Below are 222,478 nucleotides of genomic sequence, written 5' to 3'. Positions count from 1 at the left end.
GGGATGGTGTGTTCAGAGTGATGTGCAGTGTTAGTTTTCTGCCACACATAGCGTTTTGCATTTTGGCCAAAAAGTTCCATTTTGGTCTCATCTGACCAGAGCATCTTCTTCCACATGTTTGCTGTGTCCCCCACATGGCTTGTGGCAAACTGCAAATGGGACTTCTTATGGTTTTCTGTTAACAATGGCTTTCTTCTTGCCACTCTTTGTGCAGTGCAAAACTTTGTGCAGTGCAAGACTAATAGTTGTCCTATGGACAGATTCCCCCACCTGAGCTGTAGATCTCTGCAGCTCCCCCAGAGTCACCATGGGCCTCTTGGCTGCATTTCTGATCAGCGCTCTCCTTGTTCGACCTGTGAGTTTAGGTGGACGGCCTTGTCTTGGTAGGTTTACAGTTGTGCCATATTTCTTCCATTTCTGAATGATCGCTTGAACAGTGCTCCGTGGGATGTTCAAGGCTTTGGAAATCTTTTTGTAGCCTAAGCCTGCTTTAAATTTCTCAATAACTTTATCCCTGACCTGTCTGGCGTGTTCTTTGGACTTCATGGTGTTGTTGCTCCCAATATTCTCTTAGACAACCTCTGAGGCCGTCACAGAGCAGCTGTATTTGTACTGACATTAGATTACACACAGGTGCACTCTATTTAGTCATTAGCACTCATCAGGCAATGTCTATGGGCAACTGACTGCACTCAGACCAAAGGGGGCTGAATAATTACGCACACCCCACTTTGCAGTTATTTATTTGTAAAAAATGTTTGGAATCATGTATGATTTTCGTTCCACTTCTCACGTGTACACCACTTTGTATTGGTCTTTCACGTGGAATTCCAATAAAATTGATTCATGTTTGTGGCTGTAATGTGACAAAATGTGGAAAAGTTCAAGGGGGCCGAATACTTTTGCAAGCCACTGTAAATAAGGATATGTTTGGCTACTTATTATATTGAGAAAAATATGCAATAAACCTGCAGGATGAACAGAATGAATAACAGAGTATCTCCAATACATTTTCTGCCATTCAGAGCCAATAAGTACCCTTAATGAAAGGGGTTTTATGTGCAACTGACTGCAGGAAGTACAAATCGCTCACTCCACTGGCAGGTGTAAATGACCCCTATGATATTATCAACAACTGTTTCACTCAGGACATAAGCACATTGGGTTTGATTCACTAAAGTGTGTTAAAACGAGTGCTATTTATAGCATGCGGTAAAAATTTTATTGCTTATTTTTTGCGACAATGCACGATTCACTAAAAGGACAGACATAAAAATTTAGACGCGATGTTATTTGCGTTATTTAACTCGCGATGAGTCTTTTTCTTGCATTAATTCCCACTGCGTGTGTTATTTCCCCGGCTGCGCGCCATATATTTTGCCGCTTGCTATATTAGCACTTGATTTTACGCACGTAACCATTACTTTCGGAGAACTACTTTTCTGAAAAATACCATTTCCCTGAAAACTGGAGGCTGCATCACTCTAGGGCCAACACATACTTAAAAAAAAATCCCACTGCAAAGTCCTTATTGTGTTGCCAAAAGCTCACAAACCACAATTTTTTTTTAAGTACCGCCTGCCCCAAGTAGGTGTTCATTTTCGCACAGACTAATGTGATATTTAGCGCATTTAACGCTTCATATGTGTTTATGAATCATGCGTTAGTATTATATCTATGCGAGAATTAACGCAATGCAAGGTAAATAACGCATGCGATAGTGGGGTTTTTTTGCACATGCGATATGCGTTTTAACGCATGCGAAATGACTTTGATGAATCTGTATTTATTTATCGTGTGCTTTTTAACGCAAAAAAGCATGCAATAAGCGTTATCACACTTTAGTAAATCGGCCCCATTTTCTCTGTGACACAAGCTGACAGGCAAACACAAGACCAGTGCAGTATCATGGTTAGATCAGGCATAGTTTACTTACAGCTGTATAATAAAAGTCCCTCTCAAAGGTATTTTAAAATCTCAGCTTTCAATCATATTTTACTTGATTCACCTCTATATCTCAGGCATAGAGGTGGAGCAAGGAGTTTTTTCACTTTCCATTCTGCACTTCGTGGATGTCATTGCACTTCCCTCATTCCCCCTCCCTCCTCACCACCTATAATTGTGTAGTCTGTGATTGGGCATCAGGTCCCCCATTCTGGTGCATACACAAGATTTTGGGATGGTGCAAGCTTGCCTTAATTATAGTTTTCAAAATGGTGCCTGCTTGCTAAATGTATTTGCAAAGAAAACAAAATTGGAGTTATTTCTTAGGCTGACAGGACCCCTTTAAGTCTTTGCATGGTGTCATGACTGATATTCTGTGTGCTAACCTGCCCCCATACATACCTTCCAGGATGTCTCAGTTTGCTCACTGCGCACCTTTGCTCACCATGTGAGATGCTGAGGTGCTGTACCTGGAGAATCCTCATACAGCATTCCAGAGCAGGGCTTCCAGTTCTTGGGCAAAACTTTTTTGAGACATTAATTTCTTTGTAAATGTCACTTCATGTTATTCTGTTTATAAATAGTGTGGTTTCTAGCACCCCACATTTATTAGGAAACAACATGATGCCTCCACAGACACTGGATCTGCTGCAGAGTCTTTGACTGTTTTTTTCTACATGCAATTAACTAATGTTTGATTTAGCAAATAATACATACAGTGGAGGAAATAATTATTTGACCCCTCACTGATTTTGTAAGTTTGTCCAATGTCAAAGAAATGAAAAGTCTCAGAACAGTATCATTTCAATGGTAGGTTTATTTTAACAGTGGCAGATAGCACATCAAAAGGAAAATCGAAAAAATAACTTTAAATAAAAGATAGCAACTGATTTGCATTTCATTGAGTGAAATAAGTTTTTGAACCCCTACCAACCATTAAGAGTTCTGGCTCCCACAGAGTGGTTAGACACTTCTACTCAATTAGTCAACCTCATTAAGGACACCTGTCTTAACTAGTCACCTGTATAAAAGACACCTGTCCACAGAATCAATCAATCAAGCAGACTCCAAACTCTCCAACATGGGAAAGACCAAAGAGCTGTCCAAGGATGTCAGAGACAAAATTGTAGACCTGCACAAGGCTGGAATGGGCTACAAAACCATTAGCAAGAAGCTGGGAGAGAAGGTAACAACTGTTGGTGCGATTGTTCGAAAATGGAAGGAGCACAAAATGACCATCAATCGACCTCGCTCTGGGGCTCCACGCAAGATCTCACCTCGTGGGGTGTCAATGATTCTGAGAAAGGTGAAAAAGCATCCTAGAACTACACGGGAGGAGTTAGTTAATGACCTCAAATTAGCAGGGACCACAGTCACCAAGAAAACCATTGGAAACACATTACACCGCAATGGAATAAAATCCTGCAGGGCTCGCAAGGTCCCCCTGCTCAAGAAGGCACATGTGCAGGCCCGTCTGAAGTTTGCCAATGAACACCTGAATGATTCTGTGAGTGACTGGGAGAAGGTGCTGTGGTCTGATGAGACCAAAATAGAGCTCTTTGGCATTAACTCAACTCGCTGTGTTTGGAGGAAGAAAAATGCTGCCTATGACCCCCAAAACACCGTCCCCACCGTCAAGCATGGGGGTGGAAACATTTTGCTTTGGGGGTGTTTTTCTGCTAAGGGCACAGGACAACTTATTCGCATTAACGGGAAAATGGACGGAGCCATGTATCGTGAAATCCTGAACGACAACCTCCTTCCCTCTGCCAGGAAACTGAAAATGGGTCGTGGATGGGTGTTCCAGCACGACAATGACCCAAAACATACAGCAAAGGCAACAAAGGAGTGGCTCAAGAAGAAGCACATTAAGGTCATGGAGTGGCCTAGTCAGTCTCCGGACCTTAATCCAATAGAAAACCTATGGAGGGAGCTCAAGCTCAGAGTTGCACAGAGACAGCCTCGAAACCTTAGGGATTTAGAGATGATCTGCAAAGAGGAGTGGACCAACATTCCTCCTAAAATGTGCGCAAACTTGGTCATCAATTACAAGAAACGTTTGACCTCTGTGCTTGCAAACAAGGGTTTTTCCACTAAGTATTAAGTCTTTTTTTGTTAGAGGGTTCAAAAACTTATTTCACTCAATGAAATGCAAATCAGTTGCTATCTTTTATTTAAAGTTATTTTTTCGATTTTCCTTTTGATGTGCTATCTGCCACTGTTAAAATAAACCTACCATTGAAATGATACTGTTCTGAGACTTTTCATTTCTTTGTCATTGGACAAACTTTCAAAATCAGTGAGGGGTCAAATAATTATTTCCTCCACTGTATTTCCATAAGAGGCTTTGGATGAGGACTAGTGAAAAAAAAAAAAATTAGCACACAAAAAACCCAAATACGTATATAAATAAAATATCAGTGTTATGAACAAATGATGTATATTATGGATAATATTTATTAATGCTTCCAGGTGCAGGTACAACTTTCAGATTTTTTTAAAATCACAGCCTGAATATATCCACAGTCCAACAATCTGCCCGGTGTGGCACTAGCCTTTCAGTTTGTGTAGACAGATGACACTGCAGTTTTCTTCTCTCATGAGATCAATCCCAAATTCCAATAGTCATGCAGATTATCTGTAAATATGTAATTAATAAGTGAACATATCTGAAAATATCAGGACACAGTCAAGGTTTATGAGTTAGAGATAAACTATTAACTAACTTGGGAAGGTATAAAATAGTCACAGAGGCATAATGTCACCCATTCATGCTTAGAAATGGAGCTGTTGGCATCTTCTAATGCTGCTGTTTGGCTGCTCTTCTGCCTGGGAGCTCTCTCTGTGAGTGAGGGGGGGAAGCTTCTGGTAGTGCCTATGGATGGCAGCCACTGGCTCAGTATGAGCTCGGTGGTAGAGAGGCTGGCACAGAATGGGCATGAGATTATAGTTGCAAAGCCAGAGAACAGCATAGTGAAGTTTGACTCTAATCTTTACACCTTGAGGAATTTCTCCACCCCCTACAGCAACCAAGATATCCATGAACACCTGCAGCAGTTTGTTGGCTCTCAGTTCAGCGGTTCTTCTCTCATTGAGGTGGTTCTGACAGCTCGTAATAGTTTAATGGATGTTCAACATATGATGATCAACATGTGTAAAAGTTTGTTGCAAAACAAGCAACTCATCCAGAACCTGCAGGAGGAGAAGTTTGATGCGGTGCTTAATGACCCAATGTTTTTTTGTGGTGTAATCCTTGCAGAGCACCTTGGGATCCCTTCTGTTCATTTTCTAAGAGAGGTTCCTTGTATGTATGATTATATAAGTGCACAGTGTGACAGCCCCCTTTCCTATGTGCCCAGGCACTTCACCCAGAACTCAGATAAGATGAACTTTTTACAGCGTGTGGGGAATACACTGCTCAGGTTGGCTGAGCCTATTTTTTGTGGGGCAGCATTTCGAGGGTGGGAACATCTGGCCTCCGAATTCCTACAGAGAGAGGTGACTGCTATACAGCTGCTCAGCAGAACCTCTGTCTGGCTCATGAGAGTTGATTTTGTTTTTGATTATCCGAGACCCGTGATGCCCAACATGGTTTATATAGGGGGTATCAACTGTGCAGGGACAAAGCCACTTTCTTGGGTAAGTTTTTTGTTTTTTTTTACCAGTGTAACTAGTAAAAATGTCTTAATTTGAAAATTAACATTATAAATTGTGTGGTAAGGAGTCTACTTTCCATTGTAAGCAATAGTCACTCATTCATGTTCTAATGAATATTTTGTGTCTCTTTTATGTAATAGACATGCTACAGTACTGTGTGCTAACCTGCCCCCTTACAAACCTTCCTGCATGTCTCAGTTTGCTCACTGCGCACCTTTGCTCACCATGTGAGATGCTGCGGTGACCACCTGACCAACATGGCCTGGAAGGCAGAGGTGCTGTACCTGGAGAATCATCAGTACTTGGGCAAAACATTTTTGAGACATTCATTTCTTTATAAACAACACTTCATGTTACTATGTTCATAAATAGTGTGGTCTGAATTAAATTCTAGCACCCGACATTTATGTGGAAACAGCGTGACGCCTCCACCAGACACTGGATCTAATGCAAAGTCTTTGACTGTCTTTTCTACATGCAATTAACTAACTAATTTTTGATTTAGCAAATAAAACATATTTCCATTAGAGGCTTTGGACGAGGACTAGTGAAAGAAATAATTGGCACACAAAAAAACTCCTAAGGCAGAAGAGCCCTATCAGTGGTTAGTATTAATTATGCATTTTATGGATAATATTTATTTAGAAACAAAGTGATTATAAACTTTAATTATATTTAGGTTATATTCTCCCTTTAAGCATATACTTACATACTATAATGCAGTTTGAGAGGGGGCAAATCTGGACTGGGAATCAAAAGAGACCCTGGCATTTCAGGTACACAGAAGCCTAAACAGCCCCCCACCCGATCACTTAATAGTCCCTGTCTATGGCAGTGATCCCCAACCAGTGGCTTGTGGGCAACATGTTGCTCACTACCCCCTTTGATGTTGCTCCCAGTAGGTGCCCATTTTTAAATTTCTGGCTTGAAGACAAGTTTTGGAAGCACAGAGACACAGTTTTACTCTAAGCAGAGCCTCCTGCAGGCCAGCAGCCCCCATGGGGCTACCAAATAGCCAATCACGATCCTCATTTAGCATGATCAAGGAACTTTTTTCATACTTGTGTGGCTCACCAACACTTTTTACATCTGAATGTGGCTCACAAGTGAAAATGGTTGGGGATCCCTGGTCTATGGCATCTTACAGCAGCCCCTCTGGCATTTACCATAATCCACAGATTGCCAGTCTTAATTAACATTATTTTAATGTGTTCCTTTGATTTTTGTAAGTTGAGAAAATGTTCTGAAGCCGTAACAGTTTATTTAGACAGATGACACTGCAGTTTCCTTTTCTCTTGACATCAATCCCACATTCCAGTAGTCATGCAGATTATCTGTAAATATGTGATTATTAAGTGAACATATCTGAAAATATCAGGACAGGGTCAAGGTTTATGAGTTAGAGATAAACTATTAACTAACTTGGGAAGGTATAAAATAGTCACAGAGGCATAATGTCACCCATTCATGCTAAGAAATGGAGCTGTTGGCATCTTCTAATGCTGCTGTTGGGCTGCTCTTCTGCCTGGGAGCTCTCTCTGTGACTGAGGGGGGGAAGCTTCTGGTAGTGCCTATGGATGGCAGCCACTGGCTCAGTATGAGCTCCGTGGTGGAGAGGCTGGCACAGAATGGGCATGAGATTATAGTTGTGAAGCCAGAGAGCAGCATAGTGAAGTTTGACTCTAATCTTTACACCTTGAGGAATTTCTCCACCCCCTACAGCAACCAAGATATCCATGAACGCCTGCAGCAGTTGGTTGGTTCTCAGTTCACCGCTTCTTCTCTCATTGAGATGGTTCTTAATTCTTATAATAGTATAATGGGTGTTCAACATATGATAAATAGCATGTGTGAGAGTTTGTTGCACAACAAGCAGTTTATCCGGAACCTGCAGGAGGAGAAGTTTGATGCGGTGCTTAATGACCCAATGTTTTTTTGTGGTGTAATCCTTGCAGAGCACCTTGGGATCCCTTCTGTTCATTTTCTAAGAGGGATTCCTTGTATGTATGATTATATAAGTGCACAGTGTGACAGCCCCCTTTCCTATGTGCCCAGGCACTTCACCCAGAACTCAGATAAGATGAACTTTTTACAGCGCGTGGGGAATACACTGCTCAGCTTGGCTGAGCCTATTCTTTGTGGGGCAGCATTTCGAGGGTGGGAACATCTGGCCTCCGAATTCCTACAGAGAGAGGTGACTGCTATACAGCTGCTCAGCAGAACCTCTGTCTGGCTCATGAGAGTTGATTTTGTCTTTGATCATCCAAGACCCGTGATGCCCAACATGGTTTATATAGGGGGCATCAACTGTGCAGGGACAAAGCCACTTTCTCAGGTGAGTGGGTTGTTTTTTTTACCAATGATAAAAATATCTGAAAATTAACTGAAAAATATCAACTATGTTTTCAATGTAAAGAATAGTCATTCATATATTTTCTAACGAATATGTTGTTTCTCTGTTTTGTAATAGACATGCTACAGTACCATATAAGAAAACCAACATTTAAAAATAGTCACCTCATAGTGTACTTTGGCTACTGTGAAATGTGGGGATTTGTAGCTGCTACTTGTACCTGGTTGCACTGGGAAAAATCCTGGTGGGCCTGTTCCTGTTCGGCCCTGCTGCCTGCCCACAAGCCAGCCATCCACACGCAACTTTGGTATGATTCAAAGAAAACTAAAGATGTCTGTGCATTCCATTGTGGAACACATGGCAATCTTTAGTTTTCTACCCCAGAGGTGCAGACTGATTAATATTTGGCAGTAAGCAGTGCAGCAAAGTGATATGATGCAAAGCAGAGAGGCGGTGGGCAGGGGTGAATTTAACAAGGAATACAGGAGATTCGGCAAGAATCAGGAGACAAGCTAAAATCAGGTAATCCTGAAAAAATAAGGGGGGTTGATAGCTCTGTTCTGTACCCTGGGTACCCCGGTCTGATGCTGCCCCTACCAATAGAAATGTGTCTGCAGGTTAAATCACAATGTCTTGGCCCAGTTAAAGAAGTGAATATGGCTGGTGGGATGGAGGAGTAGCATTAGGAGTGGCCAGTGGGACTCGTGGTCTCTAATGTGTAGCTGTCAGACCAGGGCATCAACAGTGGCATTTGAGAGTCCCTGAGTCTAGGGCTGTCCCCCCACTCATCCTCATTATAATCTTTTATAGACCAGAGGGCTGGCCCTGTTTGGGTGATGCTTTTAAGACATGCCCACCTATAGACTCTTAGCCCCCATCCTCCCTGCCCTGTAAGGAGTCTTGCAATGCAAAACTGGTGGCTGGGGATATGTATGTATATTTGTATTTATATCACAACCTGTCTATTAATAGAACAGACAGGGGTCAATAAAACGGAGTGTAAATTAATACAAAATCCAGTTACAGTCATTATTGAATGCTAAGTGTTAAAGAGATAAGAGGAAGGAGGCCTTTGCCTCACAGGGCTCACAATCTAATTGGATGGATAACCTTGTTGCAGCAGATGACTACATGCATTAAAGCTCATAGCATGGCCTGGTGTTGGCAAATGAACCTGTAAAGGATATGATATTACAGTATTTATGTGTTTCTTGTATGTGGAGGTTATGGATGTCAGCTGGGTCGGAATGGCTGCCATTAGAAAGCGACAAAATGAAGCATATATATAGATATACATACAGGATGAATTCAGCTAATCTGTAATGCATTTTCTAGCATGCAGAGATTGAACTGTAGGGGAAAGGTAATACAGATAGAATGTACTCTGCAACATGACCTTCAGCACAAGCTCCTGAACCCTGCTGAACTCTCATGTAGTATTTAATGGTATCCCACATGGCTCATTCAACTTCATCACACACATAATATCACTCAGAGTAACTCATAAACCAATGCACAACTCAGATGAACTCATTCAACACTCAACTGAACTCACACAGTGAGGCTGATCTTTCACCCACTGCTTGGGTACATCATGTCTCATACACAGGCAGTTAGAAGCACATACATGCACCTTAGCTGCACACTCACACATACAGATACACAGATCAAATGTCATATGTACTCTCACACACAATCACAACTCTGTAGCACTGCCTCTTAAATCTCCTCTACCCATGGGCGACTAACCTGCATATGTTTCCCCACCGGCAATAATGTGAATCACCAGTGGGGAAATTTATGTGTCACTTTGGCTTTGTGATGTGGCCTGAAGTTGCCTTTTGAGAAAACTTCAAGTAGCTGCGCCACATATATCACATATATCGCTTAGTGTGTCATTGCCCTTAAGGTAAACTGGCGCAGTTCTGGTTGCTGCTAAAAGACCACATATGAGCATACATACATATTACATAAGTGTATTTAGCATTCTGCCTGCAGCATTCTCCAGCAGGTGTCTCAGCTGATACCCACCCCCCTGCAACAGGGAACGTATAAAGAAAGCCTTCCAGTTGGCCCTGGCCTAGCATACTCAGCTTAACTGTCATACACACTATTCAAATGTGTATCACTGTGACAGTAATGGTGCTGCTCTAAGGCTTCTTACTGAGTGTTGTTTCATCAATTTATTATTATTATAATGTTTATTATAATGTAGCCAACTTTTGGCTAAGGCTTAACTTCTAACACACAGGTGTACAGTATGTATGTGGCGCTACAAGAGCCCTGTGCCCCCGCTTACATGGTTCAGCAGGTATGCTTTTACTTGGCGTGCCACAACCCAGGGTAGAGGCAGGTTGAACTGTAACTCCCCTCCCTGGGAAACTTCTCTTAAGTTACTCTGTGTAGTCCTCCAACGTAGGGACTCCCTGCAACTCCCGGGACCTTGCCCCCCCTTGGGGTGGTTGCTTACCAGGCAGTTCTCTTATTTTCTCTTACTAGGCAAATCTCCTTTCTGTGGTCCCTAGCTTCCACCTGAGCTGGCCACTTAGTGTACCTGAACTCCGGCCAGTAATGCTTAACCTCACTATCTCCTCAGAGGGGCTTCAGACTGCCCTTTCTAGATACTCTGTCTAACCTTTCACTCCTAGAGTGACTATAACATAATCTATCTGAACTCTCTAACTGAAGCCTGTGGCTAACCTCTTACAGAGAGGGGTCCCAAGACAAAAGACCTTACACATGGTGTGTGTTATCCCTTTTTATATTGCAGCACACGACCATCTAGTGGTTGCTATTAGAACTACAGGGAAACTCCCTTTTCACACATAAACAACTAGTACCACCTTTAGGTGTCCATAACCCATAAGGCCACCCTCTAATGCAGGGGTAGGGAACCTATGGCTCGGGAGCCAGATGTGGCTCTTTTGATGGCTGCATCTGGCTCGCTGCCAAATCTTAAATAAAAAAAAAAAACGGGGAGTGTGGCCTGCGCTCAGCGTATAAAAGACGTGTTCTAAGCCTTAGAACATGTCTTCTATCCACCGAGCGCAGGCCACACCCTCCTCCGCATAGCATCTGCCATCCTTGGGACCCACCCTACCTTGGCCCTGCGCTCTGCGGATAGAAGACGTGTTCTAAGCCTTAGAACACGCCTTTTATCCGCCGAACGCAGGCCACACCCTCCTCTGCATCGCATACGCATCCGGCATCCTTGGGACCCACCCTACCTTGCCCCGCAGCATCCGCGGCCAAACATATTGTATGGCTCTCACAGAACTACATTTTAAAATATGTGGTGTTTATGGCTCTCTCAGCCAAAAAGGTTCCCGACCCCTGCTCTAGTGCCTGTCTAAAGGGGAACCGAACCTAAGGGGCCCAAATCTTGGGATCCCTACAATAACACAACATATTCCTATGCACTTTAATTGCCCTTGCAGTCTTGAACCACTTACCCCAAACAGGATCCTAGGAAGTGGAGAGGGTTTTGGGTGGATGATGGTCTGGGCATGGCTAGGAAGACCAGAATCAAGGCCTAAAATATTTTGAGAGTTTTACAAGATGGATACAGTGTAAAGGCAATGGGACACAGGAGGTTTTGTCCCTAGTTTTCTTTCCACCTGCAATATTATATGGGGATTGTGATGTAGCCCAAAGTTGCCTTGCAACTTGAGAAACCTAAAGCAATGCCTGTTTACATTGTAGTAATAAGTCTTGCTGGGTTTTTCTTGAATCCCTTTTCCCTGTTTTCCATACAAGTTTGAGGGGTTTCTCCCCAAAGTGAGTTGCAATATGCCTGTGCAGGTGCTAATTCATCCAGGCAATGGTATGTCTGTGTATGTAGTAATAAGCCAAATCAACTGGACTTGCTGCGTTTACATTATTGCTGATGGGAAAGCACTTTCAGGAGATAAGTCGCCTGCAGTAGTGGTAGTGCAGATTTACTGTGGGTTGTGCCATCATCCTAAAGGGGACAGGGCTAGTACACTGTAGTAAGATGATTAATCTTAGAGAACAGTTTATGGGCAGGAGCCTAGCTACAAAGTTGCAGGGGTTGTGGCTGTAACTGGATCCTAAAGAGCCCCATTAGCACAGATTTGAATAGTATATGGAGTTTGTTTATTTCTTCTAGCAGAGGACGATCATTTGTTGAGTCTGCTCATAGTGCTTTATTTGCTATGTGTCGTTATACTATGTGAGGCTTTCCCTGGCTCCCAGTCCAATCACATCATATTTTTCAAGGCAGCGCAGACACCATGTGCTCCTGTCCTTGCCCCTTCCATTCTCACTTCATTTGCACGTCATTGATCTGAGAGCTGTCTGACTTTCTGTGGTTATAGTGGTAGAGATTGATTTACATTTCCCCATACCCATTATTTTTACACATTTTATTAATGGTAGATTTTCTTGCATGGTTAATCGTTGAGGTGGAAGTTATAAGGCTATAATGGATAGGAGAATTATTTGACTGATATATATTTCACAAATACCGTGTACCTTTAATAGAAGCCTAGGCCAGCCGCAAGCTTTTAGCATTAGTCTTATGTTAAAAAAAAGTCTAAATACACCATGTAGCTGCTTGTAATGGGTTATATTCATAATTATAGCACTTAGGGGGGCATTTACTTATGCTCAATTTTTTTGGTTTGGGTTTTTTTTTACACAAAAACTTGATTTTGTTGTTGTCTATTATGCAACAAAGCCATCACCATCTAAAACCTGTCAATATCATGTAGAAGTCAATGGCAGATATCCCATTTGCTTTGTGGCTTTAGAGGTTTTCAGCGTTTTCTGACGCTGGACTTTTCATGCAACATAACCAAAAAGTCGCAGTTTTCATTTTTTTTAAATAATTGACCCCCATTGAGTAAATTCTAGGACAACAAATGAATATTCCATTTATTGTACTAAATTGCACCAAAGTGCTTCTTTATATTTGAAACTTTCTGCTGCCATCTATTGATTAAAATATACATTACACACAGCATAGCATTTTAACCTTTTTGTTACCCTTTAACACACGTCCCAAAGACCTAATACCACACTAACACACACAGTTTACAAAGAATTTAGCTTTCTAGTCACTATTTCTTGCTGTAAATAAATAAAAACTGCTCCCTTTTACTGTTGCACTATCATTTATAGTGTAAGACTGTATTCACATTTTTGTCCCAAGGTTTAAATAGTTGTTTGTATTCTGTCTGTGCATTTTGATATTACTACTTTCATAGTAGTTCATAATGCATGAATCACACCAGGTGGTGTTTGCTTTCCCTGTATTCCATTGTGTTACTAATGAGAAAACCTTTACACCATAAACCCAATGCTTAAATATGAATATTTTGACATGTAGATTATTTTTCTATTGCTAACAATGCCTTGGCTAAAAGCAGATATATTTTGTATGCAAGGACTGATAATGTTATCACGCAAGGGTGTGCTGTTTTCAGTGGTTGAAACTAAGATAATATGAATAGATCTGATTGGTTAGTGAAACCAAGCTACCGTTCTTGGTGAGACCTTTTTGGATCAGAGAACTACACTAATGATACAGCGGTGACATAGTTACAGATTTCTTCTGAAAATGCCTCCTTTATTCCTGTTACTTGTTGGATTTGGGGTCGTTTGCTTGCTGGAACTCCCTGGACTGTCCGAGGGTGGGAAAGTGCTAGTTATCCCACAGGACACCAATGTCTGGCTGGACATGCACTCAATGGTAAATAAACTAAAGAAGAACGGGCACGAGATTGTTGTGGTGATACCCAAGAATAATGACATTTCCCATTTGTCTGAAGACTTTATTGTGAAGACATATACGGTCCCTGCCCTTGATTCCGGCTTCCAGATTTATTTAGAACCCACAGAACCACTGTTCCAGATGAGTAGTTTTCTGGAAGCTATTAGCACAGAGTACAGAAGGTGGAAATATACAACATCTGTTCTTTGTAACACCTGTCAGCATCTACTAGATGACCTAGAACTAATCAGATACTTGGAGAGAAGCTTGTTTGATGCCGCCATCATGGATCCTTGGTTCCCCTGTGGCCCGGTTCTTGCAGAGCACCTGTCCCTTAAATCCATTTATGTAATGCCAGGATTCTCATGTGGATGGGAGTACACAGCCACTCAGTGCCCAAAATCTCCCTACCAGCATTATGGTCAGATGGACTTTACCCAGCGAATGAAAAGCCTTCTAGCTGAGTCATTGGAATACATTGCTTGCCAGGAAATAAAGGCAGAGTACACAAGGCTGGCTTCCCAATTTCTGCACAAGCACATAAACATTCTACAGGTTTTTAGTCAGGCCGAATTATGGCTCTTCAGATATGATTTTGTGGTGGAATCTGCTAAGCCTGTGATGCCAAATATGATTTTTATAGGAGGAGATACTTGCAAGGAGAAGGAGAAATTACCCCATGTGAGTAACAATGTATTCTGAGTGCTTCATGACTGGTTTGGCCTGTAACTGGGCCCCCTGCGTTTTCTGCAGTAAAATATATAGAACCAAGAATGATCTGTCATTATGAATTAATGATAGGTCCATTCTATCGGACAGCAGAGAAAAACATACACTACGGGGCAGATTTATCAAAATGTGAGTTTAGAGCTCAATACATAAAAACTCACCCACGTTGTATTCATTCCTAGGGGTTTTTTAGAGGTGTATTTATCAAATGGTGAGTTCTAACTCTCACCCATTGATAAATTCGCTTCTAAAAACCCCATAGGAATGAATACAACATGGGTGAGTTTTTATGTATTGAGCTCTAAATTCACATTTTGATAAATCTGCCCCTAGGCTTAAGGATTTGCATGATATTTACCATGCTATTGTACAGCTGGAATTTATTTTCCAGGATTCAGTTATTGTTCCTGAAATATATTTTCTCTGTTGTTTAAGTGCACCCACAATAAAAAATGCTTAGTTACAGAGTTAGGTTGGGTTAAAAAAAGACCAAAGTTCAAGTTCAACCCTTCCAAGTAAACCCAGCACACATACAGACCCACACTGACCTATCTATACACTCACATACAGACCCACACTGACCTATCTATACACTCACATACATAAACCCATACTGACCTATCTATCCACTCACATACAGACCCATACTGACCTATCTATACACTCACATACAGACCCATACTGACCTATCTATCCACTCACATACAGACCCATACTGACCTATCTATACACTCACATACAGACCCATACTGACCTATCTATCCACTCACATACAGACCCATACTGACCTATCTATACACTCACATACAGACCTATCTATACACTCACATACAGACCCACACTGACCTATCTATCCACTCACATACAGACCCATACTGACCTATCTATCCACTCACATACAGACCCATACTGACCTATCTATACACTCACATACAGACCCATACTGACCTATCTATACACTCACATACAGACCCACACTGACCTATCTATACACTCACATACATAAACCATATATACTAACATCAATATTAATTGTAAATTTTAGTATCACAGCCTTGGATATTATGCTTTTTCAAGAAATCATCCAACTCTCTCTTAAAGAAGAACGAAACCTGAAATAATAAATGTTCCTCATTACATTACCTCAGGCAGTTGTTTCTGCAGACTGGTACGGTTCTCTTCTAACAGGAACACCAGCCTGGGGAAAAACCTAACATTTTGCCCCCCCTTCCCCCAGTGTCCTTTGCAGATTGGGGCATAGGTCATAAATGAGTGCTCTGAAAATAAATAGTTGAAAGGCTCAGTAAAACTGTACCTAGGAATAAATTAGTCACAGTTTAGTATTTACTAGAGTAGATTATTTGGGAGAAATGTATCAGGGTTCCAGTGCTATAGACTTTACCATTCTGGTTTGCACTTTGATCTATGCCATATATATATATATCTTACACATAGTATGTGGGTAATGTAGGCTTAGTAAAAAAAAGTTGTCTAGGAAGCTTACATTCCAAGTCACACCCAAGTATCTCAGTATCAAAGAGTTTCTTGAACTACAATTCCTGAATTGTAGTTCAGCTGTATGTTTGCTACAGGAGCAGTTAGTCTCATCTACATGCGCAAACATTAGCCAGGTGAGATAAACCTCAATGAAATAACCCCTTGGTTACCCATGAAGATCTGTAATCATTAATAGTATGATCAGTACCTTGGAACAACATCACTTATAGACATACCAGGTTTTTATAGCAAGGCTGGCTTTCCCAAGGGAAGGCTGCTCTGAAACCATGAGACTACTGTGCACTCTGGAGTATTCAGTATACAGGGTCTTTGCGCTTCTTTTCTTGGGTCGTGTCCAACTCATTGAAGCTGAGAAGTTGTTGGCAATACCCTTGGATGGCAGCCACTGGCTGAGCATGAGGATACTTGTAGAGAGCTTGGGGCAGAGGGGCAATCAGGTTGTGGTACTGGCCCCTCACAGCAACATTCATATACATCCTTCAGAGAACTACATCCTAAGGACATACCCGGTGCCATACAGTAAGGAGCTTCTGAAAGAACAAATGGTGAAATCTGCCAATGATGTGTTTACTAAGAGACCACTTCTGGACAAAATAACAAATATGTACCAAAGGATAACCAATGTCACAGGAATAGTGTTCTCTGCGTGCCAGCACCTTCTGCACAGTAAGGAGATTATGCAAGAACTCCAGGAATCTGCATTTGATGCTGCTTTAATAGATCCTTTTTTTCCTTGTGGCATGATTGTGGCTGAGTATCTCCATCTGCCTTCTGTGTATTTACTTTATGGTCTTCCATGTGGCATTGACCGTCTGGCCACACAGTGTCCAAGTCCCCTTTCTTATGTGCCCAGGCATTTCACTGGGAATACTGACCACATGAGCTTTCCACAAAGGCTAAAGAACGCTCTGCTGTGGCCAGTGGATACCTTTCTCTGTAATCTTCTCTATTCCCCCTATGCCCAACTAGCCTCAGAGTTCCTGCACAGGGAAATGACCATTCTGCAGCTTTACAGTCAGACGTCCGTTTGGCTGATGAAAACTGACTTCGTTTTTGATTACCCTCGACCACTAATGCCAAACATGGTATTTGTTGGGGGTATTAATTGTGTAGGTGAGCAGCACCTAAACCAGGTGGGTACTTAATTCATGCAATTAGTGACCTGCATGACACTTACCATTACGTCAATGCTATTTGTCTTACTATTAAATTATAGCCTTGTGATATATGTCATACATACACTCACACACTTATATATATCACACACACATTTTTCTATACAGTGAATTTTTGTACATTTTTTGTACATTTGCAGGGGGGGTGGCGACAACAGGGGCAGTCTGTGATGTAGAAATGGGGGGGGGGGTGATGATGATGATGATGAAGGGGCATAGCTAATGGATGTCTCAGAGAGGGCCAGGGAATAAGGAAGGAAGAGAAAGGTAATTTTAGGTTGATTCTAGGTAATGTAAAAGCATCAGGCAAATACTTTCAAGGCAAACATATAAATAGAATGCAAAGACAATGTTATGATAGATGTAAAAAAAAGTTCAATTTCTGGTGTTAGTACCTCTTGAACGGGGTGGCCAGGGGTAAAGGGCATTATTTGCCGGTAAATTTGTAATACCAGCACCGGCCTTGGCAGGTGGTTTATTAGCTAGGCAGGTAAATTACCGGCCAGGTTGCAGCTCTGGAAGGTTTTAACCCGAGTGGGAAATGTTTATTGATCTGAAACCTTAGGAGAAACGTTTTTACATGGGTGAAATCTCTTATAATTACTATCTACTTTTTTTGCTCTATAAAAAAACAGCAGAGATAATGATTAAAAAATAGTGTATTTTTTTACCAGGGAATAAATACAGGTACTTTTAAATGTTTTGCCACAATGTTAGTAAATCTTCAGTAAAAGTATTGTGAAAGGGAAGTGATTTTTTTCTCCAGGAGAAAAAAAAAGTTAAGAATTCTTATCCAATGTTAGCACACCTACCCCAGTATGCACGCCATGTCGCTAACATTCAGACTATTTCTGGCAAACTGTGACTTCTAGGGGACAATGACTAACGTTCGCATTTTTTGGGGCAAGCAAAATGTGATTTTTTTTCACCAAAAAAACTCGACAATTTTTTGCCATTTATTATTTGTCAATACTGCGACAAACCTGGAAGAAAAAATACGCCATCTACAAGCTTTCGAGTTCATGTAGAAGTCAGTGGCAGTTGTCATTTTTCAATTGGCTGATCTTTCTTTGCATGGGTTTTTTGACACTTTTATTTGTGCGACAATGAAAAATGTGTGTTTTTCACGTTTTTTCTCATTTGTCCTTTTTTAATGGCTGTTTTAATAAATGAATAGACATTTGTAGTTTTATAGAAAATACGTTTATTCCTGGTTTGAACAACCTCAAAAACCATGAAAATAAGAATGTTGATAAATGGGCCCACTAATGTTCACTGTGCCTGTCTTTGTCTTCCACAGGAGTTTGAGAAGCTGGTTAACAGCTCTGGGGAACATGGATTTGTGGTGTTTTCCTTGGGATCCATGGTGTCTGAAATTCCCATGAATAAAGCCATGGATATAGCAGAAGCTCTGAAATCCATTCCTCAGAAGGTAAGAAAATTGAATCCAATAATATTTCGATCATATTGCATGGTGTGACTTACTGCACTACACAGTGTAGGTCAGGTTTTTGCATTGTCCGCAAACATTCCAAAAGGAAAATGTATTGGCATTGATACTGTGATAGTTTGTATATTCATGCATTAAAGAAAGTCTGCACTCAGACGTCTCATCTTCAGGTCAAAAAAAGTAGCACTGGTCCAGGGAAAAAACTTAAAATATTAGTGAATCCAGTTTTCCTTGTCCTTTAACAATAAAACTGCATGCCGTACTCCGCACATGCACTGTTTACTGGGTAAGATATATTATTTATTGTGAAGGAGGAATAATGACCAAAATATTCATTTCTGTGATAAATTTCATGTCACTTTATATAGGTTTTCTGGAGGTACACAGGGAAAGCACCTCCAAATCTGGGAGAGAATACCCATCTAGTGAAGTGGCTGCCACAGAATGATCTGCTTGGTATGTACCTCACGTCTTAATCCTACCCTGACTGTATGCACTGTGTATCACAAGCCATGGAACGTGCTATTCTAGTAACCTGAGACTCATTTATTATCAGTGGCCATATTTACAAGGAGTAATCCATAGTAACCCAAGGCATGCTTTCATTATTCTACCTGCAGTAGACTGTTTAAAGCTAATTGATTTCTATAGGTTACTTAGCTTAGACAAATTTGCCCAGTTTTGCGAATAAGCCAAAGACTGGTTTATAGGCGCACTTTCTGCCTTCACACTACAGCTTTTCAAGTATTAACATCAATGGAAGAAGTACATAATAAAGGTCTAAAAGCATAGTGTTGGAGTGGTGGAGACAAATGAATGCATATATTTCTGCCTTTTGTCAGAACTGATTGAGACCCTAAATGTGGCCAGGCCCTATAGTATTGTACTTGAAGTGTATTTGCAGTCCTTTACGGATTTAAAAGGCCACAGAAAGTAATATATACAACACAGGACCCCTACAGAGGCCCTCTCCCTGATAATAGAAGCTAGTGTAGTACAGCAGAGTTATAGGCAGCCAGGCCCAGGCACTTGACTTCCTGTCCATAGGCCAATGGCTAACCAGGAGAATGCACAGATGGTTGTGACTGCCAGAGAGTTAGGGACAGAGAGCCAATTGGCCCTGAAAATGCCCAATGCCATTTATTATCATGTACAGGGGACCAAGGATGTATTTTGTAGTGTGGATGAAGTAGTATGAAATGATGCTTGATACCATGTTATTTATAGGGAAGATAAAAATATAACAAGGCCGGTATGTTTTTTACAGAAAAGGTGGCAACCCTGCTTGGGAGAGGAGGCAGGGACCCTATCATTTATATATGACATTTCTTGTTCTTTAAGTATTTTAGTAAATAGAAATGTACAGTATGGAACCTGGAGTGAAGCAATTCTGGATATCCTGATGTTTGTATTTTTATTTTGTTTGACTAGCCCATCCCAAAGCTCGTGCCTTCATCACTCACGCTGGATCACATGGCATTTATGAGGGAATCTGTAATGCGGTCCCCATGGTCATGATGCCATTGTTTGGGGACCAGATGGATAATGCAAAGCGTATTGAGTCTCGGGGAGCAGGATTGACTCTCAATGTGCTGCACATGACCCCTGAGGACCTCAGCAATGCAGTGAGGGCTGTTATAAACAATCCAGTGTAAGTGCAGCCTCATTAACGTTTCTTGTAGAGGAATAAAACACTCCCAGACATAAACTACAAAAGAAACAATGTTTGGACATAGATTTCATATGTGCAGCAACAGGGCCACAATGCAGTTATTTCATCTTTGTGTTTGCCAGATGGAATGTATTATTATGTGCTATCATCTTTCTTTCACTTTTTCTCTAACTTTTGTGAAGGTGGTACTGAGTCAGTTTGCAGTTAAAGTCTTGCTTAAGTTGCCATTATCTCAGGCAGGCTGACCACAGTGTTCCCTAGCACTTTTTATTTTGTGTAAAAAATTGGCTAAAGAGAATGCATAGCCATTTCCAAACATTTCCTATCTGGCAGCTCCAGTGTCTAAGGAAGAGCATTTTCCATGCAAAAGTAGAACCTAAAAAAGCAAGGACCACAACAGTTCTACCACACTATCATAATTAAGTGACACAATGGCTTGTGACTTCTAGGTTAACTCTACGATTTGTTCTCATTGAGGTGCCTAATACTTGTCTATTTTGCTATTTAGCTACAAGGAGAACATTCAGCGCATGTCTTCTCTGCACCTGGACAGACCAATCCATCCCCTGGACCTTGCTGTGCACTGGGTGGAGTTTGTTATGAGACACAAAGGTGCCCCCCACCTGCGCCCGGCCGCTCATGATTTAAATTGGTTTCAGTATTACTCTCTGGATGTTATTGGCTTCCTACTGGCTGTACTGCTCACCGCACTGTTCATCAGCCTTAAGTGCTGCACTTTTGTCTTTCGACGTTGCTTCAAAAGGAATTCCAAGAAACAACGTAAATCCAAGTCTCAGTAGGATTTATACCATTTCCATATTACATTAGTGGAATATTTCCTTTTGCTGAAACATGAACTCTAACACAGTGCTGGGATGTTCATCAGAACCCACATACCATTTTCACTAGCACTGTGGAATACTGTAGTACAACCCATCTTGGGAAACACTAGTGTGCAGTACTGTGGCTTTCCTTTCATTTATGTCTTGGAAACAGGTATTTTTATTGCAAGGGAATTATCTCATAAGAATAATAAAGTTTCCTTTATAGAAGTTTTTTTTTTTTTTTTTTGCAAACTGTGTGTTTAGCTGGTTTATTTTCTTTTGATACTTGGAATATGTATAGAGCTAGTTATCCTGTATGTTGGTTAATAAATTGCTTTTGGTTAAAAAGGTAATTATTCCTCTCACAAAGCTATGTATTACTACCTGGTATCAGGCTACGGCTACACCAGGCTGATTCTCAGGTTGTGGATAAATGCAGGCTAAAGACTGATTCGCCAAGTGAGTGGATCTTAACATGTATGGCCACCTTGAGAATCAACCCCAACGCTCCATTCAAATGACTTGTGTGCCTACAGATTTCAACACCAAAATTCATACTCACCCGTTACAGAGCCGAAATCTATTCTGTGTGCAGTGGGTCTGGGTGCAGGTACAGGGGAAGGCTGATCAAAGTGTGGGGATTGATACGTGTCCTGCTTTTATCCACAGCCAGGATCAGCCCTAGTGTTCAGGCACAAAACTAAACCCCTATCCCAGTGCAAAATTTGGCAAGACCCCCCTGCATTTGATCCATCCCCCATCCTTCTTATTGAAAACATTTACAGTGCACATCAAGTGCCTCAGCAGCAAAGCAGCTTTATGTCAGTCCTAATGCAGGCAGAGGTAATTCTGCCCCTTTATACTCACTGCAACCTATGGCAAGTTTTTCTACTTGCCTCATTGCAGGAGCACCCCTTGGTGCTGCCCCCAACTCCCATAGTACCGCTGCTGTTTATGCTTGTAAACCTAAACCCTAGTGTGCTAGGTACATACTGGTGTGCTCCCATATTTGTCTGGGTTGAGACCCTCTTCTGGCGCCCAATTGAACATCAGCGCACTTGTGCATACTGATGATGTCACAGGCACCATATTGGAGACAAAGGACCACAAAACTACTTAGATAAAGTTAAGAGCAGCAGTTCCCAGTCACACTGCAACTTTTTGCGGAAGGAGCTGCACTCATTCTCTTGACCTCTGCACAAACTGTAAATTTATATTTACAGTCTGTATATTTTAGCAGTTATTCTCCCTCATTGAGGAGATGCATTTGCCCGACAAAGGGAAGAAGCTTAAAACTAAGTGAAAAAGCCAACTAAAGCCCACAAAGACTGATGTAAGTCTCCATCACCAAAAAGACAGGCTTTATCTCACTCTAAACCCCATATTAATACCTCTGTCACTTCTGCCATGGTGCACACTTCTCAAGACTCACAATCCTTCACACCTCAGCAACCAGAGGATAATATTGTGATTCAACCTGCTGCACAAAATAGTTCATAAGCAACAACAACTGATATGTCCCATTTATTATAATGGCTTCAGTCTACTATAAAATCATCAGTACAACAAGCTGTTTACTCTATATCCACTGACCCGGAAAGCACATCCAAGCCACATAAAACAAAGCGCATTTCTTCATCATCCTCTATAAAAGAGGAATTAGTTTCACTCTCGGGTTACTCAGACAATTCCGACAACACAGATTTAGATACTGACTTATCCCACTTCCACTCTTCTGCTTTCTCTGAGCATCCTTATTAAAGGAGAACTAAAACCTAACTAAAGAAGTAGGCTACAAATGTTGTTTTGGACTACAAATGTTGTTTTGGGCTTTTAAATCAGCCCAAGGCAACCCCAGCACTTTAGCAAGGAAGATTTGTGCCTCCAAAGATGCCCCAGTAGCTCCACATCCTATTTGCTGCTGATTCACTGCACAAGCTCTGTGCTGCTGTCACTTACTGAGCTTAGGGACCCATGCACTATATACTGTGTATATATAGGATATAAATGTCATAATATAAGGCTGATCTTACAGCAGCCCCTCTGACATTTGCCAGAATCCACAGATCGTCAGTCTGGGCCTGGCAGTGGCCCTTGCTGCCTCCATTTGCCCCCTTTACTGAGAGTGGCCTGTAATTATTATTGTTTGCTTTCCAGTGGACTAGTAGACAAGTGGTTTAATAATATCACAGTAATAAAAGAGTGCTACAATAAAGAGAGTGTAAGACTAATAATTTCAAAGCGATTATGCTTGTAGGTTCTGGGCATATGCTCCTTTTGCCTATTTATTTGCCAAATAATTAACCTCTGGGCAGCACTAACAATAGATATAAATGCTTATGCATATTTTGTTGATGAACAAAGATATCATTGTCCAACTGATAATCAGGAACAAGGTGCAGAGCCCATGGGGGAAAAGCAGGAGTGTTGGTATCAGGACAGACCCATTAGCACATGCTTACTTTTCCTGCATTGAGACTACATAGAGAGGACGTCAGATTATAGTGCAAAAAGCACCATTGCATACCCTGCACTAAAATGCAGAATTTCCATTTAGACATCTAGAAATGAATCTCTTAGTGACATGAGTAATCCATTTGCTGCTTATAGTAAGGTGCTGCCTGAAACAAGGTCCTCACCTTGGGGATCATCACATTGAAGTCAGAATGAGTCCAAGAGGGCCTAGACAGCAAGATAAGAAGTAAACAATAATAGAAATGAGGAAAAATGAAAATGTACTATTCATACATAAGCTCTTTGTGTTAAACTCCCCCACCTACTGATAATATACATAATATACAGTGTTTCTCATTGAATGTACTGCAGGGCTGCCTGAAACCTTTGCACTGTATAAAAATATTTGTGAATGTTTCATTTGTGTTGTCATTTGTAGAAATTCCCATCAGCTCTATCTGTAGGGGTGATGTAATACTGCATTGTCACTGTCAGCTTCCATTGGAGTCACTTGAGTTCAGTGTAGAATAATTAGACTGAGCCCTTAGAGGCTGCTCCGGCCTAGCAATATGGTTTTTCTATTTAACTGCCACTTCCCTAACTTGCAGTTTTGATAAATTGCAAATATAGATCAAATACAATTAATAATAAATCTTTTTCTAAAGTAATTGTGTATTTGTGATATAAAATATACATTTTGAAAGGATCATTTAAAACACCTAAGGCATATTTTAAAAATATCAGCTGTAGATTGTTTAAAAAAGCTTCCTAGTCATTACTCTGCCCGTTGGTGGGACAACACGTGTATAGGAATGTGGCAGTACAGTCATTATCCTGTTTGTGTGCTTATAGGCCAATTTTTGACCAGTGCAGTAGGAATTAGGCACTGAACATTTGTGCAAGGGTTGGACTTGTGGCGCTGTGACCGGGGCATTGATGGTGAGACTGATATATAGCAACAGATTTCAAGGCTTAGTTGCTCTTTAATTGCCAGACTAGATTGGTCAATAACAAGAAAGAATTCAAATACATATAATGTTATCTGGGAGCCCTGAAAACCCTTCAGCTCTGATGACCCCTGACATTACCTGGAAGCCTTTGGAGTGGTGCTCACCTGCTTCTTTCAACCTTATAATGGCATTTTATAACTACAACAGTGATCAAGTTTAATTAAAATTTATACCATGTCGAGTAAAGGCCAGGAATTTATTTTTTTAATAAATCAGCCTCTAAAAGTTTATAAACATTCTGATTTTTGTGGCCTCAGCAGCTTTTAGATTGCGTATATTTACATTTACGGTTTTTGTCGTTTTGACACATAATAAATGGTGAAATATATCATATATTATATACATCAGTACAGTAACCTAGCTAGCCTTTGTTATAAATTTAATACATACTGCAACAATATCTATATTTTTTTTACAATACTAAAGCATAACCGGGGTAGGTGGATGGTAACGAATGCTCTTCCCGGCTCACACACGTCTGAGGTGACTCCTGCCATGCACTGCTAGTTATAGCCTGTGTATTTTCATGCCAAACATCTGTGCAGGTGTCTTCCAGCCAACCAGATTACACCTTTATTATTTTTAAAGCTGCAATCCCCCCCAAAGCCCATTTGTGTAACATTATGTTACATGATATACACAATGCAGAATAAGGTGCACTTATCTTTTTCTTGTAGGATACTATTAAAGATAATACCCACAGAGTTTGGGAAATATATGCTATATATATATATATATATATATATATATATATATATATGTGTGTGTGTGTGTATGTGTGGGATTGTGTGTAATGTTGTTTCACTCTGAGAAAGGCTGTGGAGACAGCCGAAACATTAGCTTGATGTTTGCAACAATAAAGTAATTCTTTATTTTTTCCACTAAGTCCTGTGAGTGTGGCATTCATTTTTACATTTATCATAACTGACTTTCAATACTGCACCCGGGTGTTCTTTTGCTATACTATTTACATGTTTACCTGCTCTGCTAGATTTTTTCTATATATATGTATATATATATATACTGTATACCATACATACTCGAGTACAAGCCGAGTACAAGCTGCGCACTGCCCCCTCCCGCGCACGCTGTGCTTTTTTGAAAAGAATAATGTGATTCACAGCACTGATTCTACCCTGAGATGCAGGTAAGTTGCAGATACTCTTGTACCCCACCCTGGAGTCAAGAATGACCCCTAAAGTCTTCCCTAAGTTGCCATTATTTCAGGCTTGACTCGGCATTCCCTAGCAGTATTCATTTTGTTATAATCCCTTAAAAAGAATGCAGGAACGGAGGTTAGGGGGTGTTACTTTTTTAAGATTTGTGTGCTCATTGCCATATATTGGAGGTTAGGGTCCTCTCAGGCAGAAAACACAGCAGTAAAACTGTCCTTGGTCACTAGCAGCAACTTCCCCTCAGTAGAGCTGCTGTATGTTACACAGTGCCCTGAGCACAAAATGTGTGCAACTTATATCAACTTATCAATACCTTTACAGATTCACAATCCTCACTATAGTCACACAGCTAGAGAATATGCAGCGCGCACTAAAGCCACATAGTGAAACAACTGCACTCATCCAACTTCTGGATGTTGTTCCCAGTGGCTTAAAGGCAAATTTACGTTGCATATATACCAGGTGTACTGACAAACAGAACCTTCTCTAGACTGCCAGCATAGAGTCTACCAAATAGCCAGTCACAGGCCATATTTGGTACCACCAGGAACTTTTTACATTTACACAAGTAAAAAAAAAGTTGGGGACCTCTGGCATAGGGAATCCATAGCATGAAGTCAGAGCTGTGCATCAAATATAGCCTTGAAGCATGTGTTTGTTAAAGGTACCCATTATTAAAAGGGTAGTTTAAACCTAGGAAAAGCAAGTTGTAGGTTAAACATAGCCTCTATAAAATAACAGACTGAAATAATAGAATTCTTTATTAATGAATCTGTTTAGTGAGTGTAGGGCTTACTAGCTCTGTGCAAGATTATGGAACAATGCACTTCAAAAAAGCACCCCAGGTAAATGCAACTTCTATGGAAGACGTGCACTCGTGCCCATATATTGGTATCCCCACAGTGGTTTTATTTAGCAGATCTTATTTATACCTGGATACTTAAGGAATTTATCACTATGGCTACCCAACCATTTTTACTTTACCTTCAGTAGTTTCATGGTGTCACTTGGTGGTCCCAAGAGACTGGCAAAGGAGTTGCATTAATTCATAAGGGATCTTGTCTTCAGCAATTAAACTTTAGACCTGTTAATGTGTAATTTTTTTGTAGGAAAGCTTTTAGAAATGGTATCAATTGGGCTAAGAGTTAACATAATCGCCGGTGCTGGCTTGATAGCATGTGCTGCAGCTTGCTTGTTATTTACTTATTTACATAGTGTGCCTAACGAGAGTGCCACACATTTAATGGCTCTGGCACATGGGGGGATGGCACACCGGTGGGATGGCATACGTGGCGCTGCGATTTCCCCGAAATCACGGCGCTTAATATGCAATCCCACCAGCAATTTATGTTTTCGCAGTATTGAGCTCATATACATAGCACTGTGTGTCTGGATTGAGATGTGGCACATGGGCACAGGGTGCTGTACCGATACCGGGGATGGTGGGGCTCAGGCATCCTGTCTCTTAGTATACAGATGCCCACAGCTAATTCACTCAGCAAAAGAAGTGGGAGCTATAGCACTCACACAGCTTATCTGCTTTACTGGGCAAAACACACAACACTAGTTATGGGATTGTAAACTAGGGTATAAATGTGATACTTTTCCTTGCAGCTTGCATCATACTATCACCCTAGGCACTGGGCCTCGGGCATCTATATATAACTATGTGTATATATTTTTTTCCTACATCTTTGTGTAATATCTAAAAATGTGTTGAATAGTAGAAGGGTTTTTTGAGGTTTGGGCACACATATTGCATTATAATTTTTCCAAAAAGTTCTGTTTTGGTCTAATAATAGCCCAAATCCTTCTTTAAATGGCAAATGTGTTGCTCATGTGGTTTATGCCTTTTAAATAAATTGCTTTTTTGTATAATTATTTTTTAGCAAAGGCTTGTTTTGTGTCACCCTTATAAAGGTCAGAACTTTTAATATGGCTGTGTTTTTTTTGTTACTCTATTCACAGCAAGATGCCCTATACGATGCCTGGGAAGGAAGAAGGACCCACGATGAGTCTGGATTTGGTTCCCAGTGTATGGAGGCACCTTGTAGGTAATTAGGCATAGACATGGTCCTACTGAGTTTGGACGAGAGAAGAGGAATGAGGTGCTAATCTGCTGATTGTATTTGTGGTACATGGGAGCAGCTGCATCACCTAAAGGGAGAGATACTTTGGAAAAAGTAGTGTTACTTGTTGGGCATAAGCACCCAAAGGAAGGGACTTTGTGCCAGGGACTAAAGTGCGTCCATACTGACCCATCAAGGGCTATATCCTATATGTGGGGACTTTTTCTTTAACTGCTACTGGTCTGTTTTAGTCAGTATTCTAAAACCATATAGCCATAGCCATATAGGCTATAGCCAGTTTATAGCCAGTCTCTTTCAGCCATATAGGCCTATATGTTGCATATCATTTTCCTTTAAAAAGATCAACTGTTATTTCTATCTCTGTATGTAATTATTTATATCCCTATTTTGCTCCCCTAGGAGTATCCCTAACATACCAGGCTTCCTAGACTCTAGCACCTGTGCCATTAATAGTTTCCCGATTTGCTTAATGTCATCCGGAAAATGCCCACTGTATGCTGCAGTTTAATCCTGCTCTAGAAGTACCAGGAAAGGTTTGCATTATATTAATATCCTAGCCAGATGTATCACTATTAGTTCCCCATTGTGACTGTGACAGTTGGACGATGATGCGCATGAAACTCTCAGCTTTCTGGATCGTACCACTGACCAGTATTTAACTGACTTTTTTGCCAGTTAGGAGCAGGAGATCCAGGAGCCTTTCCTTGGTGATTTTGTGAATAATTTGGAGATTTTGGAGTCAGAGCGAGTTTTTTTTGCAGGAATACAGATTTTTATTGAAGAAGAAGAGACTAAGAAGACAATATGATAAATATCAACATGGATAAGAAGAGAAGAAGAAGCAGAAGTCCAGAGAAGACCTCAACTGGTAAGGACAGCAAACCTATTACTAATTATCTATCACTCTGGCACAGGATGGGTACAAATATGATCAAAACTAATTGGTAATTACTATTTATAACTGCACTGGTGCATTTTAATACCTGTTGGAAGTGTCCCGAGCAGGAGAGGGGCAGCCCTAGTGCAAACGTAATATACATTGCAGTATCATTAATGCACAAATTCAGAACCCCTCGCTCGTGAGCTTTTGGCAACACAACATGGACTTTACAGTGGGATTCTTTCAAGTATGTGTTGGCCCTAAAGTGATGCATCCTCCAGCTTTCAGGGAAATGGTATTTTTATGGTGTTTTACTCCACTTTTTACACAGCATGATAAATATACCCCATAAGGTATATGTATGGAATGAACTTTACATTAAATATTTTTTATTTCCCTAGAAAGAAGAGATAAGAAGAGGTATCGAGTGGAGGCCACAACACCGCCGGCCCTCGATATCAATAATTATCAGCTGATAAAAAAGCTGGGAGAAGGCTCTTTTGGCAAGGTGAGTAATCAGGAGCCAGCGCAGTCAGAGCTAACTCTCACAGTGTCACATTAGAGCTTACTACAGAAAAACCCGCCACGTTCTGTTAATTGCTATAGTATTTTTAGAAGTGTATTTACAAAATATTAAACTCTAACCTTCACCCATTAATGAATACACTTCTAAAGATCACATAAGAATAAATAGCAAGTGGGTGATTTTTTTCTGTAGTGAGCTCTAATTTCACACTTTGATAAATCTGCCCCCAATGATAATGGGATAGAGGGGACAAACAGAATATTTCAGTTTCTACTTCCCTTTATTGTTTCCATCAATAAACTTCTAAAAAGATTTATACTATCGGGGACCATTTCTAATTGTCCCATTTAAGACATCAGTAATCAGATTCACTCATGTCCTTACAAGGGACCAAGTAATAATGATTTCCTTCTTGCTTCTTTTGTAGGTGATGTTGGCTTCTTATACCATCAAGAAGCAACACGTTGCCTTAAAGCTTATAGAGAAGGAAGAGGAGACGAACCACAAAGACATCAGGATGGAAGCTGCGATACTGCGGTTAGGAAGGATATGTCCGTTTCTTATACGGGCATATGCAACCTTCCAAACTGAGGTACAGGACAACGAGTTTACTGAGGGCTTATTTTCCTCTTTCTAAATATGCTTACATTGCTAATTAAACTATTTCACATAATATATTCACTCAGTATATGGACACCATACAGTTTACATTATCTTTCCTGCCAGTTTTGCTGGCACTGAGCACATGCAGAGGGGGGGGGGGTGGTGCAGGCAGCAAGAGCAAATATGGGGGGGATGAAAGCTTCTATTGCAGGGGACCCATAGATGCAAGTTATGTTACTGGTTTTGCCTAACCTGCAGTTATATTTCTGTGGTAATTATTAAAAGCAATTGTATAAATTCTGTTCCTCTGTTCTGAGCTAATTGTATACTTTACCTTTTGTTTTATAACAAGTCACTCGTAGTATATGCGATGGAGTATGCCAGAGGCGGAACGCTGCACCAGCTTATAGAGCGTCAGCAATATTTCACCAGTCTGGAAGTGCAGTAAGTAACAAGTTCCTTGAGATCACCTTTGGAGATAGTGGGAGCTCCAGGTTCCCCTTAATTTACCAAAAGAGACAGGATAAGTGTCTTATGATATTTATTTTATTTCCTTTTAAAGGTTTTATTCAGCGGAAATATTCCTTGGATTACAGTACCTGCAAAAGTATGGGATTGTTCATCGGTAAGAACATTCCTCAAATTCCTCTCTTTTTTATTATCTCTGTTTTAGGGCCTATTTCCCATCCCTCTTTAGATGTCTTATTTTGCTTATTTTAGCTACAAAATGATGGAAAAACCCCATTGTGAATAAAAACCTGGCAATGGATTTGTAATAAGGGTAGATTTTGGTGCTGCCATTACTCCCCCGGATAAGGCACAAGGTTCAGGGTTAGGGCAGTGGTACAAGAGGAAATTAGTCGCCTCGCAATAAATCTTCGTTACCCTAACTTTAAAGCAATAAAAGTATTAAGATCCGTAATACTAAGAGCGCAGAATGACCAGGCCCAGATCTGTGGGTCAGCCCGGGTCTAGGGTGGCACAAATCTGGGGGCAGCAACCAATGCGTGAGGTGGTGCAAGTGATGGAGTGGCCTAGGGGAGCTCAGCTTTCAAATCCGGCCCTGATGAAATCTCACTGAGTTTGACTCAGTTTAAATCCTGTGATTTTTGGCAACTCCCTACAGCCCACCGTCACATATTTACAGCTGTTTGACTAAAATTAAATAGAAATTATTGGCATTCTATGATAAGGCAAAGTGTTATTTGCTAATGCTATCTAAATAGATCATGATAAAATCATGGCACAGAAAGGTAGATACATTTTATCTTGGTTCATTTAACCTCATTTCTCTTTATTGTGTCTATTCCTGTAACCTCTTTTTACTATGCGACTTCTCAATATCATACCCCTATTTTTTGGTGTTTTATTTCTTCATAATTAGTCACAATCATTTCTTCACCTTAACTTCTGCTCTTACATCTCATTTTCTGTTTTCCATATTGTTCAGTGAATGGACTATCATTACCAATCACTTTCTGTTGTTATATAACAGAATAATAACAATAATATATATGCCTTACAGAGACCTTGATACAGAAAACATCTTGCTGAATGAAGAGGGCCACGTGAAGATCGCCGATTTTGGCCTAGCATGTACTAACCAGTTAGGCTCAAAGGCCTATCATGGTATAGTTGGAGCATCAGGATATATGGCCCCTGAGGTATGAAACTTCATTTACAGGGATATTGGCATGTCTTGGCACTATGTTTTATTAGAATATAATTACTCCTCTTTATTTATGCTCTTATTATTCCCATAGCTCCATAGCTACAGTATGCATTTTGCAATAATGGTATTCGTTATGTTCATTTAATTTTGAACTATTTTGAAAGAATAGGGAGAAATGAACCACAGGCCACAGACTGGACCAAATAGTATATATATGTATATTCTTTCTATAGTGAGTAGAAACTAACAATTCAGCCTCTATTAAAGCTTACCCACATTGCTTGCATAGCTCGCTTAATGCCCAGGCATTCCCAATCTACAATTTTATACCTGTTTTATTGAAGCATTAATATGGTTTGCTTAAACTGGGTGGTAATTTTAGAAATCCATTATTTAAGCAGTTACAGACAAGGCAGGAATAATATAAAGAATTATTTGAGAATGTTTTTGCTATTTGATAAATTATCTTTCCTTTTAAGGTTTTGGCAGACACTGCATATGATGCATCGGCAGACTGGTGGTCATTCGGTGTTGTTGTTTATGAAATGGCCACCGGCATGCTGCCCTTTTCACCAGCTGGAACCTCTCAAGAACAACTAGACAACATCATGAGCAGGGAGCCATATTATCCTAAACATGTTAGGCCAAAATTGCGCGACTTCATACAACAGGTTGGTAAAAAGGCATTGAGATTCTAACTGAACTGGGGCTGTTTGGGCCTCAGTGTACTTAAATAAATGCAAGGACCTATTTTGAATCCTAGTCCAGACATGGCTGCTGCCATTACAGTAATCCTGTTGCTTAAATCATAGGAAGTCCCATGTCCTCAGTATCCAAATGTCCATCTCCCTTATGGCTTTATTTGGGCTTCAAATATCCTGATTACCTACAGTTAATATGTTAGTCCAGTGCTGTCCAACTTCTACGGTGCCGAGGGCCGGAATTTCTCTAGCATACATGGTGGAGGGCCGCTAATGGAAGCCAGTTTTGACCACTCCCCTTTTTGAAACCACACCCACTTCAAACCACACCTATTTTATCACAATGGTGGTAGCACAGCAAAATCCCAAATGCTTGGTCCTTACTGTGGGGATATCAACCATCATTCATATGTGAAAGAATTATGTCATATTAAGATATACCCTTAAATTCCATATGCCTCCTCCTCCCCTGTGGATAGCAGAGAAACCCCCAGTACATAATTACACACCTTTGGGACCATTTAATGGCTATTTTCAACTGCTAACAAACTCCCACAACAAACCCCTGCCAGGTTCACCTCCCACAAGCAGCATAGGGCAAGCAGAGTATGGCACACACAGGCAGCACTCTGCCCGTCCTATGCTTTCTGTGTGTGCCATACTCTGCCTGTCCTACCCTGCCTCTGTGTGCCATACTCTGCCTTCCCTATGCTGCCTCTGTGTGCCATACTCTGCCTGCCCTACCCTGCCTGTGTGTGCCATACTCTGCCTGCCCTACCCTGACTGTGTGTGCCATACTCTGCCTGCCCTACCCTTCCTGTGTGTGCCATACCCTCCCTGACCTATGCTGCCTGTGTGTGCCATACTCTACCTGCCCTATGCTGGCTGTATGTGCCATACTCTGCCTACAGTACCTATGTCTAAGGTGTGAAGAATTGAACACAGTCTGAGGTGTGAACACTGCAGGGGTTGAACAATGCAGGTATTAAAAGGTGTGAAAAACACAGGGGATTACATTTTTAAACAATACAGAAGGATTACAGCCTGAATCTGAGGTGAGAACCATGCAGGGGGCCAGTTAATCTCAGTACTGATACCATTTAATGCTTACTCAAAGGTAAGCCATCAAAGCAGCCAGACAGGTGGGGGGCCACACAGAGGGGGCCGCCAGTTGGACAGCACTGTGTTAGTCTATTATGATTGCACAGCTATGTTTAAGGTTCCCACATTTGTCAGGTTTTAAACCCGGACAATGAGGCCTTGAAAAACCTGGCTTTCCGGGTCAAAACCCAGCAAAAAAAGCATTTAGCTATGAATGTGGTTTTTTTTCTCGTGTAAATATTTTATTGAATGGTACACAGCGAAATAACTGCAATTTTTTAAAACAATTATTCATTATATTTTTTTTAGCTTTTGAAGAAGAAGGCCGAACATCGCCTTGGAGTGTGCGCCAATGTCCAGGACCACCCTTTTTTCTCTTCAGTTAATTGGAAGAATTTAAAAAAACAAAGATTGGTGCCCCCTCTAACACCAACGATTGTAAGTGCAAAACTGAATCTAGTTATTTTATAAGTAATGTTTCTGCCTATTGCTGCACATTATTTCAGTCTTGTTCTGATCCTGTGTGCAATAAAAACACAAACATTAAAGGGGAAGTTTACTTCTTTGGTAAAAAAAAAGTCAGACAGCTGCTTTCAGGGCTGGAACTAGGGGTGGGCAGAGGAGGCACCTCTCTAGGGTGCAACGATGTTGGGGCATCAGGTAGGTGCCTCTCCTTCCTACCACTAGTACACGCTCCCTTGTTATTGCCCCTGCCACTTCTTGTTAAGAAAATTATTACATGGCCTCAGATTTCAAAAATGACTCCTTGCCCTGTGTGCTATTTCCCTTTACCATTTATGACTGATTGGGAGAGGTGCTATAGTGTAGAATTTCTAGAAGGAGAGAAAAATATTGGGGACAGCTGCAGGGTATAAAAAAGCGTTTGATGTAAAATGAAAATACTATTCAGTTGTTTAGGCAGTTTATATTGTAATTACATAATCATTTTTAAGTTTGTCTATCTTTGCAATAATAGCAATAAAACAAAAAAATTGTTCATCTCTTGCTTTCCTATCACCTTGGCTGAAGTGAAAAATTATTGTATTACTGTGTTGTTTCATTCTTTTTTATAGAAACCAATTGATGGGCTCAGCAACATTCCCTTTCCAGAATACAACATCACTGGGACTTGCATGATCAAGGACCTCACCTACATAGATCCAATTTGGCTGGACAAATAATTCATCTTTGTTCCACCAGCAAGGTAGAGGTTTGAGGTAGGCTAACATATTATTTCTAGAATTAATAATTCAGTTGAGAAATTTTAAAAAATGTATTTGAGAAGATATACCTGTGCTAAACACAGTTCTTTTGAGCTCTACTGACTGTGCCCCTGCATTTTCTGATGAGTAGTCTGTGCTGTGTGTAGATTTTCTGGTGTTTGGTGGTATCACCAGAGGAGAGCAGGGAGGGTGGTCAATAATGGTAGTAGGCAACATAAAGTGGAAGAGCACAGGCAAGACTTATAGAATGCACAAAACCTTATTTTATGGCACTTTTTCACAATTACCTGAGTATTATTTTTGGTTTATATCCCCTTGAATATCTAAGATCTGACACTTTTGGAAGTTAAAGACTTCAAGATGTAAATCCCAAGATATCTAATAGGCATCTGCTATTGGTATAAAAATCCCCCCCCCCCCGCGACCAGCCTCCAACCCCTGGTTACAGACTAGGTTTTTGGAAAATACATTTTTAGTTTTACCAAAGATCTAACACAATTGGGGTGTTTTTTCTGACCTTTAGTGGGGCTCTGCAACAGAGAAAGTCCCTCACTCATCACACTAATTGGGTAAAAGGAATTCTGGAAGTGAATCATTCTTTATGCCTTGGAGTCTTCAGACTTAATTTCTTATTGATATATAGTATTTATATACCAAAGGCAGTTACCGGCAAAAATCTTGTGAGAAATGTGCCTATGCACATTTTTATAGCATAAAGGGACCTTTCACCTTTAGCAATTATTAAGGAAACCTGTGTAAATTTAAGGAACTCGGGAAAAATACCTTTTTTCCCCAAGCAGGCTTTCTGAAAAAATAAAAAGTTTGGGAGAGACTTGAGCAATCATAAATGTACCCCTAAAACTCTGTATTAGCAGCAGTTCTTTACTAGAATATTTTTTGCAGATTGATTCCCATCAAATGACCATTCAAAAGCTGTGCAGCCATTCCACCATAATATCCGCTAACACCTGGCTTACTCCTCCATCCTTTGATATCAGGTAAGTGTATCATTCCTTCAACAACCAACACAAGCACATGCTGTTTATTGCCATTTTCTATCACGGACTTATAACTTGTTTCTTTGTCAAACTTTAAATCTACTATAGTAGCAGACAGTTACTTGTGTGTCAGAGCCATAAATTCTATACTCCCTGGCAAAAGAATTAATAAGTGGAAACTAATTCTGGCCACCTAAAAAACCTTGATCTCACCTCCGTTCTCTTTCACAGGAAGGTTCTCAACACATGTACCAACTGACCTAATAAGTGCAGGTTTGTAGCACAGTGGGATAGGTAAGTAACACCACCAGAGAAAGTACTTCTAAAGATCCTATGCCCAGACATATATCATCTGGGATACTGTCATCTAAGTACTTACTGGTGGTTATTTTGTTCTTGTTCTAAGTTTGAAAAAAAAAAAAAAAAAAAAAAAAAAATTCCCTCCTTCCCGTGTTAATGCTAACCAGTTACTGTTTTACCTTTCTTTCCCTTTCCTTTCTTTTCCTTCCCCAGTTCTCATAGCCTGTGCTGTCAACAGAGAGGAGGGTCGGGGTGGGCCTAGCTGGTGGCATGTGACTAGTTAATCTTCAATCTTGCAAGAAAGTCACAAGCCACCACGGTACCCTCTGTTGTCACTTTAATCTATACCAACAATATTAGGATAACCTTATCAGTAACAATTTAAGGATGATAGAATAGCTTTTATAACAGCAAAACAAGCCCCTAAAATTAATAGTTTTATTATAATTGGTTTATTAACTTTACCAACCAGGTTTGTGCTGTCACCAGAGGGGAGGGTTTGGGGCGGGCATATTTGGTGACCTGTGACTGGCTTATACTCCGTCTTCTGCCAGTCACAGGCCATGGTTCCCCTCTGTTGACACCTCAACCTACATCTAACAATATTAACCAACATCCTAAAGATGATAAAATCTATAGCATAGGATTTATAGCAGCAAAACAAGCCCTGATAATAATAGAAAGCTTATTAACTTTACCAACCAACTTTTTAACTGCGCTGTCAGCTTATTAGCATTGTGCTGTCACCAGAGGGGAGGGTTTGGGGCGGGCATAGGTGGTGGCCTGTGATTTACTAATTCTTAATCTTTGGCCAGTCACAAGCCACCATGGTACCCCTCTGATGACACCACAACCTACATCTAACAATAATAGAACTACTCTCTTACCAATATCTTAAGAATGATAAGATTGCATTTATAATAGCAAAACAAGCTCCTGATAATAATAGGAAGCTTATTAACTTTACCACCCAGACACATAATTAATGACATTCAAATGGTAAATGCATATTAAGGGTTTAATTGCATTAATTCAATAAATATGAAATAATCTGCTTTAATTTATTTTCCTAACATATGATACAGATAAGGTATTTAATATGTATATTTAATGTCAAGCACAAAAATAGAAGGTGTATAATGCAGATATACCATAACTTCCACAAGCCAAAATATATAAAATCAGGTAGGTTTCACAAGGACTCACTCAGTCCAGTAAGCCAAGAGAGATTTATCAAAAACGTCTGATGCTCCTATGAACGAGTGCACACAGCAGGAAACACATCAGGATATTTTTAGAAAGATTTTTTTTTCTTTTTACTCCTCTCACCGGCCTGAAGAGATCCCAAATGCCTATTCCCTTCTTCTTAATTTAGCCAAAAACCTTATTTCTAACCAATAGAAAGGGTCCTTTAAAAATTTTTAGAAATGCATTTCCATAACATTTAGAAAGAAAGAAAGGATGCCCCTCACCCTCCCATTGGTCCAGAAAAATAGATTCAATCAAACATAAAAACCCTGCCAGATAATTCCCTATGAGAACACTTTCAACATCATAAACATGTGGCAATGGATACAAAAAGTAATTTATCACTCTAGGTTGATTTCCAGTGTTTCTTTGCCATGGTCTGTGATATCACTAGAGGGGAGGGATTGGGGTGGGCATAGCTAGTGGACTGTGACATGTGTCAATTTTTTGCCAATCACAGCCCACTAGTGGCGTCCCTCTGGTGATATCACAAGTCAAAAGACTTTACTTTTACTTGAAATTCTCTTTCTGATCAAACAGTTTGTCATTTCTAACTTTTTAGCTAAAATTAATCTTAGCTAATGCTCAGGTAGGCCCATAATAATGCGATAGAAGTTCCCTTTTGGCCATTTTTATGCCTAAACCCTTTAAACCCTAAAAATAGTTACATACTTAAAAATAAAAATGCAGTATTCTACAAATCTACCAGTTGTGTAACTTAACTTCTCTTTCGTATGAAACAGTTTATAATTGATCAAGCAATTGATCAGATAAAACAGACTTTATCATGGTCTGTGATATCACTAGAGGGGAGGGCTGGGGGTGGGCATAGCTAGTGGCCTGTGGTTGGTCAACTTTAAAATCTATGACCAACCACAAGTCACCAGTGGCACCCCTCAAGTGATTTCACAAACTAAAACATTAGATATTGTTTATTAGAGGGGAGGGTTTGGGGCGGGCATATTTGGTGACCTGTGACTGGCTTATACTCCGTCTTCTGCCAGTCACAGGCCATGGTTCCCCTCTGTTGACACCTCAACCTACATCTAACAATATTAACCAACATCCTAAAGATGATAAAATAGGATTTATAGCAGCAAAACAAGCCCCTGATAATAATAGGAAGCGTATTAACTTTACCAACCAACTTTTTAACTTTACCAACCAACTTTTTAACTTTGCTGTCAGCTTATTAGCATTGTGCTGTCACCAGAGGGGAGGGTTTGGGGCGGGCATAGGTGGTGGCCTGTGATTTACTAATTCTTAATCTTTGTCAGTCACAAGCCACCATGGTACCCCTCTGATGACACCACAACCTACATCTAACAATAATAGAACTACTCTCTTACCAATATCTTAAGAATGATAAGATTGCATTTATAATAGCAAAATAATAATAGGAAGCTTATTAACTTTACCACCCAGACACCCAGACATTCAAATGGTAAATGCATATTATATTATTAAGGGCTTAATTGCATTAATTCAATAAATATGAAATAATCTGCTTTAATTTATTTTCCTAACATATGATACAGAGAAGGTATTTAATATGTTCATTTAATGTCAAGCACAAAAATAGAAGGTGTATAATGCGGATAAGCCATACCTTCCACAAGCCAAAATATATTAAAACAGGTAGGTTTCACAAGGACCCACTCAGGCCAGTAAGCCAAGAGAAATTTTTTATAAAAATGTCCTCAAAAGGGTCTGATGCTCCTATGAACGAGTGCACACAGCAGGAACCACATCAGGATATTTTTAGAAAGATTTTTTTTTTTCTTTTTACTCCTCTCACCGGCCTGAAGAGATCCCAAATGCCTATTCCCTTCTTCTTAATTTAGCCAAAAACCTTACTTCTAACAAATAGAAAGGGTCCTTTAAAATTCTTTAGAAATACATTTTCATAACATTTAGAAAGAAAGAAAGGATGCCCCTCACCCTACCATTGGTCCAGAAAAATAGCTCATGTAGGCCCATAATTATGCAATAGAAGTTCCCTTTTGGCCATTTTTATGCCTAAACCCTTTAAACCCTAAAAATAGTTACATACGTAAAAATAAAAATGCAGTATTCTACAAATCTACCAGTTGTGTAACTTAACTTCTCTTTCGTATGAAACAGTTTATAATTGATCAGGCAATTGATCAGATAAAACAGGCTTTATCATGGTCTGTGTTATCACTAGAGGGGAGGGTTGGGGGTGGGCATAGCTAGTGGCCTGTGGTTGGTCAACTTTAAAATCTATGACCAACCACAAGTCACCAGTGGCACCCCTCAAGTGATTTCACAAACTAAAACATTAGATATTGTTTATTAACAAAATATAATCAATCATTTAAGTGGAACTGTAAACTTCCAAGAACAAATTAGAAAACTAGTACCTGTATTATTGCAGCAATCGGCTGATCCCAACTTTATTCCAAGGTGCTTTACAAATGATCAAATGTTTCGGGACTGACACAGCCTTTCCTCAATGATTTTTAACTTCCAGACATGCTCCTGGTATTCAAAAATACATCTTATCAATTTAATCAACCACACCCATAATAATATATATTCATAACAACCGGAACAAAAATGTAAATAGAAAATGGTTTTATTTGAGAGAGTGCAGGTAATCAGATAAATATATAAACACTTGTACTCACAGTTACTGTTTCTTAGACCAGTGTTTTTCAACCTTTTTTGGGCAAAGGCACACTTGTTTCATGAAAAAAATCATGAGGCACACCACCATTAGAAAATGTTAAAAAATTTAACTCTGTGCCCAGCAGCAGTGCCCCCCTAGTACATTGGTGCCAAGAGCAGTGCCCCCCTAGTACATTGGTGCCCAGCAGCAGTGCCCCCCTAGTACATTGGTGCCCAGCAGCAGTGCCCCCCTAGTACATTGGTGCCCAGCAGCAGTGCCCCCCTAGTACATTGGTGCCCAGCAGCAGTGCCCCCCTAGTACATTGGTGCCCTGCCTACGGCACACCAGGCAACATCTCGCGGCACACTAGTGTGCCGCGGAACAGTGGTTGAAAAACGCTGTCTTAGACAACAGTCAGGCCTTGGAGTTGAAATGAAACCAGAACTAAGTTGAAAAATAAAATATTTCTTTAACACAGGGAATATACTTCTCTGTTGCTTGCTGGAGCTTTTCACCAGTCACCCAGCTACACCTGTGAAGGTGATAAATGTATGATTATGTATATATAGGACACTTCACTTCCTTAGACTCATTTAGTAAACATACTTCTCCATTGGTTGCTGAAATATTTTTCTGGTCCCCTTTGAATATGAGATACATGAGATGTAGACATAAATTACTATTTCTCACTCCCTCTCTGTATAGCCTCAAGGGCACTCATCACATACAAATTGTTCCCTGTAGATATGAGCTAACAGAGACCGCTCCCCAGCTGGGGGAAACAACCATATCAAGCCCTGCCCCCTTTACTGAAAGACCTCCCAGTGCGGACGGCCATGCTGAGGCACACACGTGTGCATAGAGAGTACTCACTCACTAGCTCTGTTAGCTTGAACCTGGTGGGAGCAACCATTTTATGTGATAAATGCCCTTTAAAGGAATACTGTCATGAGAAAACAGGGGTTTTTTTTTAAACACATCAGTTAATAGAACTTCTCTAGCAGAATACTGCATTTCAAATATATATAACAGATAAACACCAAGCCATGTGACCTATGCTCTGATAAATTTCAGTCACACTTTACTGCTGAGCTGCAAGTTGGAGTGGTATCACCCCGCTCCCAGCAGCCGATCACCTTAACCAGGGCTGTCCAACTGGCGCCCGCGACCCCCCTCTGTGTGGCCCCCCACCTGTCTGGCTGCTTTGATGGTTTACCTTTGTGAAAGCTTTAAATGGTATCAGTACTGAGATTAACTGGCCCCATGCATGGTTCACATGTAATGTATATATATTACATGTGTGTATATATATTATATATTTATTTATTTATTATGTACAAATACCTGCATGCCTTGTAGTATCTGTTGTTTCAAATCAATAAAAATAAACTTAATATTGGTAAACCTCAAAATGGTTTGTTTGTGTTTTGATTTATTCCACTATATAATGCTTGGGACCTGGAGTTTCCCCATATATTAGGGTTTTAAGGGTTTCTCTTTTGTGTTTTTTGGAATGACAGTATCTATTCAGGTGTTACAAAAAAATAAACCCTCCATATACAAAGCTCTTAAGCAATGCATGTGGCCCAGTTTATTTGTTTTCCATGGGGTGAATAATATTGCTCCCCTATTCAAGGATGCAGTTCTACCATGAAGCTATAATGTAGTGCTGCTGGGTTTCCAAAAGGCACCTTCTAAGCCTTGGAGGGAGTTATTTCTGTCCTTTCTAGATGGCATTCTTAATGGTGAATTGTTTTACCTCAAAGGAAAAGCTCCCAACTTGATTTTACATGATTTTTACAGACAGGGCAGTGTTACATACAGTGCCTGGATTCCTACCAAAAGTTTTGATCGGGTTTCACAGAAATTGGTCCAGACATGCAATTGGACAAGTAAATAGCAACTCCCTGGAACCAGACAGAGTGATTTAAATCTATCTGAAAACTTCCTTTAGGTCATAGTTAGTTAAGGTGGCCATACACGGGCCGATTCTAGCTGCCAATATTGGTCCCTTAGACCAGGGGTAGGGAACCTTGGCTCTCCAGCTGTTATGGAACTACCAGTCCCACAATGCATTGCAGGAGTCTGACAGCCACAGTCATGGTTAATTAAGGAAAATGCTTGCTGGGATTTGTAGTTTTATCACAGCTGGAGAGCCAAGGTTCCCTACCCCTGCCTTAGACCGATCAGGCAGGTTTAAAAATTTAGTCGGACCGGGGACCGCATCGGCTCATTGATGCAGTCCCCGAAACGACTGCGCCTATACCCTTCCAAATTGATCGTTTGGCCCCAGATCAAAGACCGAATTAGCCAGATATCACCCACCCGTAGGTGTGGATATCGGGAGATGTTGACCAAGCGAGCAGATCTTAGCATGTATGGCCACCTTTAGTTAGTTACATTGGGTTGAAAAAATACCAGAGTCTATCAAGTTCAACTCTTCCCAGCACATACAAAACTATACTGACCTATCTATACACTCACATACATAAACTATATATACCAACACCAATACTAACTGTAGATATTAGTATCACAATAGCCTTGGATACTATGCTTGTTCAAGAACTCATCCAGGCCGCTCTTAAAGGCATTAACAGAATCTGCTATTACAACATCACTAGGAAGAGCATTCCAAAACTATACTCCCCTCTCCGTGAAAAAACACCTAAGCTGCTTCAAAAGAAAGTTTATGGGGGAAAAAAAGAACATCCCCTATCTGTCTATAATTATTATTTATATAGTGCCATCAATTTACGCAGCGCTTTACAGAATAGAGGGGTACAAAAGACATAACAGTAAATATGTACATATAAACAATTCCCAATAATGGTTTGCAGTTACATTGGATGAGGATCGGAGACACTAGGGGGAGGGCTCTGCTCGCAGAGACCGTTTAAAGGTTTGGAGAGTCTGGCAGTGCCTAATAGGACGGGGAAGAGCCTTCCAGAGGATGGGTGCAATGCGTGAGAAGTCCTGGATGCGAGAGTGAGAGGAGGTGATGAGTGAGGAGGAGAGAAGGAGGTCATGTGTAGAGCGAAGGTTACGTATGGGGGTGTACTTGGGGATTAGGGTGGTTAAATAGAGTAGTGCGGCACCCCTCTAATGTACTTGTACAGAGTAGCAAGTGCCTTTTTCTAAGTCCTCTGCCTCACTCTTAGTTTCATGGCAGGACATCATAAAAGTACCAAAGCAGCTAAGGAATCCATTTCTAGATAGATCCACTATGCTATGTTAGATGCTTACAAGGTAGAAGACATTTAGCAAACTTTTTGGGTTTCTGCAGCCTCCAGAGCCCAGGCGGTTTCATGGATGTACAAAAATGTGGTACCAACTGACTGATAAAAGTCACCTGGCCTGGTATATGGAGGGGTTAGGGGGTTATTTTGTTCTCGGGGTAAGCTCATGCAGGAGAGCACAGAAAAGCATATTTTGGACTTTAGTGGGCAAACTTCAGCATGATGATTACTGAGGTGAGACCCCTAACAGGATGGGCAGCCAAATATAGCAGCCGCCAATTCTGCTGCCCAGTTCTGACATTTGTGCTTAGGTATTCTGAAGCAGTGACACCTGTAGGAGTCTGGTGATGCTGACTGGGTGGCTGCCATGTGCAGGAGTTCTCTTGTACAAAAACAAGCTTCCGCAGTCCCGGATTCTTATTGAAAATCCTTCATTTTCCTTTGATCTCCTGTACTAAATGACAAAGAGACTAGAATACTTAACAGTCAACACCTGAACTTAGATACTATTGCAACTAATAAGATAAACAGGTTTTTGTCCCTCTTTACATTCTACAAATGTTGGGAGGTATGAAAATCCTCTTAATGATAACCAGGAGATATCAAATTAAATAAAAAAAGAATGCTACTGCAAACAAAATTGATCTGTATAAAGCTGGCCATACACGTGGCGATCTGACGATGTTTTGTGCGACCATCGGTCGCACGAAACATCGTCAGATCCGCCACACACCATCAGGGCTGAAACAGCAGATAAGGAGGTAGAAACAATAGGATTTCTACCTCCTTCTGCTGATTCAGCCCTGACGGCAGATTTTGGTCAGGCGCCTTCTATGGCACCCAATCAAAATTTTCTAACCTGGCCGATCGGCGAGTCGACCAATATCAGCAGCTTCCTGCGATATCGGTCGACTCGCCGACATGCCATACACGCACCGAATATCGTACGAAACGAGGTTTCATACGATAGTATCGGTGCGTGTATGGCCAGCTTAAGAAAGCACAGGTGGTAGGTGACCATAAATAAAGAGTCTGTGAGAATACAAGATAATCTCTGCAGGACAGGTTTTCATTAGCACTTTCTCATTAGGACACTAAGACATCTATATGATTTTAGCACATTATACAACTCCAACTCTGGATATGGAAGTGATGACTGATCTGGAAAGGAACAGCAGAGATGGCTAAAAGGTAAAGAAATAGAATAGATAATCGAGCTTGGTGTAAATGGCACAATGGCTTAACTCAGGGATCCCCAACCTTTTATACCCGTGAGCCACATTTGAATGGAAAAAGTGTTGGGGAGCAACACAAGAATGAAGAAGGTTCCAGGGGGTGCCAAGAAGAGCTATAATTGGCTACTTAATAGCCCCTATGTTGACTGGCAGCCTACAGAAGGTTCTGTTTGGCACTCACACTGGGTTTTTATGAACCAAAACTTGCCTCCTAACCAGAATTTTAAAAATAAGCTCCTGCTTTGAAGCCATTGGGAGCAACATCCAAGGGGTTGGTGAGCAACATGTTGCTCCTGAGCCACTGGTTGGGGATCACTGGCTTAACTGGTGGAAAGAGAACTGAATAGGGTGTTAAGATTAAACCCAATTGGGTTAATAGTTTATTTAAACTGGGGTGAGAAGGTAATACATAAGCAATCAATTGTTTCAAATGTAAACAATTCTATTGCTTATTTTATATATTTAGTATTAAAAATGTAGAAATGCAATGACCACAGCATTTATATTGCTTCCATTGGTAGCATTTACTTTATATACAATGCCAGGGCCTTTTTGAATCCCAGTCTGAACCTAGCCTCAAAAAATGAACTGTATCATAAAGTTGTTGAAAGCAATTTACTAAACCAGTGTATTAAATCAACTTTATAAGCAAACAACAACATTTTTTGTACCAGTGCAGTCAGCAGCCGCTACTCGTACTTCCCTCACATCTCCAGACTCCGCACTGACAGCTATTCCTGTGCGGTCATTGGTCACATGGCTGCCTGCGCTAGGTGACGTCAGATTGTGCGCAGGCAACACATACAAATCAGCTCATCAGCACCCTTACCGCAAAAAATAAAAATACTCCACGTATAAGCAGGCTCCATTAGCCCCCTAATATAAAAGGCACACACCTTACAGAGACCAGCGAGTGTTTAATAGATCTGAAGCCACCACTGAACAGGAAGTGACCCAGTATTCACACAAGAACTGAATAATCTCCTCCATTTAATCCTGTCAGCAAAAAAAAGAAAAATAATGCTACTCAGGGCAAGCCAAGACTGCAACACCGCACCTTCTCCAGGCTCTCCCCGAGCAGCCACTGAGGCCGCACTTCCGTGTGACTAATTTATGAAGCCACTTGAATAAGGCGCCGAACGTAACGTGTTGGAGACGTCCTCTTGACGTTACGTATTGGTGACATCACCTGCGGACTATCAGGAAGTGGCGCTAGCAGCGCCCCTAGCGGCGACCGTCACTGGAAGGACGGGGACATGTTTTCAAGTACAGCGTCCCGAGGCCTTAGGCTGACAGGGAAAATATGCTCCGGAAGCCGGGTAAGCAAGGCTGGCTGCGCCTGCTGGGAGCGGGAAGGATTTGCTTTTATGGCCGGTTTCTATCCATAGTTAGTGCAGGGCTGGTAATGCTATGTTAATGGTGTTACACCGTATCTGGGTTAGCATGCATGCACAATGGTAAGATGATATGTACGCACACTAATAATTGGCTGAATGGAACGTACGTGAAGAAATAAACCCAATCTGTGTAGGTTCAATAGTTCCAGCAGCTGTGTAATATTTCAAGGTCTCAGTGTTTCACAGACTCATTACAGCTAAAAGGAGATGTAAACTTACTTTTCTTTTTTTTTTTTTTTTTTCTTACAAAAGAACCTCTGCACTTGTCAGACTCCCTATCAGCATCACCAGACTCCCAAAGGTGTCACTGCTTCAGAATAGCCGCGACAGATACGTGTAGCACCATTACCCTCCCATTACCCTCCCATTAGCAGCCCTGCTCTCACTGGTAGCACTCATGGGCTGTGTCTTATAACTGTATGGGAAGGAGGATAAAGTAATGAGTGTGGGAGACTCTTAGCAATACCTGACCCCCCTCTTTTCTTACTGCCCATATTACCTGATATGCAGTTGGTTTTAATTGCTTTTATAAATCATGTGGTTTAATTGTAATTATTTGTAAATAAAAGTTATGTATTCATTTTATGTAGTAGCGGCCAGATAACACAAATTAATTCATAAGATACTTACAGCATGAACTTGTATGAACTCTAATAACTCAATTGCTACTGTGGCTATAATATAGGCAGTGCATTCTTGTTTATGCTTTTTGCCCTTGAGGGGCTCCTCACACAATTCTGGAGGTAATCTGGTGCAGGAAGAGCACAGAAAAGCATGTTTTAGACTTTTAGGGGTTATGTAACAAAGTTTGCCCAGAAAGAGTAACTAATAGCAACCAATCAGCATGTGGAATTTACTGGTCACCTGTTTATAAGCAAACTTTCTATTGGTTAGTGCCTTTTATTACATAGCCCCTTTAGTGTGCACGCCCCAGCATGGTGATCACTGCTGTGGAGCCCCTAGCAGGATGAGCAGCCAAATATAGCAGCTGCCAATCCCCTGCCCAGTTCTGCAGTTTGTGCTTAGGTATTCTGAAGCAGATAAATTGGTCAACTTTTCAATTGGTCTTCATTATTTATTTCTTATAGAATTTAAATGATTTGCTTTCTTCTTCTGACTTTTTCCAATTTTCAAATGGGGGGAGGTTCTGGATAATGAGTTTTTGCATAACAGATCTTATACCTGTATTGTGGCACCTCCAGCAGGAACAAAGAACATAAAGCAAGATTGTACAGATCCAGTAGAATTCATATTGAGGTGGTCTTTTGAATCTTACTAGGGCAGCTGGCCCAGGAGAAAGTTTTTTGGGTTTTTTTTTTTAACAGTGTTACTTTATACACATTATTTATTTTTGTGTTTATATAATTATGTCTGCCAGTGATCTTGTCCTGAATAGGGCGCATGTGCACTTGAGTGAAAATCTAGAATTTTGTGCATGTGGGCTGTTTGGGACAGTGAAGACTGGCAGGGCCATTGACCCTAGAACCGGTGACTAATCTCCCCGTCTGTCACAGCCCTAACACTAAACATCTATTAGTGTACTTGATTACTTGACTCATTTGTTGCTGATTGGGAAAATCAGGTATTTTGCCTCTAAACATCTCGTCAGAAATAAATTGAAAGAAATGTCTTCCAATTTATTGTTTATATGGCGTACAAATGACAGCCTAGCCCTAGAGAGAACCAATATGTTGGGCCTTTCCTAGCGACTAAAAAAATGCCCCAGCCTGGGGCTTACACTTTTCTCAGGAATCGCTTATGCTGCCCTAGACAGGTACATAAACTGTACAGTGTTTTATCAGATTTCACTCACCCAGCTTATTTTGGTTTAAGGGACAAACATAGAGGTGTGGTGCTCTGCAAGAAAAAAGCCTTGGGCTTGTATGTGTGGGGTTTTGTTTTTTTTTTTAAGATGAGTGCCAGACTGGGGTAGAGGGTCAGCAATTTTAGTCCATAAGAGGTGCTTAAATTGACACAAGTGGCATGTAATTTTGTTCTACTTAAAGGAGAAGGAAAGGATAGTAAAGAGTTAATCTCAAGCTGCAGGCATACCTTCAGTTGTCTCAATAGTGCTCTTAAGTTTCCCCATATTTCTCCTGTTCAGATAATCAGAAGCCAAACAGGAAGAAAAACCGCTGAGCTGTGTAAAGAAAGTTCCCATAATGCCTTGCTCCTACACCAAGAGCAAGACCGGTGTACATGCTCAGTTTGTAAGACTATGAGTCAGCTTCCTGCCGATTGGCTCAGATCCACATTCCTAAGGGGGGAAAGGATTTCTTAGCATTCTTGAGGGAGGGGGGAGCAGGAGAGAGCTGTGTGTCTCTGGCACAGGAAAACAGACACAACAAAACTTTTGACAGAGAACTCTGTGCTGTTAGTGCTTACGGCTGTATTTACATAGACCTTTCTGATAAAGCTTGCTTAGTTTTTACCTTTCTTTCTATTTTAAGTAGGGATGATTTATCAGATTGGCATGTATCTCTGTAACTCTGTCTGTATCCACAACACATCTTCCAAATACAGTTTGTAATTCCATTTTTTTCTGAACTGTGAAGATTCAGTGACCCACTGTATTAGTGGGTTCACCCCAGATCTTACCATAATTGATCTTCAAGCTGTGTTTTCAGGGGGCATCTAGGATAGCAAATAGGCAGTGTCCTCAAATCTCACTATTATTTAGGCAGGGGTCCTTTTAGTCATTGCTCTGGGCACCCTTAAGGGGGTAACTACACATTTTTTAAATCATTAATGCAGAGGATAACATGGTATGCCTACATACTGACAGGGAATAAATGCTTATCTCAGTGTAGGTCTCTGTTCTGCAGATGTTTGTTAATGCAGAAATGTCAAAAAGAAGTATTATAAAAAAGGAAACCAATCCAGACATTAGGAATGTAGAGATGGGATTATACAGAGCAGTGATAGATATTTTGTTTTTTGCCTAAAAAATCACAGCACATGGGCAGTAATAGCAGATTAGAGTGTGTTTTGATCTTTTATGTATTACCTTTTATATGTACCATTCATGGAAGGTTTTAAAGAGTTTTTAATTCTCACATTGATATTTTTTTTTAACTGAAAACAGGCCCAGATCCATATCAGCTCCAGGCACAATCTGCTTTATGGCTACTGGGCGTATGTATTGGGTGAAAGAACCACCAAACGGTTTGGAGCAAACAGCAAGATTATTACAGTGGATGGAAACTTGGCATCTGGCAAGGGGCAACTAGCGAAGAAACTAGCAGACAGACTTGGTGAGATTAAAGGGAAAATTCTTTTGCATAAGATTTACTGTCCTGCAATTCTGATTTTATGTGTCATTTTCATATTTCTTCCTCTGCTGAGTTGAAATGAAAAAAATGCACATATAGGTACATTATCATGTAAAATCACAGAACTTACATTACATGACAATATTTCTCAGATATGTGAGTATTCCTTTGCTTTTTATCTGGAAGAACGCCTTTTTCAAATTCATATGTTTGTCTGAGGGGAAGGAGTGGGTTAGGGTCATGTTTGGGAAGGTGGGCAAAGAAAAGGCTGGAAAGAAGTTACGAAAAAGTAGGAGTCTCAAAAAGAGGAACATTATAAGGCATATGGGCCATATGCTCCCCTAGCATTTGTCACTGGCAGAGTAGTGATCAGTCATGGCTTTTTGGCCTGTCATTAAATTCAATGTAATAGTAACCGGTGCATTTGGACCAGAAAATGGTCACATGCAAAGTCCGCCTGTGCCAATGGCTTAAATATCTGAGATAATTTACCCAGCAACCAACCCCCTTAGGCTCTGAAATCATATTCTGGTATAATTAATTAATTAAATTTTCCCTGATTATTTTGGACTGTCCCAAGCTCTTTGACTTTTCTTTTGTTGTACAGGTATAGCACCTGTTATCCAGAATGCTTTGGATCCGGGGCTTTCCGGATAAGGGTTTTTTCCGAAATTTGGATCTCCATGCCTTATTTCTACTAAAAAGTCATTTAAACATCATTTAAACCCAGTAGGATTGTTTTGCCTTCAATAAGGATTAATTATATCTTAGTTGGGATCAAATAAAAGGAACTGTTTTATTATTACAGAGAAAAAGGAAATAATTTTCAAAAATTAGAATTATTTTCTTATAATGGAGTCTATGGGAGATACCCTTTCCGTAATTCGGAACTCTCTGGATAACGAGTTTCCGGATAAGGGATCTCTTACCTGGAGTTACATGATAAAGTTAAAAACATTTTTAGACTTTAAGTAACTCATTGCCATGACAAAATAAGATGAATGGGCTGTAACTGAGCTGTTCTGGATGCTTTGCTGTTTTCCCCAGGTATGCGATATTTCCCTGAAGCAGATGAACATTACTTAGACAAGACAACTGGGGATGGAAGTATCCTGCCATCAAAGTTTAGTGGAAATTGCAGCCTGGACAAATTTTACAATGACCCAAAATGTCCTGATGGAAACTCATATCGTTTGCAGTACTGGATGTATAGTGTGCGCCTCATGCAGTATTCTGATGCATTGGAACACCTTCTGAGTACAGGTATTGCAATAACTGCATTATATATTCATAGGGATATGGGGTTCCTTTGCTACTGTATTGCTGCCAGTCTCTGCACTCTATTTTGGATCAAGGAGACCTGTGGCTCCTCCCTGAAATAGAGAACTGACTGTGTTGATCAGCGCTCGATTCAACAGGGTTAGACGGGGTGGCATGTAGACAGCTCCCCTTCTGTCCCCTTAACTCTCAGTCAGATGCACAAGTTAGGGAGCGGGACAGGATGTAGGTCACAACAGGACCCTATCCTTATTCCTGCCTTGTGCTGTGCTCCTTGCCCCAGATTTTTCTTTTTACCTTGAGCAAGTGTACAGTGCGGCTATTCCCCTGAGATGTGAAGCTTAAAAGATGAGCCCTTGTATTTCTGCCCAGGGTAATGACCCCTTTAGAGTTTCCTACAAATTGCATTGCTTGATCTGCTATTATAAGACCAATCAGAAATTTGGAATAAAATGTTTACATAAAATGTTTACATAAAATGTAACAGTTTACTGTTAAAAGCTTTGTAGTTAAAACTTTTTTTCTTTTCATGTAATTATATACTGTAGGTGTGAAATGAGATTTATTTAGTAGGGGGAAATCTGTGGGGAATCTCTACATCCTGTATTCATCAGTATTTGTATGTAATTTGTATTTTTGATGTATACAACCTTCTGTTGTACAGCACTGCAGAACATGTTGCAGCTTTATAAATAACTTAATAGGAATACCTGTTCACCGGTTTTTAACTCTAACTTCTTTTTCTCAGGGCAGGGAGCAGTACTGGAACGTTCTCCATTTAGTGACTTTGTCTTCCTAGAAGCCATGTATAAGAATGGGTACATCCGAAAGCAGTGTAAGTAAAGTTCTAAATTGTGGAACACGCTTTTACTCACACACTGATTTTATACATGTTAAAGAATGTACTGTGGATCAAGGGTATTCTTGTCATGAAACAAGGTGAAAACTTTGTCTCAAGCAGCATTTTACCATGCGCAAAAATCAGACATTGTTAAAATAATTTCCTTTTTTTCAGAAGTTTATTAACCAGAAATCCTCCAGTAGGAGGACTCCTAAAAGAGCCAAATTACAGTTTGAAAACTATAGGGGTTATTTATTTAGATTCTGGGCAGAAGTGCAAAATGCTCATGCTGAGAACACTTCTGCCCGTACATATTTCATACATTTTAGCAGTAGCTTAAATCCAGGTTTTTGACCCATTAAGTGCTAAAAACTGCTTGCAGCCTTGCAAACCATTTGTACATTAAGATTTGTATTTTGTATTTTAGTATTCAGAACATTTTTGTGGTGGATTTAGATTTTTTGTGAGTACAAAAATTGTAGATATTTGTATAAAGTTGTTGTCGTTTTTTTTGTTTTGTTTTTTTTTTTTTTTAATTTATCATATACAATTCTTGCCTCCGTTTTACTAAACTATATAATTATGTTGGCTTGATTTTCTCGTAGGTATTGATCATTACAATGAAATTAAGGGCAACAGTATAGATGAGTTTTTGCCTCCCCACCTGGTTATCTATGTGGATGTTCCTGCTGCTGAAGTGCACAAGAAAATCTTGGAGAAAGGACATGTAAATACCTCTATATAGTATTCATCATTACAGTCAGTGTTTCCATCCCTGTTGCTTACTTTTTGCCTCTCTGTAGGATTTCCGCCTTTTAAATGGGGCATTAAAACTCTGAACATGGAACACCTATATTTGTAATATATGTTGGTTTCTTTTCTCAAAATTCAGTTGGCAATGCCCCTTCCTTATACTTCCTGTTAATCCAGTCTTTGTTTCCCTGTGTCTCATTGGTTGATAGCACAGTCTTCCCATCACCACCTAATTGGAGGGCACAATAGAGAGATTCATTGTCACATTCCTTTTTGCTTTGTTCTTATTTCTCACTCACTACCATCTGTGCTAGTAAGAATGTGGGAGTTTACTGACATGGAGAGATTCACAGCTTGACCCCCTGCATGTTTGGGGGCACTTAGCTGTGTTCTTTAAATTACCTTTTAGTATGATGTAGGTAGAGAGTGCAGTTGGTCTTCATTTTTTATTATTTACGGTTTTTGAATTATTTAACTTTTTATTCAGCAGCTCTCCAGTTTGGAATATTGGCAGCTATGTGGTTGCTAGGGTCCAATTTACATAGCAACCAGATGGTTTTGAAATAGGGAATAGAGGAGAGCCTAAATAGTATGGGATCCTTATTTAGGAAACCCGTTATTCAGAAAACTCCAAATTAGGAGAAGGCCTTCCCATATAGACTGTATTCTGAACATATTTTCATTTTCTCTACTTCTTCCTCATTAAGATATAATTAATCCTTATTGATGGTAAAACTTTCCCACTCTGTTTGTTTAGAGCTTTTAGTAGACCTAAAGCATTAAGATTCAGATTACAGACAGATCCCTTATCCAGAAGGCACCAGGTCCCTAGCATACTGGATAAAAGGTCCCATGCCTGGAACAAAAAGTAACAATGACAATAAAATTGTAGCTTCACATAGCTGCTGGATGTTTGGGTCAGTGACCCACATATGAAAACTGGAAAAAAATCACAAGAGGAAAGCAAATAATTAAAAAACTATATAAAAAAAAATAACAACTGAAAAGTTGCTAAAAATAGGCCATTCTATAACAAACTAAAAGTAAACCTGCAATGTGAATCACCACTTTAAGTGTGTGAGTTTTAATTTATGCACATTATTAATATATTGAGGTTTTTCTTTATGTCCCATTGAAATAGTTGTATAAGCATGTGTAACTGTATATTGTATCTTTTGTTCTTTCTTGTTTCATGGTAGACTTCTGAGAAGAAAGCTGCCTTGCCTTACCTTCAGAGTATTGAAGATACCTATAAAGACTCTTTCCTGCCACAGATTAGGTGAGCAAAGTGGAGAAGTGTTTTAGTATTTCTCCTGTTTCCCTTATTGTGCATTTTACCTGTTTCATTCTGACAGTCTCTTCTGTTCTCCAGTGAGAAATCAGAGGTTCTGAAGTACTCTGGGAATGAGGTGCAGGATGTAGAGAAGGTAAGGCGAGACTGTATTTTCTGTCCAAAATGTGCTAAGCTGGACACATGTCTATTCATTCATTTAATAACCTAATAAAGAACAGAAATTGTTTTTAGTTTTAGTCTTACTTTCAGTCAGTGTAAGATAACGTGTGGATTACAGCGGTGATCTGAATCCCTGCAGAAATTCCCCCTCCATCTGCCCCCCCATTGCAGTCTGTGTATCACATTTACACAGGCAGGGAGTGTTTCAATCCATAACAGCTTCTATTTGGTAACTCCCATTGGTGGTCATTTATAAACACTGTACAAATTTGCACCTTAACAGAAACTTCTAAATTGGTTGCCATGGGTTAGTTTTCATTGGCCTCCTGCAGCTGGCTGGAAAACCTAATCACAGATTGGTTGCTATGGGCTACTAATGAACCATTATACAAATATTACAGACTGACAAAATCATCGTAATAAAGTGGAATCTTGCCCCCTACTTAGGTGGGTCCAGGTGCTCATGCCCCAGACCTTCAGCTTGGGGAGTCATGCAGGAATATACTGGAACAAACAACAGGCAGGCACATCTGGGATCCCTTATGCGTCAAAAAAAGTTTTCAAGAAGCAGCTTTGTAATGTTGATAAAAAGTTTCAAAATTTATTTAATCCATAAAAAACAACAACTGCAGAAGCCTGAAGCTTTGCTAGAGAAAAGCTGCAGAGAAAAAAACTAGTGATGCGCTGAATCCTGGGTTCAGAAGAATCAAAGCCATTTTTAGCAGGATTTGGATCTGTCCAAGGCAGATGCGCCCTGGCACTTCCGACAGACTCTTTGGTAGCTTCTGCTTCCGGGTTCTAATTCGGTTTAACATTTGGGCAAATCCATACCCAAGGATTCGGGGATTTGGCCAAATACTAAATTAGTGATTTTGGTGCATCTTTAGAAAAAACACATATTAAATAGTTTAATACTGTTTTGTTAAGTTGGTCATGTCAATATCTGCTAAATATTTGTGTGTATTACCTTTTATCTGCACATGGCGTGTCTTACTCATTTTTGTTTGCATGTGCAATAGCTGTGTATGATCTCAATGGGGGAATGGCAAGTGGCACTACTTTTGCAGGTATAGGAAAGGTGCTAAATTTGTTGGTTCTGTTAGACAAGTCATTTCTCTTAGTTTATAGAGATAAAAAAAAGTTATGCAGCAGTGCCCAGCATTTAGTCTTTGATGTGACTCTTTCTGCCTGGTTTCTCTCTAGGTAGTTGAAGACATTGAATACATGAAGTTTGACAAGGGCCCATGGACAGAGCAAACTGACGTAACCTTTCATCATTTGCGCATGTTGTAAGTGTGGATTATTCCTCGAGCATTTAGAATTTAATGCTGTGCTCTGAATACATACACAGATTTCATGGTATCAATACTGTATAGCGCTGCTGTCTGTGTGGGATGGTCTCTCCATTCTAAGAGAGATACAGGGGTGGGCCAGCAGTAAATGGGATTCAATCACATACTTTTGAAGCAGAAAGATTGTTTTGAATGTGTATTGTACCTGTGATTATGCCAAACGTAGTGAAATCTGTGTTTGCACAAATGACCAGAGTAAGTAGTTTGATGTAGTCCATCGCTTCAGTGACACAATCTACAAATAACTTGTATTTACATCTTCTTTTAATTAGATTTGTCATTGATATTAGTAATGTATATTGGAAAGTTAATTAGAATTACATTTGCTTCCTTTATGAGAAATGTTTTATATTTGTCTATCCAACTCTTTAAACTGTACTGCACATGGTGCTTGGTAGGGTACAGTCCTAGACATTCTAATTATTTTATTATATATTATTACCAGCAACAGACTTGGACTATGGCCTTATAAGTGAATCTAAACCTGAGCAGGCATATTCCAACTACTTGTGGGCTTATTACTTTTCCTAGTCATTACTGACCTACATAGTTACATAGGGTTGAAAAAAGACCAGAGCCCATCAAGTTCAACCATTCCAAGTAAACCAAACACACGCAACCTATACTGACCTACCTATACACTTGCATACATGAACCATATATACCAACATCATTACTAACTGTAGATTTTAGTATCACAGTAGCCTTGGATACTATGCATGTTCAAGCGCTCATCCAAGCAGGACTAATCAAAAGAAAGTCATTTTGGACAGCTTGGTGGGCATTATAGACTTGTGGATAGCTATTTAACAGCCAGAATTGTCATGGGCTCACCTATGTGTTCCCCAGCCGCTTGCTTGAAATCTGTCTTTGAGAACAGAGTCCCATTCCCAATACACAGATGCCATGCCAGAATTATTAGTCCCAGTATAGATGAGCAAGATTGTTCAAATGTGCAAAATGTAGTAATTGCTTTCTAGAACACTGGGAACATTCTGCCATGTTTCAGACTTTTTATATGCATGTCATCAGAGGCTTATAGTATGTCCCCTAACATTAAGGCACATCCCAGACATGACCCAGTTGGATTTAAGGTAACAAGTTCCCTATTTAGAGCACCATTCTGTAATTCTGTAACCTGAATGTACCTACAGATTTCCCAACCCTGAATGATCCACTATGTGCCAACCAATCTAAACATCTGTTTACTGTAGTTCTAGTCCTTGGAAATACAAATTTCACTGCATTATTATCTTAAAAGAATTCAGAAACAAAAGGATACTGATTTAACCCTTTAAGTGCCAGCAGAATTTCACATTTCGGTTCCCCCCAGTGCCAGACATTTTGTAAACATTCTGTGCTCTCTCATTTTAGGGGCATTTACTAGGGGGGGTGGTTTAGTTTAGGTAGGAAAACTATATATCTTTTTTTTTTTTTTCCCAAATCTGGCTGAGAGTTTGTGTATTTCCACTTATGGAACAAGATTTAGAATTCCAAATACAAAAATAAAAAGAAAAAATTATATTTTTCATGGTATAGGGATTTATACAGAAACATATCTTATTTTATGGACAAAAATTCAACTGATTTGGAAAGTCTCATGTCTGCTGATTTGTCACCAATACCTGATATGTATAGTTTTATGGAGATTTCTGACTTCTATAGATCAAAAACTCCCAGCAGTAAATTACCAAATTTTCAAAGCATTACAGCAGAATACGGCATACTTTAGACTCCAAAGCCAAAAAAAAAGAGAACACATCCTAACTATGAAAGCCAAGGGTCCACTGAACAGATTGATGCCCATGGTGCATAGGATTACAAAAGTCTCTGGCATTTAGAGACCCCAAAAGGAAGTTTGTGCATACGCTGCAATATAAGCTCCCAGTATATGTATTATGTGCCATAAGACCCCCTAACAGTACGGAGATCATAGAAAATCATACACTTTCCGAAAGTACACATTCTGACAAAACAAAAATGGGTAAAAACTTCTTTCTACTGCAAACTACAAAGTTATGCTAAACATAAGGGTTTTTATGAAATTTCTGAAAACCGTCACAAAGCTTGCATTTTGCCCCATTATGTACCCCTACATTTTGTAATATATCAACATAAAACATTCTAAATATGAACGCCAGGGGTCTACTGCAGTGTTTTTCAACCACTGTTCCGCGGCACACTAGTGTGCCGCGAGATGTTGCCTGGTGTGCCGTAGGCAGGGCACCAATGTACTAGGGGGGCACTGCTCTTGGCACCAATGTACTAGGGGGGCACTGCTGCTGGGCACCAATGTACTAGGGGGGCACTGCTCTTGGCACCAATGTACTAGGGGGGCACTGCTGCTGGGCACCAATGTACTAGGGGGGCACTGCTCTTGGCACCAATGTACTAGGGGGCACTGCTGCTGGGCACCAATGTACTAGGGGGGCACTGCTGCTGGGCACAGAGTTAAATTTTTTAACATTTTCTAATGGTGGTGTGCCTCGTGATTTTTTTCATGAAACAAGTGTGCCTTTGCCCAAAAAAGGTTGAAAAACACTGGTCTACTGAACAGTTTGATGCCCATTATGCATAGATTTACCAAACTGTATGGTGTACAGAGGCACTCAAAAATAGTGCATATGAATTTTTTACATCTGACGGCTCTGGCTGGTGCAATTTTTGCACCTGGTATGTGTATTATGTGCCATAAGACCCCCTAACAGTACGGAGACCCTAGAAAACCATAAATTTCTCAATTTAAAACCATATATTTTTCAATTTAAAACACTCTAAATATGAATGCCAAGGGTCTACTGAACAGTTTGATGACAAATATGCATAGATTTACCAAACTGTGGTGTACAGCGGCACTCAAATTGATATATAGCAGACAAAATTTCCATGGGCAAAGACAAGTAACAAAGAACAATGCAAAATGCAATAAAATCCCTAAAATCAATTTTTTTTTCCACCTAGTGAAAAGCAAGTTTGGGCTGAGTCCTCCCCGCCTGCGACCTTACTCTGCCAGGCTTCTGCCTCTGGCTGTCTGTATTTATTGGCACACACCTGCCTGTCCTGCTGCCATTGTAACATCATGGATGGACGGGTCAGGCGCAGGTTTATAAATACAGGTGCCTTGCCGGGTCAGGTTGGGAGTGGGTGGGATAGGGTAGGACAAAAATATCGACCCACACATCACTATGCTTGTTCTGTATTAGATCCCCTGACTGGACCTATAGTGGCATTGATGCAACTCTTCAGGTATCAGTAAGGCAAGCAGAGCAGCAGAAAAAACAGGAATTATTTCTTTCACATCCCTTCATGAAATGGGTGCCAAGTTGTTAGGCTCCCCAGGGATGCCAGATGTTTACCTGTTGCCCTGGGCTGGTGCTTCTTTTCTACCAAAAACCACCAGGGTACTGTGTGAGGAGCACTGCACTAACATCATAATGTTCTTCTCCAGGCCACTTTCTTAGATAATGCTAGAGCATGCACAGCCAGTGCCGGCCAGGTAATAGATTGACTGTAATCATTGGGAGGTGCCTATGAACTTGTGTGACACATTCCTTGTATTTCTTGTATTACTATTGACTATTATAATCCATTTAACTGTGTCCATATATTTTTTTTCAGCGTGGAGGACAAAGACAAAGTTGCCAGTCTGATAACTGTGCCCAGATACATCCCAGAAATCACAATTGGTGCATCAGAGTATGATTCAGCCTATTACCAGTACCGATCGGTAAGAATCGTTTCCTGCAAGGGTAGGGTAAATGTGTCTGTAGACTTGGGATCCAGGGGGTCATTGTTATTTCAAACAAATACTTTTACCTATGAGCGTGTTCAGCAGTCTTGTGACACAAGCCACCTATAAGTGTACAGATATAACCATATGTATGTTGATCTAGCTCATACAAAAATACATTTTCTGACATTCCCTGTGTTTCTTCTTTTTTCTGCACAGCTACCCGGAAGGAAATATGCAAAGGGCTACAATGCAGATATTGGGGACAAAATGATCTGGCTGAAGTAAACCATCTGGGACTGAACTGCAAGCAAACGTCCTACACAGGGCTGACTTCCAAGATTTATAATGATTTGCTCGGAGGAAGCCTTGGTGCAGATTTTCCCGAACCGCCGTTATTTTTCTCTCTGACAGATTGTGTTGTTGTCAAACCTAAATAAATACTATTTAAATTTTGCATTCCTTCATCTGAGCATTTTTGTATTATGGACTAAAGGGCTAAAGGTTGTCCATCTGCTGGAGGACTATGGGTAATTACTGGCAAAAGTTTGTAGAGGTGATTTACTGTATGCTGAGAAATTATGCAGCTGTAATAGAACCAAGATTTTTCTTAACCATGTTAATTCTAACATCAATCAGTGACCTTTGATGGCCAAGTTGTTATTTTCCTGTGTTTAAATAGTTCCGAGAGTGTTGGTTAGTTCCAGACTACAGAAAAATAAAATGGGCATTATGAGTCCGATAGGGCTTGAGCTGAACATAGTATTTCAAGCATAAAACAATCTATTGTTTTTATTTCTTGAGCTAAACTGAAACACTGAAGGTGCTCATTGTTTGGTAATTGCAAGGTAAGTAGTACGGTCCACCTTTCTTCACCCTTTGTTGTGCCTGTTTTGTTCGCAGGAGTCTGTTATGCCAGGAGATTATCTGTGCCCTAAAAATCTAATTATCTACTTTCCATGAACTAAACGTGGAAAATCTTAACTAAGATTTTTAAATAAGATTTTTAAACAATAGGCAAAAAGTATGTTCAGCACCTTGCACTCATGTTAAACAATGTGGCATACTGCCCCTTTAAAGAGATTCTGTCATGATTTGTATGGTGTACTTTTTATTTCTAAATTATACTGTTCACATAGTAAATAATTCACTCTACCATTTAAAACTTTATTCATAAACCAACAAATGTATTTTAGTAGCTGTAATATTGGTATGTAAGTACATTGTGCCTGAGTCTGAGCTTGCAGAAGAAGCCAGCGCTGCACATTAGAACTGCTTTCAGGTAACCTATTGTTTGTCCTACTCCCATGTAACTGGAGGAGTGGGTGATATCACTCAAATTTAAAGCTTAGCAGTAAAATGTGACTGAAGTTTATTGGAGCACAAATCAAATGAAGAACTTGGCTAGCTTGGTTACTTGTCTTTGCCCATGGACATTTTGTCTGCTATATATTAATTTGAGTGCCTCCATGTGAAATTTCAAAATTAAAAATAAAAAAATCAGCATTTTTGAAAAACAGATTTCAATGCAGCATTCTGCTGGAGGAGCTCTGTTAACTGATTTGTTTTGACAGTATTCCTTTAAATACAGCAGCATTCTTTGTTTCTGCCACCCGAGGATGCTGTTATCACATTTGTAAAATCATTTCCGCATCTACTCCAATGTTACATCTTGCTATTCAGTGTATTCGCCCCACACTCTGACTCCCTCTCCTTCCTTTCCCAGCTGAGGTGTGGGAAGAGGTTTTGTGGTCAGACGAGCCCAAGATATGGCTTACTGGCCAAAGTTCAAAGCAATATGGTGTTGGTAGAGCATCATGCAGTGAGGCTTTTCATCAGCAGAAACTGCCCATCTTGTTACAGTAGAAGACAGAATAGAGGGAGCAAAATACAGAGCAATCTGTTTCAGGCTGCTAAATAGCTGCTACAGGGCCTGATCCCAAACACAAGGCTACAGTAGCAATGGAGTGGGTCCATAACAAAAGGCTGAATGGCTCAGTCAGAGCTCTGATCTCAACTGAGAATTTGTGGCACTTGGAAACTGAGGTGCATAAGCATCATCTGAATAACATGAACATCCTGCACCAAAGTAACTTGGGATTATAGGCCAAAATGGCTTCTAAAGAGTGCAAACACACACATAACATTTGTCACCCCAGTGATTTGTACCTTTCTTTCTCCTCTAAGGGGTTTTTGGATAAGGGATCCTATACCTGTACTATAAGAGTTGGATCACCATTCTATTCAGTTGCTACTGGCCCATATACTAAGGGACTTAAAACCATTATGGTCTAAAACAACCATGTTTGTAGATCAAACCTTTTTACCAATTCATTTATACAAACTCAATTTTTTGTTGAATATTATCTGTATAACTGAGCTCCAGTCTCCAAGAACCCATGGGTCAAGCACCATATACTGCAGGTATAATAATAATAATAATAATAATAGGGTAAAGGGCGAGGCCACCATGCCAATGTAATCCTGTCTGCCAAAACCTAAGCACGATAGTAATGTAATCAATCCCCCTCTTAATGTACTTGTGAGGATGCTCCCTAGGCAGAATGCCAATCCATAGTCATAATATCAAAGCCAACAGTGATGTAACTATTTTTAAAGCAGATCATTTATCATTGCAAGATGTACAATGAAACAAACATACAGGATTGAAGCTCAGTAACTGATATGACAGCCTAATGGCCATACAGTGACATGAATAAAACATGTGCTAGAGTAAGATAGAATATACAAATACATGCAGCAACACCACTATTTTCTGTAATGCAAATTAGTTTAAAATACTCTGTAGATTCCTTATGCCTTAGAATCAGCAGCACCATGAATGAAGCAGTAATTACAATTGCAATATAGTGCACCAGTTTTACAATGGATCATTCATAATTGTGGATTTCAAACCGTGTCTGTTTTGCAGCCTGAAACGATGTTCTCTAGGGGAAGACAGAAGCACTGAGGGCTGTTAAAAGCACAGGCAGACTCTGTAGGTCTAACGTTCAGCTGAAATGAAGATGCGCAAGGCATGGGGGTAGGAATGACTTAAGCACAGCATTAAAATCATGGAGCAGAGGCCCAATTACGTTACAAAAAGGTCTTGTTGATAAAGATGCTACAATGACATGCAAATGACTGATCACACTGGCTAATGTTTGCCATATTTTTGAAACAGCAAAATGATAAGTGTTACACCCGCTGTGTTGGTGCACTACTTGGTAATGACAATTGTAAATAAATGTTCACTGAAACAGCCACGTATGGAGAAGACACCTAAACCCTGCAACAATATAAATACATTACAATTTACATATCCTGATTTTAACTTTTTCTGCATTTTTTACATTTTCTTGTACCATTATAAAGTGCATAAGTGCATAATACTTTTTCCTGGTTTAACATTTTCCTGGATTTTGCACAATTTTTTTCTGGTCCCCTGAAACATTGGGGGTCTTATTGAATTATTATAACAGGATTTGGGGTATCTAAAGAAGTGTTTCTCAGACTATGAGATAGGGTTGCCACCTGTCCAGTTTTGACCCAGACAGCCTGGTTTTCGTAAGGGGTGTTCAGGTCAAAAACTCCTGCCCAGTTTTCCAAATTAGGAAAACCGGGCAGGACTCAGAGATGGACGTGGCGACCAGACATCACGGCCCGTCTCTTCCCTGCGACAAAGGCCGGCAGAGAAACCCTACTATGAGACTACCTTAATAGTGAGTCTGACAATTAAATATATAAATATACTGTGAGGTGTATTCACCAACATTGGAGACAACCATCACCAGTGATATTGCCAGTGATATTGCCTATAGCCATCACATCTTTGCTTTTGTTTTCTATCACTGATGATGTTTCTCTCCAGTGTTAATATATGATAAATACGCCCCTGTATATCTTCCAAATGTCCCAATAGAAAGAAAAAATTTGGAATATTAGGACAGGAACTAAGAAAAAAAACAACTTAAGTTTTTAAAAAGTAAACATGATTTCAAGCAACTTTGCAGTATACATCAATAAAAAATATGCCGCCTTTTCATGATTTGTAATGTAATACTGTGGTGTTGTACAGTTCCTTAACCCCCACCTCCTGCTGATCTGGCTGACTACTTTGAGACTCAAAAAAATGTAGCCGTAGTTGACCGTCCTCAGCCTGCTTTCAGCCTGCATCCTACTAATCTCACAAAACCTTGCACAGGTGATCTCAATAAGGAAAGTAACATCACAGTGCAATGCATTGTGGGTTATGGAGTCCCTGTAAGCTGTAGGGCAATTGTTACCATTTGTAACATCAATGTTTTAGTCCCTCCTCCCCCTGCCAGGATTTCAAATGCTGCAGAAAGAGAAGAACTGTTTTGCAGCTGGATTTCAGCATATAAAAAGGGTATTTATTCATACTTTTTGAAGGAACAGATTACAGTGATAGGTATATTAGGGGTTTCCCTGCTGTGTGGTGCCCTTTAGCAAATTGTGGTTCAGAAGCTGGAGATCCCCTTTAATATTTACATAGAAATTATGTTGTAATGATGAAGCAATCATATATTGTGTACACAGCAGAAAACCTACTTTATTTTCTGCACAATATCACATATGCATAAGAGGGAACCTGCTAACAACATGGGTGGCTGAATATAACAGCAAGAGGCCAGAGCTATAATGAAAGGGAAGAGGCAAAACAAGCAGGTACCAGTAGAAACACAGCAGAAGGATATTCACACATGCATGTGTAGGCTTAGTGTAGGAAATGCTAGCACAGTAAGCTGTACACTGTGTGGGAGTCAGTGCAAAAATAGCAGAGATCAGCAATGTGTGGGTGCATTGAAGGAATAGGGAGTAACGTAATATGTAGGTTAGTATAGAAGTGGCAGAAGAGTGACGCAGAGAATGTGGGAGTTAGTACAGGGACAATCAAATGCTGCTTTTCTAGTATGGTATCGGAAGAAAAAACTTAAAACATGGGGATGTCACTCAAATCATTGCACTAGGAGAACTAGGAGAAGAGCAGTCACACAATAAACAATTATCTGGTGATGAGTGGGACTAGAAATGCAGCTGAATACAGGAGGTGTATATGAAATCATAGCTGTGGAAAAAAGGAAGAAAACAGGAAACAGGTCTGAGGCTAGAGGAGGGGGTATAACAGGGAGCATGGGGAATAGGAATAGTTAGGGGCCATGTTGAACAGCATTATTATTATTTAAAAAGCCCAGAAGGGGGAATAATAAGGAATGAGCAAAAATCAAATGACGAGAGAGAGAGATGACGTAAAAATGGCAAAGAAGGGGTCAAGGTAATCTTATGTACTCTAAAAAACCAGAGGGAATGATTCAAGCTGTAAAGGTAAAATAGGAAAGGATGTTAGAAAGACTAGTATATGATCAGGAAGACACTACTGCAGCCAGTAACCATCACAACAATTACTTTCGGTCACAGAGGATATATTTAAAGGGGGCAATCTGAGACCCTATGAGTTCAGGGTTGCAGAAAGGGCAAATACAATGCTTCTCTAGGGCTCCCAAAACCTTTTCCATTGCTGTGTACAAGATATGAAGAAGGGCAGAAAGTTTGGTTGAGAATGGAAAGTTTTCATCAACGCGTCTGCTTGGACACTCCGTCCAGACTCCTTCTAGATCACTGTGCGTCTGATACATTTCACAGCTCCTCTCCCACCTCTGCTTAAAATCAAAGATCCTGGTGCATGCATTCCACTGTGCACTCTGAAGGGCTTTCGGTCACTGTTCTTTAACTGGTTCCAATAAAAAAAGAAAATGTCTTTTTGTAAGTTGCTGTCAGTCACTGGTATTTTTTTCACTGACAGCAGTTGAATTGGGGAGCTCAACCCTCTGTTAGCATACCTATAAGGGTATCAGGTGCAAAATACTGGAAGAACCCCACCTTGTCCGGAGGGACCTGAAACGTTGCTCTTGTTTTTTGTATGTATTTGTATTTTTACACGGACTGCAATTTCAGTGTGCTATTGGATTTTTTTGCTGGTATTTTTAAAACAAACCCGCTAATATTAATCTCACTGCAGTGAGTTTTGCCTACAGGGCTTTATCAAGCAGTCTCATTACAAGCCAATATAATCATACCTCCCAACATTTGAAAAATGCAGAGGGACAAAAAGAAATTCAGAGTGTAGCAGAGAGAATGTTGCCTATTTTTTGACCACACGCCCTAATTACCACTCCCATTTTTCAAAATTTGGCAGGTTATATAAAGTTTGAACACATTCACAGGAGTTGCCTTGAGAGGAAACTTCCGCAATTTCACTGAAATCGCACCGCAGCGTATGCCATCCCACCGGCGATTTACATTTTCGCCTGTGGGATGGCAATCCGGGGAGATTAGTCGCCCGCGAACAGGGAGATTTGTCGTGCGCGACTAATTTCCCAGTGTGCCAGAGCCCTTAGGGGGTTTTGGGGTCTTGTTTTATGTGTTATTGGTGAAATTGCCCTTTAAAGGAGAAGGAAAGGTATAAACTAAGTAAGCTTTATCAGAAAGGTCTATGTAAATACAGCCATAAGCACTCACAGATAAGCTGTCCTCTATTAAAAAAACCACAGGATTTCTTGTCTTCTTTTGTGTAAACATGTTCTTAAGTATCAGGCTTCTTATCTCAAAAAAATCCTTCATTCCAGGGGCCAGAATCTGTGCAGCTCTCTCCCTTCTCCTGCTTCACCATCAAATAAGAATTCAGAAGAAGTCACTCCCCTTCCCATCAGAATGTGTGAGCTATGCTACCAGACTCCAGAGCTGCAGCAGAGAAGCTATGGAAGACCAACTAAATGGTAATTGCTAACAGAGGGAGCTTCTAGGGCTGTTTACTTGGGTATGGCAAAGCTTTCTGCAGAATCACTATGGCATTCTATGAGGCACTAATATGGCAAATCAATTGTCAGTAAAATTCCAAAATGACTTTCTTTCTCCTTTAAGCTGCCAGTCTCAGTTCCCCCAAGAAACCTGTTTAGCTTATTAGTTACAATTGTATCTCAGTGCAGGTGTTGAGTATTTTGGGCTCTGCCAAAAGCCTACTAATCTAATTAAGTTTGAAAAACGTTGTACCTTTTTTGGCGTTCAGTGCAGGACTGCGGGCTGAGCTGTTAAAATTGGGGCTGTCCTGCAAGAATCATGATAGTTGGGAGGTATGAGTATAATTTCTTTTGGAAAAGGTGAACTGATTTGCAGGTATGCCCTATTTAGGTACCTGTACTTTCAACCAGTCTAAACAGTTCTAGTTTTCCTAAAATCATTAGGAGATCAAGTAGAAAAAGCAACCAGAAGTTTAGTCTCGAACAAAAGAATGATGGGGATACACAGCAAATCATCGCCACTGGCAACACAACTAGAGGTTGAATTACAGTAGTTAGGAGTTAGGCAAAAAGAACAACCAGTTTGGTCAGAGGTAAATTCAAAGCAGAATGTTTATATAAGTGTAGCCCACTTTTGCGGATTTTGTGGCACTACCCGTTGGAGCACGGTACTTTGGTGCTACAGGAGTCCTGAGCCCCCGCTTACTATGGGGGTTTACAGGGATTTCTCCCCTTAATGGCGTGCCTCCACCCAGGGATGGTGTTATGGATCTGTAATCCACCCCCTGGGATACCATCAGGATGCTATGCCCCTTTGGGGACCCACGTACTCCCGGTGTGATGTACTCACTCTTTGAGTTATTCCTTACCAGCGTAGTAGTGGTCCTCTGGGCGAGGTAGATATTCACAGCAGACACAGTTGTATATGAAAGGAATGCTATGGTTTATTCAGGAAGAGACCTCTCCAGGAGCGGCATATCATTTATACACACGGCAGGGCATATCTCCTTACTACTCATTGAGAACCTTTTCCTGTTGGTACTACCTCACGGGTTTCCCAGATGTGCTCCCATCTAGGTGCTATCCCCGGTACTATTGGTGAGACCCTCCCTTATGGAGTTCTCAGTACCCATGCTAGGAGTTACACCACAAGGACCCACACCAGTACTAGCGTATGGCACCCTCAGATCCGGACTCCTGGACTAGCGGGGACTTGTCCACCTACCTAGCCACTTAATGCCCTGCACTCCAGCAGATGTAAGGCTGGGGGGTCTTAACCCCACTACCACTCCTGGAGGGGCAATATCCGCCCATTCTAGCTTGGTGTCCTACATGACACTCCTAGAATGTCCTATCACAAGAAACTACTATCTAGTAACACTGTCAGGGGAAGCTCCTGGTCCCAGGAGCTATCCCAGCCTAAGGTGGCTCAAGATGGCTCACAGCACATGGCTGCAACCCTTTATATGGGCCTATGCACCACCCGGTGGCCATAACCCGAACTACAGGTATACTCCCTGTTAACTATGTAGAACCCAGTCATCCCAGTGTCCCGGTTAACTAGCACCAACCAGTGGCCTAGTCTAGGGGTGTCTGTCCTAAGGGCCCATTTTTGGTAAACCCCTACATAAGCATTAGGAATGAAGCATTCATGCACATGTACCACAACAAATTGCAGATTTGGCATTGTTATGCAAGACATGGAGTGCCATGAGAACAATGGCATAAATAGATGCTGAAGTGCCCAAATAGAGTGTGGGCTAGAAAAATGTTATAGTCTTTAAAATCATCCAACCAACAGACTAATAGGCATAACAAATGTATGCCTCCTTTGTTAGTGTCTAAACCTAATGTTCTAGCTTACTACCAGTTTTTTAATTGTTCTCCATCGATACACTCATATGTCTTAAACCAGTGCTGTCTAACTGGCGGCCCTCAACCCCACTCTCTGTGGCCCCCAACCTGTCTGGCTGCTTTGATGGCTTACCTTTGTGTAAACTTTAAATGGTATCAGTACTGAGATTAATTGGCCCCCTATATTGCTCACACCTCAGATTCAGGCTGTAATCCCCCTGTATTGTTTAAAATCTAATCCCCTGTACTGTTTACACCTTTTAATCCCTGCATTGATCATCCCCTGCATTGTTCACACCTCAGACTCAGGCTGTAATCACCGACATTCAGGGGCGGGCCAAACTCACCGGGCACCCTAGGCAACCCGGTCGCCCCCCCCCCCCCGAACGGCGCATGCACGCTAAAGCACAAGCGAGGAGAGGTGCGAGGGGGCCGCGATCAGAACAGTCATTGCCTCCACCGCTAGTGACAAGCGGCGGGGGCAATGACAGAGGAAGATGTCTAGGGGTAGGCAGGAGAGGCTCCAGCCTGGCGCCCCCCAATCGTTGCGCCCTAGACAGCTGCCTCTTCTGCCTACCCCTAGTTCCGGCCCTGCCCACATTGTTCACCTGTTCACACCTCAAACTGTAGGAGCAGTGCCAGCATTGTGTCACTGTATGTGTTGTGTATGGCACACACAGGCAGCAAAGGGCAGGCAGAGTATGGCACACACAGGCAGCATAGGGAAGGCAGAGTATGGCACACACAGGCAACATAGGGCAGGCAGAGTACTGCCTGTTTGTGCCATGCTCTGCCTGCCCTATGCTGTGTGTGTGCCATACTCTGCCTGCCCTATGCTGCCTGTGGGAGGTGAACCTGGCAGGGGTTTGTTCTTGGAGATTGTTAGCAGTTGGATATAGCCATTAAATGGTAATTATCTGCTGGGGGTTGCTGTGCTATCCACAAGGGAGGAGGAGGCATATGGATTTAAGGGTGTGTCTTAATATGACATAATATCTTTCACATATGAATGATGGTTGATATCCCCGCAGTGAGCACCAAGCATTTGGGTTTTTGCTTCGCTGCCACCATTAATGTGGGCATGGTCTTGTGATAACATGTTTTGAAGTGGGTATGGTTTAAAAAAGGGCAGTGGCCAAAACTGGCCCCTTGGCACCACAGAAGTTGAACAGCATTGTCTTAAACATATCAAATGCTTTAAACCTCTGTGATTGGTTACAATCTTTGCACCCAGCAGTAGGGTTACAGCCCCAGCCAGTCAAGTGACCCAGTGCTAGCTAAGTGTTGCCCTATCTATATCTGTTATGCTCCCTCACTTTATAAGACTGCAATTACTAAATCCACCTCCTCATTGTTTTGGATAATGAAAGAATGCTAAAGATGAAGTAAATAGGAGATAACTAGTAACAAGTGCATTTAATGCTTAAAGTGGACCTGTCACCCAGACATAAAAAGTTGTATAATAAAAGTCCTTTTCAAATTAAACATGAAACCCAAAATAATTTTTTTATTACCACATCCATACCCATTATAAAAGCATTTTAAAATCCCAGCTGTCAATCATATAATGCCTGCCCCGCCTCTATGCCTTAGGCATAGAGGTGGGGCAGACAGTTACTTTCACTTTCAATTCAGAACTTCTTAGATGTTGTTGCCCTCCACACATTCCCCCTCCCTCCTCACCATGTAATTGTGTAACCAGTGCATGGACATGGGCATCAGGTCCCCCCATACTGGCACAGAAACAAGATTTTGGCAGGATGCAATGCCTGCTTTGATAACAGTGTCCACAAAATGGCCCCTGCCTGCTTGCTGCAATTGCTGTGAATTCCAAGGATGAAGAAAATAAAATTAAAATAATTTATACAGTGTAAGTAAAGTTTATTTTGCTTGCCAAACACAACAGAAAACAATTTGAAATTATTTCTTAAGGTGACAGGTCCGCTTTAACACCCAAGGTTCAGTTTAGTGGTGGACCATTTCCCCACCACTTCTCGTAAACACCTAAAAAATATATGAATGCATATTAATGCAAATGCACTTGTAGTTTTTGAAAGCATCCAAATAACTTTTTCCCACATAGGTTACATGACTTTTGTATTGTTCCCTTGGCAAACTTACCTTTCTCCATCTCTTTTGCTATTCAGTATATATATATTTCAGATACAGTTACACCAATTAGTGATGTGCAGGCTGGCCCAAAAGCCATGGGACCTGCAGCTTCGGGCTGAACTTTACTATGCACCCACCCTTGGCCAAGCATCCAACTTTAGACATTGGTAATTATAGATGTGCAGGGCAAGTCTATAAATACTGAGGCTCAGTGGGTTAGGGTAGGGTGCTGGTAAGAAGCAAGGGGGGTTTTGTTGACCCGCACGTCACTAATACCAATAGATAGACAGAGAATAAGATTGATAGATAGATAGATAGATAGATAGATAGATAGATAGATATAGATCAATCAATCTCATGAATTATTTTCTATGAGTTGGTTGGTAACACATCATTTAACAAAGTATTCAGTGAAATAAACAACCATTTATTGGCTCAAAATTGAACAAACAATTAAAAAAAGCAAACATACTGTACCAAACAATGGATAGGTGCATCCCAGTGCCTCATGGTACCCACTCTCCTAATGTGTTTCGCACCATTGGGTGCTTCATCAGAGGAGGTGTGGCATGTTCATGTCATTTCCTTTATATACCCCCAACCTATGATTCATACAGTGTACAGGGTTACAACCCTGCACTTAGCATAAATCATATAACACATGGAAAAAAAAAATGCATGTGTTATATGATTTATGCTGGGTGCAGGGTTGTTTTGAAGGTCCCTAGGAATGTATATTTTAAGTTTTGATATATTATGTGCCTATTACAGGGGGATATAACTTAACAGATTTTCTTTCTTAAAGGACAAGGAAAGGTTAATATAAATTAAAAGTAAGTCTAAAGGCATTCTTTTTAAGTTCTTACTGCATATCTAAATTCCCAGATCCCTGCTTGCTTCTCTGAGATATGGTGCTGGCAGCCTACAGCAGTGTGAAGACTACAGTGACATCACGGAAATCTCTCTCCCCTTCCTGTAGGCAGCTTTCAGTAGCAATGCACATGTGCGTAACTTGACCCTATCTCCTGTTCTGTGTTACACATGCCCACCAGCCAATTAGAAGCGGATCTGCCAGAGGGGAGGGGGGGAGGGAATGAAACACATGTGCAGTATGAAGCAAGGAGGGAAAGGAAGAGAGAATACCTTTTTAAAGATGGCTGCCTGTTCAAGAAAACAGATAGAACATGTGCAGTAAGTGTGACTGAGTAAATATTTGATTAGGTGAGCCCAAAGTGTGGCGTTTTTACTAAAGAATAGGAGGACTATTGGGCAGTATGGTTTTTAAATTTTGACTTGCATTCTCCTTTAATCTACCATTAATATTGTTGGTAACACATGTTATCATCCATTAAGTGGGTGGAAAACTCCATCACTGCCTAGATACAGATTTAGTGCATTTCCGCTGAAATGGCTGAATGTAATATTAATTGAACTAATTATTCTGGCTGTGTAGAGACTGTGCAGCTGATAAAACACTGAGGGGGCAGATACAGTACATTGCCAATGCAGGCACCAACTGGTACTGATTATGCCTTAACACATTGACAGTGCATTACACACTATTACACATTCAGTTATACCAGGGGAGGGCAAACTTTTTGGCTCAGGGGCCACATTGACTTACAGACGGCCCGGGCCGGGCCGGACCAGCGCTACGCCCAGGGCCGCCATTAGAAATCACAGGGCCTCTCAGCTCCCACCCAGCATCCTGCAGCATCCCAGCATCCTCCCCAGCATCCTTCAGCTCACTCCCCAGCATCCTCCAGCTCCCCCCTCAGCATCCCACCCAGCATCCTTCAGCTCTATTCCTCAGCATCCTGCAGTTCCCCCCAGCATCCTTCAGCTCCCACCCAGCATCCCACCCAGCATCCTACAGTTCCCCCCAGCGTCCTTCCCATCCTCCTCCTCAACATCCTCCCACCAGCTCCCCCCCCCCCCACAGCGACCTACAGCTTTCTTTGGCTCCATCCTCCAGCGACCTCCTGCCTCCTTCGGCTGTGTCAGTCCCTCGGCTCCCGCTGCATCTGAAGTTTTATACGGTTGCGCCCCGTGCGTTCTGACGTCACGCGCACGCACGGGGCGCAACCAATTTGGCGTCGGCGGGCCGGATTAAAAAGGCAAACGGCCCGGGTGTGGCCCGCGGGCCGTAGTTTGCCCACCCCTGAGTTATATAATGCTTTTCATAACTGTACTCACATGTGTGCTCTCAAGTGTGCTTGTGAAATATATTCCTAAACTGGCATTAATGACTGCATGTAATCATATGCATGGTGCAAAACTGCAGTTACACACTGGGAGACCTGTCACACAGATATATTCTAATAGTTATTCATTTGTAGAGCACCATAGATTTAAACATTTTCAAATATAACCATCACATAACAGTGAAGAAATACATTCAAATACTAAATCCTAATACCCTCTTGCAGTGGCAAATATTAATGTTCTTATTGGCATTATTTTGATTAGATTAGCAGGCAAAGAAAAAAAACATTTTTTTTTAAAGGTTAAGGTTAAGCTTTGATAAATTCTGGATGTTTTGTCCTGGGCTGGAAATTGTGTACCTTTAGGTTGGCCAGTTGAAAGGTTTGATTGCTTGATCCATATGTCTTTATGACAACCGAATCTTAAGCAGAGCTGTAGGTATTACTACCCATGGGTAATAGAGGAATGCTTGGGCAAATTGAATAAAAAAATGTTGACCTCTAGCTGCAGGTTGGACAGCTGATACACCATGTAATATATAATTTATGATTTTATCTATGTTTTGCTGCCTATTTGCTCCTTTGATGCCGGGGTGCTAGATAAATGGCATCTTTATGGCACCATAAAAAAGGCTTGGTTCTTGGCTGAGAATATGCAATGGGGCCCCAAAGAAGGCCCTTAATCTTTGCAGTTGTACTATTCTTCCCCTTGAAATCTAAGACAAATTAAAAACACTGGAGGAGTTTTTATGATCTCAAGTGCAGTGAGCAAAGTGAAAATTTTAAGCACAATCACCATGTTTTTTCGATAGTACATGCTACCAGCGCGGTTGCTGTCCAGCTATACACATGGCTGCATGCTGTGTTGCGAATGGTCAAATGCATACACCAGTGTGTAATGTCACTAGGTCTGTGTATCATGTACTATATGCTAGGCGCTACATAACAGAACAGATATTTTGGATTCATGTCCACAGTCGTTGGAGTGCATATACACGCACTTGCTGACGCCACTACTTCTCCATTTAAAGACATCTAATTGACTGATTGGGGCTGCCACAAGCCAACAACATGCAAGATGAATTGAATGAAATTATTAAGTGAACAGGGCTTTCTTAATAAATGAGGCCCAGTGGTTTTGTTGAGACTAATCAGAGGCAAACTTGCCTGTGTAAATGAGACATATAAAGCAATATAGGGGCCAAATACAATCCAGCGGCAATGATTATAATGGGATACAGCACATGGAACAGATACAAAAACACCTAGGGTCAAGGAGGTACCATCTAGCCATGATTAGGATATGGCACAGCATCTGGAAGCAGTCAAATGGTTAAAGTACTACATCTCAGGAATGATTATAGTAAACCCAGTAATTACACTGTAACTTACATTAGTCATTGTTGGAGTAATTATTATCATTGCTGGATTTACCATAATCACGTTTTTTTTCCTTGTAAGGAATGCTGTTAACCCCTTGAAAGAATCACCTCTGACCTGATCTGCATTAGTGGAGACAGAACATGGGCTTATTAACCATGGGTTAAAAATTGTAAAATTGCACCCTTAGGGCCCACACACAGAGTACTCACGCCAAGACACAGGGCAGAGTGTGAGCTGCATGTTGTGCCTTTATTAAAATAAAAAGTTAAACAGGAACAAGCGAATCCTGTACCTAACCCTGCCATAATAACAGCCAAGGTAGTTGCATGCTAGGGGTGCCCAAAACCTGGCAACTTAGAATGACATAGCAACTTTAATGCATTGCCTGTGTTCAGGATATATATATTTTTTTTATTAAACATAGTTATTGACTGATTAAACATATAAAAAAGACTGCATCTGTTGGTGTACAAAAAGAACGATATGACACAGTATAGAAGGGTTATCGCAATAAGAGTTACTATGCCCAGTGCCCACCATAAAGTTGTACCACCATCAGCAGTTTCATATCTAATAACCTTTGAATGAATCCCTTAGAAATACTTGGTTCTTCATTTTACTTAGCTGTATGAGCCATAACATAAGATATTTAGCTTCTTTTTTCATTATTTTTTTTACTGGAAAGACATCCTAAAGGAAGTCTTATATAAACTGCTGTCCTGTTTAGCATAGATGCCTTTTTCTTGTGTTGTTCCCCTGCAGAGGTGGGTTATAGGGTTGCCACATTTCCATTCATTGAAAAGGGAGATATCTAGAATCTCGGCAATAAAGCATGAAGAACTGCAGCTTTGTGAGAGAAAGGAGGGAGACAACCATTTGATAACACTTTCACAGTACAAGTAGACTGTAAGTAATTACAGGTGATTGTCATTTGAAACGACATTTTCAAACAACTGCATGACCCATGACAAAATGCCCTGAACTGCCCTGTCTTCCATTGACCTAATAATGATAGAAAAAAATCTCAGCCATAAGGCATAAAAGAAATTCAGCGTTGTAAGGACTATGGCACACATGGGGATTAGTTGCTCTACTGTGGACTGATCTCCTGAAAATGCTTTCCCAACAGCAATAATGTAAACAACAATGGGAAAACATATAAACTTCTCCACTGCTCCATCTCCACATGCACCATCACCCTAAGAAAAGGATAGAGATTTTTTTTTGTGATGTGCAGGCCTGGATTTGTGGCGAGGTCACAAAGACTCAGGCTTAGGGCGGCAGGAGAAAGGGGGCGGCCTCAGGTGCCATTTAGTGCTGTTTGTACAATGGACCAATTAAGGTTCTGGGAATGTGATCGGCAACCAGCAGCTTTACAGAGAAAAGAGGAGCACAGAAAAATGTGCAGCCTAATAGTCCAGTGGCAGGTGATGAATTAACTGGGAGCATAAACACAGAGATTGTTAAACTTGTACATCCAATAGCTTAAAAAAAGATGAATTATAGCTCAGCAACAACATAAAGATTGCACAGTGTCTATCCCTGTTTTGGTATTGTTCATGTTATCGTAAAATGATTATCTGACCACTATTTAAGACACAAGTTTAAGACTACAGGTGCAGAATTTGGCCAGGGCCTCTTTCTTTGTTGCCATCTAAAAAACCATGACTCTAGTTCCTACTAGATAAAGAAATACGCCCCTCATTTTATCATGTAGCCAAACTCTAGCATATTTTATCTGCTGAACTAATTTATTTATGCCAAAGAACCCCTAAAGTTGTTGGGACCCCTGTGTTGTTCAATCTGCTATTGGAATAACTGATTCAGCTCTTTAGCATATGCCTGCTTGTGTACAGTTATAAAGAGGGACACTATAGGGCTCATATACATTCATGACCAAAGTTATGGTGGAACAAATGTTGGTGCAATTGTTAAAGTTACTTGCATCCAAATACGCTCCTTGCACATCTGCCTAGTTACGCTCTGCACCCCTGGCTCCTGTTCCAAATTTTAAGCAAGTCCATCTGTTGAAACTGGGGAACTCTGGAAATTGTGCCGCCTGGAAGATGGTGGGAAGTCGAACTTCCCACAGTAACCAACTTCAATAAACATAATGTACTTGTACCTAAAAAATTAGCATAGATGCCATTTTGACACCAAGCACCACTGCAAGTAGACACAAATTACACAATCCACAGCCTTGAATATGTTTAATGCAATTGCATCTGATTTGCAAAGTGCTATTGTGTGTGTTTTTACATAATTGCATCAGTGCTTCATTAATGCTGGGTAAATCCAGCATCCCAAATTTTAACAAAGTTTGGTCACCATGGTACTTAATCTATCTCTCTTTCTCTCTATCCTATTGTAATTCAGATGGTCATTTGCTATGTAAAATGCAGTGTGCAAAAAAGGCCACAATCTTACACTTTGCACACAGCATTTTGCCTTTGGGAATGGCCACATACCTCTGTGCTCTATGGAAAGCCTCTTGAATAAAGTATGTGGTGTAAGTGGTTAGATAAGCACTAAGGGGCACTTGCACATGCAGAACAGAAATTAATAGAACCCCCATATTATCTGCCAGGAGCACAGAAAAATGTGCAGCCTAATAGTCCAGTGGCAGGTGATGAATTAACTGGGAGCATAAACACAGAAAATGGGCTATAAATGGAAGTCTGTGTAATAGGAACAACATCCAAGTGCTTTTCATATACTTTTCATAATGATGTTATACAATTATAACCTATAACATAATTATAATATATATTCACCTGTATAAATACAATTCTGCAGAAAAACATGAGGGAACAGTAGTTTTACTTAAACAAGACCATGGATACTAATGCATTTACCATTCTAAGGGAAAACTAAATATATATTATATAATCCCCTACTATGCAGGAGCAACTTTTAGTTATAAACTTCTGTTAAACAATGTGTCTGTTTGAAACAGAAATATTAGAAAAGCTTGATTCTCCTGGGAATGTGATCTGAGCGTGTCTGCGTTTAATGTTAAAAAAAATTATCACCTCAGCTCCAGAAAACAGCCACTTATCTCAGCACCAAATATCACAGTTAGATTCACACTCAAGTTTACACTGCTATGAAAGTTCTGTAGCTCCACAGTGTGCAGTAAAAGCGTATAAATTATTTTGGAAAGTATTAGTCATTATCTGCTTTAAAGAGGTTGTTCACCTTTAACAACTTTTAGTAGGTTGTAAAGAGTGCTATTCCGAAATAATTTGCAATTGGTCTTTTTTTTTTATTATTTGTGATTTTTTAATTATTTAGCTTTATATTCACCAACTATTCTGAAATAATTTGCAATTGGTCATTTCTTTTATTATTTGTGGTTTTTGAATAATTTAGCTTTATATTCACCAACTCTCCAATTTGGAATTTTAGCAGTTACTGTATGTGATTACTAGGGTTCAAATTACCCAATCAGACAATGGTTTGAATGAGAACTGGAATATGAATAGGAGTGGGTCTAATTAGTAATAAAAAGTAACAACAATGAAATTGCACCCTCAAAGAGCAATAGTTTTTTTGAAAGCTGAAAAGAGTCAGAAGAGGAAAGCAAATAATTTAAAAACAATAAAGACCAGTTGAAAAGTTGCTAAGAACTGGGCTTACTATAACACTAAAAGTTAAAGGTGAACCATCCCTTTAAGGATTCATTGGGGCTGTGTAAGTGTCTGGACCAGTTAGGTCTGATGTAGATTCACCATCTGTACCACTAAGGGCCACAACTAGGAGAAGGCAGCAGCAGCAATACCTGCCCAATGTACAAACATTTTGGCAAAAGGAAGGGGAAAGCCAATAACAATCAAGGAAGATAAATCTCACATCAAAATGTCATAGGACAGCATGCGGCAGGATAAGTGCTAAATGTATGGAGGCAGATTTATCAACATTCAGGTTTTTGTGGTTTTAGAGGTTTTTAAAACCATGAATAAACTCATTTCCACAAAAACCACGAATGTCCATGAACTCAGTTTTGGGGCAGAAAAGGTACTTGCCTGGCACCCTCCAGCTTTTCTGCCTACCCCTAGTTCCAGCCCTGATTGTATTCAGCCAAGCTATCTGTTATCTTCTGTGTAAACCTGTGCCCTTTAGCCCTGGTTAGCATGAATGGCTGCCCCCATGGCTACACAGAAAGTAATTTATATACAGTAACCTATAGTTTCTGATGTGAAAACATTTTTACCAGGGCAGCACATATTTAAAAACACTAATTTTCTGCTGTTGCTATTCCTTTAAAAAAAGATGCAGGCAAACAATGGCAAAAGAAACCAAACTCCTGTTTCTGTATTTCCTTAGTATTGCTTTCAGTTCTTAGAACTTACCTGCAGTGATTCCCTTCAGACAACTGGCTGCCTGCACTGTTCTTTGATTGGCAGAAGTTCTTGTTCCAGGATAGGAATATCAACCCCTGCACAATATGATGGATCCCAGTAGGTCAGTCGTGATATAAATAACATGTCATGTCTGTCACAATCTACAGAGCTGAATCCACCTAAACTCTTACAAATGATTCTGGTTCAGCATCCAGCAGTATTTGCCACCATTAACAAAATATCAGCCAATACTTTGAGTATTTGCTCTGTAGCTATATAGTGTTATATGTTTCCAACTAAGGTCCAGGCACTAGAGCAGCCTATACAAATGTGCACTAAAACCTTTCTGGAAGCTCTTTTGACCTAGAATACCTTTTATACTGATTTTTTTCAATTACCCATGTCTCAAGGTAATAATATTATTCTATACAAATTATATAAAACAATATGTTGTCTTCTATGGATATATTGTTCACAATATTATTTTTAAATTAAGGAGAGATAATACCTAACCAGTTCCATCTATAATAGAATTGGGCATACATTTTCCAGTGAGGTTTATTATAGTAAGTTGACAAAATAGTCCAAGAGCCTGACGTCTTGGGGAAAGGATTTCAAGGATTAATCATACAAAAAAATCACTAACGTCACTGTAATGTAAAAAATTAACATCACATCTCTCCTCCTAGACAATTCTGTATTTTTGGTTGACAAGATGCCATTTTCTGGGTGGTGCTAGATTGTGCCACTGTTGGCATTAGCTAAACCTTGTAAAACAGCTGATGTAGCATGAATGAGATAATGGGCAAAAACATATTGCAATTTAGTAACCCACTTCTGACTATTTTTTGCCATTAATTTTGGAGGAAGTCATTACTTGGCTCCATTGCACATTAGTAAACTGACATTCAAGTTTCATTTGTAGATGTAATTTCTGCAGTAGTTAAAACTGTCTTGAGAAATAGGGAAGATTTACCACTTCCTAGTGGAAAATCAGTACTTGGTTCTTCCAGGCTAGAGGTGAACCTTGGACCTACAGTTTCATTGCCCAGTCCAGTAGTACTCTTTATTATCAAAAGGTTCCATAGCTTTTTGGTTGTTGATCTGTGACAGGTCTGAACTGGCAATGCCAGAGGGGCTGCTGTAAGATGCCATAGTCACTATTTATTGGGCTAGTAGGGGGCTGTCTTGGGCTGGTAGGGGGCTGTCTGGGCCTATTTTCAATCCCAGTCCGGGCTTGAGACTACTGGATACTATTGCTGCGGCTATTAAAAAAAAAAAAAAAAAATATACAGCAGAGCCATAAGAAAAGAAGCCCAACAGGAAGTCTAGATTATTTGTAAAAAACAGAACATGGTAAGTGTGGAAAATGTTGCTGGGGGCCCAGTAACTGAAACCAGTTCTACTTAGGTCACAGCCTAGGATGTATGGAAGAGTATTTGAGGGAATTATAGTTTTAAAAGGACATGTTCCCATGTCTAGCTATTACAGTTTAATCCACTGTATGATCCTGATATTTTTCCCCAAAGATGTTATTTTGCTTTTGTCTTTAAAAACACGGCCACAAAGCTCATCATAATAAGAAAAAGTTAACTGTCTCAGCAATACCATGAAGGGAGGACATTCTGAATAATAAATAGTTATTAGCATGCTACATTGCCTTATGTAGCTACCGGTAGTAAAGACTGGCTGCTTGCTGCCCTCTAATTTGAAAATATTACTGGGAGCAACAAGAAGGCCAGAAGGGGAGTGGGTGTAGAGTGGCAAACATCCTGTATTTCAAAGCAGTTTGTATGGGATACTATTAAAGGACAGAGGAAGTACTGGGTGAGCTATGAGTAAGAAAGTTATTATGTATATATTTAATGTAGGTGGAGGTTGCATCCAGACCAAATTTTATAGTCCTTTTATATAACATTCCCATTACCAAATTTGACTAAGCAGAATGCTGGTAATTACTTTATTTGATGCACAGAACATTCCATCACTGCATACTTGCTATAATCTATGTAACACTATTCGGCCTCAACCAGGAAACTACTCAATTGGGCCCTTGCTGTATTTATATGAATGGAACACGCAATTTGACTTGCCCTCAGCCTATCTCATTATGTTTGCCATCAAATTCAGCAGAATAGCAGAGTTACCCCCACTCCAACATGTTCTACGCCAATGTGCATAGACTTTTGTGCATGTCCAAACTGAATAGCAAGGGGTAGGTAGCCTTACAGATTACAGTAACAGCATTAATGTTCAATTTGCTTAGTACAAGTCAGTTTCTCTTATGTATATAACCAGGGTCGAGCTGGGGGGTGCAGGGCCCACCGGGGCTCCCGCCCCAGGGGCCCTGCAGGTGCCCCAGCCAGCCGTGTCCCCTACCCCCCCAGGGGCCCCCACCTGACGTCCTCCCCGAGCGCATATAAATTGAACACGTCAGGGGAGGAACAGTCAGAAGGGGGAGCGCCGGCAAAGGTTGGACTGGGCCGCCGGGTCCCTCTAAGGCCTGGGCCCACCGGGATTTTTCCCGGTGTCCCGGCGGCCCAGTCTGACCCTGTATATAACCCACTAAGGGAACCCAGAATTACTGCCACGTCTAGACCAGTTCTCTGACATCCATGCATGCAATTCACCAGAGCAGGCCGGGTGGGCAATCTGTATGGACACAAAAACATTGTTACTAGCATAAGTTTGTGCTCCATTTTATTATTATTATTATTATTATTATTAACATTTATTTATAAAGCGCCAACATATTCCGCAGCGCTGTACAATAAGTGGGTTTCATACATTGGACATACAAAGTAACATATAAAGCAATCAATAACCGATACAAGAGATGAAGAGAGCCCTGCCCAAAAGTGCTTACAATCTACAAGGAGAAAGGGTTGAGACACAAGGTACATTCCATTTTACTTTTTCATCACATAAACAAAGAAGTTGACATTTTTTTTCTTTTTTTTCCCTTCCGCAGCCTAATTCACAAATGCATATTTGGATTTCTATTTGGTTTGGTATTCTGCCAAATGTTTCACGAAGATGTCATTTCCAGTAAATCCAGAAACATGCATTTTTAGCCTTCACCTAATAGACCATGGGCTTATTAACAAACTAGTGCAGCAACCTCATCTTAAGCTGGCCAAACATGTAACAATTTTTCCTTCCTTAATGATCAATATCAGTGTGATCTGACAAAACCATCAAATTGTCGTTAAGGTTAGGGGGTGATTCCTCAACATTCCAGTTTTTTTTATGAGCTAAAACTTGCACAATTCGAGTTATGGTTCAAAAACTCAAATGTCTAATATTTATTAATTGCAAAACATCCGAAAACTCAAATGTAAAACTTTGCCATCTAAAAGCTTGCAAGTTTCCTAAGCAAAGTCAGGTCATATTTTCAAACTCAAATTTTTCATGTTTCTTGAGAGTTTCGAGTTTGAAAATCAAAAAACTTGTGATCTTCGAGTTTTTTATTGGAAAATTCACACACTCGAAAATTGATAAATAAGCATATTAGTGTACACCAATCTAGCGATCTTTCATCCAACAATCAATTGGGCAGGTTTGAAAATTTGAATCGTTAAGTCCATTGTCCAATTGTTTGCAGGACTTCAACTAAACAATATCGCTTGAAATGTTATGGACAAATGCTGCTGTTAAATGATCATTTTACAATAAGCTTGGTTGTACGATCAGCGCCAGATTTATCAGCGCCCCTAGGCCTCCCCGGTTGATCGCACCCGCCCCAGAATGCGCATGCACGAACTCCCCCCCCCCGCACGCAGCCGCGACAAATCTCCATTGTAGCGGACGATTAATCTCCCCGCAATGCCATCCCACTGGCAAGAATGTAAATCGCCAGTGGGATGGCATATGCGGCGCTGCGATTTGCCTAAGTCACCCGAGGTTTCCTCTCACAGCAACTTCTGCAAATCACGGAACCGTGTATGCCATCCCACCGGCGATTTACATTCTAGCTGGTTGGATGGCATTGTGGGGAGATTAGTCGCCCGCCACAACGGAGATTTGTTGTGGCGCATCTAATCTCCCTGTGTACCCCTGCCCTTATACACCCATGTACCGCAATACCTGCATGGGGCACTTGAATAATTACACATTCATAGTACATTTTTATTGTGTGGTAAAAGATACAATTAATTTAGCTTATTGGCCCCTTGCCTTTGGACCTAAGGCTTAGGTAATGGTTGCAGCTACAGCCCTTGCAGCTCTACCCCCTCTGCAGCTTCCACATCACAGTCAGTCACGTCCTCTGCAGCCCTGTGGTGTTTTCGAGCACATAGAGTTATACGATTATCTCAAGTCAATTTACTTCGTCTAATTAAAAAACAGAATGAATGTGCATCGAAATCGCCCAGAAATGCTGCATTCAGTGATTGCATTATTCACACCTTTAGTCACTATTTCCGGATATAAACACGCCAGTGTGTATGATTTTATAGGATACAGACTCTAGGGAAAGCATTGGCAAACTATTAAACATTTGAGGATATAGTCTGCTCTTTTCCATCTTATTATTCTCAATATATATTAAAAGCAAGGGATGCAAGCCCAAGCATGTCCAACCCCTGCAGCTGTACCTCAGCACCGGTGCCTTTAAACCTGCCTACGGCGATGGTTAAAAGGTACAGACATTAAAAGAGAGACAGAGTCTATAAATAACTCGCCGTTTTATTGGCTGAACTATAATCGCTATGTAGCACGTGACGTAAACCTTCTCTTCAAAGATGGAGACCTCCCCAAGGGCCGCACACGGCGGATCCTCTACTAACTGGCAGTTTAAATAACCAATAATAATGTTTCAGCAGATAGTTATCCCTTCACACATGATTAATTTGCTGGGTAAAGCAGAGGAGGCGGTACCCACAAAGGAATTATAACTATGCCAAGCCCGCTGTCTGTGTCTGATTGACGTATGTTCTGTCCAATCAACGCTGTACTCCCTCACCCAAACTGCGCAACGACTGAATGGCTTTCATTCTACGTGAAGGGGCTTTACCTTGGATTGGCGTGGCCTTGGACCAATTAGCAAACAGTGCGCGTCTCGGCGCAGAGTGAGGAGGTGCGCGGGATGGCGGCCGCTTGTAGTCTTGGGGTACTCAGTGGGGATTGAGAGAAACCGGAGAACGAAAAAGAGCTAGCACAAGGAAATAGGGAGCAACCCTGTAATCATCGGGGGAACGGAATACGCAAGTTGCCTGGTGAGGAGCAGCAGGTAATTGTGATATGTGAGTGTGGCTAGCGGGCTGTAGCTACCAGGTGCGTGTGTGTGTGCAACCAGTCTGTTTACCTGTACTTACCACTAGGTGTCCCTGTTTTAGTTGCCTGCATGAGGGTAGGGTTTTCTGAAGTGGGATTTAAGAACATTTACCATTCTTCCTGAAACTGTCAAAGTGAACCCTCCTTATCAGTAAAGCAGAGAAAGTTAGTTTATAATGTACACAGAGTAATACCACATGCTGCTGTCATTACATAGGAAGGGGGCCAGTCATCCTAGGGCAGGGCAAAGTGGGCATTGGCTCTGCTCCCCTGTTAGTCAGTGGGGGCCCTTGTGCTGCCCTACCTTGTTTCTCTATATACATCAGGGATGTGCAACTTGCAGCCTTGCTGTTGGAAGTGCATCTCCCAGCATTTGGCAATATAGCTTAAGGCTGCAGGTGGCATATTCCTGCTTATTACAGATACAGAATAATACCTTCCTGGAATAGCTTACTTAGGGCAGGCCTATTGAGTGCAGCATATGGAACATGGCATCTTCTGGCTAAAGCCTATATACCAGTCCCTCAACCCTTAGATGGCATATTGTAGAAGAACATCCAGGCATTTGGAAACCTTATAAAGCTGCAGCCTGAAATTAATTTGGCCCCGTTTTAAAGGTAAAAGGAGGCTCTGTAAAGCCAAATGTGAACCGTTACATATGCAGCCTATTATCTGACCTGCAAAAGGGACTGGCACTTAGTGTTTTCCCTGTGATAAGCAGGTGTCATTGCTAAAGTGCTCACTGCAGCAATCATGAAGTAGTGTCTTCTCAGGAGCCCACTTATGAAGCAGCTGCTTTAAGGGATACACCACACCATTAATGCCACTATGCTGGGGAGGAACTTTAGTTAGGCTCTTTTTATTTTTTTGTAGTTCTTGAGTTATTTAACTTTTTGTTCAGCAGCTTTCTAGTTTGGAATTTCAACAACTACCTGGTTGCTAGGGTCCAATTTACCATAGCAACCAGGTAGTTGTTTGAATAAGAGACTGTAATATAAATAGGAGAGGGTCTTAATATGAATAGGAGAGGGCCTTTTAAAGGTACCAGTAAAGTCGTTTCCTCGCAGAGCAGACATTTTGTTAGCTGCTAGGGACAGTGTCCCCCTTTTTGAAATATGGGAAGATGGAGTGGAGGAAGGCAAGTAATTTAGAAAATATAAAAAATAAAAATTCAAGACCAATTAAAATGTTGCCATGCATGGAACACTTTAAACTAAACCCTCCACAGCTAAATAAGTGCAAAACCAAAGGACTGTGTGGTTAAAATTAATATTATATGTGTTGGTAATAGGTGCATATAGTGGTAGGTCTGAACTAAGTGTCTAAGACAGTGTAAGTTATATTAGTGTGTTTTGCCTCCCAGTGCAAATTATTTATGTTTATACTGCAATCTGTAAGAGTATTGCCTCTGGGCAGTGACATTCTTGCTCATATTCTCACAGGAATGTAAACAATGTATACAAATAGTATGTTTGCCTGTTGCTTTTAAGCTATTATTGAACTACAATACCCAAAATCCCTTATCACCCTGGATGCTCGGAAATGTGTTTTCAACAACAGCTGAAGAGCCACAGTTTATGAACCCTGGTGAATATCTGTAAACATGTGCATGTAATATTGTTTATAAATCGTTTTTGATAACTCTGGGTGTAAGTCAATGAGTAGCATATTGGGCTTATGCTTTTGATGCTTTGTGTCTTTCTTTAATTTACTTTTTAAAGTATAATTTAGAGTTATTGCTTGTGCATTAATGTATGGCATATGGCTGTATTTCATTTATTGGATTTTAGTTTTATTGTTTGTTTTTTCTTTTAAAAAAAAAAGGTACGTTTTGTATATAGCAGAATGCAAGTAATTTTGAAAAGGAAAGTAAATTGAAAAACAGGGTTACCTAATGATGAGTGGTAAATGGGTTTTACCCATATATTCGGCCTAGATGTACAGCTAGCTATGAGCAATTTTGAACATTGATGCCTTAGGTGAACTCTTGCCCTTTGTAATACATTGTTAATCTCTGCCAAGTATAGATTTTATCTTACACCTCAACATTTTGCTTGCTTATGTATCTATACAAAGGCTAGGAAGAGCATTGCCGAGGGCAACCAGCCAGATTAGTCAAACCAAGTTATATATTAATATAACCACACAATATTATACATAGCATTTTCAGGTCTATGTGTATATATGTGTATATATGTGTGTGTGTTAGCCTACTGTAATTTATAAAGATATTAGCAGTCACAGAGGAGTTTGGTGTTCTTAAACAGAAGACAGGTCTGATTGGTTCCTCTGAATAAATAAACCCTTTAATACTTAGCACCTATTATTAATTTTCTTCCAGTATGTTGTGTTGATTTAAAATCATTTGATCATATACATGGCATAGAATTATGGTTATTAGTTACTAGGTGAGAAAGCCTTCTTGGCACGTTTGCCTTAAATATATAAAAAAATTAAAAATCTCTGTTATTAATGGTCTAATAAAACTTTTTCTGAATCACTTAATATGCGAAAGAACTTTTTCTCTGCTGTGCATGCTCACAGCACAGGGCAGCAACAGGAAAGCTATTATAATCACAGGGCAGTGACTAACAAGTTGGCAACCCCCCCCCCCCCCCCTTATATTTCTCATCTTTAACCTGTGTTGAGCTCAGGCTCCTCTTCAGTATGTAAGGACAGCAGTAAATATGATTAAAGAAGAGCTGTTTATTTTATATCTAGATAAATCTTACAGGGTTATGTAAAAAAGGCATAACATTTGCCCAGGAGTAGTAACCTATAGCAACCAATCAAAAGGTGGAATATACTGGCCACATTTTACACCAGTTGCTATGGGTTACTGCTCCTGGGCAAACTTAGTGCCTTTTATTACATATAGGGGATAGAGTGATGGCACATGGGACAATTTATTTCCTGAAATAAATCTTTGCAACCCTCTGAGCAACAAAACATCCCTTGTTTCCTTCCCTCCAGCTAACACTGAAATTACAGATGGTGAAATGTGTGGCGCGAAGTTGCCCCAAATTTCCTTGCGAGGAAACTTAGAGCTGCTTCGGACAGCTGAGTGCCGCCATGTTTCCCCAGCAGCGATTTGAATGTTAGACAGTGGAAAAGCATTTGCAGAGTATATTAGCCCATGTAGAGAAGATTTATTGCAGTCGATTTATCTCCTAGTGTGCCATGAGCCTTTTTCATATTTCTGCTTTAAAGGGGTTGTTCAACTTTGTACAACATTCACAAATCTGAAGAAATTCACCTCAGAATCATCCCTCTGCTGATTCTTCACTTCTGCACAGACCCTGTGTGTGTATGTGTGTGTGGGGCAGTCTGCAAATCTAACATTACGGCATGTTAGATTTGTGATATGCTGAGTCTGTTTGCCTATGCGATTGCAGGGGAGATATTCACCAATGACCTTTCAATTTATGCAACTAGTTAGAGTACACAAACAGCCAATGAAGGAAAAGAGTAAAGGTCCCCATACACGCGCAGATCCGCATGCTTGGTGATGTCGCTAAGCGAGCGGATCTTCACCCGATATCCCCACCTACGGGTGGGCCAAATGATCGGATTATGTGGGCGGCAATGGGGAAGCCGGTTCGGGGACCGTATCAACGACCGATGCAGTCCCCGATCCGACTGAATTTTCTAACCTGGCTGACCAATTTTAGGCCAGATATCGGTCGGACAGGCCCCTTGTTTCTGCCCCTATATGGGCCGATAAGCTGCCGATATTGGCAGCTACTATCGGCCCGTGTATGGGGACCTTAAGGGCAAAGCCTGGCCATGATGATACAACCCGGATTCCAAAAACACTAAACAAATTGTGAATAAAAACTGAATGCAATGATGTGGAGGTGCCAACTTCTAATATTTTATTCAGAATAGAACATAAATCACGGAACAAAAGTTTAAACTGAGAAAATGTACCATTTTAAGGGAAAAATATGTTGATTCAGAATTTCATGGTGTCTACAAATCCCCAAAAAGTTGGGACAGGGCCATTTTCACCACTGTGTGGCATCTCCCCTTCTTACAACACTCAACAGACGTCTGGGGACCGAGGAGACCAGTTTCTCAAGTTTAGGAATAGGAATGCTCTCCCATTCTTGTCTAATACAGGCCTCTAACTGTTCAATCATCTTGGGCCTTCTTTGTCGCACCTTCCTCTTTATGATGCTCCAAATGTTCTCTATAGGTGAAAGATCTGGACTGCAGACTGGCCATTTCAGTACCTGGATCCTTCTCCTACGCAGCCATGATGTTGTGATTGATGCAGAATGTGGTCTGGCATAATCTTGTTGAAAAATGCTGGGTCTTCCCTGAAAGAGATGACGTCTGAATGGGAGCATATGTTGTTCTAGAACCTGAATATATTTTTCTGCATTGATGCTGCCTTTCCAGACATGCAAGCTGCCCATGCCACACGCACTCATGCAACCCCATACCATCAGAGATGCAGGCTTCTGAACTGAGCGTTGATAACAACTTGGGTTGTCCTTGTCCTCTTTGGTCCGGATGACATGGCGTCACAGATTTCCAAAAAGAACTTCGAATCGTGACTCGTCTGACCACAGAACAGTCTTACATTTTGCCACACTCCATTTTAAATGATCCCTGGCCCAGTGAAAATGCCTGAGCTTGTGGATCTTAGCTTAGAAATGGCTTCTTCTTTGCACTGTAGAGTTTCAGCTGGCAACGGCGGATGGCACGGTGGATTGTGTTCACTGACAATGGTTTCTGGAAGTATTCCTGAGCCCATTCTGTGATTTCCTTTACAGTAGCATTCCTGTTTGTGGTGCAGTGTCGTTTAAGGGCCCGGAGATCACGGGCATCCAGTATGGTTTTACGGCCTTGACCCTTACGCACAGAGATTGTTCCAGATTCTCTGAATCTTCGGATGATGTTATGCACAGTTGATGATGATAGATGCAAAATCTTTGCAATTTTTCGCTGGGTAACACCTTTCTGATATTGCCCCACTATCTTTCTGCGCAACATTGTGGGAATTGGTGATCCTCTACCCATCTTGGCTTCTGAGAGACACTGCCACTCTGAGAAGCTCTTTTATACCCAATCATGTTGCCAATTGACCTAATTAGTGTTATTTGGTCTTCCAGATCTTCGTTATGCTCAAATTAACTTTTTCCAGCCTCTTATTGCTACTTGTACCAACTTTTTTGGGATTTGTTGACACCATGAAATTCTGAATCAACATATTTTTCCCTTAAAATGGTACATTTTCTCAGTTTAAACTTTTGTTTTATGATTTATGTTCTATTCTGAATAAAATATTAGAAGTTGGCACCTCCACATCATTGCGTTCAGTTTTTATTCACAATTTGTTTAGTGTCCCAACTTTTTTGGAATCCGGTTTGTATAAGCATATAGGAAATTCTCCGTGTCGGGTTCAAAATAGGCCACTCCCATCCCTTCAGAAAACTGATCAGAGAGACAGGAGAAGGACTGATTTAACAGGTATAAAAAGTAGATTTTACGGTAGCCTTTTAACTTTTCTTTATGGAAAATTGATTTTTTTTAACACAGAGTATTGCTAGTGGTTAAAATGATTTGGACATTGACGGTGAACAACCCCTTTAATGCAAGCGTAGTCATTTTGACTAACAATCCTAACAAGGTGTTGCTATTGGATTTGAAAGGATATGCCAGTTAACCCAATGGGTAAATTGAAATTGCATTGAATTGCAGCCCTGTTAGCTTCAAGTAAATGTTCAACAGTATGGCAGATTCATATGTGTGTATGTGTTTGGCATAACTGTCTTACTGCACAAATAACATTTGGAGTATGTCCAGTCTACAGTTACCTTAGATAATGACCCTGATGTATTCCACAAAAACTTTTAAAGGAAAGGCTAATAAAGAGTTAATCTCAAGCTGCAGGCATACCTTCAGTTCTCTCAATAGTGCCCTTAAGTCTCCCCATATTTCTCCTGTTCAGATGATCAGAAGCCAAACAGGAAGAAAAAATGCTGAGCTCTGTAAAGAAAGTTCCCATAATGCCTCGTTCCTGCACAGACACCCAGACCAGTGTACATGCTCAGTTAGTTAGACTATGAGGAAGCTTCCTCTATTTACATAGACCTTTCTGATAAAGCTTACTTAGTTTTTTACCTTTCTTTCTCCTTTAATGCCAGCATCACCTTAGATATAGTTTATTTGATATAGAGGGTGGAAATAGAAATAACAACTTCTCAATATATGTGAGCTAGCCACACATGGCTCTTTTACGTCACCGTTTTAGAACTTTTTAAAAAAAATGACATCTGTATGTAGTTGTACCCTTTGCTTGATACTGTGATGTTGAATGTTTGTGTTTGTAGTAGGTTGGTCACAGGTTAAAGACCCTGTAGTCTGTCATAAATATTCTGTGACCTTCCATCATGATACCTTGGCAATATGTTCGAGGATTCTGACTGTTGTAGTCCAGCAACATCTGGGGACCAAAGGTTAAAAAACAGGGATGCAGACCAATAAAAACATTGACTTAAAGGTATGAATTATATATAATTATATTGTTGATCCTGCACTTTGGTAGGTTAATGCTAAAGGTGGCCATAGACGTTCAGATTTTAGTCTTCTTCCATCGAACGTTTGGCTATTGGTCATACGTTTAACTGCAACAATCTGAAACTAACATTCAGACTGAAAGTGTGGGTTAAAGCCCTTAAAACACAAAATTGGAGGATGTTCTGAACATGAAATAGGCTGACACAAATCATACAAAAGTGACTTCCATTGTAAGCCCCCAGGGATATCTTCCAATACACAATAAATGCACAGATTTTTTCGTTAGCTCACCATAATTTTCTAAACTGGTCGATCAACTGAATGACCGATCACGGGCAATAATTCGGAACCCGCAAATGGTCCCAAAATTGGATGAAACCAGTTTTTTACGATCTTATTGATATGTGTATGGCCCATTTTATTCCTACAGTGTTAGTAGGCTGGTTTACGAAGACGGATGATAAATTGCACCAGTGCCGTCTCCTATTTCAACCAATAGTTGCACTAAGCAAAGTCCTACCAGGCTGATAAACTGAGCCTGTGGCCTACGAGTTGGAGAGCACTACCCTAAGGTTCAAAGAAAACTAATCCAGTAGTTTAAGTATTGATTGCTATGGTTTTCTTGTGGTAGATCACAGCAATCAACAAGTCTAAATTAGGTTAACTATTTGAATGCTATCTAAATTGTACATTTCAGATATTTTTAAATACTTTTTCTGAGCATTTCCTTAAAAGAATTTTTAGTTTAAATAGGAAAACTATAATTTATTTAATAATATAAGCTTACTATATCTAAGCTTTCAAAATCATAACAGCTCTTTTCTGTAACAAGATATTATTGTAAATACCTAAAAAAAAAATTGCTTATTTTTTTACTATATGGAAATATGACATATTTTATTATATGATGTGAAAATACAGCTGACCTATGTTTTGTACGAAATGTATAGTTTTATGAAGATTCCTGACATTATATGTTATGTGTGTGTGTGTGTGTGTGTGTATATATATATATATATATATATATATATATATATATATATATATATATATATATATATTTAAAATTCCACATTAATACAATACAGAATCACGGGAATGGGTAGCCATATTGTATATTTTACATGGAAGGTTTGCCGCCACAACTCTGTTTTAGTCACTGCGACTAGGGATTCCTTAGGGCTCTGGCACACGGGGGAGATTAGTCGCCCGCGATTAACTCCCTGTTCGCGGGCGAGTTGCCGCGTCTGCCATCCCGCCGGCGACTTACATGTTCACCGGTGGGATGGCAGGGGTAGGCAACTCGGGGAGATTAGTCGCCCGCGAACAGGGAGTTTTATCGCGGGCGACTAATCTCCCCCGTGTGCCAGAGCCCTAAAGTTGTGGTGTCTTCGCCCTAAGCTAGAGATAAGCATGCATTTGGTCGCAAGACCAAGAAGGTCCAAGAAAATTATATATTTTTGGAAAATATACATTTTGATTCATTCAGATTGGGCCTTTATAAATTGCAAATTTTGCTACAATGTTTTCATAAAATTTCTGAAATCGTGTACTTTACAGCATCTTGTTTCACATGATCTGAGGAACAAAGTCAAAATAAAACAAGTATGCATGTTAGGGTTGTTCTGAGCAGCTTGATGCCCATAAAAAAGACTTGCTCAACTATGTGGTATATAGGGACTCAAAAATGTATCTTGTGCATACAGTATGTACTTTCATGGCTGACACGTGCCTGGTGCAAACACAAAACACTGGCAGCATTTTATGTGTAGTAAAAGCTCCTAACAGTATAATTACTGTTAAAAGAACACTTTCTGAGGCATTATAAATAGGTAAATGGTCTTTCCACTTCAGACTACCACACTGAAGCCCTTGCTTAAAATTAGCCTGAGAACTTTTCAGTATCTTATCTCCCACATGTCATTAGGTACAAAGATAACACATCTTAAAGATGCAGAGGTATTCTGAGTGACTTGATGCCCAGTATGTAAAGGCTTTGGCATAAAGACACTCCAAAATGAAAAGATTCTCTTTCCTTTATCTTTTCGTAAATAGGGTTAGAATTTTGATAGGCAGATGGTACACAGAGAAAATATTTGACCGCTGTAGTAATTTGGCTAAATCACGGACAGATAAGTTATTTTCCTGCAATTAAGCTGAATCTCTGTAATGTTTCCTTACTGGGATTTCAATGCTAGCAAAAGGGATAGCATTTTTGGGAGATTTGTTGCCTTCGGTAGTGTATTTCTACCTCAACAAATCTTTCTGTGTGCTATTGCCCTAAATTGGAGAGTGAGATAGCTCAGTATTTGTGTGACAGTGGAAGGTTGCCTATTTGCCACAATGATTATATATATATATATATATATATATAATATATATATAATATATATATATATATATATATATATATATATATATAGTTCTAGGTGCCCTAGAGCATCACAATGATTATATATATATATAATATATATATAATATATATATATATATATATATATATATATATATATATATATATATATAGTTCTAGGTGCCCTAGAGCATCTTTTTGTATGCTTTCTTTTTTTATAAAGAAATCATGTAACAAATAGAGTGTAAGTAAAAAGAAAATGTCTGTTTTACATGGTATTATGTAATAAATGTGTGTACATTTAAGAACCCCTAGAGTGTAACAGCATTGTTATTTATAATATACACATTTGGTCAGACTCAACTGTGCTGGACCCTTTTTTCCCCAAGTTTTTGGAGAATATATTTTTCTATTAAATAGTACAATTATACCACAGATCCTTATTCTGCAAGATAAAATGCACGCAAACATGGACATTTATTAGACTTCACCATTGATATGCACAGTATAGATGGCTACTACTAGTTAGGATTCACTTTTTTTTTTTTCTTTTTTAAAAATCCCTGTTTTCATCCATATATTTAAGATTTCTATTCCATGTGTGGTCTTCAGCATAGATTTGTAGACATTGAATGCTCTTGTAGGTTCTGCTGTCCAAGGTGCTGTACAAATTAACGTTTTTTTTCCTGCTGTGGCGACCATTAGTGTAAACTAACCTACCCTAGTGATAAGTTAATATAATTATATAATAATTTCCATACGATTTATTAGCCCAGACAAAATTGCCATTTTCAGTATTTGAATTTTGTTTTTAAACTACAAAATCAAATCTCATGCTTACCTATATATAACTCTCTACTGCTGGGGAGTAGTCACTCATTCTCTCCTGCTCCTATAGTGTTTGTATAAATGTAGTTAAACATCAACACATACTCCATGTTTGCATGGTAAAAGAATACTCTCCATTTTTTGTCATGTCTCTGTGTCAAAAATGTTAGCAGTTTTGCTTTTTGCTTTATGTACAAGGAGAAATGTTTAAAGGAGATTGTTATTGGTATAAACATGAGCCCAAACTGTAGTAAATTCTTAGTAATTAAGTTTCTCAAATGTTTTATTATTTTATTAAAGAGCAAGGGAGATCTGTCAGGCAACTCACATCATGAATGTGTTGGATGCAGCTAAAAAAATCCTTTTATAGTAAAACATTTGTCAGATAAAGTATTATTTGTGATACAGGGTTTGCTGCATTTTAATGGACTTTTTAAAAGAATTTCATCAGTTCCGATTTTAATATCTGATAAACTACCAAGTTTGAATCCTCCTATATTTTTTAAATTTAAAAATGCATATATGTTGCACTTAACCTTCCATTTAATGTATATATATTCTACAAATACAACCAGAATCCTTGGAAAATGATGTTTCTGAAAAAGCTCTTGACAGCATTTAAACCAGTATTCTAAGTATTTCTTTCATTCCCCTCTAGATAACTAGTAAACAGTATCTTGAAGCACATTGCCTCTATAGACTTGTAAAATTGAAGCATGACTTAAGGTGGCCATATGCTATAAGATCCGCTCTTTGGTGAGGTCTCTAAACAAACAGGTCTTTTCCCCCCATATGCCAACCTATGTGGGCGATATCGACCCAAGGGCTAACAGGAATAATAGCTGATAATAATAGCAAGGGTCCACATAAGTGAGCCGATGCGTTCTCCAATCCAATGGGAAAGTCAGACCTGCTGATTGACAAATCAGTCTAAAAGATCAGAATTGGCAGCTTAAATCTGCGTGAAGCCACCTTTAAAGGGTATTTGGGCAGATGTGTGTAAATGCACATATTCTGGCAGGCATTTTGCCTGATTCGGTCGTACTGCTCAGTAGTAGGCATGTATGCCACAATAGTGGATTCAGATTTGGCAGTCCGTCCTGAGATTTGATTGTGGTTGATATGTCCAAACTGAAAATTGAATCTGCCGAGGAACCTTGTCAACAGGTTCAAGGTACATTGGTAGATGAGGAAGTAAGAAGAGCCACACCTTATCTTCCCTTACAGTTCAAAACTAGCTCAATAAAAAGTGATCAAATCAAGGTTATCTTGTCTGAATGCTGATACACCTGATATAAAAGGAACTTAGTGTCAAGTTATTAACATTGTTTTGTACACCTCCTAAAAATATTAGGAATGTACCTTTGAAGGTTGCTTTTTTACTTAAATAAATATTTTCCCAAAACCTTGCTAGTCCTAGCTAGCACTTCTGCTTCATACTTGCTGCCTTACCTTGGAAGTTTACCCTAACATAATACGTTGTACACTGCAGGTGCAGTTGTAATGTTTGCTTCCTCTATAACCAGGTACCTGTGTGACCCCAAGAAAAGCTGTGGCAACTTCTAGGGGAATCTATACAATGTGTTCCATTAAACGTTTAATGAATTACATCTATACATTCTTTTGGCATTCTTCAATTTCATGTACCTCTTCGTTCTGAGGCTTTAGAATTTAGTATATCCACTAGCGAGCACCAGTATTGCCGGTCCCTCAGAAATACTGACAAACAATTTTCAACATAGGTTCAGACCATTATCAATGGAAATGAGAAGAGATTCTAAAAGTTGTCGCTTGTCAGCAGTGCTAATAAGTACCCAACTCGGCGTCCCAAAGCCTAAAATTGAACAGAACCAGAAGCGTTCTGGAGTGGCTTATGTGTAGCTTTTAGCAGTTTAGTTTACAGTTATGTCGAGCATATGTGTAACCCTGTTCTAAGCAACGTCAAGATTTTATGCTAATTTCAAGCTAATCATTTTATGCGGTTATAGATTTAAAGCTCTGTTGAGGTACGCTTATACAATCTAGAAACATTATCTGTGCCATTTGCTTTTTACAGAACTTCTGTTTTGCATTAGAAATCCTTTGTGATCTTATAAATTGAGCAATTGACTTGCATTCCTTTGGGGTTTCTGGATGTGCCTTCCATTATATTAACTGAGATTTTAACTGTAATTTTTCAGTATTTATATTTATGATATTGTTATACTTCTATGGATTTTTTTTTTTCATGTGTTCCATTCATTAACAGATTGTTGTATTTATTCTGTTCTGGATCTGCGTCTTTAGCAATATATTGTAAAACTGAAAATCTTACTACTGTTTTTTTTTCCACCTCATGTTGTATCCTTCTCTTGCATTTTTGTTTTGCTGCCATAGGTGGCTTGGCTGCTGGAGCTATACTCACCTGGATTTTGCTCCCTGGGGAGGGTAAGTCTCTCTCCCCTGCTCTGCCATTGTGGGAATTATTGGTTGGGGGTTTGCATTTATATGCAACCTTGGAGCACTTAAGACTGCAGTGCTCCACCCAGTTTCCCAGATCTAGTAGCTTTGCATTATTTTGCTCCCTCAAAGACGTCCGCTAGGAATGTTGAGGTATATACATAATCAATGTTCACTTACTAGAGGGGGCAGCTTGATCCAGGAGGTGGGATGTGATTATCTAAACCAGTGATCCGTAACCTTTTTTACTTGTGAGCCACAGTCAAATGTAAAAAGATTTTGAGCGACACAAGCATCATAAAAGTTCATGGAGGTGCCAAATAAGGGCTAAAATTGGCTATTAGGCAGCCTCTATGCACACTATCAGCTTACAGGGGGCTTTATTTGGTAGTAAATCTTGTTTTTATTCAACCAAAACTTGCCACCAAGCCAGGAATTCAAAAATAACTACCTGGCTTGGGGGCACTGAGAAGCACCATCCAAGGTGTTGGTGAGCAACATGTTGCTCATGAGCCACTAGTTGAGGATCACTGGTCTAAACCATGAGGATCATATGGAACTTTTGCCACAGTTTATTTCTGAAGCTAAACAATAACAAATGCAGGAAAAGGTGATGTACCGTGTTAGCCAGTCAAAAATGTTTACAGGGTAACCCTTTTGAAATAAAAAATAACAAAAGTGGTATAAAGGTGATACCTTTATTGGCTAACTAAGATAACCATAACAAGCTTTCAGAACATTTTAGTTGGTAATCAGCTTGAAAAAGGAACTAAAATGTTCTGAAAGCTTGCTATGGTTATCTTAGTTAGCCAATAAAGGTATTACCTTTATACCACTTTTGTTATTTTTTTTATTTCAAAAGGGTTACCCTGTAAACAATAACGAAGAAATACCCCTTCTACATGTCAAGTGCTGCATGCTTGTACACCTAAGGGCTCTGGCACATGGGGAGATTAGTCGCCTGTGACAAATCTCCCGTGTCCCGGGCGACTAATCTCCCCGAATTGCCATCCCACGGCTACAATGTAAATCGCCGGTGGGATGGCACTAGCTGCGCAGGCGATTTCGGCAAATCGCCGAAGTTGCCTCGCAAGGCATTTTTGGCGATTTGCCGAAATCACGCTGCGCGTGTGCCATCCCACCGGCGATTTACATTGTGGCCGGTGGGATGGCAATTTGGGGAGATTAGTCTCCCCGTGTGCCAGAGCCCTAAACAGGGCAACAGAAAAAGGATAAACAACTTAAAAAAACCACATTAGCTTGCTGGATCAAACAAACCCAAATCAAATAGACTGTGCCTAAAGAGTTAAGAGCTCACTCTACCTCCTGGGCTGAATGGGCAGTGGTCTAGGTGGACCAAAACTGTCGAGCAGCCTTGGTATTAAAATTATTTTTAAAAATCCTTCTGAAACCTTACCTCCTAGATGTGGAAGGACCTCAGGAAGTAGCTTTCACTTAGTCCATACTTAGTTCTAACATGTAAATAGTTTTTTGTTTTATTTTATACTCCTCATGTTACTGCTTTTCAACTCTCATTAGTCGTTACTGCCTGTAGGGACTTGAGGGGAAGATATGATTTATACTCACCGTAAATCCTTTTTCTGTGTCCCAAAGGCAGCACATCTTTTTTTCTTCCTTATGAACATTTATTGGTGTGCAATTGTTTCCTTTTTCCTGCCTTAAGTCTTAAAACATAGACTAAAGGGGAGAAGGTATTACCTATATGAAACTCCCTAGGTTACTTAACATGTACAGCAATGAGAAGTGCCAGACATTTCCCTGGACCCACATTTGTCATACTAAATTGCACTTTTATGTTTGTGGGTGATAATTGCAAATGCAGGCTGCTTGTGGCACTTTTCATAACTGTCAGTGGGAAATTTTCTGACATTTTCACCAATGCCATTAGTGGTGGAATTCAAACTGCCCTTTTTTTTTTTTTTGCTGTATCTGCATTCTCATGTTGACAGATTTTTTAAAAGGAGTATTAAGAGGCACATCTCTCAAGCCTCTCACTTGAGTAATCATAAAGGAAACCCTGCTTGAGTTAAGGAACTCATGGGGGTTTGGGCAAATACCTTGTTAGTTGAGGCTTTCTTTAGCACCTGAAAGCTGCCAAACTTTTTCTTATTTAAGAAAGCCTGCTTAGGAAAAAACTCAACTTACAAGGTAGATATGCCCTGTGTGAGTTCTTTAAAGGGGTTGTTCACCTTTGAGTTAACTTTTAGTACAATGGAGAGAGTGATATTCTGCGACAATTTGCAGTTGGTCTTCATTTTTATTATTTTTAGTTTTTCAATTATTTTGATTTTTGTTCAGCAGTTCCGCAGGTTGGTGTTTCAGCAGCTTTCTGGTTGCTAGGGTCCAAGTTACCATAGCAACCTGGGAGTGATTTGAATGAGCATCTGGTATATGAATAGGAGAGGACTTGAATAGAAAAATAGGTTGCAAAAATGCAGCCTCAAATTTTAATAGTTTTTTGGCTGCTGGGGTCAGTGACCCCCATTTGAAAGCTGCAGAGTTAGAAGGCAAATAATTCATAAACTACAAATAATGAAGGCCAATGAAAATATGCTTAGAATGGGCCCCGAGTTGCCTTCCCCCTGCCATCCCACCGGCGAACATGTAAGTCGCCGGCGGGATGGCAGGGGGAAGGCAACTCGGGGAGATTAGTCGCCCGCGAGCAGGGAGTTTTGCCGCGGGCGACTAATCTCCCCGTGTACCAGAGCCCTAAAGGTAAACCACCTTTTTAACTTACACAGGGTTTCCTTAGTATGAAATAGTATTAAAGAGAAATGCAGCAACATCCAGAAAAAATCCTATAAAATGGGATCCCTTAAATTTATTTTTTGTTTGTATACATTAAAAAGTGTAAACATGAGCAGCACTTGCTGCTGCCTGACATATTTTGGGGTCTTCACTATTAATCATAGCCATGCCTATCAATACTTTTTATCAGCTCTGGAACTTGCTGCATTCCTCTTCAATACTGTGATTTAAGGAACCTTGTTGACTTGCAGCTGGAGGAGGCTTGAACACCTGTTTGAGTAGCGTGTTCTAATGAACTTTTATTTTTCACTACTGCCATACCAGGCATTATCTGGTCATTTGGACCATGATAAGCTAGAATAATGGAACACTGGTAGATGCCAACTTTGGTGTGTTCTTCAATGACTTTGGTCCCGTTTCAGTGGACTTTGACTTTTTTCAAAGTAATGTAAAATAATGCTGTAGAAATGTGTTTTGTTCCTGTGCTGTCTCATTTATAAATAGGCATGAAGATCATTTCACAAGATATTAAGGCACAATGTATACTAACCATTTTGCATGTTTTATAAGAGACACAAACTTATAAATATGCTTTATTATTTTTGGGTTGCACATTGATTAAACCTTTTTATAAATTACAGATGTGAAAGGTGTTAATATGGATTATTGGAGTTTTAAATTAAATACCATCTTTCCCGGAATCCCTTTCACCTTAGTCAGATTTTTACACATAAAACTTTTCCAAAGCATTCTGTACCATGCATGTGCTAAGTCTGAAGAGGTTCATGTTAGATATTTGTAATTACTTGTGTACTTTATAATAAATACCGCTTTGAGGCTATATACAGGCAGATATTGGCGACCTATCTAGTCCTTTACTTGAAACCAAAACAGTAGGTTTGTTCAGGGTCTTATCAGGTAATGCTGAAAACTCAGTTGGGCATCCTACTCCTCTCAGTGCAGCCAGTCACACTGCATAATACCCATTATGCAATCTGATCATTTAATTGATTCCTGCACCATGTGGATTCCCTAATGATTGTTAAGTGACCCAGGTATGTGAGTCTTTTTAGTTCATGGCCAATTTATTGTAGATAATGCCAAGTTGTAAAAAAATTACTAGGGACAGTGTGGAATCGCTTTGGGTAGAGATTTCAGTAGGGCTAAAGGTTAGAAAGAAAATTATCATTGGTGTATGCTATAAACCACCCCTGTATAAGTAAGGAGAACGAGGCCCAGCTTCTATTGCAAATGGAGGAGGCTTCACAACTAGGTGATGTTGTCATGAGTCACTAAGGAGGAAATTCCAAAGAGTTTTGAACATGTAAAGGTAAACAAAGGTCCAGGACTGGATAGTATTGATCCTGGGATATTAAATTAGCTTAGCTTTGTGATTGCCAAACCTCTTTACTTTTTCACGATTCATTGAGGTCTGGCATGGTGCCGAGAGACTGGCGAATTGCTAATGTGGTGCCGTTATTTAAAAAAGGAATCCCGTTCTCTGCCTGAAAACTAGTCCTGTTAGTCTGACATCAGTAGTAGGAAAGCTTTTGGAAGAGGTAATAAGGGATAGGATACTTAAATACATTGAAAATCACAATACTATAAGTTTGTGCCTGCATGGTTTTATGTGTAACAGATCTTGCCAGATTAATTAAATTGCCTTTTATGAGGAGGTGAGCAGGAACCTTGATGCTGGAATGGGAATGGATGTCATCTACTTGGACTTTGCTAAAGCATTTGATACAGTACCGCACAGAAAGTTAATCATAAAATTGAGGAATATTGGCTTAGAACATAATATTTGTACTTTGATAGAGAACTGGCTGAAGGATAGATTACAAATAGTGGTGGTAAATAGAATATTTTCTAATTGGGCCAGTGTTAGTAGAGTGCGACGGGTCAGAATTGCGCGAAAAAAGTCACAAAAATACCAACCATTACGAAAAAACGCATTCGGACGCCTTCGGACCGTTCATGGATTATTAAATCTCCCCCTAAATGTTAGTGTGTTGGGGATATCCTTAAGAGAAGGATCTGGGGTTTTTTGTAGTTAACAAGTTGTCTAATTCCAGGCAGTGTCATTCTGTGGCTACTAAAGCAAATAAAGTGCTGTCAAGACAAGATACTTTATTGCCTGTAGGAGAGGAGATTTCCAGCGGGAAGTAAATTGCTTGAAAATACCTGCCCCTCTTGAATAATTTGAAATGCATGCAAAACGCTTGCTTCAATGTCAGGAAATTATGTGAAAATGCTGCTGCATTTTTTCACTGTTACCTGGGATCGCTGCATGCAGTGATTTAAATGAATCCATGGGGCAGGTATTTTTTGGTGCTTTATCGGCTGTCACAGAAGATATTTCCCACGGGCAATAGAGCAACCTATTTGTCATAGCCCTAATGTAACATGAGACATTAGAGTAGAGACAAAGGCAGAGAAAAAGCCAATCCAGGGAGTTCCACTTCAATCCATTTTTTCCTGTAATTGCACGGACAGCCATGGTTCTGGCCTGTTTGCACACGCAGAGCAGATTTCAGCATTGAACTGTTGAAGTGTGCATTTTCATAATGAAATCTGCTCTGTGTGTTGTTGTACTTTGAGGAGGGAGCAGATGGGAATGGATCCGCTTGGATCGTCTTTTCCTCCGCCTGTGTTTTTACATTGATAGAGAAACTGCTTCGTGCCATTAGTGTTAATGCTAATGACTTTAGTTGCTAGAAATCTTCTGTGCAGTGTGTGGAAATACATAACAATTGGGTGTTTATTTCTGGTCATTGATCTGTACCCCCAATTGTTACAATGGATTCAGAGCATTGGGCTTATGCTATCAGACTTTTTGAGCTAGTTACAGCTCAACATTTGTGTTCTGAAAAATACCTAAAAGGACATCTAAACTCCCTAATCAGCCTCTTTGAAGTATTTAAATACCAGCCACTCTGGTTGTTAAAAGGTATTAAGTAAGACTGTAGCATCCCTAAATTACTTAGTGTTCCTTCTCCTCCTCTAACCCACTCAGCCTGCTCCCTTAGGAACTGACTTTGGCTAACTGAGCATGCTCAGTTCTTTTCAACCCAGGTTACTAAACACGTTCTCCAGTCTAGCAGCCAATGAAAGGATGGCATCGCTGGTTTCCATAGAAGCTCTGCTCTAGCGCACTGTGCTGGAGAAATGTTTGCGTCAGAGGTAAAATGGCTGCTTGGTAAAAGTCACTATTAGTTTTAGCTGGCAAACTGAGGGGATATATGCAGTACAAATGATGCAGTTTGAGTGGGGGAGATGTGCCCAACCTTTATACATGGTAATAAAAAGTAGGGTTTACATGTCCTCTAAATCACGAGTTAAAAATCTGTACATGAAATATTTCTGTAACCACAATTTAACAGCAAGTTGTGGCCTTGAGCCCTCCATTTAATACTACACTAGGGTGATTCAGCACCTGTGATAAGAACTGGATAATGCTGCTTTTGTTCTGTTAGAAATTTACAATGTTAAACCTCCAGTCTTTTCTTTTAACTTTTATTGCAGTAATAGTGACTTCTACATAGGTGCAATGTGTATTTGATGACTAACCACAAAACACACATTAGATAAGACATAGGTGTAGAATGAATGTGTCGTTATTGTGCGGGTTGCAAATAAGTCCTTGCTGGTCTTATGAATTCAGCACTAGTATTATGATTTTGTTCATTAGTTTCATGCAGGATTACATTAATTGTAAAAATGTATTTTATTTTGTTAAACGGGTAAGGCTCCTATATTGCAAGTTCCTTTGTGTAGGGTCCTATCTGTATGTTATACCCATGCATTTTACCACGCTGCAGCATATGTTGGCATGTTAGTATTAATCATAGTAAGAAAAACTGGAACATCTCGGATGTATGTTGCAGATCTTTGAGCTATGTCTGGTTCTTGAATTTCACCATATGTACTTTGCTGTAGAGGTGAGATGTAGCTCTCTAAGAATTTTTTTGTCTTACTGTGGATCTATTTAATTTCTTCTGTGTGGCTTTGAGTTTGGCAGTTAATGTATTTTTAAAATATGTTGCCAGGGATCTTGACAACAGGCATAATTCAAAGGGGTTGGTACAGAACTGCAGTAGGACATGTGAACCTTCGCTAAGTACCCTGTGTGGGTGTTAAATTCTGTCATCTAGGATTGGACCCAGCCTTCTTATCTTTCTGCTGTCGACTTTCTGCAGTAGGATGCTCATGTTCAGCAAGGGATGGATTCACGCCGAGCGGCGTACAACATTTGAAAATGGTTGCCAGGGTGACCGAAAAGTATTTTCTTCAATCCAGTTTTTTCCCCCAGACAGGCTGCAATTTAAACCTTCAAAATAATTATTTGGCACTGTGTGAAGTTTCTGTACAGACGCTGTACACATTTCTCTTGTGAGTGGGCAGAGCTGGGCTGGCTTACAGATCACCCAGCACTTGTGAAAGAGCTGTAATGAGCTTGTGACATTGCCTAAGCTCCCTGTTAAATACAGCCATCAGAGCAACACAGCAAGTGTTGTCTGCACAGATTGTTTTCTCCCTGACAGTCTATTGTTATTTTCTTTTTTTTTTTTTTTCCTTTCTTTTCTTTCATGCAATCTTTTATGTGTTCCAGGTGTAACTGACTGTAAAGAGACCCAATGTTGGTAAATTGGTCGCAGGTGGATTTCATCTAATCTGAAGGCTTTGCAAGTTTATTATACTTGTTGAGCGTGAACACACTTGCTCTGCATGGCAAGTGGCTTTGGATACAGTAAAAATGACTGATTTTTAGGTTTCAGCATCAATGGTATCTTAAAAAACTATATAGCATTAAATATTTGTGATCTGTGGTTATAAATGTGAAATATATTGTGTTCTCGCTGCTTGGTTTAAAGCAGCTGTTGTGTGTAAAGCTTCCAAAGAGTCTCCTTTCTGGGAGTTCTGAAACCCGTAAATGCCACAGATGTGTAAATTAGCATGTATAGGAGCCTCCTGTTCTAAATATGAAAATGCTCCTCACATCTTCCTAGTTTAAGTTCGTTAACTAACTGCATTAGTTTTTTCCTGCAGCAGGTATACTTGGGTAGAGGATGCATCATGATTGCTTTTAGCGGACACTTGTTAATTCATGGTTAACCATTCTTAAATCTAGTGTTCCTAGCCTGAAATGCAGAAGATGCCCTCTCCAGTCAGACCTAGAGCATGCTATCATTTCCTAGTCAATTATATTTATCATCTCTAAATTGTGGAAGAAAATTAATGGTACACATATATAGTATATAAAGTCCAGGAATGCGCCAAATCCAATATTTTGAGAATCATCTGAATCCTGAATGTTTTCAAGAAGGATATGTCTGAATCCCAAACAGAATTTCAGGCCAGATATCGGTTGGCCAGGCCCCTCGGTTCTGCCGCATCGGTCCAAGGGACCGATATCGGCAGCTATAATCGGCCCGTGTATGGGGACCTTAACTTTCATATGCAGATTAGGCTAAAGAAGGGTCTAAGAAAACCATACATTTACCAATGCCCTTGTTTGTGTGACCAAAAGTCACTTGATTTTAAGGGTTCAGGTTCAGTTGGACACGGCACTTGGATTCGGTCTGAAATCCAAAACTAAATTCTAAATACAAAACTAAATAGGGTTCCCTAACAGAATAAATGAGCACATTCCTGTCTTGGTCTGCCCTCCTCTTATAATAAAAAAAAATTAAATTATTTTATTATATTTGTGTAATATTGCACAATTTTATTATATCGCTCTACGGGGCAGGGACCTCCATCCTCTTGTGTCTTTGACTCTTAACTTATTGCAACTGTATTTATCTTGTATCTATCTGTATTTATCGTGGTACTTTGTATTTCTCTATTATTATCTTAATAATCCCCTGTTTGTATTAATGTATTCTACTGTACAGCCCTGCGTACATAAGTAGCGCTTTATAAATAAAGATATACATTCATACATACATACATACATGCATATCCTCTGAGTCAACTGTTTTAATGTGTTTTGCTTTAAGCAGTAGATTTATATATTTAGTAATATATAAAACACCTAAAAAGATACAAGATTTATATAATAATATAGGTTTCTAAATTTTAGAAGGATAATATTGCCAAATTATGGCCAACAAGCTGGGTTTTTTTGTGTGGGAAAAAATGCAGTAGATGCAAAAACAATGTGATTGTGACAATATACATGACAATGTATCAATCCCCTTAGTTGAGGTGCCCATACACTATAATATCCGCTCGCTTGGCGATGTCGCCAAGCGAGCGGATCTTCACCCGATATCCCCACCTACGGGTGGGCGATATCGGGTAGCAAGGGACTTAAAAAAAAAAAAATAATCCGATCGTTTGGCCCTGGGGCCAAACGATCGGATTACATTTGAGTTTATGGGGCAGTTGGTTCGGGGACCGCATCAACGAGCCGATACGGTCCCCGATCCGACCGGATTTTCTAACCTGCCCGATCGAGATCTGGCCAATTTCAGGCCAGATATCGGTCGGCCAGGCAGCTCTGTTCTGCCCATACACGGGCCAATTAGCTGCCGAATCGGTCCAGGGGACCGATATCGGCAGCTATAGTCGGCCCGTGTATGGGGACCTTTAATTAGCCTGTCTGCTGTGCTTGTAATTGTTGTGAATAAAATAAACACTATGTTGAAAGAAGGGTGTGAAGAAGCTGGAATTGGGCAACATCTGCAAGGGATATTGTTTGTCAATCTCCTGTAATAATAAAAAAAAAGATTCTTAATTGGAATCCATACATTTAAAACATTTTTGTTCAGTAACTTTTTGTAATCTAGTGATCCAATTGTTTAAACAACAAATGCACATTGTATAGTTTTCCTTGCTAGTACTTTTTTCAGTTGCAGTCGTTTTGCATTTTGCCTATTCTGTCATGGGAAAACATGTTATTTTTGAAACGCATCAGTTAATAGTGCTGCTTCAGCAGAAGTCCGCATTAAAATCCATTTTTTTAACAGAGCTTTTTTTAAATGTAATTTTGAAATTTTACATGGGGCTATAGATATATTGTTGGTTTCCCAGCTGCCCTCAGCCATGTGACTTGTGCTCTGTAAAAACTTCAGTCGCTCTTTAGGGTGAAGACACACAGGGTAATTATTTGCTGCAACTTTTAAAAACTCTCTCATGGTGACTAATTGCAGTGATTGGTTAATTTACTAGTCACCACGACCAACTGCGCGCCCGGTTGCAGTGTGCTGATTAGTCGCCACAACTTTTTAAAAAGTAGTGGCGACTGATCGGCCTGCGGTGTCTTCACCCTTACTGCTGTGCTGCAAGTTGGAGCAATTTCACCCCCCTCCCAGCATCTGATTGGACATAGGAAATGCTCCCATACCTCACCTAATGGTATATATAACAGCACTCTGTTAAAAATCAAGGACTTGCTCACCCAATTCATGATTCCTTCAGTTACATTGAGTACGAGAAACAATAGGTTACCTGAAAACAGCTTTATTGTGTAGCGCTGCCCATTTTGAAAGCTCAAAATCAGGCCTAATGACCTGAGATGGCGCCTACACACCAATATTACAGCTAACATACATTTTAAATGGTAGAGTGAATTATTTGCAATGGAGTACAATTTAGAAATAAAAAATACACCATAAAAATCATTACAGAATCTCTTTAATCTCTTTACCAGGTCTGTTTTGCTTGAAATGCACCTACTGGTTATTTTAAAGGTAGAACCTAAATACAAGTATAGGATCTGTTATCCGGAAACCCATTATCCAGAAAGCTCCGAATTACGTAAAGGCTATCTGCCATAGACTCTATTATAAGGAAATAATTAAAAAATTTTAAAAATGATTTTCTCTGTAATAATAAAACAGTACCTTGTACTTGATCCCAACTAATATATAAATCATTACAGGAGTCAGAACAATCCTATTGGATTTATTTGATGTTTAAATTATTTTTAAGAAGACTAAATGTATGAAGATCTAAATTACAGAAAGATCCATTATCCTGAAAACCCCAGGTCCTGAGCATTCTGGATAATAGATCCCATACCTGTATTAAACGTTGTATTTCAGTTTTTGAACTTGTGTGTTAGTTACGTAAACTCTTCTCTTTCCCACTACAGGTATTTACCTTGGAAAACCCCTCCCTGTGGCTTCATGTTGACCATTCTGGATTTTCTTATTCCTGAGACTCTCCTTTACTGCATTTGGTTTGGGTCAAGCTTGGTTTGGGGTACTGTATCTGGTTTTCATTGCTAGTGGAGTTATTGTGGCCTGTCATGAGCTCCCAGACTCATTCAGGTAGGTTTTAATAAACAGTGCTGCTTTTTTTAAACATAGAGTTGATATCGTTAGTCTGGTGTGTTTAACTCCTGTTATTACTGCTAACAAATTCTGCAGCTGGTGGGAATGTGGACTTTACTTATACAGAAAAAAAGCTATCCTGATTATGGAGGTAATTAGTAAAATTTTAAAAATAACTATCCATCAATCCTTTATGAATGTGGATTTTTTTAAAAGGAATAGGAGAGATTTTTTTTAATACAAGTTAAAGCTTACATTTTTGATTTGGTGTAACTTTAATGTGATATACATTTATACACTTACTCATATAGTCTTACCATACAGTCTTAACTTATATGAACTGCAATCCAGAACTACTAAAGTACCTGAAAGAAAGTGTTCTGTTTCAACCAGTGGTATTTTTGGTCTTTGGGCATTTATGCTTGCATTTATGGCTGAAAGCCAAGATCCATGCACAGCAATCCAACATTATGTAATCACATGGACAAATATTTTCATCCCTTAAGGGAACTGCAGAAAATTATGATATATATGTTGGAATGCTTCAGGTATATAAATTGCAGCATTATGTCACTGCACTAAAAGAATGTCAAATTAATGTTTCCAAATAGCAGAATGTAACTAAGTGGTTGTGTTTGCTGTTTCCTCTCTGCCATCATATAAGAACCCTGGCCTAGTTGGGTTCCCAGCCAAATGGTATATGTGATAACATAACCGCTGCCTTGTTAAATCTATTCTAAGCTGGTTTACTTACTGGCACACATTCTCAGATGGTTCTACTCCTACTACCCTTATGCACTGACTGGGGTTTATTTACAATCCTAACCAAATCTTTTGATTTTATAAGAACAAATTTTCCAGTCTTCAGGTTTCTTATGATTACCTGGGGTCTTAAGTTTGACTTTGCTCACCTATAAGAAAACTTGAGGCTAGGTAAAATTTCAGATTTTCAGCTATAAATATCAAACTGTTAATTTTCCAAAATCCCAACTTTCAGTGCTCATAATGTAGTATTTTTCTTTGCACAATAAATAAATATATAAGCTATCACCTTACTGAGATCTACTTTTGGCCATAAGCGTTTACACAATAGGTGCACATTTCTGCAATGTATTACGGTACTTACACCAATAGTATTTTTTCTGTATCCAGTTGCAGGGCCAGGGTCTCAGGAAAAGTGATATGTAGGTCACAAAAGGGGCAGGGCATAGGTAAGTCATGAACAGGGGTTTGGAATAATTGGGGAGTGACTAGGGTGGACTAAGTAAGGGTTTTTTTTTTACCAATGGGGCCCCATTTTACTTGGAAGGGCCCACTGCTCAGTCAGTCCAGGTGAACAGTGGGCTAATAATTGGGACTATCTTAGTAGTATCTATTACAGTCCAGTGATTACTGATGCCAGCCCTTTCTAACTGGTGCAACACCCACTCTCCTTTGAGAATTGGGTGCATTTAGGGACTTATTCAGTCTAAGTGCATTAATGCACTAATGATATTATCACAATCCAAGAAAATGTCAATTCCACTCCGGACCTCTGCTGCCAGCAGCCATAGACTTTAATACCTACCACCTGTAATTGTGCATATGGGGCAAATGTTGACCCCATTGTCTGGTTGTTTGTTCCAGAATTAGGCCTGGAACAATTTACATAAGTATTATGTTGCTGCTAGTGTTCCAGAATTTGGTTTGTGACTTCACCATGTTTTGCAATCATGCCCAATCCAATTTACTCAAAAATTTTAACTTGGTACTTTCAGTTAATTAAAAGCTTTGTGGCACATTTCCTTTCGCTAAGCTTGTCATTTGTACAATCTGTCTCTATATCCTAACTTGTGTGGATTTTTTTTTTGTAGTAGTAAAATGCATTGATAACACATCCTTACCTCAGTTTTAACAAATGGCTAGATTAAATTTATATGACAAGAACTCATCCCAGACTTAAGAAATTTCTTTATTTAATATAGATGAATTAATATATTAAGATAGATTAATACAGTATATGCTCTAGGAATGAGTGATGGGTAAAATAATTAATTCCCACTATCATAGATGCAGCACTTCATATACAGTCATGGCCCAAATTGTTGGCACCCCAGAAATTTTTCCAGAAAATCAAGTATTTCTCACAGAAAAGTATTTCAGTAACACATGTTTTGCTATACACATGTTTATTCCCTTTGTGTGTATTGGAACAGAACAAAAAAAAGGGAGGAAATAAGCAAATTGGACATAATGTCACACAAAACTCCAAAAATGGACTGGACAAAATTAATTTTTATTACCGTATATACTCGAGTATAAGCCGATCCGAATATAAGCCGAGGTACCTAATTTTACCTAAGAAAACTGAAAAAAATGTATTGACTCGAGTATAAGCCTAGGGTTGGATCTGCATCAAGGCCTGACAGCAACCATGGCTCTCTCCAACCTCCCATGCCCCCTATGGAAACCCTTATGTAGCCACCCGCACAGAAGCCCGCAGTTCTCATTTCCCAGAGGTGCCACCGCAACAACAACGCTGCAGTCTCTTCCGGGGCACTGAGTAAGCGCGCCGGTAGCTGCAGGGTGCCCCTGTAATTCGTTGCGCGCTCACAGGGTGGGCGCGCGAGCGAACACAAATATTAGATTATTTGGACTAATACACCTAGTTGGCTACTGTCTATAATTAACAATGTTTAAGCAGAACTTCCCCTTTAATAACACTGACGGCAGTATCGGTCCCAATAACACATACAGCTGAAGCCGGCAACAGAACTGCAGCCGCTGCGCTACGCTTCCTCAACGGCGCTTCCTATTCACAACACAACTTGCGCCTACGTCCCGATCCCCATCTCACTTTGACGTAGGGACTGCACACAACAACATGGCGGTTGCCACCAACTACGCCTGCCAGAGCCTTACGCCAACCAACCCTGACGTAGCTAGGAGGCAAAACAGAGACCCCTACCTATCCCGTCCGGCGTAAGAGGCATCCTGAATACCACATACCGATTCCTCCTCCTTTTCAATCCCCGTCGGCATCTGCGGCGCAGTAATTGAGGTCGGGCATGTCTTTGCTGCGGTATATAGGTAGAGGTTTGGCGCCCGCGCTCGGAAGGAGAGTTTGCTCATTGTCTCACACAAACACCCGACGCACAGGGGAGGGGGGAGGAACAACAAAAAAACACGTAAAAATCTCAGTCAGAAAGACCAGCCGGAGCTGCATGGTAACGTCCCCTGTGGACTCACGGGGACCCCGGGGTGCACGGGGGGTGCGAGTGCGGAAGCTCATGCATGGGGGGGGGCGGGTTTGTGCGAGGCAGGATTTATCCCATAGATGGATACCGTATATGCTCGAGTATAAGCCGAAGCTGACTTTTTCAGCACATTTTTGGTGCTGAAAAACTCTGCTTATACTCGAGTATATACAGTAAATATATTTTTAAATGAGCTTAAGTGTCTTTAAAGCTTCATAATTTTTAGTACATCCACTGCTTCAAAAAAAGCACAACAGATTCCCTATTAGTAGTAGCTTCCCCTGCACTTTTCTTGAAAGCTCATTAGCTCTTGTACTAATTGTCAGTCACATCATTTCCCTCTTGGAATCTGCTGAAATGTACTAGATACTGCTAACATGATTAATAATAAATGTCTCATACGCCTTTAACTCATTAACCCCCCCACCCCCATTGATACTAAATGGGAATAGGATGAAGCACTAACACCATCTGACAGAAGTTTAAACAGAACCATACACATGGGAGGCAGGGCGAGTTAGGAGACCACATATATGAGAGCTGATACAGTGAGTGAAGGCTAGGAAATCTGTTTTCTTGCAAAACTTTATGGCCTTACAATTAATTATACTCATTCTAGCACTTTTTTTCTGCAATGATAAATGCATGTTTTTGTCATGGGTGTGGTTAGTTCAGTCCTATTTCTAGTTAACTGTAAATACATACTTTATTTGGAGTTCCACAGAATGGTTTGGGAATACCTATTTTAATCTTGAGATTCAATAGGACTGTCTGCAGTCAAGCCTGGCTGTGTCCAATCGTTTGACTGTGCTTATTAATTATCAGCATTTATTGAGTAGCTCATGGCAGCTACGGGTGATTTGGGTGTTGGATAACTTTGTTTCTTAAATGCTGGAATAATTTCAACTTTGTATTATGTGTTTACTTTGTTTAATATTACTTTTTGTTTAAAGGTCAGTAATCATTTAGTGTGCCAAATATGCAATAACAGGAAATCCAAAAGAAGGCAATTACTTTTTCTTATTGGTGTGATATGTTTTCAGAGGGATCTGGACAAACTGGCTGTAGTAGTGTTAGTGGAACATGTGATGTGGATAATTAATGCTGTTTTAGAGAGTTTGGATTTCTTTTGTGAGTGATCTAATTGAAATGTTTTATATACTTTGTTTAATGTTATGATGCCATGTTGTATGCAGGTAATATCACTTACCCAAGGCTGTACATTACTTTTTCAATATTGCGCTCAAGGTGAAGAAAAAAGTTTGTTTCTGCGGGGTATGTACACCGCTAGGTGTTGGATAGCAGTCAGAAGACTTTGTAATATTAAGAGATGTGCTAACATTCAGAATGATTATAGAATTATTATTTGTCATTGGTGGTTTAATTTGCAGTTTTTGGTTATCTGAAATATTTTTGTAGCAGGACATGTTCTGCCAATAATTTAGAACGTGAAGCACTGGCGTAACTAGATGTTACTGGGCCCCACAACATATTCAGTTAAGACCACAAAACATTGATAATTTACCCATTCTATTAGGATATATTGAAATTGCTCACTAATTAGGGCTTTACTGGCCCATCTACACTGCTGTGCCCTCCTGCAGTTAGCTTTTGGAATAGGTAATAAGAGATAGGATACTTTGCAGAGCAATTTGACAAAATCGGAAAACTAGGCGGGAAAATGAAGTAGAAAGTTATGCATTTTCGTAGAAATAATATAAACGTGAGTTATACACTAAATGTTAGAGTGTTGGGGTATCCTTAATGGAGAAGGCTCTAAGGATTTTTGTAGATAAGTTGTCTAATTCCAGGCAATGTCATTCTGTGGCTACTACAGCAAAAAAAAGTGGCATTGACTCAAGGGATGAAAACATAATTTTGCCTCTTTATAGGTCTCTGGTAAGGCCTCACCTTGAGTATGCAGTGCAGTTTTGGGCTCCAGTCCTTAAGAAGGATATTAATGAGCAGGAGAGAGGGCAGAGACTGCAATTAACTGATAAAGGGAATGGGAGATTTAAACTATGAGGTTGGGGTTATTTTCTTTGGGAATGGGGACATGAATACTTTGTACAAGAACTAGGGATGCACCAGATTCACCCAAACCCCGAATCCTTTGTAAAAGATTTGGCCGCATACCGAACAAAATCCTAATTTGCATATGTAAATTAAGATAAGGAAGGGTTACAGAATTTTCAACATCTGTGTTTGTGACAAAAAGCCCCGTGGTTTTAAGGATTCAGTTCGGCTAGGAGCATGGATTCCGTCGAATCCGAATCCTGCTGAAAAAGGATCCAAAACAAAGAACATTAGAGGGGATTAAACGCACCAGAGGCCACCCTATTAGATTAGAAGAATGGGACTTTCATTTGAAGCAGCATAGGGGATTTTTCACGGTGAGGGCAGTGAGGTTGGGGAATGCCCTTCCTAATGATGTTGTAATGGCAAATTTTGTTAATGCCTATAAGAGCAGCCTGGATGAGTTCTTGAAGAAGCATAGTGATCAAGGCTATTGGGATACTAAAATCACAATTTTAGTACATGTGTATGGCTGCTCATAGAGTACCAATCCTTTCAGGCTAATCTCAGCCAGTGGATAAGTGCAGGCTGAGAATCTGCTCGATGCTTTAAAAATCTGAAAGATGTGCCTGCACCTGAAAGTATTGCTTGGGCCCGGGTGCAGGCACACACAGAATAGTCTCGTCTGAAACTACATACTCGAGCAGTTTCCAGCTAAAATATGCTACCTGGAAGCATTGCTTCTGCCTGGGTGCAGGCACATGCATCGTATTTCAGCCGAAACAATTTAGCAGTTTCTGGCTAAAATACACTATGGGCCAGATTCATCAAAGTACGAGTTTGAATCCCGAAATGGGTAAAATTCGGATTAGATACAATAATTTCTGATGATTGAAAATGTCATGAAAATGCTTACGAAAAATCGTAATAGTCACAATAATATCTTACTGCCGATCCAAAAGTCATAAAATTTTCGTATCGTACCGAATGATCATAAACGGCGGGAAAACCTTTCTGACTTTGATCCTTTTGTGCATGTATTTTGAAGCCCCCCATTGGACTCAATGGGACTCTGCAGCTCCAACCTGACCCAAGGAAAGTCACGATAACAAAGCTTTTATGAATCCGAAACTTTTGTACTCGGCGTAACAAATACGATTTTGTCACGCAAATTGTTGCAAAGTACGAAAAAGTCGTGCATATTAACGAAAAACGCAGAAAAAATACAAATTTTTTCATAATCGGAACCAATCATACTTTGATAAATGTGCCCCTATGTGTTCGTGTACCCGGGTTGAAGCAGTGCTTCCGGGTGTAGGCACAACTTTAAGATTTTTAATCAGAGGGGCAGATACCTAGATGCAGGTAAGCACAGGCTGAGAATCTGCCCTCTGTGGCACGAGCCTTAGCTGTTGATTCTCTGTTATCTCTGGTGTTAAAAGAAATGAGGTTTTATGCATCTGTTTATATCTGTTTATATCTGTTAAAAGCATCATTGACATTCAATTTTCACAGTGGTGTTCTGCATATTACTGTGAGTGCTTGGTGTGAAAAGATGTCATTATGATGTCAGAGCTTCATGAGCAGCGTGGGATGCGATAATTCACAGCATTTATATTAATAGTTCTCCTCCTCTCTCATTTTGCACTCTCTTGCGTCAGACTCCACCTTCTCGTAGCCTCTCAAGTGTCAGCAGGTATTTTACTCCTCAACAACACAATACCTTGTGAAAACAGCTAAAGCTTTCTGAAATCACACCAGGTGTTCCTTTTATGCTGTTTAAACTGTGCAAAATACAGCAATGTGAAAACATTTCTAATAAATTAAAGGGGATTTTAAAAAGTCTTTGTTAGTGGATCCTGATTTTTCTTCCTGAAAGGCTCATGAAATAGCAGATATATGCCATATTATATACAGCATATAGAGTTCTGTATGTATTGCAGTTGCCTTTTTCTTCTTGTCTGGCCTTAAAAGTGTTGCAGTGCAGTGTGCAGCTGTTTTTAGCTCTTGTCAGGAAACAGCATTTTTTTTAATATGAAAATAATAAAAAAAAAAATATATTTTTTTTACATTTATCATTGTACCACAACAGGATATCTTTGCATACAGATCACTAAATACAATGTGATGATACAATGTTGATACAGAGGTATTTGGCATTAAGAGATGGGTTAACTTTTGTGCACCGTCTAGAATTATAGCTTGATGAAAATGGGGGGGCATAATATTCCGCTGGAATAAGGGTGGGGGCCTTTAGACTGCTTCTACCCACAGCCTTTTTATTCTCTTAAATGTTTGTGGGCAAACTGAGATTTTCTTAATCTGTTTAATCAGTTACTGCTAGGCTGGTGCTAATGTGCTCCATATAATAGCTACTAGTTTTTTTTTTTTTTTTTTTATAGCTTAAAACAGGACAAGCTGAGTTTAGTGGAACTATTTATCCCATTAAGCACCCCTTTGGGCTCAGTGCACTGGGCAGTAGGACCTGTACAGGGAGAGTCAACAATTTTAGTCATATTAGACATAGGCAGAAGAAGATATTTTTGCTTGAGGTAAGGAAGTTGTGCAGTGTGCACATTATGGCACAGTCACTTTTTTTTTTTTTTTTAAATACACGTGGACACTTTCAGGAACACATGTTAAAGACTTGCCCATGTTAAACTGTGTCTTCACAAGGTTTAAAAATATTGCAAATTGAGCAATATTTATTTCAACAAAAAGATATTTTGATTATTGTATGTATGTATATTTTTATTTATATAGCGCTACTTATGTACACATCGATGTACAGCAGAACAATAAATGAATACACCAAATGGGTCATTACAATAATAGATAGATAAAAAGTACTATAATAAGTACAAAAGTACAGTTGCACTAAGGATTCCACAGAGTTAAGTGTCAGATACAAGAGGATGGGGGTCCCTGCCCCGTAGAGCTTACAATCTAAGTGCAATAGACCTTGGTGTTGTGGATTATTAGACCCGAATCAACTCTGCTAGACCTAGAGCAAACACTGAGAACAAAATGGGTGGCTCAAATGCAACTTTGCAGTTATGGTTGTTAAACTGAACTATATAGGTAAAAGGGAGGGTTCCCTGTGTTTTATATAGAAAAAAAGGCAGCTAACACAATGTTATTCGGTTATCAGGTGTTGGGGCTAGTTTCAGAGCAGGTGAGGTGGTAGGTGTTTTTTGACCCCACAATGCTGTCAAGGAAGAAGACCTTAAAGAACTGAGATGGAATTGGAGAGTGTTTGTTTATTTTGAGGTACTAGTTGCAATATTTGTAGAGGCTATTTGTGTTTCTATGGCTTCAGCATAGGTGGTCAAAGAGTTATTGATTTAGTCCCTCATTATTTTGTTTAAAGAAGCTGCCAGCTCTGAGCAAAGCAGGATGGGGAGTTTTGTATAAGATCTGGATGTTTATTAGATTGTGAGGTCAAAGAAGCTGGTTGCAGATCCTCTTGTAGGTCTTTTTGTGTAGGGTCTGGTTCACAGGCCATGTCTGGTTCTTCAGAAGATAGTTAAAACAGTTTAATGAAGAAAGAATCCAGTTGTTTAGTAGTCTAGGAGGTTTTGGTAATTTGCCCTTTCGAGTGCCGTACAAATGTTCCTTAATATTAGCTAAATAACACCACAATAGTTTGTATTGTATTGTCAACGAAGTTAACTAAATTGTTCCAAGGATTAGGCTAATGTAGAAACAGGTGGTTTGCTGGATTAAAGGGCATAAACTTGAAGGTATTAATGACTTAGAATATTTGTACAGTTTAATGTTAATTTAATCTGAACAAGATGACTCAAAATCAATAAAGTATTTGGTTGTATGTGATAGCTAGTTGACTTGGAAATGTCAATATGTATTGATATATACCTGTAGTATATAGCTTGTGGCGATATTAAAGATCATGGCAGTCGTAGGCCGTATTTAGAAATCTCAGCTGAATTTCCCTTTAATTAAGTTGTTTGCATTCAAGTTGTTGTATCAAGGAGAAGGAAAGGTAAAAACTAAGTAAGCTTGATCAGAAAGGTCTATGTAAATACAGCCATAAACATACAGAACTGCTTCTCTGATTTCTCAGTGAAAAGAAACACCACATTTTTTTCCTTTTATTCTGTATACATGATCTTCTGTGTCAGACTCCTTGCTTTTAGAAAAATCCTTCAGGGCATGGGACGAGTTTGCTCCTTCCCCTCCCATCTCTGCTGTGTAAATCTGAGCTTAGAGCTGTTCCAGGAGCAGTGTGTAGGCAGGAAGTGAAGTCAGACCAAGCTAAAATGGCACTTCAGAGTGGAGTTGTAAGAATAAGGCTATACCGTGTGTTCCATCTGCTGCATATCTGTTGTGGAGTCAGAGCAGGAGAAAATTGGTAGTTCATGTCAGGTTACCAAAGTTTTACGGTATTTTATTAAAAGGGTTCGCCCCTCAGTCTCTGTCAGTATCAATTTATTCAGTATGATATAAAAGTTTGATTGTGCCAATGTAAATCATGTCTGGCTACCAAAATATATGGGAACCCCCTGTTTTGGTGCTCAGTTGGTGTGGAGCTCCACTACAGACTGGCTATGTTGGATGCTGCGGACTAGTGCCCTCAGTGGCTTTCTAAATTTTGAATTTTTGTCTTCTATTCTACTTGAGTAACAAAATACTGTATATGTTTCATAATATAGAAAAATATTCTTGCAGGAAAATAGCCCTGAGCATTGCAGTACCAAATATGTTTTATTTTATTGAAAATAATGGCTTATATTTCTACAGCTGTCCAATATCAGATTTATCACCACATCAGAAATTTATATTTCAAGACCAAAAGCACACAACCGTAAGATGGCCTAGAAAACCATTCAATTTTTTAAAAGCATATATCCAGATGAATTAAAAATGAATAAAGATGAAAATCACCCTAGATCTTGCACTTTACAGCATCTTATCTCCTACTTCATCAGTGGTACAAGAATGAAACTTTAATATGAATACCAAGAGTTTTCTGAATGGATTCATGCCCAATTAGTCATAGGGTTACCAATTTATGTGGCAAGTAAAAGAGCACAAAATGTCTGTTATGTAATATTGTTGCAGTAGCTGTAAAATGAAACACTGCCTGCTTTCTATGGTAAACACCCCTGTCAGTAAGCTGACCCCAGAAAACAATATATATTTTTTTAGAAAGGACACATTCAGACCTATTTAAAATGGGTAAAGCTGTCTTTCTTACCTCAGAGCGTGCATCTTATCTCCCATATGTCCTTAGGTTTTCTGAACAGTTTGATGCTCAATACATACAGGGTTACCAAAGTGTATGGCAGGGATCCCCAAAAGACTTGGAGAGCAACACAAGCATCATAAAATTCATGGAGGTGCCAGATAAGGGCTAATAGGCAGCCTCTATGCACACTATCAGCTTACGGGGGGCTTTATTTGGTAGTAGATCTTGTTTTCAACCAAAACTTGCTACCAAGTCAGGAATTCAAAAATAACTAGCAACTTGTTGCTCACGGGCCACGGGTTGGGGATCACTGATGTATGGGATGTAGAGTGCTCCAGATTGAATACTGTGAGCACAATATTTATAAAAAAATATATAAAACACCAGAAATTCAGCAAAACAAACAATAGAATTAAAATGAGAATACAATAGATTTGTGGTTAAAACCTCTGTTCAACAGCACTTTTGTTGCAGTGATTGCTTGTTTTTGCCCGCAAAAGAATCAACAGCAGTGCCTTCTGCCCTGCACTAATTTGTGTGTTTGCTTCAGGAACTTCTATAATTTATATATATAAGCTGCTGCATTGCCATGGGGGTAGCCTTTCAAGCTGGAAATATGCACAGGTTACGTAGCAGATGATAAATAAGCTCTGTGGGATACAATGGCATTTTACAGAGCTTATATTTTATCTGCTATGTAACCTGTACCATAGGCCTATTTCAGTTTGAGTAGCTAACCCCATGGTTACACAGCAGCTTTGTTTATATAAACAAAGTATAGTAGGATTTCTGAAGCAAAAACACTGCTTTTACCATTGCTGACAGTACATAATATTTTAATTACTTACCCTTATTTATTTGTTGTTACTGTACCTTTAAAAAGCCAACAATGAAAGTCTTATACCATGCACTGGTCCTGTTATTATCATTATTATGTTGCTTTATATAACACAATTTATCATTCCCTGCCCCAGTGAAGCTTACAATCTAAGGTCCTTACCGCACTCACACAACAAACACATCAGCTAGTAAACCTACCTGTATGTGTTTGCAGTGTGGGAGGAAATCGGAGTACCCAGTGCTAACCGCCGAACCACCATGCTATTTACACTAATGGTGAGGGCAGAAGCATTTTAAGAGAAAGGAATCCACTCGTATTGCTATTTTATTTTATTTATTTTTTTCATTTTTGTGCCAATCTTAAGCTCTTTATTGACAGCTACAGAAAATATCTGACAGTATGGAAACAGTTGGAGCTGCTAGCATTTGTTATACCTTGAATTAACCTGATGTAAACCCAGTTGTAGCTAATGCAGAGAGTTACACCCGGCAGCTGCAGAAATGCTAGAGTCCTGCTCGCCTGTTACCACTTTGTTTTACAGTTTAGTCCCTGCTGCTGGGTTAACAGGCCTCCAGTAGCTGCTTGAAAAGAATTCCTCCCTCCTGATTAATTTCAGGCATGCAGTGTGGAGTAGCTCTTGCGTCAATAGAGCGTCATCAACCGCTGGCTGTCTGGATGAAACATAAACACAGAGCCAGACTTCAGCCCAGCTGAATTTAGGCCAGAGGTTGTTATAGTCTTAAAGTTGCAGAACCAAATGATATTCCTGGCCAGTTTTCCCTTCCACCCTTCTGTGTTTTGGTTGTATTTTTGTGTGTATGTGTTAGATAAAAATACAGTGAAGTATTTAGAGCAGCATCAGCCGGGCATTACTCAGTTTGCAGACATGCCATTGAATTTTTAGTTACAAAGCAAGTTCAGGCAATGCTGCATTCCAGGGTGCTTTTGGTGACTAAAAACACAGCTTGATATTTTTATTCCTTATGACTATGGTGTGATCTACAACTGTTTAACCTGAATAAACTTTGCATTACTCTTGAGTACCCCAGCTAAATGTAAATATCATTAAAAGTGGAATTAGCCTCCCACTGCGCTGCTCTGTATTTGACAACTGGTAGCCGAGCACCTTTTGGGAGTCTGGGTGATGCAGCAGGGTGGCTCGAGGTTTAAACTCTTAGCGGGCTGTTCTGTATAGATCATCAGTTGACCTGCTCTACGCAGACATTTATTAAAATGTATTTCTAAATTTTTTTTTGATTACTCGAGGAACCGCAAAAATGATATATCTGCTGTTCCGATATATTAGAGCATTAAAGTCTCTGCAGTTTGTCACAACCATGTTTTTGCCCTACTGGGTCTTACAAGGTCTTGGGACTACTAGACAAACAGCAGAATCTGTTCCTGTGTTTGACTAATTCCCATAGCAACGCCTTGCACTGGAAATTGTATTGTGTAGGAAATGAGCGAAGGAAATTTGCAAGATAACTAAACTCAGTAACCAGTTTAAAACAGGCTGTAATTGCGTATTTAACTCCATGTGGAATTTGTTATCATTCCATTTTATTTTGCCCAATCACCATATGTGTCCCTGGATCTTTTCTGGCAGAGGCCCAGCGAGTACTTGGAGTGTGGCTGTGTTTATTAGAAATTGTGGGGCCGCTAGTGGGTTTGCTTGCATTCACCGTGAACTCAGCACAACTTTAGTTAGTTTAGTAGGTTTCTTTGTAGTTAATACACTTATTGTTATTTTATGTGAGTTTTTCCTTTATTAAATTAACACTGGATTTTGTAAAAATCTGTTTTAGTAGGAGGCTCACAGCTTCCAAACTATGTTGTGGAACTTGGAGACTATTTGGAATGCAAAGCACAAAATGTGAAGAGTACCTCTATACATGCCCACGAGCCATCTGGGGCACGCAGGGGCCCTAAGCAGCCCATATAAGTGTTGTTTTAGAATTAACCATTTACTTATGGCACCACACACTCACTGCATCTCCCTGATGCTTTTAGTCAGCAAGTTCATTAGTTGTCTGTCACTAAGTGGTCCTCACACTGTTTCTGCAAAGGCATACTCTTCTGATTCTGTCCATTCCAGATTAGTCCTCAGTAGTGATGAGTGAGCCACACAATGACCTCTTTGCACCTCATTTCAAGTATTTATGCAGCAAATGCCTTTGTAAATCATTATTCTCTAACTATCACTGTGCCATGTCTGTACATAAGGTTGTCTTGGTATTTAAAAGTTAGTCTTGGTAATACTATCATTTTTTTTTTCTTTTTAGAAAAGGCATGTTTTCCAGAGTTTTACATTTTATGTTGCAGGAAGTTCAAAACATGTATCTGTTGCTGAAGTAGAAGTACCTTTCACCAGAGTCCATAGTTATCCTTTTTGCAGTACCATGTGATCAAAGTAAGCATGACTGACATGAGAGATTTAGTTGCCCCCCAAAACTGCAGGGAATCGCCCATGCATCGCTTCAGTTTTCCTCCTGCAGGCAACTTTAGAAAGCTGGAGCAATGCATAGGCCTTTCCACCAGCGATTTCCTTTGTTGCCGGTGGAAAGACATTTTGGAGAGATTGGTCACCGGCGGAAGCAGAGATCTATTGTGGGCGACTAAATCCCTCCATGGGGTATTAGCTAGATCAGTGCTGTCCAACTGGCGGCCCGCAACCCCCCTCTGTGTGGCCCCCCACCTGTCTGGCTGCTTTGATGGCTTACTCTTGTGTAGGCTTTAAATGGTATCAGTACTGAGATTAACTGCCCCCCCTGCATGGTTCTCACCTCAGATTCAGGCTGTAAACCCTCTGTATTGTTTAAAAATGTAATCCCCTGTATTGTTCACACCTTTTAATCTCTGCATTGTTCACCCCCTGCAGTTTTTACACCTCAGGCCCAGGCTGTAATCACCCATATTGTTCCCCTGTTCACACCTCAGGAGCAGTAGAAACCCACAAATAATCCCTTCACCCTACAAAAAGAACATATACTGAGGTGGTACTGCAATTAAAAAGTTTTTAAATATATAGTTATTGTGCAGACTGTAGGAGCAGTGCCAGCATTGTGTCACTGTATGCTGTCTGTGTGTGCCATACAGCATAGGGCAAGCAGAGTATGGCACACACAGGCAGGGTAGGGCAGGCAGAGTATGGCACACACAGGCAGCATAGGGCAGGCAGAGTATGGCACACACAGTCAGGGTAGGGCAGGCAGAGTATGGCACACACAGGCAGGGTAGGGCAGGCAGAGTATGGCACACACAGGCAGGGTAGGGCAGGCAGAGTATGGCACACACAGGCAGGGTAGGGCAGGCAGAGTATGGCACACAAACCAGCCAAGAATGGCACACAGTCAAAGTATGGCACACACAGGCAGGGTAGGGAAGGCAGAGTATGGCAGGTTTTTGCTGTACTACAACCATTAATATGGGTATGGTCATGTGATAACACGGGTGCGGTTTCAAGTGGGTGCAGTTTCAAAAAGGGAAGTGGTCAAAACTGTCTTCCATTATCGGCCCTCCACCACGTAAGTCAGAAAAATTCCAGCCCTCGGTACCACAGAAGTTGGACAGCACTGAGCTAGATCATTTTTGTGCGAGCAAGTTTCTGAGATGCTGCCCATCTAATAAATACTCTGTGGTTAAACAAAGCTGAAGGTCTTTAGAATAAAGACTTTGATTAATTAAAAAAAAAAAACCACACTGGAAGTAAATGTGATATTAAGGTTAATTTAAAGTTGGGCAAAAAAAAAGAAAAAATACATTTTTTGTTGAGGGCACCACATGAGTAGTTCTGTAACAAATTAAGACATACACCAACACTGGGCCAGAAATAGAATGATCCAGTCATTTTACTCCTGAATGCACATGTCCTGATAGCAAATCTAATTGTAATAGGAATGCAAGGTCTTCTGCTTGCAATTTGGTTGGCTGGCACTAAGATCCCATACAGTACGAGTGTTTCAAATTCAGCAATTCAAATTATTTCCCACCACGATTGAGATCAATGTTAGATGATGGGTAATTTTTTTGACACATTTCATTGTTACATAGATGTGTGTACTGCTATATAGCAGGAAACGCAGTGCAAAGCCAGTACCTCAGTACCTTTGTTAAGGTCTTTACATAACTAAAGGAGGAATGCTATGGTTATTTTAAAACCAGTAGTAAAAAGCAGTTTCCAAGGTCAACATAAAAAGATGTTTTTACATGAATCTTCTCCCAGAAACTTGCTGGAGCATGAAAATAATGGAGTCTTGTTCACGTCTGGAAGTAGCAAGGGAGATTTAGCGATTTTCTTCCTTGTGTGTCTTTTCATCAGAACTGCTGGAATGTCAGGCTCCAGCACAACCTCTCAAAAAAAAAAAAAAAAAGCAGCCTCTTAAATTTGCTCTTGTTTAAAAATAAGCCAGGAAACGCTGAGCCGTGTGTGGAGCTGTGTCATTGACGTCAGACTGTGGTAGAGGCCGTATGTAAATGTTGACAGACGCTGTGTTTACACAACAGAGAAAGAAGTGTGTTCACAAAGATGTATTCTGGTTCCCTCTCTGAAGCCAGCACTATGCTTCTTTCGACTTGAGCTTGTTGCCCAGTAACAACAACTTCTGAATCTAGCAAGTACAAAATTCACTAATAGTGTTCTTATTGAGAGTTTGCACATCTTGGGCAAGATCAGTATGAAAACTGCATTAATTATAGTGCTGCCTAGGCGACTAACTATATGGCTGTAGTAAAGCAGGTGTACATCCATTAATAAATAATAGCACATCTTTAAAGGAAAACCAAATCCCATAAAAAGATTAAGCTTACAATCATGTGATGTGCTTTTATATTTAGGGATTCCTTTTATCTAATCTTGGTAAGTCATTTTACTTCTCTCTAGTAGCATTGTACATTTCCACCTCTTCTCTATTTTGCAGTTCCAATGCCAGTACAGGAAGCCAGAAATTTTTTTTGGTACAGGCACAGATGCGGTTGGAGGGAATGGAAGGGGGACATCTGAAAAGGGTTATTAGTTAAAAATATAGAGAGGGGGGATGGCTGCAGAAAAATCTTTTATGTGTAGTGACATTATCAGCATTACTTTTTTTTAAATTGTTTTTCATAATCCTCAATATTAATGGAAATTGTTAACATTTATGAAAAAATTAAACTTGTAATTCATTTATGTACAAGTATGGGATCCGTTATCCAGAAGGTTCTGAATTACGGAAAGGCCATCTTCCATAGACTCTATTATAAGGAAATAATTATAATTTTTAAAAATTATTTCCTTTTTCTCTGTAATAATAAGACAGTACCTGTACTTGATCCCAACTAAGATATAATTAATCCTTTATTGGAGGCAAAACAATACTATTAGGTTTATTCAATATTTAAATGATTTTTAGCAGACTTAAGTTATAGAGAAACAAATTATGGAAAAATCAAGGATAGACCTTCCTCACCCTGTCTCTAAATCTGGAGACATTGTTACTGTAGGAGACTCCATACTCCAGTCCCTGTGGCGCTGTGACTGTGCATGACCAGTTGCCTGACTGCGCTGCTCCAAGCGGCAGCTCTTATGTTCTGCCCTGCAGGGTGCGTAGTGTGTATTATGTCATTCCGCACCACGCACCCTGCAGAGCAGAATGAAAGTGTCCGCTTGGAGTGCCTGGAGTGGGGCAGTCAGGCTATTGGTCACGCTGCTCGTTTGGGCACAGTCACAGCGCCACTGGGACTGAAGCGGCAAAGTCAGGCAATTGGTCACACTGCATGGTCAGACACAGTCAGCACGGGCCACATAAAACAGCCAGACGGGCCGAATTCGGCTTGCAGGCCTTGTGTTTGACACATGTGCTCTATAGTGTAGTTCCTGGGCTGGGTAAGGCACAATAGATACAGTGCTTAAAGGAGAATGCAAGTCAAAATTTAAAAAGCATACTGCCCAATAGTCCTCCTATTCTTTAGTCAAAGCGCCACACTTTTGGCTCACCTAATCAAATATTTACTCGGTCACACTTACTTCACCTTTTCTATCTGTTTTCTTCAACAGGCAGCCATCTTTAAAAAGGTATTCTCCCTTCCTTTCCCTTCTTGCTTCATACTGCACATGTGTTTCATTCCCCCCCCCCCAGCAAATCCGCTTCTGATTGGCTGGTGGGCATGTGGAGCTCAGAACAGGAGACAGGATCAAGTTACACACATGCTCAGAGAATAGGAGAGAACAGCCTACAGGAAGGGAAGAGAGATTTCAGTGATGTCACTGTAGTCTTCACATTCACACTGCTGTAGGCTGCCAGCACCATATCTCAGAGAAGCAAGCAGGGATCTGGGAATTTAGATATGCAGTAAGTACTTAAAAAGAATGCCTTTAGACTTACTTTTAATTTATATTAACCTTTCCTTGTCCTTTAATGTCTGTTCTATTAAAGAGTCATATTCTAGAATCAATTTTCTAGTTTTCCTTAGGATGCTACTTGCCCTTTTCTACAGGATACAGTGGAAGTGTTTGAAGTTAAAGGAGAAGGAAAAGTACAGTCATGGAGGGGCTATTAATGCATAATGCATTTACTCGTCTGCCTTCGCCACTGTCCATTTTCTGCTGTATTAAACAAAGGTATAGCAGTAGGACAGTGCTGTCCAACTTCTGTTGTACCAAGGGCCGGAATTTTTCCGACCTACGTGGTGGAGGGCCGATAATGGAAACCAGTTTTGACCACTCCCCTTTTTGAAACCGCACCCACTTGAAACCACACCCATGTTATCACATGACCATACCCATATTAATGGTTGTAGTACAGCAAAAACGTGCCATACTCTGCCTGCCCTACCCTGCCTGTGTGTGCCATACTCTGCCTTCCCTATGCTGCCTGTGTGTGCCATACTCTGCCTTCCCTACCCTGCCTGTGTGCCATACTTGGCTGGTTTGTGCCATACTTGGCCTGTGTGTGCTATACTCTGCCTGCCCTACCCTGCCTGTGTGTGCCATACTCTGCCTTCCCTACCCTACCTGCGTGTGCCATACTTTCACTGTGTTTGCCATTCTCGGTTGGTTTGTGCCATACTCTGCCTGTGTGTGCCATACTGTGCCTTCCCTACCCTGCCTGTGTGTGCCATACTCTGCCTGCCCTATGATGCCTGTGTGTATGGCACACACAGGCAGCCTACAGTGACACAATGCTGGCACTGCTCCTACAGTCTGCACAATAACTATATATTAAAAAACTTTTTAATTGCAGTACCACCTCAGTATATGTTCTTTTTGTAGTGTGCAGGGATTATTTGTGGGTTTCTACTGCTCCTGAGGTGTGAACAGGGGAACAATGTGGGTGATTACAGCCTGAGCCTGAGGTGTGAACACTGCAGGGGGTGAACAATGCAGAGATTAAAAGGTGTGAAAAACACAGGGGATTACATTTTTAAACAATACAGAGGGATTACAGCCTGAATCTGAGGTGTGAACCATGCAGGGGGGGCAGTTAATCACAGTACTGATACCATTTAAAGTTTACACAAGAGTAAGCCATCAAAGCAGCCAGACAGGTGGGGGGCATGCAGCCCGCGGGCCGCCAGTTGGACAGCACTGCAGTAGGAGACTGAAAAGCCTGAAGAATGGTCAGAAACCTACCAGAAGACATGATACAAAGCCAAATAAGTGTCATCTCTGTGTAGTGATCAAAACAAAGGATAGACATACTGACTACACAGTTATAGTATATCATTTTAATCTGAGGATATCAGGGAAACACCATAAGAATTCTTAGAAAACGAAAAATTATATATATTGTAGATATTAGCCTTTTTGTAGGATTCATAGGTTTTAATTAAGTTATGAATACATCTGAAGGCAATGTATAAAACCTATAACATGCTATACATGACTAGACATTGTTTTACAGGTTGGTAATAAAGTATCCTTATAACAGTAAGCCTCTTTGGGCAAGCTAAGTTGGCTTGTTTTTTCTTGTTTAAGTACACATTTTCAGCTTTTATTTTTTATTTTTTTTTTCAATAAAGATGTGTTTCTTTTAAATTGCATACTACAGCTAAATAGGGTGAGCAGAAAACTCTTCTAAAAGCTTTTAAAACTTATATTTAATGCAAATTGGAATACTTTGGAAGAAATGTTTCTTCACAGTTTGATAAATATGACTGAAAATAAATGTCAGAAAAGTTGTCCGTCATATGTTCATTTTTCAGCTGTTATTGTGATGGTTATGGATTATTAATTCATGTACAATAGTTTTTGGACATATTTGGTAAATTTTAGCTATATAAATATTTCTTTGCTTTCTTATATACCATATGTTATTTTCTTTCTGATCCAAGGACAGCCAGGTTACATTTATACAGAAATACTCTAGGTCAGTGCTGTCCAACTGGCGGCCCGCGGGCCGCAGACCCCCCTCTGTGTGGCCCCCCACCTGTCTGGCTGCTTTGATGGCTTACTCTTGTGTAAGATTTAAATGGTATCAGTACTGAGATTAACTGCCCCCCCTGCATGGTTCTCACCTCAGATTCAGGCTGTAATCCCCCTGTATTGTTTAAATATGTAATCCCCTGTACTGTTTACACCTTTTAATACCTGCATTGTTCACCCCCTGCAGTGTTCACACCTCAGGCTCAGGCTGTAATCATCCCCATTGTTCCCCTGTTCACACCTCAGGAGCAGTAGAAACCCACAAATAATCCCTGCATACTACAAAAAGAACATATACTGAGGTGGTACTGCAATTAAAAAGTTTTCAAATATATAGTTATTGTGCAGACTGTAGGAGCAATGCCAGCATTGTGTCACTGTAGGCTGCCTGTATGTGCCATACACACAGGCAGCATACGGCAAGCAGAGTATGGCACACACAGGCAGGGTAGGGAAGGCAGAGTATGGCACACACAGGTAGAGTAGGGCAGGCAGAGTATGGCACACACAGGCCAAGTTTGGCACAAACCAGCCAAGAATGGCACACACAGTGAAAGTATGACACACGCAGGCAGGGTAGGGAAGGCAGAGTATGGCACACACAGGCAGGGTAGGGAAGGCAGAGTATGGCACACACAGGCAGGGTAGGGCAGGCAGAGTATGGCACACACAGGCCAAGTATGGCACAAACCAGCCAAGAATGGCACACACAGTGAAAGTATGGCACACAGGCAGGGTAGGGCAGGCAGAGTATGGCACACACAAAGGCAGGGTAGGGCAGGCAGAGTATGGCACACAGGCAGGGTAGGGCAGGCAGAGTATGGCACACAGGCAGGGTAGGGCAGGCAGAGTATGGCAGGTTTTTTGCTGTACTACAACCATTAATATGGGTATGGTCATGTGATAACATGGGTGTGGTTTCAAGTGGGTGGGGTTTCAAAAAGGGGAGTGGTCAAAACTGTCTTCCATTATCGGCCCTCCACCACGTAGGTCGGAAAAATTCCGGCCCTCGGTACAACAGAAGTTTGACAGCACTGCTCTAGGTGATAAATCCACACAGGAAAATCATTTTATAATCGTTTACATATAGCTCCAGCAAATTATGCAGCACTTTACAACGCATCAGTTAATAGAGCTTCCCCAGCAGGATCCTGCATTGAAATCAGTTTTTCAAAAGTGCAAACAGATTTTTTTATATGTAATTTTTGAAATTTACATGGGACTAGCCATATTCTTCACTTCCCAGGGTGCCACAGCCATGATCTCTGATGAACTTCAGTCACACTTTTCTGCTGTGCTCCAATTTAGAGTGATATCACTCCCCTCCCTTTCGCCCCAAGCAGGACAATAAGGGAGCAAGGTAGTAGCTCCCAGTAGATATCAGAATAGCACTCAATAGTAAGAAATCCAAGTCTGCTTTGGGACTCCTCCAGTTACATGGGAGAAAAGCAGTTTTAGGGCTCTGGCACACGGGGAGATTAGTTGCCCGCGACTAATCTCCCAGAAATGCCATCCCACCGGTGAAAATATAAATCGCTGGTGGGATGGCATACGCGGCAGTACGATTTCCCTGAAAGTTGCCTCGAGAGGAACTAGCTACTAGTTGCAGCTACTTGTCACAGCTACTAAAATAGAAAATGCTGATCATTTACTGATAACTGTTTCTACCTGTGTTTTAGCAGTATTTTCTATTGCAGGGTATTTTCTAAAGTTTAGTAGCCTTTAAAAAGTAGCAACTACTAGTAGCTCCATCTGTCTTCACCCTTTAGGGCTCTGGCACACGGGGAGATTAGTAGCCCGCGGAAATCGCGCCGCCACGTCTGCTATCCCGCCGGCGACTTACATGTTCGCCGGTGGGATGGCAGGGGAAGGCAACTCGGGGAGATTAGTCGCCCGCGAACAGGGAGTTTTGCCGCGGGCAACTAATCTCCCCGTGTGCCAGAGCCCTTATGTGTAGCGCTGGCTCCTTCTGAATCATGCTCAATGAGAAGGCTGCTTACACACCAATATTACAACTAAAATAAATACATTTGTTGGTTCAAGAGTAACGTTTTAAATGGCAGAGTGAATTATTTGCTATGTAAACAGTGTAATTTAGAAATAAAAAGTACACTATAAAAATCACCATCTGTCTATATGTGGATGCATGTGCATTATGTTAGTTGCAAATTGCTACCTGATCTTCTGTTGAGTTTGTGTTTGCTCCTATTTTGAATATTGGCAAACAGATAATATATTACAAATCTGAGAAAATCGGTTTGTTTGACCTATTTTCTATTACTATTTTTTTTTTCTATTTTCTGTTACTATTTTTTTTTTTATTTCTTTTACATAGTAGCAGCTGCTAAACAGCTGTAGTACCCACTGTGCAAATATTTATGTATGGAAAAAGATTAATGCTCTATCTAGGCTTTTGCATATATTGTTGTTTGGTTCAGTCACTTTGAATATCATTTTATAGTAGGGGCTTTTAAAATAGTTTAAACATATACAGGGAAGAAAAAAAATGAGTGGAAAGTGGTGGTTGTAGAATACTGATTGTTTCTAGACAAAGTATTTTATCTTATACTCATTTCAGTATGTGTGGCAGTATGGTATGTTTAACTTTCTTTGTATAGCACTACTACAATAGACCACTATAAAATTTAGAAAAGGGCGGCCAGGCATAAAAAGTATTAATTATTATTTATGTAGTGCTATTGTTCCCCTAGAGCTTTACATTAAGAGATAAAAGTGCCATGTTAAGAGACACAGTAGAAAGGAGCATGACCTCGTAGTCTGCTGTATGGTAGTTGCGCCATTGGGAAGGAGGTCCTGCCCTATAGAGTTCACAATGCTGTTTGTTCCTAGGGCTTAACCAAAGCAACCAGTCTGCAGCTTTAGATTTAGAATGGAAGATCAATAGAAAAGGGCTCAAATAGAAAATGTAAGCGCTTAAAGAATGAAAAAATGGAATCCTTTTTTCCTTTTAAAAAATAAAACAAATTAGAATGTACTTGCCTGTGTTCCCTGTTTAACATGAATGAACAATAATAAATACTATGATAAATAAGCTTTGTTGCATTAAAAGCAGCATGCAATTGTGATCATGCAAAGGTTTTTTTTTTTAAGGTAGGTTGGGCACTGCACAAGAAGGGGATGAATGACTTGATATTGAGCAGCACCTTTCTAGCAAACAAAAATTCTTAGTACATAACTTTTGTGTTTGTAGCCTTTTCAAGTTTTATGGTGGTCTATTTGTTTTCAAAGAAAAATATTCCTGAATTTGCATAGTGTTAGAAGTCATCTTTATTTTCCAGAGTAAGTTATATTTTCCCTAAGAATTAGCCTTGCCTGTTATACATCAGCAAAGCCATTGTTGCCAGATCTGCCAAACATTGTTTATGTAATTTAGCTTGTACTACTCCGTAGTTATCCTGTGATAGAAAATACATGCAATACATACAAGTTCATTTGACTTTTACAAGCCCTGCCATACAGATAAAAAAACAGCAAACCACATGAGATAAAGGGGACCTGCAACATTTATTAAATATGTAATTTGTCAAGGGGTGCCCAAATTTGTTCTCAAAGTCTGCTGAATTGCATATTTTTCGGAATTTGGAGCTCCATGATTTACAGTTACTAAAAAAAAAAATCCAAATCTATAAAAACTGGTAGGAAAGTTTTTTTTAAGGGGTCTTTCTGTTATTTGGATCTCAGTTCCTTAAGTCTACTAAAAAGGATTTAACTTTTAATTAAACCCAATCTGAGTTATTAGCAAGTACAAGGTACTGTTTTATATTTACAGACAAACAGGAAATCATTAAATCATTAAAACTTTGAATTGTGTGCTTATAATGGAGTTTATGGGAGATGGCCTTTCATGAATGTCTTCTTCTAAGGGGCCAACAATGCTCCTGAACCTGATTGTTTCTGTAAAGAATGTTCCAACTGTTGCTTACATGTTTTGTGAAATTAAAGCCAGTTGCAATGCTAAGCAAATACATTGAGCCCAATCTTTAGAAAAACCCTGTATTGTTTCCCCAGCAGGTACAATTAGTACAGATAATGTGTTTTTATTTTGTGAACTTGTACTTAAATATGTGACTATTACCTTTTTGTATACAGCTTTTTTTTAATATTTTAATTTTCATCTACAATAATTTCTTATTGTGCTGCCTCATTAGGGAGGGTTCACCTTTTAAAAATGTTTTAATTGTATACCAACTTTTTTTCAGTTGGCTCCTTTATACATTGAATTTGTTTTATCAGCCTTCTCAAGCAATGACTGTAACTTGGTTATTGATCTTCTGAACTGGCTAAATTTGATACGTCTGAGAAATCCCAATAACTATTGTTACTTTGTTGGAGACTTTCAAGCTGTGAGAGCATAATAATTCTGTAGGTGCCGCAGTTACAGCTGATGCTGAGAAATGTATTTATTAATGTATCAAAAAATAAGGGCAATGACGCACTTGGCATTTGCCCCATTAATGGTGGATGCTGAGAACTGCTGCAGGTTTCAAATAAATAAATAAAATGCCTTTGAATACTTGACTTGAGTGCAGTTCTCGGCACCCACAATGGCAGGGAATTTTCAGTTTCAGTTGGGGACTTTGCTAGTCTGGCTTTACTTAGCTGCAACTTGGGGGAAAACTAAACCAATTCATTTTTTAAAAGTAGAAAAACTGTAAAAAGAAAAAAAATTGATGTCTACTGTTGAGTTTTGTAAATGTGAAATACCCTTCTAATAAACATTTTCTCTGGTCTCTTTTTTTTTTTTTTTTTTTTTTTCCCATTCGGTAATCAAAAACAGTTCTCTTACTCAACACCCTGTGTATTTATGCAATATTTTTATATCTAACAGAGAAACATTGTCAAGTTTACAGATCCTAACACAGAAAATATTGTGTGTTGCCTCATCTTTTCTTTAGCCCAATTTTAAAATATTATTTAAGATTTTTAATCTGCGCTCTATAGAGTAGCCACAATGGCAAACCTATTGTTTTCCATTTTAGTCCAATATTCACTTGTCTGGAATTTATTTTATACATACTATATGTATTTTTTTAGTCCTGTCCCCTCTAAGCTCACCAGTTGTGAGTGTCTATGCAAGATTTGACAACAGCACAAATTCACAAATTGTAGTGCACAAAGCATTATGCATGTAAGTTCATATAGTGTTTAGCATAACGTGTCATTCACTACCTGCTCAGATGCACCTACAAAGCATTTGCACTGTACTGTAAATGGTGTGCAAGAAAGATTTTTTCTGTACAAAGGGAGGGCCTATACACTATAGAGCTGTAATTGCGGACAGTGCTTTATTTTCCAGCACAGTATGGATTGGGATGTGGTTTAGCACCCTTCCAGTGTTCTGATCACCTATTTCTAGACATGCAGTGTTGGGCAACCTTTATTTAGAAATTGTATTCATGTTCTAAACCAGGCATCTTTGTGTGTGCAAATATTGGTGCATCATTGCATTTGAATTATTGTACTCATTTTCTTAGGTTTAGCATTTATTTCATCTCATCAGAAAATCAGTTGCTTCTGTCCTTGTAATTTAAAGGGGAATGAAAAGGTTAATTCACTGGGGGTTGCCAAATGTTAGGCACCCCTTGGTAATTATATTACCTAATACTCCAGGCTGGTGCTCCTATTAGTAGAAAACTACACTGAGCAAGCACCACAGAGCGATCTTCTTGCTTCTTACTTTTTTTTTTATGCTGTGTGTGCGCCATAACTGTAGATTGAAAAGCCAAGCTTTAGGGCTGTGGCACACGGAGAGATTAGACGGTGGCATGGCATACGCGGCGCTGCGATCAGCGAAGTTGCCTCAATTTCTGCAAATCACCAAGCCGCGTATTCCATCCCACCAGCGATTTACATTTTGCCCGGTGGGATGGCATTTCAGGAGATTAGTTGCCCACGTGGCAACTTATCTCCCCGTGTGCCACAGCCCTTAAGCAAAAATATGTATTTTTTCACTCGTGCGTCAGCCTGGGCCCATTAAAAACCAAATAAGTGGAAGGAGAGTGTCATTCTGTGGTGCTTGCTTAAAAGTGAACCAGGCTGGTTCTATTTTCTGCTAACAGGAGCATTGGACTTGGGTATCCAGTAATTGAGGGGCTGCCTAACATTTGGAACCCTCAGGGATTTAACCTTTGCAAAAGTGGGTTGTAATTTATTCTAAAATAAAAAATCCTTATTACTTGCATTTTTAAAGAGCTATAAAATCGTGATGAATATTAAATATTAAACACGTGAATGACAAATTCAGAAGGGTAGCTTCTTGGACCTGTCGATCCCTCATTGTTTGTCCCACTGAATGTTTTGGAAAATCCTGCTTTGGTATTTGTGGAATCAAGAAGCATTCCATTACAGTTGCAAAGGTTTTGCGCTTGTCGCTATATAATATTCTATGAGTCCATTTATACAGTAAAGTTATATTGCTGAGTCAGAGTACTGACACAGTGTGGCAGACCACAGTAACTTTGTTCTTTAGGTTGGTGACAGTATGGTATCCCCGCCCCCCCCTTTGCCTTAGAGTATTTATAGACCAAAATGCTACTTCAGACAATGGCTGGCCTGTTTGCAGGTAATTGATCTGTGTAGAGTGGGATTAGATAGCAGTTGTTACCAGGATCCCACCTCCGCAGTGCTAAAAATGGGAGCAGTTGTTACGAAACTGGAGGGAAATAGTGCTAGCAGCTGGTAAGCCTGAATAGTGGCCTTAATGGACAGTGCCTACATCTGGATTTTGTACATATAATAACCTGACCTGTTCAGAGCTAGATATTCTTACTTGTTTAAGCAGCTATAGCCTGGATATTTGTCTCTCCTGTTGGAATGATGTCCATTCCCATGGATACAGATAAAGTATTTTCAATGATAGCCTAGAAAGTAAATAGGAAAGGCCTATTTTCTTTAAAATGTTGTTTGATATTGTGTAATGTAGTGAAGTTTTGTAGAAAAAAAAATGCTTCAGTGCTGGTAATATAATTGATGCTTTTAGATTTCCATGCAAGTTTCTATTTTCTGGTACTCGTGACCATTTCCTTTCTGGCAACAAAACCTTTTTCTTGCTTTTGAGGGCCAGTAGATTTTCACAGTGCAAATCAGTATAAATTATCTTTTTGTACAGTATGTGGCCAAAATTACCTGTCTCAAATGAGAGTTGAGTTCTACAGGTTCTGTAGTGCAATATCTAGTGTCGACTGGAGTAGTGTAAAGGCGTTGGATCCTGGAGCAGTGGAAACATGTCCTTTGGAGTGATAAATTACATTTTGCCATCAGGCAGTCAAAAATAAAATTCTCGGCTTTGCTAATGCCATGAGGACAATACCTGCCTGAATATAAAATGCAGGAGATATAATGGTTTTAAAAATCAACTCATTCAGTTGGGGAAATGTATGCATAAACTATGTGAACTTCCAGGATTTCTTACCTAGACATACTTGATTCCACTGATTAAGAGAAAACCATGCTTGTCAGAACCATGTCCCCACCCCTCTTTGACTCACAGTGTAATGCAACCCCCTCCCTTGCCTTGTTCCATTGTGAAATGATAGATTGTGGGACTTGGTTTTCCCTCTGTTTTCCATGGTGGGTGGTACATAGGTTATGTGGAAAACAGAGGGAATTCAAGTCACCACCAGTAGAACAAGGCGAGTGCAGGGTTGCAATACACTGGGGAGGAGACTTGGTCCCAGCAAGCACAAGTCATCATGGCTTTCTGTGGAATCTGGTATGTGTGTAAAAATGAAAAATACATTTATTTTTGAATATTAGATAGCGTTTATGCACCTTTTTACATAAGCCACCCCAGTGAGCTAATGTAAAAAAAAAGTGTATATTTTCCCTTTAAGGCTGCAGTGCTCAATTATTTTCTTAATAATTCCATGCTTCCTACTTTAATAAGGCCTTAGTCACGAATTGAGGGCTGTGTAGAATGCGTTTAGTGCCGACTGTGAGCCAGGCCTGATTCTTAATATCAGTGTCCAACCTCACTAATGCTCTTGTGGCTGATTTGAAACAAATCCCTGCAAGAATGTTTTTGTCTAGTGGAAAGCCTTCCCAGAAGAGTAGATGCTGTATTTTAGATTGGATGACCCCTTTAAAGGTACACTAAAATTTAAATAAATATTGTTTGTAAGATAAGAACATGTTGAAGAATCACAAATACATAGGAGGTGCTTCCATAGCTGGATGGGAAATCTTTCATTTCCCATTTTTTCCAGAATCCTGGGTGGAGAGGGCGTTGCATTATGTTTACATTTTTGTGGGGAAAGGGGTGGGTGGCAGGCTGCTACATTCAGGAGCATGAAAGGGTTATATTTCTAGTGCCATGTTATGACCTGGGAGAGCGCTCCAGCATGGCTGTATGCTTTGTTTGGTTTCCCAGCTGTTGACATTCTCTCTTGGAGTGTCCTGTATGCAGATATGCCCAGCCCTCCTCTCCCATGAACAAATCAAGCAGCAAAGCCTTGTGCAACACACACAGCAGCATGCGCGAGTCCTGGGAGGCAGCTCCCTGCTCACACTGATCTCTTTCAGCTGCTCAAATATCCATAACCTGAAGTTGGGCAATTTCATTCTCCTTACTATAGACTGGATTTAGGATTTGTGTTGCAGTATTCCTGTAAGTAAAACAGGTTCTTGCATTTCTTTTGTGTGTGTGTGTGTATATGCATCTACAGGGAATATAAAAACGGGGCTAAAATTTGATACAGTCGATTACAGCAATAGCCGTTTATGCCTGGGGTTAATCATTGTGGGAGGAAATCCCTATGTATGTTATGGTTACAAATAAAATGTTGCTTTGAGGAGTAAGCCTGTTGGGCTGGTTCTGGTTGTATTTGCACTTAGGATGAAGCTGGCTTTTATCATCAGAATGCTGGAACTCTAGCTGCTTTTTTTTCTGTACGACTGCAGTTTTTATGCAGTAACTGGAGGAGATTGCAGTTTAGATGCTGTAACTGATGGAAAGGAATGTTCTAGCCACAAGCTGGTCTTTTTCTGCTCTGGTTCTGGTCCATGTTTGTTATTACAATTATTATTTCTGGTGGATTAGGGATTTATTGCAACTTTGTGATTTACGCTCAATGAAATGCTTAATGTAATCTATATGGGAGCCTTTTGAAACTTGTCACACCAAGCAGCTCCTGCACAGTATTGCTCTTAATATGACTGTTTCATGTATAGCTTGCAGTGCTCAGCCTTAAAGGGACACTAACATGGACTCCAGGCATCTGGCGTGAAAGTGCATAATAAAATATTTCCTGAAAGCTTCCATACCTTGAAAAATAACTCAATATTGCTTGTTTTAGATTCTGGTCATTATTTTTCATTTCTTTTTGCTTTCCGTTTTATTGTTCAGTTTCACTCAGTACCTAGTAGTGAATGAGTTAATAGAACTTCTCCGCCTACTCTGACACTGACAGGAAGCTTTTGGCAAATGATGAGATCACTCTTCAGGCTTTGCTAACCAGTGTTATAAGGGTCCTGAGATTTAACCACATTGATTTAACCACATTATCAGCACCTCTGACTTTTTTAGACTGCAGTTAACTCCCACGGACCCGCTGTACACTTTGCTGGTCATCTTTCATCATTTTTCTGCTAAATTAAAAAAGTATATCTTATCTCTAAAATATCTGGCTGCTCACCAAGCGTGGAGTGTGTTTTGTTAAAAATATACAGAAAAGCCCACCTACAGGGTTCATTTTGCTTTTTAAGCAGTTAATTTTGATTGAAATGAAAAAACTCATATATAGGGTTAGCAGTTTATTAAAAAAAAATATACCTTGGTACTCAATTAGCTAGATTTTGCTATGACAAACTAAGAAACTGTGCTTTGGTGCAGAGCATATGTTTTGTGAAAAGCGTGTTCAGTTAAGCACAGTTCCTGGAAGCTGGGCGGGGGTTGGAAGGGGCTATCGTTTTTCTATTGACAGAAATATAATCCATGCATCCTCCTTTCTTCCCTCCCTTCTCTTCTGCTAATGGGGGGATATAAATGTTTTAGTAGGCTTGATGAGTTGGTTCCAGTTCCACCACCCTCCCCTCATGAGCTGATTAATTGTTATGGTTCCACCTCCACCCTCTCCACACTGTATCTGTGTGAGGACTTGACGCTGAAAGCTCATCTCTTGATGCTGGCTGACGTTAGTTTCATTCTTTCCCTTGTTTCACGAACTCTAAATGAAGAACTGTTTTCAAGTCAAGCATTTTCCAAGCAATGTGTTTACCTTACAGGGACACTTTATTTAATATATTCCTGATGTGGGTACATAACCAAGTTATTTCTGCTTGTAATGCTCCTGCTTATGGTAAGTATTAACAGCAAGCGCATTTTAACAGAATATTTGAAATTAGCATACATACAAAATTGCAGGCAATTTCTCACTTGGAAGAGAAGACAGTTCTTTTATAACATGCTTGCAAAAAATTTTCAGGTGACTTTACTGTTAACTGTAATATTTGAAACATTTAATTTCCAGGGCTTCCATTAGCAAATGCAATAAAAATTACAGTAAAGCCCTATAAAAAAAGGTGGGGGTGCCTTTTAGGGGAAGTTCAACACACTAGTTCTAAGCTCCAGTATGCTATGATTTTCATGGCTACCTAGATCTTGGCTTCCTTACATAGACTTGTTCTTGTATGAGGACCACAGTGGCGGTGTGAGATTTGTATTATTGAGTCAAGCCTCCTTTAACCAGTATGTGCTAAAAAACACATTTCTAAAGTGCAATATTTCATTGTGTCACAAAGGAACATCACTTTTATGATTTTATGAAACTTTTTCATGATATCAGGTGGGTGAAAGCTGTGGCAGGAAATGCTTGTCAATTGTTGTAATCAAATTTATAAAGCACCAACTTATTCCATCCTGCCCACAAGGACTTACATTTAATAGGGACATAGATATGTGAGATGCGGTATATAGAGGATGTTATGTGGTCCTAGGGTATCATTGCTGGTACAGGTATGGTACCTATTATCCAGAATGCTCAAGACCTGGGGTTTTCTGGATAAGGGGTCTTTCTATAATTTGGATCTTCATACCTTTTGTTTACTAAAAAATAATTTAAAAATTAATTAAACCCAATAGGATTGTTTTGCCTCCAATAAGGATAATGATCATAGTAGTGATCAAGTACAAGGTACTGTTTTTTTTATTACAGAGAAAAAGGTTATCATTTTTAAAAATGGGAATTATTTTATTAAAATGGAGTCTAAGGAAGATGGCCTTTCTGTAATACGGGACTTTCTAGATAAGGGCTACCGGATAACAGATCCCATACCTGTAATAAACAGCAAATTAAGGGTTTGCCTTGTAGACTAATTGGGGCAGGGTGAGATCTCTAAGAAGTGTTTTTGAAAGCTGGAATTTTTTTCCATTTAAATCTGCATGGTCAGTTTTATAAGCTTACATGTCCTCTCTTTTAAGTCCAAATGTTTTTTTCTGTATTGTTGTCTTGTCATATTTGTTATAGATGCCCTGAGTGCTGTGGGGTTCAGCTCTTGCTTTTGCTCTGATCTGGCAGCCTATGCTTTGCTTTTAGGATTTCTCATAACCACAGTGTCTACTAGAGAGAAACCACAATGTTTTCTCAGGTCAAAACACCAGTATGTTTGTGGTTTGTGTGTAAATCACAGAGGTAGAACCTGAAGTTTCTCTCTGCTGGTGAGCACTGATGTGACACAAATTTAGTGTCCTGTTGAGTGTCATTTTTATTAAATCGTCTATTAAAAGTATACCAAACACAACCATATTAAGTGCATTTTTTAATAGACTTTTGGGGTTCAGGCATCCTGGTACAGTTTCAAGATTGTCTGAATCAGAAAATTAGTGCTAACTCCAGAAATCACTCTATTTAACCTTTAAAATTCTCCCTCTGTCCATTGATTTGGGCTGCAAGGTGGGGTAGCCTTAGGTATTTGAAAGCCCTTTTCTGTGAGGATTGGTTCATTGTGGTTACTGTGTCTGTGCCCTGTATAGAAATATAACATTTAAACAAGATTGCTCCAGATTAAATTGACCATAGTCATATAGTAGCTTAAGAAATGTTGAAAAATACAATCAAGCAGCTAGTACTGTGTTGAAAAAAGCTTATCTTTTACTGAAATAAAGATGGCTGCACTTTGCAGCTTAATACTGTCTGTTTTGTTGCTTTTCCAATTATATCATAGATTAGTATTATTTTAATAAATTTGGGATTTCTTTGAACTCCTTGGAGTCTCCATTCTAGCCTATTCTTGCTAAGGAAAAGTATCAATTTCATTGCACCATGGGCTAAATTGTTCTTCTAGTTATTACTGAAAAAATTACATCTATGTAAGAATGCTCGGGACCTGGGGTTTTCCAGATAAGGGATCTTTCCTTTGGATCTCCATAACTTTTATGTCTGCTAAAAATCATTTAAACATTGAATAAACCCAATAGAATTGCCTCCAATAAGGATAATTATATCTTAGTTGGGATCAAATACAAGGTACTTCTTTATTATTACTGAGAAAGCAGTTTTAAAAATTAGAATTATTTGCTCATAATGGAGTCTATGGGAGATGGCCTTTCCGTAATTCGGAACTTTCTTTATAACAGGTCTCCGGATAAGAGATCCCATACCTGTATATGTTTCTCCTTAATTAATCCCTGTATATGGATGTCTAACCTTACGACTTAACACTTATAAGAAACTGCATATATCTCTTGGGTAAATCCAATGTGTGAGCTTATGCATGTTCTGATGTTCAAGATACTTTGTACGACCAAAACATATTGATCTGATTGCCACAATCTTATCACGGAAAACTATTCCAATTTGTTTTTACTCCTGATAGGTAGCTTTATTATATATACTTTGAAGGCAATGTTCCCCCTCATTCCTTTCTGGCTATGTGTGCACACCACAATTTGCTTTGTGCGTTGGCCTCAAAACTTGTGTGTGTGTGCACACCTCAGAGGGAACATTGTTTGAAGGGCACAGCAGGAGTGGACTCCTGAGAGCGTTGTTATGGTGTGCTTGCTATGGTGTGCTGTTGGCAGGGGGTTTGAACCAGGGAAGAAATAATAAGGGATTTTGCTTGTGGCTTCCTCACAGTAATATCTTTGCGGCCAAAACTGGTGTGTGCCAGCAACCCTGTAGCTATCAAAGCATAGAAGTGGACTGTAAAAGTGCTTTCAATGCAGAACAGAGACCTGCATAGGTGTATCTAAGTGTACCTGCTTAAATGTGTACTTGCAGCCCAACCTAATAAACGAAAAGAAAGAAAATAGAGCAGAGGAGGGTGAGGAGCTAGTGTTAGAAAGTGGGAGCAGCTTAATCAATAGAGTAATGTACCCACACCCCCATAATCAGCTGTGTCCCTCTATTCACCACTTGCCAATAATCTACACTGCAGATCTCCTGCTGGTCTTAAAACGCTGTACATCCCCTTTTTAGACCACTTGCTTCAAAGTACAGTAAATGCATACTATGAGCTTTGCTTTGGTTGACATTCTTTTGTAGTGACAATTGGATGCAAGATTGCAGATCAGTACATGGCAGTCTAGCAGAATCCATTGAAAACATGCTACTGTATTCATCTAAGGCTAAGCCTTTGGAAGTAATTTACACTACAGCAGTCATTCTGTTTGCAGTTCTCTCACTCTACAACTATGGGCACACAGAGCTGATCTGCTGTCTTGCACCCTCTCCTGTAGCTCCATTGACAGACACTGTGGAACTCCTTATGAGACTCTAGACAGTGTGTGGAGCTACATGGAGCAGAAAGCACTCAAACATAGAAGTATGCATTAGTTACTCCATTAATCCACTCCGTGAAGCTCCACACAGGCCACTGCCGCCATGTCTGTCAATGGAACTTCAGGATGGTGCGCATGACAGCGAATCCTCTTTCCTTTGTCTGTATTTTTTTACCCAGGTGGAGATGACTGCCATTCACACGTTTCTGTAGCTTCATTGACAGGTACAGTATATCTGCTCCATGTACCCCTGGCCTAGTGGCACACAGGTCTGTTCATAGGCTTTTCTCCGGCTGTGTTTTCTTTGTAAGCAGAGAAAAGCCAATGTCCTCCTTACAAGTGCATTAAATTTTTGACTTTTAATCCTACACAGGGAATTTATGTGGACAGTTAAGGTGTACATTAATGGAATGGTCATGAAACTGGTCCAAAATATTTAGTAGTGACTGATGTTTTCTGATGCCCGTTTGTAAGACTGGATTTGCTCCTACCCTACCATGTTATTTTTGCCTTTCTCTTATTCCAGGAACCTCTCACAAACTGAAAAATGTGATGGCCTGGTAAAAATACATGTGGTTCTTTATTTTATTATTCCTTTATGTGTAACATCTGGTGTGCTTGTAGCTTTCATGTGAGTGACTGTTGTCTGTTTCAGTTTTGCAGTGAGAGCTATGAATGCTGAGGCTCTCTCTACTCGCGTCACTCATGCCCACATGTTAGGGAAATCTTGCCTGGCTTGGAATGTTGGGCCCCCCATTAAGTGCTTCACTGTGCATGTTTCAAACACTTCTTTTGTGGAATATTCTGGTGGTCCCAGATAAAAAGTTGGTAGGAAATGTGTGTGGTTTTCACAGCAAATCGTAACCTTCCTGTCTACTTGTCTGCCTGGCTCATTCAGGACCTGGGTCTGGTTTGACGTATGGGTCACTGCTTCCTCTCTCTCCTCCCCCATCTGCCTTGTGTTTTTATTACATGGGCAAGCAAGTTCTTTCCCACCCCCAGTGTAATCATTCCTACATGACAAGACTTTATTTTGCTGAAAGAAAATAGGAATGTGGAAGTGAAAATGGAAACAGAAATCATAATTGCTCATATGTCGGAGGCTTCTTCGAAACTCTTTCCTGGACTTATTCAGACTGGCAGGTGACTAAAGTGTAACATCGTAAAAATGACAACCATCTGAATTCCAGACAACAATCAAGCATAGTTCATGCTGGAAATGGTTGGAATAGGAATTAATCAGAAACTGAATTTAAATACACTGACAAATTCAGCTGTCAGTAGCTTAAAAGTTTTAGGCAGAGTGATACCTAATTAGGATATTTGTATCCGGATACTTATTTGTTTTGCACAGTTATCAGGGGAACATTTATGCTTGCAGGATTTTATTGTTTTTTAAGCTAACTTAGACTTGTTAGCATTAATATGCCTAAATATTCTCACCCATCAGTGCTCTACATTGGTCATGCCTCCATCATTCATTAACATGTATTGAAACTACTTATCAGTCAGTGCCACCTCCTTCCCTATACCCACCTGGTACCCTAACTGTCACAGGTTCTTTTTCCACTATAGTTATTACAGTAGGGTATAAAGCAAGAGACACAGAACTGCAAGCTGGTTAATCAGGGCCTTCATAGTTATAGAGAGTAAACAAAGAGAGAGAACTATATTACTATAAATTAGGAAAGAGCACAGTTAGTGCTCGAAACTTTGGATCTCTTTTCTTAAATAAACTTCTTATATTTTTGCTAAGTCCTGGTGTGTGCAGCTCATTCTCTTGCTTTATATTTTTTTTGCTAGCACCCTGGGCATTTGAATTTCAATAGGGTGCGCTCCGTTTGTTCTTGTTATATATATATATATATATATATATATATATATATATATATAACAATGAGTTTTCAATAAAAAATTTTTTTGAATTTTAAGGGTGTGCCGGCCATGGATTATTTCATGCTATATATATATGGCTCAGTGCTTCCACAACTTGCCTCCAAGCCAGAAATTTAAAAGTAAGCACCTACCTTAAGGCCACTGGAAGCAACATCAAATGGGTTGGTAAGAACATGTTGCTCGCGAGCCACTGGTTGGGGATCACTGCCCCAGTTGCTCTAATGAGCTGTTTACCAACATCCCTTAGGCTGGCAGTGTAATGCATCCACTTCCTCAACTTTTTCTATTGTAAAGTGATGAATTTTGGAATTTGAAATCACTCTTGTTTTACAAACAACAGGAAAGCAGAGGAACTTCAGGTCCCATGATCCATCACTTCACATGAAGAGATAGGGGTTGGATCACTCTGCATGATTGGGTTATGAAGCTGATCCCTGCAGCACAAGACAGACTATTATAAATATAATTAATATATTTATTTTTGAAAATTCAGGTAATAGCCTTTTTTACATAATCCAAAAAAGTGGGAATATATGTAATGCTAATTGTTCTCTGACATGTACATAAAAAAAAATTAAATGGGAAATCACAATATTTCATCGATTATATACTTTATGTATGTATTGTACTTTCTTAGAAGGGTTGGCAGTAAAGAAACAGAATGGTTAGATGAACTGATCTGGCAGCAGCATTAATAGCTGATTACTGCAGTGTCTTTTTCAGAGGAAATGGCATAAAGCATGTGGTCACAGTAAATGAGGTGTGCCAATTTTTTTTAAAGCACCTTTTGTGTAGCAAGCTTGTTTTTTTCTATATAGGAACTAGTTCACTATAAGCTGCTTGAAATACTTTGTTTGTATTTTTTTTTTCCTCTCACAAGAAGTCAGTGTTCTCCCAGCAGAGGGTCCAGCTGTTTCTGGCTTCATTCAAAATTATCTTAATAGTTTACTTAGGTTCTCGCTTTAAATACCACTTCTCATCTTCTTGGACAAATAGGCAGCTTCCCAGAAACAGAAAAGTGCCAACTCTACAGGTGTCCTACTGGTTTGGTGGCGCTATCTAAGTAATAATTGATGATGAGGTCTGAAATATGGTACCCTAAAGGTGGACATACACGGGCAGATTAAACAATTTAATCATAGTGATGCTTCTGTTAGGATCACATGGAACACCTTGTGATGACATGCTATTAATTGATTGTACTATAGTACAGGTATGTGATCCCTTATATAGAAACCTGTTACCCAGAAAGCTTTAGATTAAAGTAAGGCCATCTCCCACAGAGAATATTTTAAGCAAACATTTAATCTGTTTTTTTAAAAATGATTTCCCTTTTCCTTGTAATAATAAAAACTGTATCTTGTACTTGATGATAATTAAGCTTCTGCTGACCTCATATTGGCTGCAAAACAAATCCTACTGGGTTTATTTAATGTTTAAATGATTGTTAGCAGATTTATGGTATGGTAATCCATTAAGGGTGACTCCAGAAAAATCTGTGAGTTGCTATGTTATATTCACCTTTAAGGGCTCTGGCACACGGGGAGATTAGTCGCCCGCGGCAAAACTCCCTGTTCGCGGGCGACTAATCTCCCCAAGTTGCCTACCCCTGCCATCCCAGCGGCGAACATGTAAGTCGCCGGCGGGATGGCAGACGCGGCGGGGCGATTTCAGGAAATCGCCAAAAAAGACTTCCGAGTCTTTTTCGGCAATTTGCGCGAAATCGCGCCTCCGCGTCTGCCATCCCACCGGCGACTTACATGTTCGCCGGTGTTTTCCAAAACAGCCCATGGGCTTACTGGGTAGATACACTGGCTTTCTGGAGAATCTCCAAACGCATTGGCTGTAAAGCACATCTTTTTGAACATGGGACACTTATGAGATACAAGAAATGTGCCCCAATTCTTGCTGCCTTCTTTTACCATGTATATGAAACACCTGCTGCTCCTAACCTAAAGTTCCTCTAAGATGGGCCAATGCAGAGGGAAAGGAGAGGGCAGAGACCACCTGAAGACAAATTGGGCTGTACCTGAAGGGTGAATGCTTTTTTGCTGTTTATGTTTTTTCTTTAACAGTTATGGTTACGTATATGTTTAGCCATATTAGGTTTATGATACATAGGGTGTTTAAACGTGTGAATGACAGGCAGACCACCAATGAGAAAACTCCTTGTTGTTTCTGAGCAGTGGCTCGCCTGGCAGCACATTTTCTCTATAGGAAGCAATAACAGGTGTATGGGACATTTTGACTCTGCTGTTGTCTATGGTAATCAATATAGCATGTACCCTTGGCCTTATGAACCATAAGAGATTTGGAACTGCAGGGTAAGACCTGAACTGAAAGCATCAAAATACTTCAGCAATAACAAAATTGATACTGAAACTTTCCTATCAATATTAAAAGAAAATGTATTTTTATTTTGTGATACTGAGGTAAGTTTGGAGTGTCAATATCACTAATCAATATTCACTTTTTGCAAACACTTGTTGTTTGTAGATGTAGCTTTAGGGCTGTGGCACACAGGGAGATTAGTCTCCGTGACAAATCTCCCTTGTGTCGGGCGACTAATCTCCCCGAAATGCCATCCCACCGGCGAAAATGTAAATCGCCGGTGGGATGGCAAACGCGGCGCCATGGAAGTTGCCTTGAGAGGAAACCTCCGCGACTAATCTCCCTGTGTGCCAGAGCCCTAAAGCTACATCTACAAACAACAAGTGTTTGCAAAAAGCGAATATTGATTATGCAAATGTGTTTAATTGATGAAATTGCTTTAGCATACCACTTCTCTGAATATTTTAACTTTTTCCTCATCCCTTGGAAGAATTGAAACAGAAATTTAAGCTATAATTTAAGGGACATGCTTTTTGCTTTAAAAGAATCACAAAAAAAACTAAATGAATCAATGCACGATAGTAGTTGAATGTAAAAAAACACTAAGTTTGAGTGTGATAGTCTGTTTGCTAATAAAAGTTGGGCTAGAAAATTGATGAGTAGCATTGTGAGAAGATGTTTAAAACTGGCCATACATGCACTGATATAATCATACAAATCTAAGTTTCATACAATTTTAGGGCCGTGTTTGGGTTCCGATTTTCACACCATGGCAATTGGTTATATAGTGGAATGGACAGGTTTAAAAATTTGTTGGCTTACAATATCCGTGCATTTATTGCCTACCTGACGATATCCATGGGTGAACTACAATGTATTTCTAGGACGTAACATTTGTATGATTGTTGTCTGGCAATTAATAGCCAAAAGATCGTAAGATTTGTTATTTTTAGGACTTTAATCCTACAATTTGAGTCTGAATGTTGGTTTTATATTGCTGCAGTAAACTGTACGATTAATATCCGAAGGCAACTAAATGGCCATCTTAAGAATACAGGACATGAAACAAGCTTTAGCAAACTGGAACAGAAACATAGGACAGAAACTTCCACACAGGGCCAATATATATGCCAGACAAAATATGGTTTTTCTCTCTTTTTTCCCCCTAGTATCATCCTCCTCAAATGTCTAGGGTTTTTTTTAATTTATACCTCTGCTGTCTCAATAAAGGTTTACATAATAAAATTGTTAAATCTGAAAAATCCTTTATTCAGAAGGATTATTTGCATTTACCTGTATGTCATGGCATAGTTTTTTTTGACCATTTTCAACTTCTTGGGAAAAAAATTAGTTATCGAAAAATTTTAAAAGGAAACATTATGGAGAATATGGACATCCTAATCTGTTTTGACAGCTAGTAATTGAATATGTACCTTTGTATGCCCATAGGGTCCATAGGTTTGTATTTAATAATACTATGGTTTTAAAATACTTGTTGTACAAGATTACTGTAGTGAGTAATGGTCCAATACATGGAAAAGTTGGACTGTTCTGGTATAAAGTAAGAATAAGAGCAGAAGCCATTGGCAGATATCAGAAATTATTAATTATTTAATTATATTAATTATAATTATTAATTTAAACAGAAGGGCAAGTAAGTGGGCAATATTGGTAACTAATAGAAACCATAATGTAATGAAGCTTCAGGAGCATGGCAGGACAGGAAAGTAACCTGCAGAATGCAGGAGTATGGGTAAGCTCTCTGCATAAGAAAGGAAAGATGGGAGCTGAAGGTGAAGTTGACAGGTAACCACACATGGTGGAGCACAGATTATGAAGCATGATTAACTTTGTCAACATTTAAGTACCTTTTTTTACTCCTAATATGGTTACCAATATAGTAAAACAATGACTGATCTGATCTGATTTAGATGGAAGTTTCATGGCATACACGATGGAATGGAAGAAAGTGTTACCCTCTCATCCCTAGGTAATGTGGTTGTGCCATGGTTTTTCCAGGTGTAAATAATCTACTGACAGTATAAATCAAAAGGATATAATCAGTACAGGTATAGGACCCGTTATCCAGAATGCTCGGGACCCGTTATCCAGAATGCTCGGGACCAAGGGTATTCCAGATAAGGGGTCTTTCCGTAATTTGGAACTCCATACCTTAAGTCTACTAAAAAATCAACAAAACATTAGTTAAACCCAATAGGATTGTTTTGCATCCAATAAGGATTATTTATATCTTAGTTGGGATCAATTACAAGTTACTGTTTAATTTCTACAGAGAAAAAGGAAACCAGTTTTAAAATTCTAAATGATTTGATTAAAATGGAGTCTATGGGAGATGGGCTTTCCGTAATTCGGAGCTTTCTGGATAATGGGTTTCCGGATAAGGGATCCCATACCTGTACTACTATTTCTTAAGCAGTTATTAAAATTTTAAACTTGACTGAACTGGCAAATATTTAAAGAAAGAGTTCATTTTGGATAATGTAATTGTAGTTAATTTTGCAATAACTGGTATCAGATATGTTCTTTGAGCTTTCCCTGTAATCCGTGCCCACACTATTATGTATATGCAGTTGTGATATTTTTTTCCCCTTGGCTGTGATGTTGGTATAATTTATGGCTCTGTCAGATCTGATCATTTCCCAAGCATTACTCTAAGGTGTGTTCTATCAATTTGCTTACAGCTACCTGCGTAATTGCCAAGTCGTGACATGTATCATACAACCTGTCTGAATATATGTCTTTACCAATGCATGTATTCTACCCTTACCGAATTTCTGTTTTAGTAAATGTCTCTGGGCCAGCAGTTGTCACAGAGTATTAAGATGGCTATTTATGTCTATAATGTAAGTCTTTCCCTGAAAGTGATGAAGCATTTCCCAATTTGCTTTATATCCTGGATGTGCTAATTAAGTTGCATTCCATGCAGCTTTGCAGATATTTAATGTGCTTAGGCTACATCCAAACAGGTGATTAGGGTCTCATGGTGTTACTAGGTTCTGTATTATTATTAGTATGTAATTATAAAGTACCTGGTTGCTAATGGAATTTTGATCCTAGCAACCAAATAGCTGCTGAAATTCCAAGCTGTAGAGATGCCAAACAAAAACTGAAAAAATTCAAAAACTACAAATAATTAAAAATTAAGGCCAATTGCAAATTGTCTCAGAATATTACTCTTCACATCATACTAAAAGTTAACTCAAAGATGAACGACACCTTTAAAACTGTTATCATTTGATATATGTCGATACATTTTTTATCTTTTGCCCTGCTGCCCATAATCCCTGAGGCTACAGTAAATTGTGTAAATTCCATAAAAATGTTAAATCTTGGAAAGTAAAACACAGCTTGCTTGAATGGGGACCCTGACAATCCCAGAAAAACGTGAAATCCACGTGTGAAAATGGAGGCTCTACTGTATTGTAATTGTGCTGAGAAATGTATCAACTAATGTAGCAAAATGTAACCATCAGAGTCGGTGTCTGAATTACTGAGTAGATTGAAACACCAGAAAGAGAAACATTACATTTTAAATTCCATTGTACACACACAAAAAAAAATTTGCTTTATTTTTTTTTTTGGAAGTTTTTCTACAATCTAAAACCTGAACTGAAAAAAGTGTTTTTGGTGAACAGCCCCTTTAATGTTTCGATTTGACTATGGAGTAGGAAATGTCAAGATCCAAGCTGTATGGTGTTGCTAAGAGCTAAGCTGAGTATTCTTGCTATGGCGATTGGAAACCTCAGTGTTTGTCATCAGATATACTACTAAAAATTATTTCCCAAAATATATTCATGGGGCATACTTAGGTAAATGGTTCAAAAATGCTAAAATTTAATAAAAGATTTACCTGCTATGTGCCAGCTGTGCCCTATGTATGTGTTTGTGTGTGCAGAAGGCTTTTCTGCATTGTAAAGCAGGTTGTGTTGTGATGCCGTTAGGCTGCTCGCTTATTAAAATGCTATCCGTGTGCATGTGATGTCCAGTCTGTGGGGAGCTCTATAAATAGCAGCGGCTGAGCAGGCATTGTGGAGACAAAGACACACTGAGATTACTGCCCCTGAAACACTACAGTTTCATGCACTTGTGCTATAAAGATCACTGCTTTATCCCAGGGGAAACAGCAGATTTTGTGATTTGTACAGTAGTTGTGTGTTTCTTTACTCTGTGTAAACATCTTATACATCATTTTACCTTTTAAACTAGCACCACATCAAAAGTAGATCAAGATAGTTAACACAGATATATAGGATTAGGCATTGCCTATGTGTATTTATTTATCAAAATTATTATAATAAGAGCACTTCTGCACAAAGCTTTACAATATATTGGTAGGGATTCACCGAATCCTGGATTCTGTTTCAGATTTAGCCTTTTTCAGCAAGATTAGGCCAGATCCAAGTGACTGGCCGAACCAAATCCAAATCATGTGACGTTTTGTCACATAAACACAGAAGTTCAAAATTTCACTTTGCACTCGGTTCTTTTTCAACCTTCTGTGCATACGAATTAGGATTTGGATTCAGTTTGGTATCCCAAAAAAGTGCATTCAGTGCGTCCCTAAAACCTATTTAGGTGACATTATTGCTGCCAATGACTTTTTCTATGGAGATATATATATATTATATATATATATATATATTATAGTGCAGGATTGGGGCTATACTGCACATATTGTCACATTGCATTTGTGCAGGACCATCTACTCCATGTATAGGTTTAGCCTGACTGAGTTCCACTAATCTGATTGCAGTTACAGCATCTGGAAAGAGTGAGGGTGTGCACTTGCAGACTCAAAGAAGCAGGAGCTACACCTCCCCGAGTCCCTTTTTCTCTGTAATAATAAAGCAGTACCTTGTACTTCATCCCAAATGGTCTCTTATAGCTATTTAATACATAGTAGGATTGGGACATTTTTTGGCGGTTACTTTTGACACAGCAAAAGGAGCACTAACAGTCAGTAGCCAAAGCCTGGTCGGTAGCCAGAGCCTTCTGATTTAGCCCTTCTGTATCAATTTATCAGGACAAAACAACTGGCAATAAAATCAGATTGAGAAAACATCACTCAGTTTTGTAAAGTATTGGCTGTGCTAAGGCTCTGTCAGACACCTCCACTATGGGCTATGCGCCACCAGTAGGACCTATGCACAACAGCACTACTCCCAGGTACATACAAAGTCAGTGAATACATGAACATGCTTATACACCCCGTGGAGGCGAGGAACAAGTGTAAGGCTTTAGAATGCAGACGGCCTAATGTGCTTACAAACTGCAGCCACCTTAGCCAGCCTTCACTTCCGTCAAACATGGCTTCCTTGTTCTTTTCCCATTTGGCTAATGGGAGCTAGTTTTTGATATTGATGTTTTTAAAAAAATATTTTCAGGAATTGAAATGCCTCTGTGCACGCTAGAGACCATTTATTTATGTGCCACTCTATGTATCTGAATTTCTAGTAAGGGTGTGGCCTGTGTGCTGCCAGAAGGCCGGGTTCTCTCAAACCTATCTACGCCTTTGTGCAATCATTCAGAAACAAAGAGCCTCAAAGTTAGTGACTACACAAGCTTGTCAACAATACCCGTCTCCTACCACTCACTTCTTGACTATTTTTTTTATTTATTTTTTTTAATTTAATGTAGGATTTCTTTAAATTGCTGCTTGTGAAGTCAGGAAAATTGTGAGATCCTTTCACTCCGAATGTTTCTTCATGTAAATCTGTCAGCTCTCTTCACAGTCTCTCTTCTCTCTCTCAAAGCTATTTATAGCCTCCGCCTCCTGGGTTTTTATCCCCGATGGCAGCTGCACCGTATTGTCATCAAACTGTCCCAGAATAAATAGCCATTTTTGCCTTTTATTACTCTCTCCTTTTGCAAGTGCTTTATTAAAAACAGCCTTGTTCCTAAATCTACATCTTGAAGCAGGTGTTCAAGAAGTGGGGGTGCAGGCAGACCATTGACTGAATTCACAGACATCAGAAAAGGGTTTAGGAAAGGACAAATCTTTTAATTAATGGGGCTTGCTAATTTGTTAGAAAAAACCCCAGTTGGCATAAAAGCTAACTTTTGTACTGGGGCTGGTGTACCGTTTCTCTAAAAATGAATTAACCTGCAATACTTAAAAGGGTCCAAATTGGCAATCTGTGGATTCCGGTAAATGCCGGAGGGGCTGCTGTAAGATGCCATAGACCGTCGCTATTTAGTGGGGGCTGTTTGGGCCTCTGTGTACTTGAAATGTCAGGGCCTATTTTAAATCCCAGTCCAGGCATGGGAGCGGTAATGCCACTTTCTTTCATCCCCCTAGGGTTTCTTATGTGTTTTTGTGCTGGATTGTCTGCCTTTGTTTATTAATAAATCAAATGATAGATTTTTGCTTAATAAAAGTATTTGGGAAAGCGCTTCTTTTGCAAAGCCCTACCACTTTTGTAAGACTTTGCAAAAAGGTGAATATCTTCTTTCCAAATACCATATGTAGGAAGCTCCTGAAACCTGTTGATTTTACATTGTTTTACTTCTTTATAGTTAGCAGTCTTTTTCTACAGATCTGAAACCTTGTGTGTTTTTTTTTCTCTGCAGATGGAATTTCTGGTTTGGACCAACCAGTGGACCTTTTAACACAGACCCGTGCCAAACACATGCCAAGCACTGGTGGGTACATATTGCTTTTTCAGGGCTATACTAGTATGATAACTAAAAGTACCATAGAAGGTTGTTGTGTTGCAGTGATTATAGCGGAATAATGCATAAAAACAGCATAATATTACATCAGAATAATGTAAAAAACAAAAACATCAATAATTTATATCACTCTATAAATTATAATTATTATTTATATATTGCTAAAAATCACTTGCTGAAATCAAACCTCACACCCCAGAGCTGCAAGGCAGCAGTGCCAACCATATTGCCATCACAATGGCATTGTAGTCCGAGAGAAAAATTCAGCATTTGTCTCATTCTGTGTTCTTCATAAAATGTGGCAAAAATAAGCAAAAAAATTCATCTCTCAACCTGTAGTCAGAAGCTTATTTTTTGTTTTTATATAAATAAGTCTAGCTCGCCATGCTAATTCAGGGAACTGTTCTTAGAAGGATTCTGAATAAATAAAGTAAAACAAATGACATCACCATCATTGTGAAGCATATGTATGCATTCATATATACATTTTAAACCCACAATAATACAATGCAAAGCAAGCATGGGCTATGTGCAAGAGCAAGTGTGCTAAGTGTTACTGAATACCGGCCCTTACAAGTATACTCTTGCACCCTACACCAGCCAGTGTAATGTGCAAATGGAGTGTGTTCTCCCAGAACTTGTGTGGATTTCCCTCTAGGGTCAGCTTTTGACCCAGACAGCAAGGTTTTCAGAAGGGCTGTCCAGGTCAAAACTGGTTGCTGGCTTGATTGCCACTTCATAACACCACCCCATGATGTCACCAGCTCGCCCCTGTGATGTCATTGCCCAAGCCCCCTGTACCCCTTCCCCCCTGGAGTAAGGAGCTGGCAATGGTAGCAGCCCTATTTCCACCAGGTACTCCTTTCCCCCCATGTAGTTCAGAAGAATCCATGTAGGATAAATGTGGCAGGTATGTGATAGGAATTTAAGATGGTAGGCTAAAGTGGGGCAGAAATTAAGGTAAGGTATCAGAAACACAATGTTTTTGCCAATGCAGGTAATATCAGGTATTATAGTCAAGGATGTGCTTACTTTTTTTTTCACAGAAGCGAATTGCATATCTTCCCATTTTTTGTTGAATAAATTATTTCAAAGCAGAATTTTTCTTTTTTTATTAAATGACATTACCTTCATCTTTGTATATTTTTTAAATTAAATATTTAAAATGTCCACTTGTGTTTAAAAAACATGGGACATACTTACTTTTTGACATGACTGTATACATTCCTTTCTTAACTGCACGCATTTCCAATGATGTAGTGTGTAAGTGTGTTATATGGTGTATTAGGCGTCCTGGGATTTAAGAAGATGTGAATAAAGATTGTGCTTTTATGATATGCTTTGGCTGTCCGTGGTGCTTTTGAAGCTGCTGGAAAATTTGAGTTTGCTCCCTTTGGGCTACGGGTTTGGGGCTTTGGGAACCCGGACCAAATTCCGGCGATGGTCAGTTGTCTTTCAACACTTTCAATACTTTGATCTATTATTTATTATTGCAAGCTGGCTGCGGCGTTATATGGTGATGGGCCTGGGGTATGCACACCCGGGTCAACTGGCATTTAGGTACTTGTTTAATCTTTGGGTTTAATCTTTATTTTTTTATTTTTAGTAATTTCCTTTGTATCACTGGGCCAGCTTATTGATTTTCTTACCTTTTTTGTATTTGGGTTTGAGTTCAATATAGTGTGTTAAGCTAACTCTCACCTTGTAAGAGAATTTATTCTATGATTTTGAGGAAAGGGCATACACGGGCCAATAAAAGCTTTTGTACAGGCCCTGCCAGACAGAAGCTTATTGGCCCATGTATGGGCCCTCCCGATTGTAGCCTAAAAATTTTGTTGGGATCTCCCTAGGCCCCAATAAAATCTGATCATTGACCCAGGCCATCAAGTCTTATCCCTATTTTCCATTGTGTCAGTGGCCAAGTCTGGTAAAAATCCACGTGTTTGGCAACTCTCAGGACATATTGTTTTAATGAACTGACATGATGCGACAGTGAATGAACCACTGTCAACACTGAGACCGGTTCTAATTTGCTTATAGTATAAGGTTACTTGATTACTTTAAATATAGGGGATGCATACAGTAAATCCAACTGGAAAGTCTGCTCTGATTGAATGTAAATAAAATACTGCCATCGCAGACCAGTAATGTGCATTTAAGGGTTGAAGCAGATTCTATTTCTAGAATGTCGGTTCTTTCCTGTGGCCTCCAGCTCTTTCTAACTGTTCTAATATTCTAAAGTATCATGGGGTGCTAATAGCTTGATATGGGGCTCTTGTTAGATATCAAGCATTAGATAGCAATAAAATAAAAAGCTTATTAATACCTTTCCTGTAAGTGAGGCATTAATTTGCACTGTGGGTCTCTGGCTAGTCGTCTTACTTGTTTGCCAGTAATGTATAAATAACAGATGCTCATCTGTCAGGTCTGTAGAGAACACTTATTAAGTATTGCTTCCTTACTTTCTATATATAGGTGAGTGTTTTGCATTGTGTCTCAGTAGATAGCTCCGTGTAGCTCCTGCTCAGGTACAATTACACACTTCTCTTTTCAACTGCACAGATGAAAAAACCTACAAAGGTTTTTGTCTCCCACATTTAAATAAGGTGATGATTTTATGTGCTACTGTTGTTACTGCCTGGAGTTAGCCCAGGCGAGCTGAATTTTCTTTATACTAGTTGTTAATCTATTTTTATATATTAATTAACAGTGTTTGAATTAGGAGACTCTGCAGCTTTGTGGAATATTGGTTAAGATGCTTACATTGGGTTGAGGTATGTGCAGTTAATTTGGGGAGCTATATTCTCTGCACATGAAAGAGGTGGTTCACCTTTATTTTATAGTTTATACATGATTTGCCTTCCTTATCTGACTCTCTTCAGTTTTCAAATGGATGTCTCTGACCCAGGCAGTCAAAAAACTTATTTATTTTTTATCTTTCTGTTAAGACCCTCTCCTATTTTATATTCTAGTTTCTCATGAAACCATTGCCCGGTTGCTAGAGTGATTTGAACCCTAGCAACCAGTTAGTTGGTAAATTTCTAAACTGGAGGGCTGCTGAACAAAAAGCAAACGCCACAAATAATACAAATAGAAACCATTGCATATTTCTCAGATTAGCACTCTACAACATACTAAAAGTTAATTTAAAGGATAACAACCCCTTTGTTGCAGTCAAGAAGAGATGGTTCCATACAGTACTTAATGCTATTGCCACTGGAATTCTAGGTTTGCTTCAGACCAGTACTATTTACATTGACTTTGTGTGATTTTCCAGTGTGTGTACGGGTTGCTGCTGCTGCTCTGGTTTGTTTCACAGTTCATAAGCTTTCGGGTGGGTCATTTGTCCTCTGATTAACTTGACCCTGGTATGTAAATGTGTTGTGTGACTGTTATATGGGCACCATCCCCATCTGTGGTGTTAGATTTTAATACTGGTTTGAGATCTTTGAAGCAAATGGAATACTTAAGGCTTCACAGTATGTTTTGTCGATTTACAACAAGCGCTTAAAGTATGTGCAAATCTCCATTTAGCCTATTTAATTTCCTAAAGCATTATGATACATATTTTATTTGAGCGGGTATAATAGATATATAATTTCCTTAGTTCCCAATTGCGTCAGCATAAAATATAATCTCTTAAGCATCTTAAAAGAGGATTTGTCTTGCAAAAATCTAACAATGTTAATAGCTGATGTGTCCATTCTTCGTCATTTTACTATTTGTATGGAGATGCTGGTAGTTCTACAGCAACTAGGCAACTGCAATTTAGTTGTTATTTAAAGGGGCATTTGCCCTGTTAACTCTTAACGAATGATGGATATACAGTATATATATGCAAACAGTGATGTTCAAAACCTTTAAAAGTTCTCGTTCCCCTGTGTCCCCTTGGTGCAGCCCTGATCATACTACTGTTGCGCACATGCATATAAATCAGTGATCCCCAACCAGTGGCTCATGAACAACATGTTGCTCACCAACCCCTTTGATGTTGCTCCCAGTGGCCTCAAAGCAGGTGCCCATTTCTGAATTTCTGACTTTGAGGCATAAAGACCATGTGTACTGCTAAACAGAGCCTCTAGTAGTCTGCCAGTCCACATTGGGCTACTAATTAACCAATCTGAGTCCTTATTGGTCACATACTAGGAATGTTTTTGTGCTTGTGTTGCTCCCCAGCTTTTTTTGCTCACAGGTAAAAAAGGTTGGGGATCCCTGCTATAAATAATTCGTCAGAACTGCTTTAGGGTCTCAGTGAAATATAAAAAAACCAACAAAACACAAATTCAAGAGTATTGTAGAAATGATACCTATATTGGCTAACAATAAAAATACATCGCAAGCTTTCGGAGCTCTAAGGCCCCTTCATCAGGCAAAATGCAAATGATGAAGGGGCCTTAGAGCTCTGAAAGCTTGCGATGTATTTTTATTGTTAGCCAATATAGGTATCATTTCTACAATACTCTTGAATTTGTGTTTGTTGTTTTTTTATTATTTTTGACACTGGCTAACACGGTACTACAGTTTTTGTTTAGTGGAATATTAGTTACGGTCATACCTTCAACCTAGTGGCACTTACAAAGCAGTGTGCAGGTGATTGTTGGGGCGGCACCATTTTGTTCCATGCTAGTCTCAGGACTTTGGATAGTGACTGATCGCATTACACTTTAAAATTTCCTTTACATTTTCTTTATAATGCAAAAGCAGTTTTTTGGTGGAATTCCCCCATAACTTAAAGGACTGTTAGCTGGGGGCTATTACTGTTTCTCCTTGATGGGCAAGTGTAAATCAGGAATTGAGCTTATGAAGGAATCTATTATAATACATACAAAGGTAATCTGTTACCCTTCACTGCACATCATACAGCAAGGCAAGAGTGTTGCCATCTCTCAGGCATGTCAGCAGCCAACACAGCTTTCCCACAGAATCCTGTAGCACACATCGATTCTTGGTTATCAGACTAATTACCATATTATCCTTTTTTGCTTTCATCTGCATTGAATGTGCATAGAAACAAAAACAGGGTAGGATAAATTACCTTTTAACTTTTATAGTCCTTCTAGCTTCTATTTATGATATGGACAGGAGGAGAGATGGAATTCTTCATTTTCTCATTTCCTTTGCTATAAGAGATATGGAACCTGTTATCCAGAATGCTCAGGACCTGGTAATTTCCAGATAAAGGGTCTTTCAGTAAGGATTACCGTAATTATATGTTAGTCAGGATGAAGTACATGGTACTGTTTTATTATTATTATTATTATTATTATTATTATTATTATTATTATTATTATTATTATTATTACTAAGAAACTGGAAATATGTTTTAAAAATTTGAATTATTTGTTTGAAAAATTTATGGGAGATGGGCTTCCCGTAATCCTTTTTTCTGGATAATGGATCTCATACCTGTACCAAATAAAACATGAAAGCCCTCGTATGAATGCACTTTTTTCTTTTTTACACAAATGTTTCTATGAAAGAATATCTTGCACGTGCAGCAGCTATAGAATTTGTTATTGATTTATATAGTGCCAGCAAGTTATGCAGGGCTTTACATTAATTTATTATATTTCTTATATAGCATGTTGGAGGGCCATATTAAATTAAAATGATGCCATAGAGTGAAGTCTATGGAAGCCTTAACCAGGCTGGGGGCCATAAAAATCCTTTCGAAGGTGACATCATTGGACACGCGGGCCTCCAGTTGTACAGCCCTGCTATAGATCATAATTGTTCTGTGAAGAAAAAGGGGAGGTTTAATACAGAGTAAATAGGGTTCACTTTCAGGCTGATAACAAACAGGGCTCATACTCAGCATTGAAAAACACAGGCCAAGAATCAGCCCCTACACTTAACTGCAAACTCTTGTATTTCTTTACTGATATCCACCACGAGAACCTGCATCCGGTCCAATGAAATGGTTGGGTGCAGGCAAAGAAGGCTGTGATTTTCGGCCTGTGTTTTTCCACGGCCAGAGATTCAGCCCTGTATGGCATCAGAGACATGGCGCACAGATGCATCTGAAAGAAATGAAGAAGGGGGCACAGCAAGAGAAACACCTCACATATCCTCCTTGCAATAATTTGAATCTATTGGAACAATTTTTGTTAGTGGTAGATCTGTGGTTATTGCATCATTAATTTATAGAACCTTTTTGTGGGTGTCTCAAGGGTGTGTGATTCACCTGCATCAGCTGCGGTGAGTCACCTTCCTGTGACGGAGGCGTTCTGTGCCATAAGGAGCATCTCTGCAACATGTTCTCCTGTATAATGAGAGAAGCACAAGACAGGCTGGAGTGGGCGGCTGCCTTGGGGACATGAATGAGCTTCCGAAGGGTGACGTTTAGATGGTGCCTAACAGGTTGGGATTTTGGTTGCTCTGTGCTAGAAGTAACCCTGTAGTGTGATGATTCAAACAGCGTAATCTACACTTCTTTTGTTACAGCACATCCTGTTTGGCTGTAGCGATGCACTGCACAAAGACAGGCAAGGATTGCAAATCAATGGTGTAAATAAATGAAGGCTTAAATATTGAAATTAAAAGGGGACGTTAACCCAAAAATAACATTTTGCCTAATGAAAGAAAATATAATTGTAAGCAACTTTCTAATACACATTCATTAAAATATTCATTGGTTTTAGTTATTTCTAAACATTATTGCAATTGAAAGCACATTGCTTTTCCCTGCCTTAGTGCTTTGATTTTGCAACACAGTAGCATAAGCCAGCTCATTAAGATCTGTCTTGGCTGGAGAAGAATTTTCTTTTATTGCATTGTTTAAAGGATGACCAAAAGTATTATCACTGGAGGTGGGGTTGTCAAAATTTTAGGCATCCCCCAGTGAGTATAATCACTGATATGATTTACTGCCCTGGTGCTCCTATTATGCAGAAAACTGCACTGGCCTGGGGTATTTCTGTAGAAGGGTATTTGGTGCTATCTTTAGTTACCACCCTACGGCACATGTGCCTACCTGGGCCAGAAAGAAAAGTGGACTGAAGAAGATGGTGATGATGATGGAGTTCCACAGGACATACCCAGGGACAGTGCAGTTTTTAGGAGCACCATCCCAGGGTAAGTGATTATAATCACTGGGGTGTGCCTAACATTTTGCCCCCCTCCCCCCCCTTCCTGTTGATTATACTTTTTGGTTCTCCTTTAAAAATTTAAAACTAGAGAACATAAAGGATTCTATTGTAATTTATATACAGTAAATTGCAAAATTGCTTAGAATTAAAACATTTTCTTTGATCAAGATTTATATTTTTCAGTTTTAATCACCTTTAAACAGACAAGTTATGGGGGGAAGAGGTAAAATAAGTTGCCTATATACAGTGGGACAGGGCATATGAATTTACTTTTTTTTTTTACATCATTAATATTAATTAAAGTTAATAACTATATAATTCTTATATTATCTGAATTGAATGTCTGTTGCATCCTGCTTAAATATCTTCCTCCCCCCCCCACCCATTCATCACATATTAAAAACCGCTAGCTAGATATTGGGAAGGGAACGGTCTCAAGACATTATCAACGCCAAGCTTATGAGGGTCTTGTCAGTGCCTTGAATGCATTCTTTGTACCCTTCTAACGTCAGTGCTCCAGCTACATTCGTAAGATTTGGGAGATCATCCCAAAGAAGCAACTCTGTGAATAAAGGCCGGGGGAGCACCCCCTGGGAAAAAGAGAAGCCGGCTTTGTTTCCAGAAGGCTCGTTTTGTTAGACGCCTTCCATGGCATGCTTGATCCCTCCCCCGCTTTCCTTGTAATTTTCATTAACAAGTTTGCTCTTTGGGTCTTCAGTGGTCAAGAGTCAGAAGTGACGTACTATCCTGTGAACAGAATGATCAATAATAGTGCGTCATATTCAGGCAGATGTACCTCAGATCTGGGCCTAAATGCTGGCATCTTGCTCTGCTATGGCACAGTTGCCTACTGAACTCTTTCCCCGCAGAGCTGGCTTGTGCTTGTTTTTCCTTGCTTGTCTTATGGATATGGGAATAAAAACTGACAGGCTGGTCTCCATATGCATGTGCAGCATTAGGGGCAATACTCCTGTCTATCACATGGCTCTGACTTTGTTGAGAATATTCATGGAAAATTCTAATGAATAGAAAGCTGCTGTTGCATTTATATCATGGGTTTCCGAACTCTGACGCTGTTCCTCTAAGGAAGCTTGAGTGTAAGAGATAAAGGCTGAAGAACAGATAGGGCCATATTTTGGAAGCTTCATTAATATTTGCTTATTAAATCATCATGTTTCATGCACTGGAAGACTTTGTGGTTTTTGCTCATTTAATATCTTGATCTGTTATTTAAAAAATACAGAAAATAATATATCCCTTGTTAAAAAATATACAAAATTACATCACCGATTATATTGGATGACATAATTAAGCAACATTTCTAAGCCTGTCTTTAAAGCGTATTAATGTCTCTTGTGTGTTACATATATTAGTTGCACTTAATACAATCGGATAAACAGGCTCTTTTTACTGTCTTATAATGTGTCTTTGTGTTTATAGAGTTTAAATGCAGCTTTCAGTGTGATGGATGTGTGACATTAGGGTGACACTCTGGCATCATCACTGACTTCCTTGGGAAACTTCTTCTTCATTAGCTCAATCAAATAACCACTAATTCACCTAGGGACCTTAAAATTAAAAAGAAAGGGTGGTCAATATTATTATAGTTTAAAAAATGGCAGCATATTCTATGTACAATAATTTGTGGGATAATGCAAACTATGACAGCCAGGGCTGGCAGAGTATGGCATGCGCAGTTAGGGTAGGGCAGGCAGAGTATGGCACTCGCATGTAGGGAAGGGCAGGCAGAGTATGGCATGCGCAGTTAGGGAAGGGCAGGTAGAGTATGGCACTTGCAGGTAGGGAAGGGCAGGCAGAGTATGGCACTCGCAGGTAGGGAAGGGCAGGCAGAGTATGGCACTCGCAGGTAGGGAAGGGCAGGCAGAGTATGGCACTCGCAGGTAGGGAAGGGCAGGCAGAGTATGGCACTCGCAGGTAGGGAAGGGCAGGCAGAGTATGGCACTCGCAGGTAGGGAAGGGCAGGCAGAGTATGGCACTCGCAGGTAGGGAAGGGCAGGCAGAGTATGGCACTCGCAGGTAGGGAAGGGCAGGCAGAGTATGGCACTCGCAGGTAGGGAAGGGCAGGCAGAGTATGGCGCTCGCAGGTAGGGAAGGGCAGGCAGACTATGGCATGCACAGTTAGGGAAGGGCAGGCAGAGTATAGCACTCGCAGGTAGGGAAGGGCAGGCAGAGCAGAGTATGCACAGTTAGGGAAGGACAGGCAGAGTATGGCACTCGCAGGTAGGGAAGAGCAGGCAGAGTATGGGACAGACGGGCAGCCTAGGCTGGCCAGAATATGGCACACACAGGCAGCAAAGGCAGGTAGAGTACTGCCTGTGTGTGTGTTTTACGCCTACCCTATGCTGCCTGTGTGTGCCATACTCTTCTTGCCCTGTGCTGCCTGTGTGTACACCATACTCTGCCTGCCCTATGCTGCCTGTGTGTGCCATAGTTTGCTTGCCCTATGCTGCCTATATTCCATACTCTTCCTGCCCTATGCTGCCTGTGTGCTATAGTTTGCTTGCCCTGTGCTGCCTGTGTGCGCCATACTCTGCCTGCCTTATGCTGCCTGTGTGTGTCATACTCTGCCTGCCCTATGCTGCCTGTGCATGCCATAGTTTGCTTTCCCTATGCTGCCTGTGGGAGGTGAACCTGGCAGGGGTTTGTTCTGGGAGTTTGTTAGCAGTTCGTTATAGCCATTAAATGGTCCCTAAGGTGTGTGTGCTACCCACAGGGGAGGAGGAAGCATATATATTTAAGGGTATGTCTTAATATGACATAATATAATTATTTCACATTAATAATGGTTGATATCCCTGCAGTGAGCACCAACCATTTGGATTAATATGGACATGGTCTTAAATGGGTGTGGTTTAAAGCAGAAGGAAAGGCTAATAAAGAGTTAATCTCAAGCTGCAGGCATACCTTCAGTTGTCTCAATAGTGCCCTACAGTCTCCCCATATTTCTCCTGTTCAGAAGCCAAACAGGAAGAAAAAACGCTAAGCTGTGTAAAGAAAGTTCCCATAAAGCCTCGCTCCTGCACAGACATTCAGACCAAACTGAACATGCTCAGTTAGTAAGACTATGGGGCTGATTTACTAATCCACGAATTCGAATCCGAATGGGAAAAATTCAGATTGGAAACGAACATTTTGCGACTTTTTCATATTTTTTGCGATTCTTTTAGTTGCCGTTACGACTTTATCGTAAATTGTTGCGACTTTGTCGTAGCTGTTACGACTTGCGTGAAAATTCGGACGCCTTCGGACCGTTTGTGGATTAGTAAATCAGCCCCTATGAGTCAGCTTCCTGCCGATTGGCTCAGATCCACAGTCAGGGCCGGACTGGGGGGTGAAGGGCCCACCGGGGCTCCCGCCCCAGGGGCCCTGCAGGTGCCCGCACCGCCGCCCCCCTGCGTGTAAATTTAACGCGTCAGGGTAGGAGCGGTCGGGCAGGGGGAGCGCAGGTAAGGGACAGGTCTGGGCCGCCTGTCCACAGTCCTAAGGGGGGGGGGGACTGAGTTCTTAGCATTCTTGAGGGAGGGGGAGCAGGAAAGAGCAGAGAACAGAAAGCTGCGTGTCTGTGGCACAGGAATTACAGACATAACTAATCTTTTTTCAGAGAACTCAGTGCAGCATTTCTGTGAGTGCTTATGGCTGTATTTACATAGACCTTTCTGATAAAGCTTACTTAGTTTTTACCTTTCTTTCTCCTATAAAGTGGGTGCAGTTTAAAAAAAGGGCAGTGGTCAAAACTGGCTTCCATTAGTGGCCCTCCACTATGTATGCTAGAGAAATTCCAGCCCTCTGTACCACAGAAGTTGGACAGCACTGGTCTAGAGGGTGCTGGGGAGATGCCTGCAGTGTTCAGGTATAAGTGTCACTTCCTTCAGTGCCCATTTCGCACCAGCCTTAGAAAACATTTAAAAATGTAACGTAGAAATAAGTTTATAAAGGTTTATCAGGTGAATGTGCAGTCAATGCAGTGTTACTTTACAAATCGGCTCATACGTGAGGAAGGAGACAAACTTCTGTATTATTCTTTGCACTGCAATAGGAGGTTCTTTGTTTGACATGACCCTGTGTTATTAACAGTAGCTTTTTCTGATGCAAATTTACTTCTCTGCATCCTTATCTTCCTTTTTAGCTCCTAGCATTAAGTAAGAATTTATACTTTAGATCTTGTATTTCTGTAGTTGATGTGAGTGCTGCACTGCCGCTGCAAGTGGCCCCCAGTGCTCTTCCCATGGACCTGCGGCTAGACCCCCAATATACCATTTCAGCCCAGGAGCCCGGTGGGAGAGAGCAACAGCTGCAGCAAGAGCTCCTGGCCTTGAAGCAGAAGCAGCAGATCCAAAGGCAGCTTTTGATTGCCGAGTTTCAAAGACAGCATGAGCAGCTGTCCCGCCAGCATGAAGCTCAGCTCCATGAGCATATAAAGGTGAGTTAATAAGCCACATATATGGCTGGACTGAATCATTAACTTTGAAATAGGTCTTGCCTTAAAGCACCAGGTTTAGTCTTTGCTTTTCTCTACAGCAACAACAAGAGCTCCTGGCTATGAAACATCAGCAGGAACTGCTGGAACACCAGAGAAAGCTGGAGCAGCACCGACAAGAGCAGGAGATGGAGAAACAGCAGCGAGAACAGAAGCTGTTGCAGTTAAAGAATAAGGAAAAAGGAAAAGAAAGTGAGTACAGCAGTTTTTTATTTACTCGTGTATACTTATGTACAACCCTTAACGTAATGAAGACCTCTCCGTGTAAAGGATAAAATTGTTACATTTGAGGCAACACCAAAATGGCATGGTATCTACTGCCAGTCATTTAATAGTATTATGCTTGTACTAGATTCTTGTGACTAAATGAGGTAGGCTATACTCTTTATTAAAACATTTATATAAAGCTGTGTATAGAGTCATTTGTATAGGATCCCTTTTCCTGTAATAATGCTAATTTTGAAGTGCTCTGGAGATACCTACTAACCTAAATTTCTTGGACCTTGTAGACATCCATAGTGTTTAGAAATGTGAACTTCATGTATCCAGACTTACTCAAATACTATTTTTATTGTTGTGTATGCAAAAGGTTTTATAGATGCAGTGGACTTAGTACTTTACAGAAATATTTAAAGGGGTAATATACCCTAAAAGTGCAATGAATAGGGCCAAACATACTTTTTTTTTTGTCTATTGTTTTAATTAAAAAAAATTTTTGTTGTTGCTTCTTGAGCTAAACAGGCCATACAAGAATACAAAAGCTACTCTGTTTGGTCTTTGCGAGGTAGATTATATTGCCAGAGCCCAAATAATTCTGCATACTGGACTCCTGTATTAGCGCATTGGTAATCTAATTATTTACTTCGAAGGACCTAACATGGAGTAACTTCAGTTTCCCTGTCTGCCCTGTTCAGCTGAAGAAATAATAAAAACACAAATTAAAAAAGTATGTTCAGCACAAGCCCTATTAATTTCATTCATGATGAGAACAGGGTATACTTTAAAGGAGACATATTGGATAAATGGGAAAACGCTAGTTTTGTAGGCAATTATGAATAATATACGGTGCTGGTTTCCCTTTGGGCTAAAAATTAATCCTCTCTGTAAAAATGGCCCCTTTATTGGAGCTCCCTATAGATCGTATCACTTCTCCGTCCAGTGTGGAATGAAGAGTGGGCGTGTCCTAACGGTCCCTGCCAGAAGCACAGTAGGAGGGGGATAGCCAATGACAGCCCTGCACTCACACAAGTAAAGACAGGCTTCAGTTCCCTATTAGGTCAGCCTAGCTGCTGATTGGCTCCTATCCTACAGTGCAGTGTACGGAGGGCCGCCGGCTCCCTAGCTCATCCAGAAAATTCAGCCAGCAGGAAGTGGAACAGATGGGAGGGGCTAGTGGGGTTTTTGTGGAATTTCTCAATAAATCAGTCAGAAACACAACTTTTTAAAGCACAATCCTTCTATATCTACAGGAGTATAATTCACTGGTACATTCATAATTTTTATAGGATATGTCTCCTTTAAGAACTTTGGAATGGTAAGTATCTGTAAAGCAGGTGCCATAGCTTGATGAGTGCAGTGCCTGTCCTAATAATACCAGAGACTAGACGTGAGTTGGTCTTTTAGCACTCATTTTGGATTGATAAGCCATTCTCCGTAGGTTTAAAAAAAAAAAAAAAAAAAAGAATTCTAAAAGGTTCTTGTCTTTAAAATGTATTCCCTCTGGCTGAAATGTTTCATTAAAAAATATGCCCTAGCATGCATCCGTATCATTTAATTTGATGTGCCTCACTGCTATGTTATGTTGGTGATATAGATTGTTATATTGTAGGCGCTGTGGCAAGCACTGAGGTCAAAATGAAATTACAAGAGTTCGTTTTAAATAAGAAGAAAGCTTTAGCTCACAGGAGCTTAAATCATTGCCTGTCCAGTGACCCTCGCCTCTGGTAAGTCATATTTTTCTTTTTAAATTAGTGTTGCAGATGTAAGCATTCAAAGCAATTTTATAACAGTTTTTCTATATTTAGTTGTAATGTTTTCCTTTATATAACCATTTTTTTTTTTAAAACAAGATATATAGGTCAGGTGAGGCAGCAGAGGCAATGTGGTGGTGGGAGTGATATCACTGGCATTGCAGTGTTTCTCCTTAACGTTCTTTTTTAGACACACATAAGAGCTCATGTACATCTACAATTGCACTTGCAGTCCCTGCAATTTTCCAGGCAGTCAGTTGTGCATAAAACCACTTTATTAAAGTACTTGTGCCAAAACGCACTCCTTGCACTTGGTATAGTTGCACTCTGTTCTGCGCATTTTGACACCGGGTAACCCTGAATCTACCGCCACCTCCAGATGCCCTGCTTCAATCACCGTAGTTCAGTTGTACTGACAAAATAGGTTCACGCACCACTCCAAAGCAGAACACTGGAAATGATGCCAGACAGCTGTCGCACATAATTCGTGCAACTGCGCCCAATGTTTTTGTGAATCGGATAAAAAATTGCAGTTGGCACAGCACAGTTGTCAAGAGCATTGCTCTGTTGCAACCTCAATGATGCGTTGTGGGGAAAAAACATGGCGATTGCACTCATTTCTTCATTGCACATGTGCCCTATAATCTTATAGTCTTGATCATTATAAGAAACAGCTCTAATCAACTACAATAGTTTTTTTTTTTTTTTTTTATACAGTTTCTGATTGGCTCCAAGTTATATTTTTATACCCAACTATGTCACATGTCTCATAGAGGACACTTTGTCTGCACCCACCTGCAGTAACTTTCTGCAAAATGGGAAACATTTTACCTGCCAGACACCTGGTAGGGATTGCTCATGAACACTGTACAGTGTTGTGGTAAAGCCCAGAGGACCAAACACCTAAATCTTGCTCCCATTTTTGTTTCCAATGTGAAAGGAAAACTGACTATTTTTTTTTTATTGAAGTATGTTTTTAACAAAGATTATTAGGCAGGCAGGCAGCAGGCTCCTTTAGAACTCTTGCTTTTTCCTGATTTCTTCCGTAGCCATGAAGAAGTTAACACTGTCTATAAAGTCTCTCAGATTTAATATTATCCATTTTGAGCCACAGTTTACAGTCTGTCCAATCTGTTTCAATATCTCTGCCTGAAAAACAGCACAGCTTGAGAATGAATGTCTGTAATTGGCGTTAAATCTTACTGCCCAGCAGCCTTTCTTGATTCCTGTATTATTATGACACCTTAAGTCTCTAGCTAGTGAAGTTGATGGCTGTGGGCTTATACTGTGTTGTGGGATTTGTATGGGATCCCTTATCCGGAAACCCATTATCCAGAAAGCTCCGAATTACGGAAAGCCCGTCTTCCATAGACTCCATTTTAATCAAATAATATAAAATTTTAAAACTGACTTCCTTTTTCTCTGTAGTAATAAAACAGTACCTTGTAATTGATCCAAACTAAGATATAATTAATCCTTATTGGATGCAAAACAATCCTATGGGGTTTAATTAATGTTTTATTGATTTTTTAGTAGACTTAAGGTATGGAGATCCAAATTACGGAAAGATCCCTTATCCGGAATACCCTTGGTCCTGAGCATTCTGGATAATGGGTCCTATACCTGTATTTGCATATTTCTGCTCACAAGCAGGATTTCATATAATAGTTTACCGGTAAGTAATTCCATGATACAATATCTTAGCTCTGTCTTTTATTAGGCTTCTTTGTCCATAAAAATGTATAGTTAACAGGCTATAGTTTCTCTATCCTGCATAGTCTGGACCTTTAGGATCCAACCTTTACCCTTGCCCGAAGACACAGGGGGCAGTTAGTCACCGCAACTTTTAAAAATCCATTTGCAGTGACTAATTGCAGCGATTTAGCGGCCGTACATTAGTATATGTGTTTCTATACCCAGTCGCACCGTTTTCACACATGCCGATTAGTTGCAGCAGCTTTTTCAAGTCACAGGACTAATTGCCCCAGTGTGTCTTTGCCCATATAAGGGTAGAAGTTGGATCCAACTTCAGATGAACAATTAGTTAATGCTGTAGAACTTCCTAGCATGTATGTTGGTTGTGTACAACTAATCCTAATCTAGTTGGTCATGAGAAGACTGCCAACTGACAGGTGCTGTCATCTGCCAGGTAACGTGCTGTGCGCTCCCACCCATTAATCCTCTGACAGCAGGGTATATGGCTATGGTAACTTTCAGCTGGGGCCCTGCAATATACAAGATAGCGCAGAGGATTTTGTGGGCAGGGAGCATATGAATACACCACCTGTTGTTTTCTGGCAATAATTTGTTTTTGGATTCTCATTCTTACTTTTTTCCAATATTTTTGCTGTGATATTGCTTTTGATATTGACAGATTGGTGAAAATGAGGCAGGGACCCCTTATTAGCTGCTTCTGCCTGGTTTAATAGTCAGTGTCTCAGTGAGGGAAGTTTGTAAAAGCTTTACATGTTCCTTTTCATCTTTGTGTGATTACTGACCTGTTAAGGTTGTACTCCTACATTTGAACAAATGTCCTGTTGCTTGCGTCCATAAGTCTAGCAGCAAGCTACCAGTTTAAATGAAGAGTAACAGAAACCGTTCATTCAATGCCTTGTGAATGTCCACAATCTCCTAAAAGGATTAGATTTACTTACCCTTTAATTGTAAATATTTTCGTTTTATGTATTCTGTCAGTTGAATGTGGATATACTGCTTTTGTCTGGGAATTGAGCTAAAGAGTGATGCTTGCAATAGTGCAGTGGTTCTCAACCTTCCTAATGCCCCAGCCCTTTAATACAGTTCCTCATGTTGTGGTGACCCCCCAACCATAAAATTATCCTAAGAGCATCGGAAATATGTGTTTTCCAATGGTCTTTGGCGACCCCTGTGAAAGTATTGTTTGATCCCCAAAGGGGTCCCCACCCACAGGTTGAGAACAGCTGCATTAGAGGTTAATTATGAATTTGTTCCCTTATTTGTATTCATAGGAAAACTCAGCATAGCTCTCTTGACCAGAGTCCTCCACCACAGGGTGTTGTGTCTGCCTCATATCACCAAGCTGTCCTTGGAATGTACGACTCTAAGGATGACTTCCCACTGAGAAAAACAGGTAAGATCTGAACACCCAGGCAGAAACAACTGCCCCTCCCTGAGCAATGTAAATCTTGTAGAAATGACAAAGCCCAGACTTAAATTATGTAGCATTTAGTCATCAGATGACTTTCATTGCTTCATTGGTTGTTTTGAGTCTCCATTAAACCTTCTACTAAGAATATGTGTGTTCATTCATCTTTTATCCTTTGCGCTGCATTCCTTTTAAGCAATCTGCCTTATTCCCCCTAATGGGTAATTAAATACAAGTAATTACAGGAATAATGGTAAATTATTAATGTTGCAGTAGTACAATTCTTTGATGTGCTTTCACTGGAAACAGCTGAGTTGGTTTTGTAGTTTTTGTTAGGTGGTTTTAGTAGTATTTTTTCATTTTCTACCCATTGGTGTTAATTTAGATGTAATTGCAGCTGTGGTTACCAGGCTGTGTGGAAAAGCTAAAAAGGTTTGAGATTCCCCATGACTGTGGTTATGTTTAATGGTTATTATGCTAACAAAAACCCTACTTGTTGTTTGTAGTGTTAGGCAGAAATATGTTTTGACGAGCTTCAGGGCTCTTTTATGGTGGTGACTTAAAGTGTGCCGCAGGCAGGAAATTTTGGTTTAGAAGACTTACCATTGGAGAAGTGTAATTATATATGTATATATTGCAGTTGTCTGTTTTTCTGGAGGATCTGTCTTAATTATTCCCGGTACTACCCATGCTCTGAGACTGGCCAGTGTGGGGTATTTCCATAATTTGACAGGATATTCAGATTGTTTGCACCAGCCAAAGTTTATCCCCACACCACACAAAGTAAAGCTGGCCATACATGTCTTTTCAACTTGGGTAACCCATAACTGATGTTTTGGAAACAATTTGTATGCATATTATTTTTTCCCATGCTTTAACAAAATGTGCAAAAAGAGTACATTTTATGTGATGTCTGTCTGAGAAAACCAAGCTGTCTGGAAAACTTCAGGTCCTAAGCATTCTGGATAATAGATCCCACACCTGTGTATACACCTGCATATTCTGCATTTTCTAACTGCAACAAGTGTTATTTGTTCTATTAAGCATCTGAGCCTAATCTGAAGTTGCGCTCAAGACTGAAACAGAAGGTTGCAGAGAGGAGAAGTAGCCCCCTGCTTCGGAGGAAAGATGGTCCTGGCATCACTACCTTGAAAAAGCGTCCTTTAGATGTGTCTGGTGGGTAAGAGTAATAATTTAGAATATAGGCCACATGCTATATCATGCTGACAGTAAAATGATGGTTAGCTCAAACCTGAAAATATACTGTAAGTTTATATGGTTGAAAGTCCATGAAAGCAACTCCCAATCTTTGATTAGTATTCTCCACTTATTCTCCACTTATTTAGTCTTACATAGTTTCCTTTCCTTGAGGAGGGTGCCATTTGAATGAATAGTAGAGTCCAGTGACAATAGTATGTGGCTTTGAGAATCAGGGTCAGACTGGGGGGGTGCAGGGCCTTGGGTTCCTGCACCCCCAATGCCCCCTGTCGTGGCCTTCACACTCCTCCCCTCAGGGCCCCGAACATGCTTAAATGAAACTTTACCTGCAGTGCATTGGGGGAGGGAGACTGGAAGATCGGTGGAGCGTCCTGCAGAGATCGGTTTTGGTGGCCCAGTCCCACCATGTTGAGAATGTATTCTTTGTTTCAAATGCTCTCAGCCTAGTGTGAGCACATACCAGATATATGACTTTCAGCAACCTAAAGATGCACACTGTATGAGGCTGGTTTCTTGTTTCAAGTTGTGTTGGGATAACTAGAAGTTACGGGGTCCCAATCATGCAAACCTTCAAAAATGATTTGTTTTGCGAACATTTGAAATTCTGTTATTCGGTAAAAAGACCCCCTTTAGGCCCTCTCTTCTTATTTTTTCTTCCCAGCAACATCTGCATCTATTGCTATTAACTTTTCACACATTACTTAAGCACCACAAATGCTAATCCAATTATGGATTTTAGAAAACAAATGCATATGATGTGGTTTGAGTTTTTTGTACTATAAATAAGACAGTGTTTCTGCTGTGTAAAATGATGACCAGTGTACCTATAGGTATCAAATTCAAGCATCCTAGGCAACAGGCCCTGTTTATTTAGCAAAATGAGCACATACTAATTTTTTTTTTTTTTTCTGTATAGATTCTGCATGTAACAGTGCTCCAGGCTCTGGTCCAAGCTCTCCAAACAATAGTTCAAGTAACATCAGTTCAGAAAATGGCATAGCTGGTCCTTTAGGAATCCAGACAGAGGTAACTGGGGAAAAACACTTTTATTTGATGTGAAATAACATATTGATTATATACTGCCGTTTCTCTGTTTTATGTTTCTGATATTCTTTATCAATATGTTTCCTTCTTGTTTTTTTCAATTTATCTATACATTTTACTTCAGGCTTCACTGGCTCACAGACTTGCGAACAGGGAGAACTCAGTATCGCAGCTCCCTCTATACACATCACCCTCTTTACCCAATATTACGCTAGGACTGCCTGCTAGTGGTTCTACCAATGTAAGTACACCTGTCTCAAAGGATTCTGGAATAACAAATATTAGTGGTGGGTAGAGACTTGGTCTACTATGGGGAGGAAATGAAATGTACAAAAGACAAAAGTACAGTTTAAAAATCATATTAAACCTGGTAGCCAGAGAATAATTGCTTGGTGAGGCTACAATTTTGTTGTTGTTTTTACTTTTTTAAAATATTTGTTGTATTTAATTTGATTTTTTTAACCTTCCAGGCTCTCATTTAAACCACTGCCTCCTTACTAGGGTCTTGTAGGTTCTCATTCAAACATCTGCCTAGTATGATAAACTGTACCTACCCAAGCAACCAGCTAGCTGTTGAATTTCCAGACTGGAGAATCTAAATAATTTAAATCACAAAAAATTGCAAACAGTGTATTGTCCTCTACAGACAGTTGTATCCACCACTAAATTAAAAAAAATAGTCTTACTTAGAATAGAACTTTAATTTTCAATTAAAATAACTGTGGGTATGTGCATGACAGTTTACTCCATATCAGCCTGGTGATTTGAAAATACATGTATGACCTAATTCCTTTGAGCCTATTTAGTTCTATGCTGACTATATAATTTTTGATGGTGGCCCTCAACTAATGTTGTCTTTAATTTTTTTTTTTTTAAAGGTCAATTTTTTTTATTGTTTTATAATACAAAAACAAAACATTGATATACGTATAGGTTCCAGGTCTATAAAATGTACAATCATTGGAATAAGTATAGTTTAAGTGCAGGTTATAGCAAGTACAAAGTGGTACAGAGAAAAATAGCATCCTGAGTACAACCATGGTGACCAGATACATTTAAATTTGTTCTGGGGAGCCCTGACCCCTGAGGTAAGCTTTATAAGTGGTATCGCCTTATTGACTAGTTGTTGCCATGAGAGGACACTAGGTGAGGTAGCTCCCACCCAGTGCATCGCAATATCTTTCTTAGCATAGTGTAGCAATGACCAGTACCTCTTGCGAGCATAGTTGGTTGGAATGATATCATCTAAGATAGATACCCAGAAGGCAAATTTTAGTTGACATTATGTGAGGGAACTCAAAATCATTTGCATGATGGCATAATGTTTTGCCTGAAGAGTTGGCTATTGGTGGACATACCCATATCATATGGAAGAAGTTTGCATTTGTTTGTCCACACCTAGGACAGGAATCATCCATCATTTTCCCAATTTTAAGGAGTAAAATGGGGGTAATGTAGGTTTGGTGTAGAATTTTATACTGGACGAGTTTATCTCTGGTGGATATTAAGAAGTTGTAGCAATTCTCTGTTGCTTCCTCCCAGTCCTCATGGGTTATGTCTGGTATTACCTGGGTCCATTGGTCCCTTGCAAGGGCAAAGGGTTGCGGGACTAAGTTTAGTATGGTTTGGTATAACCTCAAGATCATTTTGGAGTTGTCTGGTGAGTGAAAGGTCTCTTCTAGTGGAGTGATGCAGATTGCTGGTTGGAGAGATGAAAATTGGGCCTTGAATGCGTGCCTGAGTTGTAGATATTGGTAGAGTGGATTATGATGTTGGGTGTATTTTTTGGGAGATGTCTTGGTAGGTGGGGAAATTTGTGTCTAGGGTAAGATCCCCAAGGTATTTCAATCCTATTTGAGGCCAAAAAATGAAATTTTGGAGTTGTCTGAAAGAGTCTAGGTGCGAGTAGCCCCACAGGGGGAGTTTAGGGAAGAGCAGTGGCGGAGGGTTGCCCAGGAGCTTAATAGCCATTTGCCATGCTTTGTATGGGCTGACAAGTGTGGGGAGCAGAGGGCCAATGCCGTTTATGTGGCGATATGGGAAGTTTTGAAGCCCAGCTATGGATTCCAAAGGAAGTGATTGTAAAAGCCAATTTGGATTGTGTGGATCTGGGAGGAAGTACCAATGTAGGTAATACAGTTGCGAGGCACAATAGTACAAGTACAGGTTTGGGAGGGCTAAGCCTCCATCACTGTATGGGGCAGTCAGCTTTCCCCAGGCCATTCTTGGTGATTTATTGTTCCATATGGAAGGTATTAGAATTTTATTTATTTGCTTGAAGAAGTTTTTGGGAAGTACCGTGGGTGAGTTAAGAAGGGTGTATAGAAATTTGGCTAGGTATATCATTTTGAACATGTTGATAAGGCCCCATAGAGTGAGAGGGAGTTTGGAGCAATGTGTGAAGTCATCGGTCATGGATCTGATAATTGGTTGGAGGTTCAATTGAGCATATTGGGTAGTGTCCTGGTGGATCACAATGCCCAGGTACTTGAAGGAAGTTACCCATTTCAGGGGGTAAGTCTGGCAGGGGGAAGTAGTCTATGGGAAACAGGAGGGATTTGTCCCAGTTAATGTTGTCTTTAATTTTTGATCAAGCCTTGTAGTGTAGGTAGATTGTGATCTGCCAAATTATTTTTAGGGAATACGCAACTATTTTTATATAATTTGTTTGAAACTAATTGGTATTTAAAGAAGAACTGAGCATGAAAATGTAAAGTTCATTTTAGAGTGAACCTTCTTTTAAATATGGAAAAGCATACCTCCCTTAGTAGCTATGTTACCTGTGTTTTTCCTACCATGGGATCACAGTTTGGAATAAAAATGTTTTCTTAACTACCCATGTCACTTTTTAGGGTGGATCAGGACAGGAAAACGAATGCCTTCCTCTGCCTGCTCTACAACAACGGCTTTCCCTGTTTCCAGCTGCTCACCTCACTTCTTACCTTGGACCTGAGGCCACAAGCTCTCATAATCAGCTCTTACAGCATATGGTACTACTAGAACAGCCTGGTGCGCAGAGTTCATTGATATCAGGTAAAGCATAGGAGGCCTAAAACTGTGCGTATTTTAACTGTTTAGTACTGACTGATATTGAATGGTGTTATTTCTTTTAGGTTTGGGGACCCTACCACTTCACTCCCAGTCTCTTGTGTCACCTGATCGTGTATCCCCTACCATGCACAAGTTACGTCAGCACCGTCCTTTAGGTCGTACTCAATCTGCTCCACTCCCACAGAATTCACATGCCCTGCAACACCTGGTCATCCAACAACAGCACCAGCAATTCCTGGAGAAGCACAAACAGCAATTCCAGCAGCAGCAGCTTCACCTAAACAAGGTGTGTTCCTTATATTCCTTATATTTATATCAGATATTCAGCATCAGGGAGAATTTAGATCCGTATAATGTAATAGTCATTTCACATAGCACACTCCATCAAATCATTATCATATGACTTTGTTGTTGATGTTATATATGGACCATTATCTTATCAGTTGCCGCTTGTTCTGTTGCACTTAATGCCTGGTATTGTCTGTGTGGGTTGAATTACTGCATCACTCCACTTAGGTCACTTATGACTCATTTCCATGAAGTCAACAAAAACCACAGGCATTCTGTTGGGACTTCATATCATTATAATTGTTATCAAGTATCACTGTACAGCAGAAGGGTATATACATCAAACATACTAATTACATACACATACTGACTGAAACAGTGGGAGGTAATGCGTGCTCTGCTCATTAGAGTTTTCAGTGTAATTTTAGCAGCTGTGTTTACATGTAGTACACCACATTCACTGTATTCTTCTATCTTCTATCTCTATTTTTTTTAATGGGTTGGGTTATTAAAATAAAAACTAAGTTGCATGTTGTTGAGGTGCTTAAAAAAAGTGTGTGTCTCTCTTTTATGGATAAATGCATTTTATGGTAGTCAAGTGCCTGCTTTGAGCCTGGCTCTGCAAACGTAGTTTCCATTTTTTAACCTCATAGTAACATAGTAACATAGTAAGTTGGGTTGAAAAAAGACATACGTCCATCAAGTTCAACCATAATGCCTATATATAACCTGCCTAACTACTAGAGGAGTAATTAAAATTTAAATTGGTAGGGCCATTGTAAATACAGCTATCTTTTCTTCCCAATTCTTGTCCTTTAACGTTGGATTTTTAACTTTTTTCCCATAAACTTCTGCTTTAGATTGTTGCTTATTGTACTATACTTTTTATTGATGATTTCTGTATATTCTTGAAACCTTGCTCCTACTGACCAGTCACTTTTGTTGCTAAGCCATTTTTCATTTTACCCAATTTAGATGATTCCTAAAGTGAATGAAGCCTCGCGGCAGCATGAGAGCCACCCCGAGGAGACTGAGGAGGAGTTACGCGAGCATCAGGCACTACACGAGGAACCTTATGCAGAGCGTTTAGCTGAACAAAAGGAACTAAGCCCTGGCAGTGTGGTGCATGTAAAGCAGGAGAAAGAGGAAAGCGATGATGAAGACAATACACTGGAATTGGAACGGAGTAAAATGCAATCTGACCCAGACCTGCTGTTTAGACAGGTATGTTTTTGCCACCTCAGAACTGCTATACGTAATTTTATGTGCATTATCTCAACATAATATCAATAATCAATGGATTTTATAATGAGGATATGTAGTGTCTTACTTTACCTTAAGTAGAATCTTTTTTTCAATCTTAAATCAAAGACCACTTTGTTTTAGAGGTAAGAAGTCCTCTTTCTTTCATTTCAGCAAACATTATTACTGGAGCAACAGCGCATTCATCAACTGAGAAACTATCAGGCTTCCCTAGAGGCTGCAGGCTTAGTTGTGCCATTCAGTGGGCATCGGCCTCTCTCAAGAGCGCAGTCCTCACCTGCCTCTGCGTCATTTCCCATGTCTGTACAGGAGGCCCCCAGTAAACCCAGGTTCACCACAGGTACAGTTTTTGTGATATAATTTGTATAACTAAAGGGGAAGGTTAACTGCTTAATAAAGATTATGAATGTGACCTTTGAATATTCTACAGGCCTTGTGTATGATACATTGATGTTAAAACACCAGTGCATCTGTGGGAACACAAACAGCCATCCTGAGCATGCTGGCAGAATACAAAGTATTTGGTCAAGGCTTCAAGAAACTGGTTTACGTAGCATGTGTGAGGTGAGCAAGTAGCCATTCATTATAATGTATGCATTATTTCTATGCCTTTATATATTTATTAGGGTCCCCCACTGTTTTGCTCAAATTATTTTTTTTCCATAATATAAGTAAACAAGAAATTTTTACCACAGTCAAAATGTTATTAGACCACCATTTACTTTAATCACTGCTTGGATTATGTCTGGCATCACTTATTTAAGTTGTTGCAGAATTTTTATTATTCCAGCAGTCACAGGGCATGTCTCGTGATGCTACAATATGTTTTTTTCTTCTCAATTTTCATATGGTTTCAAAGATTTTGTTTTATTATTGTTTTAGCAGAAGTAGGTTTGACTCTGAATGGGAAATCTGGCCTGTTGGAAGATCTAAAGCATTAGGGCAAAGGCACACTAAGCATATTGACTTCTTTCTTCCGCAGACGGGGTTAAAAGCTAACTGTGCCCTTGCCCTAAGGCTGGGACAATACCCTACACTCCAATCAGTCTACCCCTATAACTGCACCTGAAGCCACAGCGTCAACCTAGGTGCAAGCACCAGGAGCAGATTTTGGCGCCAAAATGCATGTACTGTGTTTCAGTACTGAAATAAGCTCCGGGGATAATTGATAGTTCTTCTCACTTGGATCTATTCCGTCTTTCACCACAGTGTATTCGGGGCAGAAAGGCAACCCTGGAAGAATTGCAGACTGTGCATTCTGAGGCTCACACTCTCTTATACGGCACCAATCCCTTGAACCGTCAGAAGCTTGAAGGTAAGACCCTGCCTAATCTGGTTTTTGCGTTTTCAGCCAGACTTCCTGTCTGCTCCGCTGTGTGTGCCTGCAAGCGAGCAAGTGCTGTGTAGATCAGTGGAGTGGCATACAGGATTAGACCCTCTTCTCTCAGGCTGAAAAAAAAACCCAGGCTCAAAGCAGCAGAGCCAGCGCTTCATGGAGCCTTACCCTAAGGGCAAGGGTACATAAGGATATTTGTCACCCACTGCACAAACAAAGCTTCTGAAAATACCTGTCCATTAATTAACAGTGGGATTACTGCATGTAATGCAGTGCTGTTGCGGGCGTGTGCCTTCTCCATTTTTCCGCAACCAATCTCCTAAAATTACCTCTCAGTTAACTAACATTGGGATCACGCATTTAAAAGTTTGCATACAGTGATCTTAGTTGATGGAGAGGTATTTTTAGGAGGTTGGTAGCCCATGTGTAATGCTGATTTCCTGTTCCCCTGTACCATCACCCTAAGAACAGGAAAAGTGTACCTACCAGGTGCCTTGAGGAAATCTAGTATATCTGGTGTGCATTCTTTAATAAATAGCCCTATGGTAGCATCTAAAATATTAGGGCAACCAGAAAATACAAAGAGCCATGCTATCTTCTATTTAGTGCCTTATTATCTTGTTCTTGGTTGCCGTGTTCCTTAAAGTGGCCATAAACCGGCAGATTTCAGCTTACCTACCGCTGGTCCCCCAGATGGGCCTACCCAACCAACATCTGGCCTAAAATTGGACAGGTTTGATTTTCCTGTCGGATCGTGGACTGCATCGGCTTGTTGATGCGGTTCTGACAGCCCATATACCCACTGTTTTAACCATGCCAAACAAGGAATCTTAATGTGTATGGCCCCCTTTAGTGTCTGAGGGACAGCACAAAGTGTGCTCTAAAATTTTTCATTATATTGAATACAATAACAAGCAAAATATGAAGTATCCATATAAATCTCAATAACATGAACATATAAATTGCCAATAGAAATTATAATATTAAAGTATCTGTCATTACCAACATACATATATCTAAAACTAGATCTAGAATCTAAGATTATGCAGGATCACGTTGTATTAAGCCCTTTATGAAGTGTTGTGGTTTTAGAGTATGGCATAAATTCTCTCTTTTTCTCTAACTTGTAGTAGTTCCAGAAATATTTTCTATTTTGCCCAATATTCTTTACGCACCACTTAACTTTTTGTTCTGAAATCTGCCCCATGTGTTCAGCAATTGCATGCAAATAACTGCGTTTCTCCACCTCCAACCCTGAAATCATTATAAAAGCATCAAAACATAAGTAGATTGCATGGTTACATTTATTAAATATTTTAACCTGGTAAATTAATTCACAGTTTTGAATGCAATCCGATCAAACAAAAAATACCTTTGTCTGCATCTGATAAATTTTGAAGTAAACATGGATCATCAGTGCTATAGCGCTTCTATGCCTCTGGACTGGTACAATAAATTGGAAACATTACAGCTCCACATTTCTTACTTAATTCTTTCAAAGGCTTAAAACTCCTAACCTTGTTGCATGTCCATATTTCCCTGCCTTAGTTTGTAATCAGTTCATCACTAAGATTGTCAGATTATTTAAAAGGTGAACTTCCATATTTAATTTTAAAATCACTAGGTGGTTTTACTTAAACAAACCTCCCCTTATTCTTTCCATCTCCTCCTGCAGGTTCCTTGGCTTCTCTCTTCGTCCGTCTGTCATGTGGTGGGGTTGGGGTAAGTGTTTCCTTCTTAGCCAGGCGTCACAATTAATTCTTATTTAATGTATACATGTTGTTCGTCGCATTCAGGTCTTGTACATTTTTTAAGATTAGTAAGTAAGTTTGCAGAGTTCCTGGAATCTGGCTGTATAACTAAGAACATTAGCAATGCTTTTCTTTTAAATTAATTTTTGTTGTTGCAAATCTCTTTTCATGTCCTGCCAGGCGTTTCATTGGCTGTTTTCAGTTTAGTATTATTTACCTCTCCTGGTGCCTAATCTGTAGTGCTTTTTTCTTATGCTAGGTTGATAGTGACACGATTTGGAATGAAGTGCACTCTTCCGGTGCTGCCCGTCTTGCAGTTGGTTGTGTTGTAGAATTGGCTTCCAAGGTGGTTTCTGGAGAGCTGAAGGTGAATACTGTTCAATAAGTGAATACGTTTCCTGCTTTTTTTCCATATTTTTGTCCTGCCCTTTTAATATAGATATGTAAAGCAAAACCCATGAATTGCAATTAGTGCCTCTGTAGTGAAACACCTATGGGTTAGTATTAAATACATTTTATGTAGTCACAAATGATATCCAAACATGGTACACAGGGTCATTTCATAATAAAGCTATTTCTCTCTTCCCTATATAGATAGATACTCTTGCATGACATATGTCTCAAGCGTGGGTGTCACACGATTCTGTTATTATATCACAGCATCACCAACATGCTCCCCAAGAGTAAATTAATAATAAACAGCAATGTCAAACACCTGTCTAAGATACAATTATGTAAACTGTCGCATAAGCAGCACGGTGGTAATACTACACTTAGAAAAATTTCATAACCTGTGTATTTTTTCCAGTGTCCAAAGGTGCTTTAAATGTAAAACATTGATAATATTTTATAAAAATAGCCTTTAACATAATTTACAACTGCATAACTATGATGGGATATAATGATGAATATTAATGTGCAAATAAAAATATCATAATCACTTTGGTCATCATCTGATTTAAGTTCAGGATTGCATGTATGGTATCCAGTCATAATGAAAACATGGCTTTTGTTGTGTTATTAACAATGCCTTGTAAACAAGTATCTCTGAGTTGCAAATTCAAGAAAATCCAAAAACAACCAAGAAAACCAATACCATTAAGATTTAATACCACAATAGTTCAGGAACAAAGAAGTGAAGGGTACTTTCAGACACAGCAGATGTAAACTTTCCCCGAGTTATCTAAATTGCTTACATCTTATATTCAACATAGATCTCAATAGAATCCAAAAACAACCAAGAAAACCAATACCATTAAGATTTAATACCACAATAGTTCAGGAACAAAGAAGTGAAGGGTACTTTCAGACACAGCAGATGTAAACTTTCCCCGTGTTATCTAAATTGCTTACATCTTATATTCAACATAGATCTCAATAGATTTATAGGATATATTGTCCTAAAATTAAATACCCAATGGATTCCTTATGTTATTTCAGACTTTTTATGAAATTTGCTCGCTGCCAATGGGTCTTAATGATTTTACATTATGTGTGACATTGAATTCTTCTTATCATTTCATGTGATGAAAGACAGTGACCCACTTTGATAGTATTGCAGGATGCATTGGCAAGCATTTATAACAACCATTCTTAAAAAGACATAATTATCTCAGAAATCTGCCGTTGCTTGTGAAACACTTTTTGAAAAATAAAATTTCTATCTCGTCATCTTGGATGACACGGAAGACATGTGGCGTGGCGTTTCTCTGTGCACTGGTTGTTATAATGTAATGTATGCTTGGCTGTGAATCTTGGAATTATATAATTGTTAATCAAAGTTTCATGTTTTGGCATTTAGGACCCATTAAGGAAAAATAAAGGATGTCCATCATTAGATTAATGTTGCACTGGGACACTTTTTCAACTAAGAATTCTCTAGGGCCTTGTCAAACAATGCTTACATTTGCACTGCTCGACTTTTTCCAGTGATAAAGTGGGAGCCACAGGAAGTGCTTTTTAACTTGCTGAAGAGAACCACAGATATGACATTAGCCTTGTCTTGTTTTATGTCTCTCTCTTTTAGAATGGCTTTGCTGTGGTTCGTCCTCCTGGTCATCATGCGGAAGAAAGCACACCTATGTAAGTGAGAATTTATTTGAAATGTAGTTCAGTTAGTATGAGTAAGATAAGTAAACAAGCCCAGAACATGCTATAGTTATACAAGGTTTTTAAAAACAATCACACCCAAACTATATTTGATATTTAATAATTGTTTTGCATATTGAAATGGTTAAGTGAAACATATTTATTAAACATATAATTTTTTTTTATTATCCTAACAGATCCTCTTTACAGAGTTTGTGTTTGAAGGGGGATGTTTTGGTTTGAAGGCTTATTTTTAATTTTTTTATCAGATATATTAATTAACAGTCTCTTATCCTGACAGGGGGTTCTGTTACTTCAACTCTGTAGCAATAGCTGCTAAGGTTCTCCAGCAACGATTAAATGTCGAGAAGACTCTGATTGTGGACTGGGTTAGTAGGAGCTTTTTATTATTTATATTTATTTATAGGCCTTTCCACCGGCGACTCCTATTGTTGCTGGTGGAAAGGCATTTCAGAGTGGTTAGTCACCCACCATAGTTGAGATCTATCACTGGCGACTAACACGCTCCATGGGGCATCAGCCTAAAACGAATGACAATATAATGTTGCAGTGCACTGATAAAGCTTGTGTGTTTACTCTGCTATAGTTTATTTAAATAGGGTGCTGTGTAGCCATGGGGGCATCCATTCAAGCACAGAATACATCGTTTTGTTGTATACAAATGGATTCTACACAGCTTATCTGTTATTTGCTGTGTAACATGCTTAGTCTCCTTGTTCATGTTTCCCACAAACCATCGCAAACCACAAATTTACATTAACCTGAGCTTCCTCATGTGCCGCACTTAATAACATGATGTATGATACTGGCAGACCTTTTGTAGCAATGTGTAATTGAGCACTGTATGTTTTATATTAGTAACTACTCACCTACAATGAATATGGGGACATGAACAATGGATATTAGACAGTGGTATAACTATGTTGCTCCGGGCCCTCTGCAAAAAAATCTTCGGAGGGGCTCAGAGCACACAGCCACTCCTTCCTGGCCCCTCTTCTACCCACCCACTTATCTCCTACCAACTCTTAGGTAGGAGAGGAGCTCGGGAGAGGAATTTCACTACAGCTATAGAAGAATCTGGCCCCTCTGTCCAGGCCCCCAAGGACCAGTCAGTCTGTTTTCTCTATAGTTACGCCACTGATATTAAATAGGGGTATAGCAGGAATTTCGTAATAATGTTGTCTAACAATGCCACATAATTACAATGCAACCAAGCAGCCATCTTCAGATGCCCTTTATTTATTTGCCACGTGTCAGCAATCAAGAATATTTTATTTGTTTTAATAGATTTTGACTTGCCCTAGCATATCAGCTCCTATGGGTGAACAGCACTCATTCTGCTGTTTCTTGGTGGATGTCCGCATTAAATGTTTGTGTTTTAAACAAGCATATTGTAGAGTTTTCTATATTAATGCTTATTTGGCATTTTTACTTCAACTTAATAATAACACAGCTTAATAATGCCACACTTGAGAAAGCCCAAAAGGATTCTCAGCAGTTTGAATATAATCACAGTTACTAAACACTTTCCTGATTTAAAAAAAAAAGATAAATGTGTCAGTTTGTCAGAATGTTTTCAACTGCATTATTCTAGTACCTGTAAAGTATTATATGTCTTCCTCTCTTGCAGGATGTTCACCATGGGAATGGTACTCAACAGGCCTTTTACAGTGACCCGAATGTCCTTTATATATCACTCCATCGTTATGATGATGGTAACTTTTTTCCAGGCAGTGGGGCTCCAGATGAGGTGAGAATCTAATAATGCATTTGCTTTTGGAGTGCCATGCTGTTTGTGTATTTAACCTCTACCGTATATTAGCAGAATGTGTTTCATTCAATGGTGCATGATCTAATATTCCTAAAGGGAGAAACTATAAATCTCTAGTTAGGAACATAAAAAGAAGTGATGCAACAGCATATCTGAAATCACCCAGGATACCAAGGGTGAATATTGGAATACAAGCCTTCTTTTTAATTGACAAACAAAAGGCTTTTTTCACTGTGGGAGGGGTGGTCAGAACTTTAGGCACCCCTACACTGAAATTGCAATGCTCTTGTTTTTTTTTTTTTCTGGACCAGTGCAGTTGTTTTTCCGGGGGGAAAAAAAATTGTGATTCACTTCTCTGGGGGAGAAATATGTACTGTTAATATGAATGAATTTTGTTATAACAGCGTCACCTGCTGGCCAGTTTCCGACAGTAATCCGGTCAAGGACCTTGTCAGAAGAAAGACAGGCCTTTTCTAATAGTCCACTGTTTGGGAAAAACATCAGAGACCTGAGAACTTTTCTCACGTCTTTCCTAGACAGGAAAACATCACAACAGCTCTATATCTTACTTCTGTCTAGTTCTTTGACTCTATCAAGGTTGGAAACTGAACAGTAGGTGACGCTGTTGTAACAAAATTCATTCATATTAACATCACATATTTCCATTAATATCTTGGAATCTTAAAAATAATAATGATTGTAAGTTGCAAAAGTGCTTAGAACAGCATGCTCATCAATTTTACATTCACTTATTTTTTTTTGTTAGGTTTACTTATCCTTTAAGATTGAATCAAGTCTAGCTCTATCCAGGCTGTTTGTCAATACTCTTCTAAACTGCATTAAAGAATTTTGCTAGTGGAATTTATAGGCATTGGTAATTAAAAAAAAATTATGCTTGGGGTAAAATGGAGCAGAGCAACTAATCTAATATTATCATATGTAAACTTAGGTACAGAGTACTTGTGATAGACTTCAATATCTGTTTAGCTTATGGTGGTACTGTGATTTGTGATATGTATGTGCTTTTACCAAGACTTGTTTAAACATTGTGTTTAATGTGTGGTCTAAGCTTTAATTAACTTACCAGTAGCTTAAAGCAGTGCTGTCCAACTGGCGGCCCGCGGGCCGCATGCGGCCCGCGACCCCCCTCTGTGTGGCCCCCCACCTGTCTGGCTGCTTTGATGGCTTACCTTTGAGTAAGCATTAAATGGTATCAGTACTGAGATTAACTGCCCCCCCTGCATGGTTCTCACCTCAGATTCAGGCTGTAATCCCTCTGTATTGTTTAAAAATGTAATCCCCTGTGTTTTTCACACCTTTTAATACCTGCATTGTTCACCCCCTGCAGTGTTCACACCTCAGGCTCAGACTGTAATCACTCCCATTGTTCACTTCTTCACACCTCAGACATAGGTACTGTAGGCAGAGTATGGCACACACAGGCAGCATAGGTCAGGGAGGGTATGGCACACACAGGAAGGGTAGGGCAGGCAGAGTATGGCACACACAGTCAGGGTAGGGCAGGCAGAGTATGGCACACACAGGCAGGGTAGGGCAGGCAGAGTATGGCACAGAGGCAGCATAGGGAAGGCAGAGTATGGCACACAGAGGCAGCATAGGGAAGGCAGAGTATGGCACACAGAGGCAGCATAGGGAAGGCAGAGTATGGCACACACAGGCAGGGTAGGACAGGCAGAGTATGGCACACACAGGCAGGGTAGGACAGGCAGAGTATGGCAGCCCTATGCTGCTTGTGGGAGGTGAACCTGGCAGGGGTTTGTTGTGGGAGTTTGTTAGCAGTTGGAAATAGCCATTAAATGGTCCCAAAGGAGTGTAATTATGTACTGGGGGTTGCTCTGCTATCCACAGGGGAGGAGGAGGCATATGGCATTTAAGGGTATATCTTAATATGACATAATTCTTTCACATATGAATGATGGTTGATATCCCCACTGTAAGGACCAAGCATTTGGGATTTTGCTGTGCTACCACCATTGTGATAAAATAGGTGTGGTTTGAAGTGGGTGTGGTTTCAAAAAGAGGAGTGGTCAAAACTGACTTCCATTAGCGGCCCTCCACCATGTATGCTAGAGAAATTCCGGCCCTCGGCACCGTAGAAGTTGGACAGCACTGGCTTAAAGTATCTGATGCCAGAGAGACAAAAATACTATATATTATTCCCATAATCTAAATATAGCGGTTATACATTTTCTGTAAGCAAACCCAATTCTGGCTGCCATTGAAAGCCTCAAAATGTACACATTGCTTTTACATCTGAAAGTGAACTAAAGTAACTGAATTTAGTCCAGTGTTGTAAGTGTCTGTGCTATTAACATCTGCGTGGATGTCAGCAGTGCTGTATATGTATCTATACACTTTTGTATTTTAGGTTGGCACAGGCCCTGGCGTGGGTTTCAATGTGAACATGGCTTTTACTGGTGGTCTGGAGCCTCCCATGGGAGATGCAGAATATCTGGCAGCTTTCAGGTAAAATATTCAAAAGCTTGCATTGTGTAAAAAATGTCTATCATTAAATACTGTCTAATGTAATGTGTATTTTAGTGTAACCTTCTCTTTCTTTAAAGGAGCAGTGTACCCCTTTGTTCAACATGAAATCAGTGAATGGGATTTGTGCTGAACATATCTTTTGGCTATTATTTTAATCATGCAAAAATGAATGTTATTTGTATACATCCCTTTGACCTTTGTTGCAGCAGTTTGTTTGCAGGGGTCCATAATGTAGGGGTATTATCTGTGAACTGACAATGTAATTATCTACATTGAAATGGCAGCTGTGAGGTGGCTTTAGTTTCCCTGTTTGCCCTGTTAAGCTAAAAACGTGGATTTTTCATGATTCAAACAATAGGCAAAATGTGTATTTGGCACAGGCCATATTCATTTGGCTCATTTTGAATAAGGGGATACACTGCCCCATTTCTTAAAGTTTAAAAATAGCTACCTTGTATAGATGCTGCTGTTGACCATGTATATGTATTCTATACTATACAGGACAGTTGTGATGCCCATAGCTGCTAAGTTTTCTCCAGATGTGGTTTTGGTGTCTGCTGGCTTTGATGCAGTAGAAGGGCACCCAGCTCCACTCGGTGGTTACAATGTCTCAGCCAAGTGTAAGTAAGATTGTTTTACATTGCTTGTTTTTAATGTTTTATTATTTTATTTCTTTATTTTCCAAAAGTTATGAAATCTATAGTCAACATCAGCAATATCAACTAGATGTCAATATTCTGCCACGCCACATGATTTGCTTTCTGTTGTTATTTTACAAGAGGCCAGTTGTAGATCCTTAGGAATTCCTGCTCATATATTTATTCTTACTTCAATATATGAAAAAAGTTTCATTGATTTTTCTTTCGCACACTTTCAGTAACAACTGATCTTTACCCACTGGAATAAACCGTGTTGCATGCGCACCAGATGCACCAATACATCCTGTTTCATTTTGATTTTCGAAAAATGTGTGAAATTGTGGTCTCTTGAGGAAAGCTGAAACAAAATCCTTACGATAGATAGATAGATAGAACTAGTATGATAATACCATGCTTTCTGTTCATATGTTCCATTCTGGCTTTCCTAACAGGTTTTGGGTACCTGACAAAGCAACTTATGGAATTAGCTGGAGGGCGTGTTGTTCTAGCTCTTGAGGGAGGCCATGATTTAACTGCTATTTGTGATGCCTCTGAAGCCTGTGTGTCTGCCCTGCTGGGAAATAAGGTAGGGTAAAGGAAATCAAGTCTGTACTTCAGATAAATGACATTTGCTGTGTATAAACACACAATTCCTTGTGTGTGAAATCTCCCTTTTTTTCTCCTTAGCTGGAACCACTTCCTGAATCTGTATTGCAGCAGAGACCAAACGGCAATGCAGCCAGGTCAATGGAAAATGTTATTCAGATCCAAAGTAAGTGTGAAAAAGGCCAAAGTCCAGCATAAAAATTCCTAAATGTAAATCTTTATCGTTACGCAGTCCTGTTTAGCACCTGTCTGTGCACATTTCAAAACTAAACTCAATTTACTACTTTTATTTTTTGGGGGTTTTTTTTGTAAACATTATACTTTCTTATATTTAGTATAATATTTGTGTTTTTTGTACTTTATCTTAGTTCTATTAACGCTTAAAGGAGAAGGAAAGGCTAATAAAGAGTTAATCTCAAGCTGCAGGCATACCTTCAGTTGTCTCAATTGTGCTCTTAAATCTAGCCATATTTCTCCCGTTCAGATGATCAAAAGCCAAATGGGAAGAAAAAACACTGAGCTGTGTAAAGAAAGTTCCCACAATGCCTCACTCCTGCACCAAGAGCAAGACCCTTGTACAAGTGCAGTTAGTTAGACTATGAGTCAGCTTCCTGCTGATTGGCTCAGATCCACATTCCTAAGGGAGGGAGTGAGTTCTTAGCATTCCTGAGGGAGGGGGGAGCAGGAGAGGGGAGAGAGCAGAGAGCTCTGTGTCTCTGGCAGAGGAAAACAGACACAACAAATGTAGCGTTTCTGTGAGTGCTTTTGGCTGTATTTACATAGACCTTTCTGATAAAGCTTACTTAGTTTTTACCTTTCTTTCTCCTTTAAAGATAAGTATACATATTTATAACACTCAACTTATGTTCTCCAGGTGAATACTGGCCTTGTTTGCATATAACTTCCTCGACTGTGGCCTACTCACTTATTGAAGCTCAAAAGTGTGAGAATGAGGAGGCAGAGACTGTGACAGCAATGGCATCCCTGTCTGTAGACGTTCGTCAGGAACGAAGGTGAGAACAGATGACCAAACAGTGGCATAACTCACCAGTCTCCACAGCAAAATAATTTTTCAGGGCTCCATAAACATCGGGAATAAGACATTTTTCATAAACATACATTTTCTGAACAGCTTGTGTCCCTGTGGCTGCCTGTTCTTCCTTTGACCCCCAGTTGTTGCATGGCCTGCTTTCTCCGTAGTTATGCCCCAGACTGTGCAACTTTTGAATTTTTAATGGTTTTGTAAAAAAGTGACTGCCTGTTATAGTATTATGTGGGAAATATGCCACAGTCTGGTAACTCACATCAACCTATCTTTGAATTGTCTAGTGCTGCTTGCATACTGAAAGTTGGCAAAATATCTCTGAGCAAGATTAAGCAAGTTTATACCACTGAACTTCATTAGACTATGAGCCTATTATATTAGTGGGTACAGGGGTGTGACTATAGAAGACATAGACTCCGTGGCTGGGCACAGGCCCGTGACTGCTCCCTCTATACAGGGGGCACTTAATTTTGTAAGCATGAAACAGGGCCTGGGCCCCACACAGCTGAGCTTCAAATGACACTCATGTCTTAGCAGCCCTAAACTTTAGAAAGATATATTAAAAACTTTTTTTTTCTTTTTGTTTGAGTTCCAATCATAGTAATACACAAATTATCTGCCTTCATTCCTAGGACTGAGGATGAGCCAATGGATGAAGAACCTCCACTGTAGCAGCATCTGGAAACTGTCGGTTGTATAATTCCATGTCTTTGATGGGAGGTGTCTTCTCCAATTTCTCTGCCTGTGCTCGGTCCACAGAAAGACGAGCAGTGATCTGGATGTAAAGAACCCTGTGTAAATCACATCCACAGAACCACAAATTGTGGCACAGTGGCATGCACAGCCACGCTGTGCCACTGCTTTCTAAGGGGACATGCCTCCCTTAGGAGCCTCTGGCAGCTCTTGCCAAAAATATTTTGTTACTTTACTTTCATGGTTTTTTTTAACAATTACTAATTCAAAGAAACACAAGGAAAAAAGACCTCATTTGGGTCCTACATACAGTTTGGTGCTTTAACATTCTGCAGATTCACAAGAATTCTGTGAGCGCTGGAAGGGTGCGCTGGACGGCCGTGCACTCTGGACAGTTGTTTAAACCACTTGGTTTATCATTCTTGGACATTTCTCCTAAGGGAAGGAGTAAGGACGGGATGAAGAGATTTTCTAGAATGTTATTAGTGTCAGGAAAGTATGACTAACTTAATCTGAAAGAAGGAGGGAAGGATTGTGCCTTGATCATGGATGGGACACTTTTTTGTTTCCATTTAAATGGTTCCCTTTTATTAGTTCTGAAAAATTGAAGGACTTGCCTTAAATCTAAACACCTACACACACAAGGAATTGTGTGGCGCATCACACACAACCGGTGTCTCCTGCCATTGACACACAGTGCTGAAAGGTGGAGTGTTGGAATCCTATGGCAGTCATCACCCTTGTTACATTTTTGATTTCTGTGTTCTGAGTCAAGTTGCATGTTGTACCCGTACAATAACCAGACTGTCTTCTCCACTCAAGTTTGTGCTCACTAAACAAAGACTTAACCTACAGGTTCTGTTGTAGGTGCATTTCTACATTGTGGAGCTCGGATCTGTGGCCTCTTACTGCGCGGGAAGCATGTACTGGCCTGTGCAACATTTTTTAAGGGGCTCAATTTGTTTTTATGTTTTATGTTTTTTTTTTTAACTACATTTTGTATAACATTTTTTTGAGCAAGCTCATTACAGGCAAACAGAACATTTCCAGTTCCCATTTCATTTTTTAATTTTTCATTCAAAGGTTTATATATGTAATTTTTGTAAGGAAGATGTTTTTTTCTTGTGATAACTAAGATTTCTTGTTTTTATACTGAAATATTTTCTCTAAGTTTTTTTCCCCCCTCGAGAGTTTTTTTTTTTTTTTTTTTAAGCTTTTTCTCCTTTAGATCTTGTTACATACATTACAACATGTATACGATCTATAGGGAATGGTAGCAGTGGAGGTTTTCAGTTAGAGATAGGAAGGGTCACAGCGGAGGTTTGTAGGTATTTTTTTTTTTTTGAGAAAGTGAAGCAGGATCCATTCATCCAGCTTTAATTTTAATAGGTCATATAAAGGCATTGCAAACGTTATTTTTTCCTTAATATGAGACCAACAATGTACTGTATGTGAGCCTTGCTCCCAGAATTGCATGAATGGAGCAGGGCGCGCTCAGTCTTGGATATAACCTCAATATATAGCACTTATTATCCATGCTGAGGTCTGTTTTCTAGCTGGATAACAGCAGCATGTGAATCAAACCAACTGCCTGACAGATTGACTTCTGCAGTTAAGCTCCTTACTGTTTAAAGGGAACAGCATGTTGCTGCTTTAAAGCAGTTTGTGTTCCCCATCGGCTCCCCTAGAACTCGGCTGCGTTACATGGTTCAGTAGGGGTTACGTTGCAGCCTGCACCTTGACATTGTTCCTTGTCCTGGCAGCAAATTTCGTATGTAGAAGATAATGGGAAATAACAGCTAATCTATGGGTTTGAACCCTAACAATGTGCCCTTAACTGTGTGTATTTATTATTATATTTTATGGCCATTGTGTGACAACACTACACCCTGTGACTGCACCACACTGGCTGCTCACTCTGTAATTCCCTCTTCATACACTAAGTGGTACAGTTCTCCTCATTTCACACATTCTTTCCTAATTTTTCACTATTTGATCCTGTAGGATCGTTTTTTACATTGAAGCGTTTATGTTGAGTTTATGTCATCGTTCCTTTTTATTATAGCCACTTCTCATTTTGGGTCTGTGGCCAGTTTCTTAACCTTGAGAACCAGAAAATGCTAAACTCTGCATGACTTGTAATTCTTCTGAGGTGCAGCAGCCTACATGCTCCCTTAGGTGCAGCTTGATTTTGCCAGGTCTATGCATTGAGCATTCACCTGAACACACAATACAGTTCTTGAACATTTCTGGATTGTTTGGAGTTTTCATGATGATTTTTTGGAATTTACTGCATGTGATTATTTAGAGTCCATAGATATAAAAGTGTTTGGGTACCACATGATGGCAGCATCCAGTAGCATTGTGGTCATGGTTATACTCTGGTCTTAAGTGTGGATATCAGAGTTTGCATATTTCACAGTAAAACTACTGCAATAAATGATCACTTTTACAGAGGATATGGTTTGAATGCAGCTTTCAGAGCATGATGTTACCTTACCAACGACATGGTTGGAAGTTACATACGACCCTTATTTAGCGACAGGCTTTCCTGTTCCTAGCAATGCGAGCTTTGGGACTGGCTTCATTTTATTCTGGGAATGTACCAGTTGCCAATATTTTGAAGGCTATGTACCTGCAACTGGAAGTATTTGCCCAGACACTATCCTCTCATTGCTGATATTCATTCCTTGTTAAGTTTATTTCCTATGTCTCACATTTCCGCTCATTCCATGGGGTTGCAAATTATATGATTTTGTGTGTGCAAGGGAGGAGCCACACTCCTATTTCTGGGCATTGACCTCCCTTTAAATATAAATAAATATATATAAAAGATAGTTATATATAGATATATATATATATAAATCTATTTTTCTAGATTTTATTATGTATTTTGAGGTTGCATGATTCAAGCACAGCTCGGTCCTATACTGTGTACCTGGTTAAGCTGCAGCGCCAGGCTTCGGAGCGGGCAGAGCACATGTATTGTCTATTGTCTGACCCTTGGAAAAGAAAACAGCACTTGTTTCAGTCCTTTTGTAGGATCAGACTAGGGGTACAGATATATCTTTAACAAAAAAGCAAGTACTTAAAATATTGTCATTTGAAGGAGAAGCTGATTTTGAGCTGAAATGCCCGTGCCTGCCGGGGAGACAGACATGTGGTGCATCACTCTGCTGGAGAACTGGTGTGTTTCACTGTGCCAGGGAGGGAGTTGGTGTGTCGGACTGCCACATCTCTCATTGTGTTCGGTGTGTACATATATTGTTATTTTTTTAATCTTTGTAGAACACTATTGAAGGGCTCGCATGCTACAAGTTGCAGCCCTGTGCAAACACTGTGTACAGAATACTTGCTATCAGTATCTGGAAGCAATCAGGGAACATATCAGATGTTCATATCCCTGTGCCCAACTTACACTATCTCCTCTTTTTCCTTTCCCTTATTGTGTGGCAACAGCTGAAGTTTGCCAGATGCTGCGTTACCACATTTTTTTTTTTCTTTCAAACAGTGTTGCAGACAAGTGACTTTTATTCCAGAAGTGACTGTAACACATTCAAACAACACGTGTTTTATTAATAAGTGCATTGAGAGCTAATATCCATTTCCATGCAATCGTGTCGTGCTAGGCCTAATCTAGGCCATAACTGGAGAAGGGGGCTGCCAATTCTTGCTGCTACAAATGTCATCAGATATGTGTAGAAGGGCTTAGATGGTACAAGGAAGTTTTCTTTTTAAATATTTGTCATTCCCAGTATCTTTATTTCGTAAACTCGTAGCACTTGTATTCCCAGTTATCAAACACTTCTGCCTGTACCTTGATGCCCCAGCAAATACCCCCCCCCCCCCCCACACTGCCTGGAACTGATATATAATGTATAATAAAATCAAGACTGCATTTTCTTCTGAGATAGGTCTCTGGTCTGTGTAGAATGGGTCATCCTGTAGGATCAGAAGGAATGCTGGCAGAATGCTTGCAGAGGGAAAGATGCAGGTGACTTTCTTTTTTTTCTTTTTTTTTTTTTACAGTTACAGAATTTGTTTTTTCCTGAGGTGGGCAAGATCCCCTCGTCCTGAAAACACACTGTGTTTCAAGAAATCTTTATATATATTACAGCTATAAATTTTACATTTTAATGTAAAAAATTGTAAAACCTTGAACGAAAAACCATTTCATAGGTTGAGCCCCCCGAGGTAGTCCTACATGTCGGCAGACGGGGTAACACCAATTTCCTGTGACTGGAGGCGACACTTTAATTTTGCAAGACTGAAAGGTGTGTGTGTGTAAATATAAATATATATATATACATAAGATATATATAATTAAGAGTATATACTTAGAGAGTTTGATGCAACATTCACCCGATCTTACATCAGATCTGTAATGACAATTTTTGTATCTGTGAATATTTTTTCTTTTTCCATTGAATTTGTTTGAGCCTACTATTACGGAAACGTGGGCCATCTTGTTCCCAGCACTTTTTATGTTCCTCTGAGGGAACTGGAGGCTGATTTTGTTTTTATTCCTCTTTTTTTTTTTTTTTACTTTTTTGAAATTTTATATTGTTTGCCATTTTTTCACCAACATTTTCCATTATCTTTTTTTTTTTCTGTGGCAAGAGCGACTGATTTGAACTTTGTTAACAGTGCAGTATTTTGTACCACATGATGGCGGTGTGTTACTCTCGTGGTGTAAATAAACTGAAATGTTAATTATTCTGTGTCTGTTTTTAGTGGATGTTGCAGCATTGGAACAAAAATGCGAAATCCGCTTTGGTTCCATGAGCCATTTATATTGAACATAAAAAGACAAGGGGGCTACCTGTACAACCCATAACCATTTAAGCACATATTTATATGAAAAATCTGTGTCACATGTTTTCCAAACAATAAATGTGGTACGATTTAAGATAGTGATTTGGTCCCTTCAGACCCAGTCAGTAGCTTATCTGTCTGTGTATGGGGCCCTCTGAGCAATATCGGCTAGATATTGATTGAGTTGGTTTAGAAACCATGTCTGGGGGAAGACCTTATCAGCTCTTTGATGTGGTCCTTACCCCAAGGGCCAAATGTTTGAATAAGCCCAATATTGCCCACATTGAAAAGGTCCATCAGAAGAATCAAAGAATCCAAGGGGAAATAAGCCTTGATAACCTATTTTGGTGATACTGGTCCTTTAAAAGACAAAGAAATGCTTTATCACTGGGGGGGGGGGGGAAATGTTACACACCCCTCAGTGAATTAAGTCATTAACCCCCATACGTAATATCAGGCATTAAGTTTGTCCAGAGGCAGTAACCCATAGCAACCAATAAGATATATGCTTTCAAATTCTACCTGCTGATTGGCTGCCATGGGTTACTGCATCTTGGCAAACTTAGTATCTTTTATTACATTACCCCTTAAGTTCCATTTTTACTTCTCTGGGCATTACCAGCATCTACTTACCTGGAGTGTGCCTTACATTTTGGTTCCACCCAGTGAATGCCCTGCATAAAATCAAAATGCTTTTTATAAAAGGTGCCTCTAACTTTGTCCAGAACATTTTAGGATTTCTGTGTAAAATGAGATCAAAGTTAGTACTTCTTTTTTATAGATATTTTTGTGTTGTTCCACTGCAAACACAAAGAAATAAAAAACCTACAATGGTGCTAATATTTGTGTCTGCGATTGGGTGGTTGCTATGCTACAATACACAGGCCATATATAGTTGAGGCTTATGTGTACAGGACACTGTTAGAAAACACTTACCTTTAAATAATTATAGGGGTCCAGGGACTGGTGGGTTTAAAGTGCAGTTCAAGCCAAAGTTTATATAGGCTTACTGTGTGTTCTAATATATAAAGTTATGCCTAAGGGGCTCTCTCCCAAGTGAGGCTGGGCCCAGTACATAGGCAGTGCCATAGGCCTTAGGGGGTCTCTCCGAAGTGAGGCTGGGCCCAGTACATACAGTGGCTTGCAAAAGTATTCGGCCCCCTTGAATTTTTCCACATTTTGTCACATTACAGCCACAAACATGAATCAATTTTATTGGAATTCCACGTGAAAGACCAATACAAAGTGGTGTACACGTGATAACGATAATCATACATGATTCCAAAAATTTTTTTACAAATAAATAACTGCAAAGTGGGGTGTGTGTAATTATTCAGCCCCCTTTGGTCTGAGTGCAGTCAGTTGCCCATAGACATTGCCTGATGAGTGCTAATGACTAAATAGAGTGCACCTGTGTGTAATCTAATGTCAGTACAAATACAGCTGCTCTGTGACGGCCTCAGAGGTTGTCAAAGAGAATATTGGGAGCAACAACACCATGAAGTCCAAAGAACACACCAGACAGGTCAGGGATAAAGTTATTGAGAAATTTAAAGCAGGCTTAGGCTACAAAAAGATTTCCAAAGCCTTGAACATCCCACGGAGCACTGTTCAAGCGATCATTCAGAAATGGAAGGAGTATGGCACAACTGTAAACCTACCAAGACAAGGCCGTCCACCTAAACTCACAGGTCGAACAAGGAGAGCGCTGATCAGAAATGCAGCCAAGAGGCCCATGGTGACTCTGGACGAGCTGCAGAGATCTACAGCTCAGGTGGGGGAATCTGTCCATAGGACAACTATTAGTCGTGCACTGCACAAAGTTGGCCTTTATGGAAGAGTGGCAAGAAGAAAGCCATTGTTAACAGAAAACCATAAGAAGTCCCGTTTGCAGTTTGCCACAAGCCATGTGGGGGACACAGCAAACATGTGGAAGAAGGTGCTCTGGTCAGATGAGACCAAAATGGAACTTTTTGGCCAAAATGCAAAATGCTATGTGTGGCGGAAAACTAACACTGCACATCACTCTGAACACACCATCCCCACTGTCAAATATGGTGGTGGCAGCATCATGCTCTGGGGGTGCTTCTCTTCAGCAGGGACAGGGAAGCTGGTCAGAGTTGATGGGAAGATGGATGGAGCCAAATACAGGGCAATCTTGGAAGAAAACCTCTTGGAGTCTGCAAAAGACTTGAGACTGGGGCGGAGGTTCACCTTCCAGCAGGACAACAACCCTAAACATAAAGCCAGGGCAACAATGGAATGGTTTAAAACAAAACATATCCATGTATTAGAATGGCCCAGTCAAAGTCCAGATCTAAATCCAATCGAGAATCTGTGGCAAGATCTGAAAACTGCTGTTCACAAACGCTGTCCATCTAATCTGACTGAGCTGGAGCTGTTTTGCAAAGAAGAATGGGCAAGGATTTCAGTCTCTAGATGTGCAAAGCTGGTAGAGACATACCCTAAAAGCCTGGCAGCTGTAATTGCAGCAAAAGGTGGTTCTACAAAGTATTGACTCGGGGCTGAATAATTACGCACACCCCACTTTGCAGCTATTTATTTGTAAAAAATGTTTGGAATCATGTATGATTTTCGTTTCACTTCTCACGTGTACACCACTTTGTATTGGTCTTTCACGTAAAATTCCAATAAAATTGATTCATGTTTGTGGCTGTAATGTGACAAAATGTGGAAAAGTTCAAGGGGGCCGAATACTTTTGCAAGCCACTGTAGGCAGAGCCATAGGCCTAAGGGGCTCTCCCCCAAATGAGGCTGGGCCCAGTAGAAAGGCAGTGCCATAGGCCTAAAGGGCTCTCTCCCAAGTGAGGCTGGGCCCAGTACATAGGCAGTGCCATAGGCCTAAAGGGCTCTCTCCCAAGTGAGGCTGGGCCCAGTACATAGGCAGTGCCATCGGCCTAAAGGGCTCTCTCCCAAGTGAGGCTGGGCCCAGTACATAGGCAGTGCCATAGGCCTAAAGGGCTCTCTCCCAAGTGAGGCTGGGCCCAGTACATAGGCAGTGCCATAGGCCTAAAGGGCTCTCTCCCAAGTGAGGCTGGGCCCAGTACATAGGCAGTGCCATAGGCCTAAAGGGCTCTCTCCCAAGTGAGGCTGGGCCCAGTACATAGGCAGTGCCATAGGCCTAAAGGGCTCTCTCCCAAGTGAGGCTGGGCCCAGTACATAGGCAGTGCCATAGGCCTAAGGGGCTCTCTCCCAAGTGAGGCTGGGCCCAGTACATAGGCAGTGCCATAGGCCCAAGTGGCTCTCTCCCAAGTGAGGCTGGGCCCAGTACATAGGCAGTGCCATAGGTCTAAGGGGCTCTCTCCAAAAGTGAGGCTGGGCCCAGTACATAGGCAGAGCCATAGGCCTAAGGGGCTCTCTCCCAAGAGAGGCTGGGCCCAGTACATAGGCAGTGCCATAGGGCCTTTGTTCATGTGCATATTCTTGCTGGGCATGGCTCACCACAGATACTGGAGTGAGATCAGGAAGGCCTATGGCACTGCCTATGTACTGGGCCCAGCCTCACTTGGGGGAGAGCCCCTTAGGCCTATGCACTGGGCCCAGCCTCACTTGGGGGAGAGCCCCACCCAGCAGTACCTGGGAAGTAAGCTGGGGCAGATCAGTGAGACATACCTTAGGCCTATGTTAAACCCGGTAATTGCTTCACCTATATACACCAAAATACACCAATGTAGCAAATGGCTAGTGTGCCAAGGGCCTAAATCTTCTTAGGGCTACTATCTTTATAATCAGCACTGCAGCCCTATGCCTTAGAGCTGGGGAACAAACAGAAAGCCACCCTAGCCATCTTGGCATCAACTGTAAAATGTTCTGATTCGACCCTGCACATGTATGAGTGTCAATGCTGCTATGGGCATCTGTGAAAAGGTAAGTCAAATAACCCTGTAAAATTCAAAAATAAAGTGCCTTTCTGGACATTTAAATATAATGAATGGACAAATTATTTTCTGTTTTTAAAATAACTCTGCAGTTCAGAGTGTTTTGTCACTGACACAGCTGCTAGCCCAGTGAGCAGGGGGTAAAGGCTTATGTAAAATAAGGAGCTAAATTTGCTACAGTTCTTATCCATAACAACCAATCGGCAGGTAGCTTGGTTACCTGTTTTAAACATCTCATTGGTTGCTCATTGGGGCAAACTTTTATTACACATGGGGGTTAAATCTCCCTTCTCTCCTTTCTCCTAGAGCAGTGCTGTCCAACTGGCGGCCCGCGACCCCACTCTGTGTGGCCCCCCACCTGTCTGGCTGCTTTGATGGCTTACTCTTGTGTAAGCTTTAAATGGTATCAGTACTGTGATTAACTGCCCCCCCCTGCATGGTTCTCACCTCAGATTCAGGCTGTAATCAGGCTGTATTGTTTAAATATGTAATCCCCTGTGTTGTTCACACCTTTTAATACCTGCATTGTTCACCCCCTGCAGTGTTCACACCTCAGGCTCAGGCTGTAATCACCCCCATTGTTCCCCTGTTCACACCTCAGGAGCAGTAGAAACCCACAAATAATCCCTGCACACTACAAAAAGAACATATACTGAGGTGGTACTACAATTAAAAAGTTTTTTAATATATAGTTATTGTGCAGACTGTAGGAGCAGTGCCAGCATTGTGTCACTGTAGGCTGCCTGTGTGTGCCATACACACAGGCAGCATAGGGCAAGCAGAGTATTGCACACACAGGCAGGGTAGGGAAGGCAGAGTATGGCACACACAGGCAGAGTAGGGCAATCAGAGTATGTCACACAGGCCAAGTTTGGCACAAACCAGCCAAGAATGGCACACACAGTGAAAGTATGGCACACACAGGCAGGGTAGGGAAGGCAGAGTATGGCACACACAGGCAGGGTAGGGAAGGCAGAGTATGACACACACAGGCAGGGTAGGGCAGGCAGAGTATGGCACACACAGGCCAAGTATGGCACAAACCAGCCAAGAATGGCACACACAGTAAAAGTATGGCACGCAGGCAGGGTAGGGCAGGAAGAGTATGGCACACACAGGCAGGGTAGGGAAGGCAGAGTATAGCACACACAAAGGCAGGGTAGGGCAGGCAGAGTATGGCACCACAGGCAGGGTAGGGCAGGCAGAGTATGGCAGGTTTTTGCTGTACTACAACCATTAATATGGGTATGGTCATGTGATAACATGGGTGTGGTTTCAAGTGGGTGCAGTTTCAAAAAGGGGAGTGGTCAAAACTGGCTTCCATTATCGGCCCTCCACCACGTAGGTCGGAAAAATTCCGGCCCTCGGTACAACAGAAGTTAGACAGCACTGTCCTAGAGCACTTGAAGGGGCTTCTCTCTAAAATAGTTGCTGGGTTCTCCGTAAAAGTCACAAGGTGCTGCATGTTGCAATCCCTGTGTGAGTGCCTTTTGGGGAATATAATTTGCAGTCTGTATGATTTTTTTTCCCTGAGCCACAGGTCTAGGCAACTGCGGGTGAGCATTTTGTCACTTGCTGAGCTAGGAATCACTGTCAACCAAAGCGCCCTGAATCGCCCCATGCTGTTGCCCATAGGGTCCTGTTTATAAAGCTGTAATAAAGGCTATGTATAAATACACAGCAGATGTGAATGGCAGGCCCAGCTATTTTATAAAGCTGTGTATTGATTTTAGGCTAGTGCAATGGCCAGTGTAAAATTCTGGTGTAACAGGCAGCAGTAAATTGAAAATGTTGTGGGGAAAGGACAACAGCACAGCTTTTTGCAATGCTGCTTATACTGGAGTTTTTCTTGCAAAGAAGGAAATGGGAGAGAGAAGGTCATTAAAGCCCCCTCTTCCAGTCATAGGGGAGATCCTGAGCTCAGTATAGTAAGCTCTTCCCTTCCCACTGCAGTTTGTCTGTGCTGTCTGGCGTCTGTCCGTCAGTGTCAGGCAGCTCAAACTGTTCCTGAAATCTCCCCGGACTGCTTCCTACTGGCCAAGCATAATCATTGGCTTCTGCCTAGGAGGACATGGTACATTTCACCACATTCTTAAAATACCATGGTTCAATGTATTGAAAAAAAAGCATAATTCACACTGTTTGTTTGGCTTACCCGAGAAAAGACAGGAAAAAATGAAATTTTTGTGCAGTTTCTATTTTAAAAAAAATGCTTTTCAACAGCAATTACATTTACAAGCACGGTAATGCTAACCATAGAGATGTGCACTTTGAAATGAGGGAAAGTCTTTATTCCTGATTTGCAACTGGCTTTTTTCTGAACCTCTTTCTCAATTGCGCTTCACTGTTGCCCCCTATGGATCTGGGTGTTGCTACCGTACTAAAGGGAAGGCACTTGAAGCCTCCTCTGGACACAGACAGATCCACTAATACCATATATAAAGGTAAATGTGCATTCACTTGGAGTGGTGTTTTCCATTTTAATATCATTTGAATAACCATGTTGCTTGGCATGTTTCTCAGAGACATACAGGTGAAACAGTCCTCAAGTTTGTCCCCATTCAGCGAGTGGCACAGTGCCTGGGAATGGCACGGAGAGGGACTCCCAGGCCTGGCGTTGGTGAGAATCTGGCACCTGGCTCCTCATTTACTGGCTGCTGTTTCAGTCCCACTTAATCCAAGAGAGGCGGGCGGTGAGATCTGAGAGGAACATAACAGGATATTATCATCCATCCAGTGAGAGACAAAGGGTTCACATCAAGTTAGCAAAACATTCAAGCATTAAACGCTTCCAAGTAAAGTCTCCTATTAACACAATGTCAGTAAAGGCTCTTGTGTTCTTTTTTAGAGAGCTCTTAAAGCAATAGAGAATCTCATCCAAAGACACCCTACTGCTTGTTTCCACCACTGCTTGGTAAGAAGAAAGTACACCCCCCCCCCCCATCTCAAACATGTACACTAGTGCTATTAGCTCCTGTCTTGCACAACTAGAAGTTATCTGTGTTCCCCTGTGTCCCGCAGTCACAATTGGTCATCATGCAAAAAAAAAAAAATAATCAGGCAGTCAGTACCATACAGCTCGTGGCCTAATAATATTATGCATTGTGCATTTGAGGCAAGTAATGGGCTTTCCATAAACAGAACAGCGGGTTATCTTCTGTCAAAGAAAGATTCTTAACAATATAGTTCCTAAGGAACAGCTTGTATCAGCTGCCCATATGTTGCACAATGTAGTATGACAATATAAGAGAATATAGAAAATCAGATTATGTAAAAAAGTTGTATTAAAAAAAAATCTAAATGCCTTTTCTGAGATTAGAGCATTGTGGCTTTTTTAGGGGCCAAAATGTTAGCCATGGAATTTTGTAAAGTTGTGGGTATCAAATGCATTTGCTGGCATGTTAACTGTACACTGCATTGCTCTACCCATGTGGCAGATACAGCGCTGCAGGAATGACTTTTGTGTAGATATTTGTACACAGGAGGATCTACTCATTTGCGTTCATATCCAAAAGTGGATTTTTTTCTTCTATACTAAACAGACTGCAAACGACTTAAGGAGCAGCCCAGTTGGTAGCCAATGCCCACCTGTGTATGGCCAATAGCTTTAGACATGCCCAGAAATAATGTTTGCAAATGATGACGGTACAGGCTGCCTTGGGCTGTGCTGAACATTGGGCACTGTTACTAGGGCCTGACTAATGCTCATGCTGTATTGTGCATGTATAGGGCATAATATACAATCTTAGTTTGGGTTTTAAATAATAAATATTTATAATGTGTTAGCATTTTGCAGCAATCTCAGATTTATTGATAATTCTGCATCAAAAGACAAAGTCTGAGCAGCCCATGAGAATAAGGGGGTGGAATGTAGCTACTATATAAATGTATGTGTGTGTGTATATAATATATATATCCATTGTAATGGTTTCTGAATGTTAATGCCCACAGCAAATCTTTTGGGGCAAATAGGGAAAACAGTGACCCTGCTTATACTATAGCTACACTGCAGGGAAGGTATGCTAGTATCATCCAACTCCGACAGTTACTAGATATGTGCTTAGCTTAAATATTCACCTGCACGCACATGTACTAATGTCCTCCTCTTCAGTCCAGCAACAAAATGAGTTATTGCTTTTTTGCATTATTCACTATCGTACATGGCAAGTGTGTTCATTTTAAATGAGTCCCAAGTGGGGCTTACCTTGGATCACCCACTTAAAACTGTTACCTGATCAACACAGAGCAATGAAGGTGATTAACCCTCTGCAAAAAAGGCATCCAATTGTGCAAGGCATTTTAGGAATCAGTGTTGGCCAGAGGGGAGCTAACTCCTGCTACTTTGTTTCAGTGATACAAGTAAGGAGAACCGGCAGTGCAAGGAATAGAAAAGAACATATCATCAGGTTTGATGGCAACTACAATTACAAATGACTTTACAATGATCTTAGTTTATGTTTCTGTATTAAATGTAATATTACATTAGTTGCTTTAGGATTGCATTTGCTTTCATTATGCCAAATACACATACTAACATAAGAAGAAACACATATAAATTTGTATCTCTAAATAGATAGATATTGACTTTATAAGCTAAGTAAGCAGGTTGTAGAGTTTCCATATAGTTACTTACCACTTGTGTTCCAAATGTCGCTCTGGGGGCCCCTTGAACCTGTCCTAACAAACTCCTCTACGTAAGTCTTTGGGTCCATTCCCGAGGACAGGATATCACTGAGCAGTGCTATATAGGCAATGGCTAGACGCAGTGTGTCGATCTTTGAAAGTCGCTTCTCATAGGGAAAAGTTGGAACTCTGCCTCTGAGCTCTTCAAAGGCAGAATTGATGCTCAGCATCCGCCTCCTCTCCCTGATGTTGGCTGCCTGCCGGTGCACTTTACATGGACCTTCCATAAGGCTCTCTTCCTGAAAGGAGCTGTTCATTTCAGCACCCAGGCCAGCGAGCTGCAAGGGAACCTCTGATACCACCTGGGAGAGAGCTGGCCATGCAGGTACATGCTCTGTCACCGCAGGGAAAAAGTCCATTGTGCAACTCTCTGGTTCACTATGAAGCTGAAAGGTGCTTTCCAGTTGGTCCCATAGCTGATAGTCAGGCTCTGGGTCCCATAGTATATCCTCCATAATGAGAGAACTTCCCTCTTAAGAGTCTCAACTCAACTTGTATGGGAGAATCTCTTAATCTCTTCCTCTATGCTTTATATACCTCCCATCCTCTTAGACTCTCTCTTGTTCTTTTTGTAAATTACAAGATGAAAACTTCTTTTCAGATGTTACTTAATGAGAACGCCTTGAATTTTGCTTTGAAATTGGGATCAAGGTGCCCAGGAAGAGGCAGGGAGTGTTGGTAACCTAGAGTGTTTTGGGCCACAGGAGGGAGTAGTACTAATTAAATACCCCAGATACTATTAAAAGTCTGTCAAGAACATATGATGCTCTTGTGTGCGTTTGGCAGTAATTGGGAGCACAACCTCCGCGCAGCCGGGGACTGTGTGAAATTGCTTTTTTATGTAAATTGTAGCAGAGGACTTCTTCTTGCACAAAGGTGAGTGTCTGTCTGTGCCATGCTCTGCTCAAGGTGTGATATTTGCCCCACTGGCGTGTTTCAGCTATGCTATGTATCTGTTTGTATGTAAGATCAGAAAAGAGGACATGTTTGATGTCAAAATGCGCTGTTTCTAACTTAAATGGGTAATTCTTAGCAACTTTTCAATTAGTCTTATGAATTTTTTTTTATAGATTTTGCAGGGCCAAATTCAAAAGTGGTGCAGCCTCTAGGCCACTTGCACCCCCCACCCCTGCTCAAAAATCTCCCATCCAGTCCCCAGTGCAGATGTGGCTAGAGGGCAGCATGGTGCCCCCAGAACTTTGCAACTCTAGGCCCAGACCTTTATGGCCTGCCCATAAATCCAGCCTTAGTTTTGTGACTTAATTGCTTTGCTTTTCTGACTCTGCCCAGCTTTCAAATGGGGGTCACTGACCCTGGCAGATAAAACACCTATTGCTCTTTAAGGCTACAGTTTTTGTGTTATTGTAACTTATCTTTCTGTGCAGGCCCCTTTACTATTCATATTCCCAGCCTCTTATTCAAACCGCTCCCTGGCTGCTAAAGTAATTTGGACCCTAGCACCTAGCAGCCAGATAGCTACTGGAGAGCTGCTGAACGAAAAGCTAAATAATTAAAAAACAACACACCATAAATAATACCAAGTGCAAAGGTTGAGGCCATCAACCTTTTATATGTGTGAACTACATTAAAATTGAAAAAGTATTGGGGAACAACACAAGCATTAAAGTTTTAGGGGTGCCAAATATTGGCTAATTGATAGCCCCAATGAGGACTGTCAGCCTACAATAGACTCTGTTTGGCACTGCCCCTGCTTTGAGGCCACTGTGAGGTTGGTGAGTAACATGTTGCTCCTGAGCCGCTGGTTGGGGATCACTGCTCTACAACAAAAGACAAGGGAACAACCACTTTCATAGAAGGAAAGATCTAATGACAGATGCCAAAATGCTAGGCACCACTCAGTGATATTACTTACCCGATGCCCCAATTGGTGCTTCTGTTAGCAGGAAGCCACACCAGCCCAATATTCTCTTTGCATCTGCTCATGTACCTTGTATGTGTGGCTCTGTGCATAACCCTGAGGCTACTTTTTTTTTTTTTATATCTTATTTTTCATGGCTTGTGGCCCTTTTACTGTATTAGGGACATGTTTTGCTCCACATCTAAAAATCCTTTGTTTCCTTTTAAAGCCAGAGTCCAGTGTAAGTGGCCAAGATGCAGCTAATGCATGCTAATACAGACACTAATCTGGGATAGTGTCATTTCTTTGTTCCAGCTGTTTAATATGAATTTCACTTTTTTGTACAGATCTGTTGGGTGTTTATCTGAACTGGCCATGAGCTCTTGTTTGTTTCTGCCTGATTCAGCCATGCACACAGACGTCTGACTGTCAGCTCCACCTGTCCTGCCTTGGCTTCAGCCAGTCCTGTCAGCTGTTCAGGACATCAAGCAGCTCAGAGAATGTACAGATGGGATAGTAGCGGAGACACTTTGGGTGCAGTACATCAACATCTTTTATATTATTATTATTATTAAAGGCTATAATAACTCTTCTGATCATTAATATGTCGTGCTAGGTACAAGTTGGTAGCGACCCAGCTATTAATAAACTTTGTTTTCACTTTCCCTGCTTTAATCCTAGGACCTAGGTCAGTGATCCCAAACCAGTTGCTGACCACCCCAAAGTGGCCTCAAAATAGGTGCCCATATTTAGAGTCCTAGCCTGGATACATGTTTTGGAAGCTCAGAGAAACAGTTTTACTTCTATCTGAGCCTCCTGCAGGCTAGCAGTCCACATGGGCTTCCAAATAGTCAATCACAGTTTGGCCATCCATGTTGTACGGCTATGTGGCACAAACAAGCAGAGCGCTTTAGTGTGGCTGACTGACTGAGAACCATAATGATCACAGGCTGGTCTGAAGCAAGTGCCCTCTCTGTGGTGCCAGCCTTTCTTAGGCATTCTGCATGTATGGCAACCTATGAGTGAATCTGTGTAGAGCATATATGTCAAACACAAGGCCCGGGGGCCAAATCCAGCCCACCTGGCTGTTTTATGTGGTCCTTGGTGAGTGTGACTGACCATCCAGCCTGATCAATTTCCATTTTTCTCACATAGTAACTAAAGGCCCCCATACACGGGCCGATAGAAGCTGCCAATATCGGTCCCTTGGACCGACTCGGCAGCTTATCGGCCCGTGTAGGGGCAGAAACGAGGGGCCTGGCCGACCGATATCTGGCCTGAAATTGGCCAGATATCGATAGGCCAGGTTAGAAAATCCAGTCGGATCGGGGACCGCATCGGATCGTTGATGCGGTCCCCGAACCGACTGCCCCATGGCACAGGGCCAAACGATCGGATTATTTTTTTTTTAACCTACTTGCTACCCGATATCGCCCACCCGTAGGTGGGAATATCGGGTGAAGATCCGCGGATCTGCCCGTGTATGGCCAGCTTAAGACTAAGGGGCATATTTATCATGCTGTGTAAAAAGTGGAGTGAAGCATTACCAGTAATGTTGCCCAGGGCATCCAATCAGTAATCAGATTTTAACAGTAGCAAAGCATCTATTGGCTGCTATGAGCAACATCACCGCTAATGTCTTACTCCACTTTTTACACATTGTGATAAATATACCCCTTAGTTTCTTACTAAGTATATTAATAAATAATTTGGCCCGCGACTTAGCCTTTAGATTTCGGCCCACTTATGTGATGTGACACCCCTGGTGTAGAGGGTGGCGGGGAGTTAGAGGAAAGGAAAACTACATGTATTTCTGTACAATAGTGTTAATCAGCATGACAGCCCTTAACTAGCAGAGCTGAGTGACAGAATCAGGTATTAAGAAAGAAATGGTTTTAGGAAGTCAGTGAAGTGTTTGAGTATTAATGTTCTTTTTATTGGTGCAGGCCGGGGCTGTAACCAAATGTCAGCAGCCAAAATAAATATTTGACAACAGCAATAATAAAGGCCTTAGTGTTATTGGGGATCCCCAGATACATGGCATTGGCAGCTGTGATGCACACACATTCAGTTGCAGCAGCACAGGTCATTGGCAGTAATGCATCTTTCACCCACTAAATATCCATAAGCTCAATGTTTGTTCCTTTTAAGGGCAGTGGCACACGGAGAGATTAGTTGCCCCCGTGATAACCAGCATCTGCATTAACACTTTAGTTCTTTCCTGCACCCAGCTGCAGATCCCTATTGCACAAGAGAGGCCCTGGTGCTTATTTCATCTGAGGAATCTTCCATAAACAGATGCTTGTACAGCTATGGGAAGATGTCTCTGTTCTTTTCAAGACTATAAAAATACCTTAACTCAGTGCTGTCCAACTTCTACGGTGCCGAGGGCCGGAATTTCTCTAGCATACATGGTGGAGGGCCGCTAATGGAAGTCAGTTTTGACCACTCCTCTTTTTGAAACCACACCCACTTCAAACCACACCTATTTTATCACAATGGTGGTAGCACAGCAAAATCCCAAATGCTTGGTCCTTACAGTGGGGATATCAACCATCATTCATATGTGAAAGAATTATGTCATATTAAGATATACCCTTAAATGCCATATGCCTCCTCCTCCCCTGTGGATAGCAGAGCAACCCCCAGTACATAATTACACTCCTTTGGGACCATTTAATGGCTATTTCCAACTGCTAACAAACTCCCACAACAAACCCCTGCCAGGTTCACCTCCCACAAGCAGCATAGGGCTGCCATACTCTGCCTGTCCTACCCTGCCTGTGTGTGCCATACTCTGCCTGTCCTACCCTGCCTGTGTGTGCCATACTCTGCCTTCCCTATGCTGCCTCTGTGTGCCATACTCTGCCTTCCCTATGCTGCCTCTGTGCCATACTCTGCCTGCCCTACCCTGCCTGTGTGTGCCATACTCTGCCTGCCCTACCCTGACTGTGTGTGCCATACTCTGCCTGCCCTACCCTTCCTGTGTGTGCCATACCCTCCCTGACCTATGCTGCCTGTGTGTGCCATACTCTACCTGCCCTATGCTGGCTGTATGTGCCATACTCTGCCTACAGTACCTATGTCTGAGGTGTGAAGAAGTGAACAATGGGAGTGATTACAGTCTGAGCCTGAGGTGTGAACACTGCAGGGGGTGAACAATGCAGGTATTAAAAGGTGTGAAAAACACAGGGGATTACATTTTTAAACAATACAGAGGGATTACAGCCTGAATCTGAGGTGAGAACCATGCAGGGGGGGCAGTTAATCTCAGTACTGATACCATTTAATGCTTACTCAAAGGTAAGCCATCAAAGCAGCCAGACAGGTGGGGGGCCACACAGAGGGGGGTCGCGGGCCGCATGCGGCCCGCGGGCCGCCAGTTGGACAGCACTGCCTTAACTGAAGCAAGCAAGTGGCAACTATTATTCATATGTATTTTTACCCATTCTCTAGCACCAGTATGTTCCTCTTCTCCATGGCTCCGTATCACATCTTTGTGCATTTTTTTGCAATAAAATTTAGTGGGGGTCCCAATTCCAGAGAAAATGAACAAGAAAACAAGACATATTTAGATCTAAATTAGCCAGAGTTTCTGGGCCTCTGTGCACCAATCTCCGTTCTACCCATGGCGAACAAAATACTAGAATAAAACAGTACAAAAAGCCATAATGTGACTCCCCCTGCAAATTCCCATGTTTAGGAAATTAATGTAAACAAGCTCTGATCGACCCTTTCTACCGGGTCTGGACTGGGACACTAAATAGGCCCTGACATTTCAAGTACAGAGGGCCAAATAGTGACTGTCTATGGCATCTTACAGTAGCCCCTCTGGCATTTACCAGAATCCCCAGATTGCCAGTCCAGTTCTGCTTTCTACATTATATAACTGGATAAGCAACATTACTCCTCCAACAAAGATCTGTTTGAGTGAGTGTCCATTTAGGAGCTCTGGCATGGCAGGGACACCCAGTCCCGCTTACCTTGTCCTATGACATGAGCATTATAGACATTCATGTATGGATCTCAGGTTTGTCAGTTGAAATACATAATTCACAGTCGCAACAAGGAAACATGAAATGCAGGTTCAGATGATTGTGGAAGACTCCTCTTTCTGTCCCTTTGGTATCTAGCTGCACTTTGTGCAACCTGACTGTAATACAGTGAGGGAAGTTAAGGCAGTTCATGGAGGAGGAAGGACAGCACTCGTGGTGGAACGGGGAGTTTGCAGGCAGAAGACAATCTCTGTTTTCCAAGTGCTCTCCTAACTATGATACGACACAGGCTGGCAAGAGCGCGCGGATAACCTAAGGAAGGAAGAGGCACATTTGATATAATAAAAAGGCAGAAATGTCAATCTGATGCTGGTGAAAAAGGTTGGGTAACTGTAGGAGATAGGCAGCAGATATTAAAAAAAAATCACTTGGCATGTTGGTACAGTGAAACAGTATTTTCGGATGACAACCACCTGGCAAATGCTACAGTAACAAGCCATGTGTGGGAAAGAGATTTTCAAAATCCCAAAGTGGTAATACACAGGCCAACCTGGTCCACTCTCCAAATTAATCCATGGGCAGAACAGACAGAGTTATTAGTGGCCACACATGCCACCTTTCTACTGTTCCAGTCATTTGTGTATAGAGAACAAATGGTTGGAAAAGCAGTAAGTGAAGATCAGCTCCTCTTTACATCCTCATTTGCTGATATACCCTGAACCAGTATCCTAAGTACATACATATCAGTGGGGATCCATGTGCCAGCATAGACACACAGATACATAAAGATAAAAGTTAATTTCCTACTATCTGTGCGTATATAGCCTCCTTTAAAAAAAAAAAAAAGGAAAGTTACAATCACTGGGTGGTGCCAAACAAGTTTTTCCAGGAGAAGGGCAAATGATGCTGCCAGATAGGAATTAAGTAAATGATTAAATCTGTTTCTTCCGAAATTTTAATTTAACTTGGCTCATTCAGCAGTATCTCTTGAGGGTGTGGTTACTAGTTATTAGCCCTGACAGTGGTGGGGGCTTCCTTTATAGGGACAATTCATCACCAACTCTTAAATAGCATTGTCCTACAGCAGCAGCAGGCATATGTAGAGAAATTCTGGCACGCAAAGTAAAGGAAATGAATATTTCAGGATATATGTATTTACTCATTATATTATCCATTTTTAAACAATCTAATATTTCGGTTAATTTCTTTGACCTGCAGTTTTTTGTTTGTTTGGCCGCCTGAATGGTTTTCTGCAGCACTGTTTATAAACAGCATTAATAATTCATGGCAATTCCTCCATTTCACTCAAACCTCAACCTAGATTTACACACAGGAGGCCAACCTTACCTTTTGCTTCTTTAAAAAGCTCAAGCGCAGCGGTGTTCACACTTATCCTTGGATGTTCCTCTGCACATGGCTCCCCCCGCACAAGTTTCAGATTTGCCCCAAAGTCAATAAGAAGTTGCACAAATTGCTGATCACATCCATGCCGCAGAACTGCCTCTAGTAAGCAACAAGGTGCCCCTCGTGGAAAGTTCTCCTCTGACACCTTTCCCCAATAGTTATAGTCAGGGTTGGCACCAGCCTGGAGTAACAGGTGGAAGCAGGCTAGATTGTGATACGCTGCACTAATATAGAGTGGGCAGGAGGCCAGAGAAGTCAGCAATCGAGGGGAAGAGTCAGAACCACGAAAAGACAGCTGGTGATCCACATCGACATCAGCACCATACCTGCAAACAGGTGAGAAGGTCACGAGTCCTCCATAAACTCTGTTGGCATTAATATGCATCTTAATACTATGTGTACATATTTGTGTATATCAGAAAACATTAGTGTCATAAGTAATTAGCTGACTATATGGAACAGCCAAATATTCTTTAAAAAAATCAGTACTGTTTAGTGTTCTTTAATTATTACTATTATTTCATGTTTTAATGCTTTTAAAGTTTTATAATGTATAATGCAATAATGTATTTGGGGCATACAGACGCTGTGTGGCCAAGGGAAAATAAGACAGGGATACTAGCTTAAGGTGGCCATACACTGTAAGATCCACTCGTTGGCGAAGTCGTCAAGCAAGGGGATCTCCTCCAGATATGCCCACCTAAGGGTGGGTGCTATCAAGGCTAGTTTGATTATTTGACCCCAGGGCCAAACAACTGAGTTAAAATGGCGTGCATAGGCACCATTGGTTTGTGGACTGCATTAACGAGCCAGTGCCGTCAATGACCCAACAAAAAAATCTACCCTGCCAAAGAGGTGACCTGTGGCAATTCTGCTACCTGCAGAGCACAGAGAAAAGTGTAAAACATGGTCTCTGTCTGTCTTTTAGACTATGCACCCTGTCTTGCATGTAGGGAATGACCCCTTTGGAGAGCACTGTTAAGAGTGGTGTCTATGCAGCCATGTGTTCTATAATTGGATTAAGATTTAGTTGAGCACACCCATACAAATATCATGAAAAATAAAGTTACTGAGCTCTCACTTGATCAACTCTTGCAGTATGTCGGCCCGGCCCACGCGTGCAGCATGGTATATGGGGGAGCTTCTATTGTGAGGACTGCCATTTGGGTCTGCCCCAGCCCTTAGCAGAACTTTTACACATTCCAGGTGTCCATTTTCTGCAGCCACATAGAGAGGGGTCTGTCCCTTCACATCTACCAGCTCCAGCTGTGCCCCAGAGCGGATGAGGAGCTCCACACAATCAGCATGTCCGGCCGTGGCTGCAATGCGCAATGGAGAACAGGGTAGCCAACCGCTACACCACACAGCTCGCTCATCTATACCCCTAGGTTTAACAAAAACATAAAAAACACGAATGCATAAAGGTATACACCCATGAGCCTTTTAAAGTGCATTTGTCCTGCTACTGATTTGCATGCATTAACTGAATGGCAACACAAGTGTTCATTTTAGTCTTCCTTGTGGGCTGTTATTGATGCTGAGTCCAGAAATTCTGCCCAATGATTATGTTCCCATCTATAGACAGAAAGCCAAAAGAATGACTGAAATCTTTTTAGAACCTATAAAGCCTGTGGGTTAGTGCCCTATTTATGTATAGGAATTATAAGAGGAACAGAAGATTCAGCTATTAGTGAGATACAGGACAGAGCAGCTCCTATACCACTGATTTCTCTGTTATGCAGCTTTTGTTATGCAGCTCCCCAACTTAGAACTGAAGCCATTATTCTGAAGGCAGTACTCTGAATGGTGGAATCACATAGCTTCAGTGTTCATATTACTGTTATCAAGTTACCTTCCCCTGCTAATAATGAAGAAGCTACCACTAGGCTTACAAAAAAAGCTCAATATACTATGATCTCATATTTGTATATTTATATGCTTGCTGTATAGCTAGAGAATCAGAGAATTCCTGCTTATAAACAGAATACATTTGCCCTTTAAAGACCCTTGAAATATACTACTTTAGGTTTACATGCTATACATTGAAAGGGAATAGTTAAAACAGAATATTTATTAAAGGAGAACAAAACCCCTTTACACACTTTGCCATAGAAGCCTTCTTCCTGAACCATTGAAATGCCCCAATATTGCCTGCTCCACTGTACCTCATGGTAAGAGCAGTCCAACAGCATCAGTGGCCATTCTCTCTATATGCTTGACTTCCACTCTCAGGCCTTTTGGCAGCAATCGCCAACCAGGAGCATGCACATAAAGTTGAATTCTGGACTAAATCAGGCTCAGCTGCTCATGTTTCTGGTCACCAGCAGGCCTGGGAAAGGAATTCAAGTAGCCAGTGATGCTGGCTGGCAACTGCCCTGGGCTACTCCGCCTGTTGTCATGAGTTAGGCCATACTGAGGCATGATGGTGCTGCGATTCAGGAGGAGGGAGGGAGGGCTATGCATAAATGGGTTTTGTTCTCTTTTAGGCTAAAATTATGGTAAAAGCTAAGGTTCTGCTGCATGGTGTGTCTTCTATAATAACAGAGCTACACTCATGTACATGTCTGACATTTCATTACACTCAGAAAACAAAACGTGTATAATGTGGGCAGGTAAATGAGACACCAGATATTCAGTGACTCTCTACCAGCATTTTGTGTAGTATTTCCAGTGCATGTTCATTACAAGTCAAATGGGGTAACATAATGGGGCTTATTTGCGACCCTGGGGGATGCAAGTATGTGCCCCCTGGCATTCATTTAGCAGTACTTGCTGGGCTTGCTTCTCTTTGCATGGAGTCTGATCAAAAATCCAGCACTCCATGCAAAAAGCAGCATCAGGTGGCGCACTCCAGCCCTGTCCTCAATGCCTGCCTTAGAGTAGGCAATAAGGAAAGGGGCCGTATGCCAGCTGTGCCTCTAGCTGCTCCATACCCAAGCTCGAAGCAGGCCTGGACTGGGATTCAAAACAGTCCCTGGTATTTTAAGTACACTGGGACCCAAACCCAATAAAGCCCAATAAATAGCGACAGCAGCCCGTCTGACATTTGCCAGAATCCACAGATTGCCACTCTGGGCCTGACCGGAAGTGGTGGCTAATTTTTCAGCCCAAACTTGACCTGTAAGCCTGTACATTCACCCTTTGATGAAGAATAAATAACTTTTCTGTTTTCATGTTCCATTTTTAAGGCTACATTTCAATTTTCTTTAAATAGATTTACAGCATTACAGTGTGACACTGGGAGGACAACAAGCACCCCTCTGCCCTTCTGGTGAGAGGCAGAAAATAAAAAAGCCAGTTATGTATTGGTTAGAAAACAGGCAGCTTTTCTTGTTGTTTTCATGCACACAGATTCAAGCACTGCTGCTCCTTTCATGGTGTTTACCTTAGAAACCTCTCATCTTGCAGAAGGCTCCTTAGCGTGTCAATATCCCCCACACAGGCTGCATTGTGCAAACGTGTATCCTGGCATTGCTCCAATGGGTGATCACAGTACTTGTCCTGCAACCATGCCTTCAGGCTCCGCCCTGCACACAGCAAAATATTAACATATAATCTGAGTATACGACTGACACTCATTAGTGAAAATACAGTGATCACTAAAAAAAAACAAAACATATATTTGGAGGTTTTTAATTATAAATGTTAAAGGAATTCTGACACGATTTTTATGGTTTTTTATTTCTAAATTACACTGTTTACATCGCAAATAATTCACTCTGCCATTTAAAATTTTATTCTTGAACCAACAAATGTATATTTTTTAGTTGTAATACTGGTGTTTATGCAGCCACCTCAGTGCGTTGTGCCTGAATCTGAGCTGTCAGAAGGAGCCAGCGCTATACATTAGAACTGCTTTCAGGTAACCTATTGTTTCTCTTACTCAATGTACTGTCCGTATGATCCAAGTCACATAATAGCAAATAGGGTTTCTCCTGATTGGATGCTATTCTCATGTCTACACTAGGTAGGGAAACCTGTTCGTTTTTTTTTTTTTGGGGGGGGGGGGGTGATATCACTTAAGCTTGCAGCAGTAAAGTGTAACTGAAGTTTATCAGAACACAGGTCACATGGCTGTGGCACCCTAGGAAATTAAGAATATGGCTAGCACCATGTGAAATTTAAAAATTACATATCAAAAAATCTGTTTATACTGTAATAAAATGCATTTCTGTGCAAAATTCTCCTGATGAGTTTTGAGAGTATTCCTTTTACTACATTGCCACTAACTGTTCTTGTGGAGTTGCAGTCCAACTATTCCCTAAATAGGGGGAGGAGATTTCAGGAAATGGCATTTGCTGAGTGGGATTGGGCAGGGCTATATTTTCTAAGGAACCATTCCCAGCAGCCTAGGGTACTGTTCAAGATAGTGCCATCTCCCTTTCTCTGGGACATGCACAGAAGGGCAGAGACAAAGAGCTGTATGATCTAAATCCAACAGTTACTCTGGTAAGGACATTTTGGTAAAACTTCGGGAAGGGCCAGACTAGCAATCAGCAGATTTGGGCAAATGCCAGAGGGGCTGCTCTAAGATGCCATAGACAGTCACTCTTTATTGGGCCTGTGGGGACTGTTTGGGCCTCTGTACTGGAAATGCCAGGGCCTATTTTAAAGACTGTCTCTGGGGACTTCAGTCTGGTTTATTGGGGTGATACTGGGTGAAACATGAAGGGAAAGAAAATGCATTCATTTTTCAAAAGGAAATTAAAAAAAAAAACAAAAAACTGGCACCTTACACAGGTATCGGACCCCTTATCTGGAAACCCATTATCCAGAAAGTTCAGAATTACGGAAAGGCCATCTCCCATTGACTCCATTTTAATCAAATAGTTCACATTTTTAAAAATGGTTTCCTTTTTCTCCATAATAATAAAACAGTACCTTGTACTTGATCCCAACTAAGATATAATTAATCCTTATTAAAGGCAAAACAATCCTAGTTGGTTTAATTACTGTTTAAATATTTTTTTTTTTTTTTTTTTAGCAAACTTAAGGTAGGAGATCCGAATTACAGAAATACCACTTATCCAGAAAACCCCAGGTCCCGTGCATTCTGGATAATGGGTCCCATACCAGTAGAAGCACTGAGCTTGACAGATGCTTGGGGCCTGGCTGGGCACGGCCCTTGTAATGACACCAGGACTGATAATGTATTAGCTGCAGATGCAAGTCAGATAGGGGACTCCACCATATTCCCCTTATACATAGAACATTCCAAAAAAAAAAAAAAAAAAAGGTACTCTGGTATACTCTGGACTTATTTCACGCAAAAATGAAAACACACAAATAAGTGCTTTGTTTTTTTGCATGAAATAAGGTGAGTGCATCATAGAACTCTTTTTTGATTCTTATTTTCCAGAATCTGAGAAATCCCCTCAGGAACTGGGCAGAGTATGGGCAGGGTATGGGCAGGGTATGGGCAGGGTATGGGCTGTACCCTTGTATAACTGCACATTACTGTAGGTGGGGAAGGAACCCTCATTTACTACTGTTCTACCTGTCAGACCAGCAAAGAAAATGGGGCTTTTGCTCTGCTTAAAGGGACAGTAACCCCTAAACATGTTTTGCCTTTATGTGCTGGGTACGTGGGGATATCTCGGTTTGATGTAGTTTAATTGTGCCAAATGGAAGACTGTGATGTTCATGTTACCAGTGCTGATAACTATGGCGACGCACCCCGCAACTGTGTATGTGCCTCATTCCAGCTTTCCCATGTATATTCTGCCTACAGGAGCCGGGAGCATAAAGTGTCTTACACACACATGAGATACACACCCCAGCACCTCTGTATAGGCGCATACATATCCTACCATTCCCGAACATACTGTATATATAAATATAGATACACACAGTGAAGCTGCAGCACCCCCGTGTGTCCCTGCACATTGCTACTAACCTGCCGCTCCTTCTTCCCTGCTCATTATCTCAGGGGGCAGAGGGCTGTGCGGCTGCTGGAGGGAGGCTGCAAGCTACACTGGGCCCCGCCTCTACAGCAGGAAGAGCGGCTGTTCCACAGAGCCAGAAAGGCGGCCACAACGGGCTTGGAGAGAGAATGACTGGATAAATAGGCAGAGGGCAGGGACTGAGTGAGTTAGGGACCGAGACAAATGCTTTACGTATTTGTAAGCGTAAAACACTACTAGCCCCGCCCTCTCACCCCTCATCATTTGTAATTCAGCCAGCTACCTGCGCTGCCGAAAATATGTGTTAAATCCAGCGAAAAATCTCTCTCTTATTAATACTGTGGCTTTCATTGCCTATATTTCTCGCTGCATCGAATTAGTCACTTTATGTGGTAAAAATTCAGGGTGAGAAATGGTGCAGCTGCTCAGGGGAATGGCAGCAGCAGACCCTGCAAATGCTGGGGGCCCCGGGTGTAGAGGGCCCATCTTGTAATTGTTAATAAAACTGGATTCAATTATAATTGTTGCTGGTCAGGCGTCCCTAGGCCCAGGGTGTGAGCAGACTCCTGACTGATGGGCAGTATCAAAATGTATGGCAATAAGATCATTTTCCCCAAAAGGTCTGAGGAGATGAGTGCCCCAAAAATAGTTTGATGTGGGTCCCATAACACGGTGAAGCCACTGACTAGGAGAAAGTGCTTCCCTGGAGATAGGCTTGCTGGTAATTATATGGCAACTTTATTTTATTTCAATTTGAGAAGAAGCTGGATGACAACGCATTTGCAACAACCTGTTCAGCTTCATTTAGAGAGAATACTTGCACTCACGCAGATTTCTATACGTGGGAGGACAGGTCTTTGGAATTCTGAGGCCTTTGTAAATGTTTTTCAATGTAAATTCTTTCACCTTTGTGTGTGTAGCCCACTTTTGGTTGTACTAGTGCTGCTACCTGCTGATTACTGTACTTGGCGCTACAGGAGTCCTGAGCCCCGCTTACTATGGGGGGGGTTAACAGGGATTTCTCCCTTAAAGGCGTGTCTCCACCCAGGGATGATCTTGTGGAACTATAACCCACACCCTGGGAACTTAATGTTTCGGTAGTACCTCTGCCTGGGATCCACACACAGCCCCCGGTACCTTGCCCCTCCCTGGGGTAGTTGCTTACCGGCAGGTAGGTGATCCTTGGTGCAGGAATGATCCAGATACACAGATTATATGATGAATTAGATAAGTTGCTTTATTCAGAGCAGAGACCTCTCCAGGAGTGGCATATCATTCATACACATTGCAGGGCATATCTCCTTACATCTCATTGAGAACCTTTTCCTGTTGGGCAACTCACGGTACTCCCACCAAGTGTTCCCTTCTAGGTGATCTCCCGGTACTCGCGCCAGGAGGCACCCCCTCTTGGAGTCCTCCCCGGTACTCACGCTAGGCAGCCTCACCACAGGCGACCCACTCCAGTACTCACGCCTAAGCCACCTCAGATCCGGCCTCCTTGACTAGCGGTGACCTGGTCCACCTACCTAGCCACTTAATGCCCTGCACTCCAGCAGATGTAATGCTGGGGGGTCCTAACCCCATTACCACTCCTGGAGGGGCAATATCCGCCCATTCTAGCTAGGTTACCTACATATCACTCCTAGAATGATCTCTTACAGAACTACTATCTCTAACTGTACCTGGGGTACTCCTTACTGGAGCAGTCCCAAAATGTCTGGCCCACAGCACATGGCTGCATCCCCTTATATGGGCCTATGCACCACCCTGTGGCCATAACCCGAACTACAGGTATACTCCCTGTTAACTATTTAGAACCCAGTCATCCCAGTGTCCCTGTTAACTAGCACCACCCTGTGGCCTGTCCTAAGGGCCCATTTTTTCTAAACCCCTACATGTGTATTAGAGGTTGTGCTCATCTGTCATAGGCTGATGCCATACAGGGCTGATTCTCGGCCTGGCATCAGCCTCTTACCTTGCCTGCACCTTGAAGCATTGTGTCGGCACGGCATACCAGCTCTAAAATGAGAACTCTGCACCTAAACTGACACAATGGTTTCAGGTGCAGGCCAGGTAGGAGGCTGATGCTCTTGGAGGGGCTGATTCTCTGCTTGCATTTTTCCCCATGTGGCATCAGCCTTAAAGCTGGCCCAGAGGATGCTGAAGTACCAAAAGTTTATGGTGCTGAGAAAAGTGTATCCAAGGGCAAGTGCATTTTTGGAAGAAGGGGAGCTCAGTCCGAGGCACTTAAAAAGTTCCTAGAATAACTGAGGATGCCTAACAACTTGCTTGTTTCACAGATATTAATTCTAATACAATCCAACAATGTCAACAACTGGTAGGGTAAACAATAAAAGCAGATTTTTTTTTTCAGCTGTCACATGGACAGTAATTAAAGGAGACATATCATATAAAATAGTGTTTGGACTGATTTATTGAGAAATTCCAACAAAACCACACTAGTCCTACCCACCTGTCCCACTTCCTGCTGGCTGAATTCTCTGGATGAGCTGGGGAGCCGGTGGTTCTCAGTACACTGCACTGTAGGATAGGAACCAATCAGCGGCTAGGCTGACCTGATAGGGAACTGACGCCTGTCTGTGCTTGTGTGACTGCAGGACTGTGATTAGCTCTCCCCCTCCTGTCCCCCTACTGTGCTTCTGGCAGGGACCCAATCTATAGGGAGCTCCAATAAAGGGGACATTTTTACAGATAGGATTAATTTTTAGCACAAAGTGAAACCAGCACCATATAATATTAATAATTGTCTACAAAATTAGGGTTTTTCCCATATATCCAATATGTCTCCTTTAAGCAGGGATAAAAGTACCCTAAAAATTGCTGTGTAGAATGGAGTGTTTGAAATGTCTGGGACGTAGTGGTTAAAAAGATGTCCATTTTATTTACAGCTTTCTTGGTTTCAATTATAAACCTACCAGCAGGGCTGGAACTAGGCAGGTAAGCAGAAGATGCACATGCCTAGGGCGCAATGCCAGGGGGGGGGCACTAGGTACATACCCCTTCTACTCCCCTACTCAGTGCCCTCGTCCCCCCTACTGATGGCTCTTTCCTTGTCATGTCACATCCCGCCCCCCCCCCCACACACACATTGTCAGTGTGTCAGGAATAAACATACACAAGTACACACGTTTATTTGAATAAAATATTTTTATGAATTCTACTTAAAAATACACAGAAAATATTTACTATAAAATGTATAACGTCACCCAGCAGAACTGGAAGATATTGCATATGAAGACAGTGGCTGCCCATTAGATCAGATTTCTGATCAATGTTGTTTTATAGAAATGCAGCATGGATCTCTTAGTGGATGGAAACCGAGCTGCATCACTGACGCCACCTTGAAAACTTCATTGGCGTATAAGAAATTACGGAGTTGGAAATGCATGTGCTAGGTTAATTGTAGTAGAATTAGGATTAATTGATGAAATGTCTCGTATGTGGGATTTTAGAGGGTAATAATAGGGACTAGATATGAAAAGACTGCAGAGCACTGTTTGATTAAACCTGGGAGAAGGTGGGACTACACGCAGACTACCAGGCCTTGCTGCACAGTACAGAATAAACATTGGCTATATAAGAGTGATGTATGCCACAGAAAGACATAAAGATATAGGATGTGGAAAACAGAGCTGCTTATTAAATACGCTGATACAAAAGAACAGATTTAGTATTCCAGGGCTGTCCAACTGGAGGATGGAAGTGGTCCTCCAGAGAGTTTTTATGGCCCCCACACCAATCCAGGGCTCCAAAAACTTCTGCGTATGACATTTAGTATAATTCAGCCATTGAACATGTGGGATGAGAAATGAATCCCTACATATAAAAAGCTGAACAGCACCAGTCTAGTTCAAGGAGAAACCAATGGAAATACTAGAAATACTAGAAATACTGGATGAACCCAAGAAAAAAAAATCAAAGGCTTAGTTTAGCACTATTATATGCATGCAATGAGATACAGAAAGATAGGGCTTTACAAGGTAAAGGCTTTGTAAGGTGCAGGGAAAGTCTGAGCAAGCTTTTGATGTATATGTTAATTAGATGTGTGACAGAGGTCTGGATGAAAAAACAGCAGATCAAACCAAGATAAATGGTTAGAGACAGAAGGGAGGTCTGGTATAATGCAGTATGAAAAAGAAGCCAAGAATGGCATTGCTGCACTGCAGTCCGCTCATATTAAGCCCTCATAAAAATATGTGGGCTGCCAAAAATAGATTATTGGTTGTTTTCTTTCACATAGGGCAACATATGAGCCAAGCTTGGGAATACACAATGGCAGAATGTATAGGTGAGCTTTGGTGACACCAGAACCAGTACCGTGACAGGGATAATAGGAGTAGGTGTGCAGTCACCAGATGTTGTCTCTTCCATTCAGTATGTTCATATTTCAAGGGATTCTGATGTCTGACTTTGGGGGTTGTGTCTCTGGCTGGAGAGACTGGTCAGTGCTGTGTGGTCATCTCTCCAGCATCAGAAGGAGCACAATGTGCAGCAGCTTAAAGTTCAGTTTTCAGGTAACTTTTGGCTTTCTTCATGTTTGTAACCACTGTGAAACAAAAAATATGCAGGCACATTAAAAAAAAAACCAATTCCTACACCAAAATCAGTTTATTATATTGTCACATCAGAGCTGATGAAGCTCAGTTATAAAGACAAGTTCAGAGCATTAAAATAAAAGAAAAATGATGCACACTAATGTTATTTATAATTTAATGTACTTTGTGATCTATACATGGGCCCTATTTTTATATACTGTATATATATATATATATATATATATATATATATATATATATATATATATAGGCACCCAAGGGCCCATGCCTAGGGCAGCAGTTTGCAAAAGGGAAATGCTATCCATCCAGCAACAGGACAGAGATACCTTGTCTTCTGGTGTTCAGCGCATGTGCAATACTAAATCTCTAGCTACTAGAGCACTGTGTGGTGCATTGTAAATGACCCCTAATATTTCCATGTTGATTAGTGGGGCACAGGTTGCAGAGCACACTATTGTGGGTAAAAAAAACATGGTGAATCGTATCCAGTTTAGCACTTTCCACAATGTCATTGTGTTCAGAAATTAGAGGTTTTATGTGAAAAAAGCCAAGGTAAAATTTAGCAAAATAATTATAGTTAAGTAATCTGTGACCTCCCACACCTGTCTGCCATTGGCATCATTACAAAATCTTCTATCTCCATTTGTTAAACAAGAAACCACATAAACATTTAAAAGCCCAATGAGGGGATTCAAAAAAGGCCTTGGGCTTCAAGGTTTTATTAAATGACCTCTGTCCTCTCAGTTAGTTCTATAAAAAAAGTTGTAGGTAAAATTACTCACACTCAGGAATATCGTCAGCATCATAGGCGTACATTTTGTTTCCGTATCTGCCTTTAAGGTCTGATCGGACAGTCAGGGATGGATCTGTGTGCATAGAAAACAAGTCAGAAACCAATGATAAGTTAAATAAGATATGTTACAAGAGAAAGTTCTAGGTTCACTCTGCTAAACATTACAAAACCAGCTGTTATTTTTGCTTTCTTCAGGTCTCAGACTTGCAATGATAGCAGAAGCAGCAGCAACTTCCTCTCAAGGAGACATTATTTTGAATTTGGCATCATAGACTATTTTCATGGTCTCTAATATTCAAGAGTAAATCGGAAATTGATAACCTACCAACAAAGATGACCCTTGGCACGTAGTGTCCATCTGGAGCCTGGTTTTCATCTGCTACTGGATGCTGCAATGAGATAGTTCAGTTCATTAGGTGTGTTTTATGGGATTGCATTGCAGTTTTGGTTGGAGGGATGAGGGTCAAATGTCCATTGGCATTCAGAAGAATAAAAATAAACTTACCACCAGATTCAACATTATAAAATCCTCCCGAGCAAGTTTCTGTGCCAGACGGTCAGCCACAAATGCCTTTTTAAGAGCTGCAGGAAGATAAGCATTGCATTATTACATCTTCTCTATTAACTTCTAATCACCCTTACCTACTGCTTACAAAAGGTGACCAAAGCATTCTTCTCTACATATTTGAGTTTATATTTATAAGGTCTATTATCTGATAACCATTGCCCAGAAAGCTCCAAAATATGGTTGTATTCATACAGATAATATAGCTATAGATAATAATTTCTTTTATTTCTATAATGACCACTACAGACCTTTCAGAGAGAACTGAGCTGGTCAAAATCCTCTTTCCCACCTGAAGTGCCTGATTCTGCCATATATATGTATTTGTCAGATAGATGAGAGGCAACTCATTGAAGTTCTCTCAGAGAGGGTCTTAGCTGTCAAATTTCTGTGTGCCATAGGCTTAATTGCTGTATATTTCGTACTGTCACGTTAGCCCACCTTTTGGCACAATTCATGTGCCGTAGAATAGCCCCAGTATCCACAGAAATTAGTTTGATATGTTGGCATCTATGATATTGGTTTAACTCACCTATGCTGTAAGGACAATCTTCCAGGTGGTGAATCACCATCAGAGGTTTGTTGCTAAGGAGAGAACAGTACATTATAAATGAAGGGCAGCATGAATGTGTTGATCAAACATGTTTTGGGAATGGTGAAAAAGGGATAACTGAGCAAATTTGCAATTCTGAATTCAGTAAGAGAATACAAACAGCAACTGAAACTGCCTTTCATTTTTTCAATAAAGATAAATACTGCAGTGGTAAACATTAGCACAACTGAAGCATGAATATTAATATGGGGACTGCCAAAAAAAGGGTGCATTCACCTGATTTGAGATGTATTTTTTTTACTATATGTACATTTTGCACCTTTGTAAATGTTCCCTATGTGCTTGTAAATGATGATTTAGCTTCACACATACTTTTACTATACCATAAATGTCCTTTCTAGGTGAAGCAAAAAATATGTGAACGTAAACACCAACACATCCAAAGGAGGCAGTGTGGTTACATAGTTTTCAGTGCCCATAGTAACTACTGTAAACTCTTTGTAAATTTGCAGTGGAGACTGTTTATAAAATTATCAGCACAAAAAGGCAATAGATCCCATTCTGTGCTGCTGTGCCAGGTGTCATAGTCATAGTCAGTGTGGTAATCACAACACCTGAATTTGTACAGATAAATTTAATTTGATTATATATATATATATATATATATATATATATATATATATATATATATATATATATATATATATATATATATATTAGGGTTAAGGTAAAAATTATAAAATGTCATATTCATAGCAATTTTTCACTGGATCGTTATTTTTTATTTTTATAGAGTTTTTAATCTACACTGACGGCAGCAGCTAAGAAACTGTTGTTTGGTGAGGGTACAATTTTATGGTTATTTTTACATTTTTATTACTTTTTTTTCTATTCAGGCCTTTTCCTATGCATCTTTCACTTGTCATTCAAAAAAAACCCAAAACACTGCCTGGTTGCTAGGCTAAATCGCACCCTAGCAATTAGGTAGCTGCTGAAATTCCAGACTGGAGATTCAATGATTACCAAACAAGTCCAGTTGCTTTAGATTTATTTATACTAGATATCCAGACTGGAGAGCTGCTGAGCAAAAAGCTACGTCATATAAAAACATTAAATCCAAATAAAATCAAAACCAACTGCACATTATAATAATAAAGCTAAAGTAAAAGTGAACACCCTGTGCAATACAACAATTTGTTTGTGTTTTTACTTTCAGTACCCAGAATGCTTTGCAGGTACCTGTCATTTTAAATTCTATTGCTAATCATACTTAATCAAATTACAAAGACGGATAACAAATTTATTTTTTTATTGGTAAATTGGATGATGTTTTTGCATTTTAAAAAAAATAATTAACATTACTCTTTAAAATAAGAAAATAGAAAGCTGTCCGTTGTTCTTGGTAAACTGGACAATATTTTTGCAATTCATAGAAACATTAACACTACTCCTTAAGAATGAGGAAATAGCAGTGTTAGTGAATCTGGGCCATGGTAAAAAAAAAACAAGAAAAACATGCACAAAAGACACATTTTTGATATTGCAAAAGAGAGAGCCCACGTGTCATTGTGCCTGTGATCCTTCCTTGCTTGAAAAGGCAATGGGCAGAAATAAGCTGTACTACAATAAGACAATTCATTTAGGATAATGGCTTAGAATGACTACTGTGGGTACAGTGAGAGAGGAGACAGAACCCATATGAAAACACAGGTATACATACTTTTCTCTAGCCTTGGCCAGTCCTTCTTCATAGGTCTGTACCCACTCAATCTCTTCTCCCCAGCCTGCAGAAAAATGAAGAAGCCACCATGATTAGGGCAGTCTGTGGCTGTGTGTGCAGCATAGTGAAAAGGACGGGCATATATGAACAATCCATATTCTGTACTATTGAGTTTTACTCATATATCCGCTCAGTGTCGGAATGGCCCACAGGGATACCAGAAAAATTCCCGGTTGGCCCAGGTGTCAGTGAGCCCTCCTGCTTCTAGCCATTTGGCCTAATTCATAGTTATTTTTCTATGGGAATAAAACAGCTAAATATATAGAAGAATAGATTATAGTATAGTATATAAAGATGAAAAAAACTAGGAAAATATAGAGACTTCCTATAGAGTAGGAAGTGGATGAAAAATAGTTTGGAGAGTGGGCCCCTGGCATCCCAGTCCGACACTGTATCCGCTGTAACCTGATGATAAATGAATTATCTCCTCCTCAGTCTGAAAGCCCTGAGAAATCCTGAGCAATTTAGTTCTATAGTAGAGGAAGGTCCACAGGATTTGCATGTCTGATTTTACTTAATACAATCCTGTTTCTCCAAAGTCATTTGATATTGGTCCATGGCACTTTGAAACACAAGGAAAAGAATATGCACAGCTACTCTGGTGAACAGTGTCGGAGTAACACTTACCTCTGTCCAGGGTCTTGAGGCCTTTAGTTTTTATTGGTACGGGCTCTGGATCAGACTTGGCAGAGTTACCAGTATCAGTTACTACTGCCTGCTTCTTTGTTTTTCTCAGGGCAGCCTCTCCCAGTGCTGAGCACAGGAGGACAAGGCAAACAAGGGACAGGCCAGTCTGCATTATGTCTACAAGGAAGAGAAGGCACAAGTGAGATACGATAAAGGATTGTTTCAACTTAGACAACATTCCCAGTAACCTTTTTACTTTTTAAAATGCACCTGCCCTGTTCTACAGAATTGATTCCGCTGGTTAATATGTTAATATCACTGGTTAAAATGAATGCAGTACTCATCTATAGGGAACTTAATGGACTAGTAGAAGACTGAAACTATTGTTTAAACTTTACAAGTGGTAGAGAAAAATGATATAGTAAATCTGCCCCATGTCTTTATCCAAATGCGCCAAGTAGTAGTATCTTATTATACAAAATGTGAAAACAATACTAGGAAAGAAAAATTATAGAAACATATTGGGCAGGTTAGTATTGGGACACTAGTATCTACAGTACAAATCAATCCATCCCACCATATTAAAAAGAAAAGGTAAGAAATGAAAGGACAGTCGGTACACTGAGAAGAACTGCTCTTAGGCTGCAATCAGTGACATCCTCTGTCAGTTTCCTCAGCCTCAAGCCATTCTAATCAGCAAAGCAATTGTTGGTTTTACAACCATTGTATCTCCTGTTTGCTCCACAGTATCTGACAATAACTCTGCTGCAAGAACTGAACTGAGAATAAAGTTGTGAAATAATAAATAGGTGTAATAGCTGCAAACCAGAGCATATATGTAAGTCCTGCAGTGTAGTTCAGCTATTCCTACCAGTCATAATGCTTACCTATGGATGTGTTGCTTATCCAGGTAGTTTCAGATCAGCTCCTCGGAGACAGTGCTGCAAGTGGCAGATAGAGATGTATTTATACCCAAAGCAGGTGTGACTGCCAGAGATCAACGTCAGCTTTAAAACCAGGATGTCCTGATCCTTTTAGTCTTTTTTGACCCAACCCAGAGATCAGCACTGGCAGGGAACTGCCCCATATCGTACTTTTCCCTTTCTTTAGGCAGCTATTGTTTGTTTAGTTCAGGTATGCAGGGGACACACCTGCCTGCAAGTCTTTCCTTGATGTGTCCTGTACTTATTGGCTGATTTTAACAGATTAATCAGATATAGATTTACAGGAGCAGAGGGACAAAATACAGTATGTGCTACTGTAA

The 222,478-nt window shown here is 40.3% G+C and overlaps 8 protein-coding genes and 1 long non-coding RNA gene across 14 annotated transcripts; 5 read left to right on the top strand and 4 right to left on the bottom strand.

Moving 5' to 3' along the window:
* Positions 1-4,725: 4,725 nt before the first annotated feature.
* LOC101731695 (UDP-glucuronosyltransferase 1-1) lies at positions 4,726-6,876 on the top strand. The gene is made up of 2 exons (XM_031893860.1): positions 4,726-5,583; positions 6,832-6,876. The coding sequence occupies exons 1-2, from the start codon at positions 4,726-4,728 to the stop codon at positions 6,874-6,876; spliced, it is 903 nt and encodes a 300-aa protein (XP_031749720.1).
* A 9,116-nt stretch (positions 6,877-15,992) lies between these two features.
* ugt1a1 (UDP glucuronosyltransferase 1 family, polypeptide A1) lies at positions 15,993-21,409 on the top strand. The gene is made up of 5 exons (XM_004917887.4): positions 15,993-17,068; positions 18,411-18,542; positions 18,929-19,016; positions 19,992-20,211; positions 20,741-21,409. The coding sequence occupies exons 1-5, from the start codon at positions 16,202-16,204 to the stop codon at positions 21,030-21,032; spliced, it is 1,599 nt and encodes a 532-aa protein (XP_004917944.1). The 5' UTR covers positions 15,993-16,201; the 3' UTR covers positions 21,033-21,409.
* Positions 21,410-23,310: 1,901 nt separating this feature from the next.
* On the bottom strand, positions 23,311-45,290 carry LOC116407521. Its single transcript, XR_004220384.1, has 3 exons — positions 45,040-45,290; positions 39,422-39,539; positions 23,311-23,738 (listed from the first exon to the last, which is right to left on the bottom strand). It is a non-coding gene; the product is annotated as an uncharacterized LOC116407521 (long non-coding RNA).
* Positions 28,475-36,170, top strand: LOC116407520 (protein kinase C theta type-like). Its single transcript, XM_031892873.1, has 11 exons — positions 28,475-28,653; positions 29,067-29,173; positions 29,619-29,783; positions 30,147-30,238; positions 30,357-30,419; positions 31,320-31,458; positions 31,946-32,137; positions 33,578-33,706; positions 34,342-34,485; positions 35,395-35,489; positions 35,721-36,170. Exons 1-9 carry the CDS (start codon positions 28,590-28,592, stop codon positions 34,447-34,449), a joined length of 1,059 nt encoding a protein of 352 aa, XP_031748733.1. The 5' UTR covers positions 28,475-28,589; the 3' UTR covers positions 34,450-34,485; positions 35,395-35,489; positions 35,721-36,170.
* A 98-nt stretch (positions 45,291-45,388) lies between the features above and the next one.
* ndufa10 (NADH:ubiquinone oxidoreductase subunit A10) lies at positions 45,389-58,678 on the top strand. The gene is made up of 10 exons (NM_001083348.1): positions 45,389-45,462; positions 48,626-48,794; positions 49,860-50,075; positions 50,839-50,925; positions 51,537-51,658; positions 52,884-52,963; positions 53,057-53,111; positions 54,341-54,426; positions 58,108-58,216; positions 58,439-58,678. The coding sequence occupies exons 1-10, from the start codon at positions 45,400-45,402 to the stop codon at positions 58,505-58,507; spliced, it is 1,056 nt and encodes a 351-aa protein (NP_001076817.1). The 5' UTR covers positions 45,389-45,399; the 3' UTR covers positions 58,508-58,678.
* A 23,021-nt stretch (positions 58,679-81,699) lies between these two features.
* hdac4 (histone deacetylase 4) lies at positions 81,700-190,478 on the top strand. Of its 5 annotated transcripts, none has more exons than XM_004917883.4 (27): positions 81,700-82,149; positions 105,226-105,403; positions 149,660-149,731; positions 161,046-161,290; positions 161,389-161,539; positions 163,176-163,290; positions 166,305-166,426; positions 167,486-167,617; positions 168,576-168,685; positions 168,828-168,944; positions 171,556-171,736; positions 171,817-172,040; positions 173,018-173,266; positions 173,459-173,645; positions 173,736-173,869; positions 174,515-174,620; positions 176,317-176,363; positions 176,652-176,759; positions 178,419-178,474; positions 178,782-178,869; positions 180,132-180,251; positions 182,662-182,759; positions 183,282-183,400; positions 183,871-184,004; positions 184,106-184,190; positions 184,899-185,037; positions 185,702-190,478. In XM_004917883.4, exons 2-27 carry the CDS (start codon positions 105,382-105,384, stop codon positions 185,739-185,741), a joined length of 3,201 nt encoding a protein of 1,066 aa, XP_004917940.1. In that variant the 5' UTR covers positions 81,700-82,149; positions 105,226-105,381; the 3' UTR covers positions 185,742-190,478. The 5 variants fall into 5 exon arrangements, with proteins under 5 accessions (XP_004917940.1, XP_004917939.1, XP_004917941.1 ...); XM_004917882.4 differs by having other exon boundaries at positions 81,700-82,163; XM_004917884.4 differs by lacking the exon at positions 105,226-105,403 and having other exon boundaries at positions 81,700-82,163.
* An 8,585-nt stretch (positions 190,479-199,063) lies between these two features.
* Positions 199,064-200,604, bottom strand: LOC100489188 (pancreas transcription factor 1 subunit alpha-like). The gene has a single exon (XM_018097660.2). The coding sequence runs from the start codon at positions 199,612-199,614 to the stop codon at positions 199,102-199,104; it is 513 nt and encodes a 170-aa protein (XP_017953149.1). The 5' UTR covers positions 199,615-200,604; the 3' UTR covers positions 199,064-199,101.
* A 2,322-nt stretch (positions 200,605-202,926) lies between these two features.
* asb1 (ankyrin repeat and SOCS box containing 1) lies at positions 202,927-212,505 on the bottom strand. Of its 2 annotated transcripts, XM_031893512.1 has the most exons (6): positions 212,313-212,503; positions 209,802-209,943; positions 207,498-207,800; positions 206,360-206,742; positions 204,415-205,324; positions 202,927-203,370 (listed from the first exon to the last, which is right to left on the bottom strand). In XM_031893512.1, the coding sequence occupies exons 1-5, from the start codon at positions 212,335-212,337 to the stop codon at positions 205,191-205,193; spliced, it is 987 nt and encodes a 328-aa protein (XP_031749372.1). In that variant the 5' UTR covers positions 212,338-212,503; the 3' UTR covers positions 202,927-203,370; positions 204,415-205,190. The 2 variants fall into 2 exon arrangements, with proteins under 2 accessions (XP_031749372.1, XP_004917938.1); XM_004917881.4 differs by lacking the exon at positions 202,927-203,370 and having other exon boundaries at positions 204,416-205,324; positions 206,360-206,781; positions 212,313-212,505.
* Positions 212,506-215,472: 2,967 nt separating this feature from the next.
* ag1 (anterior gradient 1) lies at positions 215,473-222,172 on the bottom strand. Its single transcript, NM_213699.1, has 8 exons — positions 222,102-222,172; positions 221,215-221,391; positions 220,528-220,591; positions 218,787-218,839; positions 218,195-218,271; positions 218,015-218,078; positions 217,679-217,762; positions 215,473-216,886 (listed from the first exon to the last, which is right to left on the bottom strand). The coding sequence occupies exons 2-8, from the start codon at positions 221,384-221,386 to the stop codon at positions 216,837-216,839; spliced, it is 564 nt and encodes a 187-aa protein (NP_998864.1). The 5' UTR covers positions 221,387-221,391; positions 222,102-222,172; the 3' UTR covers positions 215,473-216,836.
* Positions 222,173-222,478: the final 306 nt, after the last annotated feature.

The sequence above is a fragment of the Xenopus tropicalis genome, chromosome 9, assembly GCF_000004195.4.
Source record: "Xenopus tropicalis strain Nigerian chromosome 9, UCB_Xtro_10.0, whole genome shotgun sequence".
NCBI classification, from domain to species: domain Eukaryota; kingdom Metazoa; phylum Chordata; class Amphibia; order Anura; family Pipidae; genus Xenopus; species Xenopus tropicalis.
This window is presented reverse-complemented; position numbering and strand designations above follow the sequence as displayed.

Coding starts and splice junctions, on each gene's coding strand:
- LOC101731695 (XM_031893860.1), top strand. CDS start 4,726: ATGGAGCTGTTGGCATCTTCTAATGCTGCTGTTTGGCTGCTCTTCTGC. Junction 5,584..6,831: donor GGACAAAGCCACTTTCTTGG/GTAAGTTTTTTG, acceptor GATTTTTGTAAG/TTGAGAAAATGTTCTGAAGC.
- asb1 (XM_004917881.4), bottom strand. CDS start 212,337: ATGAGCAGGGAAGAAGGAGCGGCAG. Junction 206,782..207,497: donor ATACTGCAAGAGTTGATCAA/GTGAGAGCTCAG, acceptor TAATGCCAACAG/AGTTTATGGAGGACTCGTGA. Junction 205,325..206,359: donor GCTTTTTAAAGAAGCAAAAG/GTAAGGTTGGCC, acceptor TTCCTTCCTTAG/GTTATCCGCGCGCTCTTGCC.
- ag1 (NM_213699.1), bottom strand. CDS start 221,386: ATGCAGACTGGCCTGTCCCTTGTTTGCCTTGTCCTCCTGTGCTCAGCA. Junction 218,272..218,786: donor AGATTGTCCTTACAGCATAG/GTGAGTTAAACC, acceptor ATCTTCCTGCAG/CTCTTAAAAAGGCATTTGTG. Junction 217,763..218,014: donor GCCAAGGGTCATCTTTGTTG/GTAGGTTATCAA, acceptor CTATGCACACAG/ATCCATCCCTGACTGTCCGA.
- LOC116407520 (XM_031892873.1), top strand. CDS start 28,590: ATGATAAATATCAACATGGATAAGAAGAGAAGAAGAAGCAGAAGTCCA. Junction 29,174..29,618: donor GAGAAGGCTCTTTTGGCAAG/GTGAGTAATCAG, acceptor CTTCTTTTGTAG/GTGATGTTGGCTTCTTATAC. Junction 29,784..30,146: donor ATGCAACCTTCCAAACTGAG/GTACAGGACAAC, acceptor TTTTATAACAAG/TCACTCGTAGTATATGCGAT.
- ugt1a1 (XM_004917887.4), top strand. CDS start 16,202: ATGAGACTACTGTGCACTCTGGAGTATTCAGTATACAGGGTCTTTGCG. Junction 17,069..18,410: donor GTGAGCAGCACCTAAACCAG/GTGGGTACTTAA, acceptor TGTCTTCCACAG/GAGTTTGAGAAGCTGGTTAA. Junction 18,543..18,928: donor TGAAATCCATTCCTCAGAAG/GTAAGAAAATTG, acceptor CACTTTATATAG/GTTTTCTGGAGGTACACAGG.
- hdac4 (XM_004917883.4), top strand. CDS start 105,382: ATGAGCTCCCAGACTCATTCAG. Junction 105,404..149,659: donor GAGCTCCCAGACTCATTCAG/GTAGGTTTTAAT, acceptor TTTTCTCTGCAG/ATGGAATTTCTGGTTTGGAC. Junction 167,618..168,575: donor GCGTCCTTTAGATGTGTCTG/GTGGGTAAGAGT, acceptor TTTTCTGTATAG/ATTCTGCATGTAACAGTGCT.
- LOC100489188 (XM_018097660.2), bottom strand. CDS start 199,614: ATGGAGGATATACTATGGGACCCAGAGCCTGACTATCAGCTATGGGAC.
- ndufa10 (NM_001083348.1), top strand. CDS start 45,400: ATGTTTTCAAGTACAGCGTCCCGAGGCCTTAGGCTGACAGGGAAAATA. Junction 53,112..54,340: donor AGGTGCAGGATGTAGAGAAG/GTAAGGCGAGAC, acceptor GTTTCTCTCTAG/GTAGTTGAAGACATTGAATA. Junction 54,427..58,107: donor TTTCATCATTTGCGCATGTT/GTAAGTGTGGAT, acceptor ATTTTTTTTCAG/CGTGGAGGACAAAGACAAAG.